Source organism: Rhinolophus sinicus, chromosome 9 (genome assembly GCF_057876585.1).
Source record: "Rhinolophus sinicus isolate RSI-liver-muscle chromosome 9, RSI-T2T, whole genome shotgun sequence".
Lineage (NCBI taxonomy): Eukaryota > Metazoa > Chordata > Mammalia > Chiroptera > Rhinolophidae > Rhinolophus > Rhinolophus sinicus.
The window spans coordinates 10,753,356-11,041,713 of record NC_142509.1 but is presented as its reverse complement, the minus strand read 5'-3'; the positions used below and the strand labels follow the sequence as shown (position 1 = coordinate 11,041,713).

The following is a 288,358-nucleotide window of genomic DNA, read 5'->3' as shown; positions in this document are numbered from 1 at the left end:
TAAATGAATTTAGGAAAGTAGCAGAACACAAAGTTAATATTCAGAAATTGATTGCATTTTTATACACCAATAATGAACCATTAGGAAAAGAAATTAAGAAAATACATTTACAACTGCATTTAAAAAAAATAAAATAAAATACCTCAAAATAAATTTAACCAAGGAAGTAAAAGATTTGAACTCAGAAAATTATAAGACGTTGAAGAGAGAAATTAAAAAAGATATAAATAAATAGAAACATATACCAGGCTCATGGATAAAAAGAGTTAAAATGTTCATACTTCCCAAAGTAATCTGTAGATTCAAAGAAATCCCTATCAAAATACCAAGGGCATTTTTCACAGAACTAGAACACATAACCCTAAAATTTATATAGAACCATAAAGAAACCCAAATAGCCACATCAATCCTGAGGGGGAAAAAAGAACAAAGCTGGAAGTATCACATTGCCTGATATCAAATTATACTACAAAGCCATACAAATCAAAACACTATGGTATTGTCATAAAAACAGACATGTAGGTCAATGGAACACGATAGAAAGCCCAGAAATAAATCAATGCTTATATTATCATTTAATCTATGACAAAGGAAGCAATAATATACATTGGCAAGACAGTCTATTCAATAAATGGTGCTGGGAAAACTGGACAAATACATGCAAAAAAAAATGAAACTGGACCACCCTCTTACACCAAATACAAAAATAAACTCAAAATGGATTAAAGACTTAAATGTAAGACCCAAAACCATAAATCTCCTAGAAGAAAATACTGAAAGTAAACTCTCAGACACAACCTTAGTAATATTTTTACTGACATATCCCCTCAGACAAGGAAAATGAAACAAAAAATAAACAAATAGGACTATATCAAACTAAAAAGGTTTTGTACAGCAAAGGAAACCATCAACAAAATGAAAAGACAGCCTACTGAATGGGAGAAGATATTTGCCAATGATACATTTGAAATGGGGTTAATTATCTAAATTTTGTCAAAAACTTATACAACTAGAGAGGTCCAATATGGAGGAGTAGATAAACACTGTGCCTGCTTCCTTCCATGAACACATTAAAATTACAACCAAATTAAAGCACTATCAACCTGGAGAACCATCTGAAGTCTGGCTGAACAGAAGTTTTATAACTAAGGATATAAAAAAGAAGCCACATTGAGACTGGTAGGAGAGGTGGAGATGTGAAATGGGCTGGTCTTAAACCTCCATATGGAGGTTGAGAAACAGGAGGAATATCTCAGCTACAGAGGTTCCCCCCTGAAGAGCGAGAGACCCCAGCCCCACACTGGCCTCCCCAGCCCAGAGTACTGGTGCCAGGAAGAGGAGCTCCCACATCGCCTGTGAAAAACTGTGGGGTTTCCAACCATCCACGTGAGACAGACGGCTGTGGGAAACCCAGACATCCTCTTAAACAGCCCACACACAGACTCTGTCACTTACAAGCACTCACCTTGGGCTCCGGTGGAGGGAGAGTAACTTGAAGGGTGTCAGAGGCATATGGAGGGCAGACTGAGGTGTGTGGCTTACAGCGAGGGCTGGAGGACAGTCACCATTTTCCCTGTGTGGGGTCCTTCTCCCATGGAGCCGGCATGCAGGTGCCATCTTTCCTGTGTTGAGCCCTCACCCACAGGCCTAATCTGAATCTGATTAGCCAGGTGAGCTCCACTGCTTCAACCTGCTGACTCCCCGGGAACATGCCTTACCCAACTCTCCTAACATCAGAGGCACTTTCTCCAAGAGCAGGCAGTCACCCGCATTGCACTCTTTCTTGAAAAACTATCAGAGTCCACAGGACCCAGGCAGGCAGCAGCTGGCCTTGGTGTGCCCTGAGACTTTTGCTGGTAGTTTCAGGCTCAACACTGGCACTAAAACAGAGTCTACATTGACCTGTTGACCACAGTTCTTCCTACTCTAGTGACTCCCTGAGACTTTGCCTCACCCAACTCATGTACCACAGGAAGCTTTATCAGTGACTGAACCTTAAGGGAGCCAGCAGGTGGCAGCAGGCCCCAGGGTGTCCTGGCCTTTTACAGAGCTACCCCAGGCCCAGTATGGGTGGCAGCCATCCTCAGTGCACAATGTGGCCTCTCTCATGCACCTCCAGAGTTAGCACAGGCAGTGAATAACCATGGATCACTTTCTATCACCTACCAGGTAGTCCCAGGATGGTCACGGGCAGTGGGTGTGCTGGGCCTGCACCAAAGCCCCTTGCAAGGTGACCCAGAACCTGCACACTTGGAGATTGGCTTCAGACCACAACAGAGCACCACCCAATTAGCCCCATAAGTGGCATACCCAAAGGGTGGTCTCAACAGGCACCAGAGCCCTCTGGGGCAAATCCCACTCAGTGGGATAAGCCCTCCTGCACAGCAGCCTATAAGCTGTGGATGTGGCCAAACCCCAGAGTCAATCAGGCTGAGGGTCAATCTCACTACCCATTGACGTGCTAATAGTACTCAAGACTCAACTATAACAGGAGGGCACACACAACCCACACAAGGGACATTCCTGGATCACCTGGAGCAGGTGACTAGGGAGACTGTGCCAGGGCCCCACAGGGTGCCTACTACATAAGGCCACCTGGAAGACTGGGAGACACAGCAGCACTACCTAATACATAAACCACAGAGAGGCAGCCAAAATGAAGAAACAAAGAAATAGAGCCCAAATAAAAGAACAGGAGAAAACTCCAGGAAAAGGACTAAACAAAATGGAGGCAAGCAACTTACCAGAGTTCAAAATTATGGTTATAAAAATGCTCAAGGAACTTAGTGAGAACTTCAACAAAGAGATAGCAAGTATAAAAAAGGACATAGAAACCACAAAAAGGAACCAGTCAGAAATGAAGAATACAATAACTGAAATGAAGAATGCACTAGAAGCAATCACCAACAGACTAGATGAAACAGAGAATCAAATCAGCGATTTGGAAGACAAGGTAGCAGAAAACACCCAATCAGAAGAGCAAAATAAATAAATAAATAAACAAATAAATAAATAAATAAGAATGAGGATAGTTTGAGACCTCTGGGAAAACATCAAGTGTAACAATATTCGCATCATAGTGGCACCAGAAGAAGCAGAGAGAAAGCAAGAGATTAAGAACCTATTTGAAGAAATAATGACTGAAAACTTTCCTAACCTGGTGAAGGAAATAGACATACAAGCCCAGGAAGCACAGAAAGTCCCAAATAAGATGAACCCAAACAAGCTCACACCAAGACACATTATGCTTAGAATGGCAAAGGTTAAAGACAGAGAGAGAATCCTAAAAGCAGCTATAGAAAGGCAACTAATAACTTATAAGGGAGCTCCCATGAGACTGTCAGGTGATTTCTCAATAGAAACTTTGCAGGCCAGAAGGGATTGGCACAAAATATTCAACATGATGAAAAGTAAGGCCCTACAACCAAGATTACTCTGCCCAGCAAAGCTATCATTTAGGAATTGAAGGGCAGATAAAGATTTTCCCAGACAAGAAAAAGCTAAAGGAGTTCATCACCACCAAACCAGTATCGCAAGGAATGTTAGAGGGACTTCTTTAAGATGGGGGGAAGGGGAGATCAAAATTATGAATAATAAAGTGGCAATAGCTACATATCTATCAACAATTGCTTTCAATGTAAATGGATTAAATGTTCCACTCAAAAGACATAGGAGAGTTGAATGGATAAGAAAACAAAATCCTTACATAAGCTGCCTACAGGAGAATCACTTCAAATTGAAAGACACACACAGATGGAAAGTAAAGGAATGGAAAAAAAACATTTCATGAAAATGGAAATGAAAAAACAAACAAACAAAAAAGCTGGGGTAGCAATAATTATACCAGATAAAATAGACTTTAAAACAAATGCTATAAGAAGAGACCATGAAGGACCCAAAAATCCCACTTCAGAAGAATTATCTGGAGAAACCCAACTGCTACTTTGAGGGGACATGTGCATCCATATGTTCATTGCAGCATTGTTTACAATTTTGCAATGGCCAAGATGTGCAGGCAGCCTGGGTGTCTGTCAGTGGAAGACTGGATAAAGAGAAGGTGGTCCACATATATGTAAGTGGAATATTGCTCGGCCATGGAAGGGAATGTGTTCTTGCCATCTGCTGCAGCATGGATGGATCTGGAGGGTATTGTGCTAAGTGGAGTGTAAGACAGAGAAGAAGACAGATGCAATGTGATTTCACTTGTATACGGAATCTAAAGAACAAAATAAACAAACAAAACAGAAACAATCTCATGGATAAAGAGAATATAGTGATGATTACCAGATTGGAGCTGGGATGGCATGAATGAAAGGGGAACAGGTTAAGTATGAATTGGTTGTTACCCAGTAATCATGGGGTGTAGGGTATAACATTAGGAATATAGTCAACAATATTGCAATAACTATGTATGGTGTCAGGTGGGTACTAGATTTATTGGTGTGATAGATGGGAGAGAGAGAAAAAGGTGAAGGGATTAAGAAGTACAAACTGGTAGTTATACAATAGTCATGGGGATATAAAGTAAAGCACAGGGAATACAGTTAATAATATGGTAATAACTATGTATAGTGCCAGGTGAGTACTAGACTAGTCAGGGGGATCATTTCTTAAATTACATAAATGTCTAAGCAGTATGTTATACATCTGAAATTAATATAAAATAATATTAATGTAAAAAAATTCATGCCACTCAACACCAAAAAACAAACAACCCAATTAAAAAATGGGCAGAGGACTTGAATAGACATTTCTCTAAAGAGGACATACACATGGCCAATAGACATATGAAAAGATGTTCAACGTCATTAATCATCAGAGAAATGCAAATAAAAACCACAATGAAATATCACCTCACACCTGTCAGAATGGCAATCATCAATAAATCAACAAACAACAAGTGTTGGCGAGGATGTGGAGAAAAGGGAACTCTTGTGCACTGTTGGTGGAATTGCAAATTAGTACAGGCAATATGGAAAACAGTATGGAAGTTCCTCAAAAATTTTAAAATGGAACTACATTCTGACCTAGCAATTTGGGTATTTATCCAGTGGAATCCAAAACACTAATTCAAAAAGATGTATGCACCTCTATGTTTACTGCAGCACTATTCACAATAGCCAAGATATGGAAACAACCGAAATGCCCATCAATAGATGCCCATTGAATAAAGAAATCGTGGTACATATATACAATGGAGTATCACTCTGCCATAAAATGAATGAAATCTTACCATTTGCAACAACATGGATGAAATGGATGAACCTAGAGGGTATTACGCTGAGTGAAGTAAGTCAGACTGAGAAAGACAAATACCATATAATCTCACTTACATGTAGAATCTAAAGGATAAAATAAATGAAGAAACAAAACAGAAACAAACTCATGGATACAAACAACATTTTGATGGTTGCCAGATGGTAAGGGGATGGGTTAAAAAGGGGAAGGGATTACGAAATACATATTAGTAGTTACAAAATAGTCATAGGGATATAAAGTTTAGCATAAGGAATATAGTCAATAATATTGTAATAACTGTGTATGGTGACAGATGGATACTAGATTTATGGGGTGATCAATTCATAACTTATATAAATGTCTAATCACGACATTGTACAGCTAAAACTAATATAATGTATGTCAATTGTAACTGAAAAACAAAACAATTATTTAAAAAAAGAATAATGCATTCATCAAATTTTTAAAGCACCTCCACATGCTAATCACTGAAAGAGGCCCTAGAGATTCAGAAATCAGTAGGCATCACTGATGCTGCAGAATGTTCTCCACTTCTTCCTGTAATACACTAAGCAAAAACAAGCGCAATAAAGCCAATACTCCCGCCACTCGAATAGGGGATCAACCAGGTGAGAAGTGGGAAGCAAGATAAAAACTGTGTATTCCAGCTATAAATTATACAAATGCCTGGCATTAAAAAATTATTTTAACACATCAAATATTAAGTCATTCGTATGCTCTGCAATTACTTTATCTGTCATCAGCATATTCAAGCTATTTGAAGTGGTGACAGATGGAAAAGAGTCTATGCCAATTTTTCCTGCAGGTGTGCATCTGGGCTAGAGGGGAGGATTCTGTACGTGCAGGATGGGAGGGGAAGGGGTAGGGTGACCGAGGTTATGAAACGGGAGCTGATGTGAGAGGCTTGGCAAGAAATAAAAATTACAAATTTGCATCCTGGAGAGCTGCAGGGCATTGCACTCCCTGGGAACTCAGAGTGATAATTAACTGGGCAGCTCAAGGGAGATGAAACGGCATGTTGCCCACATTACAGAAGGAAAAAATCAAGGCCCAGCAGAACTAGGGCAGTTATTAAGGCAGAGCTAGTGGCCATATCCGGGAGTTCTATCTCCTCTCACCTTGTTTTGAGCTTAATCAAATTAGTTAGGCTAATCAATTATCTAAATGCAGCAACCTGGAGAAAATCAAGTAAATGGGAACAGTGGGGAGAAGGGGGTACAAGATTGATTGGAAACTAGGGCTCCTCAGAAGCCATCAGGTGAGGAATGGAGGGAGGATCCGGTGAGGAATGGAGAGATGGAAGGAGGACAAGATACAAAATGTCTGAGCCAGGCCAAAAGATTTTTTAGAAAATTTTCTAGTACAGGATATGAGATCCACTTTGGAAGAGATTGAATCAAACTTTTCAACCCAGAGTAATGGAAGAACTACTGGGTCTAAGAAGGTACTCTTACCAAGTGACATTACATATTTGCCCATATCCACTTACCCCTACCTCCTCCCCCAAATTCCCAGGACCTGGGGTTTTTCTCCAGACACAGCCTCCTTAGCTGCTGTCTGAGAAGGCCTCCTATTCTAGAGGGCATAGCTTACTCCCACCTCCTCCTGTTACCTCATTGTGAGTCCACACTCTGCTACACCATCTTCTTCCATGGTCTGTATTTTGTCCAGTCTCTTTGATTTCAGCTCACACTATCTTAACTCTCTTAATTAACTTTGATACCATCCCTCTTCCTTCCAATCCCTGCCTCATACATCTGCACCAGTTAAAATGACCCCTTAGACAGATGTACCCCTGCCTGTCCCCCACCCCAACCTCAGTTGTGATGTAGCCAACTGCAAATGCACATTCACTCTGCAGAGTTCATTACCTGAAGTGATAACCTACTGGGCAGAAGACCATGCTGATTTTCTTCCATCTGCTCTGGCAGAAGAGGAGGGAAATGACTTAAAGAATAGCACGCATGACAGAATTAAGGTTGATGTGAGGAATAACTTCCAGCTCGTGGAGTTGTATAGTCCAGGCTGAAAGAAGTTCTGAAAGTGCCTTTTCTGCATGACATTGGAAGAGATTTTTCAGGTCTGGAAAAGCTTGGGCAGGGTCCTGTTGGGAGACAAATTAGGTACCTTCCCGACACCAGGTAGTTCTCACTCTGTGAAGGACAGTGGGTCACCTTGCTGAAAGCCAATTGCCAAATGGCTGAAAGCCAATTGCCAAATGGCCAAATGGCCCATTCCCTTTCAGCAAACTGACTTTCAGGGAATTGACCTAGAGCCACACAGCGGAGGCCTAAGCAGGACAACAATGACTGTCAAGGCAGAGGGAGAACTGAAGTCTCTGCAGAGCACAGCATGTGAAGACTGCATAAGCATACCCAAATTCCATTGCTTCGATTCAGTGAACTAAAAATATTAGATTTGTTTTGAAATTTCAATAAGATTAGAGAAAGGGGAAAGATTTTTATATTTCTCAAAAGAGGGCATGGGTTTTTAAAAACTGGGAAACTTTGTTCTACATATTTATTGGAGCAAGAGATGGATTGAAATTCCTGCTTTATTCATTCCTTCATTTATTCATTCCTACAAGAAGTAGGGACTCATTTCCTGCTGCAGGCAAAGCACTCCCCTAGGCCTGGGATTATAAAGATAAGGGTCAGTCCCCAGCCTCAAGGGGGACATAATCTGACAGGAAGAGCCAGCATGAGAGCCAATAATTACCACTTGGCTGGGTTTTGGGATGTGGGGGGCTCTAGGAAGGAGATGAAGGGACCTATCAGGCCTGGCATGAGGCAGGAAGCCTCAGCAGAGGCGGAAACATTTGAGCACGTTCACACGGAGCTTCAGCAGAGGATGAGTCTGGGAGCTGATAGTCCTGGGAGCAAACAAAATGTGCAAATGTGTGGAGACTGAAGCAGCATCATTATTCTAAAAATGTCCCAAATGCCTCTATGACTGAATTACAGTGGATGAGTGGCAGAAGCTGACGCAGGGTTGGGGAAGAGCAGGGACAAGATCATGGAGGGTCATGGGTACCAATCTAAAGACTTACAGGTTTGTTATTTAGGTGATAGAAATCCACCAGAGGGGAGCAGCCTCAGTTGGTTAGAGTGCGAGCTCTTAACAACAGGGTTGCCGGTTCGATTCCCACATGGGCCAGTGAGCTGCGCTCTCCACAACTAGATCGAAGGAAAATGACTTAACTTGAAGCTGATAGGCCCTGGAAAACACACTGTTCCCCAATTTAAAAAAAATAAATAAAATAAAAGGAATGAATTAAAAAACTAAAAAACATAAAAGAAGGAAAAAGAAAGAAAGAAAGAGAGGGAGGGAGGGAGGGAGGGAGGGAGGGAGGGAGGGAGGGAGGGAGGGAGGGAGGGAGGGAGAAACAAACAAACACACTGGAGAACTTTACAGAGGGTACTGACGCAACTGGATTGAGAGCTGGAAAACTTCCCCTGTGAAGGGTAGACTGGAGAAGAGGCAAGCTGTGTGTGTAAGGAGTGGGCAGAGAAGTTACGAGATTGTTGCAATAATCTTGATGGGAGAGAGGCCTGTATGTTGGAATCTATTCCATATTGGAAATCAACAATGCATTACACATCTTCATCATTCATCACAATTGTGAATCCAACAATCTTAAGCTTCACAAGATTTCAAGTAGAAGTTGAGAATAATATTGGAATAAAAATGCAGAAGCTGCAAGAAAAAAATGCAACCACTGCAAGACAGACAGTGTCAGAGGGATAAAGGACAGCTTTAGAAAAGAATTGTAGGGAACTAAGAAGAAGGCAGGTAAAACTATCTCTCTCCTTTCATGAGGAACTTGGAGCTGTGTTCTGGAAGGTTGTGTTAGGAGCCTCAAGTATCTGCATTTCAAGGAGTCTCTGGTAGAGGGTCATCTACCATGTTGCCTTGAAGCCACTTCTCTGTGGGACCCCAGCCCAGGGGGTTTATTCACCAGCTGGCTCTGCTCACTCTCCACGCAGGTCATGAAGAGATGAACCTTTCCAACTCCGTGGCTCCCATAAGATCTCTACCCCAGGAGGCCAGGCTCCCTGGCAGGCACTGGGCCCCTTGCCACACCCAATGTCAAGAGAGGATGATGCATGCTCCTGAATGGATTGGGCTGAAGTGGGAGACCAAGCCCTTGTCAGTCAAATGTCAACACAGCAGTTCTGAACCTGCCAGGCTGAGTTAGTCACCACCCTTATACAATAAAATACCCCAATAGTTAATACAGAACAAATTAATTAAAGGAAGTAGGAGCATGGCAGGGCCCATTACGAACTGAATGACAATTATTAACAAACAAATTATTAGCAAGAGGTTTAGGAAGTGCCCCCAGCTCCCACTTCGTTGACAATAAACTCAACCCTGAAATCCCATGCCTCTAAAGATCAGGAGGAAACAGAGTGGAGACACAGGAGGTGACAGCCCATGCTTAGCCCTTTGCCTGGTCATTTTACCTGTCTGAGAATTTTTCAGCACCTCGGTCCCTCAGTCACTTACAATTCCAATCCCCCAGTAGAAAAACCACAGGCTTCTCCCCATGTTTTTGGTGGGGAATGCAAAAGTAAGGAGATATTACCCCTATCAAAACCAAGCCATTGCTTCAGCTGATGCCTTCCCCACCTTTCCAATTAGTACCTCCTGGCTCTGGGGCGATTACCCCAGCTCTCTGACATGGACCCATACTCACCTCGACCAAATCTGAAGGGCCTCTGGATAAAACTTTATAGATGAGTGGAAACAGGGACTATATCTAACTTGTACTTACTGTGCTCTATTTTTTCTCTTTTACAATCTCATTCACCTCCTCACGTATTACATAAATTACTTATCTACCCATTGGCTCTGCCCCCTCTCTCTCCTGGCCATGAACAGAACCAACTTTTCTAACTCAGAGGCCACACAGCACATCTACCAGGAGTCAGGTTTAGGCAAGACAAGCACTAAGAACTGGACAGGCACTGCCCCCACTTCACTCCAAATATCAGGAGAGAATGACACAACCTGCTGAAACGATTGAACCTGATTTGGAGTCTAAGCCCTCCCAGAGCGTCAAAATACTGTATCTCCCACTATAATGAAAACACCAGGGGAAGCTTTGTTTTATTGACAGATGTATTCCATGAACCTAGAACAGTGCCTGGCACATAGTAGCATCAATAAATAGTTTGTTGAATAACTCAATGAAGTTATGACAATAACTTTCCAGGAGTATGTTGTATAAGTTCTATAGAATCAAAATAGCACCCAAGCCAAGCAGCACATCTGTTTCTCACCTGCATCACTGTACACCTATTACAGCAGGAACTGTGACGAAGAAGGAAAGGAGAGGAGTCACAGAGCAGCCTGTGTGAACTCCAAGCGCATGAGGTTGCTGTGAATTTGCCATGGCCTGTGAGGAGATGGGACTAGATGTCGGTCAGATCTGAGTGTATAACTGCACTATCTGAGCAGTTCTCAAGTTCCAGGACATGCATTCACACCTCCTCTGAGGGTCCTAGAACCACATCTCCAGCAAACCAAAATTTGCTGTAGCGCACACCTGGGCATTGGGAGCACAGATCATCTAATCTTGCTCTACGGGAATGCAGTGAGTGGCATGTTCAGCACCTGATATAAAACGTTCCTTAGGCGTCCAAACACTGACCCCCTTCGCCCCTGAGTGCCTTTGGTTCACTTCCGAGGCGTCTCATGTTTCCTGGCTGGAAGAAGCCAAGCCAGTGTCTCCCACTGGGAGAGAAACACACTCTTTTCCTCCCAAGTCCAGCCTCTGAGTGGCATACTTGCTCTGCCATGATCTCTGGTGAAAAGAGCTGGGTTGCAAAAAACTGACAGATCACAGGAGAAAGTGTTTCTTACATGGAATTGAGAGAATTTTGCCACCATTCCCTGGTATAGACACACCATCACATTCAACCTGTTCTCTGCTTACTTGCCAACTGGAGTTTCAGCTCTTTCTTTAATGAGGTTAAAAGTGCCACAACACAGGGATGTGAAGTACAGTACAGGGAATATAGTCGATAATATTGTAATAACTATATGTGGTGTCAGGTGGGTGCAAGTCTTATCGGGGGAATCACTTCATAAATTATATAAATGTCTAACCACGATGCTGTACACCTGAAACTAATATATAATAATACAGAATGTCAACTGTAATTGAAAAAAAATAAAATGTAATGAACAACCCCAAGCCTTAGTAACTTTCCCACATCACATAGCTAGTCAAATAAATAAATAAACAAACAAACAAATGAACAAAATGCCAGAATATCTTAGTTGTGAAGCAAATAGGACCCCATAGGAAGAGTGGCAGGTCTCTACAGTTACACAGAGGCAGCAATTTGATTCCGAGGGGAGGCAGTTCCACTGAAAGCAACTATCTCTACATTATCTGTATTGCTTGGGGGGAACAGAACATTAATTTTGCTTATTTGCCAATTAAACCATAAGTTTTGAGGGGGGAAAAAATCCCCCTAAGTTCTTCAACTAAAACCCAGTGTGACTACCTTCTAAATATGTCTCAATTCCCTCCACTTCTCTCCACACCACTCCAGCCCACATCCACTCTCATCTGGGTAATTACAACCACTCCACGGTGCTCTGCCTGCAATTTTGCTCCCTTCGTATCCATGTACCACTCCAGCTAGAAAGATCTCCCCTGAATCTTTTTCCTAAAACCTTCCAATGGTTTCCATTGTCTGTAGGATTGCGTTCAGTATTCTTAACATGACCTGACTCCTCCCAACCACGCCAGCCTCATTTCTTTCCCACTCCTCCATCTCTTACTCAACAAAAGAGTCATACTCAATTCCTTTCCATTTCTCCCAACACACTATGCTTCCTTCCCTTCCAGGTCTCCCAGTATGCTGTTTCCTCTACAGTAACATTCCCCTATCACTCATCTTCCTCCCTCCGTCTTTTCTTCCCTCCCTCCCTCCCTCCCTCCCTCCCTCTCTCTCCACGGCTTTCAACCCACCTCTTCCCTTACTAACTCCTGTTTATCCTTCTAGTCTGCTGCCTTCAGGAGATCTTCTCTGATCCCCAGACCAGGTGACATCCCTCTGCTATCTATTATCATCTGTCTGAACTTAGCTGGTCTTAACCCTCATTAACACTTTCCAATGGCAGGCTTCCCACATGACTGAGAGCCAGCCTTGGTCTGTCTTATTTGCTCACCACTGTTTACCAACACCCAGCACATTCCTGAATCAATAAAAGTGTGCTAGATGAAAACAGAAACTCATTTCAGAACAGCTATGAATCTCCACCTCTCTGCTGCCTCCCCCGAACCCTTGTCTAGGATCAGCCTTTAGCTGTAGGTTCATTTCTTATCTGGGATCCTTCTTTTATTCAATTGCATTAGACCAATTTACCTCTTCTACTTCTCTATGAAATATCTGCTGTCATCACTTTGTCTTATCTCCTCACTAACTCAGTCTCATACTCTTCCCCTAGACAGTAAGTTCCATCCCACCAGGAAACTCAGAATTCCCTGGGAACTTGGAGAAATGCTGAAGAATTGGCTACTTACAGGGCTGGCTCGCCCCCTAGAGGTCATTTTTACTTTTGTAAAAAGCCTCTAGGCCTCCTGGATCCCTGTCAGCAATCTCCAGAATCCCCTCAGAATTGCTGGTGTGAATTTGGAAGGACCGTTAGGAGTCCTCTAACCCAGCTGCCTATATTTACAGATGAAACTTGACCTATAGATCCTGAAGAAGAATGATGGTGAAAATACTGGTCTGATGTCTCTCCTTGTCCCTTCTGGCAGCCCCTGGCATTCTAAACCTACCCACTAAAAATTCAGTCAGCCAAAACAAACCCTGGCGGTGAACACGGGTCTGCTGTCCTTTCCTCTCTAACAGGAAAGGAAGAATTGTAATTGCCATTAACAAGAGTTTATTTTATAGCTGAGGAAACAGATGCCTAAAGTACCAAATGAGTAAGGGGGGAGGGGGGTGGGAGATGAGGGTAAGAGGGATCAAACATATGGTGATGGAAGGAGAACTGACTCTGGGTGGTGAACACACAATGGGATTTATAGATGATGTAATACAGAATTGTACACCTGAAATCTGTGTAATTTTACTAACAATTGTTACCCCAATAAATAAATAAATAAATAAATAAATAAATAAATACATACATAAATAAATACATAAATAAATACATAAATAAGGTACCAAATGAGAGACAAGGTCCTTTTTCTGGAGGAACATCCAGGAACTCTGTTCCTGAATCTCCCAGAATTGTGCAAGATGGAATAACATTGCAAAACCTCATTTCTAACAGACCTCTATCACCTATGCAATAAAACACCTGAAACACCCTGGTCAAGTTTAGTAATTATATGAAATGGGAAACATTTGTTTCTGGACATTTTACAGTACCTACACAATAAAATGAGTGATATTTTAAGCTTTTTTTTTTTTAAGTCAAATGCAGTTCTGCCCCACTGCTGCTGAGTCTGAAATTAGATGAACTGATTTCACTGGCAATAAATACTCTGTGGTGATATTAGGGTCTGAGGAAGCTAAGGAGGGAACTGTGAAGTTAACATGTTACTGTGTAGCAAAATAAAACTGAACAATGGGAAGAAGAGACATGGTATTCATGGGCAAGAGACTTTCGCATAAAGAGACTTTCTCTTTACCATGTGGCATGTGCCAAATTCATCAGATTGCTTTTCTAACCCAGTGCAACTCTAGGTCAATATATTAAATGTTCATATATTTTGAACACTCAGTAACCAATATCAGTGCTTCTCCGAGTGTGATTTACATACCGGTAAGTGGTCTCCAGAACACTTCTGCGGGATCTGAGGTCAAAACTATTTTCAAAATAATGTTAAGATGGTATTTGTCTTTTTCACTATGTTCATAGCTATATTGGCAGCTAAAAGTTAGCACAAATTAAGATGGTAACACCCAGCTTTACTAGTAGGCGTTGCATTCTTCCATGCCATGCACTCACAGAAAAAGAAAAATGCCAGTTTCACTCACAAATGTCCTTGATGAAATAGTAAAAAAATACTACTTTTGTTAAATATCAGTGCTTGAGTGCACACATTTTAACAATGTTATACACTACATATTGAGCACTTTTGCTGCACACTGTTCAACCCTGTTGAGAGGTAAGCAATTGTGAATTACTGGCATTGCAAGCTGAACTAGCTGCTTTTTTCATAGAACGCTATTTTTACTTGAAAGAGTGACTGACAAACTATGCTTATTCAGACATGGATATTTAGAGACATTTTTGCAAAAATAAATAAACTGAGCCTATCACTTTAATGAAAACAGTTGACAATATCTGCTGCCAGTGATAAAATTTGAGCTTTCAAGCAAAAATTACAATTTTGGAAAGCTTGTATCTGCCACTGTAAACTTGACAACTTCCCAACCCTTAAAAGATTTTTCCTGTGAAGTCAGTTGTGTTACTAATAAATGTGACATTTTTAAATCTTATATAATGAAATTGTCAACATTGGTAGGATCTGCATAATTCAGTGAGTCATTATTTTCCAAATGACCAATGCATGACGTTATGAAATCATGCAGGGGTAAAGATTAATTCAAGTGCATGACTGACCTGCGGATTTTGTAGTAACAAACTATGAAATTCCATGACACGGTTTTAGAGTCTGCATTGCAATTATCCTTTAAGAAACTACTACTCATCAATTTTTCATGTAAGAAAAAAATCCATCATTATCTATTAAATACTTATTCTCTTTACAGCTACATATCTATGTAAAGCCAGACTTTCTCCCTATACATCAATTGAAACAACACATCCCAACACATTTTTCTCAGAAGCAAACATGAGAAACCAATTGTCTTCTTTTAAGTCAAACGTACAAAGAGTTGCAAACACCTAAAACAATGCCACTCTCATTAAAATTTCTTTACTTTGGAAAATATAGTTATTTTTTAATAAAAATTATGTTATTTATGTTCACACATAATGGGTTTATTGATGTTATTTTTTTTCTGTCATCTTTGCCTATTCCTTTTTTTAAAAATTAAAGTTGATTGGGGTGACAATTGTTAGTAACGTTACATAGATTTCAGGTGTACAATTCTGTATTACATCGTCTATAAATCACATTGTGTGCTCACCACCCAGAGTCTGTTCTCCTTCCATCGCCATGTATTTGATCCCCTTTACCCTCATCTACCACCCCTCACCCCACTTACCCTCTGGTAACCACTAAACCATTCTCAGTGTCTATGAGTTTTTGTTTCTCATTTGTTTGTCTTGTTCTTTTGTTGTTTTTGGTTTATATACCACACATCAGTGAAATCATATGATTCTCTGCTTTTTCTGTCTGATTTATTTCGATTAGCATTATAATCTCAAGATTCATCTATGTTGTCACATATGGTCCTATTTCATGTTTTCTTACCACCGAATAGCATTCCATTGTGTATATATACCACAACTTCTTTATCCATTCATCTATCGAAGGACATTTTGGTTGTTTCCATGTCTTGGCCACCAATAAAGCTGCAATGAACATTGGAGCATATTTATCTTTATGTACAAATGTTCTGAGACTTTTTGGGTAGATACCCAGGAGAGGGGTTGCTGGGTCATACGGTAATTCTATTCATAATTTTTTTAGGAACCTCCACACTGCCTTCCATAGCGGCTGCACCAGTCTGCATTCCCACCAACAGTGTATGAGGGTTCCTTTTTCTCCACAGCCTCTCCAACACTTGTTACTATTTGTCTTGTTGATGATAGCCATTCTGACTGGGGTGAGGTGATATCTCATTGTGGTTTTTATTTGCATTTCTCTGATGATTAGTGATGTTGAGCATTTTTTCTTATGTCTATTTGCCATTTGTATGTCCTCTTTGGAGAAATGTCTCTTCAGGTCCTCTGCCCATTTTTCAATTGGGTTGTTTTTCTGTTGTTGAGTTGCATGAGTTCCTTGTATATTTGGGATATTAGCCCCTTATCGGAGGCACTGTTTGCAAAAATATTCTCCCATTCAGTTGGTTGCCTCTTTATTTTGTCGATGGTTCCTTTTGCTGTGCAGAAGCTTTTAAGTTTGATATAGTTCCATTCATTTATTTTAGCTTTTACTTCCCTGCTTTTGGAGTCAAATTCATAAAATGCTCTTTGAACCCAAAGTCTGTAAGTTTAGTACCTATGTTTTCTTCTATGCAGTTTATTGTTTCAGGTCTTATGCTTAAGTCTTTGATCCATTTTGAATTAATTTTGGTACATGGTGACAGCTAGCAGTCCAGTTTCATTCTTTTACACGTGGCTTTCCAATTCTCCCAGCACCATTTATTGAAGAGGCTGTCTTTTCTCCATTGTATGTTTTCTGCTTCTTTTTCAAAAATTATCTGTCCATATTTATGTGGGTTCATTTCTGGGTTCTCAATTCTATTCCATTGGTCTATGTGTCTGTTTTTCTGCCAATACCATGCTGTTTTGACTTTTGTTGCCCTGTAGTACACGCTAAAGACAGGGAGTGTGATACCTCCTGTATTGTTCTTTTTTCTTAAGATTGCTTTGGCTATTCGGGGTCTTTTGTGGTTCCAAACAAATCTGATGATGTTTTGTTCTATTTCTTTAAAAAATGCCATTGGGATTTTGATGGGGATTGCATTAAATCTATATATTGCTTTCGGTAATATGGTCATTTTAACTATGTTGATTCGTCCAATCCATGAGCACGGAATGTCTTTCCATTTCTTTGTGTCTTCTTCAATTTCTTTCAAAAATGTCTTATAGTTTTCAGCATATAGGTCTTTCACATCCTTGGTTAAGTTTATTCCTAGGTATTTTATTCTTTTTGCTGCAATTGCAAAAGGAATTGCTTTTTTTATTTCTTTTTCTGAGATTTCATTGTTAGTATATAGGAATGCAGTGGACTTTAGTACGCTGATTTTGTAGCCGGCAACTTTACTGTATTCGTTGATTGTTTCTAATAGCTTTTTGATGGAGTCTTTAGGGTTTTCTATATATAGCATCATGTCATCTGCAAAGAGTGACAATTTAACTTCTTCATTCCCAATTTGGTTGCCTTTGATTTCTTTCCCTTGCCTGATTGCTTTGGCAAGGACTCCCAACACTGTGTTGAAAAGCAGAGGTGATAGGGGACAACCCTGTCTTGTTCCTGAACATAGAGCAAAGGGCTTCAGTTTTTCACCATGAATTATGAGATTAGCTGAGGGTTTGTCATATAAGGCCTTTATTATGTTAAGGTATTTTCCTTCCATATTTAGTTTATTAAGTGTTTTAATCATAAATGGATGTTGTATCTTGTCAAATTTTTTTCTGCATCAATTGATATAATCATATGATTTTTGTCCTTTATTTTGTTTATGTGATATATCACATTGATGGAATTGCATATGTAGAACCATCCTTGTGCCCCTGGGATGAACCCCACTTGGTCATGATGAATAATATTTTTAATGCATTGTTGCATTCGATTTGCTAGAATTTTGTTTAGGATTTTTGCATCGGTATTCATTAGAGATATTGGTCTGTAGTTTTCTTTTTTTGTGTTGTCCTTATCAGGTTTTGGTATCAGGGTAATGTTGGCCTCATAGAATGAGTTAGGGTCTCCGTCTCCGCACTTCTCCCTTCCCTCCTCCCTTGCTGGTGCAATTTGCCCACTGTTTGGTGAATTCAATAGTGAGCCTCTTGGTCTTACCTGTCTGCTGTGCAGGATTTATAGTTGTTCAATTTGTTGTAAATTCCAGGGGAGATTTCCAGAGGCTCACCTCATGCCGCCATTTTGATGATGTCACTTTGCCTATTCCTATCGATGTTATTTTTAATTAACACTTTTAAATTTTCTGTTTTAATTTCTAATATTTATGAATAAAAATACACTCTCCTTCTCTCACTCTTTAGTGCCTATCTCCACAGTGGCTGCAATATAAATCAAGCTAAATCACTTTCCTATTTAAAATCTTTCAGTGGATTTCCACTGCAATTAGAATAAAATCCAACCCTCTTCTGCAGACAACAAAGCCCACATTCACCCTCTGCCATCACCTAGTGGCCTCTGCCAGCCCCAACGCAAGCTCCAGGATAGCCCCTTGGCTTTCACTTCCAGAACACATCAAATTTAGTCTCACTTGGGTCCTTTGCACTTATTTCCTCCCCACCCCCCAATCCTTGCATGGCAGCCTAATCATCATCACACAGACCAGCACCACTGCCTCAGGACCCTCCACTAACCACTTCCAAAGCAGCATGTATGTGTGACGCTCCTACTACCTGAAATCATTGTTTTCTCTCCATATTTAGTGTCTATCTTCCTGCCCCAACATAAAAGCTTCATGAGAGCAGTGACCTCATCTGCCTTTTTCATCTTTACGCCCAGCATACAGAACAATTTCAGGCAAGTCATAGGATCTCACTTAATAAGTGCTTTTGAATTAATACATGTTTCCTGTGCCAATGGAGACCATGGAAAGGGAGAAAAAATGAAGAACTGTGTGAAAGGACTGTGGACAGGCACATCAGTCAAGAATCAAGAGTTAGTTGATAACAGTAGTGGAAGTGCCTCATAAATTACTCTGCCTTCTGTAAACCTCTTAAAAGGGGAACTCAAGAGAACCTTTCCTACAACACATGAGCATACAATCTCCTTTTCTCATGTTAAAACTTACACACCCTCAATTTCTCATCTATGCACATTCACACTAACACATTGACTAAAGTGCATGAACTATGCATTCAACCACACAAGCGTGCACCCACATTCATAAAATTTTCTTTTTAAAATTCCTCCCTCTTCCTTTCCTGAAATGCTGTCATTCCCGTTCTTTCTGCTCCTTCTAGATTTATGAGTTACAAAATATGTTTTAATTAAGGATTTTTTTTAATTCCTTGGGTTTTCCAGGTGTCAAGTTCATGACCGTGTGAACTATCAGAGTCTTGAAAAATGTTTTCTCTTCTCTATCAGCATTCCAGAGAAGGAACCCTTTGTCCACAATAACATGTTTTCTCTCCATGAACAATCATAATCGGCTTGGTTTTATAAAGCATTTACATACCAACACAGCTTGTCACTGGATGTCTTGAAAAATTAACGAAAGATACAAAATTAAAGTAGAAATAATTAAAATACCAAGTAGTGTTTCCTTAGGTTCCACCATCCTTGCATAGGAGAGGCCTCCACAGTAAGTCGCTGAGGTAAGTGATCATTGATTGGTGGCTGGATTAAGGAAGTCACCGAAAAGTGAAAGCATTTGTCCAAAATAGATTGCAATTCTTTACCCAAAACTATTGAAGTAATTTGATTCTGTTCTGCATATAACTGTAGACAAGGAGTCAGGGAGGTAACATAAATGAGGGACTCTGGGTCAGGAGAGGTTGCAGGTGACATGGTATTGGTCATGGGTCTCTGTGAACTGGTGATCCTGTCGCCACTCTGGGTTAACTGATTGTGCCACATGGAATACAGGACCTGCACGGCCAGATCTCCCAATTTTCCAATAGAAGCTAGATAACCAGATTTTTATTCAAAATTCCCAAATTTTTCAATGGTAGCTCATATCCTTTAAAAAACAGGTTTAGAAACATATGTAATAGGTCAGATTCAACCATAAAGTAACCAGTCTGTGACTTTACTCTTGAAGTTTAGAGAAAATAAAAGGACAAAACAATGGGGTGGCACAAAGGAAAAAAGGAGAAATAAACTTTTAGCAAAGATTTAAAAATTTCAGGAGGGCAGAGAGCCCCTGGTTTCTGGAACAACACAATTGTCTCGAACTTAATTGCAATCCCATCAAACCTTTACCAGGTTTTTTCTGGGCCACCTCGTGAAAAAGAGGAGACAAGTGGAACTTGGGTTTAGAAAATGAGACCTTTGTGGCCCATCAAAGGACCTTGAAATGGTCAGCCCCAAAGAGTGGGGGGAGAGGTGCAGGGAAGCTGAAAGATAATGTCAACAAAGCTAGAAATGCAGAAAGAATAGCCATGGAACTTTGAAGAATGTGGAAGGAGATTGTCATGCAGGGTCTCTGATCCCGCTCCCCACACAAGAATGCAGGATATGGTGAGGCCAAAAAGGAACACCCACGGAGCCATAGATAGGAGAGTCATACCACTATATTCTTGCTGGCGGCTTGGTTGGAGATACAGGAAGCAGGATCCACACAATCCGCAATCCGCCGGCTGCTTCTCTGCGAACCAACCATCTCCCTAGTGTAGCCATGACTGTTATATTAGTGGCTAATGGCTAACCGTTAACAGCTGATGGCCACCCAGCTACAGCGGATGGCCACCTGACCACAGCTGATGGCCATCTAGTAACCGAGCCAGCACCCCTCCATGTGAGGCCAAAAGCCTGGAAACTGTTCTCTGGGACTCTGTCCCCACAGAGATGTCCTAACTCCCAAGGCTTTGCAGGCAGTGGGGAGGCAAGAGGGGGCCTGTCCACACATTTGGAAGCTACCTTTTCACTGTCAGTCTTCTAACACAGCACTGCCTCTGAATCTCCAGGACAAGAGGGAGACCAGGCATCTGTTTGCAACAATATGCACATCAGAGCTGCTGAGAGAGACCCCAGGAGGCAGTGGAATTCAGCCTTAGCAAGCTCGTCATTTCATCACGCTGGGGCTGGATAGGAAGGCCTCCCCCTGCCCTCGGCTCCCTCTGACAATAGGAGGTTGAATGGCGGCTGAAAAATAACTTGGCTTTTGGGAATGAGTGTGGTCTCTACCACCAATTTTTCCTTCCTATTTTTCTCTCCTAGAGCAGGCTTTTCCCCACTCAGTGATCTGACAACTTTCTACTCCTTGTCTTGTTTGTTTTGTTTTGTTTTTTCTGGAGAGAGGATAAGGAGAATGGGGGAGGTCACAGCCTCAAGAGCAAAGACTCGGGATGGTAAGAACATCTGCTCCTTACTTCCATTAAAAAGGAAATGTCGTATCTCAAAGAACTGAAAACAGATAAAAAGAAAAGATTTGTAATAAATGTTCACCACGGCATTACTCAGTCTCGCCAAAAGGTGGAAACAACCAAAAATGTCCATTGCTGATGAGCAACAAATGGCAAATCCATATAATGGAATATTGGTCAGCCATAAAAAGAAATGAAATACTGATACATGCTACAAACAAACATGGATGAACCTTGAAAACTTTTTGCTAAGTGAAAGAAATCAGACACAGAGGTCACATATTGTATAATTCCATTTATATAAAGTATCTAGAATAGGCAGATCCTTAGAGTCATAAAGTAGATTAGAGGTTGCCAGGGGCAGGGGAGAGGGGAAAATGGGAGTGACTGCTAATGGGCACGGGCTTCCCTTTGGGGTGATGAAATGTTTGGGAACTGGATAGAGGTAATGGTTGTACAACATTGTGAAAGTACTAATGCCACTGAACTGCACGTGTTTGAATGGTTAATTTGTTATGTGACTTTTACCTCAATTTTAAAAATAAAAGTCAGCGTGGTGTGTTAGTTAAGTACTGACTGCCCAGTGTGGAATCCTGACTCTGCCATACACCAGTTGTGTGACATTGCACAAGCTGCTTCAAATCTCTGTGCCTCAGTTTCCTCATCTTAAATTGGGTGTACTGAAAATACTTTCCTCACAGAGTTGTTATGGGGAGTAAATGAGTTAATATTTGTAAAACACCTAGACCAAGGCTTTCATACTCTAAGTGCCATATACATGCTTTTTAAAGACATAGGTGCATGAACCCCATAGCCCACTCCAAGCAGACTGCTCAGGTCTGGGTTGTTCTCTTCAGGTCTGCAGTTCTGGGTCTCCCAGGATGGCCTCCTTGGTGAGCAGAGTGAATTTTCAAATGCCTTAGGGTGTGGGACTCTTTGTCTGCAGTCTTGTTTTTAAGGACTTGTGAGATTCCTGCGAAGAAAAGGAAAATTTAAGCGTTCTGAAGTAGCCACACAAGAATACTTAGAGGCATGAATTACACAGGCTGACATCCACAAGGCTCAAGTTCACTGGCCCCAGCCTCCTTCTCAGGCCGATTAAGATGAAAGGCTGAGGAAAGACCGATAGCTGGGAAGCTACACTGTTCTCCAGCACTGGGCCCTCAGACCCATGCAAAGCCAATCCAATGTCGGACATTAGAACAATGACCTCATCATTGGGTTTGGGGTCATGTTTTCATTATCTTTTGTTTTTGTCTTTTACATGAAGTGGTTTTATTTTGTTTTGGAATAGGTATTACATTGGTCCAAAACGAATTCATACAAAAGGAAACAGTGAAATCTCACTCCTACCCCAGTTACTATCTCCTCCCCCCTCCACAGCTAATTCATTTTACTAGTATCTTGTGTGTCCTTTCCCAGTCTCTTTAAGGTAATACAAAAACAGTTGTTTTCTTATTTTCTCTTTTTTCTGTAAGGAGGGTAGCACATTGTATATACTCTACTGCACTTTGACTTGTTTCACTTAATATACCGTAGAAATCAGTTCCTAGATAGCATCCTCATTCTTTTTTACAGCTGTGTAATATTCCATTGTGGGGAAGCGCCATAACTTATTTAACCATTCCCCTCTTGATGGATACAGGGATTGATTCCAATCTTTTGCTATTAAAAACCAATGGCAATTAATAGATTTTGCACATCATTATGTAAGTGTGCAATATTCTATAAGGTAAATCCTTAAGAGTGTTATTGCTGGGTTAAAGGTTATATGAATTTGTAATTTTGATAGTACAAAATTATTCTCTATTTTACCTGCCACCATTAATATAAGAGAGTTCTATTTACTCACAGATATACCACCACAGTGTATTGTCAAAGTTTTGGACTTTTTCCAATCTGATAGGTGAAAAATGGTATCTCAGAGTAATTTTAATTTGTATTGTGCCTTTCATGAGTGAGGCTGAACATCATTTTTATATATTTAGGGGCCATTTCTGTTTTTGATCCTGTAAGTAGTCTGTTCACATCCTTCACCTGTTTTTCTCTTTGGTTTTTGGTCTTCTGATGATTGGTGTCTATGAGTTTTTTATCTGTTTGGGAGATAAGCCATTTTCTATGACATGAGTTGCAAATATTTTTCCCAGTTTATCACATTTGCCAAGCAGAATTTTTTATATTGTTTAACTTACCAATCCTCCATGCTTTTTGTGATTTTTGGATTTTGAATCATAGTTAGAAACACAATACCATAAGGTTATAATGGTATTGTCAAAGAAATTCTCCCAAGTTTTCATCTAGTATTTATAGGAATTTAAAAAAAAATTAAGTCTTTGGTCCATTTGGAGTTTTCTTTTCTTCAACTTTTTCTCACATGGGGAAGGGGATTCCTTGTGTCCTCTCTCTACGTGCAGCCACCCTCAAAACTCCCCATTCGTCCTAACCTGAACTTGGCCCTGGCACTTTAGACATGACAACAGCTGCCAGCAATGTAGACTTTAGGAAAAGGCAGCGTCCCTAAGGCACCTTCCAGAGTGATCAGAATTTCCACATGAATTTGAGCTGTCTGCAGTGAAACAGGTTTGGGGAACTGAAGGAGGCAACTGAAAGGAACTCAACAGCAGGGACCCCAAAGTCGGTTGCCTCAGCCACTTAAAATTCTTGGAAGCACTGAACAGAATCACTTGGAAAGGGAGAAAAACGGACTTAAAAAGCAACTCCAGTGTTTCAACATGTGTTCTTCGTTGGTAGAATTCAGGCCGAGGATTTGAAGGACCCTGTGGGAGTATCCTTTCACTGCTCTCCCCTAATCCTCTTCAAATCGCCTAGGCTCTACAGCTGTTGGTTAGCCAGATAAACTATTTGTTCAATTATTCTTGGCCTCGATGGGGCGGCTTGCCTCAAAGGCTTTGGGCTTCATAATTCGGGCTACTTCAATCAGCCAAGGCCCTCCCAGAGCTGCCTACAGGAGACAGGGCCTGTTTGAAGATCTCAGTGCTCCTGGTAAGTCTTTCCCTTCCACTCCCTTTTCATCTCCACCCAGACAGGGCTGAGGCGGCTGACACCTCCCCACGGACCCTGGTGTCGGGGAACAGAGTTAGCTTTGGGAACGATGCCAAAGCAGAGAACCAAGGCGATAAAGTAATTACAAATGAAAGGGAGATTAGCAGGCCCTGTCGGGACAAATGCTTCCAAAATGGTTCCTGAAATCTTGGGCGGCACATTCTCAAAGGAGACGTGGCTGCAGCTGCTGTCGCCATGGCAATGAGGGCAACAGATGCCCGGCTGCTAGCGCTCGCTGCGAACGTCAGACCCAAGAAAACGCCAGCCACTAGGAAGGAGATGACAGACTGGGTCACCTTTGCATCATGGAAATGGACTGGTAATTAACACAATTTTATTTTCTCCCTTTGTCTGCTCTCCCTCCAACTTCTCTTGGCTTCAGTAGAGTCCCACTAATAAATGGTTGACAGCTGTTGAGAGATGGGTCCGGTCTGGCAGTTGTTATGAGAAATGCTTTCTTTTGGGGTTTGATCCTCCACGCTGCTGCGAAGTCAGCGCTGCTCTCTCTTTTGCTAAGTGTTTGTCTGGATTCCTCTGCCCCAGCCTCTTCAGTGTGTGACCTTTGCCTCAAAGCTTAATTTCTGTTTCTTGTGAGCATCTGAGGCAGCACTAAGAAGTGGCTTGGGGTAGCTGTACACTCATCTCCACCCCATAATCTCCATCATTTCCCTAAGAGCAAGACAAACAAAATCTAAGTAGCAGCAATGGAATCGCCATATAAGTCCCTAGGCTTTGTACTTCCAAAGACATTGCCACTCCTGAGTACTTTGTCTACAAAAATTCTAGAACTACTATTCATAGTGCCTCTCTACCTAATACTGTTGTAAAATCAGACACTCGCTTTCACATTTCATATCAGCTTAGGCATTCCTATGGGGCACTTTCCTTCTAGGCAGTGGCCAGGAATCTCAGCGATATAAGCAAGGGGTATGAAGAGGTGCATTCTAAGAACTCGAGAGACCCTTCTTGAAATAATGAACTCATCATTTGGTTACTCACTTGGAGACAAGTCATCCAGACACAGTCTCAGGTCCTCCATTCCCAACTAAACATCTACTATGTACAAGATTAAACTCTAAGCTCCCTGAGACTAGGAACTACACAAATATTTTGTGTCTCTTCAATGCCTAGCAGAAGGCTCAGAGCAAGCACACACAAAAAAAGAAAGGAAGGAAGGGAGGGAGGGAGGGAGGGAGGGAGGAAGGAAGGAAGGAAGGAAGGAAGGAAGGAAGGAAGGAAGGAAAGAAAAAAGTTCTGTAAGGCAGCATATGCCAAACTTTTAAAATTATGGATCCTTATTAGTAAGTTTTTAACAGGTGTGTTTATTTAAATAATATGACCTATTCTTGAAGGGATTAAGAAATACAAATTGGTAGTTACAAAATAGTCACAGGGATGTAAAGCATAGAGAATATAGTACAATAAATACTATGGTAATAATCATGTATAGTGTCAGGTGGTACTAGATTAATCAGGGGGAATCACTGTATAAATTATATAAATGTCTAACCACTATCCTGTACTACTATAAAATAATATTGAATGTCTACTGTAACTGAAAAAATTAATTTTAAAAAAATAATCAATAATATGACCTATTCTAATAATAAGCATTGTAGAACATACAGAAAAATAGAAGTTGAAAGGGGTATGGTTAAAAATAAGTAGAAGTTCTAATATTTTCTTCCTATATGGCAATGGATTATATTGCCTTTCCACTTTAGAGACCACCATTGCAGAGGATACACAGTTTCTAAACTCAAGAGATGTATGATCTAGTTGAGAAGACTTGAAAAAATAACACTGGAATTCATGTAAAAAATATACAAAATAAAATACAAGTGTAGAAAGCAGCATGATCACCAAGTTCATGGATGAGCTTCATGGAGCCCAGGAACCACCCCAGCCCCCCACACACACCCCGCCCTGAAATTGAATGCTAAAGTTTATACGTATGTGGATATGTGCACATTTTTCTAAGGAAAGATCCAAAGCTTTCATATGATTTTCAAATGGATCTGGAGTACACAAAAATTACAGAACAAGTGGTTTTAAGGGAGAAAGGAGACACAGGAATAAGAAGCACCCTATCCACAGTTGTCCTGTTTTGTAGAGAGCACAATCTAGACCTGATGGAATACTGTCCCAAAAGTTACCCAAGGAGATTAAGGTATTTCCAAGGATTGAAACTTTGAACCTTGTCTCTAGGTTAGTGATTTTTCAACTTCTTTTATCACAGCCTACTTTTCAAATGAAATCTTACGTGGAACCCACATATATAAAAGTAGATCAAAGTGAAGATGCTCTGGGTGAAGTAGGGTTGATCCCAAAGCACCATTCCCTCATCGTCCCCAACTTCAGCCTCCCCACATTGGTGAATCCAGAGGACAGGAAATACATCTGGAAATCCCTACACCAGGCTTTCTGGAGCCTGTGATCTGACAGTTTTCCTTAATTATTATCCACTTCACTCAGTTCATGAACCATTCAAAACTATTCCCTCTGTTCAGGCTCCACCTTTGACTACTTTACTTCCTTTGCCTCCTTCGACAAAGTCCATATTAGCCGTGGTTTCCGTGTTTTTTCACCAAGTGTGCCCTTGATCTACCCTCTTCAGAATGATGTGGTTTGCTTGTTACAAATACAGATCCCTGGGCATCATTCCCGACTTACTGACTCAGAACCACTGGGTTTGAGGTCCCATCATGTGCAACTTCATCAAGCTCCTCACGTGATTCTCATGTACCCTAGAGTTGGGGGTCTACCACAAGGTTCTGCTATGGCACTGACTCAGCCACCTCCCACCAGCTGGGCCTTAACTATTCAAGTCACCAAAATTGATCCAGCTTCGTTTGAGCCTACCCAGAAGCTGAAGATAGAGCCAGGAGGAGATGAAAATTCCAAGACTGTGTGTCTCCATAGCTCCAAGGTGAACAGTAACTGGGTGTCCTCTAAGGTGACAATCTTCTTTCTCCTGTCTGGATGCACAGTGGAAGGCTTTTTTCTTTAAATACCATGCCTAATGCTTTGCAAACTCCTGGAGGGGAAGAGGGGTAGCTCGGAAGCATGGAATTTCCCAACCTGGAAGTCAATCATCTGTAGCCGTGGTGCAGGGAGACCCAGGGGAAAGGCTGACCCCCAGAGTTGGACCATTTGCTGCTCGTGGGCACTCAGTGCAGCAGGAAAACAGGAACTTTTGCATTTTCCCACAGTTAAAAAGAGAGCGGTGGCCTAAACCTATGTTTAATCTACCTGATAAACTGGCATCATGGGAATTTCCCTGAGCTAACTAGTTGTTTTTGCCATTTTGAAATAGAAGCAAGAGCAATTCTGAAAGCTGTAAATGGCAGGGCATAAAGTCATCAAATTAACTTTCCATATTCTGCCCCCTTTTAGACCCAAATCAAGTTCTGCTTCTTCCATGAAGCCTTCTTAAACTCATACAACTCTCTCCCTCTTTTGAATTCCTAACACACACACATATGTGTGTGTGTGTATATATATATATATATATATATATATATATATATATATATATATATCAGTGGCACATGTTGCAAACGTGTTCTTTATTTTAACATTTTGCTTTTTGTCTCTACATCTCCACATAATAAGCCCCTTGAGCACAGAGACCACATATAATCACTTCAGTATCTCCCTCAGTGTCTGTCACAGTGATTTGTACATGAGCATCAATGAGTACCTGTTGAACACAGAGGCCACATCAAAGAGAGTGTTGGGAAAAGGAGAAGGTAATATTAATAATAGCTAATGTTTACTGAGTACCGATTATATGTCAGTCCTGTTGTATTTAACATGTATTAATCTATTTAATTTTCACAACCGCCCTTTGAGATGAACCCCACATTACAAAAGAGATGATTTAGTTACAGAGAAGGTAAGTGAACTGCCCAGGGTCACAGAGCTGCTAAGAAACAATGACAGGATTTTAAACCAGGGAGTCCAGTTCCAGAGCACATGCTGTTATACACACCCTAACATTACAGAATAAAAGCCATCCCCTATGGACGTATGAGAGGTAGATGAGGTCAGAGAAATGGAGCAAATATATGCTTTCCAAGAAAAAGAAACTAGACCCCAGAATCTTTACCCCAACTCAGTTTGCAACAAACAGCAGCCAAAGCGCAGTGAGCCTTTTCCCAGCATCTCAGCTCTGTTTCCAGCTCCTGACAACTCTACCCAGAGGGCAACTTTTCCCTCTGCCACACCGCCTGCAGCTTCCCCCTTTCTCCCACCACCCAGATATCCTTTCTGCCTCTGCATGGACTGGGAGGGAGACAGGGCAGAGGGTGGCTTGTGTCTGTCAATGGAGAGTAGACCCAGCTGGTACCTCGGATTCACATGCTAGGAATAACCCCCCACCAGGCTGCACCAAACCACAACTGGTAAGAGAACTCTCAGTGTCCTAGAAAAGCACCCCCAAAATTAAAACAATCCCTCACCCACCTTCTGTTCCTTGCCACAGACTTTCTTTCAAACCCTATAATGCTAAAAAAGGAAATTCCTATGTCATTCACCTCATTTTATCTCATCACATAGGTATTGTATCGTCTCACATCATTACAAGAAGGGTGAATATAGTACAGCACGACATTTTGAGAGAGAGACCACATTCACATAATTTTCATTACAGTATATTGTTATAATTTTTCTATTTTATCATTAGCTACTATTGCTTAATCTCTTATTGGGCCTAATTTATAAATTAAACTTTATCATAGGTATGTATGTATGTATGTATAGGAAAAAAAATAGTAAGGCATATCTCAGTTTATTTTGCTTCAAGATATTACATTTTTTATAAATTAAAGGTTTGTGGCAACCCTGCATCAGTAAATCTACCAGCACCATTTTCTCAACACACTCAGAAGATGGCTAGTATTTTTTAACAATAAAATATTTTTAGTTAAGGTATGGACATTTTTAAACATAATGCTGTTGGCGCACATAATTTTAGACATAATACTGTTGGCACACAGATTACAGTATAGTGTAAACACAACTTTTATATGCACTGGGAAACAAAAAATATGTGTGACTCACTTTATTTCAATATTCACTTTATTTTAGTGAGCTGGAACTGAACGTGAAATTTCTCTAAGGTATGCTTGTATATATAGGGGTGGTATTATTCACAGTCTCAGCCATGCCCTGAGAGTCTTGAACATATCCCCCATGAATAAGGGGGGACTACTATATATTTGTCTCATTTAATACAACAAACTATAAGGGAGAATAATTGCCTATATTCCACAAATGAGAAAACTAACCTGAGTCTGTAGTCACACTGCTGGTCAGTGGGAGATCAGGGATTCAAACTCAGGTCTGCTTGACCTGGCTCTTTCCACTCCATTACCTATGTCCTGGGCTGGCTCTGGGACTCACGCAGGGTACAGAGGGTTTCAGTCAAATGTTTAAAAAGTGAGTTCAGTGAATATTGCATACTTTCCCTTCTTGCCCTTCTTGCCCTTCTTGCATCCCCCTGGAAATGGGGCAAAGGTTTAGGTAAGACACCATTTTCTTAGATTCCTCTCCATCCAAAATTTCATTCACTCCTGCTCTGACATTCTGATTGGCCTAATCCCGACCAGATTCATATCCCTTCATTTTCAATATTGAATTTGCCCTCTTCCCTCCCACCCCTTCCTGAGAGAGATGAACTTCCTAGCAGTCGAAAACCTGTGGATGTAGAATAAAGACATTTTGGACTCCATGAAGCTGCTGACTTCACAGCTAGAATAAGTTGAGGGGAAAAGGTGTTACAAAGCTTGCAGCATTCTTTTCTCTGCCCTGGACCAGCTGGAGAAGGTGGCTTTGGAAAGGAAAACCTAAGCTTGCAGCATTCACCTCTGACTGAGGTCTCACAGCCTCTCTGGCCTCATGTTCCTACCTCTCTCCGATGAAACTTCCAGGGTGCTAACTTGTCAAGAACGAGGAAAAAGGAGGTGTGCTTCTGCCCTTGATAAGAAAGATTTGCCGAAGAAATTCATATTTGCATTGAGTAATAGCATGTTAATAGAATCCAGTTTGTGTCTCACTGACAGGCATCTGCTGACAGACATACCAGGGTGGAGCTAGGACACCTCTATTCATCATTATGTCTGGCTTGTTCAGAATACCCTTTCATGCCTCGGTGTTTTCAAAACTTGGCATCCTCTCACCTTTCAGAGTGATAAGAGCCTACAAAGCCAGGAGAGAATACTGTTGTGAAACTGTCTTGGACCTGGGATGTGTAGGATCAAAGATATATCTTGGAAGATAAAAGGGAAAGAAGTGAAGAGATGGACTTTCGCCCAGTGGCTGGTGTGGGGGAGCTGTGCACAGTTTTGTACTTTTCCAGGAGAGCTAAATGTAAACCTGTCTCATGGATTAAACTTGACCCAGAAGCCTATTAACATAAAAGCGCTGGCCGGATGGGGACACAGGGAGATGGCACTACAGGATCCCACGCTGGAGGAAAATAAATTGATTCACCGGCTCCGATGCCAACTCAAGAGAGTAAGAGTCAGAGGGAGTTTTCTGAGCAGTAATACTTCTCCAGGAAAAACACAGCACCCCCTGGCGACTGAATAGGTTGTGGATGTCATTGCAATTTCATGGAAACAGCGCCATCTACTGAACACTCTATAGCTTTGCCAACCAAACTTTTGTTGGTACTTTGAATTTGTTTACCTTCGTTAGGCGGTATTGGGCCTTTGGAAGTGTACTCGTGAAACGAAAAAAGAACGTGAAAGTACAAGACAGTTCGCTTACTGGAATAATGGGAATCAAAGTAAAATAGGCAGTAATTATTTCAACAATATGTACTGTCTCTCTACGAGTACGGTATACTGAAATGTGAACATGATAAGGCAGCATGCTGCAGTAAAACAAAATTTTGGATTCAGACAACTGATATCAAATTCCCACTAGCTTTGTGAGCTTGTGAAAGTTACTTCATATCTCTGAGCTTCAATTTTCCTTATCTTTATAGGGGGAGGTGTTTACCTTGCAGGATTATAGAAAAAGTTAAATGAGATAATCTACATTAATCAAAAATGAATTCTTTATAAAGTAAATCAGATAATATGTATAATAAATAGGCTTTGAAGGTATAACAAAAATTTTTAACTAGAATTTTTGTTGTGATTTTTAGAATTGTGAAACATTCCTGAAATAGATGTATCAAATGCAAAGATGGAATTTCTGAGGTATTTTTAAAATAGTCTAGATTTTTCCTTTCTCTAGAATGGTGAATTCTGACCCTTCTCCAAAAGATAATCTAGTTACTCACAGGGCCTAGAAACAGAATTCTTCCAAACCAAGAGTCCACTAACACTTACTGAATGCCATTTTCAGAGATGCTCTTTTATTATCACCAGTAAAATCTAAAGCTTCAAGATCCATCCCATTTCCACCAGAAAAGTCTTTGTCAAGAATATTAGAACCTCCTGCTTCCATTGCCTCTCCAGTACTTTTAAGATTACTCAGAAAAGCCCAACACTTGAAACATAAGGAAACCCAAATGTCCATTAACAGGAGAAGAGACTGTAGTCTATCCGTACAACCAACAAAATACTACTCCGTAATAGAAAGAACAAACAACCAGATAAATACGGCAATATGGGTGAATCGCAAATCTCAGCAAAAAAAAAAATCCTGACCAGATATACACACACACACATATATTTATATATACACTCTATTTTTATGAAGTTCTGGAATATGAAAATCTAATCTGTGGTGGTAGAAATCAGAATAGTAGTTTGTACAGCTTGGAGTGGGGTGGAGATTGACTACCAAGCAGCACTGGGGACCTTGTGGGATGATGGAATGTTCTAAGTCTTGATTTGGGTGATGGTTACACAGGTATATAGAGGCAGTGGTGTGCTGGAGCCTGCTGGAACCATCAAGAGTGCTGATTATTACATTATCAGAAAGTTTGCGAGCCAGGTGATAATCACACTGGTAGCTCGGAACCCACCGTGATAAAAGTGTTTATACCATAGAAATTTAAACACCTACAAATTAGGCCTTTTTAATTCCACCAGAGGTCTAGTTAGTAAACATTTACAAACACACCACAGTACACATTGTCAAAACTCATCAAACTATGCATGTAAGACCTATGTTTATACTGTCTGAAGACTATACCTCAATATATGGCAGGGAAAAGCTCTCCACTATCAAAGTGTGCAGGAAAACTCCACTGTTGGCCATGCTGAGAACTCAAATGAGAGAGGGATTTTATAAGCAGTTTTCCTGGGGTTGACAAGAAAAGTTTAAGACATCCTTTTGTTTAGTCATAATGGATCTATAGCAAGAATCCAAATCAAAATACATGGATCAATACTTTGATAGCAGCTGCACAACTCATGGGTTATCAACCTCACCTTTGTGAGGAGTAATTAGAGGCCTTTAGTAGAACTCACTGTCCATCCTCTGTAATTTTACTAATTTTATTTTTAAAATCACACTAGAGGATTCTCTGGTATACAGTTATATAATTTCAACACATGTGTAGTGCTGCGTAATCACCAGCACAATCAGGATACAAAATAGCACCATCACCCCGAAAAATATACCCTTCCTTTATAGTCACAGTCTCCTCAACCCCTACCACTGATTTGCTCTCTGTCACTATTTGTCTTTTCAAAAACGTCATGTAAATGACATCTGAATGAGAAACACAGTATGTAAACTTTTGAGACTACTTCTGTTCAGCATAGAATGGCATTGGTTGTTGCATGTATAAATAGTTTATTCCTTTGTATTGCTGAGTAGTGTTCCATTGTAAGGATGTACCACAATGTGTGTATCTATTCACCCACTGAAGGACATTTTGATATTTCCAACTTGGGGAAATTATCAACAGAGCTTCAATACACATTCATATACAGGATTTTATGTGAACATAAGTTTTCACTTTCGTAGGGAATGGAGTACATGGCAAATGTATGTTAACTTTATAAGAAAGTGCCAAACTGTTTTCCAGAAAGACTGTATCATTTTATCATTTTTCATTTCCATAAGGAATGTGTGAGAATTGCAGTTGCTCCATAATTTCTCCACCATCTGATATCACCAGCTATTTTTATTTTGGCTATTCTGCTCGGAGTGTTGTGGTATTTTATTTGTGATTTTAATTAACAATTCCTCAATGTCTAATGATACTGAATATCTTTTTGTGTGCTTATCTTCATGCAAGTCTTGAGACAGATGTGTAATTATGGAAGCAATCTAAGTGTCCATTGAAATACAAATGGATAAAGAGAAGATGTGATATATATATATATATAATGGAATATTACTCAGCCATAAGAAAGAATGAAATCTTACCATTTGCAACATGGATGGACCTAAAGAGTATTATGCTAAGTGAAATAAGTCAAACCGAGAAAGACAAATGCTATATGATTTCACTTATATGTGGAATCCAAAAACCATAATAAATGAACAAACAAAACAGAAACAAACTCATAGATACAGAGAAGATATTGATAGTTGCCAGACGGGAGCAGGGTTGGGGAGATGGGTGAAAAAGGGAAAGGGATTAGGAGGTACAAATTGCCAGTTATAAAAATAGTCACGAGGCTGTAAAGTACAGCATAGGGAATATAATTAATAATATTATAATAACTATTTATGGTGTCAGATGGGTACTAGACTTATTGGGGTGATCACTTTGTAAGGTATATAAATGTCTAATCACTGTGTTGTACACCGAAAACTAATATAATATTGTATGTTAACTATAATTGAAAAATAAAATTTTTAGAAAGGAAAGATGATCCTTTCTCGACTAAACTATTTCTGCACCTTTGTCAAAAATTAATTGGCCATGTTTGTGTGAATCTATTTCTGGACTCTCCATTCTGTTTCACTGATCAATGTGTATCCTCGTGTGAAATACACTGTCTTGTTCTCAGTAGCTTCAGAGCGTGTCTTAAAATTGAGTGGTGTGGTTTCTGCAACATTATTTTTATTTTTCAAAATTGTTTTAGCTATTCTAATCCTTTGCTTCTCTATATAAAGTTTAGAATCACCTTACCTATATCAACAAAATGTCATGGTGAGATTTTGACTGGTATTGTGTTAAATCTATAGATCAATTTTGGCAGAATTGACAACTTCATTAAGTTTTCCAATTCATGAACATAGTATGTCTATTTATTTAGGTCTTCTTTGAGTTCTTTCATTACCATTTTTAGTTTTCAGTGAGATTTTTACTTAAGTATTTCATGTTTTAGTTTTTTAAGTGATATTATTTTTTAATTTTGCTTTCCAATCATACAGTATTTCTGGTTGTGATAGTTAATTTTATGTCAACTTGGGTAGGCCATGGAACCCATTTTTGGGTCCAACATTAGTCTATATGTTGCTATGAAGGTATATTTTAGATGTGATTAATATTTAAATCAGTAGACTTTAAGTAAAGCAGGTACCCTCATCCTATCAGTTGAAAGCCTTAAGAGAAAAAAACCAAGGTCTCCTGAAGAAGAAGGAAGTCCATCTCTAGATGGTTTTCAGACTTGAACTGCAACACCGGCTCTTCCCTGGTCTCCAGCATGCCGGCCTGTCCTGCAGATTTTAGACTTGCCAGTTCCACAATTGCATGAGCCAATTTCTTAAAACAAATAAAACTCAATCTCTGGCTCTGTCTGGCTCTCTCTGTCTCTCTCTGTCTCTCTCTGTCTCTCTGTCTCTCTGTCTCTCTCTCTCTCTCTCTCTCTCTCTCTCTCTCTCTATATATATATATATATATATATATATATATATATATATATACACACACACACACACACACACACACACACACGCACGCATGCACACATACAGTGCCAAAAAAAGTATACAGATTTTAAGAAGGGAAAAAACCTATTAAAATTGTAATAATATATACAGATAACAAAAGATGGAGACAAATCACATTTGACTTCTGCAATTACAAGAGGTGCTCAAAGTGGTTACCATCAGTGGCCAGATACTTCTAATTATGATGAACTACTGCTTGAGCAATGTTGACAAAAGGGTCCACTTGTATACACTTTTTTGGCACCCCTGGCATATATAGAGGGTTCCAAAACTAATGCATACACATTTTAAGAAAGAAAAAAACTGTGTCAAAATTGTGATACTCAATATATACTGATTACAAAAGATGAATACAAGTCATGTGTATACATTTTTTAACACCCCATATATACACCAGGGGTGCCAAAAAATGCATGTAGTGGACACTTTGGTCAACATTGCTCAAGCAGTAGTTCGCTGTAATCAGAAGTATCTGGATGCTGATGGTAACCACTTTGAGCACCTCTTGAAATTGCAGAAGTCAAATGTGACTTGTATGCATCTTTTGTTATCAGTATATATTGAGTATTACAATTTTAATAGATTTTCTTTTCTTAAAATCTGTATACATTTTTTGGCACCCTCTGTATACACACATACAGACAGACATATATACAGTTGACCCTTGAACAACGTGGGCGTTGGGGTTCTAACCGCCATGCAGTCAAAAATCCACATATAACTTTTGACTCCACAAAAACTTTACAGATGGACCTCCATATCCTCAGATTCCCAACCATGGAACAAAAATATTGGACCTTAAACAACATGGGTCTGAACTTCATAGGTCCACTTATATGTAGATTTTTTTAAAAAAAACTACACACACACACACATACTATTGATTCTGTTTCTCTGGAGAACCCTGACTAAAACACTGTTATCTAGAAATATCACTGCTTTTGTGTGCGTGTGTTGACTTTATGTCCTGGAATCTTGTTAAACTCAATTAGTTCTAGGAAATTTTTTTCAGACTCTTTGGGATTTTTAACATGCACAATTATATCAACTATGAATATAAATCATTTTATCTGGGTTGGGATGAAGGGTCCAGAGGAGCCCAGTGTAAAAGGGTAGCATCTCCTTTTAATTTTCTTACTAAGTTAGTTTATGAGAGCAGTTAATGTTTCTGGTCCTTTTGAAAAGCATGAAAATTCTGGGAGAAAGCAACAGAAAACAAGGTTTTTCTAGATTGTGAGGTGGTAAGGAGTAGGATTCAAACACTAGGTTACAAAGGACAGGCCCAGACAATGGGGCAGGAGGCATGTGGAAGAACAGATGAAGTCTATGGAAAACCAGTTTGTTTCTCAATAAGGCCAGGCTTTTAGATGAAGTAAGAATCTGAGCTTAAATGGAGGGTGGATCATTTGGACCCATCACTGGGATTCAAGTAAGGGTGGCATATGGCAGGATGCCCAGTGGAAGTCTTTGTAAGTTGTGTGTGTAGGTGAGGGGGGTGTTGCTAACAAGTTTTCTGGGCTAGTACTCATTATAAGGAAAGAAGGAGAAAAAAAAAATGTGCTGCAAGCTTACCCAGGAATAAAGCCTCAGAGTATTATGAGCACAACAGGAAAAAAAGAAAATTCACTTAGAGTGTGTAAAATTCTGAGACAGAAGCATCTCTTCTTGAGAACTTCTTTTGTAAGCCATAACTCCAGGTATAAAGAGGTGGTGGGTAGACCAACAGAACACATTGGCAACAGCGACCCACAGGGCATTGGTGAAGCAACTCTGCAAAATTTGTGCTCAGGGGTGCACCCAGCCAGAGAGATGCAGTGTGGTCTTGTGGGAGAGAACTTGTACATGAACACGGAAATGCTCTATAGGGAACTAAGATTCTGGTCACCAGTTCCAATTCAGATTCTATACCTAATTCCGATGGGGACCAGGGACTGGAGAGTGGAGGTCCCATATCACCAAGCAATTCTCAGACACAAGCTGGTGTCCTACAATTCAACTCAATTCTGACAATATCTACCCTGAGATACTGTCAGAACCCACAGGTTAAGGGCTCAGTCCTATGAGATTCTCCCGCACCCCCCATTTCAGACACCAGCTACAAGTCCAGGTTGTCACTTATGCTCTAATCAACTGGTTATAAGAGGATCCCATGACTCCCTCTCAGGTTTGATTAATTTTCGAGAGCGTCTCACAGAACTCAAAGAAACATGTTACTTACTAGATTACCAATTTATTATAAAAGGATATAACTCAGGAACATCCAGATGGGAGAGATGCAAGGGCAAGATATGTGGGAAAGCGGTTGGAGCTTCCACACTCTCTTCAGTACCTCCACATGTTCACCAAGCTAGAAGCTCTCTGAACCCCATCCTTTTTGGGGTTTTATGCAGGCTTCTTTACATAGGCAAGGTTGATTAACTCATTGGCCATTGGTGATAAACTCAATCTCCAGCCCCACTACCCTCCCTGAGGTGGGGGGTGGGGGTGAGGGCAGGACTAAAAATGCCAACCTTCTGATCATAAGGTTCGTTCTTCTGACGACCAGCTCCCACCCTTAGGTGAGGTCAAAAAGTCACCTCATGTACATAATAAAAGAAGCCTTTATTGCTCTCACCACAGGAAATTCCAAAGGTTTTAGGAGCTCTGTACCACAAATGGGGACGAAGATCAAATATATATTTCTTATTGCAAATTCCAATATTGCAGGACCCTGAACATTTGGTGCAGACTTTGAAGGGGCTAGAAATCCTGTGAGATCACAGGGATACAAGAACCAGTGCAACGGGGGTATTTAACTCATGATACGCTGTTTCTACAAGCCTGTGAAGTCAAGAGAAAATGTTAAATAATAGAAAACGGAATTCCAGCTTTGTCCCATTAGAACTCATATGCCCCTCCCCTCTGTCACAACACCTCTGAGATCTGTTTTTGCCATTTCAACAGAACTGGAAGCTGGGAAGTGGTCTGACCACCTATTAAGTTGCTAAAGTTGGTAGGATGTCATCCAACTCAACATGAGGCTGCCTGTTAATCATCGTGTGCCTTCACTCCCACTTACTTTTCTGTCATCTCATAGAAGGTTCCTAACAGCTGTCCCCAAGTTCCAGGCTGCAGAAATTATTCTTTAAACAATATGTCAAAACACCATTAGTGCCTCTCAACACCCACCTTCACTTCCCTACCCCTTCCTCTTTTAACCACTTTGCTCTTCTCCTTCTCTTCCTCCAGCTCCAATAATCTTCCATAGCTTCCCTCACCTACATGCAATCCTCCCCATCCTTTCTCCTCCTTCATTCCCAATTCTCCACACCAAGGCTGAACACTTGTCAGAAACCGTGTTACCTCTGAGCTCCTGGAAACCTCCTGCAGCCCAATCCCCCTGACTTCCTGTCCACCCCCAACTCCCTGGCATCCAGGGCCTCCCAGCAGCTGGGCCCTTCCTGTATCCCCTCTTGTCACCAAGCTAAGTCAATGTTCCAAAATAGTCTCCCAAACAATGATGACAACTGCAGTTATTTTGAAAGATCTGTGTGGCTAAGACTCAGAACAATGCAGGAAAGACAGTCGAGTGGTGAGCAGTGGGAGGGCAGCATGGCCCCTTGTTTGTGCAGAAGATTTCAAAAGTCTGCATTTCTCCTAAAAGATGACCAGAGAATGGATAAGCACTCAAGATAAAACCTGAACAAGGTACCTATATCTCTCCATCCCTTAAATAAACACAGACTGTAAAGACATAGAAATAGCTTCCTTTAAAATTGGCTTACTGTTCTCATATGGTGATCAGAATCCAGGGTCTGGGTTATAAAAGGTCAGGGCTTATTCAAAGCATAAGCACCCTTTTAACTGCAGTTTCCAAAATAACCCAGAGTAGAATCCAGTTATACATGGCAATATATTTTTTCTAAATTTTTGTAAGTTTTATAAAACATACATTCAGAAATATACATAAGTCTTTAAGTTTACCCCTCAATGAATTCTCACCAAGCGAACACATCTGTGAAACTGAGAGAATAGGGATGGGGCTCCGCTCCACACCCTTAACAGCCCAGATCCGGCACCACAAGTTCAGCTACTTTCAGAGGTGGACATAAGCAAATTTCCAACACCAAAACTTCCCCAAGGCAGTTGCCCCCCACATCCACATGTGCACACAACTCTGAGTTGACCACTATATGACCTTCCTGGGGTGGTGGTAGTGAACAGCAAATAACTATTTTCAGAGGATATATATAAGGTCATAGTTATTCTTCATTCCTATGTGCAGAGCTTTCTAACAGTGGGAGCTGAGAATCATTGGAAAAGGGGACAGACAGGAAGCAGGGAAGGTATGATATGCACATGGGGGCTCTAAAAAGAAAGTCTATGCTGGGAGTCTTTTTATAATCCTGGGCTGGAGGTAAAGAGGCAGGTGAGATTCAGTATTCTTTAAAAAATAAGGTTCCAGAAGACATCACCAAAATGGCAATGTGAGTCACCTCACACCTCTGGAAGTCTCCCCTGGAATTTACAACAAATTGAACAACTATAACTCCATAAAGGACTCCCTGCAGAGCAGACAGGCAAGACGAAGAGTCTCACTACTGAATACACCTAAAGGTGGGCAAATTGCGCGAGCAGGGGTGGAGGGAAGGGAAAGTGCAGAGACAGAGCCGCCTGGGCGTAGGATGCAGACCTCGCTCAGTGCTCCAAGCTCGCTACATCCCGGAACTACTATACTGCAGGAGAGGGAAGAACTCGGACTTCTAGGGCTCCACTTATGGCCCACAGGGCCACACAGCTGAACCAAACGCTCACGGCAGACCCGTCGGAACAAAGACTGAGGGAAGAGGGCTGAAAACCGTGGTTTAAGCCCTCACTGCTGAGCAGAGAATGGAAAACTTAGGCACTGAGACTAGCCGTCCCCTCTCTACCCTCCCAGAGTTTGCCCTGCCCCCAACTGCCCAGTGCTAGAAGCGGAAGAGTAGCAGTGTCAGATCAAAAGAACAGAATATTTGCAGTTCTGAGAACTGTGGTCTGCAGACACAGATTCTCAGCCCAACTAGTTCTGGCGAAGGGGCGTGAGCTGTGGAAGCAGGACCGGCTGTGGTGGTGGTTGCCGCCATTGCTCTGGGCCAATTCTCACAACCCACCCCGCCTCTGTCCCCACCTGTCTGGGTGGATCCCTGCAGGAGTAAACAGAACTGCTGAAACACATGGGTTCTGAATCTAGAGCAGGAAGAGCTTTGGAACTTCAAAAGTTCTCTGCATCGCCACAGGGACACAGTGCCCTATGACCCAGGCGAACTGTTAACAGAGGAGAAGCCCACATTCCAGGGAATCCCCCCATTGTGACAAGCTGGAATAGTGCAGAGAAAACATAACACTACAGTGTGAGAGAGAAAAAAAGGGCTGCAGTCAGAGATAAAATAAAATATTCCACAAACACATACTGGTAAACAAAAGACAGACCACTTCCTATCAACCTGTTGCAGAACCCACTCCTGTAGATGTCTAGGAATAGAAATAATAAATCATTAATTGCCATGAATAACTATGGAAAAAGACAGCTCAGAAAGAAAGTGAAAACTCTCCAGAAAAGGAACTTAAAGATACGGAAATATGTGACTTAAATGACAGAGAATTCAAGATTGCAGTTCTGAAAATAACTCAACAAGATGCAAGAAAACACAGAAAGGCAGTTTAGTGAACTCAGAAATACAATCAAAGAACAATATGAACATTTCACCAAAAAGATTGAAATTTTAAAAAAGAACCAAATAGAATTTCTAGAGATTAAGATCTCAATAGAAGAAATGAAGAATGAAATAGCCAGCTTAGGTAGTAGAGTTGACCAGATGGAGGAAAGAATCAGTGACATGGAAGATAGAAACCTGGAAATGACACGGATGGAAGAAGAAAGAGACTTGAGACTTAAAAGAAATGAAAGAACTCTGCAAGAACTTTCTGACTCCATCAGAAAGAACAATATAAGAATAATGGGCATACCAGAAGGAGAAGAAAGAGAGAAGGGAACAGAGAATATATTCAAACAAATTGTCGATGAGAACTTCCCAAATTTGTGGACAGAACTGGATCCTCAAATCCAAGAAGCAAATAGAACACCTAATTACCTCAACTCCAACAGGCCTTCTCCAAGGCACATTGTATTGAAGCTGTCAAAAAACCAATGACAAAGGAAGAATCCTCAAGGCAGCCTGGGAAAAGAAGACAGTAACCTACAAAGGAAAACCCATTAGATTATCATCAGATTTCTCTGCAGAAACTCTACAAGCCAGGAGGGAATGGAACCAAATATTCAAACTATTGAAAGAGAAAAATTGTGAGCCAAGAATAATATACCCATCAAAGATATCCTTTACATATGAAGGAGGAATAAAGACCTTTCCAGACATACAGAAGCTGAGGGAATTTTCTAATACATGACCTGCACTACAAGAAATACTAAAGGAGGCTATTCAACCACCATCAACAGGGACAATTTGTGGCAACCAAAACATAAAAGGGGGGACAGTAAAGCCCTGAACCAGAATATGGGAATGGAGAAAGTAGGCATGCTGAAAAAAATGGAATACTCTAATATCAAACTTTCTTTTACATAAACTTAAGGGTAACCACTCAAAAAAAAATTACAAATAGAATTACTTATGTCCCAGCAATCCCTCTCCTGGGTATGTACCCAAAAAAATCTGAAAACATTTATCCATAAAGACAAGTGTACTCCAATGTTCATTGCAGCTTTGTTTACCGTGACCAAGACATGGAAACAACTAAAATGTCCTTCGATAGATGAATGGATAAAGAAGTTGTGGTATATATACACAATGGAATACTATTCGGTGGTAAGAAAAGATGAAATAGGACCATTTGTGACAACATGGATGGATCTTGAGATTATAATGCTAAGCGAAATAAGTCAGACAGAAAAAGCAGAGAACCATATGATTTCACTTACATGTGGTATATAAACCAAAAATAACAAAAGAACAAGACAAACAAATGAGAAACAAAACCTCATAGACAGAGACAATAGGTTAGTGGTTACCAGAGGGTAAGGGGGGAGGTGGGTGGTAGATGAGGGTAAAGGGGATCAAATATATGGTGATGGAAGGAGAACTGACTCTGGGTGGTGAACACACAATGGGATTTATAGATGGTGTAATACAGAATTGTACTATGTAATTTCACTAACGATTGTCACCCCAATAAACTTTAACCTAAAAAAATAAATAAATAAGGTTCCAGGAGGCTGGTCAAGATGGTGGAGTAGGCAAATGCTGTGTTTATCTTCTCTGACAACCACACCAAAATTACCACTACAAAACAACCATCATTGGGAATCACCTGAAATCTTGCTGAACCAAAGCCCTACAACTAAGGACATACAGAAGAAGACACCTCAAGACTGGTAGGAGGGGCAGAGACACAGAATGGCCTGGTCCCATACCTCTGTGTGACCATTAAGATCCAGAGTGATCTCTCGGCTATGGATGTCTCTGCCAAAGGAGTAATAGTTCCTAGAACCACACCAGGCTCCCCACAGTTCCACTGCCAGGGAGAGAAGTCCCCATAATTTATGATTGTGAAATCCAGTGGAGATTACAGCTGGATTCCAGCTGTCCCTCACAAGCAGGCACTCCTCTTAAAGGGACCATGCACAGACTTACTTACCAACAGAATACCTGCCTCTGAATTCCAGCACTGGTGCAACAGCTGGAGAGGTGACAGGGACATGCAGGGGGAATCTGAGTTGTCTGGCTTCAGAATGAAGGCTGGAGAGGCAGCTTTCTCTGGGACAGAGTTGCTGACAGATGCCATTGTTTCTTTGTTGAGCCCTCCCCCTTCCCAGCATGCAGATGCAGGCAGCTGCCTTATCTGAGTCTCCATCAAGCTGTCCGACACCATTGGTTCACCACACCCTGGTGATTCTGAGACCCCGCCCCACCCAACTTTTGGGCTCACCCTAGCCACTTCCAGTGGCTTTTTTGTACATGCCATCTGCCTTGGCTCATGCTGCAGACTTTCCTAAAATCTCTCAAAGGTTCACAAAACCCAAACAAGCAGCATCTGGCTTCAGCGTGTCCCATACCTCTGGCTGAGCAGCCCTAAGCCTGTCACTATCTTGGCCTATCAGGCACTTCCAAGCACAGTGCAGGTGATGGCCATCTGCAGATTGCTTTGTGGCTCCTGCCAGGTGGCCTCAGGTGGGGCATGGGCTGCGGCTGAATTTGACCTACAACATGTCCCCTCCCAGGTAGCCCTTGGGCTGGTGCTCCCAGTGGCCAGCTTTGAAATGAGCTGGAGCTACTCCCAGCCACCTCCAAGGATCAGATGCCCAATGGGACAGATTGGGCAGGCACCAGAGCTCTGCTGAGTCAGATCCTGCTCTATAGAGTCAACTCCTGTGTTACAACTCTTCCACTGTAGTCATGGCCAGTTTTCACCCATTGATATGCAAACAGCAACCAAGGCTCAACTGCAAAAGGGAGATGCACACACAACCCACACAGGGACACACCTAAAGTACGCAGCTGAGGTGAAAAGGAACACTGTGCCATAGCACACCTACTACATAAGTCCACCCTACTAAGACCAAGAGACATAGAAGCCCTATCTAATACATAGAAACAAACATCGGGAGGCAGCCAAAATGGGGAGACAAACAAATATGTCCCAAACGAAAGAACAGAATCAAGCTCCAGAAAAAGAACTAAACAAAACGGAAACAAGCAATCTAAGAGTTCCAAACACTGGTTGTAAGGATGTTCAATGATCTCAGGGAGAACTTCAACAAAGAGATAAGAAACATAAAAATGGAGATAGATAACAAAGAATCAGTCAGAAATAAAGAATACAATAATGGAAATGAAGAATACATTACAGGGAATCAATAGTAGATTAGCTGAATTAGAGGATTGAATCAGTGATTTAGAAGATAAGGTAGCATAAAACACCCAATCAGAACAGCAAAAAGAATAAAGAATCCAAAAAAATTAGACAGTTTAAGGGGCCTCTGGAACAACATCAAGCAACAACATTTGCATTATAGAGGTACCAGGAGCAGAAGAGAGAGAGCAAGGAATTGAAAGTCTATTTGAAGAAATAATGACTGAAAACTTCCCTAACCTGGTGAAGGAAATATACAAGCCCAGAGAGCACAGAGTCCCAAACAAAATGAACCCAAAGAGATCCACAGATCATAATTAAAATGCCAAAGGTTAAAGACAAAGAGAGAATCTTAAAAGCAGCAAGAGAAAAGCACTTAGTTACCTACAAGGGAGCTCCCATAAGAATATCAGCTGATTTCTCAACAGAAACTTTGCAGGACCGAAGAGATTGGCAGGAAATATTCAAAGTGATGGAAAACAAGGACCAACAACCAAGATTACTCTACCCAGCAAAGCTATCACTTAGAATGGAAAGACAGATAAAGAGCTTTCCAGACAAGAAAAAGCTGACGGAGTTCCTCACCACCAAACCAGTATTGCAAGCAACGTTAGGGGGACTTCTTGAAGATGAAAAATATATATATATATATCAAAAATATGAATAATGAAATGGCAATAACTATATATCTATCAACAATTACTTTCAATGTAAATGGATTAGATGCTCCAATCAAAAGATAGGGGGCTGGGGCGGCCGGATGGCTCAGTTGGTTAGAGCACGAGCTCTGAACAACGGCTTGCCCGTTCGATTTCCACATGGGCCAGTGAGCTGCACCCTCCATAACTAGATTGAAGACAACGAGTTGCCACTGAGCTTCCAGAGGGGTGGCCAGATTGCACAGTTGGTTAGAGCGCAAGCTCTTAACAACAGGTTGCCAATTCAATTCCCGCGTGGGATGGTGGGCTGCACTCCCTGGAACTAAAGATTGAAAATGGCGACTGGACTTGGAGCTGAGCTGTGCCCTCCACAACTAGATTTAAGAACAATAACTTGGAGCTGATGGGCCCTGGAGAAACACACTGTTCCCCAATATTCCCCAATAAAATTTTTTTAAAATATAGGGGGATAAATGGATAAGAAAATAAGACCCTTACGTATGCTGCATACCAGAGACTCACTTCAGAACAAAAAATACACACAGACTGAAAGTAAAGGGATGGAAAAAGATATCTCATGAAAATGGAAACAAACAAACAAAAATCTGGGGTAGCAATATTTATACCAGACAAAATAGACTTTAAAACAAACTTTATAAAAAGAGAAAAAGAAGTACCCAGTAATCCCACTTCTGGGTATTTATCTGAAGAAACCCAAAATGCTATTTTGAGGGGCTGTGCTCATCCATATGTTCACTGAAGCACTATTTACAATAGCCAAGATATGAAGGCAACCTGGGTGTCCTTGAATGGATGAATGGACAAAGAAGAGATGGTAGATATATACAACAGAATATTATTCAACCATAAAAAAGAATGAAATTTTGCCATCTGTGACAACATGAATGGACCTAGAGGGTATTGTGCTGAATGTAGTAAGTCAGAAATCTAATGAACAACATAAATACATAAACGAAACAGAAACAAACTCATATATACAAAGAACATTGGTTGCCAGATGGGAGGGGGGTTGATGATGGGTGAAAAAGGGGAAGGGATTAAGAAGTACAAATTGGGCCGGCCCGGTGGCTCAGGTGGTTAGAGCTCCATGCTCCTAACTCCGAAGGCTGCCAGTTTGATTCCCACATGGGCCAGTGAGCTCTGAACCACAAGGTTGCCAGTTCAATTCCTCGAGTCCCTCAAGGGATGGTGGGCAGTGCCCCCTGCAACTAAGATTGAACACGGCAACTTGAGCTGAGCTGCCACTGAGCTCCTGGATGGCTCAATTGGTTGGAGTGCATCCTCTCAACCACAAGGTTGCCATTTCGACTCCCACAAGGGATGGTGGGCTGCACCCCCTGCAACTAGCAATGGCAACTGGACCTGGAGCTGAGCTGCACCCTCCACAACTAAGACTGAAAGGACAACTTGAAGCTGAACGGCACCCTTCACAACTAAGATTGAAAGGACAACAACTTGACTTGGAAAAAAGTCCTGGAAGTACACACTGTTCCCCAATAAAGTCCTGTTTCCTTTCCCCAAAAAAACTTAAAAAAAAAAAAGCTCTGTGCAATGTCAGAGGGATAGTGGATGGGGGGAGGGGGGTTCACACAGTGTGAGGGATATAAATGATAAACGTCTAAGTTTTGCTTTGTCTTGTGCACGTGAAACTAATAAAATTATATTTTAAAAAATTACAACTCATTAAAATTAATAAAAAGTGAAAAAAAGAAGTACAAATTTGTTGTTACATAATAGTTATGAGGATCTAGAATCTAGCATAAGGAATACAGTAAAAAATATTTTAATAACTATGTATGTCTTTAGGTCCAGGGAGTGCAGCCCACCATCCCACGCGAGAATTGAATTGGCAACCTTGTTGTTAAGAGCTTGTGCTCTATCCAGATGATAGATGGGAGGAGGGTTGAAGGCAGGGTTAAAAAGGTGAAGGGATTAAGAAATATGAACTGGTAGTTAAAAATTGTCATGGGGATGTAAAGTAAAGCATAGGTAATATAATCAATAATATGGTAATAACTACTTATAACGCCAGATAGTTACTGTTAAATAAATATAATGTACAACTGAAACTAATATAATATTGTATAGTAGCTATATTTTAAAAGAATCTTTAAAAAAAAATTCCCTGTAACTATTTTCTGTCCTGGGCCCTCATACTGTGTGTGAGTGAAAGAATTTCGTTAATGCTAGCAGATCCCTTCACTGAAGTATGGAAAGTATTTATGAACAATTTTATGTCATTCCCACTATCTTTGAAGGTAAGTGACAGAATTCAACTTCCCATCTTAAAAGCAGAAAAACGAGGTCCCAAGAGAATCTACATTTTCTCATTTCAGTTTTAGTCAGTCATCCTGGAAGTTCTGTCTTAGCAACTGAAGTGACACAACCTGTGAATCAGATGGACGCTGGCTCATCTTTCCACCTTAACAAGACAGTGTGTCTGAGCCTACAGTGCCATCTTGTGTATATGGTGAGACAGCTCCTTTTTTTTTTTTTTTTTTTTTTTTTTACATTTTTTATTTTTTTTTATTAGCTCCAGATGTACAAAACAACACAGTGATTAGACATTTACATACATCACAAAGTAATAACCACAGTAAGTCTGTGGTTACCCATGAGATTATATATATATAGTTATTAAAATATTATTGACTATATTCCCTGTGCTGTACTATATATCCTTATGACTATTTTTTTAAATTATAGATGAATGGATAAAGAAGTTGTGGTATATATACACAATGGAATACTATTCGGCAGTAAGAAAAGATGATATAGGAACATTTGTGACAACATGGATGGATCTTGAGAGAGTAATGCTGAGCAAAATAAGTCAGACAGAAAAAGCAGAGAACCATGTGATTTCACTGATATGTGGTATATAAACCAAAAACAACAAAAGAACAAGACAAACAAATGAGAAACAGAAACTCATAGACACAGACAATAGTTTAGTGGTTGCCAGAGGGTAAGGGGGGCGGGGGGTGGGGGGTGGGAGATGAGGGTAAGGGGGATCGAATATATGGTGATGGAAGGAGAACTGACTCTGGGTGATGAACACACAATGGGATTTATAGATGATGTAATACAGAATTGTACACCTGAAATCTATGTAATTTTACTAACAATTGTCACCCCAATAAATTTAATAAAATAAAATTAAAAAAAAAATTATAGTTGACATTCAATATTATTTCATATTAATTTCAAGTGTACAGCATAGTGGTTAGACATTTATATAATGTATGGAGTGGTACCCCTGATAAGTCTAATACACATCTGACATTGGGTTTTCATTTTCATTTGCGTCAAGGTATATTTTTATTTCACCCTTGATCTCATTGTTGAACCATTCATTGTTTAGTAACATGCTATTTAGTCTCCATGTATTTGTGGAGTTTTTTGTTTTTTGTGGGGTTTTTTGGTAATAGATTTCTAGTTTCATACTATTGTGGCCAGAGAAGATGATGTGATTTCAATCTTCTTAAATTTATTGAGACTTGTGAGGTCTATCTTGGAAAATGTATGATGTGCATTTGCAAAGAATATATGAGTATATTCTGCTGCTTTGGGATAAAATGTTCTAAAAATATCAATTATATGCATCTATCTGATCTAGTGTGTCATTTAAGGCCACTGTTTGCTAGTTGATTTTCTGTCTGGTAGATCTGTCCATTGATGTCAGTGGGATGTTAAAATCCCCTACTGTGATTGTGGTACTGTCAAGCTCTGTTTATTGAAGTCAAAACTTATTTTGTATATTTAGGTGCTTCTATGTTAGGTGCATAGATGTTTACTAGGGTTATCTCCTCTTATTAGATTGATCCCTTTATCATTATGTAATATCCTTCCTTTTCTCTAATTTAACTCTTCATTTTAAAGTCTGTTTTCTATGATACAAGTATTGCTACTCCACCTTTTTTTGTGTTTATTTGTTTCCATTTGCGTGAAGTGTCTTTTTCCATCCCTTTACTTTCAGTCTATGTGTATATTTTGATCGGAATTGGGTCACTTGTAAACAACATATGCATGGGTCTTGTTTTCTTATTCACTCAGCTATGCTATGTCTTTTGATTGGAGCATTTGATTTATTTACATTTAAAGTGATTGTTGAGAGGTACATAGTTATTGCCATTTTATTCATATTTTTTATCTTCTTTTGGTTTGTTTTTCCCTTTCTTCTTCTTAAATAAGTCCTTTTAACATTTCTTGTAATACTGCCTTGGGGAAAATGAATTCCTTTAGTTTTTTCTTGTGTGGGAAGCTCTTTATCTGTCCTTCAATTTTAAATGATAGCCTTGCTGGGTAGAGTAGTCGTGATTGTATTCTTATGGGAGTGCCCTTGTAAGTAACTTGTTGTCTTTCTCCTTTTGCTTTTATAATTCTCTCTTTTTCTTTAACCTTCGGCATTTTAATTATAATGTGTCTTCAGGTTGCCTGTTTGGGTTCATCTTGTTTGGGACTATTTGTGCTCCTTTAAGCTTGTATGTCTATTTCCTTCGCCAGGTTAGGGATGTTTTCCATCATTATTTTTTCAAATAGGTTCTCAATCTCTTGCTCCCTCTCTTCTCCTTCTGGTTGAGTAACACATGAATGTTGTTACACTTGATGTTGTCCTAAATTTCCTTTAAACTATCTTTGTTTCTTCTTATTATTTTCTCTTTTTGTTGTTCTGATTAGGTATTTTCTGCTACCTTGTCTTCTAAATCACTTATTCGATCCTCTGCCTCATCTAATCTTCTAGTGTATTCTTCATTTTAGTTATTGTATTCTTTATTTCCAACTGGTTAATTTTTATGGTTTTTATGTCCTTCTTTATGCTTAATACCTCTTTGTTGAAGTTTTCACTAAGTTTCTTAAGCATTCTTATAATCAATGTTTTAAACTGTCTCTGTATGTTGGTTGCCTCCCTTTCATTTAGTACTTTATTTGGAGTTTCTCCTGTTCTCTTACTTGGGAAATGTTTCTTTGTTTACTCATTCTGGCTGCCTCTCTGTGTTTGCTTCTATGTATTGGGTACATATCCTATGTCTCTCAGTCTTTGCCAGGTGGCTTTATGTAGTATGTGTCTTGAGTGATCCAATGGTCCAATCTCCCTGATCACCTGTGCATGCATTCTAGGAGTGTTTTACTGTGTGTGTTGTATGTATTCTCCTGTTGTAGTTAAGCCTTGATTGCTTTTGGCAGGTTAATGGGTGGGAATTACTTCCAGGCTGACTGGCTATGAGGATTGACTATGCCCACAGCATATGAGCTGCTGTGTGGGGGCTGACCCATCAGAGGGGGATTCATACCTGTGTGCTCTTGTGTATGTATGTTGAGACCACCCCTTGGGTGTGTCACTTGTGGGGCTAATCAGGCAGTGCTCTGATGTGGTCTGAAGCCAGCCTCTGGGTGTGTTGTTTCTGGTGTTTCTTGGGAGGAGTTCCCATGAAGGCCAATTTCAGCCTTGTCTGTGTCCTGGTAGGAGCTACAGAGCTATGTGTATTTGGTTGCTGCCTGTGTTGGTCCCAGTGGGAGTGGCCTTGCTGTGAACCAAGGCCAGATGCCACCAGTATCAGGCCTGGGGCTGCTTAGCAAAAGGCTCAAGGTCCCCCTAGACCTGTTGCCATCTGCTGATTGCCCATAAGGCTCAGGTGCTTAAAGAGCCTCATTATGTGTGTGGGTCAGGCTGGTTGACTCATGTTTCAGTGCCCCCACTGATGCTGCCCAAGTTAGGTGGGATGGGGTCCCAGGTTGTCATGGAGTGTGGCTGGTGGTTTTCACAAAGTCAATGCACATTCAGTCTTGCACCAGTGCTGAGCCTGTGGCAACTCTGTAAAATGTCCTGAAATCACCATGGCCAGTTGTCATTTGCCTTGTGCCTGCAGAACCCTGAGAGTTGCCCATAAAGGCTGCAGTGTAAGCTGGGGCTAACCGTCCACCACCGAAAGTTTCCCAGGCCACCATGGGCCATCCAGTGCTGTACAAACCTCCAGCAGTTTGTGGGGGCAGGTCAGCCACCCATGAGCTGAGAGTGTCCCCAGCTCATTGCGGGGGAGGGAGGTGTCCCAGGGAGTCATGGGGTGTGGCCTGTGATTTTTACAAAGTCAATGCAAATTCACTTCTTGCACCAGTGCTGAGCCTGTGGCCACTCTGAAAAATGCTGTGAGAACATTGTGGCCAGCCACCCTTTGCCTAGGTCCCACAGATCCCTGAGAGCAGCCCAAGGAGGGCTGCAACGCAAGCTAGTGCTAACTACCCACCACCTAAGCTTTCTCAGGTCACCATGAGCCATCTGATGCTGTACATGCCTCTTTCAGCTTGCAGGGTGAGACTAGCTTCCCAGGAACTGAGTGTGTCCCAAGCAATGCCACACTAGCTGAACAGGATGGGGTCCAATGGAGTTATCAAGGTGGTGCATGCACATGCAGATTTTAGCAGGCCAATGGGGTCTCAGATTTGACCCTTTGGGTGTGGGTTCAACACAGGAAAGATGGCACCCTTTTATAGGTTATATGCAACACAGGCTCCACACAGGTGGCTGTCCCTCTAGCCCTCACTCTGAAGCCACATAACTCAGATTTTCCTTATGTCTATGGCACCTCTCGAGTTTCTGCCCCTCCACTGCAGCCCAGGTGAGTGTTTGCAAATGAGTGAATCTGTGCATGGGCCCTCTAAGAGGACATCTGGGTTTCCAGCTACCTTCCATGTCGCCAGGATGGACGGATGGAATTGTTACTGATTTTCACTGCCAGATATTGTGGGGACTCCTCTTCCTAGCAAAGGACACTGGGCAGGGGAGCCCAGGGTGGGGCTGGGACCCCTTCCTCATCAGAGGGGACCTCTCCTGTCAAGGTGTCCCTCCCAGTGTTTAACCACTACCTGTGGGTTTGGGGTCAGCCTGTCTCTTGTTTCTGCCTCTCCTACCCGTCTCGATGTAGCCTCTGTTCATCTAGTCTTCAGGTGTTTCTTGAGGTTGATTGTTCTATAATTTAGTTGTGATGTTAATGTGATCATGGAACATGGCAGACATAGCATTTACCTATTCTACCATCCTCATCACTTGAAGCTGCTACTTTTTAAATACATATTCTATCAAACATTATTCAGTTATTCAGTACTGAGTACTATGCCTCACTAATATAGTAGCTGTTGGGCATTCAGAGATGAATAAGACAGTTTTGGAGTTTAAGTTTTAAGTGCCATATGGCTTTGGACAATTTATTTTACCTACCCAATTTATTTACCTATGTATAATGATAACATATTATATATATCATATATATGTAAGCATTTAAGAATTTTATTTAATTTATAACAGGTATTCTCTAAGTTTATTAACCTTCGAGGGCTAATATCAAAGGATATTGTTGACAAGATAATAATGGCATTTTTAAAAAGTAGCATAGACTCTGTTTTGAGCTCACCCTAGCATAGACAGTTGAATTCCAGTTTCCTCCCAATCTTGTTGATTCTTACTAAGGTTCCTGGATAGTTGAAGAATGATCCTTATAGCCTCTAGACACTACCAACAACCTTCGTGCAAACAGCTCCCCTCCTCTGGTCAGTTGGTTCTTCCTCTCTTTGCTAAGCTGGGTTTCTCTCTCTCTTAAGGCTCACTTTACTTATATTAAAATCTCTCCCCTCATCACCACTTGAGCTCTACTGTGTCCTGAGGCTGGGACCACTAGTCACCATCTCTGCTTCTGGTGTGAGTCATAGACCTTCAGCTAAGCCACAAAATGAGAGTGGATGCCTCAGTCCAGGGTGGGGACTGGAGGCTTCTGCTCCAGAAAATGGCCACGTTTCTTTCTTTCCCTCCTGCATCCACAAGAGGGAGCCTCATGCCAGCATCTCCTACCAGACGAGTATCCACCAAGACACTTCCACTTCTACTCTTTTAGTACAGCACCCAATACGGTAAAATTTACAATATCAGGCATCCAATCAAAAATTACCAAGCATGAAAAAGAAAAATACCACCCATAAGAAGAAGAAAAGGAAAACATCAACCCAACCTAGAAATGACGCAGATTGTAGAATTAGTAGACAAGCACATAAAAAGTTATTATAACTGTATCCTATATGTTCAAGAAGTTAGAGAAAAAACTGAACATGATGGTAGAGATGTGAAAAATATAAAAAAATACCCAAATTGAACTTATGAGAATAAAACTACAATGTCTGAGATGAAAATATACTAGATGAGATTCAATTAAACATTGAAAAAGAAAAGATCTGCCAACCTCCAGTCAAGAGGACAGAGCAGGTAAACATTGTGCTCACTTCCTCCCATGAGCACAGCATATTACAACTAAATTACAGAACAACCTCCTTGAGAACCACCTGAAGTCTAACTGAACAGAACTCTTATAACTAAGGATATAAAGAAGAAGCCACATCAAGATAGGTAGGACAGGAGAGACAAGAAATGAGCTGGTTCCTCACCCACCTGTAGTGGTTAAGAATTGGGAAGGATATCTTGGCTGCAGAGGACCTCCTGAGGAGTGAAGGGTCCCAGTCCCACACCAGGCTCCCCAGCCTGGAACCACCAGTACCAGGAAAATGAAACCCCACAACATCTGGCTGTGAAAATCGGCAGGGATTCAATTCAGGTGACACAGAGGGCACTGACTCATTTGCTGAAGGACACACTCACTCTGAGCTCCAGCACTGAGACAGCAGCTTGAAAGGTGGAACTGAGCTGTCTGGCTTCAGGGTAAGGGCTGGAGAGGCAGCTCTCTCCACCTTTTAGTTCCGTTGTTGATCACACCCCCAACCAACCTTCAGGCTCAGTTGGGCAACAAATCTGAGTCTCCGTCTAACTCACTCCATCCTGGTAATTCTCTGAGAACCTGCACAACCCAACTCATACTCAGGCCCAAACCTCTTTCAGCAGCTGTTACTCAGAAGCAGCTTTCCTCAGCCCATGCTGTGGACTTCCTTAAAACCTCTGAAATGTCCCTAAATCCCAAACAAGAAGTGGCTGGCCTTAGCATGCCCTCTACCTCTCCCTAAGTGGCCGTGAGCCTGGCAGTAGTGGCAGCCGGCCTTGGTTCTCAGTATAGCCTCCCCCAGGCACTTACAGTCCAAGAACAGGCAGCTACAAAATGCAGATCATTTTGTAGTTCTTACCAGGTAACTTTGGGCCAGGCACAGGCAGCAGCTGACCTGGGCCTCTAATAGAGCCCCTCAAAAGAGGCCCCAGAATCAACACACCTGGTAACCAGCTTTAGATCACACCAGAGCACCAACCAATTAGCTCCACAAATGACACACCCAAAGGGTGGACTCAGCAGGCACCAGAGCCCCATTACAATCCCACTTGGTGGTGTCAGCCCCCACACAGCAGCTTATCTGCTCTAGACACAGCCAGTCCTCACAGTCAGTCAGCCCATCTCAGGTACCAGGGAGACTGAGCCACTGGGTCCCACAGACACCTACTATATAAGGCCACCCTGTCAGGACTGGGAGCTGTAGCAGATTGACTTAATACATAGAAACACACACAGGGAGGCAGCCAAAGTGAGGAGACAAGAAAACCTGTCCCAAATGAAAGAACAGAACAAAACTCCAGAAAAAGACCTAAACAAAATAGAAGCAAGCAATCTACTGGATGCAGAGTGCAAAACACTGGTTATAAGGATGCTAAATCAACTTAGGTTAAGAATAGATTAACTCAGTGAGAACTTCAACAAAGAGATAGTAAACATTAAAAATGACATAGAAGCTGTAAAAAAAGAACCAGTCAGAAATGAAGACTACAATAACAGAAATGAAGAATACATTAGATGGAATCAACCACAGATTAAATGAAGCAGAGGATCAAATCAACAATTTAGTATGAAATATCCAATCAGAACAGCAAAAAGAAAAAATTTAAAAAATGAGAATAGTTTAGGAGACCTCTGGGACAAGATCAAGCATAACAGCATGTGCATCATAGGGGTACCAGAAGAAGAGAGAAAGCAAGGGATTAAGAACCTATTTGAAGAAATAATGACTGAAAACTTTCTTAACCTAGTGAAGGAAATAGACATCCAAGCCCAGAAAGCACAGAGAGTCTCAAAAAGATGAACCCAAACAGACATACCAAGATGAACCCATACCAAGGCATATCATAACTAAAATGTCAAAGATTAAACACAAAGAGAAAATCTTTAAAGAGGCAAGAGAAAAGCAACTACAAGAGAGTTCCCATAAAACTGTCAACTGATTCCTCAACAGAAACTTTGCAGGCCAAAATAGATTGGCATAAAATATCCAAAATGATAAAATGCAAGGGACTATAACCAAGACTACTCTACCCAAAAAGGCTATTTAAATTTGAAGGAGATATGAAGAGCTCCCAGAAAAGAAAAAGCTAAAGGAGTACATCACCACCAAACCAGTATTACAAGAAATGTTAAAGGGACCTTTTTAAGAAGATGAAGGGGTAAAGCAAACAACAACAAAAAGATTTAAAACTATGAATAATGAAATGGCAATAGCTACATACCTGTTAATAATCACTTTAAATGTAAATGTATTAAATGCTCCAATTAAAAGACATACCGTGTTTCCCAGAAAATAAGACCTAACCAGACCATCAGCTCCAATGCGTCCTTTGGAGCAAAAATTAATATAAGACCCTGTATTATATATTATGTTATGTTATGTTATGTTATGTTATGTTATGTTATGTTATGTTATGTTATGTTATGTTATGTTATATTATACTATAAAGACCCAGTCTTATAGTATATTATATTATATTATATAAGATCCGGTCTTATATTAAAATAAGACCGGGTCTTATATTAATTTTTGCTCCAAAAGACACATTAGAGCTGATGGTCTGGCTAGGTCTTATTTTTGGGGAAACACGGTAGGGTAGCTGAATGGATAAATAAACAAGACCTGTACATATGCTATATACCAGAAACCTACCTCAGATCAAAAGACACATTACAGCTGATAGTCCGGCTGAAAGTAAAAGGATGGAAAAAGAAACTTCACATGAGTAGAAATGGGGAAAAAAAAAAAGCTGAGGTAGCAATACTTATATCAAAAAAGTTAACTTTAAAACAAAGGCTATACTAAAAGACCAGGAGGGCTATTATGTAACGATAAAGGGAATAATTCAACAAGAGGATATAATCCTTGTAAACATTTATGCACCCAACATAGGAGCACCTAAATATATAAAGCAAATATTGACTGACATAAAGTGAGAGATCAGACGTCAGCACTTTTTGAGTTCTCCTCCGGATCTTATCACAAACGGGACATATAACCAGTCAAAGGACTCTCTGCTCATCACACAGAAGAGCTAAGAGACTCGTGCAAGGATTACTTGCAAGTGGGCAAATTGGGTGAGCAGGGGAAGAGGGAAGGGAGCGGAGTGGAGAAGCAGCCCGCATCTGCGGTGGGGGAACCGCAGTCTGTACCTCTGGCTGTGAGGACGCGGCCCACACCTTCGGCTGTGGAGACGCGGCCAGCATCTGCGGCAGTGGAAACCTGGCCGGTATCCGCAGCTGCAGAGACAGAGGGGATCCCAGGATGGAACAGAGAACACAAAAGCCAGGAGGTGGGCTCTTTCCCTGTGTCCCACAGCTGATCTCTCCGGCCGAGGGGACAGCATATCCAGCATTTGAAGCAATAACCTCAGCTGATACCTCCAGTTGGGCCCTAGGCCGGACAAAGGACACAAACTCCATACCTGGGCCCCCTCCCACCCCCGCTCTTCCAATCCTACCCCTGCCCCCTTCCAGAGACTTAAATTGGTCCCTGAACTGAGGAATAGTGTCAGATTACAGAGGAGCCTTAGTGCTCAGGCTCTGGGAAGACAGGCGTGCAGCTCTGACCCAGGGAAGAGGCTGGGAAGAGTGTGATTTTTGCTGGCTAGGAGAGAAGAGACTCCTCCTCCCCCAGCCACCACTTTTTCTGGCCTGTGGGAAGAGTGTGACACGGCTGGGCTGGGAGAGAGAAGACCCCTCCATCCCCAGCCCCCACCCTTTCTGGCCTGCCTAGGGCAGGGCAATTACAACTGAGGAGGCACTCCCAGGAATCAGCAGTAAGTGGCAGATGCACCTCCCAGCTTTCATCAGCTCAGAAATCTCCCTCCCGCCACACACACACACACACACACACACGGAAGAAGTGCCCTAGACTCAGGAGAACTGGACACAGGGCTGGTGGTGCTATTCTCAGTGTGCATATGTGCAGGCAAGGGCAGAAACTGCACTGACTTTGTAAAAACTACCATCCAGACCCCTCAGTCCCACGCATCTAAATCTGCAATCCCAACGTCACTCTGGGCACCAGGTGACCGGCTCTGCCTGCACAATACGCAGGGGACTCTTTGGTACAGCAGAGGACAACCTGGAGATTACTTGGTGGGCTTAAGCCAAGACTAGCGCTGCTTTTTGTTTTGTTTTGCTTTGTCTTTATATCTTTGATATCTTTGCCTGTGTTGAGTGGGGGTTGTCGGTTGTTCTTACATGTGAATGTATTTGATTTTTTCCTTGTTGTTGTTGTTGTTGTGCTTGGTGATTTGCTTTGTTCTGAAATTGCCCTACACCAGGGCCCAGCTTAAGAGGCACAAGAGTCAACATATCCAGAGGCCAACTCCAGACCGAACAAGAGTACTACCGGGTTTGACCTACAAGTGATACACCCAGAGGGAATTCTCTACAGGCACAATAGCCCATAGAGGCCAAACCATATTTAAGTGGTCAAAGCTCATGCAGCAGAACTCCCTGCGGTGGGCAGAGCCAAGTCTCACAACTAGTCAGCCTAGGAGTTAACCCCACCTACTCACAAGCGAAAAGCAATTAAAGATCTTCTTTAACAGGACAATATACACAAGACAAGAGTCACCTTTGGAGCACACACAGAGGAGAAGAACGAAATGGTGCAAGACAAACATAAATGACACATACTACATAAGATAACCCAGCAAAAACTAAGAACCCTAGGGAATCTGCCTAATACATCGAAGCAAACGCAGAGAGTCAGCCAGAATGGGGAAACAAAGAAACGTGTCCCAAATAAAAGAACAGAAGAAACCTCCGGAAATTGAACCAAATAAAACAGAGGTAACCAACCTATCAGAGACAGAGTTCAGAACATTGATGATAAGAACGTTTAAGGAGCTTAGTGATGACATAAAGAAGGATAGAGAAATCATAACGAACAACCAGTTAGAACTAAAGAACACAATTACCAAAATAAAGAACTCACTTGAGGAATTAACAACGGGTTAGATGAAGCAGAGGATCGAATCAGCGACTTAGAAGACAAATTAGCAGAGATCACCCAAACAGAACAACAGAAAGAAAAAAGAATAAAAAACAATGAAATGGTTTAAGAGACCTGTGGGATAACATCAAGCACAACAACATGCGCATCATAGGAATACCAGAAGGTGAAGAGAGGAAGCAAGGGATTGAGGACATATTTGAAGTAATAATGTCTGAAAACTTCCCTAACCTGATGAAGGAGACCAACATACAAGCCCAGGAAGTGCAGAAAGTTCCAACCAAGATAAACCCAAACAGGTCCACACCAAGACACATTATAGTGAAAAGGGCAAAGGTTAAACACAAAGAGAGGATCCTAAGAGCAGCAAGAGAAAGACAAAGGGTTACATACAAGGGAACTCCCATAAGACTATCAAATGACTTTTCTACAGAAACATTGAAGGCCAGGAGGGAGTGGCAGGAGGTACTCAAAGTGATGAAAAACAAAGGCCTACAAGCTAGATTGCATTACCTGGCAAGGATATCATTTAAAGTTGATGGAGAGATAAAGAGCTTCCCAGAAAAAAATAAGCTAAAGGAATTTATTACCACCAAGCCAGCATTGCAAGAAATACTAAAAGGACTTCTGTAAATAAAAGAAAGATGAAAACACTCTAACTACAAATTTAAAAGTGGCAATAACTATGTACCTATCAATAATCACTTTAAATGTAAATGGATTAAATGCTCCAATCAAGAGACATATGGTGGCTGAGTGGATAAGAAAGCAAGACCCTTGTACATGCTGTATACAAGAGACTCACCTCAGATCAAAAGACACACACAGGCTGAAAGCGAAGGGTTGGAGTAAGATATTTCATGCAAATGGAAATGAGAAAAAAGTTGGAGTTGCAATACTTATATCTGACAAAATAGACTTTAAAATGAAGAACATATTAAAAGACAAAGATGGGCACTATATAATAATAAAGGGATCAATCCGACAAGAGGACATAACCCTAGTAAACATCTATGCACCCAACATAGGAGCACCTAAATATATAAAACAGATTTTGACTGACATAAAGACAGAGATCAACAGTAACACTATCATAGTAGGGGGCTTCAACACACCTCTGACAACAAGGGACAGGTCTTCCAGAGAGAAAATCAATATGGAAACAATGGCCTTAAATGACACATTGGACCACTTGGATTTAATCGATATTTTCAGAGCATTTCACCCCAATGCTGCAAAATACATGTTCTTCTCAAGCACATATGGAACTTTTTCCAAGATAGACCATATGTTAGGCCACAAAACAAGTCTTGATAAATTTAAGAAAACTGAAATCACACCAATTGTCTTCTCTAACCACAGTGCTATGAAATGAGAAATGAACTACAGGAAAAAAACTGGAAGACACACCAATTCATGGAGGCTGAATAACATGTTACTAAATAAAGAATGGGTCAAGCAGGAGATCAAGGAAGAAATCAAAAGATATCTCGAGACAAACGAAAATGAAAACACAACGACTCAAAATCTATGGGATGCTGGGAAAGCAGTCCTAAGAGGGAAATTCATAGCATTGCAGGCCTACCTGAAGAAACAAGAAACATCACTAATCAACAATTTATCTTCACACTTAAGGGATCTGGATAAAGAACAGCAAAATAAACCCAAAGAGAGTACAAGGAAGGAGATAATAAAGATCAGAGCAGAAATAAATGAAATATAAAACCAGAAAAACAATACAAAAGATCAATGAATCCAAGAGTTGGTTCTTAGAGAAGATAAACAAAATTGACAAACCTTTAGCCAGACTCATTAAAAAAAAGAGACAGAGGACCCAAATTAATAAAATCAGAAATGAAATAGAAGAAGTGACAACAGACACCGCAGAAATACAAAAAAATTAAAGAGATTACTATGAGCAACTATATGCCAACAAACTTGACAATCTGGACGAAATGGACAGTTTTCTAGAGGTGTACAATCTTCCAAGGCTAACTCAAGAAGAAACAGAAAACCTGAATAGACTGATTACCACCAGGAAAATTGAATCAGTAATCAACAATCTCCCAACAAACAAAAGCCCTGGCACCAGATGGCGTTACAGGTGAATTTTACAAAATGTTCAAAAAGTATTATCACCTATTCTCCTCAAGCTCTTCCAAAAAATCCAGAAGGAGAGAAGACTCCCAAACACTTTTTTCGAAGCCATTATCACCCTGATCCCCAAATCAGACAAAGACACCACAAAAAAAGTAACTACAAGCCGATATCGTTAATGAACATAGATGCAAAAATCCTCAAGAAAATATTAGCAAACAGAATTCAGCAATACATTAAAAAGATCATGCCCCATGATCAAGTGGGATTCATCCCTGGTATGCAAAGGTGGTTCAACATCCGCAAATCAATTAATGTGATACACCACATTAATAAAATGAAAAATAAAAATCACATGATCATATCAATAGATGCAGACAAAGCATTTGATAAAATCCAGCAGCCATTTATGATAAAAACCCTTAAGAAAGTGGGAATAGAGTGATCATAAAGACCATATATGATAAACCCACAGCTAACATCATACTCAATGGGGAAAAGCTAAAACCATTCCCCTTAAGTTCAGGAACAAGGCAAGGTTGCCCACTTTTTCCACTTCTATTCAACATAATGCTGGAAGTTCTAGCCACAGCAATCAGACAAGAAAAAGAAATAAAAGGCATCCAAATTGGTAAGGAGGAAGTAAAATTTTCCTTATATGCAGATGATATGATACTATATAGAGAGAATCTTAAAGACTCCACCAAGAAACTATTAGAGCTGGTAAATGAATTTAATAAAGTACCAGGATACAAAATTAATATTCGAAATCAGTTGCATTTGTATATACCAATAATAAAACATCAGAGGAGAAATTTAAAAAGCAATCCCATTAACAATTGCTCCCAAGACTATAAAATGCCTGGGAATAAATTTAACCAAAGAAGTAAAAGATCTGTACTCAGAAAATTATAAGACACTGAAGAAAGAAATGAAAGAAGATACAAATAGATGGAAACACATACCATGTTCATGGATAGGAAGAATTAATATAGTTAAAATGTCCATACTGCCTAAGGCAATATACATATTCAACGCAATTCCTATCAAACTACCAATGGCGTTTTTCACAGAAATAGAACATATAATCCTAAAATTTATATGGAACGATAAAAGACCCAGGATAGCCTCAGCAATCTTGAGAAATAAGAACAAAGTGGGAAGTATAACAATACGTGACATCAAATTATACTACAAGGCTACAGTAATCAAAACAGCATGGTACTGGCATAAAAATAGACCCATAGATCAATGGAACAGAATAGAGAGTCCAGAAATAAATCCATGCCTATATGGCCATTTAATCTACAACAATGGAAGCAAGAATGTGTGGTGGGGTAAAGACATCTATTCAATAAATGGTGCTGGGAAACCTGGACAGACACATGCAAAAAAATAAAGCGGGACCACCTCCTTACACCATATACAAAAATAAATTCAAAATGGCTTAAAGACTTACATGTAAGATCTGAAACCATAAAATTCCTAGAAGAAAATATAGAAAGAAACTTCACAGACATTACCTGGAGTAAGATTTTTACTGATATATCCCCTTGGGCAAGGGAAGTAAGAGAAAAAATAAACATGTGGGATTATATCAAACTAAAAAGTTTTTTCACAGCAAAGGAAACCATCAATAAAACAAAAAGGGATCCTACTGAATGGGAAAAGATTTTTGCCAATGATATATCTGATAAGGAATTAATATCACAAATTTATAAAAAAAAAAACTCACACAACTCAACTCCAAAAAAACAAACAACCCAATTAAAAAATGGGCAGAGCACATGAAGAGACAATTTTCTAAAAAGGACATACAGATGGCAAACAGACATATGAAGAAATGCTCAACCTCACTAACCATCAGAGAAATGCAAATAAAAACCACAATGAGATACCACCTCACCCCAGCCAAAATGGCTATCATCAATAAATCAACAAACAACAAGTGCTGACACGGATGTGGAGAAAAGGGAACGCTTGTGCACTGTTGGTGGGATTGCAGATTGGTGCAGCCACTATGGAAAACAGTATGGCGGTACCTCAAAAATCTGAAAATGGAACTACCTTATGATACAGCAATTCCACTCCTAGGTATCTATCTGGAGAAATCCAAAACTCCAATTCAAAAATCTTTATGCACTCCTATGTTTATTGCAGCACTATATACAATAGCCAAAACATGGACACAACTGAAATGCCCATCGGTAGATGACTGGATTAAGAAACTGTGGTACATTTATATAATGGAGTATTACGCAGCCATAAAGAAGAATGAAATCTTACCATTTGCAACAATGTGGATGGGCCTAGAGAACATTATGTTAAGTGAAATAAGTCAGACAAAGACAAATATCATATGATCTCACTTATATGTGGAATCTAAAGAAAAGGATAAATGAATAAACTAATCAGAAACAGTTTCGGAGACATGGAGGAAAACTGAGGGTTGCTAGATGGGAGAGAGGTGGGAATAAGGGGGAAGGTAGGGGGATTAGAAAGCACAATCGGTAACCACAAGATTGCCACCGGGATATGAAAGTCAATTTGGGGAACGTAATCAATAATGTAAAGATTTTGTAGAGTATCTGATGGACACTTGTCTCATTAGGGAGACCACCTCCGGGATGATGTAGATACTGATCACTGCACTGTACACCTGAAGCTGAACAATAATCAATGTCAACTACAATTATATATATATATAATTGTACATATATATATATGTACAAGATATCTATATAGATAGATAGATTTGAGAATAAAAACAATAATGAATGTCTACTCTACTACTCTAATTTTATATATATATATATATATATATATATATATATATATATATATATATATATATTTACAAGAAGTGGAGTACAGCATTAGGAATAGAGACGGGAAATGTAATGGCTGTATGCAATGTCAGAGGGGTAGTACATTGGGGGAGGAGAGTTATCACTTTGTGAGGGATATAAATGATAAATGTCTAACTATTACATTATTTTGTACACCTGAAACTAATAAAAAAAATAATAAAAAATAAGATGTGCAAATATCACCATAATTCAGTTTTAGAAAACTTCCAAAATAGTCCATCTTGCCCAATTGCTGTCAGTCCCAAACCACTGCTCCCACTCCAGCCCCAGGCAACTATTCATCTTATTTTCATCTCTATATATTTGTCTTCTCTAAATATTTGTTACAAATGGAATTATGCAATATGTCATCTTTTCCATCTAGCTTCTTTCACACACTGTAATAGTTTCCAGTCACACATGTTGAAGCATATAGTCATGTGCTACTTAATGACAGGGATACATTCTGAGAAATTCCTCACTAGGCAATTTCGCCATTGTGCAAACATCATGGAGTGCACTTACACAAGCCTAGATGCTATAGCCTGCTGTACCTCTAGGCTTATGGTGTAGCTTATCGATCCTGTGCTACAAGCATGTACCGCATATTACCGTACTGAATACTGGAGGCAATTGTAACAGTTTAGCATTTTTGTATCTAAATGTATCTAAACATAGAAAAAGTACAGTAAAAATAAGGTATAATAAAAATATTTTTTTAATTAAATTTATTGGGGTGACAATTGTTAGTAAAATTACATAGATTTCAGGTGTACAATTCTGTATTACATCATCTATAAATCCCATTGTGTGTTCACCACCCAGAGTCGGTTCTCCTTCCATCACCATATATTCGATCCCCCTTACCCTCATCTCCCACCCCCCACCCACCGCCCCCCTTACCCTCTGGTAACCACTAAACTATTGTCTGTGTCTATGAGTTTCGATAGATGAATGGTTAAAGAAGTTGTGGTATATATACACAATGGAATACTATTCGGCAGTAAGAAAAGATGATATAGGAACATTTGTGACAACATGGATGGATCTTGAGAGAGTAATGCTGAGCGAAACAAGTCAGACAGAAAAAGCAGAGAACCATGTGATTTCACTGATATGTGGTATATAAACCAAAAACAACAAAAGAATAAAAATATTTTAATGGTACACCTCTACGGGGAATTTACCATGAATAGAACTTGCAGGAATGGAAGTTGCTCTAGGTCAGTGAGTGAGTGGTGAGTGAAGGCCTAGGAAATTACTACACACTACTATAGGAACAAGTTGGCTACTGGGACTTTTTTTTTTTTTTACTGATATTTTTGGGAATCTTTTGAAATATATCTCAGAACTATCTCCCTATAGGACAAAAGGGTGAAGCATATATGTATTATCTACTATTCCCCATGGATGGAGAGTGACCTCATGGGCATTTATTCCCCCAAAATTCCCAGTTGCACATGTTTGACCATTAAGTGGGTTCCTGCCAAGTTTCTACCCTGCAAGCCTTAGAATAGCCCCAAGGCAGGAAGCAAGAGATCACATAACACACGCAGAGAGGGAAGCACTCTCTGATTGTACCAATTGCAAAAAGCCTGTCAAAGCATGCATAAACTGTTCACCACAGCCATGACTGAAATAAGTGGGGCTGCGAGGGTTGTGAAGTGTTGCACAAGAGGTGTCTAGTGCTGTTCACTTTCAGCCACTCATGCTGTCTTAAGTCCTATCCATCACAGAGCCTCCTTGCATGTAATGGCCAGTAACAAGTTCTGCAAGGACTCGATGTAAGAGGCTTAGTGGAACAAGCTACAGTCCCCACTGCACAGCTGGTCACAAGGTCATGATTGGGATATTCATCATATATGACCCAATCTAAATTCTCTCACCCATACCAACACTTCAGTTTGGAACACACTTCTGAAAAAAAGTTAACAATCTCTCCCATCTGTCCAGTGTTATTCCCATGATGTAACCAAGGTAGCTTTCCACACCTTCATTTATGCTCATACACGTAACACACACACACACACTCTACACTTGTATGTGTATGTAATATGATCTCATTATTGTTAAACAAAACGACAAACAAAAAGAAAAAGAATAAACTAGACATAACAGCCACATACAGAACACTTTACGCAACAACAACAGAATACAAATTCTTCTCAAGTGCACATAGGACATTCTCCAGGATAGAATATCTGTTAGGCCACAAATAAAATCTCAGTAAATCTTAAAAGACAGATTCATACAAAGTATCTTCTCTGACCACAACAAGGTGCAGTTAGAAATCAATAACAGAGGGAAAACTTGAAAACTCACAAATTTGTGAGAAATTAAACAACACACTCTTAAACGCTAAGTGGGTCAGAGAAGAAATCACAAGGGAAATTAGAAAATACTTGGAGATGGATGAAAATAAAAACACAACATACTAAAACTTATGGAATGAAACAAAAGCAGTACTAAGAGGGGAATTTATAGCTTTGAATGTTTTCATTAAAGCCAAGAAAAATCTCAAATTAACAATCTTACTTTATAACTCCAGTAACTAGAAAAAGAAGAAAAAAGTAAACTCAATGGTAACAGAAGAAAGGAAGTAATAAAAAAAAAATTACAGTAGAGATAAGTAAAATAGAGAACAGAAACAATAGAGAAAATCAATGAAACCAAAAGTTGGTTCTTCAAAAATATTAACAAAATTGACAAACTTTTAGCTGACTAAGAAAAAAAATGAGAGAAGAATCAATTACTAAAATCTGACATATAAATGGGGGTTTTACTACCAATTCTGTTAAAATAAAAAGGACTATGAGAGAACAATTGTACTATGAATAATTATATGCCAACAAATTAGATAACCTTGATGAAATGGACAAATACCTAGAAACACACACGCTACCAAGACTGAATCATGAAGAAATAGAAAATCTGAACAAGGAGACTGAAAATCCGAACAAGAATCAGTAATTGAAAACTTCCCAACAAAGAAAATCCCTGGACCTAATGGCTTCACTGGTTAATGCTATCAAATATTTTAAAAGAACCAACTCCAATCCTTCTCAAATTCTTCCGAAGAAGTGAAGAGTAAGTAACACTTCCTAACTCATTCTATGAGGCCAGTATTGGCCCGACACCAAAGCCAGATAAAAACACCACACACCAAAAAAAAGGAGAATAAGAAGAAAGAAAGAAAGAAAGAAAGAAAGAAAGAAAGAAAGAAAGAAAGAAAGAAAGAAAGAAAGAAAGAAAGAAAGAAAGAAAGAGGGGGAGAGAGAAAGCAGACCAATATCCCTTATGAACATTTATGAAAAAAAATCCTTAATAAAATACTAGCAAATAGAATTCAACAGCATATCAAAAAATGAAACCATTACCAAATAAAATTTATTCCTGGAATGCAAGGATAGTTTAACATATGAAAATCAATCAATGTAATACATCACAGAAAGAAAGGGGGGGACTCATATGAGCATCTTAATTAATGCAGAAAAAGCATTTGACCAAAGTCAATACCCTTTCAAGAAAATAACACTTAAAAAACTAGGAATAAAAAGAAACTATCTCAACATAATAAAGGCTATATATAAAACACCCACCACTAACATGATACTCAGCAGTGAAAGACAGAGAACTTTTCCTCTAAGATTAGCAACAAGACAAGGATGATCACTTTTTACACTTCTATTCAACACAGTATTATCTAACCAAAGCAATTAAGCAACAAAAAGAAATAAAGGCATCCAAGTTAGAAAGGAAGAAATAAAACGATCTCTATTCACAGATGACATGATCTTATATGTAAAAAAAAAAAAAAAAAAAACCTTATTTCACACAAAAAATTGTTAGTGGTAATACAAAAATTCAGCAAACTAGTAAAATACAAAACCAACACTCAAAAATCAGTTTAATTTCTATACACCAATAAAAAATCTGAAAAGGAAATGAAAACAATTCCATTTACAATAGCATCAAAAAGAATAAAATATGTAGGAATTAAGTTAATTAACCAAGAAGGTGAAACACTTGTGCACTGAAAACTATAAAACATTGCTAAAAAGAAATTGAAGAAAACATAAATAAATGGAAAAATGTGTTCATGGACTGAAAGACTTAATTTTAAGATGTTAATACTATTTAAAGCAATCTACAGAGTTAATGAATCCCTATCGAAATCTCAAAGATTTTTTTTTTGAAGAAATAGAAAATTTATCCTAAAATTCATATGGAATCTCAAAAGGCCCCAAATAGCCAAAACAATCTTGAAAATGAAAAATAAATTTGAAAGACCCATACTTCTTTATTTATAAATTTACTACAAATCTACACTAATCAAAACAGTGTGTTACTGACATAAAGACAGACATATAGACCAATGTAATAGAACAGAAATCCCAGAAATAAACCCTGCATATTTGGTCTAGTGATTTTTGACAAGCGTGCCAAAACCAGTCAATGGGGAAAAAACAGTCTTTTCAACAAATGGTGCTGTGGAAATTGGATATCCACATGCAAAAGAATGAAGTTGGATCCTTACCTAATATCATATTCAAAAATTGACTCAAAATGGATAAAAGATCTAAACATAAGACCTAAAACTATAAATCTCTTAGAGAAAAACATAGGGGGGAAATCTTCATGACATTGGATTTGGCGTTGATTTCTTTAATATGATATCAAGAACATAGACCACAAAAGTGAAAATAGCAAATTGGACTTTATCAAAATTAAAACTTTTTTGCATCAAAGGACACTATCAACAGAGTAAAAAGGCAGCCTACAGAATAGGAGAAAATATTTGCAAATCACATTTCTGATAGATCAATACCCAGGATATGTAGAGAATTCCTAAAACTCAATAACAAAAATAATATACCCAATTCAAAAATGGGCAAAGCACTTGAATACACATTTCTCAAAGAAGATATACAAATGGCCAATAAGGAGATGAAAAGATGCTCAACAGAACTAATCATGAGGGCAATGCAAATCAAAACCACACCCATTAGGATGGCTATCAGCAGAAAACAAGCATGGATGTGGAGAAACTGGAATACTTGTGCACTGCTGGTGGGAATGTAAAATGGTGCAGCTGCTGTGGAAACCAGTACAGCAGTTTTCTAAAAACATAGAATAACTATTTGATTCAGCAGTTCTACTCCTGGGTATATCCACCAACGAATTAAAGCAGGAACCAAGGTTTATAGCAGCATCATTCACAAGAGCCAAAGATGGAAACAACCTGAATGTTCAATAGATGAATGAATAAACAAAATGCAGTATAAACATACAATGGAATCTTATTCGGCCTTAAAAAGGAATGAAATTTTGATACATGCTATAACATAGGTGAACCTTGAAGACATTGTGCTAAGTGAATTAAGCCAGACACAAAAGGACAAATATTGTATGATTCCACTTACATGAGCTACACTGAGTAGCCAAATTATAGAAATATAATGTAGAACAGTGATTACCAGGAGCTGGGGTAGTGAGGAATGAGCAGTTATTGTTTAATGGGTATAGAGTTTCAGCATAGGATAACGAAAAAGTTTTAGAAGTAGATAGTGGTGATGGTTGCACAATTATATGAATGTACTTAATGCCACTGTAGTGTATAATTAAAAATGATTAAAATGGTAATTTTTATGTTATCTATATTTTACCACAAAAAGAAAGAAAAACAAAACTCTCTCACTACTCTGCAAACTTTTTAACTTTAACAATACATCATGACTATTTTCCTAGTCAATGAGTATAAATCTAATGCATCCTTTTTGATAACTGCACAATATAGCATAGAAAGGGTATGCTATACTATATTTATCTACTCTCATGTTGACAAACATTTGCTATTATAAATAATGCTGCAGTCAGAAATTTTAGGTTCTTATGATGTATTAGTTCTGTACAATGGAGTCTTTAAACTATGATTACCGGGCAAAGTAAATAGTATATTTAGATCTTCCTCTAATCCATTTTTAATTTTTGTTTGTTCATGATGTAAAGCAGAAGAAAAACAGATGCTGCAATAGTTAGGTTATGGATTTGGCTGCGTATAACAAAGTCTTCAACAGCTGTGACTTATACAGGATATTAATTTTATAATATTTGTCTTTTACATAACAGTCGAGATGCACATTCCAGGACTTGTATAGAGACTGTTGCAGGAACTCAAAGAATCCAGCCTCTTTTTATTCTCTTACTCCACATTTATTTTCATGGTCCAAGATGGACCATGCCGTGTTCACATTTTAGTCAGCAGGAGAGGAGGAAAGGAAAGGGGCACACCCACTTCTTTTCAGGACTTCACCTAGAAGTAATCTGTACCAATTCCACTCATAGCTTATTGTCCTGAACTTGGCCACGTAACCCATCCTAGCTAAAAAGGAGGCTGGAAAAAATTGTACTCATTCTGAGTGGCCATATTCCCATTTAGGACCATGATGGTCAATGGGAGATTGGATAATGAGCAATTCGATGATAAGATCTTCCAAAAGAATAGTCAATTATGTCAGTAATATTTAAACCATTGTCCATTGAATTAAAATGCCATCCTTGTATTTATTAAGGCCCACATATAATTAGATGTTTCTAGATGCTAATCTGTTCCACTATTATATTAAAATAACTTTATAATAGTTGTTAGATGTTCTTATTGCATTAATTTATAATTGTTGATATACTAGAAATTTATCGTTTGTTAACTGTTTGATTTAAGCTATTTGATTTACATTATTTTTACAGATCAAGTTAAAGGCAGTCAAACTTATTTGGGTAAAAACTGGTTAGTCCTGGTACTCGGATATTATAACTTGAGGCAGAGATCATTTTCTTAGTTCCAATTTTTCAATGTCAAGAAGCATTACTCTTTTTTTTTCTGATTAATTCATTCATTTATTCTTTTCTTTAGATTACACATATAAGTGAGATCATATGATATTTGTCTTTCTCTGTCTGATTTATTTCACTTAACATAATGTTCTCTAGGTCCATCCATGTTGTTGCAAATGGTAAAATATCTTTCTTCTTTATGGCTGCGTAATACTCCATTGTATAAATGTACCACAGTTTCTTAATCCAGTCATCTACCGATGGGCATTTCAGTTGTTTCCATGTCTTGGCTATTATAAATAGTGCTGCAATAAACATAGGGGTGCATAATTTTTTTCAAATTAGAGTTTTGGATTTCTCTGGATAGATACCTGATAGGCTAGGAGTGGAATTGCTGGATCATAAGGTAGTTCCATTTTCAGATTTTTGAGATACCTCCATACTGTTTTCTATAGTGGCTGCACCAATCTGCAATCCCACCAACAGTGCACAAGCGTTCCCTTTTCTCCATATCCGTGCCAGCATTTGTTGTTTGTTGATTTATTGATGATAGCCATTTTGACTGGGGTGAGGTGGTATCTCATTGTGGTTTTTATTTGCATTTCTCTGATGGTTAGTGAGGTTGAGCATTTCTTCATATGTCTGTTTGCCATCTGTATGTCCTTTTTAGAAAATTGTCTCTTCATGTCCTCTGCCCATTTTTTAATTGGGTTGTTTGTTTTTTTGGATTTGAGTTGAGTGAGTTTTTTATAAATTTGGGATATTAACCCCGCATCGGGTATATCATTGGCAAATATCTTCTCCCATTCAGTAGGATCCCTTTGTTTTATTGATGGTTTCCTTTGCTGCGAAAAAACTTTTTAGTTTGATATAATCCCACATGTTTATTTTTTCTTTTACTTCCCTTGCGCGAGGGGATATATCAGTAAAAATCTTACTCCAGGTAATGTCTGTAAAGTTTCCTCCTATATTGTCTTCTAGGAATTTTATGGTTTCAGATCTTACGTGTAAGTCTTTAATCCATTTTGAATTTATTTTTTTATATGGTGTAAGGAAGTGGTCCAGCTTCATTTTTTTGCAAGTGTCTGTCCAGGTTTCCCAGCACCATTTATTAAATAGACTGTCTTTACCCCACTGTAAATTCTCGCTTCCATTGTCGTAGATTAAATGACTATATAGGCATGGATTTATTTCTGGGCTCTCTATTCTGTTCCATTGATCTATGTGTCTGTTTTCATGCCAGTACCATGCTGTTTTGATTACTGTAGCCTTGTAGTATAATTTGATGTCAGGTATCTTTATACCTCCCACTTTGTTCTTATTTCTCAAGACTGCCAAGGCTATCCTGGGTCTCTTATGGTTCCATATAAATTTTAGGATTATATGTTCTATTTCTGTGAAAAACATCCTTGGTAGTTTGATAAGAATTGCATTGAATATGTATATTGCCTTAGGCAGTGTGGACATTTTAACGATATTAATTCTTCCTATCCATAAACATGGTATGTGTTTCCATCTATTTGTATGTTTAATTTCTCTCTTCAGTGTCTTCTAATTTTCCGAGTACAGATCTTTTACTTCTTTGGTTAAATTTATTCTCAGGTATTTTATAGTCTTTGGAGCAATTGTAAATGGGATTGTTTTCTTAATTTCTCCTTCTGATATTTTATTATTGGTCTATACAAATGCAACTGATTTCTGAATATTAATTTTGTATCTTGCTACTTTGCTAAATTCATTTATCAGCTCTAATAGTTTCTTGGTGGAGTCTTCAGGGTTCTCTCTATAAAGTATCATGTCATCTGCATATAATGACAATTTTACTTCCTCCTTACCAATTTGGATGCCTTTTATTTCTTTTTCTTGTCTGATTGCTGTGGCTAGAACTTCCAGCACTATGTTGAATAGAAATGGAGAAAGTGGGCAACCTTGCCTTGTTCCTGATCTTAAGGAGAATGGTTTAACTTTTCTCCATTGAGTATGATGTTAGCTGTGGGTTTATCATATATGGCCTTTATTATGTTGAGATATGATCCCTCTATTCCCACTTTCTTAAGGGTTTTTATCATAAATGGCTGCTGGATTTTGTCAAATGCTTTTTCTGCATCTATTGATATTATCATATGATTTTTATTTTTCATTTTGTTAATGTGGTGTATCACATTAATTGATTTGCTGATATTGAACCACCCTTGCATACCAGGAATGAATCTCACTTGATCATAGTGTATGATCTTTTTAATGTATTGCTGAATTCTGTTTGCTAATATTTTCTTGAGGATTTTTGCATCTATGTTCATTAGAAATGTCGGCCTATAGTTTTCTTTTATTGTAGTGTCTTTGTCTGATTTGGGGATCAGGGTGATAGTGGCCTCATAGTTTGGTAGCCTTCCTTCCTTCTGGATTTTTGGGAATAGTTTGAGAAGAATAGGTGATAATTCTTTTTTGAATGTTTTGTAAAATTCACCTGTAAAGCCATCTGGTCCAGGGCTTTTGTTTGTTGGGAGCTTGTTGATTACTGATTCAATTTCCCTGGTGGTAATCAGTCTATTCAGGTTTTCTGTTTCTTCTTGAGTTAGCCTTGGAAGGTTGTATGCTTCTAGCAAATTGTCCATTTCTTCCAGATTAGTTGGCATATAGTTGCTCAAGAAGCATCACTCTTGATGGGCACTGAGGTTGTTTCTATATCTTGGCTATTGTAAGTAGTGATGCATATATCTTAAGGGATGCATATATCATTCTGAATTAGTGTTTTGGGTTTCTGTGGAAGTGGAATTGAAAGATGTGGTATAGATACATAATGGAATATTACTCGGTCATAAAACTGAATGAAATCTTACCATTTGTGATAACATGGATGGACCTAGAGGGTATTATGCTAGGTGAAATAAGTCACACTGAGAAAGACAAATACCATATGATCTCACTTATATGTGGAATCTAAAGAACAAAATAAACAAACAAGCAAAACAGAAACAGACTCCTAGATACAAAGAACACACTGATGGTTGCTGGGTGGAATTGGGGTTTGGGAGACTAGGTAAAATGGTGAAGGCATTAAGAAGTACAAATTGGTAGTAACACAATAATCATGGGGATGCAAAGTACAGCATAGAAATATAATCAATAATATTGTAATAACTATATATAGTGCCAGGTGGGTACTAGACTATCAGGGGGATCACTTCATAAATTATATAAATATCGAATCACTATGCTGCTTACCTGAAACTAACATAAAATAATATTGAATGTCCACTCTAATCGAAAAATAATAATAATTTTTAAAAAAGCATTGCTCTTCCTGTAAGTTGCCTGAGGTGACCTCTGAAAATGGTTCACTATTCACTTGACCCAGAAAACCCCACAAAATCATGCAAATCAAGAGGTTCAAATCTTTGTGTTCCCTTTAAGAACACTCATGAAACTGCCCAGGCCATCAAGGGTATACATATCCAAAAAGTATGTGAAAGATGTCACTTTACAGAAGCAGTGTATGCCATTCCTTCGTTGTGGAGTTGGTAAGTGTGCCTGGATCAAACAATGGAGCTAGACACAGTTGGTGGCCCCAAAAAGAGTGCTGAATTTTACTGCACATGTTTAAAAATGCAGAGTAATGCTGCACTTAAGGGTTTAGATATAGAATCTCTGATCATTGAGCAGATCCAGGTGAACAAAGCTCCCAAGATGCAGCACAGAACTTACAGAGCTCATGGGAGGAGTAACCCATACATGACTCTCCCTGACACCCTGACATGATCCGTACTGAAAAAGAGCAGATTCTATCTAAACCAGAAGAGAGAAGAAAAAGATCTCCAAGAAGAAACTTAAGAAACAAAAATTTGCAGCCTGGGAATAAATTCAGCACATAATAAATGCAAATAAAAGTAAAAGCAGGAAAAAAAAAGAAGCATTTCTACACACCAGTAACTACTGGTGGTCACACATTTGTTTCATTATCATAGCCTTAGAGGAAAAGAGACCTTTACTAAAGAGAAAGCCTGACTATAACAGTGATCTGGTGAAGGAAAACAGAATTTCCCAGGGTAACAGGCATCTAGGACTCCACCTCATCATCCACTTAAAATACAATGGGTGTGAGCAAGTGCCAGGATGAGGCCTGGTGATTAAATAAATTTCCAAGTTATAAAATTAAAGAGATGCTCTCCCAGCTCTGGCTCTGGAACATTATCCATCTGAAGTGTGTGGCTCTATTTGCCTTTTAACTAACAGCAATGCCTCTCTGCCATTATCTCCTTCCACCAGGCCTCATTCACTCTTTTATAGAGGAAAGATTTGCTCAGGTTTATGCCTTATCCTCAAGAGTGACTTCCTTTGACTTTCTTTGGAAAAGGAGAACTATTTGAACAAAAGAAGCTGCACTTAGGATCCCGACCCCTTCCACCCTGCTAGTGTATATTCTTTGCCTTTCTTTAAAACCTAAATACAGCATATCTTCCGGGAAGTCTTTCTTGGTTTCCAGTGCCCTGAACAATGGATAAACTGGAAGGCATCTTAGAGATCTGGAGGGGAGGTTCTCAATCCAGACTTCCTCTGTCACTTGAGCAGCTTGTAAGAGGTACATCTGCCATCATTCCTGCTCAGATGCTTATCAGCAGATCTGAGATGGAGCCTTAGCCCTTGCATTGTTTCAACTTCCACAGGAGATTATGAGCAGCAGACAGAGTGGGCAACTATTCAACTAGTCCAGCCCTTAGCTTACAGATGAGAGCATTGAGATCACATGACGCTACGAAGAAAATGATGCATTCCTTAGTAGGAAGCAGCTCCTTCAAGGCAAGGACTTTGTCTCTTTTTTGCAGCTCTAACTCCCGCACCTAGAACTGTGCCTACCTAGCATGTGGCAGATTTGTTGAAGGAAGGAAGGAAGGAAGGAAGGAAGGAAGGAAGGAAGGAAGGAAGGAAGGAAGGAAGGAAGGAAGGAAGGAAGGAAGGAAGGAAGGAAGGAAGGAAGGAAGGAAGGAAGGAAGGAAGGAAGGAAGGAAGGAACTCGTGACACCAAGCTTAAATTACAAAACTGGATTCTGATCCAGGATATGACACAGTCTTCCTCACGACAGCCTCTGCTCTGAGTCCTCGCTCTGTAATTGCTTTGCCTCATAGGTCACAGTTGGTCGCAGTCCCTGGCTGCCCAGGAATGGGCCCCTGTTGGAGCACACACCTTAGGGAGTGTCTGGGAGTCAGGGGTGTGGAGGAAAGCGAGGGCTTTGAGAAGGGAGGCCCAGCACGCGATCAGCGGCGGGGAGGGGCGGGCAGGGGCGGGGAGTGCGGGCTGGTGGCTCGGCCCGGCCGGGCAGGCGGGGCGCTCGCACCTGCTCTGTGGCGGCCGCACTGCGAGGACAAGAAGCCAGCGGACTGCTCCGGGCAGCTCAGCGTAGGTGAGACGGCCGCTGTGGGCAGGGGGCTCGGACGCGGACTGGGTTCCGACGGGAAGGGGGCTCGGACCCGGCAGGGGGCTTAGACAGGGCAGAGGCGGGAGGAGCTGGAAGGCTCTAGGTTGGGGACGCCCCCGCCGCGCCCGCGCCCCTCTGTCTGATCGCCGGCGACCCTAGAATGAATTTGCTGCATCCTTGGCGTGCTGGGTCGCCCGTGTTGCCGGGTGAGAGGAGCTTCGAAGTGTGAAGCCCCTGCCTTCTATTCCACCCCGAGGATTCAGGGACACCGGGTGGTGATGGCTCGTGTGTGGCCGAGACCCAGAGCTGCTTTCAGTGGGCTGCATGTGGCTGTGGGCACTTACTTCTACTGTCCCTCCTCGTTAGCCCCTATCCACAGATACACCAACCAGATCCTGTCCTTAGGCCAGGGAGCCTGGAATCTAATAATAAGAGGCGATTGATTAAGTCCTCCAAGCCATTATTCCTCTTCTGCTAGCAGGCCAGTGGGTAGAAACGGGATGGCAGGAGCAGGGGTGAGATTAGCAGTGGTTAGAGAGGTTCACGTGGGACCTAAAAATAGGTTTAGGTGACCCTGTCTGGGTCCAGAGCATGTATGACCTAGCCCTAGATGTCAGAAAGATTTGTGTTTCAGCAAAGGAAACCTATGGTTTTACGAAATAGATCATTTTAAAATTTAGGCAGGCACCTTCTCTAAAAGTCACAGAAATGGCCATTTCCTTCACATTCTCTTCTGCCATGTCCCTCAGTGTCTGCCATTGTTCCCTTCATCCCTGGTCACTTGTCCCACCCACTGCTACTTCTGGCTCATGAAATGGCTTAAGAATTTTACCTGTATTTTTACATTCACTTTAGTAGGTGGTATGGCTTAGTGTCATAAGAAACATGTACTGTTTTTAACCAGATGTGCAACACTGTAGAGGAGAGTCATGATACACTGTGAGATATGGGGCCCGTCCTGTTGCAGACTGAGTTCTTCATGACTGAGCATTTGTTGGCTTAATAATAATGTTGTTGCCCTCTGTTCCTAGAGTTTCTAGAACAGATGTGGAACCGATATGAAGGCTTTACTGATATGAATGTGGTCCCTTGGTTTCAGAAGGGGAGAGTGCCAGACACAAGCAGAGTGAGACGTGATTTCTGATTGTGTGCTATTTGTTCCCGTGTTTTGGGAGCCAAACATGCGATTTCCTTTTTAAAGAGTTTAATTTCTTCTCACTTCTTTCATGGGAGGTAGAAACAGTACCACTGCTTCCTTGTCTCATACTTTGTGTTTTCCCTTATATTCTGTGAGTTCCTCCCTCACCATCTGGCGGAGGTTGGTTGTGATGGTGTCCATGAAGCTACTGAATCTCATGTTTGGCACCAGGTATTCTATTTGGTATCTTCCCCAATTTGTCCTTGGTTATGTCTCTTGCCTAATCTTAGCAAACAGCCCTTTGCGATAATCAGGATTTTGCAAGGGCTGGGGGAGAAAGGGGATAAAGAGAAAGAAAGACTTCTGTTTTCTTATCTCCCCACCACATTCAAATGAACATCGGCTGCCATGTTTAACTGGTCAAAGTACAGGTGTTACCTATGTTGGCTATAATCAAAGGATTATCTCTTCCTCATTCGCATCTGCTGGGTGAAATGGATAAGGGAGGTTTTACTATATATAGAGCAACTCCCATAGCCAAAGTTCCTCTTATTGCAAAACTTTTTATAGTTGTGGGTACAATAACTAAAGTCACCACTGTGTCATCAACTAATGACCGCATATGGAGACAGAGTTCATATCTATACTTATCTCTATAGAAAGGTCATAAAACAAAAACTAGATTATTCACAATACTATACAATACTGAATATGAACAATTAGAGGCCATAGGTAAGTGTTGTAATCCCCACACTTCACTTGAACTCAGCTTCCCTTTCAACCACCCACCCTCTCCCCCAAACCTTCACTGGGGCTAGAAAACAAACAGATGATTTGAATTTTAGCTGTTCTTGTTTCTCTTGTCTGTTCTCTTGTGTAAAAATAAAATGGGTCACAAATGAGAAGAAAACTCAAAAGATCTATCGTCCTTATGTGATGAAGAATTAAACTGAAGATATCAAACCCCACTCATGTATGTCTTTTGCAGGATTTTGATATTATAAGACATTGTCAGTATCTTGCTGATATCAAATCGTAAGGGGCCTTTACAATGGTGGTTTCCATAAGCAGCACTGTGAGGGAAGAGAAACGGCCTATTTCATAAATTAGGAGATTAAAACAGAGATACTGAGTATCTGGCCTGTGTTTACCCATACGTTCCGTGGAAGCCAGGACTCAAACCAGAACTTCTTCCGTAATACCACAGCTCTCTCAAGGGTGGTTTTGTTGGTTTGTTTGTTTAATTGGGGAGTGACAGGTGGTGATTTATTTATTTATTTAATATATTCTCTTAACATTTTTTTATTTAATATATTCTCTGAGTTGAACTCTTAGAATCAAAATTTAGAGACATTCTTGTTTGGTATATTTCATGACCATCTTTGTTCAATGTAATCACAAAAATATTTTAGAGCTGAGGATAGCCTTAAAGATTATCAAGCCCAATGTTCTTGTTTTCCAAAGAAGAAAAGTAGATTCCAAATATATGGCGATGGAAGGAGAACTGACTCTGGGTGATGAACACACAATGGGATTTATAGATGATGTAATACAGAATTGTACACCTGAAATCTATGTAATTTCACTAACAATTGTCACCCCAATAAATTTAATAAAATTAAATCCATAGCAGAAAAAAAAAAGAAAAGTAGATTCAGGAAAAATTAAGCAAGTACCCCACGTTGCTTCGCCAAATCTACTTTGCTGAAGAATTACAGCCAAAACCTAAGTCTTCCAATGTTGAGACTACTGCTCCTTCTGGCATGTGGTCCCCCTGAGGATTTCCTAGCTACATAAGTCAAGTAGTTTAGTTTGATTGACTCTATTGCTTTGGGGTCTGTGACAGCAAACCATAGTCTCCCTGAAATCTGGACTCAAATATCCGTAGATTCTTCTACACTAACTGTATTCCACGTTCCATGAAGAAAAGAGCCTTATTTGTCTGACCCATTGTTTTTGTTATTCCTAGCACAGTGCCCATAGCACAGAACACAATGAAATATGTTCCTATCTATCAAATAAACATTTGAACAAGTATGAGATGTCGCTAGGACTTTATTCAGCGACAGTAATAGAAAACTCTACTCCAGTGACTTAATAAGTAAGGAGTTTGTTTTTCTCAAATAACTAGATGTCTGGAGGTGAGAAGCCCAGGCCTGGAAAGGCTCTGTCTTCCTACACCACCATCCTTAGCATGCAGCTTTTGTCCTCACTGAAAGAAAGACAGGTGCCTCTTCCGTGCTTATCAAAGGGCAGAAGGCGTGTACCAGCTGTGTCTGTCTTTTTTTTTAATAATAATATCTTTCCTGAAAGCCCTACCCAGTCGACTTCTTATATCTCATTCAAGAACTATGTTACTGAGCCACTCCTAACTGAGGGAGCCTGAGAAAATTTAATGTTTTAGTTGGACATGTTGCCAATACAACAAAATAGGGATTCTGATAATAAGGAAGAAGGGGAGAATGGATATCCATTAGGTAGACAACCAGCAGAGTCTGCCCTAGTATGTTTCATGAGTCGTTGACTCTTTGTCTTTGCATAGGTTATTTGTTTGTTTACTTAGTTAGTTAGTTCTTTGATTTACTAAAAAGCAATAGATAATGCAGTAGGTCTAGGAGAACTTTTTAAAAATGATAGATTCCGAAGCTCTCCCCAAGAAATGCTGATTATTTAGGTCTGGGATGGGTCTATAAATCTGAATAATAAACTGGCACTCCAGGTAATTGAAATGCAGGTGGTTGCAGGACTACAAGTTGTAAAACACTGTATAGTTTAGCAGAGGCACCTTCATTTTATTTCCAACAGCTTTTTGTATCACTACTCTTGAGCATATTACTTTCTTTTTTAATTTTCCATTTTGGTCAACATCATAAATGCATAGTCTTAAAAGTCATAAGTTCTAAAGTCTTTTTGGAGTCTGTACTGAGCTGCCCCTTGGAGGCAACTACTTTCAATGCTTTGGGCTATGCTTTTTTATTTTTTTTTCAGTCTTTATCTCCATATTTCCAAATAACATGCTACTGGCTACTTCTTTTTCTTTTTCCAGTTCTAGAAAATATCTATGCACTTCCTACCTTGGAGAACGAGGATTTATCTCCCTTATAACCCCATTATTATATCTCACATTCACTTCCCTTTCTGCAAAGTTCTAATATAGTTCTACCCTGATTTTTTTTGATATAGCAATGTGTAGTGTTTACATTTTTATGACTATACAAATATGACTCACAACTGAGCCTTGTAATAAGCCATCATTTTTATACTTCCTTTCTTGTACCTTTTTCCATCCCCTGGAGTCAGTAATTGCTTCATCCTCTTCAACTGCTTAGTTTTTTGAGTAGTCATTATTAATTCTTGCTCAAACTTTGACAGGATGGTAAAATTCCTCTCAAGAGAGTTAAACATCAAGTAAAAAGCCAGTTTGATTTTTTTCTTCCTTGGAAATACCCCTGCTTACCTTTTCTACCCCCCTTTCTCTGGGACTGGTTATTCTTTCAGCCCCTTGTGATCCTGGGAGCTCCCTCACTACCACCCTGGGAATTGTACTGAATTTCTACTTCTTGGATTCCATGCCTTCCCATTCCTTCTCAGCATACTCGTAAGCTTCCTTAGAAAGAACGCAAGAAAGCAGAGGCAGTTTATCCTGGAGCTGATGAAGCTCATGGGCCTGTGAGGGCTGCAAACTGCTGCAAGTTGTCAGGTGGAGAGGAAAAGCCAGCTTGCCACCAAGAAGCATTTTGGGTAAATTTTCTAAAGAGATTTTAAAAGAAAAAGCCCTGAACCACCATGGTCCAAATTTGTTGTGATTTCTTTTCTCAATATAAATAAATATTCACAGTCACACCCAATTTTGTATTTGTAATTTCATTTTTTTTTCTTAAAGAGGGCTCCCAAAATTATATAAAATCCAGGCGCCACAAGACCTGATTGCTTTTTGCGACCTTGTGCATTTAAGATGTCTCTTTTCTTCCTTCATACTTGATTGATGGTTTGGCTAGGTAGAGGATAATAACTGGAAATAATTTCCTCTCAGAATTTTGAAAGTATTGCACCATTTTCTTCCACCTTCTTAGAGTTCTGTTGAGGAGCTGATGCCATTCTGATTTGTGATCCCTGGGATTTTGTTTTAATCTCTGGAAGATTGTAGGGTTTTCTTTTCTTCATTTCTCATGATCTGATGTATCATAATGTTGTTAGTTGATGATGGCTTGGGTTTTTTTGTTTGTTTTTTCAGTCATTGTTCTTGGTACTTTAAAGGTCTTTTCAATCTAAAAATCATATTCTTCAGTTCTAAGTGGTTTTCTTCTGTTATTTAATATCCTCTGTTCTTTTTGAAATTTTTGTTAATTATTTAGATGTTGGATCTCTTAGATCCATCCTCTAATTTTCTTATCTTTCCTATTTTTAAAAATATGTCTTGTCTTTTAGTTCTAATAAATCTTCCAACACTTCTATTAAATTTTTACATTTCTACCATCATATGTTTAATTCCCAAGGGCTTTTATTTGGGCAGAGGGTGCTTCCAAATGTTTTTTTTAATAGCATCCTATTCTTATTTCATGGATGCAATATCTTCTTATATCTCTTTGAGAATATTAACTCTGTATTTTTCCTACATTTTAAAAGCTGAATGTCTGTTTATTTTCAAAATCTCTTTTTCTGTTGTTTTTGGTTCTACCCTTTCATGTTTGGAGCTTTATTCAAATGTCCATGTTTAAGAATGATGTACTAAAATGCAGTCTGGGTGTGTGGCTTGCAGAGTGGCAAACGTCACTGCAGAATGATTAGCAGAGCAGGCTTTTTGGTGGCTTATCTTTATGTCTCTGCAGCTTTCTAGTATAATCGGTTTCTCATTAGAAAGACAGTATCTCTAGCCATTTATTCCTGTTTGAGAAAACTAATAACTTATAACTTAGTTATCAGTTTAACTTAATAACTTAGCCACTAATAATTTAGATTGATTTATTATATAATTTGTTTAATAGTAGAGGTTCTTGTTTTGAGGTAGGTAAGTGGTAGTCTAGGATTCAAAATCAGAATTTTGATCTTGACTCTGCCCACTTAGAAGTACCTGGTGCTTCTGTGTGGTTCTGTGCCCCTCTGTGCCCCTTCTTCTATCAGCAGCACAGAGACCATCAGAAGGGTTCCATGGAGACTGAGTTCTTTTCTATTAAAAAATAAAAAGAGAGACCCTAGGGTAATGAAAGTCCTATGAACACATGTACAATGAATTGTTTTGGAGTAACCATTTTCAAAACATTCATTACCCACCTATAAAAAAATATTTATTAATCCAGAATAAATTAGGGCCTTTGTAGAATCTCCATATCATGCCAGTATTTGTCTTAACAGGTCATTTAGGAGAAGACTTAATTAAGATGGAAAAGAATAATTCGCCTTGTGTTTTTCTTTAAGTGGCTATATTGGGAAAATATTTTCCTAATACCTCTAGAGAATGTCTTGTTTATAGAATTTGGGAGAAAATTTCTGCCCTTGAAGGTCACTCTCCAAATCCGTACCGTTTTTCCGTTGTGCAGCCTGACATGTGATAATCAAAACTTGGGGCAGATTCATCACTCTTTTTTCTGGGAAAGTTTTAGATCACCAGGTAATATTGTTACAGGAATGATTCCTATTTTAGCTTTCAAAGACCTCTTAATCAGAAAGCTTAGGCATTAGATACTGGATTTTCTACTGTTGGCTTTTTCTTAACTCAGAACCTTCAAGGAAGTCTCCTTGCAAGCTCCTTGAAGGCTGGGGTCCAGTCTTGTTATCTCTGTTCCTCCATCACCTGTAACAATGCCTGATATAATAGACACCCGGATAGATATTGCTTGAATTAAATTGATTTCATTGTTTATTTTTTGTTTTGTTTTTTTACAGTGAAAAAATTTTATATTTAGAATTTAGCCAGTTGGACTCAGTTTAGATGATCCCAATTTTGTTGCCAACATCCAAAGCATCATAGTTAGGGCGCAGTCAAACATATGCCTTCTTCTCTCCATCAGGCCTGATCAGGGTGTTGATCTTGGCCACGTCAATGTCATAGAGCTTCTTCACAACATGTTTGACCTGGTGCTTGTGCACCTTTGACATCCACAATGTACACAAGTATATTTGTTGTCTTCTGTCTTCTTCATGGCTGACTTGGTAGTTAGGGGAACTTGATGATGGCATAGTTGTCAAGTTTGTTTCTCCTGGGGACTCTCTTCCAAGGGTATTTGGGCTGCCGTTGGGGCCACAGTGTCTTGGACCTTCGGAAGGTGGGTGACATGCAGATCTTTTTGTGGCTGTGGACACCTTTCAGCACTGCTTTCTTTGCCTTCAAAGCCTTTGCTTTGGCTTCAGCTTTGCGAGGGGCAGGGGCTTCCTTCTTTGCTTTCAGTGCCATCTTTGTGAAAAACTCATTGTCCATTTTTAAACAGCCCTTCCTCCTTGTTCCCTTGCTGTTTCCTCTATTTCTTCTGCATCTTTTTCTGTCACTTCCTCTTAGATGATGCTACCTCATTCTCAAAGTTGATTTGTGGAACAGCTGGAAGAAAACAGACTGGGAAGTCTCAAACTACGAGGACTCTGGGGTGAACACTCCCCATATCATTTTACTAAAGATGTAATACACCTAGTTCCATCTTTAACCACAGCTCTATTTGGAGTCTTTTCTTTCCTTGTATTCCATGCCGCATCTGTACCATCCTTCACTTCCTTTCACTCTCTTTCATCAGGCCCCCACTTTGATCCAAGCCTTCTCTTTGTTCTGTTCTAACAGTGTTTCTCCGCCTCCTCTCCCCTACCTTTATCTACCACCTGGAATATTTTGGAAAAGCACAGTGATGTACTAATTTCAAAAGACCTGCCTGCCTATCCGGCAGACACCTTTGCCCACGTAACCCAGGCCCAAGCTGAAAAATCCCTCTCTTCTGGCTGTTTCTGAGATCATTTCTATGCTTTGGTCTCACTGGGTCTCACTTGTTTATTTTTACAAGGAAGGCTCTAGACAAGCATTAAACTGCATTGTAAAACAACGATCTGTCTTTTAATGTTTCTCAAACGCTACCACTCACCATAGAATGTGTGCTCCCACAACATGGAGGCTTGGCTGAGAATAACCTGGCATAAGCTGAAGTCTCTCTTAATGCTTAAAAATTTATGCTACTGCAAAATACATCTCTGTTTCAACACGGAAATCATTTTTCCCGAAATCTTTAGGTGAAATTGGTATTTCAGGATGATGTACCATGTTGGTCCTGTGATTTCAGATACTCCTTACTTACCCATACACCAGTCTAAGAGGCACAGTATTAGATGACCTTTTAAGGACTCTGAAAAGTATATGAAAAAGTAATGGTACCAGTAACTTTACTAATGACTGGATTTAGGAGACAGTTTCCTCATGATTCAGGCTAAGTTACATCAGGTCAGTTCAGATCAAGAACTATTATTTTATGTCAAACTTTGTACTAAGCATAGAGGTCTCTGCAGATAAGGTCTCTTGAGGAGCCGATAGTCTAGTGAGTAAGACATGTAAATGTGTAATTTAAATATAACAAGGTAAGTGATAAGAATCAAGATGTGGTATGATAGAAGATACTATGGTAGCACAGGGGTGGGGCATGTAGCCCAACCTGGAGGTTCACAAATGACTTTCGAGAGGAAATAGGGCCCACCTATTGAAAACTGAGTAAAAGTAAGTCAGGTAAAGAAAAATGAAAAGGACACACAAGGTGGAGAGAATAGCATGAGCAAAGTGTACATTACAAGGTTTGTGGTGGGGAAAACGGAAGATGAGCCTGGAGAGAGAGGCAAAGAACCAAGACCTGAGTACAGTAGACAACTTTAGCGATGGTTTTGCTTTCCCTGGTTTCAGTTACCCGCAGTCAACTGCACTCTGAAAATATGAAATAGAAAATTCCAGAAATAAACAACTTATACATTTTTAATTGTGTGCCATTCTAAGTAGTGTGATGAAATCTTGTGCTATCCCTCTCCTTCCCACTCAGGACATAAACCATCCCTTTGTCCGGCTGTCTCCATGCTGTATAGGCTCCCTCCCTGCCTTTTAGTCACTTAGGGGCCATCTCAGTAACCAGATCGACTGTCATGATACTGTCGTGTTTGTATCCAAGTCACCCTTATTTTACTTAATCATGGTCCCAAAGCACAAGAGTGGTGATGCTGGCAATTTAGATACACCAAAGAGAAGCCACAAAGTGCTTCCTTTAAGTGAAAAAGTAAGTACAGAACAATACTCTATTTTGAGAGAGAAACCACATTCACATTATTTTTATGACAGTATATTATTATAATTATTCCATTTTATTATTATTATTGTTTATCTCTTACTGTGCCGAATTTATAAATTAAACTTTATCAAAGGGTAGGAAAAAACATAGTATATATAGGATTTGTACAATCCATGGTTACAGGCATCCACTGGGAGTCTTGGAATGTATTCTCCACAGATAAGAGGGACTACTGTATATGCAATGCAAAGGGGTGTGGACTACATCTGTGTGGTGATTAGTCAATGAAATATTTTAGATTCTATAGTGGGGTTGTCAGATTTACATTGTTGGTAGACTCTGGCTGCAGAGTGGAAGGATTTATGGGCAGCAGGATGAGAAGCATTGGAGTAGTCCAGGCAAAAGACCATAAGAGCCAAATGGAAATAATTGTTTTGGGAAATAATTGTTTTAGGAATAATTGTTTTAGGAATAGAGAGGAAAGAAAGAACACCAGCAAATTTGGGGAAGTAAAATACGCAGTTTTTAGTCTCTTGGGGAACTGGGACACTGAAGGGCAGAGTGAGGAATGAAGAGGAGTGAATCTAGGATGAACGCCAGGATTCTGGCTTTAAGAGGGACTGGATGTTAAGCTGTTACCCAGTTCAGGATACAGAAGAGAAGCTGATGTGATGGGGAAAGAAGATGGTGAATTCAGTTTGGAACATGTCGACGTTAAGATGTCTAAGAAACATCTAAGTGTTTACATATGTGCGTGTCAGTCGATTCAGCAGGTTGTTAGATATATGAATCTGAAACTTAGGGAAGAGGTCAGGGCTAGCAATAAAGTCATGGTAGTCATTAACATGCAACTGGTAATGGAATAATGGATGTGTATGTATTCTTGCAAGAAGAAGATATATAAAAGAAGAGTGGGCCAAAGTCTGCTAGTGTCTAAGAGACAGACAAAAGAAGAGGACCCCTTAAAGGAGAGGAAGAAGATATGAAGATGAAGAGTGCCAAGAGAGAATAGTATTATGAAAGCCAAAAGGAGTTAGTAATTTCAAAGACAAGTGACTAGTTGACACTGTCAACTACAGAGTAGCATCGAGAACAGAAGAGAGGTCTATTAAGATAATATTTTAAAGGTTTCCGTTGGATAAAACAATATGGAGAGAATTTGGTGACATCTACGAATATCATTTCAGTGGGGTGGTGAAGAGGGAAGACTAAATGAAGAGAGAAATTATCTTTCCAGGTCTTCAAAATACTTAACTGATTTTGACAATGTTTGCTTGCATTACACAAAACCACCCAAATTCCTTTCTATCCAAAGAAAACTTCATTTAAATGGTAATTGAGTTCAATAATTCATGACTTTTCAAATAACTTTTAATATTAAAAATTGGTTTTAATTATCTATAAATAAAGCTATTATCAAAGGTGTTTGTTTATAGGCTATTGACTAAAGAAGAAGGCAAGGAAAAGATCCACATAATTTGACTAAAGATACAAAGTTTAAAAATTTGCAAAACTATCTTTTTTGGGGATAACTTATGTACTAAATGTATGTAGTACATAGTAAAACAAAAGAAACTGAATGCTAAACACACAATTCAGAATGATGGCTAGCTCTCATAGGTAAGTATGGCAGAAACCATCATAGAAGGGTCAACAGACAGCTCCAAGGATGTTCTATTTCTTAAGCTGCGTCCCATTTGGGACACAGTTGTTAAATTATTCTTTATATATTTTATGCACGTTAGATATATTATTTTATGTTTCAAATAGTAAATAGGAAGAGAGATAAATGGTGGTTCTTAGGAGATCCAGGATCAAAGCAGATTTTTTGTTTCTTTCCTTTTTCTTTTGTTACTTTGTGTGAGAAAGTCTTGGGCCTGGGTATAGTTGAAGGGAAAAGGCAATAAAGGGTGAGACAAATTCTTGGTTAATAGACCTAGGGGCCAGAAGGCACAGAGGAGGATGTAATCAAAAACATAGGTGAAGGACTGGCCTTTAAGAGGAGGGGTGAATCTGAAGAGACATATGGGTGTGAAAATGTATGAATTTGTAGGTGAAGAAGAGGAAATTGAGGTGATTGTCTTATAGATTCAATTATGTTAATGGATGAGAGGAAAGGTTTACCCTGGGTTGAGTCAACTCAGGTTTGAGGGAAACAATGAATTGTCAAAAACTAGTCTATGGGAAGTGGAAGGAAGAGCTTGCACATGACCAGGACTGTTGAGTGAACTGGAAGGCCCAACATCCATCTTATTCACTGGTGTAAGTGCTGAACAAGTTCACTTGATAGTAGAGAAAGAAAGGAAAATATAATTAAACGTTTTCCCTTGTTGCTTCAAAAAGAAGCCAACTTTTCAAGTTCAGAGATGCCCCTTTTACGCTAATGTACAAGTATGCTGAAGTGGCAAATAGTAACCGCTTCTTTGTTGGTGATAGTCTTCCCTCAGCATGACTAAACTTGCTCTACTTCCTTTTCTTTTCATTTCATTTCATTTTTGTAATGGGTTAGGAGCAAAGAAAGAAAGGGATTTTAGAACTAGGATGTGCCATGGAGATGATTACCTCTTCCAAACTACCCATTTAACAAACAAAGAAATTATGATCCTAAGAAGTTGCACATCTTGCTCCAGATCACACAGTGAGTTCATAGCAAAACTTGGACTAGAACCCAGGTCTTCTGACTCAGAGGCCAGTGTTCTTTATTGGATCTTGAGAAATAACTGAATTTAGACAAGATTTATTCTTCAGTCTTTTATTCAGGATTCCAGCAAGACTGCCTAATTTTCATGACAGTTTGAAAGAGGCAATTAAGAAAGGCCCAGCTCAAATGCCAGGCCCTTCTATGAAGCCTTGTCAGTTCTCTGGTGAGAGTAACTCTATTTTATGTCCCCAGGAATTGCTATCAGTGTATCGCATGACATGCAATGTTTCACAAGTATACAGCGCCCTACTAGATTATAAACTCCTGAGTACAGGGATCATTTCTTATTTGTTTTATTATTTTTTCAACAATGAGCAGAGTCTTGCATTTAATAGGCTTATGTAGAAAGAAAAAAGAGAGAGAGAGCAGGAATGAAACCATCTTTTGCTTAGGAACCAAACTGAGCGAGGAGGTAAATGAGCTCTTGTTCATAAAATGGTAATTTTATTCGACAGCATCATAAATTCATGCCAGAACAAGGTTCAGACTGTTATTCTGGTCTTACTCTTTCTGATCATGTTGTTCCAAGGACCCGCCTACAGAGAAAAAAAGCAATAATAGTAGCTGTCAAATTTTGAAGAGAATGATGCACTCTAAGCTTACTTACACCCTCTCAGGCCACTGTAGGTCAAGGATACACCTTGCTGGAAATTCAGGACTAAGCCACAGTCACACCAGCCTGTGGGCAACTTCCCGCACTGTACCTTGTGCTGCCTCTGCATTCCATTACTAAGCAGCTCATAGGAGGGGTATTAATTGTGTTATTTGCAGAGTAGCACAAAGTTGAGTCAGACAGGGTTGGTTGTATTCCAAGGTAAACTCAGATCATCTGAGTGTGTCTGTTGGCAAGAACAGATTCAGAAAGTATAAAAGTCATGTTCTTCAGTAAAATAATATGCTATATTCTCCCCTTAACCTATGTCCCAACTGACCAAACATAGTAGGGAAGTAGGTTACGGGGAGAATATAGCCTTCTCCAGAATTAGGTAAAGGTTCAACAGTGATTCCCCTCCCTTGGGGTCAGCTACTAAAAGCAAAGGACAGAGCCTTAGAGTAATAAGTATACTTTTAAGAGAGAAGCCCAGGTTTCTCCTCTATTAATTGTAGGCCTAGATATATGAGCACCAGAGAAGAGAGGAAACTGACATTTATTAAACACTTATTCTACTTAGCTGTAGACATTTTCAGTTAACCCTCACAAGATTCATCTGAGGTAGGTGTTAATGTCCCTGTTTTAGAAGGAGGGGTACTGAAATTCAGAGAAGTTAGGAAACTTGTGCAGTCTTACCAGTAACAGTGACAACACCAGGACTGAATTAGGTTTCACACTCCATAGGCCATGTTCTTTCTGTTGTGTGACTATATTTCCTTTTAAAAGAAAGTTTAGGAACCCAGTTTCCTTCAGGGAAGTCTGGGATATATAATGCATCTGAACAAATATAAAACTTGACTTACGTCTTTTCTAACTCGACCTTCCTTGGGCCTTTTTGTGAGTTGGTTTATATCCCTTCCCAGAGACTCCTGAGCACATAGGACGACAATGTCTGGTTGATTTGATTTTTAAGTATCGTGCTTCCCCGAAAATAAGACCTAGCCGACAGTCAGCTCTAATGCGTCTTTTGGAACAAAAATTAATACAAAACCTGGTCTTATTTTACTATAAGACCGGGTATAATATAATATAATATAATATAATACCCAGTATAATATAATATAATATAATATAATATAATATAATATAATATAATATAATATAATACCCAGTATAATATAATATAATATAATACCCAGTATAATATAATATAATACCGGGTCTTATATTAATTTTTGCTCCAGAAGATGCATTAGAGCTGATTGTCCGGCTAGGTCTTATTTTCAGGGAAACACTGTATACTGTTTTATTCATTCCCAATCTAAGATGATTTCAAGGTTTAATGAATTCCAGCCACGGAAGAGAATGACATATGGTCTTGGTGAAAAGCTGGGAATGTCAGGACAAAGAGACTAGACAACATTACCTAGCTCAGCTCTGACCGTATGAATGACTGGCTACGACTCCGCTTAGCTCTTGCGTGTACTGTTTTCTGTCTGGAACTCCACCCATACTACCCATGCTTACTTGTTTTTCAAGGAAGCTTTGGTGACACTTCCCTCTAAAATGTTTCTCCTATTTCTCTGAAGATGAATCAGAGTCCTCCCTTTAGTGTCCTAACACTCTGTACACGCTATTAAAATATTTAATATATGTGTCATAATATTTGAATTCCTCTTTCTTCACCACAGTTTGACCTTATTATAGGCAAGACCCTTCTTTGAAGATTGATAAAATTCATTTTCAAGAATAGAAAGGAAGATAAGGGCACCAAGACAATTTAATGGGGGGAAGAAGAATCTTTTCAACAAATAACTGGAATAATTGGATTTGTGAAAGAATGAAGTTGGATCCCTACCTCACACCATATACAAAACTTAATTAAAATGGATTATAGACATGAATGTAACTGCTAAAATTGTAAAAATCTTAGAAGAAAACATAGGAGTGAATTTTAATGACCTTGAGTTAAGCAGTGGTTTCTTAGATACTACACCAAAAGCACAAACAACAAAAGAAAAAATAGGTAAGATAAGCTGGATTTCATAAAAATTAAAAGTTTCTGTGCTCCAAAGGACATGATCAAGCAGGTAAAAAGACAACCCACAGAAAGGGAGAAAATATTTTTTAAATCATATATCCGGTATGGGATTTGTACCAGTAATATATTTTTTTAAAATTATAACTCAACAATTAAAAGACAAATAACCCAATTAAAAATGGGTAATAGATTTGAATATGCATTTCTCCAAAGAAAATATACAAATGCCCAATAAGTACATAAAAATATATTCCACATCACTAATCACTAGGGAAGCAAAACAATACAATGAGATGCTCTTCACACCCACTAAAATGGCTAAAGTAAAGAAGATGGATATATGTTGGCAAGGATGTGGACAAATTGGAACCCTCATATATTACTGTAGGATTGCAAAATGGTGCAGTCAATTTGGAAAACAGTCTGGTAGTTCCTCAGAATGTTAAAATAGAGTTATCACATGACCAAGCAATTCCATTCTCAGGTAAATGCCCAAAAGAAATGAAAACATAGGTACACATAAAAATACGTACACAGATGTTCATAGCATCATTATTCACACCAACTCAAATGCCTACCTACAGATGAATGGACACACAAAATGTGACATATCCATACAATGGAACACTATGCAGCAATAAAAATGAATGAAGTACTGACACATGCTACAACGTGGGTGAACCTTGAAAACATTACACTAAGTGAAAAAGGCAGAGATAATAGGATTCTATCTAGGAATAGGAAATATCTAGAATAGGTAAACCCATGGAGACAGAAAAAAGATTAGCAATTGCCTGAGGCTGAGAGGTTGAAGGAGATGGGGAATGACTGCTAAAGGGTATGGGATTCTTTTTGAGTTGAGGAAAATGTTCTAAAAATAGATAGTGGCAATGGCTGCACAACTATGACTATACCAGAACCCAATGAATTGTACACTTTAAAGGAGTGAATTTAATGGTCTGTGAATTATATGTCAATAAGACTATTTTTTTAAAGAGTAATAGCAAAAATGCACTGACACTTCTAGAACCATTTGAGAATGATTTTCAGATTCATTAGGAAAAACTGTCCCGGGATAAAAAGTAGAAATACTTAGTAAAGTTGTTGAAACCTTCAAAGTATCTTTTTTGATACACCTGACTGTAGTCTTTTCTAGAAATTTAGTAATTAAATCTATAAAAGTGAATGGAAATACCAATTAATTGAGGAATAGGTAAATAAAACGTGGTGTTATGGCCTGAATTATATCATCTTTCCCCCAAAAATCATATGTTGAAGATGTAACCTCCAATACTTCAGAATGTGACTGTATTATTTGAAAATATGGTCTTTAAAGAGGCAATTAAGTTAAAATGAGGTCATTAGGGAGGGTTCTAATCCAATATGACTGGTGTCCTTATAAGGAGAGGTCACACAGAGAAGATGTTGTGAAGATACAAGGAGAAGATGGCCATCTTCAAGCCAAGGAGAGGGCCCTCAGAAGAAATCAACCCTGCTGACACCTTGATCTCGGACTTCTAGCCTCCAGAATTGTGAGAAAATAAATTTCTGTTTTTTAAGCCACCCAGTCTCGGGTGCTTTGTTACAGGAGCTCTAACAAACCAATAAACGTGGTGTATCCACACAATGAAATATTCAGCCATAATGAAAACATACTAAGAGAAAGAAGCCAGTCACAAATGACTACATATTGTATGATTCAATTTATATGAAATATCCAGAATAGGCAAACCTATAGAGATATAAAGTATATTAGTGTTTGCCTAGGGCTGTGAAGGGGTGGGAGGAGGTGTGGGGAAATGCAGAGTGGCTAACGGGTAAAAGGATTTCTTTTGTGGGTGATGAAAATGTCCTGAAGTTAACCATGGTGATGGTTGCACAACTCAGTGAATATACTCAAAACCACTGAATACTACACTTTAGGTAAATTGTATGGTACATGAATTGTATCATAATAAAGCTGTTATTTAAAAAAAAAAAAAAAAGACATGGGAAGCAAGGAAGAAAACTGTAAAGAAGTGGGCTTATACTCCACAAAGTTTTGAAGGGAGAACACTCTGAGAATGAATGGTGACATAAATAACAAAGAAAGGAAGGATCTCTGCTTCCTTCAAGAAAAAAAGAAGTATAGGAACCTGGCCTAGAATAGAGCAGGGTCTCACAGCCTCAGCGTTATCAAGAGTTGAGGCTGCAGAATTCTTTGCTGTAGGGGAATATCCTGTACATTGTAAGATGTTTAGCAGTACTCCTGGTCTCTACCCAATAAATGCCAGTAACACCACTGCCACCACCCCGACTTGTGATAACCAAAAATATCTCCAGACAAATAACTTCCTTTGCGAACTGCTGGACTAGAGAAATGAACCTAAAGGTTAACCTTGCATTGTAACAGACTAGTTGCCTGAATTTTAATTAGGCTATCTTTCAAGGCAGTGCAGTAGTGTGGAGGTAGAAGGAGTCGGGCACCATTTCCAAAGAGAAAATGTGTCTATCTGATATCAAGTAGAAAAAGAGGGAGTCAGTGCGGTTGCAGATAGAATTTGCCAAAATATTCTTTAGCACGTTTCTGGTACAATTTCTGCCATTCTTATGGTACCTAACTTTTCCTCTGTATTTAATAAAGCTTTTCAATACTTTTTCTTTTTTCAATAAAGCTTTTTCAATACTATTTCTTTTTAAAATAATTTTTTATTTTTCAATTGCAGTTGATATACAATATCATATTAATTTTAGGTGTATAGCATAGTGACTAGACATTTATATAACTTACAAAGTGATCACCCCAATAAGTCTAGTATCCATCTGACACCATATATAGGACTATATTCCCTATGTATACTTTACATCCCCATGAAAAGCTTTACAATACAAAAACAAAGACTACTACAAAAGCCTGAGTGTTCCACCTATAACATGTTGACCTAGTATATATCTGTTCAATTCAGAACATACTAGGTTATGCTGAATAAATGAGCCAACAAAGCTTATTGGCTCATTACAACTGTTAATTTCTTTCATGACTCGTATTCATCATAGCTTGTTTGGGGCTCTGTTCCATGTCTTGTCATTCTAGGATCTAGGATGATGGAAGAGCTACTGTCATGAACACTGATTGTAATGTGGTAGAGGGACGTGTGTTCTGTGGGGTCTTGAACTGGCAATTATGTGTTTCAGCTCAGAAGTAACACATCACTTCTGCTCACAAGATCACAAGGGGGACAGAAAGTGCAATCATAACATGTGCCTAGAAGACAGAGAGCCAGAAATGTTTAATGAGTAGCATTAAATATTCTCAAAGTACTCTTCCATATTGCTGTCCTTGTTCATATAACCACATACCCGTATTCTTATGTATACATATATGCAGGACATTATCACTGTTGCACAAAATGGGGTCATGTTATAAGTAGTCTTTTCCATCTTGCTTATCTCAGCCACCATTATCCCATGGAAAACCTTCCAGAATGTCTGGTTTAGCTCTAATTCATTCTTTTGAATAATTATGTAATATTCCATGGTGAAGATACACCATAATTTATTAAATCAAAGGTATGATTGGAACTAAGTAGAGTTCCAGGTTCTCTTTGATATTTGATAGTCCACATATTTTGTATTCTATCATGATAAATTGGGAGAAATTGGCTTTAACTCTTCCCTCTCCGTTGAAAGCCAAATCCTTATATCTCCTACTGTTGGAGAGAGCTGGTTACCAAGCCTAGGCACTTAAGGAAGAAAACAAAATTCACGTTTCTTCTTTTTTTTATTATCTCACTTATTTAGATCTATCCCTTCCTTCATTATTCCTACTTTCCCCATCTGACGTAAGGAAAAATATGCACTTTATTAAAAAACAAAATATGTATTCAGCCTTCCATAAATAAATAAAAGGCGATGTATCAAGTTTTATTTTTAACTACAGGTAAATGGCATCAACTATAATTTCTCCCCTCCTCTGGACAATTTCCTCTACTTCAGTGAATTTTTTTCCTCTCCTTTCCTTGCTCCCCACTATTCCTTATTCTTACCTCCTTTTTCTTTTTCTGACACCCTCAACTTGTCTTCCATTTCACTTACCTCAAATAGATGGGGGAAAATGGTTAAAAACAAGGAGCTAAGGAAAAGCATATCAAACCTCTTACTCAAATTATGTTTCTTTCCAAGAGATCTCTTCAACATGAAATGAAAAGTTGCCCAAACCACTAGCCTTCTTGGTTGCCAGCCTTAACTTAAAGTTACTACCTCTCCAAAATATTTAATTCTTACTTCACGTTCCCATTCTATCTCATGTGATATCAAAAAAGAATAAATATATTATTATAAAATAAGAAAGTTAGGGGATTTGTGGAAGTACTTTCTGATGTTTTCCCACTGGTGGATTTTCCTTAGATTAATATATTTTATAGTGTAATGGCCACACCATTCTGTGTCTACTAGGAAGCTCATTCCTTCAGTGTTTGCCTTTTTATTTAATATTTATTTTAAAATTATTTTTTAAAGCTCGACGTCTCAGAGATTTAGCCTATTTGAATGTTGTTATCCAAATTATTAGAAGTCTACATTTTTATTGTTCAATTTGAAGTTAGTTATTACCTTATTCCTCTTTATTTAAACTGACCCATCCGATATCTCTACCACATGTTCCTTAATGTAGCTTACCTATAAACTAATGTAATAATCTGTTAATGGAAGAAATATACATTCCCTGCTCCTCTCCCCTATCAAATCAATATATTCAGCCTTCCATAAATAAATTTAAAAGTAGTTTCTACAGACATGCTGCAGGTCCTACTATACAATGACGTGATTTTTAAATCAGGTAATAGGGAAGGGCGGAGCCCAACAACTTTGTATGAACTACATGGAAGCAGATAAGGACTCTGCCTGTATTTAGGGTACTGCTTCTCAGAAAAATGGGGAAGGGCAGGGAGGATTTGCAAAGCTGGTTTTCCTACACTTCTGGCTAGAAAAAAAAAAAAGGAGTATAACAGGCCTGATCTTGAAAGGGACCTGTGTTAAATATTAAATGAAAATGGAGAATCTTTTTATGTTGATCACAAAAATTAACTCAAAATGGATAATAGACCTAAAATTAAATGCAAAACTATAAAACTTATAGAAGATAGCACAGGAGAAAACTTAATAAACTTGGATATGGTGATGCCTTTTTAGGTTTAACACCAAAGACATGATCCATGAAAAAAATAATTGATAAGTTGGACTTAATTAAAATTTAAAACTCCTGCAAAAGATAAAATCAAGAAAATTAGAAAACAAGGCACAGACTGATAGAAAATATTTACAAAAAAACACATCTGATAAAAGGCTATTATCCATAATAAACAAAGAACTCTTAAAACTTAAAAACAAACATCCTAAACTTCTTAACAAAATGGTGGAGTACATAAACACTGTGCCTGAGTCCTTCACACATTAAAATTACAACAAAATTATAGAACAATCAATCTGGAGAACCATCTGAAGTCTAGCCAAACAGAAGTCCTATAACTGAAAATATAAAGAAGCCACTTTGAGACTGGACTGGTAGGGGGAAAGAAGATGCAAGTGGGCCCCAAACCTTTGTGTGGCAGTTGAAAATCAGGAGGAATATCTTGGCTGTGGAGGTTCCCCCAGGAGGAGCAATGGACCCTACCCCCCACACCAGGCTTCCCAGCCCATAGTACTGGTGCTGAGAAGAGGATGCCCCACAACATCTGGTTGTGAAAAACAGTGAGGCTTCCAACCATTTGGGTGGGATGGAAGGCTGCAGGAAACCCAAGAGTCCTCTTAAATGGCCAGCACACAGACTCACTCGCTTACAGTCACTGTCGGCGCTGGCGGAGGGACGGTGACGTGGGGGGCCTTGGAGACATATGGGGAGGCTGACTGAGGTGCGTGGCTTTGGAGGGAGAACTGGAGGACAGTCGGCATTTTCCTGTTGAGGGGTCCTCCTTCCATGCAGCTGGCAGATGGGCACCATCTTATCTGTGTTGAGCCGCCCCCCCCCCCCCCCATATGCCAAATCTGAATCTGATTGGCCTGGTGAGCTCCACAGCTTTGCCCACCCAACTGTGTTGACTCAGCTGGAACTCTGCCCCACCCAACTCGCATAGCTCTGGAGGCACTTTCTCATGAGCAGCCAGCACCGCCAACATTGCACTCTTTCTTGGAAAACAATCAGAGTCTGACTGGCCTTAGTGTGTTCTGAGACTTTTGCTGAGTCGCTCCCAGCTCAGCACTGTAGCAAACCAGAATTTACATTAACACGATGACAGTAATTCTTCCCACTCTAGTCACTCCCTGAGATCCTGCCTCACCCAACTTGCGTACCGCACAAGGCTTTATCTGTGACTGAAGCTTAAGGGAGCTGGCAGGTGGCAGCAGGACTCCAAGTGTGCTGGCTTACTGTGGAGTAATCCCAGGCCTGATACTGATGGCAAGAGACCTCAGTTCACAGCGAGGCCTCTCCCACATGCCTCCAAGTTTAGCACAGGCAGCAAATAACTGCAAATCGCTTTATATATTTGCAGCAAATAACTGCAAATCCTACCAGGTAGTCCCCAGCCAGTCATAGGCAGTGGATGACCTGGGCTTGCACCAGAGCTCCTCCCAAAAGGCCCCAGAACCAACATACTTGGAGGTTGGCTTCAGACCACAGCAGAGCACTGCCCAATTACCCCCACAAGCAGAACACACAAAGGGTGGTTTCAACAGGTACCAGCGCTCGCTGAGATTAATCTTGCTCCATGTGGTAAGCCCCTTCCACAGCACCCCATAAGCTGTGGATGTGGCCAAACCCCATAGCCAATCAGCCTGATGGTTAATCCTACTGACATGCCAATAGCAATCAAAACTCAACTATAACAGGATGGTACATAACTCACACAAGGGACACTCCTGGAGCACCTGGGTCCCACAGGACACCTAATACATAAGGCCACCCAGCCAAGACTGGGAGAAATGGTAGATCTACCTAACATATAGAAACAAACACAGAGAGGCAGCCAAAATGAGGAAACAAAGAAATGTATCCCAAATGAAAGAGCAGCAGAAAAATCTAGAAAAAGAACTAAATGAAATGGAGGTAAGCAACATACCAGAGACAGAGTTCAAAACAATGGTTATGAGGATGCTCAAGGAACTTAGTGAGAACTTCAACAAAGAGATAGCAGGCATAAAAAAGGACATGGAAACCATAAAAAAGAACCAGTCAGAAGTGAAGAATACAATAACTGAAATGAAAAATGCACTAGAAGGAATCACCAGCAGACTAGATGAAGCAGAGGATTGAATCAGTGGTTGGGAAGACAAAGTAGCAGAAAACATCCAATTGAAGCAGCAAAAAGGAAAAAAAAAAAAAGAATTAAAAAAAATGAGGATAGTTTAAGAGACCTCTGGGACAACATCAAACATAACAACATTCATATCATAGGGGTACCAAAAGGAGAAGAGAGCAAGCAAGAGATTGAGAACCTATTTGAAGAAATAATGACTGAAAACCTTCCTAACCTGGTGAAGGAAATAGACATACAAGTCCAGGAATCACAGAGAGTTCCAAACAGGGTGAACCCAAACAGGCCCACACCTAGACACACTTATAATTAAAATGGCAAAAGTTAAAGACAAAGAGAGAATCCTAAAAGCAGCATGAGAAAGGCAACTAATAACTTATAAGGCAGCTCCCATAAGACTGCCAGCTGATTTCTCAACAGAAACTTTGCAGGTGAGAAGAGATGTGACACAAAATATTCAATGTGATGAAAAGCAAGGATCTACAACTAAGATTATTTTACTCAACAAGACTATCATTTAAAATCAAAGGACAGATAAAGAGCTTCCCAGGCAAGAAAAAGCTAAAGGAGTTCATCACCACCAAACCAGTATTACAAGGAATGTTAGAGGGATTCTTTAAGACGGGGGGGGGGGGGGGGGGGGGGAATCAAAATTAGGAATAATACGATGACAATAGCTACATACCTATCAACAATTACTTTCAATGTAAGTGGATTAAATGCTCCAATCAAAAGACATAGACAGGATGAATGGACAAGAAAACAAAATCCTTACATATACTACCTATAAGAGATTCACTTTGGGTTGCAAGACACACACACAAAGTAAAGGGATGAAAAAAGATATTTCATGAAAATGGGGAGGGGGGAAAGCTGTGGTAACAATACTTATACCAGACAAAATAGACTTTAAAACAAAGGCTTTAAGAAGAGACAACGAAGGACCCCGTAATCCCACTTCAGGGTATTTATCCAAAGAAACCCAAAACACTATTCTGAAGGGACATATGCATCCATATGTTCACTGCAGCATTTTTTATAATGGCCAAGATGTGAAGGCATCCTAGGTGTCCATCAATAGATGAATGGTTAAAGAAGAGGTGGTACGTATATACAATGGGATATTGCTCGGCCATGGAAGGGAATGGGTTCGCACCATCTGCGGCGGCATAGATAGACCTGGACGGTGTTGTGCTGAGTGGAGTATATCAGACAGAGAAAGACAGATAAAATTTGATTTCCCTTATATGTGGAATCTAAGAACAAAATTAACAAACAAAACAGAAACAAACTCATAGATACAGAAAGCATTTTGATGGTTGTCAGATGGGAGGGTGTGTAAAGGTGTGGGTGAAAAAGGGGACGGGATTAAGAAGTACAAGTTGGTTGTTACAAAGTAGTTATTGAGTGTAGGGTATAGTATAAGGAATATAGTCAATAATATTGTAAGAACTATGTATGGTGTCAGATGGGTATTAGATTTGTTGGGGTGATAGATGCAAAGGGGCTTGTGCCAGGATGAAAAAGGTGAAGGGGTTAAAAAGTACAAATTGATAGTTACAAAATAGTCATGAGGATGAAAAGTAAAGCACAGGGAATATAGTCAATATATGGTAATAACTATGTATAGTGCTAGGTGGGTACTAGCCTCGTCAGAGGATCACTTCTCAAATTATGTAACTGTCTAACCACTATGTTGTATACCTGAAATTAATATAAAATCATATTGAATGTCAACTGTAATTGATAAATTTTAAAAGTGGGGGAAAGAGGAAGGGGACTAAGACATCCAAATTTCCAGATCTAAAACAAAAAAGTCATGGGGATGTAACATACAGCATGGGGAATATAGTCAGTAATATTGTGATAGCACAGTACAGTGTCAGATGGTTGCTTGACTTATCATGGTGATCACTTCTTTAGGTATACAAATGTTGAATAACTATGGTATACCCCTGAAACTAATAATAGCATTTATGTTAGCTCTATTTTTAATAAAAATATTTTCTAAAATCCTGATTTAAATATGGGCCAAAGATCTTAACAGACCCCTTACCGAAAAAGATATATACACCTTTCTGTTGCTGGATGCCACCAAGTAAGCATTGTTACATCTCCCCTCACGTGGTCGCCACGTCTAAGTCAGAGTCTCCCTAAGAGTGGAAACAGCTGTGGAAACTCTGCATCAGAGGTTTGAGCTTTGAAACAACTGAGAGTCTGAGGAACCATCCTGAGCAATGGGGAATGCTCACAGACTGTGTGGTGATGAGAGACCCAAACGCCAAGTGCTCCAGAGGCTTTGGGTTTGTCACCTAGGCCACTGTGGAAGTTGTGGATGCAGCCATGAATGCAAGGCCACACAAGGTGGATGGAAGAGTTGTGGGACCAAAGAGGGCTGTCTCAAGAGAAGATTCTTAAAGACCTGTGAAAAAGATTTTTGCTGGTGATATTAGACCCTGAAGAACATCACCTAAGAGATGATTTTGAACAGTGTGGGAAAATTGAAGTGATTGAAATCATGACTGACTGAGGCAGTGGCAAGAAGAGAAGCTTTGCTTTTGTAACCTTTGATTGCCATGACTGTGTAGACAAGATTGTCATTCAGAAATACCATGCTGTGAATGGCCACAACTGTGAAGTAAGGAAAGCCCTGTCTAAGCAGAAGATGGCTAGTGCTTCATCCAGCCAAAGAGGTCAAAGTGGTTCTGAAAACGTCAGTGGGGGTTGAGAGGTGGTTTTGGTGGGGATGACAATTTTGGTCATAGAGGAAACTTCAGTGGTCGAGGTGGCTTTGGTGGCAGTTGTGGTGGAGAATGTGGTGCAGTGGGGATGGCTGTAATGGATTTGGTAATGATGGTGGTTATGGAGGAGGTGGCCCTGGTTATACGAGGAAGCAGAGGCTCTGGGAGTTGTGGACAGGGTTATGGATACCACGGCAGTAGCTATTGCAGGAGTGGCAGCTATGACAGCTACAACAATGGAGGCAGCGGAAGCAACTTTGGCGGTGGTAGTGGGAACAATTTGGGAGTTGGCAGAAGCTACAATGATTTTGGCAATTGCAACAATCAATCTTCAAACCATGAAAGGAGGAAACTTTGGAGGAAGATCTGGCCCCTATGGTGGTGGCCAATACTTTGCCAAACCACAAAACAGGTGGCTATTGTGGTTCCAACAGTAGCAGTAGCTATTGCAGGGGCAGAGGGTTTTAATCACTGCCAGGAAACAAAGCTTAGCAGGAAAGGAGAGACAGAGAAGGAGAGAGAAAGGAGAGACAGGGAAGCCACAGGTTACAACAGATTTATGAACTCAGCCAAACACAGTGGTGGCAGGGCTTAGCTCCTACAAAGAAGACATGTTTTAGACAGTACTCATGTGTATGGGCAAAAAAAATAGAGGACTGTATTTGTGACTAGGTGTATAACAGGTTATTTTAGTTTCTGTTCTGTGGAAAGTGGAAAGCATTCCAACAAAGGGTTTTAATGTAGATTTTTTTTTGCACCCATGCTGCTGTTGATTGCTAAATGCAATAGTCTGATCATGATGCTGAATAAATGTGTCTTTTAAAAAATAAAAGATATACAAATAAGCATATGAAAAGATGCTCCACATCATGTGATTAGGGAAATGCAAATTAAATAAGATACCACTACGCACCTATTAGAATGGACAAGATCCAGAACACTGACAATAGCAAATGCTGGAGAGAATGCAAAACAACAAGAACTCTCATACATTGCTGGTGAGAATGCAAATCGCTACAGCCACTTTGGAAGACAGTTTGGCAGTTTCTACAAAATATACTCTGACCATACAACCCAGCAATCCTGCTCCTTGGTATTTACCCAAAACAGATAAAAACTTACGTCCACACAAAAACATGCACACAGATGTTTACAGCAGCTTTATTCATAACTGCCAAATCTTGGAAGCAGCCAAGATGTCCTTCAATAGGTGAATGGGTAAATAAACTGTGGTACATTCAGACAATAGGATATTATTCAGTGCTAAAAATACATGAGCTATGAAGCCATCATAGCAGAAACTTAAATGCATATTATTACTGAGAGAAGCCAATCTGAAGAGGCTACATACTATATGATTCCAATTATATGACATTTTGGGAAAGGCAAAACTATGGAGACAAAAACATCAGTGGTTGCCAGGGGAGGGGTAAAGGAGAGATGAATGGCAGAGCACATTTTAGGGCAGTAAAAATACTCTGTATGATATTATAGTGATGGATACATGTAATTATACATTTGTGCGAACACACAGAATGTGCAGCATCAAGTGAACCCCAAAGTAAACTATGGACTTTGGGTGATTATAACGTGTCAAAGCAGGTTCATCCTTGGTAAAAAATGTACCATTCTGGTTAGTGTTGTCAATATCAGGGGAGACTATGAATGTGTGGGGGCAGGGCATATACAAAAAGTCTCTGTACCTTCCTCTCAATTTTGTTGTAAATCTAGAACTGCTCTAAACAATAAACCTAAAAAAAACAAAACAAAAAAAAACAGAGACACAGAAAACAAATAGCAAAATGGTTGTAAATGTAACCATATCCATAATTACATTAAATATGAATAGATTAAATAAACCATTTTGATTTAAAAAAAAGACAGAGATTGTCAGCCATGCAAATTCTCAAAGAATCTACCTTTCGTGCATATTTGGGGAAATAACTAGAGGCATGTTAAAGGAAGTAAACCCAGAAAGAAAAATAAATAGCATCCAAGAAACAGGGGATCCAAAACAGGAAAAAGGCAAGGAGAATTTCGTAGATGGTACTGAGTGCTTCAGGATGAAAGAACCAGTCCAGTTTTGGAGTAAGAAGCTAGAAAGCCCTGGAAGAGAGGTCTCTAGTAATAAAACGGAACTGATAAGTTATCTGATGTTAGAATATCTAGACATCAGTTTGGTAGAAATTTGACAGATCTGTTAGCTATTTTGTAGAAAAACACAGTGATTAGATATATGGAAAACTAAACAAATGAAAAGCAAGGCAACTATTAACTCCAGAATAAAACAAAAACATTGAAAACATTACCCATAATACACTATTTGGATCAGCATTCATTCCACAAATATTTGAGTACTTACTATGTGTCAGGCCCTGTTGCAAGTACTAGGCTAACTGCAGTAACAAAATAGATCAAACTCCTACTTTCAAGGAGCTTACATTCTAGAGGATGAAGATAGATGCTTTTTAAAAAATTCAGTATATAGTATCACATAGTGATTCACGCTTTAAAGAAAATTTAGAAGTATACATGGATTGAAAAGGGGAACATGTCTGCTATTTTACATAAAGTAGTCAGGGAATAAAGAAACATTTGAACAGAGATCCAAGTAAAGTGAAGGAGACAACTGTTGACTGTCTGCGGGAAAATTGTTCTAGAAAGAACAGAGAGTGTGCGGCCCTGAAACAGGCGTGGAGTATACTTGTTTAAGCAATGGAAGGGCCCCTGTGTTGCAGGGGTAGACAGACAGGAGAGATCAAAGAGGGAGCACAGGATCACGTGGAGTTTACAGGCCCTGGGAAGGATTTTGGATTTACAGAGCCATAATAATGAAACGAATGATTTAAACAAATGAGTCTAATGTAACTACTGTGGAAATGAAGGGGTGAAGAGAAGGGAGAGGTTGTAAGAGAGCTCCAGGAAGTTGGTTGATAATGTCTGACAACAATAAATTAACAGATGGCAGCGTGCACACATTAACTAGAATCATGGTGGTAAATACCAAAAGAAACAGTGGAAAGGGTTTAAAGTGGTTTCACTAGGGGGTGAGGAGGGAGGGACTATGGGGCTGCTGTTTTGCATTGTAAACCTTTAAATACTGTTTGACTTTTTAAAAACTATTAGCATTTTTTTTAAAGCTTGTGAAATTTCTTTATGAAGGGTGGAAACCTCAGCTGTAAATGTATCAGACAAGAAACAGCCCTGACGATGTAGCCAGTGACAGAGATAGGACCCCCAATGGTCAGGGTTTGAAGTAGGCTGTGCAGACCGCTGATACTCTATCTCCCTAAATGGTATTTTCTAGATCCCCATCAACTGTTATTTTTCTCCCACCCTATATTTTTTTTAGGTCACCACCTAGGCCACAGGGAAGAACAATGATTTTCCTTTTGAATAAATTCTATGTAACACTCATAATGTTGACCTGATAGTCTATACTAGTGTAAGTAGGATAAAAGAAACCATGCCTGAGATCTTTTTTTGGAATAAGGTGGTGTTTATGTAACTATTTTACTTTTACCAAATTTGAATCATATTGACCATTTTTATTTATACTAGAGGGCTGCATCAAATCTAATTTTTAAATTATTTTCCAATTTGGTGAAAATGATACTGTGCATTTATTTGCACGTCTTCAATTACAGTGCGGTTTATTATCAATTTGTATTATTTGTGAATTTTGTTCATGTCTTTGCCCATTCTTCTATGGTCTTTTTTTTTTAATACTAATTTCTAAAGGCTCTCCAAGGGAACATTGTGATAAAAGAACAGCTATTTGGAGTCACTGCCTCGACATTGTACAGTGTGACAACCCTACTCACACCCAGAGTCTGGACATTTAGAAAAGACCTGAGCTTAGGATTCCGACCCCAAGTTCTGGCTTTGCTTTTCCCCTTTTAAAATAACCACTTAAGAGCTTAGCCCTCAAAAAGTTAGTGACCCTTTACCCCAGCCATCTTAAAAGTAATAGGTGCTTGCTACCCTGCTGTCTGTCTCCTGCTGGCTTGTGACCTGGGACAGAGGGCTGAACATAGCAGCTCACTGCCTCCCTCTGCTACCCCATTTCTGGGATCTGTAAATAATAAATCTTGTGATGCTGCTGCCTTTGTGTGAGTGTATTGAAACTATGCCTTCAGCCAAAACAAGCTCATGGTTTTCATTTCCCCAAGGTGGGAGGGAGCTTGGATGCTGAGGGAGCTCCCTGCCAATTTGAGTGGCTTGTGCCTCTTCATTCAGCAGGTCATAACCTGCATATTCATAATTCAATGCGCCAGCGCAGCTTCTCAACACAAATACTCATTTACCATAACTGTTAACAAACATTTTCCTGATTGGCTGTTTGCCTTCTGGTGTTTTTGATCTATAAAATGCTTATGTCGGTGAGTATTTTTCTTTCCTAGTCCCCTCCTTTACGTTTGGAAGGCTTTTATACCCTGAGATCAGTTACTATTTACCTATCTTTCTCCCCGCCTCCCCTTTTTATTTACCCACATTTTTAAAGCCTCAGGGCCAGTGTTATCCACCTGGGCAGATAACTCACTCAACAGACAAGGCTTCAGTGACACAACATAAAGACTTATTTTGTGAGAATGAGTGGATCCTTCTTAATACAGCTATGATTTGGAATCCTCAGTCTCATAGGGGGTTTCCTTCCAAAATATCCACTTGTTTTCTTCATTGAGCCACCTAACAGCTGTCCCTATTTTTCAGGTGTCCTAGAACCCCGATGGCAAACTTCAAGGGCCATGCTCTCCCAGGGAGTTTCTTCTTGATTGTTGGACTGTGGTGGTCAGTGAAGTACCCATTGAAGTACTTTCATCAAAAGGGAAAAAGGAGCCAACTGATTCATTATTATCAGCATCTGGAGATCATTGAAGCTGCAATCAGAACTTTATTTTCAGTCATTGGTAAGAATGGGGTAATCTGGTCCAGGGTGTCTCTCCATCATACCCAGAATCTTTAACCCATTTTCTGGACCCTGTGAAATGGATGTTTCCACTGGTAGGGATAATAGAACAAGGATTTTCAGTTGGTCACTAAATACTTCATCATAACATCTGTTGTGTACCAAACTTCATAATATTAACAGTTAAAATAGCACCTTACATCTTAGTGCGCTATGAAAAATTACCAAACAAACTACATTTCTTGCCCTGGAAGGACATAGGTATAAGTTATAGGAGCTGAAGGCATACTGTATGAAAAAGATAAAACACAAAAATAGAAAAAAACAAGTTAAGATAAAGTTCATGTATGTGAGCTATGAAAAAGTACTAAATGGAGTTTTGTTTTAGAAAAATTATCTCCCCCCTCCCAACTGTCTCTCCACTAAAATCTCAAGAGTAGTTAACACCAAACTCACTGGCATATCCTCCACCCCCAAATCTCAAGCAATTATAAAGAGGGGAGTTTATGCCAGAAGGCTAGTGAGAGAGGCAGTGGAAGACATTGAAAAAAGCCAACAGAAGCTGGTTTGGGAGGGATCTTTCTTTACTGTGCCCCATTCCTACAAAATCCACCCACTTCCGCTTTACTCGTCATCCATCCACTCCACTGGTGGCCTTCAAGGAACAAGTGCCAACAGTAGAAAGCGTTTTTCCTCAGGATTAGCCCATCACGTGCGTAATGAGGGGTCTTATTCTGAAATTGCATTAGCCACGTACCATCTTTGGCCTACAGTCCTTGGGAGGAGCTGAAGCAATGACAGTAGCTTCTCTTGGAGTCAGCAAAGGTGCATAGCTTTGTTTGCTCCGTCCAGCTGAATTTTCCCCTCCAGCAGCCATTCGGGTATCAGAAAGGCTTTCTCATCTTTCTGGAGCTGAGAACAGGGACCATATAGCTTAAATGGTAAGGACAGCATCAACTTTGCCTAAATAACGCTAGAGAAATTCTACTTGGGTGAAAATAGTACTCATGAACCAGTAATCTCTTGAACTCCTACCCTGTGCCAGGAACTTGTTCTGGATATTGGTGATACGAGTACACTGGAGAACCATAGTCCCTGCTCTCACAGGGCTTCTGCTCTAGTGTCACAGAGACTTCCTCTTCCTGGGTTGTTTTCACCACCTCCTTGATCCTTTATGCATAAATTCAGAAATGGGTTGGGTTTCAGAAAAAAAAAAGTTTGGTGAACAGGGTCCAGCATGTTGTCATGGAGGATTTACTCTAGGCCCTAAGAACATTTGGAGCACCAGGCATGAAGGCAAATCTTTTGCCTTCCGAAACAGGTGACAGCAGAAGGGATCAGAACTGAGAACTAGCTACGCTGTGGCACAGCTCATCAGTCTTCTGGCCCCAGTCTCTAAAGCTTGCCTCTCCTAAGATACAGTATGGCTAGAAACACCAAGGTGAAGTGTTTAGGGCACCGAGACCTAAAGCTATGGGAAGGACCCAAGGTCAAAGAGCTTGCTCCGTGCCTAGGAAGAGCCCTCACTTGAAGTATGCCCTGACAGAAACACAACTGGGAGCTGCTTCTCTCCCTCAGGTGTGCACAAGTGTCCTCATCACTAGAATCTGCCTGCACGGATTCTATATTCTCAACCTAACTGCTTCCTCCCGCGATTTCTTTCACTGCTCACTTGGCAGAGGGAGCCTAAAGATTAAGGTATCTGTCAGACTCACTTAGGTGACGACGCCTTGTTTCAGCTACTAGACAAATTTCTTGTAGACCTGTGTGGCTGCATTTGTTTCTATTGTTTCTGCTCTTCCCCTTCTCCCATCAGCCCAAGAAACAACAATACAGGCAAGATGTCTACATAGGTTCCTCAGCAAGTACCTTTTTACTAAGTTAGCTGCACCTGAGGCAGCAAAGTAGATCCACCTTCACCCACATCTCGACCTTGTTCATGACTCGGGTTATTTTTTTGCTGTCTCGTGTTTGTCTTGTAACTACTCTTCCCTCAATTTCCACTCTCATTTCCCTGCAGGGATCCTGGCGGAGCAGTTTGTTCCGGATGGGCCCCACGCCCACCTGTACACTGAAAATCACTGGATAAAGTTAATGAACTGGCAGCACAGCACCATGTATCTATTCTTTGCAATCTCAGGAATCACTGATATGCTCACCTATCTCGTCAACCATGTTCCCTTAGGGGTTGACAGATTGGTTATGGCTGTGGCAGCATTCACCGAAGGTAATTTAGTGGTAAGGACAGAAAAAAGGACGCTGAAAAGAAACTGACGAGTTGTGCTTACAAAGGATCAGGGTCTTTTGTAAGAACAGAACTATTGCAAATATAACCTTCCCCAGACAAATCCGAATCTCTGAACTTCAAAGACCTGAGCAGGACTTGGTCCTTTGCTCTGGATGGTACAGATGATGTATTTCCACAAAGCAGCACGTGAAAGCACAAGGCTTTTAGTTAAAGCCACTGGCTAACAGTGCACAAACTTTCCCTGCCCTCCCCACGCCATCACTCCCGTGCTCGTGTGTTGAGTGCATGTGTGCACACCCACACGGAAACACACAGGAACACTCTGAACATACCAGACTGGTTGAATGCCACCATGCAAGACTAACTCCATGTGGTTTGGAGGAAAAAACTGCACTCCACCCCCACCCTGAAGTGTTATTGTCTGGACTGCCTCACAAATAGGAGACCCCCCGCCCCAACAACTAGGACAGCTCTCCCAATATATCCCCTATTAACTGGGGTCATGAAAAAGCATTTTGTAATCCAACAACCTCACTTTTGTACCTCATTCAGGAAGAGTTCAAAAAGGTGGAATGAGGGCAAAATTGAAATTCAAGTAATCACACAGTTTGTTACAAATCAGCAACGTTTCACTTACCCATCCTGTATTGAACCCTACCTGAGATTTGAAAAGATATATTCTTTGCTGCTTATACCCACTTCACACACATACATGAAATACACTTAATCTGCATATTTGTTGCCCTGTAATGTTATATAAATAAACTGACTTCCCAAGTGCTGAAAAATCTAGCTTTGAGACAGGTCTAGGAGGAAATTCTAACAACGGAGAAAGTCTAGAATGAATGCTCTGAAGTAGAAACAAGCAAATCTCTCACAGCTGTTAAATGGCTTTGTGGCAGGTTTTCTCTTCTACCACCATGTTCATAACCGACCACCACTGGACCAGTACATCCACTCGCTCCTGCTGTGTGCTGTGTTTGGAGGGGCTCTCAGTATCTTCTTAGAGGTGATCCTTCGGGACAATATTGTGCTGGAACTTTTCCGAACCAGTCTCGTTATTCTTCAAGGCACCTGGTTCTGGCAGGTAATTATTCAAACAATGGTCCTCACATTGTATGGATCAAGAGGCCCCACTGAGCATGTGCAAGTGAAGTCCTGACGGTGCAGCACTAACATACCACGTGCATGGGTTTAGATGGCTGCTTTTCTTACCATCCATGTATCTTTAATATCCTGCTGAGCCATTAACAAGCAGAATCTATGGAACATACACAGGGCACAGATGACATATTTCCTTATCTGCCCTCCTTAATGGAGGTACTGATACCATCTACAGGCTCCACTTGCTAGACTGTTCACCTGAAATTTTGGTTTAAAGAAGCCTCTACTAAAACCAGAATTAACTTAGAGCAGTTTTCCTGTACAAAAGGCTTTTCTATGCTAATGTGGGTGTGGGAAATGAGGTAGAGGGGAAGGTGTGGACAGCTCTCGTGGCCACAGGAAGGAGGAAGGAGGCTAGGTTGCTTTCTCAGGACCGACGAACGACAAGGCTGACTTCCCTGTATAACCCTCCAGATTGGGTTTGTGCTCTTCCCGCCGTCGGGAGGACCCGCATGGGACCAGCAAGATGACGCAAACATCATGTTCATCACCATGTGCTTCTGCTGGCACTACGTGGCTGCCCTCTGCATTGTGGCCACCAACTACTCTCTTGTTTGCTGGTATGTCTGAGAGACGATGACTCGTTTTCCTTCTTGCTAGCCAACCCCTGCCCCAGAAATTTACTGCACTGCATCGTTTTTATTTCCAGTGACCCACCTTTCTTAACTAAGCAATGCTAACCTCTACCGCTTAACAAGTACCAACTGCATGGGAAGTTCTGGGCAAGGTACCCTACACCTGCAAATGAGGTGACGAGGCTTTAAGAAGGTAAAGGACCTGTCAGGTCACAGTCACCTGAGAGACCCAGGTTTCAAATGAATTTCTGACCGACTTTTAAGCCTGTGGTGTGATAGGAAAAAACTGTGAATTAGGCATCAGCACGGGATGGCAGTCCCTGCTCTGTCCCTGGCTCATTTTGAGCCCATGACCTTATTCCTGGATTTGCCCTCTCTACTTCCCAGCGCTGTTGTGACAGTAAGATACCACAGCAGCGAGTGCACTCTAAAGTGCTCTTCAGACGTTATTATGATAGCTAAGAATCCCTATGTGTGTTCTCCCAGGCTCTGTGGGAAGCACTTAAAAGTGTACTACCCCATTTAATCCTACCACTTTATGAAGTACGTACTGTACATTTTAGAGAGCTTCAAGAGACAGTAATTTCAAGTTCACCCAATGAGTAAATGGCAGAGGCTCTCTTTAGTTACAGTGCAAGAGTGACTTTTAGCATGTATTATTAGTTCTGTTGTTGCAGCTGCCCCTTTTCCTGGTTCCTGATTTCCCTAGCCAAAGCAGGTATACTTCACCCAGAAGGAGTTCCACACAGACCAAACAGAAGGCAACTCAAGGTTATAGATTTAGTTCTATGGTCAATGAAACAATAAAGTGGGAGGCAGGAGACCCAAGTTTACTCTCAATCACAACATTCACTATTAAATATTATTAACTATGGTCTCTTTATCTACCAATGAATACTGTCCAAGAAGTCAGATGTGTAGACAGGTAATCACAGTATCTGATACAGCTATAAAGAAAGTGCTTTAAGAACCAGTAGATGCCTTCACTTTCTTGGGTGAGGGAATAGGGAAGTCTGAGGGGCTAATTTGTCTGTTTCTCTATTACAGCCTTTTGCATCGGTTAAAGAGGCGAGGAGGAGAAATCATTGGGATTCAGAAGCTGAAGTCAGATCACACTTGCCAGAAGGCCCTTTTGAGTGGTTCAGATGAGGAGTGAGAGGAGACCATCAGTCATCAGTGGGGGTGGCCACGTCCCTTTGAGCACAAAAAGCTAGTGTTCAAAGGTGTAGCTCATCTCTCCATTTTAATGCTTGCTTTGGTCTGCTCTCACTAGTTCTATTTGCACCTTCTTATTTAATTGACTAAAGTGTGTGTCAGTGTGGTATCATTCAAAAAGCAAAATGAAGCAAGCCTTTGTCTCTCAGAAATCAGAGACTCTGAAAGTTTCAGAGTAGGAAGTGGCTTCATGAATGAATCCAGAATATGAATCCAGCAGAACTTACTGCTTTTAATGATGTATCTCTTTTCTTTCTTAAGAAAGTAGGTACTTCCTTATCAGAAGGTGAATGACAGTGCCTTTAGAGATGCAATTCCAACATGTGTTTTTTAAAAATAGTAACTCATGAGCTTTGGTATTTTCAGTGTTACTTGTTAAAACATCTCCTAACTAATCATAGTATTCCAGAGTACTGAATACCACAGTTGTTAAGTGATAAAGTTGGGCCAAAGGTGTTTTTTTTTTTTTTTTAAATAATCAGGAAGCTAGTTAGTGGCCCAGCTGAGAGCTGGAACTCAGATGTTCTGACTCCTCAAAAGTACCCTCATAAGAGGATGCTGACACGAAATCTGTATAACGGGGTAGAGAGAAAAATGTCAGGCCTTGAATTTAAATACAGCTGAAAGCAAAGGATAAGAATCTTGAACGAGTAATATAAGTTTCGATACTCTAGTACTGGTTCTGGATCTGTTCTTTTTTTAAAAAACTTCCTTCAACAAATATTTAACATTTACTTGGCACTGAAATGGTTGTAAGGATTAACAAAATATGTGTCCAGCACGGAATTCACAATCTAATGGGAGAGAGATGCAAGCAGTTACATACAGGGTGACTGGTGCCAACGGGGTAAGTACATACAAACACCAGGAGAGATAAAGGAGGGAAGACAAGTAGGAAGTTTGCCCCATAGAAAAATGCACATTCAAGGCCAAGAGAACAGTCTGCACAAAGGCAATGAAGCAAGAAAGGACATGGAGAGTTAAATATATTAAGTTCTATAAACTGGTAAAAGGAGGTTAGGACAAATTTGAAAGGTCTTATAGACCAAACAGTACCATTCATTTGTTTGGCATTTTTCAGATTTTGAAATATGTATCTCACTTGTTTCTCACAACCACCTGTAACGTAAGTACATCAGGTTCTTCAGAGAAGTTGATTAGCCCAAGGCCACACAGCTACTAAGCTGCAGAACCAGTCTTCAGAAGAATTCAAAGGCCAGCTTACTTAGCCTCTACCCCGTATTAACACAAATATGGCAGAGATCACTTATCTGAAGCACTGTATGTGCTTGAAGAAACATTGTGCTCAGTGAGAGGTAAGCTCCCAGACTTAGCCAGCATTTCAGAGTTGAAGTCACAGCTTAGGGGGTAAGAATGAGCTACTTGAAAACACCGATTTAATTTTTAGAGAACCTGTTGGTCCCCTTTCAGGATCCACTTTGGTTTGCCTGCTGAGTAGAAACCCAAATATTCATTCAAGGACTAGAGGACCTAACGTTGGCAATTAATGTAAAACATGTTCTTTCCTTAGGGACTGGAGGTGGGAAGAAAGAACCTATTCTTGGTTTTACTTCCAAAGTGAAGATCTCTGTTTTGATTAAAAAGGGGTAGGGCAGAATACTTGAAGGAAATGCAGTATTTTCTCCAGAGTGAGATGAGGTGTGAAGATTAAATATAAAACATTAAAATTTATTTGGATGCCCCTTTCACAGCATGGTTGGGGATACCTTCACGGAAGTGATCGACTCTTGCATAAACATTCTTACATGTGGTATTAAAGTACAAACTCATCACAATGCTATTCTCCAAATCCATCTAAAAAAAGTCTTAAGACACACGGTCTGAATTTTACCAGTCTCTGTCAACCTGACACTGAGGCCGCCACAAGTTCTTCTGGAATTGTTCCCCCCAGACACCCACCAAAGCCACATCTCTGTAAGACTCCTGAGGTCTGCATCCAAGGAACCATGTTTGGTAAAAATGATGGTGACATCACTTGAACTCCAATAGGGGATTTCCATTCTATGTGCTCCACTGACAGGCTGGCCAGGGCCCAATTATGCTTCCCAGGGAGTCAGTCCTCCACAGGCATCCTGAAACATACCTGTCCTCGGATGTATTATAAATGTCTGCGGGCAATAAGGAGACAGGCAGTCAGGTGACTTCAGTAAATAAGTGTGGGGTAGAGTTGGGGTTGATTACCAGAGCTACTTTTATGAAATCATTTGTTAAGTAAATTCAGAGGAAGTTTGTTTTAACCAGCCGTAAATACCTGAGACAGGATTCTTCAAATTTCTATCTTTTTCTCATTTAGAAACTGTCACATGGACTTTTCGTGTGAAATGGGACTCTAGGAAATAATGACATGCAAATATGAAAGCATTATAAAACAGATGCAGTCTCCTTTACTCAGATAAAATTCGCGCTCCTTTACTGCAGTCCCTACCTCTCACCATTACCAATCTTACTTCTGTGCCAGCCCTCTACTATCCATCAAAAGCTCAATCTTACCTCAGCCAATTCACCTCTGCTCTTTGTCATCCAAGCCTACCACTGTTAATTCCAGCTCGTCCCCAAGTCTCACCATGACACATCACAGCATCCTCTCCTTAGGAAGGCAGCAGAAAGGGCACTTGACTTAGAAGACTGGATTTACATCTTGGTTCTCTTTAACTTCAACTGAGACTTGCATTTTCTCACAAACAAGAACGATACTATCTATTTGATAGAACTGCTTTAAGACTCAAATGAGATGTCTGTAAAACCACTGCGTCACCGACAAGCCACTCTGTCTCTGCTCCTCTGCAACTCGCCTAATCACTCAACTTCCACCCAGCGACACCCTCTAAACTAGGCCATTCCAATTTTCCGCCCTCCAATTCCACTTCCTCATGCCAACCCCATGAAGTATCATCACTAAATTTCCACAGATTAAAGACATTTTTAATAATCTGGATACTTTCAAGAGATAGGGAAGCCCTGTCATTGCAGAAAAGCTTTACCACCCAACCCCTACTCCAATACAAAAGAGGCATATATTATTAACAACCAGTGCTTTAATTAAATATGACATTTTAGAATTTCATTCTGAGATGTGCCTATAGCTTGATGGGAGGCTGACAAGTGTGAAATAGCCAGGATTAAATGACTTGCAAATCCAGATTGACCTCTTCTGTGGTTGGTGCTGCCTGGGAGGGGCACCTACTCTCTTCCTGCCATCTCTACTCTGGAGTAGAAGTCAGCAAAGTTTTACTTAAAGGACCACATTAAAAAGTATTTTAAGTTTGAGGCCATATAGTCTCTATGGCAACTATTCAGTTCTGCCTTCAAATTGGAAGCAGCTAGAGATAACACATAAACGAATGGGCATGGATTGTATTCCAACAAAACTTTATTGACAAAAACAGGTGGCCAGCCCAAGGGCCATGGTTTGCTGACTCTTGTTCTGGAGCAAAGGAGAGTATATAATCTCTGAACTGAACTAGAGTTTGTGCTACAAAAGCAACACCTCTGCTGGCGTTCGCCTACTGTGTCCACTGGCTGCGGACTTGCACGTGAACAGGCGTGGTGAGGACAAAGCCAGCCGGTGAAGACACAGACCACAATCAGGATCCTGATACCCCACCTTTAAGAGGTAGGTAGTGTCAAACTAGGCCCGTTTGAGGGAACCCACACAATCTCACTCCCGATGTGTCTTTCCCATCTTAAAGCCTCTTCATTTCTATGTAGTTACCAAGTAAGCCACCAGCTTATAAGAATCTTGCTATTTTCTCAGTCTGGTCAAAAGAGTAAGTAATCAGTTTAGGGGGGCTAAAGCCCAGGTTTCTATTTGACAAACATGTACAATAGATTCTTTAAAAAAATAAGTTACGTAAAAATTTATGGACACAAAACCCCTATCAGATCACTAGTCACAGAGAGGACCAGAAGCTAAAAAAATACGATCCACATATAGAACGAGGCTTATTCACTGTCTGCACTCTGTAACTGTAAGCCCTCTCTCGGTATCCTACTCTCAGGACAGAACTTTGGCTTGTGTGACACAACTGTGACCTCACACAATTCTGAGAGAGACGCTGCTCCTGGATCGGTACAGAACAGACCTGGAGTGAACTTTTCTCAGTGTCCTCCACTGTGGAATGTGGCAGCAGAATCCTGGCCATTGCTGCCATCATCCCACTACTGGCCTTCCTTAGACAGATAAGCTTAGATGCGACCTCCCTTCCTTTTAGCCAGAAGGGCAGACCAGGTATGGGCTTTTATGAAAGCCATCTTTCTCTCAGAATCACTGTTGTTCAGGTGCCTGCTTAGGAGATGGAGCTGTGGTCACAACAACAGTGGAGACTGCTTTGGACGAACCAGAAGCTGTTCCCTGTTGAAGATGGGATGCAGGGACAGTCTGGATGCGCACCTGTTTGCAAAGAGAGAATGTCTGGTCAGCAGACTGCAAATAGGCTCATGAGTTGAGAGCAAAAAGCAAGGAAAAAGAGAAGCCTGGCTTGGCCAATAGTTCGCTTTGGACCTTACCTGTGTGGCCTGACCTTGTTGCTGAAGCTGCTGCAACTGCTGGGCAGTGAGGAAACTCACAGGCTTATTACCAGCAATGAGCTTAGTACCTGCTGGCATGGTGGTGAGGATGATATTACGGCCCAACCCACTGAGGCTGCGGAGGGAAAGCAGGAGTGAGATACAGGACAGGACGGGATATTACCTCCCACCCAGAATGAGGCCATGTGTTGAAGGAAAACAGGGAGGTCTGGTGCCCAGGGAAAATTCCAGCATTCTGGAGTGAAATGGAAACCAGCTGGTGAGACTACCTTTCTTCCAGCTTCTAAGCTTCCCATGACAGGAGACGAGAACAAGCCCAAAGACTCCTACTGCTTTGGATAAAATGACCCTGCTATCTATACCTTCATCAGCGGGCGTAATGGACAGGGAGGTGTGTGCTCCTGACAAGAAACTCTCCCCCAAAACAGCTGCCTTGAGACCGTCAGAATGATTTCATCACGCCCTTTATCCCTGTTTAAAGTCAGGGCCACAGGAAGCCCCGGCTCCCATATGAGCCCTCACCCGCTGACCTATCACACCATTGGGCTGAAATGTCTAAATGAGGCCTTCTTTCCCGAGCACCTACACTAGAAATTGCCATCTGAGCCATGTCACTGCCAACCCCACCCCAGCACTTCCCATCTTTCCTCCTTGCTTTTTCTCCATAGTATGTCTCACCGTCCCATATAGTATTTTACTTTATTATTTCTCTCCCCACTCCACAATATCAGTTTGAAGAGAGCATGGATTTTTTTCTATTTCAATCACTGCTGTAGCCAACGCACCTATGACAATACTAGGGGCTCAATAAATGCTGTTGATGAGCCCATCAAAGGACAAGTCTTGAAGCAGAATCCCAGGACAACCAGCCGCCTTCCCAGTGTGAGAGAAGTAGCCACCCAGAAGCCCTGCCCACCCCTCACTACAGCACTTACTTGGCTCCAAGGTTGCCTTTGATGATGGGGGCTGTGACCACGCTTTTGCCCTTCATAGGCTGGCTAATCACAGAGAGTGGAACGGTGATCCGTGTAGGCAGCTTCCCCTAGAGAGAAAAAGCAATCCAGTTTATGGGATAGGAGATCACAAAATCACCAAGTGTCCCCTCCAGAGCTGTAAGAGCTGAGCAGCCAGCACTCAGACATTGTATTCCCTGTGCTCTGCAGGGCCCCATATTCCCGAGGTAAGGCACAGGGAGCCACCATAACACTGCAGTTCACAGGCTGTAGGTAAGGGCTCCTTTACGACATTTAGGGGTCCTGTTATTATCCTCTTTCCTGCTGCCTAAAGCAGCAGCAACCATATATGACTGCTCTCATCGGGATTAAATGTGTACCTAAGTCTCAAAGGAAAGTGTGTGTCTGCTTAAGCACAGTAAGAGTCTGAGATCCTTAGAGGGTAGATCTTACTCCTCTGTGTACCCCCGATACTTGGTACTCAACAACTGTTTGAAACAAATGTGAGAAAGGACAGAGGCACTCAAGAGTTAACACAGTAAGTGCATAAGTACTGCTTCACTGGAACGCAGGCTCACTGGTGGGGGGCATACAGCAGGGCCTGCTAGATTAGGAACAGATCACATTCTCCAGACCATCAGAAACATTATCTCGGTTTCTCCCAGAGATAAGAGAGGTTAGTTAGGGGACACTAATAATAAACTCAACCAAGAGAGAAGTCCAACCCCAAAGCTAATAATACCTAAGAAGTATAAAAAGTTAAATAAACCTAGTATTTGTGATTTCAATGCATCACCAGTTTTTAGGTTGCCTGGTTTTTAATGCTTGGTTGGTAATAAAATTACATATAGTAAAATCCTGTGTAAATCTGATTTTTAAAAATGATTCAAGAGGGGTGGCTGACAGGATGCTAAGAAAATGCACTGATATTTCCTCTGGGCAAGATAGTTCTAACAAAGTCAGGTATTCAGGTGCAAAACTGCCTCACAGTTGACTCACAATTTGCAGCCATTAGAAAGCACTTAAAAGATGTCAACAGGCAACAGAATACCTAGGGATGGTGCCTCCAGGTAGACTGACTTAAGGTTTTCTTTTCTTTTTCTCCTTTCTTTTTTTTTTTAACTTTTTAAATTTACTTTAAGTGTGTGTTTCTAGGACCCATCAGCTCCAAGTCAAGTAGTTGTTTCAGCCAATTGTGGAGGGTGCAGCTCACAGTGGCCCATGTGGGGATCGAACTGGCAACCTTGTTGTTAAGAGCACAGCACTCTAACCAACTGAGCTAACCGGCCGCCCCCGAGGTTTTATTTTCTTAATGCCTTGGCTGCTTAAAAACATTTTGGGCTACCAGTATATCAACTGTAATTGTCCCTTCATGAACTAGTCTAACTAGCTAGCTAGACAGAAAATTAGGCACTTCCTGCCCCACTAAAAGTTCTCCAGTTATATTTATCCAGCTCGATTATAACAGGGTAGATGCCACTGGATACTAGCTTCTGTGCTAAGGACTCAAGAGAAACAAAAGTGGATCAAGTAAGTGCTGGTTCCTTTCTTCCTTATTTTAACTTCTGTGATGTGGTCCTTGTAAGCCACACTATGTATGAGGGTTTGTTGGCTGGTCAGTGTTACTAATGTGCATGTCCTCCCTCCTCTGTCACTCTGGCTTTTATCGAAATCACTGAGGTTTTACTACATAGCTTGCTCAGAAAAGTAAAACTGTTTTATACTGTCCCCACTATATGCACCCCACTATACAAAACAGTGCTCCTTTTCTAAAGGCTAAAGAATAAACACGCACACATCCAGAAACACACCTATGTTGGGAATTTGGTTTATGATAAATGTAGTATTTCAAATTAGTGGGGAAGGGATAAACTAGTCAATGACGTTGGGATAATTTGAAGAACATAAAATGAGATCTCTACCAAATGTCACACACTCACAAAAATATATTTCAAATGCATGATTTTTAAAACTCTGAAAATATGTTATGAAAAGAAAGGCTAATACATTTATAACCCTGGGGTAAGAAAGGCACGAGACACAAAACCTAGGAAGCATAAAAGAAATGCTGATAGATCTACTCAGATAAAATACCTGTAGAGCAAAAGGCTCCATGTACAAGGTTGAAAAATGACAGAGTGGAAGAAAATATTTACACACACAAAGAAGTAACATCCAGAAGGCGTCAAGCAATATGAAAAAGGCAAATACCCTAGAAGAAAACTGGCAAAGATTTATTCACCACCAGAGAGAACATGCCAATTTCCATATTGGATGCTCAACTTCACTGAAGATCAGGGAAACAAAACAGAAAAAGAACTGTCTTTAACCAGTAGGATGGCTACATTAAGTTATAAAAGACGTGATATCCAGCACAGGTTAGGGTGGGGGAAACAGGAGCCTTCATGATGGGAGTGTAAGCTGCTATGGCTTTTTTGGTAGCACAACTGGAGTATCAAAACTTTCCATCTGTAACCTCCGTGGCCTAGTCTAGGCACCTTGGCTCCAGAAATACTTAACACATGTCCGTATATACACACACGAACATTCACTGTAGCACTGGTTTTTAACAGTGAAAACGTACCCTTTAATGGAAGAATGGTTCAAGCACATCCCTTCCATGGACTGCCATGGTAAAATGAACACATTATCTGTGGATTGAAAATGATCCCCAACACATATTTTTAAATAAATAAAGCAAATCACAGAAAAATAAACAAACTAAGGTCTCTCATAGGATTTTTTTTTAAACTACATGTATACATATACATATGAATATGCTCAGGAAAAGGACTAGAAGGATAAATGCCAAAAACCAACAATAATTAGCCCTCATGAAGGGAGAATTAGAGGGTGGTGAAAGAAGTTTTATGTTTTACTCTATGTACTTATGTACTGTTTTACTATTCTTTATGAATGTATGCAAGCACTTTCATAAATTTGTTTCAAAGTAAAAAAAGACAAGTCTATGGGCCGGCCCTGTGGCTCAGGCGGTTGGAGCTCCGTGCTCCTAACTCCGAAGGCTGCTGGTTCGATTCCCACATGGGCCAGCGGGCTCTCAACCACAAGCTTGCCGGTTCAATTCTTTGATTCCCACAAGGGATGGTGGGCAGCGCCCCCTGCAAGTAAGATTGAACATGGCACCTTGAGCTGAGCTGCCGCTGAGCTCCCGGATGGCTCAGTTGGTTGGAGAGCATCCTCTCAACCACAAGGTTGCCAGTTCAATTCCTCGACTCCTGCAAGGGATGGTGGGCTGCGCCCCCTGCAACTAGCAACGGCAACGGGACCTGGAGCTGAGCTGCGCCCTCCACAACTAAGACTGAAAGGACAACTTGAAGCTGAATGGCACCCTCCACAACTAAGATTGAAAGGACAACTTGACTTGGGGGGGAAAAAAAAAAGTCTATTAGTAAATAAGCCTGTTTGGGTCAAATGAGGTGATACAGACAGGGCTTCCAATTTCCATTCCTGAAAAGAGGTTCCCTAAGTGAAGGGCTATTGTTTACCACCAATGGTACTCACAGCCTGGGACGTGGAAACCACCGTGGTACTGACAGGCACCTGCCGCACAGTGGGGGCTCCGGTGCCGATGCTGATGGGGGTGCTGGCAGCCCCAGAAGCCACGGCCACAGTCTTGGACACAGCAGCATTCATACTGGGCAAGGACACTGCAGAAGTATGAACAGTCCCAGACCCACTGGCCACAGAGGACCCTTGCTTGGCATGGGTTGCAACTGTGATGGTCTGGCCGGCTTTGGGAGGCATCACTCCCAGGCCCTGCACGATGCGGATTGTGGCAGCTGGCTTGGCTTCTGAAGAGGCCACTGTGCTTTTCCCCTTCTGGTCTGCCACACTCACACCAAGTGCTGGCATCAAGCGAAAAGCTGAACTCGAGGCTTCTGCTGGCTTGAGGTCGGGAGTCACCTTAACCACGGTGGTACCTGTTGGAGTGGATGAAGGGGCACTGGCTGAACTGGCCTTGGCAGGGCTATCAGTGGCATGGACTGGATTGGAAGTGACGTGCAAGGTAGCAGAGATGCCTTTGCCTACAGTGCCGCTTCCTGTCCCGAAGAGGTCCTGGGTCAATTTGACTGTAGTAACCTGGGACTTGGCCAATGTGGCCATCATATCCGGAGTGATTCGCAGAACAGTCTGGCCTTTGGCATCTGTGGTGATGGAAGAGGGTGGCAGACGCAATACATCCTTACCCTGGATACGGAAGTTAGTGGCTGTGAGTGGAATGCTGTTGCCTGCCTGGGGCTTCACACCAAGCTGCCCAGTGATTGCCACCTGGGTGGGGAAGAAACAGCACTGACAAAAGGATTCACAAAGCTACGCTGGTTACATAGTATAATTAAACAAACCTGCATTTCATGTGTATGTGTGCTTCGTATATTTTTCTAACATTTTAGTTTTTTAAATGATAAACATTCACAAAAGAACAGTGTAACAAATCTATATACTTATCACCCAGCTTCAAAGATTCGCTTTGTTAATCTTATTTTGTCTATCCTTCCCTACATTGGGGGGGGGGGGGGGGCAGGGATATTTTAAAATAAACCAATACTATCATTTTGCTGATCGATACTTCTGGATACATCTCTAATCTAGAAAAGGACTTTTTAAATTAAAAAATAATCACCTATTATTACCTAATAATATATATTCACATTTCCCCAACTGTCTCAAAAATGTCTATTTATAGTTGCGCCAACCTTCATTTTGATAGGAGTACGGATAAATTCCCGTATGTAATAGATGCAGCCCTTCTAGCCTCAGGGACTTTCTCTGTCACATGAGCCATTTTCCCCTTTCTACTGGACCGCTGCCATCAGAATGCAAACATGCTGTAACATTTGCCATCCTAAAACACAACAAACACCTGCTTTACTCCACACCTCCCTCCCCCTGCTCTACTCCACTCAGCATCTCCACTCTAGCCCGAGTTCGCTGCTCTCTTCAAAAGCAAAACTGCTCTAAAAATTACCTATACTCATTATCTCCATTTCCCTTGCCTTGCATTCTCTTTTGAACCCATTCCCAAAAAGCCACTAACCCAGTGGACCCAGTCAAGTTCACTTATTACCTCCATCCAGTGAGGAGGCCACTGGCACTTCTCAAGCACTTCCACACTTGCTCATTAAGCCTCAGCCACAATGGCTTTCCGTTACTCCTCAGATGTATTCCTGACTCAAGGTATTTTCACTTGCTCCTCCTATTCCTGGAATGCTTTATCTCCAGCTAATCGGATTATGGCACACTCTCCAACCTCATTCATCTTTCAGCTGCCAGCTCCTCAGACAGGCCTTCTCTGATCACCCCAGCTAAACAGCACACTGCACTCTCCCCCTCCCCTGCTCACTGATGTTCACAGCCCCTACCACACCTGCCCTGAAGCACCTGTTCGTCCCCTAGCTCTATGGGAATATGAGCTCCACAAAGGAGGGACTTAGTCTGTGTGACACAACACTGAATTCCCAATAGTTTGGACAGGGCCTGACACACAAAAAGCACTCAATAAATATTTGCTTAATGCAAAAATAAATAAATAAATAACGTTACTTCATTGTGGTTCCATTTCTTCATCTGTAAAATGGGAATAACAAAAGTGCATACCCCGTAGCATTGCAGGATTAAATTATTTAGTACCTATAAAATGTTTAGCATAGTACAGGCACAGGCACATATTAAGCATGCCTGTCAGTACTAGTTGCTGTTTTGCCTAACAGTTCTTTGAGGTTCAATGGTTAGCCTTGCATATTTACCACCAAGAAAGTACAAATATAAACATATGCTTTTACTAATGGTAAAATGAAATGCCAATAAACTGTATAAATTTATACCATGGGATTTTAACTAAATTGATTCATGGAGAGTCTCCTCCAAATCCAGAAACTCAGCTACTAAATCGTAAACTGGGTGGAAAAGAACAGAAACAATCTCTTCGTCATCTTGCATTACCCTTGGTGGGAACTCAGACCTGAAATGCCTGTGAACTAAGGATCAAAGATCACCATCACTGACATCTCCAACTGTCCTCTGCTTTGGGACAAAGGAGTCGGATCCCACCTACCTGCTTGATAATGTTCTGTCCAGTAACATTCTGAATGACCGTGGCTGCGGAAGCACTTGGACCAGAGCTCCCGGGAGAACTTGTGGCTGGCTTGTTCGCAGGGCTGGCTGTGGCAGGAAGGCTTGTCACTGTGAGCCCCGTCTGTCCGGGTCCTGGCCGCTGCACAGTGGACGCTGTGGTCTGAGCTTTGACTGGAACGGTGGCCATTACTGCCTAGTTCAGAGCATGAGGCCAAGAGCTTAATTAGACACTAAGATGCAGATCAGCACGCCAAGCTGTGTCCAGCAGGCCACCACCCAGGAAGCGTGCGTCTACAAGTACTTCTAACGCAACAGTGCTTAAGGCTCACGACCTCCAAAAGCACGCTGTCAAGTTCTTCTATTTATGTAGCACATCTTCATTTTCAGAATGCTTTCACATTTAACGTCTCATTTTATTCCTACATACTGAGGACAGATATTATACCCCTTTTACAGTAAAGGAAAATGGGGCAGAAGATAAGCCTTTTCTCTAAAATTACACAACTAATGAGTGGCATGGCTAAGATGAGAGGCACAGTGGAAGGAACTTGAGATTCAGTATCACAGGTCTGGCTTTAACCCCACCTGTACAAGGGACCTGATGTTACAATCCCGGGTAAATCACTCAACTTCTCTGAAGTTCTGATCCCCAACATTTAAAATACAACTTACAGAAACCCAGCTGTGAACATTGAATGAGTGGTTGCGATAAACATCATCAGGAACAACAATGTAAGGCTCCTCTGTCCTTACCCAGACTGCCCGCTGGACAAATTAGCCCACCTCTGGGTCCGCTGTCCCTGGTTACCTGGGGCACGACTTTAGTCTGTGCAGCAGTGGCTGGAACCCGAATCTGTGGTCCTGCTGACATCGGTGGCAGTGTCTGTGCTGGCGCTGCTGACTGCTGAGTAACAGCAGGAAGGCTAGGCTGGGCTACCACCCGCACCTGGGGGAGTCCAGATGAGCCAGAGTGGCTCACAACACGGGCAGCAGCCTGAGAATTTGGTGGAGTCTGACTGGAAGCTGGGGAAAGCATTGTTCCTAGCTGTGGCATTGTTGGTGAAGATACCAGAAGAACGCTATGAGGAAAATCGGGGGAAACAAAAAACAATTTAGTGCATGCGTACAAAAAAGACGCTGGAAGGAAAAAGCTACAGAAGAAATAGAAGAGCTTACCCTGAGCTAGATTTAGCTGGCTCCGAGACAGTAGTAGGGCCACTTTTGTTGACTGCAGACACAGGTGGAGGGGAGATGGGAGTGGCAGGCAAAGCTGGAGTGGTGGGGGTCACAGGTGTGACTGGGGTTGGTGGCATGCTGGAGTCACTGAGGCTCATCTGGCTTTGCTCAGAAGGACCACTGCTGAGGCCCTTCACTGAACTCTCCTTGCTGTTGGACTTCTATAAGCAGACGATGAAGAGAAATCCACATGCAGATTTAATGAAGGCCCACCAAGGAAGGTACGGCCCCTAGGGCTCCTGATGCACTGAGTGAAGGGAAGGCCTAGTTGCCGCCATCCCCCAACCACTCAGCCACATGCTCTCAGGAGGTCACTTACCACCTTGGATGGGGGCTTGGGTTTTTGCTGAAGGGCTTTTCTGGCTTTAGCTGCAGCTGCTTGTGCTTGGTGAATCCGCTCTGTAAACAAGAGTGGTAACATTCAGCAACCCTTTAACCTCAGCATAGTAAGGGTGGTTTTATTAAGGCCTCGCTGGTAGGCTAAGTCCTGCCTTTACAATCCTGTCCTGCCAGAACGCCAACAAAAAGCACAATGCAACTGAGGCAGAAAGTCAGAAGGATCCTTAATCTAGGGGGACACACTGCCCAGAGGCCTCACACACCAAACTCTTCCTCGCTCCGGTCACGATGCAGGTAGATCCACAGCTTTCGTCCAATGTCATATTTCACACATGGGTCTTTTTCATAATGTAGGCGATCCAGTGCACCACTCACTACCGTATTCACCTAAGAACCAGAACAAAGGGGGTCAGGGACAAGGCAGACTTGGACACTGGGGAAAAATCACTGGGTGTAAGTCACAGTTGATAAACAGATCATATCTCAGCTTGGTGGTGCCAGTAACTCACTATGTATCACTTGGCAAGACAGGAAACACTAAGATTCCTGAGAGACTGAGTTGCTGTCACCTGAAGGAGATGGTGAACTAAGACCTTTAGGAGAAGCTGAAGGAAAGGTTAGAGTCAAATCTGTGCTTCACTGACAAGAGTCGTAGGTTATCACTATTTGCATTTCTCGAGATATCCTTCTTTCTTCTTCAGTTTTTAAAAAACTTATGCTATTATATTTCATATTTCCTTGTAACTTTTCTTAAATACCTTCTGGAACGAAACAAAACTAATCTCTTCTCCATCCTACCTGAGTGCTGGTGACATCTGGTGCAAGAAACTGGGAGTCCTTGAGCAATTCACAGATCTCTGCCCGAGTGCCTTCTCCGTTAGGCAGCCGGGCTGCGGCATCGCGAACTGATGACATTAAAAAATGAAAAGTCCAAGGGTCAAGCGGGGCTTCTGCTGAGGAACATTATCCTCCCCTTGCTCTGGTGGGTGAGGTTCCGAGAGTGTTTCTCATCCTTACTCAGACTCAGAACTGGGTGGACACTGCCCTCTAGGGGCAGTTTCCTACACACTCCTCACACTCAGCCAAAACTGAAAGGCCATGGTATCTTAGAATTATTATAAACCAAGGTAACAAACCATGCATTGGCAGTGCTGTGATGTTGTAAGAGAAATCAGATATTTTCATATCATATTACAACTGTTGCATACAAAATAAATCATTTCCACTTATCACTATTTGGAAATTACAGAACTTATAAGACCTACTGCTAGAGCTTGTCATTTAATATAATAAAAACACATATATTTCTGCACAAATTTGTCTTAATACTCTGATAATTATTTCAATATGATTGGTTTCTTTTGTAACTCTATACATTTTATTTTATGCATTTAATTTAAGACATAATTCTGAGAAGGCGCCCACAGGTTTCACCAGACTGCCAAAGAGATTCATGACACAAAACTTCAGGGAAGAAACACTCGTTCCTGATAAATCTCTGGGGGGGTAGAATTCCCCCTTCCCCAACTCCTAAGCTTCCTAAAGCTACACCTGACCCTCAAAGCCTTCCTGTGGGATGGGGGGTGGGAGAGAACACAGCTAATTAGAGAAAAAAAAAGTGAGCATACCAAGAGACAGGATGGTGACATAGGCAGGCCGGTCAGAGCGCAGCAGGGAGTGCTCCCGAGCCTTGTTGAGTGAGGTCTCCTTATCAAACACGCCCTTCACGGGCCCCACTACGGACTCAAAGCCATGCATGCGAAAGGTGAATGCCTTATGGGGTTGGCTGTATCTATAACGCTCCTATCAAGAGAAAAGGCACATGGCTTGTAAGTCAGAACTAGTGGGGTTCTCGCTAGAGGTTCCCATACAATAAGGGATCAACTTGGAGAGATTAAAACCAGAAGAAAACAGTCTATTCCACTAGGAATATTGAGCCAACTACAATGGGAAAAGGATAGTCTCCAAAGCCCTCGTCACTAGCAAAGGGACAAAGAGGTAAATATAAATGTATTTTGCTATCTAGAAGAAAACATCATCAAAACATTTCTCATCCCCTTTCTTCACACCATTTCTGCCCCTGACAAATAATCCCAACCGACAGAATATCTAAGGTTAAAGGTGTGAATTTCCTCTAAGAATCTGGACTCAAGGAGAGCCTCTCTCTGTGTGACCTCACAGATGCAGAGATTTACACTGGGTTCTAGCTATTTCTTACCTGCTCCTGAAAAACTCGTTTCTCCTCCCCCGTGCTGGGCCGTACCACATAGTCAGTTCTTCTGGAACATAAAGAATTTTGTGGAATCTAAAAATAAGCTGAACTCATAAACACAGGGAGTAGAATGGTAGTTACCAGGGGCTGATAGATGAGGGAAATGGGGAGATGTTGATTAAAAGGTACAAACTTCCACTTGTAAGATGAGTAAGTTCTGGGGATCTAATATATACAGCACAGTGACTACAGTTAACAATATTGTTTTATATACTTGAAAATTACTAACAGAGATCTTAAATGCTCTCACTACACAAAAACACTGGTAATCACTGTGAGGTGATAGATGTTAACTAACCTTATTGTGGTAAACATTTCACAATAAATGCATGTTATCAAATCAACACAATGTTATACATCAATTCTATCTCAACAAAGGTAGGGGGAGAAAAGAACCATACCAGACTAGAAACAGTCACGTTAGATGATGTGATATAAAGAGCTCAGGACTAGAGGTCGAGAGACCTAAATTCTAGCCTGTGTCCTGTCACTAACCTTCAGCAACCCACTTAACATCATGCCTCAATTTCTTTATAGGTAAAACACAGAAGATGGATTAGATGAATCATTCTCAAATGGGAAATGAAGGAGGGGAATTCAGGGGAAAAAGTATGCCCACCTACAAGGTAGATCACATGCCCCTCAGAGACTACTATATAATCCCCTCCCCCATCAGAATCCTTTCCTCAGGGAGCTACTCTTACTGACGGGGGGGTGTTGCCTTCCTCAGGTATGTTAAGGCAAGTAAAAATCAGTGGACCGCTAGGATCTCTCAAGTCTATTACAATTCTAACACACTAAGAAATGTTAGAAAAACTAGAAAGCTCCCTTCTTTTCGCTATGGTACCATTTCAATAAACAAACCCTTTCCTTATTCAAAAAAAAAAAGGTTAGAAAAGTCATGGCAGTACTTTAAACTATGGTTTCACAGGATACCACCCACCATTATAGTATTATACTCACACCCGAGGAACAGGTGTTGTGGCATCTGAACTGTCTTCATTTTCTTGCTGGGGAAAAGGAAAATATTAACAGGTAAATGGACTAAACAATTTTGGCTAATTTAAGGACTCTCAGAACCCAATAAGATCTGATATGTCTTAAAAACCATACCTTACAGAAGGCCTGGTCTTTGGTTTCTAGCCACAGCTGGAAGAGTGCAGCTAATTCCTTTTCATTATCTTGGGACTGGCCTATTAGAAGAATTAAAAGGCAAACAATAATAATAATAAAAATAAACCAATTTCAGGTATTGCTCAGAATCCTACTTTCTCCTTACTTGCTGTACCTGTGCCAGAGAGAACATGATGGTCCTTGCACACACTATCCCCTCAGCCTGCACTGCCCTCCCACCACTGTCTGCCTGACTACCACTCTTGGACGGTCTCTAATTGAAGCACTCATTCAATAGGTATTTGTTAAGCAGCCAGTGTGGGTCAGGCGCTGCATGCTAGGCAAGGGTTATTTGTGACTTCAGTCTCTTCCCTCATGGAGTTTATAGTCAAGTGAGGAAAGAGCACATATTAAATAAAATCTAAAAGTGGTCAGTGTCACAAAGGATGTTCTGAAAGCTTAACCTAGGGAAGTCCTATTCTTGAGGGTCAAAACGGCTCCTTCCGGCCAGTAGGGGTACCAAGGCGTTCTATCACAACACAACAATAAGAAGGCGCCGAGACCGGGGAAAAGCGTGACTCCACCTGACCCACCTTAAAAGACATGAGCACTTTGCCTCTGTGCCCAACTCCCCGATCACTGTGTTCAGACTCCTACTGTCGCACTTACCACATGATGGCACGTAACTCTCCTGCCCGGACTAGAAACCACAGACACCAACGTCACCCAGGTCTGCCTCACGACCTACCCTTCTCAAAGGCTGCTGAGGTGACCTCACCAGGTCTCTTAAACTGTTTTCACTAGTCAATGCACAATACCACCATCCCAGGAAGCTCTGAACTTTCCTACCCTGCGTCAACTCCTCTTACTCCCATCCTGCCTTTTAGAAACGCTACTTCATAATCAGTAAATTCTCCTACAGCCCAATCCTCTTCTCATAATAGCCCTTCCACTTCTTTATGGTATGCTGGCTATTTATTCTCTCACAGCCATGTCCCTCAGAGTTGGGTTCCTCCCTCAACCCCGTAACTGATGCCAGACTATTTCTCTCCAGCTCTTCTAGAAAATCGAAATGAAACAAAAGCCTGGTCCCTCAGGCTCTCACCATTCACCTTACTCACCCTGTCCCCTACTCCTCGCAGGCTGACCTAGTCACTCCTCCTCACAGAACGCATGCCCACCTTGTTGCTCACCGGTCCACTTCCCGCCATCATGCTGGGTAACCGCCACATCCACACAGATCATCCATCCAATATCCTAACGCCAGTTCTGTGACCTCAGTAACCTCCTACCTCTAACTCCACCCCGGCCACTCCCTCCCACAATCACAACTGGGCTCTGTCATTACCTAAAACTGCTCCATCTTCAAAATGCCTAATCCATGCCTAACCCTGGCTCCAAATAAGAATCACCTGGGAACTTTTAAAATACCGAGGCTCAGATTCCACCCAAACAATTAATCAGACCTCTGTGGGTAAGGCCTAGGCGTCAGTATTTTTAAAAAGTTCCCCAACTAATTGCAACACACAGCCAGGGCTGAGAACCTTTCTATTAATCCATACATTCTGCCCCCCCACCCCCAACTGCAATCATCTAGTCTCCCTTGCTTGTTTACTCCCACCAAAACACTACTGGGACTCAACAGAACGGCTAGTCCACTTCTCAGTCCCATTAGCCCCCTTCCTTCACACTTCTCTCCCTACTCAGTTCAGAGCCTATGGCCATCATTTCAATGACAGCCTTACCAATACAGTAATACTTAATACCTCTGCTCTCTTACCGGCATCGTTACAATCTAGCAAAACTCAAATTCTGAACTATCTATTAATATATCCTCCATGCTTCAGCTCAGACGGCTGAGGGCCGTCAGAGATACACAAAATGGTAAAGAATGCCACTATAAATGAATGACAAGCAGCCTCCACTGGCCCCAACACCACCCAGCAATCTAATATTGTCTCTGGTCAAGCTAGTTTTCCCAGGCTCCATAGTAACTGTTTCCTCACTCTTTTCAACCTCGCTTCTCATTCACAACAGAACCTCACCTCTCACCTTCTACTTTAACAGAAAAGTCATCAGACCAAACTCCCTCAAACTTTCCACAACAAAACCTACAAGCCTACTGCTGTATATCCATTATTTCCTATTTTCAGAAATATACTGCCGCCTGCCATCCAAGGCCAAGCCCTTCCCTTTGTCTCAGAAATTTATATGGTAAATTTCCCCTTCTCTCTGATACTTTCAACTTCCTTCTTTTTCTCTGTACCCTTTCCATCAACACTTAGACTTAAAGTTTCTCTCATTTCAAAAAATACCCGTCTTGACCGTAAGTTCCCCTTACTATCCTTTCCTCCCCTGCTACACCTCTAGAAAAAATTATTTCGATTGTTAAAAAAGTAATAATGAAGCCACTTTAAAACGGAGCCAGAGGAACTGCCTTGTAGGTCTTTATGCCTCAAACCTTTGGAATGTTCAAACAGGGCAAAATAACCTTTGGACTGGGCCTAAATATTGTGCCTAAAGAACTGTTTGCAAAGATAACAAGAAAGCAGTTACTATGGCTACTGGACTGATGACTACCAGAATGAAAATTAAAGACATTGTTCAAAATTAGTGTCGCTACAGGGTCAAATATATGGTGATGGAAGGAGAACTGATTCTGGGTGGTGAACATACAATGTGACATATAGATGTATTACCAAATTGTACACTTGAAACCTATGTAACTTTACTAACCATTGTCACCCCAATAAATTTCAATTAAAAAAGAAATTAGCATCACTATGTTAGCTTATCTGCACCAATAGAAACGCCCACTATTGATGTAATTGTTCCCCTTCCTTGTACCATAAATACCCACTGTCTTTGGCTCCTAACTGGAACATCATTTGGGCTTCTGCCTAAATCAGTGCTTCCAGAATAACTATTCTTTTTTTGATCTCAAATAAATGTTTGTTGCCTCTAACTTTGAAAGGTCTTTTATTTTTAGGTTAACGAGATTCACTGTCTCTTTAACCAGTGGTGTGCCAGTAAATGTCTAACTAGCTGCAAGAAAGGGGGCCCTGACTGGTAGCATTTGCGGATTTCCGTGGTACACATTGAGGGTCAGCAAACTGGCCACCCTGTTTTTGTAAACAAAGTTTTATGGGCACACAGCCATGTCCATTCACTTACATCCTGTCTACAGCTGCTTTGCACTATGATGGCAGGGCTGAGTAGTTGCAACAGAAAGCATCCGGCCCACAAGCTTAAAATACTTAACAGCCAGGCCTAGAAGGTTTGCCACCCCTGGCCTAAGAGTCCCACTATGGCTGATTTCAAGCCATTAGCTTTCAGCTCATCACTGTCCTTACCGCTCGCCATTCTGAGAAGGAATCACTCTTACAAGAAATTCATCATTCCTTCTACATCCACAAATCCATACTTTTCATATTACTAAACCTTTTGGTAGTAATCAAGACTAACGACCACTTCCCAATTTTTGACTCTCATTCCTTGGCTTCCAAGATTCAACTATCTCATGGTTTCCTCCAAACTCTGTAGTCACTTCCTCTCCATATGCTCTCCCACTCAGCCCCTTCTGCTTCAGAGTTTCTCCAGGCTTAGTCCTATGCCCTCTTTTCTGCTCACTTAACACTTTCGCGCCCTATGCCTTTGGCTTTAAATACTGTATATATGCCAACAACTCTATCTTGACTCTCTGGTCTGGATTCTAAACCCTAATGTCCTACTGCCTATTCAGTATCTCCACTCAACTGCCTCAAAGGCAGCTCAGACTCAGCATATCCAAAATTAAATTCGTGATCTTCACCCTCACCCAAGTCTGGACTGTCCTCCACAGCTGCCTACTTCAACAAACGGCACCCTGATCCACTGGATACAAATCTAGCAAAGTGATGTGTGACAACACCCTTCCTTCATTGCCATATCCAATTCATAACCAAGTCCTGTGGCTTTTACCACCTAAAACTGTCTGAAATTTATCCATTCTCTCTACCTGGGTCCAGATTATCATCATCTCTACGCAGGCTTGTATGATCTTTTCTTACCGAATCTTCCCTGACACCACTGACCAACACTGCTTCCTCCACCTGGAATGCCCTCCCCCTTCATCTGCCTTGCTCCTTCCTAACCATCATTAATATTTCTGCTCACATGTTCCTTCCTCAGAAAGGCCGTCCCCGACTCTGTAGTAGGTGTAGACCAATGCATCATAATTTCCATCCTTTCTGGTACTTTTCCCTTACAGAATGTGTAAGTCTGTTATTTCACTTGAATGACTATTTGTTCCCCAAACAAATCTTAAATACCACGAGGGGAGCACGCTGTCTATAACCAGCAAACCATTGTATCTCCCAGCACCTAACACAGTGCCTGACACCTAAAAGCTGAATAAATGTTATAAGAATGGATGAATCTACTGCTTTCACAATCTTTCTTCCATGTATCCCCTCCCAGACCACTCGAGAGAGAGAGTAAAGGAAAAGGTTTGGGAATTTCAATAGGAAATCAACTCAATTTTCCTCATCACCATCACCAGGTAACAGTCACCACATTATTTCAGGTGCATGTTACTATAACTTACACAGTAAGTGGAACTTTATAAACATAAAACAAAAATAAGGATCCTGTTCTTTAGAAATAACTGTTCCTTCTTCAGAGCTGTTCAACATCTTGTTGCATATTATCCTCAGGAGCAAAGCTCATTTTTACAAAAGAAAAATAACTATATTACTACAAATTAATCTAAAACCATAGGTACAGTTAATATAAATGTTGATTCTATTGTAAAATACCCCTGCAGATTTAAATTCAGCCTGTACCAGAATGCACCGTAATAGAAGGGCTATTCCACCTCAGCTTCAGAGAGCCAAAATCCAATGGGGGGAGCGGAAGAAGGTGAAATTCAGACCATATCAAAGGGGCCTTGAAGGAGTCTTTTACTGAGTAACATAAGATTTAATATTGCCGTTTTCAAACTTCTACTGGGCTATATATATACTACTGAATGGAAGGCAAAAGAAGCTTAGGGGAGGAAATGAGAGAACAAAAACCTAGTGTTATAGGAAGGTAATATGAATTACTTACCAAGCAATTTCCACTGCTGGGTTTTCTCTTTGAATTCAACAAATGGAGAGAAACTGGAAGGTATAGCTGTAAGAAATGGATTACATAAACAAGCCACACAGGTCAGAGTGCTAAACTCAGAATAACTAACATCCCTGAACTCTGAGATAACTTCTGAATGTTTCATAGTGTATCAGGATAGCAGAGACCGCCAAGAAATGCATGGCATTACACAAAGCCAGATTGGCTTTAACCAGTAAAGCTGCAGCTCACTATAAGAATTAATTAGACAAAGGGGGGAAAAACATACTGACCCTACAGAAAAAAGGAGCTTACCACGGCTTTCTCCAGCAAGATACTGCAGGGCTGGTAACACCAACTCTGCCCAGTTGGGAGCCGCAGAGAACCAGCTGTTCAGGGAGCTGGCTGGAGATGATTGCCAATCCAAAACCCGCTCCTCTAGCTGTGGGAAAGTAAAGGGAGAACTGAGTTAGATTTTTGTGCCACACCAGCAATTCCACGAATGCGCAGAGAAGCAGGGGTGTTTTTGTCCAAGTCTGCCCAAGCCACAAAACAAGGTGGTTGCAGGGCGTTGGGAGGGACCCAGAGTTCTGCTTCTCAAGCTATAGACCACTAAAGATTTCTACAATTTGAAAATTGACTTTTCCAAAACTCTTACCACAGGAAGGCTAGACAGCCCCTCCAGCAACAAGATCTCTAATAGAAGAGAGAAGAAGCTGGAAGATATTTCATTGATTCCAAGGCAAGGCTTGAGGTCTTCAAGAGGCCTAGTAAGTGAAGAAAAAAATGTAAGAACAAAAAAGACCAAGAACATATCTCTAGATGGGCTTAGGTCCTCCAAGCCTCCAGGCAGTCATAAAGAAAGGTCAATAAAGGACCACACTACACACCTTCCCTAACAGGGCCCCCCAGGGCTCAGGCCTTACAGGCTCCACACAAACCAGATCATACCAAGCACCGGTACTGGGCACAGCCCTCAGCTGCATCTTTCACCCTTGAGCAGCAATCCCTGTTGCTCACTTACTCCTCCTTGATAGCAGGTACTGCCAGTGGAGATGCAGCCTGTGACAGAGGTGGGATGCCTTCAGTACTGCTTAAGGGCTCAGCCAAATCCTCTGTCTCTGATTTGATCATTTTTATTTTCTTCTTCTTCTTTTCCTCTTTTTCCTTAACCTTTTTTTTAAGGACAGCCAAGTCATACAGAGCTAGGAAGAAAAAGCAAAGTTAAGTCAAAAACTGCAAGTGAGGGATCTTTGCATATTTTCCCAAAGGCCCATCTGTAAAAGAAAGTCTCAAAAATAAGACATTTAGTTTGTTTTTGGTTTTTACCAAAACCAGTGATTTACAAATTAATTTTAACACTTACTAAGGAGCCAATGATCTATTGTTCTGACTTTATATTCATTTTCCACCTATAAATCCATTAGAAGCAATAACAATAAAAGGTTATCAGCCAGAAGAAAGCTGTGATTTCATTTATTTTTACAACATGTAGACAGGCTCGCGTAATTTAACACCATATTAAGATGATGGCTACCTACAGAGGACATCATTTACCTGCTAGAGAACCTTTCCTGCCAGCATTTACTCGAGTCATGATGTCATTCAGAGTCAGGTCCCCTGTCAAAAGGTCCGGGTGATCCTAGACGCAATATTCAGAAATTTATTATGGAAGCCCGAAAATGGAGCTGAAACTGGGGGCTTTGCCAATTCATCTAACAGATAATTACATGTTACATGCACTTGAGGAAATCATGTTGAATTAAAAATATACAGAGATAAAAACTGCTCTTCATAATGGGGCGTAGGAGAACCCAGTTCCAATCTTTCTATTGTATGGCATTTAGTTTATAAAGCTCTTTTGCATTCCTTATTTTAGGCGCTCTTCAAACAGTCTTGCTAAGTATCATTCTATTCTACAGTCTGAAAATGGGATTCAGAGAAGTTAAGGGATTTGCCCAATTACCATGGTAAGTGGAAAAGATAGAAGTCAGTTCTGACTTCGAGTATGGGACCTTCCCACCTCACCACTCTGCCTTAGACGGCCGGCCTCTTCTTGCTTCACTCTGCTCACTGACTCGGCTGCACTGGCATTACCTTGATTCAGTGGAGTAACAGAAAGAGTGAAAAGTGGAACGAGCACAGGATCTGACTCCTGGCTCTGCCACTTACTAGCTACATGGCTGAGGACAAGCTCCTTAACCTCCCTGAACACTGGTAAAATGGATATGATGCCTCATGCACCAGTCTTACTATAAAGATTAAATCGGACACTGCGTCACGCATGCCTCATCAAGTCAAAGCATGTGTCTTCTTCTCACATCTTTGGTGTTAACTAGTCTCTCTGGCTGCTCTTGTCCCCTAACGATAAGGAAAGGAAGCAGAAATGAGGTAGTGACTACCCGTTATCTTCCTTACAATAACCAATCCAGATCTATGAGACTGTAACTGCTAATGACCGCTCACACCCCGCCCCCAATCTTACTGGTTGATGTTTCCGCTTCTCATGGTGCTTCTTTAACATTATCTTCAGGTCATTGTCCCCCAGTTCTATTTTATCTGAGAGGAAATAACCAAACCACATGGACTAGGTCATTCACTAACACAATGCTGAAATTTAAATCTTTCTGGTCAATTGTGATATTTGAAAATAAGCTATTTCTCTGAGTTTCCCTTCTGACTCACATATACTACAAGTACCAACAATCTTGAAACAGTCACAGAACCAACTCTTCAGTTTGCCTATACGATGGTCAATAATAATGACTTCAGTTACTCAGCTGCTCCTAAAACACATGAAAGGTTCTTAACCTTCTTCTTTGATTCCTATTCCAATTAAAAATTCTTCTCTAATTTCATACATGTTTTAAGAAATTGCTATGGCTCTGGTACCCCTTTTGTTCTATTATTGAACAGTCCCTTAGTATTACTATTTTAAGATTCTGCTTTAGCCCAAAACACCAGCTGAAAAACTTTCAAAGCACAGGATGGAAGGAAGGCCTATTTGTAAAAAAAGTGGAAGTGTGCAAAGTCTTCTCCAAATCCCGTAATTCTAAGGAACATTGCTTTGTTTTCCTGGCAGGTAAGAATCTAGTACCCACCTCCCTCTAAAGGAGTTCTCAGACCTACATCCAGATTTCCCAGAATGTCCACAGAATCAGCTCAGTTCTCACCTGCAGTTTTCATATCCGTGGTGGAAAGCGTGGGCACCACCCTCAGGGGCACCGCAGGGCTAGGAGAACGCGCTGGAGAGCTCGGAAGCCATGAGCTGAGATCTTCAAAAGAAAATTTTTCTTGTAAATCCAACGTGGCTGTGGACTCCAATAGGGGAGATTGGGTAAGTGGCCATTTGGGTTCAACAAGGGTAAGCCAACAACATGAGGCCAGGGTTCCACCATTCCTTTCTGACCCTTCCCCAGACGAACTGGAGCACACTTAGGTCATATAAACGGCTCTTCCAGGAAGAGAGACGTGATGGGGTCGCATTGCAGCAGGCCAACAGTCACTACTACTCGCCTGTAAGGGGAAAAGTAGTTCTCTCAAGTGGCACAATAGGACCAGACAAGGCCTACTGTGGAGAGCCCTGCCATGCAGGGATACATCTCATCTAACTAAACTCAAGTGCCACTTAAGCATCAAGGATAAAAAAGGCACGTAGTCATGTCCCACCTAACAGGCATGTCTGTGCCCAAAGACCAATGGGTTCTGAGTCCCACTACCCACCACCCGCCCTGCCCCAGACAGACAACTGGGATGGCTCCCTGGCTGGGGAGGTAAATGGCTACCACTGGCTCCAACCAAACAACAGGCTGCTGGTGTAATTCCAACACCTCAGCTACCCAAGTAACCAAGGACACTCACCCTCTTCATCAGATGACAACGCTGTGTCACCACACTCCTCCTTCACTTCCCTCAAGACCTTTAAGTAGCGCTGCTGGGTTCGCCATTCCCGCTCTTCAGGTGTGCGGGATGGTGAAGGGCGCTTCTGCCGGAAGTGAAGGGCGGGGCCACTCCGCCGGGCCATCTCCAGTAGGTCCTAGGAAGAGATCAGATGGGGGTACACTTCATTATCCAAAGCTTGTTCTGGTACATTCTCTCAGTCCCCATTTTCTTCTCTTCATTGTTTAACAAGTGCCAATCCCTCTCTCCAGATCATAAAGAAATGCAAGTATATGAATATATCCAAATAAAAAGGGCCTATATTAACTATTACATGGCAAAAATTCTAAATCTGAGTGCTGAACTGCTCCATCGAGAATGAATACTTATTATATGAGACACCCAAATATTTCCATATTGAAGTTTAAATTACTTACGGCAGAACAACTTTGCCTCAAAGAATTACCAGACTGGCCTGGCCACAGGGACCACTAAGCTTAGTGCACTACGTATCCGTGAGGGCATTTGAGGCCCACACACTCTCACACATCAATTCCTGGGCAACCTGGTTCTCTTAATAAGCTATGATGGCTCTGAAAACCACTTAGGTAAATACTGAAGCTACAAAATTTCATCAGTTTTAAGAGGTACCTTTTTTTTCATGTGTTAACATCTCTGAAATCAGAGTACATCTTAAAACTGATCATAAGAAAAAATGATATAGCTTAATTGTGTCATGGGTTAATTAACTGGTATTATTTTTTTCTTAGTGGTGTCTTTTGTACTTGGCACCTGAAACACTTCTTAAGGTCATGAAATCTGTGAGTTCACTGTCCACATTGTATATCCAGTTACCAGCATGACTTACACTCCGGGAAGCCAGAATCTGCTTTAGCAGCCGGTGGAAATACTGCTGCTGAGAGTTGAGGTATCGCTTGTACTGTGACTTGAAGCATAGCTGCCGATACTTGACCACCTCAGGGTTAAAGTACCCATCTGAAAGGAACAGAGGTACAACTATATACAGATCAGGCAACAGATATTTAATGAGTGCTTAAAATGTGGTCAACTGAAATTGGAATACAGGGGGGAGGGGGGAGGAGATAACCTATGTCTATGAGGAGCCTACAGTCCAGTGAGAGAGAAAATAATATTCAACTCTCTTAAGTACTATAAGGAAATTAACTTGAAAAAACCTGTAAAGAGAGCTATACCAGGAAAAGGATCGCTAATGAATGATACATAAAATGAGGCCTGATTAAAGCAGTTGTGGCAAAATATTCACAACTCATAAATATAGGTGAAAGTTATATGAATGTTTGTTGTATTGTTTTTCAACTTTTCCGTATGCTTACAAATTTTCAAAATGAAAAACCTGGAGGAAAATAAATGGGAATTTTTAAAAATAAGTGAAAATGGAGAAAAGGCAGAAGGAACAGTACGTACTAAAGCAAGCCCTGAAGCAAGAAAGAACTGGCATGTTCCAAAACTTGAAATGTCTGATGACTAAAGCAGTAGGTTGCAGACAGTAGGTTGTAGCTACGGAGTGACACAAAATGACCTGGGAAGGTGGGCAGAGATCAAACCACACGGAAACGTTTAGATCGTGGCATGGAGTTTCGATTTTCTCCTAAGTGCAATGGAAATAATTTGAAGGGTTTAAAGCTGGAGAATGACATGGCTGGGAGCAAAAGAGAAAGAAGAAAAACTGGAGCAGCAACCTAGGTAAGAGATGATGGTGGCTTGGTCCGATGGTTTCCCTCCACATTCAACAAAAGCCAAGGCCCGAAAGATAACCTACGAGGCCCTTCATGACCTGTCCCCATCTCCCACCAGTTTCCCTTTTGTTCACTCTACCCCATCCCCACTGGCCTCCATGCTGTTTCCTGAACAGGCCATACACCCTACTTTCTCAAGGCCTCTGTACTTAAAGTTCCCTCTGCCTGCAATGCTTCCTACTAACACCCAATATTTTCATGGCTTGCTCTTCCTACCTTTGTTAAGTTTCCATTCGAATGTCAATGGAGAAGACTTCCCCAAATATCTTATGTATAATAAAACAGCTTCTCCCCAGCAGCCTGGTCCCTTTCCCTTTCTGATTCTTTGTAGCGCTTAATACCAACAAATATTTGCTTAGTTATCATCTGTTTTTCCTTATTAGAATGTAAGATCATTTCTGTATCTCCAAAACCTCAAAAACTATCTGGCACACGTTAGCTAATAAATAGTGGTTAAGTACATGGAAGTAGAGACTTGAGATACATTTTTGAGGGAGAAAGATTAGACTTGCTGATAGTTCAGATGCTGGGGCAGGAAGGGGAGGAATAGAGAAGTCAAATGAGCATGGTGCTTAAATCACTGGACATGAGCAACTGGTACCATCACCTGAAATGAGGAGGCCTAAAAGAGGTCCATTTTGGATGTATTAGATTTGAGAAGGAGGCTATGATGAGAAAGACTGAGAGGAAAAAAAGAAGCAGCTAATCAGAAAACTGAAATACGGGGTCAAAGCACAAGGTGTTTCTTTTTTCCCCAACTACTCTAATGGTATCCAAAGTAACTAATAACAGCAAACACTTAGAATAGTACTTCACATAACTGCCACTACATAAGGGCCTTGCATATAGTAACTCATTTAACCTTCATAACAACCCTATTAAGAAGGTACTACTAAATCCTCATTCTACAGATGAAGAAATTAAGAAGGTAAATTACTTGCCAAGGTCACACATCTAATAAAAGGGGAAATCAGGTTTGAACTCAGGTAGTCCAGCTCCAGAGGCCAAGCTCTTAACCACCATGTTATGCGGCCGATTATAGGGAAACAGGAAATTTGACCTTTAAGAAATGAGCCAACACTTTCATGCAACTGATACTGTTTAACGTATAGAAATTGAGCTAATATTCTGCTTCTTTGCCTCTGTCCTTCTTTGAAGTTATGTTCCTTCATTCTTTAGTTTCCTCAGACTTTTTGACAGCCATTAAACACTACACCTCTGTTAAAATAATATTTGGAATATATGGAGTTAAAATAATATTATTTAAATTATTATTAAATTAAAATACATTATTAAAATTAATTTATCTGCTTTCACTATTCTTAATGTAGCTACTGGAAAATTTAAAATTGAACGTGTGGTTCATGTGATATTTCTACTGGCCAACACTGGGCTACAGAGCAGTGAAAAGGGAGAGAGTAATATCAGATAAAGCTGGGTAAGTGGGCAGGGACCAAGTCACACAGAGCCTCACAAGCTATGAATTTTATTCTAAGTGAAGGCAATTGGCAAACATCCTGAAAAGTGAAGTTTTAAGAAGCTCACTCTGGTGACTGCAGAAGCAGCCCTGGCAAGAGTCATCAGTGGAGAACAGTGAGTGAGAGCAGAAAGTATAGAGAACCTGAAAGACAGGAACAATGAGAGGAAGAGGGATTAGCAAAGAAAGGAGGAGAGATGTCAAAGACACAGGAAGAAATCCAGGACAGGAAAGAATCACTGATGCAAAGTGGGGAAGTGTCAAGACGGAGGAAGTGGTCAAGGCATCAAATGATGCAGAGGGATCAAGAAGAGAACGAAAAAGCATTTACTAGTTTGGAAATTACATGTTCACTCAAGAGACATGTAGAAGGAGGAAAATGCTTATTTGAACAACTGGTGAAATACAATGATATGGATTATATACTGGATAACAGTATGTCAATGTTAAATTTCATATTTACACACAATTAAATACAGAAAATTTCTGTATTTTTTATGTTTTTAAATTTGATCATTTGTGATTATGTAACAGAATGTTCTTGTTCTTCAGAAGTTAATAATGAAAAATTCAGGGGTGCTATGTCTGCAACACTCTCAAATTGTTCGGCAAAAATAATGATGATAATAAGCACAGTAATGATAAGAGAATAAATGTAGCAAAACGTTAATAGTTGGTGAACCTGGTGAAGACTGTATAAGTGTCTGTTATAAATTTTTGTAACTTTTATGTGGGTGTGAAATTTAAAATTTAAAAAGTTGAAGTGGAAAGAAAATGATGTCACTGCTGGCATTAGCAAGAGCAGTCCTACGGGATAGCAAGGGAATAGCCACAAGGAGATGGGCAGAATAACTGAAAGAGACAGCTACAGATGCCCTTCCAGATGTTGGGAGATAAAGGAAAATGACAGAGGACAACAAAGGGGACAGATGGCTAAGGACTTCTTTTCGTATGAGACTCTTGAACACACCTATAGGCTGAAAAAGAGCAAGTGGAGTGAATATACTAGAATGAATACATGGGACAGAAAGAATTGTTAACTGAGGAAACAAGGTCCCAGAGGAGGTAAAAGACAAAGGGATCAAGAGCAGAGGTTAACCTTAGGCAGAAGAAAAAGTCCTTCTTCCTCTGAGACAAGTAAAGTAGGTCAGAATGGAAATTAATTCAGTAAGTGGGGTGAAGGCCAGATGTGGGAAGCTGGAGTTTATGACAAATGATCCTTTCCTTTATGAAATAGGAGGCAAGGGAGTTTGATAAGCATTTGGAACGTAAGGAAATAGTGAATGTTTAAAACAGGATCAGGAAAGAACCAAAGGTAAAAGAATACCAAAAAGCAATGATAGTTCACATCTGAAACTAACATATGTTGACTGTAGATGGAAAAAAACTTTTTTAATTAAAAAAAAAGAGGCAATGATAGCTAAGACTGAAAACCCTAATAACTATAGTAATGCAATTGTCTTCAGCAACACTGGAACTGAAATACAACACTGGACAGAGTGAAATATGCAGAAATTCCTGCCTTGACACTCTTTGTGTGCCTCTTTACCAGACTATTATATTGTTTTGGGGGGAAACACGCCAGCAAAATAGACAGTGGTAACATTACATAAGGTCCCTGACGTGACCCCTCCAAAACCAAGCAGGTTCTACCAGAAACAGTTTATTCCCACCTAAGGCCCCTAGCTTCAGTGAAATAAACCTTGTGGGATCCAACCACAGAGAGGAACTCCTCTTTAAACTAATATCCCACCAGAGGAGAGAATGCTAATCTTAAACCCTTAAAATAATGAGAGGTTTGAAATGATGAGCCTGTTCTCGCCACACTTTTACAGCTGTCAAGTTGTCCTGTTTAACAAAACTCAACAAGATGCACTGTCCTTTCAGGGCCTCCTGCCAAAACAAAGTCACCCCAGAAAGGGGGAGAAGAGGCTTGCTCTGCGCCTCTCTATAGGACAGAGAGAAAACTGTGACTTAAGAATGGCCCCAAACTATTCTGCAATCCCCAATGTAATAACTGACTCAGGCAAGGGTCATCAATGGGTGCTAAAACCACTGAGTGAAACAAAGGCTTTTGGGAAATAAGATTATCACACAGTCCCAAAGTCTCACCCCACAAATTGCTTCTTAGTTAAGAAAAAAAGGTACCCTTACAATCAGTAGGTCTGGCAGACACCACTCAACCAAGGGATCAAAAACATAGCATTACCAACAATGAAAAAACTGACATCATTTGCTTTCTGAGGTGATGGTGGGAAAGAACAATAACATTTCCTATATAGTATTCTTGGCAAAAAGATGTTTAACTCAAATCTAATCATGAGAAAACAAAGACGACAATTCCCCAGAAAACAAAAAGTTTTACAATTCAAGCGTCCCTAGGCTCTTCAAAAATGTCACTGTTTTTAAGACAAGGGTGGAATAAAAGCAGAGAGCCCTACATTCAGGAAGTTAAGAGATTTGGAAGTTAAGTGTTTGGAAGTTGAGATCCAAACACAATGCATGAATCTTGAATTGGTCCTGGATTTAAAACGCAACTATACAGGACATTTGGGAACTGAGAAAATTTGCATATGGGATATTCTATGATATTATTTACTCAATGTAAAATTTCCTGGATGTGATAATAAGACTGTGATTATGTGGGAGAATGTCCTTGTTAAGAGATACGTACATGCTGCACATGGATAGGAAGAATTAACACCATTAAAATGTTCACACTACCCAAAAGCAATCTGTAGATTCAATGCAATCCCTATCAAAATACCAATGGCCTTTATCACAGAACTAGAACAAATAATCTTAAAATATATATGGAACCACAACAGACTCCAAATAGCCACAGCAATCTTGAGAAAAAAGAACAAAATTGGAGGTATCACAGTACCTGATATCAAACTATATACGGTAAGGCTATATAGTAATCAAAACAGCATGGAACTGGCATAAAAACAGACACATCGAACAATGGAACAGAATAGAGGGCCCAGAAATACACCCACACTTATGTGGTCATTTAGTCTATAACAAGGAGGCAAGAACATACAGTGGGGTAAAGATAACAGTTTATTCAATAAATGGTGTTGAGAAAACTGGACAAATACATGCAAAAAAATGAAACTGGACAGCCTTCTTACACCATATACTAAAATAAACTCAAAATGGATTAAAGACTTAAATATAAGACCCCAAACCATAAATCTCCTAGAAGAAAATATAAGCAGTAAACTCTCTGACACTGACTTTAGTGATATTTTTTCTGATCTATCTCCTTGGGCAACAAAAACAGAAGAAAAAATAAATGGGAGTACATCAAACTAAAAAGATTTTTGCACAGCAAAGGAAACCATCAACAAAACGAAAAGACGACATACTGAATGGGAGAAGATATTCGCCAATGATACATCTGATAAGGGGTTAATATCCAAAATTTATGAAGAACTCATACAACTCAACACCAAAAAAAGAAACAATCCAATTAAAAATGGGCAGAGGACCTGAATAGACAGTTCTCCAAAGAGGACATACAGATGGCCAATAGACACATGAAAAGATGTTCAACGTCACTAATCATCAGAGAAATGCAAATTAAAACCACAATGAGATATCACCTCACACCTATCAGAATGGCCATCATCAATAAATCAACAAACAAGTGTTGGTGAGCATGTGGAGAAAAGGGAAACCTTGTGCACTATTGGTGGAATTGCAAACTGGTGCAGGCACTATAGAAAACAGTTTGGAGGTCCCTTAAAAAATTAAAAAAAAAAAAAAAAACTACCGTATGATGCTGCAATTCCACTTCTGGATATTTATCCAAAGAGATCCAAAACACTAATTCAAAAAGATACATACACCCCTATGTTCACTGCAGCACTATTTACAATAGCTAACATGGAAGCAACCTAAGTGCCCCTCAACAGACAATTGGATAAAAAAGTGGTGCACGCGCCGCGCACGCACACACACACACACACACACACACACACACACACACACACAGGAATTACTCGGCCATAAAAAGAAGAATGAAATCTTAGTATTTGCGACAACATGGATGGACCTCAAGGGTATTATGCTCAGTGAAATAAGTCTGACAGACAAAGACAAGTACCATGTGATCTCATTTATATGTGGAATCCAAAGAACAAAATAAGGCAACAAACAAAACAGAAACAAACTCATAGGTACAGAGAACTGATGGTTGCCAGAAGGGAGGGGGGTTGGGGAGCTGGGTGAAAAAGGTAAAAAGGGATTAAAAAATACAAACTGGTGGTTACAAAATAGTCGAGCATGTAAAGTACAGCATAGAGAATACGGTCAATAATGTTGCGACAACTATGTACAGTGTCAGGTGGGCACTAGACTAATTGGGGGGATCACTGCATAAATTATATAAATGTCTAACCACTATGCTGTCCACCTGAAACGAATATAAAATAATATTGAAAGTCAACTGTAACTGAAAAAATTATATATTAATTTTAAAAAAAAAGATTTTGACCCCAAATATACCTGAAAATTCGGAGCTAATGTGAAACTTCTCTCAACCAAAAAAATAGAGAGGTACATTCTGAAGTGGTTGGCGGTAAAGTGTCATATTTTCTGCAGAAAAGTATGTGTGTATCACACACACACAGACACGTGATAAAGCAAATGATAAACTGTTTTTAAAAATTTTGAAAGACTAGTCATAAAAGGTTCCTCTGGATGCTAATAATGTTTTATTTCTTGATCTGGGTGGTGGTTACACAGTTGAGTTCATATTACAATAATCAATGAGCAATACACTTAAAATTTATTATGTTTCTTACATAAACTAAAAAATTTCATTGAAAAAAAGAACGACCAAGACAGCAAAGTGTTGCACAAAACCACTCTCTACTGAGTCAGTATCTGTACGTAAAAATAAGTAGAATAAAACAAAGAAAGTAGTAGTCACCTTCCACCCCTCTCAAATCAAGAATGCTGGGCTACGCACCTCGGAAAAGCTTCTGGGCAATGTGCAGAGGGTTTCCAAAGCGGAAGTTCTCCCCACTGAACAGGGCCAGGATGAGCTGAGTTTGCTGCTCAATACTGTCTTCAGGAAAGTGAGGCAGAAACTGCTGGAGGTGTTCCCGTTGAGAGTCACTCAGTACTTCTTCCCATGTTGAGAGGCTGACCACATCAAAGAATATCTCCGGCTAGAAGAATTAGGAAGAGAAGGCAAGTAAACAAGACAAAAACAGATTTTTCAGTTTTTTGTGAGTGGTAAATACGCATGACATAATATTTACCATGTTATCCATTTTTAAGTGTATGGTCCAGTGGCATTAAGTACACTCACACTGTTGTGCGACCATCCCTACCATCCAAGTTTTTAAGTATTTTTAAACAAACTAAAATTCCACTAATCTTCACTCAATTCTCAAAACATAGAAATTAGTAAAGACTACATATAAACCAGTCTTATACACAACAGTAAATATAATCCAGAGGAAAATAATCTCAGTAGCAAGAATCCGATTTGGAAATCATTTCTGCCAAGACGGGATGATAGACAGCCGATTTCAGCTTAAAATGAGCGGCAGGAAAAAGTTAACATGGGAAGAGAGAACTTGAGGAGTTGAGGTCACCTGCTAAGTGAGAGAAGTAGCAAGATGGAGTTCATTTTCAACTCAACAATTACATACTGGATATCTTCTATGTGCTAAGCACTAAAACAGACTAGTACTGTACATACACACATACACACACACACACACACACACTGTCTGAAGGGGGTAACAATTAAATAAGCAATTACACTTATAAGAAGTTTACTTTAAGAAGTTTACCTATAAGTACATAGGAGAAGCACACACCCCAGACTTAAGATTTCAGAGAATGTTGACCAGAGGAAGTGGCATTTAAGATAGCAAGGGATAAGCAAAGGATAAAAGACGTTGAGGCAAGAAAGTTAAAAATCCACAAAGAGTTCAAGCAATGTGTGGCTAGCGCAAGGACAGGGAGGGAGGGAAAGCAGCAGAGAGTAGAGAGGGACAAGGGACCTATAAACATGTTAAGTACTTGTGACTTTAACCTAAGGACAATGGAGAGTCACCAAAGGGTCGAAGCAGGAGATAACCCAGAAATCCAACCATCTACGAGGTGTCTCTGCATGTCTGTACCAAAGCACCTCAGGCTCACGGTCCAACATCTTCTCCTGCAAACCTATTTTTGCCCACCACTTTATTCCTAGAATCTCAGTGTCTGGCATAAAGCAGGTACTTAATAAAACAAGTGTTTGCTGACTAAATGAATGACATAAGATTTATCTGAAAGAGTGTGCTAAGAAAACATGGACAGGAAGGATATATACCAACAAGAGGGAATAAGATAAGGGCAAATGGTGGCTTTAATTTTATCTACGTTTGAAAAATCTGAACCAAATATGACTAAATGAAGTTATCTCCTAAACCTGGGTGATGCACAGATAAATGTTTTATGATACTCTACACCTGTCTATATGTTTGAAATATGGCCAAATAAGCAAGACAAAGAAACAGATGTTTTAGCACACCTAGTGCCTTAGACATAACAAATGGTAGCCACTATAATAATAATGATGATTACACAGCCTGACAGTGAAAGTGATCAAAAGCATGCTGACGTGCTATCCCAGGGCATGTACTATTAATTGACCAGAGAGTTACCTCATGGACACAGATATTGTGTTTGGGTTTTGTTTATGATTCACAACATGGATAACCATTTTAATGTCAACACATACATAATTCTGCTCTTAAAATGTAAAACTTGTTAATTGCTGAAAATTATCTTGTTAAAAAATAGGGCTTATATTATCAAGTTATGTCGACATGTTATTAAATATGCAGAACGTAGCTTATAATTTCTTCCTTAATCAGAATATTAAATAGACTCTACATTTTAAAAAAAAGGAGAGATCATACTGGCTGCAATGTAGAAAATGAAACAGAGGGAACACAAAAGACTGAAAACTTGTAGAGTAGGAATAAGGTTTAGAACAGCAGCTATGAGGAAGCTGATACAGAGGAAAAGATGGTGGCGATGTTGTGACTTACATCCTCTAGAAGGTCCTCCGGCAGACTAACCCTGGTACCTCCCAGGAGGCAGTCCTCCATAATACGCGTGCCATGGCCATCTCCACATGGACCCAGTTCCAGGGGATCTGTCAGCATATGGTCCAAGGAATCCATTGTGTAGGTTCCACAGGTAATCTAGACAAATATATACCTTGAGATAGAAAGGCAGAAATCCCAGGGATCTGGTTCACATGCTGTTTCAGGAAATATTTGATCTCAAATCTCTTCTTTTCTTTTAATTTTTATTGGGGAATATTGGGGAACAGTGTGTTTCTCCAGGGCCCATCAACTCCAAGTTATTGCCCTTCAATCTAGTTGTGGAGGGCACAGCTCAGCTCCAAGTCCAGTCGCCATTTTCAATCTTTAGTTGCAGGGGGCACAGCCCACCATCCCATGTGGGAATTGAACCAGCAACCTTGTTATTGAGAGCTCGCTCTCTAACCAGCTGAGCCATCCGGCAGCCCCTCCAGAAGCTCAGCGGCAGCTCATTGTCTTCAGTCTAGTTGTGGAGGGCGCAGCTCACTGGCCCATGTGGGAATCGAACCGGCAACCCTGTTGTTCAGAGCTCACGCTCTAACCGAGCCATCCAGCGGACCCTCAAATGTATTCTTATACCTTATTCTTACACCCTAACTACAGCTAACAGCTCTTCTCCCTCCCTTCCTAACTTGAACTTTCAAATCTTATCTCGTAGATCTCTCATTACTCAGAATGCTTCTAAAATAATTCCAATTTACAGAATTTCTTACAACTTCATTTTACACATGAGCAAAATGAGACTCAGAGATTAATAAACACATCAGTAGAGTCCATAATTTAGACTTCCCAGGTCAATAATCTCTCTACAATAACATACCGTGTTTCCCCGAAAATAAGACCTGGCTGGACCATCAGCTCTAATATGTCTTTTGGAGCAAAAATTAATACAAGACCCGGTCTTATTTTAATATAATATAATATAATATAATATAATATAATATAATATAATATAATATAATATAATATAATATAATATAATATAATACCAGGTCTTATATAAATACCAGGTCTTATATTAATTTTTGCTCCAAAGACACATTAGAGCTGATGGTCCGGCCAGGTCTTATTTTCAGGGAAACACAGTAATTTAACAATTAATTGTTTTTTAGCAATTTATTAATTCTTTGTTGTTCTTTCACAAAAGAAAATTCACTGAAAATCCACATTGAGTAGTAAAGCTCAGACACTAAGTTATTTAACGTCTGAGTAAAGCTCAGACACTGTTATTTCATGTATCTCATTTAATTCTTACAATTGTGCAAAATAGGGTTATTATATCTATTCTCAGATATTAAAACAAGGATCAAATTAGGTAAGTAACTGGCAGATCCCCGGAGACAGGATGAAAACTCAGGTCTGCCTGACTGCAAACCCATGTTCGTAACACTATACACAATACCTCCTATATAAATTCTCAATTTAAATCATGAAAAGAAGGCATTTTAATACCATTTATTAGTCCAAATAAACTCAGGAGGTTCCAAGCACCTGACCATGACAGCCAGTAAAGTAGTGGTCAACCCACTTTTAGTTGATCCATATGATATTTATAACCATAGAAATGTAATTTTTCTCTTTCATGTAATAACTGAACACTGCTGGCCACCTTTATAAAAGTACATATTAAAACATTTTCAGATAGTCTCTCATAAGGCTGATGGCTAGAATCAGGTGTACAGCTGCCGCCACAGGATGGAAGCAACCTGATGCTTAGAATAAAGGCCTCTAAATAGAAACCACAGAACAGGATAATACCTGCAAAGCTAGTGTTCTAACAGACTCTTAGGAGGACCACCTCTATTTCACAACCTGCTCACTAGTTTCTTCAATTCGGTGGATGCGTAGCTACGTTTATTCGAGTGACAACCTTTGCCCTGCTACTATTCTGACTAGGATCTCCAAATACTACAAAAAGCAGGCAGCTGCCAGAGGCTGGAAGCCCGGAAGCCAAGGATTTCGGTCTTGTGGCATCTGGACCTCTTTACTAGACCAGGGAGGCCTCTCCCAATGGCCTTTCCTCTGCACCTGGGCTAACCTTCCCTCTAAGAACCTCCCCCCAAAAGAAGCTGAAACCCTAAAGTCCTTCCGGAACAATCGCCAGCTCCAAATCCGCAGCCCCTGCCGCAAATCCTACCCTAGTCAACCCCGCCCTAACCCAAGTCCCGGGTCCCGCCCCTCCAAACTGCACCTCCGAGCCCAGAGCCCCACCCCCACACCGTACCTAACCCTAACCCCCACCCACTTGAGTCTCCCAGCAAGCCCGCTCCTCTGCCCCATGCCCACAGGAGCAGCGACCCTCGGAGATCCAGCCGCTCCCCGCATCCGCTCCCCGGAAACAACTTAACCCTTCAGCCACCCAGGGCCCACCCTGACCTCAGCAGAAGGCGCGGGACTCCCAGGCTGCTGCGCTTCTCAACACACGGTACACCGGACGCGCTCGCTCCCGCAAGGCGTCTGGGTGCGTGCACGCTCCGGGCTTGGGAGGCGGAAGGGGCGGGGTTGAGATGGGCGGGGCCTGGAGGTGCCGGGGCGGGGCTTCCCGAGGCGGGGCCTGGAGCAGCCGGCGCTGGGCGGGGCCAGGAGGGTATCCGGTCCGAGTGCCACTGGGTGACATAGGGTGGGGCCTAGGGTGGCGCGAGCTTGCGCGGGGGTCTTGGGACGCAGTTAGTAGTCGGATTGATGGTTTTACCTGGTTTAGAAGCTTCCGGGGGGCAGAGACGTTGTGGGGGCAGAGCCCCAGAAAGTAGTTTACAGGCTCTCGGCCTCACGTGGAGGGGTGCTGGCTCCGGTAGTAGATGGCCATCAGCTGGGGCTGGTTGGCCGTCAGCTGTAGCCATTGAGCCATTAGCCACTAATATAACTGCTGCGGCTACGAAGGAGAGCAAAGAAGAAGAAGGAGAGAAAAATGGGGGCTAGCAAGAAGATGGTGGCTGGGCTGGCAAGCGCAGATTGCAGTTAGGATGGCTGGTTGCGGACAGTGTGGATACAGCCTCCAGTGAGAGTATAGTGCCGCCAGCGAGAATATACTAGTATGACTCCCCTACCTATGGCTCCGTGGGTGTTCCTTTTGGGCCTCACCATATCCTGCGTTCTTGTGTGGGGAGCGGGAGCAGAGACCCCGCAGGCATCCCCGCACGACAAATGGCGCAGCGAGCAGGGTCTCCCGCATGACAGACGTTGTCGGTAGATTTTACCTGCCCGCGAATTGAGGCGCTAGAACCCATGTGACTGAATGCAGTTTTATTTGTTAACGTTTGCAGAGAGCATACCTTGCTCCAGGCACTGTTCTAAAGCACTTTCTATTCACTGTCTTTGTACTACCGTGCATATACTGTTTTTGTACTATGCACGATTAGTTCCCATTTTACAGTTGAGGAAACACTGGTTTCTCGAGTTTCATTTAGGAGAAAGCGGACCCAAGCTTATGCCCTCCGTTATGTCCCCATTTATCCCTTCTGTCGCTGGACGCTAGATGTCCGAAGAAAGTACACACATCAAAGAAATACATTTTAAACTGAATAACGTTCCTCTTGTTAAGAATCTAGGTCCCTTTCTTCTTATTCACTGGTTCTTACTTAGTATGGCCTCAGACTCCACAGCTACTCCCAGCAGTAGTGCAGAGATCATCCTCAGTTCTCTTAATTGGATGGAACTACGTCAAAGAAACTGGAGGGCCCCAAAAATGTTCCTTCCTATTTGGAAAACAGTGCTTTCCAAATAAAGGCCCATATCTGCTCCCCTGCTGGCTGCATACTTGCCCTTAGTTCCTCTTAGAGCACTGGGAGGTTCTCGAATTATTATAAAAACCACTGAGTGAAAGAGCAGGGGAACGAACATCATTCTACAGTTGTCATCCATAAATTCCCTTACCTGGAGTGAATCAGAGTCAAAACACTGTAAATTGTAATAGCGAAAAGAAAAAAAAGTTAATCTCAGTGGATCTTGTAGCTTCACACATACTAACAAGGAAGACGTTTATTAAAAAAAATATTTATTAATTTTTACACCTGCTGAGTAGCACAAGACTATTAACACTATAACTCACTGAATGTACAATAAATGTTCACATTTAAATAACAGGACAGGGTCAACATTTTCAACCCATGGGTCAGCTTTAGCGTCTCATGAAGTGCTTTTTAGCCCTAGATATCATAAGAGTTTTTTGAAAGGATAATTTGAAATCGGAAAACAATTCAAGAAAATCAAAATAACAGGTTTTTCCAGAATAACAGGAATTTTACATGATGAAATGTCTATTATGTGGGCACAAATCAAACAATAAAAATGTAAAATCTATATGTAACTCCAAAATTTTCACACTGCACTGATTGAAGTCTACAGTGTCAGTGTATCTTAAGAAAGGAAACAATATAAACATTGGCTACATACATTTTTTTTCCAAATTGGGTCTTCAGAGGGCTTGTAATCTGCCATCTCTTCAAATCCAAGTCCTTTTGAAAATCTATTACCTTGGATGAATGTACAAAATACCTGATCTCAAAGCAGTGTTGTTTGGCTTGACTGCCACCTGCATTTTTGGTTGATAATATACAAATTAGTTTCAGAGTCTTTACTTATTCCACATAAGGACCAAAAAAAAGAAGAAAGAAAGAAAGGAAAAACAAACTTAGATGGGAAAGAGACAAAGAGGCCCTTCCACAACATTTTCTTCAGTGTATTTTAAAACTTGAAATAACTGGCATAAAATGAACATTCCATTCAGTGATAGATTTTTATTTTAAGCAACAAGTTATTCCTGAGGGGAAGGGAGATACTTTGCTGGTTCAAATTAAAAAGGATACAACAGAGTCAAATTCAAGGTATAGAAACAAACTGGACCTTTGGGAAAGTCTAGTATTCTTCACCTAGCAAGTCTTTCTACACTGGACCCTAGGATATTTACAATCATTACATTGTGGGACTTTGGGACCCAGAGTCTCTATTTTGTAATATAGGGTCAATATTTTCTATTAAAAATATTGACATTACCTCTTTGTTACCAAAGATAAAGAGTCCTTTTCCAGCTTTACACCTTTACCAAGTAAATTTCTCAAGTTCTCTTAGTGCCCAAATTTTCAGGGATAACTAAATTAATGAGGTCTCAAAAAATAAAGTGCAAAATCTACATATTAATAAAGTTATTTCAATAGAATTGTTTATTTTTTAGAAAAGTATTTTTATCATAAAGAAGCTACTATACTTCTAATTTATATAACCAGTTTCAACCCAGAAATGTAAATAAAATAAATTAGTTAACTTCATTTGAAATTGAAGTTAGGTCTTTTTGTTCTGGAGTGATAAATTCTGCCATGCAGTAATTATTCTAAAAATGTGTTAGTATGCCACAAAAAGTTGTTAAAATACATACTGATCTCTGCAATGTTTTGTGTACAATTGGAATGTACAGTAAAAAGGAGGGAAATGTTTTCCCCCATTGAATGCACCGCTAACAAAGAGGAACACATTTTAGCGAAACTATCATTGAGGTTGATTTTTCCCCTCTCCCTACTAACAGTGTAATCGTCATAAAAATTGTATTTCTTCCAGATTCCTTATAATTACCTTAACATATTATAAATGGTCTCTACGTTCTTATTTCTCCCCTATGTGTGAAGTTGGTCATACCAAAAGGTCCAGATGAGCTGTAATCTGTTTAAGTTAAAAGTGGTAAGAAATAAAGAGAGCCACCTTTCCATCCAACCTTAAAGAATGTTCATTTTAAGACAGCATTAGAAATTCTATAATACACTGAATGCTATGAGCAAGGGTTGAATGTACACCTGGTAAGAGCAAGGAATTCATCCTTTACCAGTGAATAGTAAATGGATCCTGTGAGGCAAGACAAGTTTTCAGTGCTTTTTACTTTATATATACATATAATTGTCTTAGTAATTTTACTTAGTACCGATATCTCCAATATCTACCTCTTATTACACAACCACACCAGAGAATGGGAGGCAAAGCTTTAATGTAGGAGTTTAAATTGTGCTGACATCAAGAAACCTGTTATCTTACAGGGAATCCACTGTTGTGGAATAATAAAGTAAGATCTATCAAAACATGGCATCTGGCCAAGTCCACTGAGGGCCTGCATCTGTGGAAAATACTACCAGTAGCCTAACAATGATCTTCCAAAAAAAGGGCAAGGTTTTTTGTTTTGTTTTTTTAATCAGCAATAAGAAAAATTTAGATGACAAATTTTCCTTCAGACCATCACTATCAATCCTTTGTTTCATCATGGTTATTTTCATAATCGATAGGCTCCCCTTGTTAAATTACAGCAAACTCACAAGATGAAGCAGTTCTAACCTAACACACGGCCATAAAATGCCCCTTCTCTCTTGGTGCCACACCTTGGAATGAAGTCCAGTGGCCGTGAACTTGGCACATCTTTTCTCCACCTTTGGTACAAACACAATACATCACAATATTTCCACAAAGGAAAAGTAAGGCTTATCAATGTGTTAAAAAACCAACTCAAGAGCAAGGAAAAGTTTCTCCATCTTGAAACCTACTTTCTCCTTAAAGATCTCCATTCTGTGGCAGAAACTCCTATGTTCCAGAGTAAATTTGGTAAAGATGACCTTGATAAAACAAGCCCCAGTGTATGTATGAGTGTCAAAGCTGTGGCCTCCAAACTCTTGAGTGAAAGATAAATCTTAAAAAAGAGTTCTCAGTGTCAGAAGCTTTCCGATTTATGAATGAGAAAAGACATTATGTGACTGCTTGATTCTAGCTCAAGGATGGCAGTTAAGATTTAGTGATATGCACTTCACTGCTTCCATTCCCATTGGTGGTGGTTGTAATGATGTACTGTGTGGGCTGCTGTTGGCTGGTGGTCTGGGGGTCCAAGTCACTGTGCGCAGTTGGCTGAACCTGGACTCCCGCAGAGAGGGTAGAAGCTTGCTTTTCCTCCAATTCTGGTTGACTTTCTGATAACACATAATGACCCTAGAGCAGGAAGAAAAGGATATTTAGAAATCTGAGGCCTAATGGGGGGCAGGGAAATGGGACAGAAGGAGGGATTTGCAAAGAGATGTTACAAAGGGAAATCAAAATAGGCACCTATGGGAGATGTTTTAGTTAAGTGTTTTAGAGAGGCTGGATCAGCCACAGTGATTGACTACAAAGGTAATTTAAGGGAGCACCTTAGTTGTTCTACTAAAAGATATAGTGAAGAACTTCAGGTACAGAAATGTGCATCATGATGGTAACGTGCAAGGCAAATGAAACATGTGCTACTGTTCTGCTCCTAAGAATTTAGAAATTCGTAAAATAAGATTGCTATCTTTCAATTCAATTTTAATATTAATATAAAATGGATCAATGAAGATATATTTTTAAGTCTCATTAAAGAGACAGAATGGCCCCCAAGACAGGTAGTCAAAATCAATCATTCCCAAACTTCATAATTTCTAAGACCAGCAAAATTAAAAGTAATAATGAACGGTCCCAAGTTTTATTTTGCCAAGCAAAATCATTTTTTAAATGCTACTGTCAAATGAGATACATTTTAACACTCAAAAGCACAGGAAGAACACAATCTTAGAATAAAGTCTCTTACATTGAATAAATTTAGTTTTATGAAAACATACATACATTGTCTTTATTTTCCCTCATTTTTCCTCTGATCATGAAAATTTCTTCATCGACCTGCAGCAAACTACATCTTTACGCTAACATTTTAAAGAAAGAATGTGTTGGGCAGAAGGGGGATTGGTCAGTTATATAGGCTGAGAAAACTCAGGCATTGGCCTTTTCAAGCACTGTCTAGAAAAAAGCTATAGCCAAATACCCATTTGATTTATCTAGGGCCATATATTCTAAGTCCACATGCATCAAGCAACTCTCTGATTATGATTTGGTTTCCCATATGGGCCTTTCTTTAGCAGGAGGGAGATGGTTCTCAACCTAGGGTCCATGGAGCCCCTAGGAGGCCCATAGGTGAGCTTCCAAGAATCTATGAACCCCTGACAATGTACATTAAATTTGTGTGTATGTCTATTATGGCAGGGGGAGGGGAACATCCTTGATTATAAACAGGTTACCAAATAAGTTCCTGGCCAAAAAAAGGATAGTCAGTGGGTCCCACAGGGAGCAAAAATTTCACTGATCATGTCAATAGGACTATCCCATTTTACATTAGTTACTGTTCTCATTGACAACAGTGTTACTCTGGATTTATACATATCTCCTAAGTCTAGTTGATGTGAGTTTGTGTGCTGAAAAATGGGTGAGCTCTCAGTATGCTTTGAAGAAAAAAAAAAAATCAGGTTTTTAAGGGCACTAGACTACCCTGCTACTCTTTGAGTCCTCTTGGGAAATAGTCTTCCCCTGGGGACATCCCAATATTCCTTTCACTTAAGAGTAGTTTTCTTAATTTAAACTTACATACTCTATCTTCTAAGAATTTAGAGGCGGGCTAGAATAAACGAGTGAAGATAAAAACAGAGGTAGCAGAAACAATCAACATTGAACTGCCTAACCTAAACATAACAAGATAATTTATGGTCATGTTTTTCACCTTGGGATGGGTGAATTGTTTAAAATAGTTTAAAAGAGCTCCATAATAGATTCATCATATTATTCTCCCCTAACCCAATTGATAACCAATAGTAATAAAGATTCATATACATCCCATATAAAAGGTGATCAATTATTAATCTACATGTATATGGATCTAGGAGGTTCATTATAGTTATTAATGGGATAGCCCAACCTCCTGTGCAAGGCATTGGGAATAAAGAGATAAAGACCAAAACTCAGCTTTCAAGGAATTCATCATCTACTGGGAAAAGAAAGACAGTAAACCAATAATTAAAATAAACTGTGATAAGGGTCATAATATAACACCACAAGGTGTTATGGGAACACAGAGGAGGAGGTACTTCTAACTCAGATATTGAAAGTTGGGGCATACAAGACAGGGGCAGGGGATATGAGTGCAGTGGGATGGATAAGAAAACCCTCACGCGCAACACAGCTTACCGGAGTAACTGCCTTCACTTGGCCAGTGGTGACAGGAGTTGCCACACCACTATCTGTAATCACAAACTGACCAGGGGGAAGTGTCATCATTTGAATCTCAGATGCTGAAAAACAGGAAATATCCACAGTTCATTGGTCTCAGATTTTAATAGAAGTGGTAGAAACAAACACCTAACCAGTGACCATGTTTCCCACTGAGACACAGTCATGGATTTGCTTGCTGTGAGAGTCTTACGATGCATGTGATTTCTTGATATATAGTAAAAGCATCTCTGTGAAGAATTGATCACATGAGGTTAGTAGAGTTACCAAATACCGAAAATAATCAATGTATCTCTCTCAAATATGGCTTCTGAACATCCACAAAAGACAAATATTCAACAATTTTTAAAACCTTGAAATAAGTTACAAAAACTTACCTGTTAGCTTCATATTTTTATCTTTTATATTCACATTTGAATTAGTGGCACAGTGTATCCACTATTGCCTAGTAATCACAAATTAATCTAGCTTGAATTTTATTTTGCCACCAGTGTTATTAATGCAAATCAAAAACAAAGTTCACCCTAGAACCCAGCTGACAGTCTCTAAACAATATTTTCTATCAAAGGAGACCAGAGCTTCTTGGGAAAATGGCTGATTCCAGATTTGGGACAGAAAACGTGTAAGATGAGCCTAGAACATGATGTCACATCAGCATGCAAGATGCTATTATAAAAGACCACAAGGTCGTGTAGAAAAGATATAGGAGCCAATCTGAAGACACTCCCATTAGCCAAAGATGGGATAACCTGAGCATCAATAAGGATAAACAACTACAATGGTCTGAAACACTCAAATGTGTTGAAATTCATGAGTATATAACATAACTAAGATACACACACATAAGCCTCATTGGTCACCTTGGGTAATATCAGAAAACAACTCATGATTTTGAAAAACTGGTAAAAAAAAAAAAAAGGAGATGGGCTGGCTACTTAAAGCATTTATCCTGTCCGTTCCTGTACAAACTGGACCTCAGAGTAAGCTGGTTATTGAGGTAAAATGTTTTCCTTTATAGAAGTTTTCTAGCTAATTACTGAATAAAGACTGATAGTGTCAGAATCTGACAACTTTGCAATCCCTAATGAAATAGTGGAACAAAGGAAAAAGAGACAACCAAATATTATATGCCTCCTGACAGAAGTACACACACCACCAGCTATGAAGTTTCTGGGGAAAAAGTGAACCTGATTCTGATCAAGCCTCTAGATCTAACTGCCAACCTACAGGAAATAAAAGGGACAGAAGAAAGCATCTTAAATGATAATATAGGGATGCCAACTGTAAAATCCAGAATGTGGGAAACTCTATTGCACAAATGACCCAGTTTCTTCAACACATAAATTGTAACTTAAAAGAGAGAGAACAAATATATTAAAAGGAACTCAAAGACAAAACCCGTTGCATTGTTTGGCTTTACTTGGAACCCAATTTGAACAAACCAACTATTAAAAAAATTTATGAGACAATCACAGGAATATGAGCACTTACTAGGTATTTGTTGATATTAAAGTATTACTGTTACTTATTTTTAGGTGTGATAATGGTACTGGAGTTATGTTTTTAAAAAATACGCATATTCCTTTGGTTTTAAAGATACATATTAAAATGCTTATGGATGAAATGATAAGGATTATTACATAGTTGGAGAACCAGGAGAGAATGACAGGGGGCAGGTACAGAACAGACAAGATTGACCATGGGTTAATAACTGTTGAAGCTGGATAATGGGTATAGGGCATTCATTATTTATTCTACTTTTTGACTAAATTTTTTCCATAATAAAAAATTTCAGTTATAGAATAGTTTCTTCAGGTTGGAATGCTAATTATACTATTATCACCATGACTATCTGCATTATTCCATATTTCTTTCACAGGAATTAAACTATAAATGTCAGTCTGTTTACTAGGATTCTACCGGTATTTACTACGAGTACAAATTAGACTCAGCTCTCACTGTGCCCACTAATATTTAAGAGAATAGATTGTAAAAATAATTAAATGGTAGAGTTGGACCCTGACTCCATACCAAATCTACATAACATGGCCAGAAATCAATCACAACAGAGACGGACTCTAAAAGGGAAATCAATACTAGAGAAAGAGCAACACTGGCCTTCTACCTACCGTCTCGGCCCCTATTCCTCCTAGTTCCTACTGTTGAGGCCTTTACCAGCTCTATTCCTGTTCCTTCCACATCTTCAGTCATAAAGGTCTCATACTTTCCAGTTCATACCCAAGGCTGTTGTCCCCATCAAGATTGTTACCTATTCTGACCTTTGGCAGCCAGCCTTTTACTGCTTCTTTAACACTAATCTCAGGGTTTTGAAAGCTACTACTCATATATCTCTCTTTTCTCGGTAGTGATCTCTTTGAGCAGCCCAGTGGGGTGTTAAGAATACAAGCTCTGGAGCCAGATTGCTTGGGTTACAAGCTATGTTCCTAGACAAGCTACTCCGTGTCTAAATTACTTTATCTGCAAAATACAAATAAGAATTGTACTTATCTCATAGGTTGTTATGAATACTGAATGTGATACATACATGGTTTAGAATCATTCCTGGTACATAGTAAGAGTTTAATGAAAGCTGGCTAACATTATTATTGCACGGTTATTGATGTAAAAGTTTACGTTAACCTTTTGTATACTCGGGGTCTAGCACAGTGATTGATATACAGGCATGCAGTGAATATTGGTGGAAGAGATAAAGCAATGTCATCAACATATCCTGCACCCATCTGTTACACTATTTAAACCACCTGCCTACACTTCCTCCAGCAATATTCCTAATGTTTCTGAAATGGGTGGCTCTCGTATCAGAACGTTGTCTTGAATTCTGTCCTGAAACTTATTCAAGTACATGCACTACAGAGTAAAGAAAATGGCCAATGATAATTTAATCCAGAAAATCTATTACAAAGCTGATGACATTATGACCCATAGCTGCAGGTCCCCCCCACCCATGACTTACTGCATTATTCCCTTGTTTTGTACTTACAATAGCCACGGAAGGAATTCCAAGCATTGGGTAGGTATGTGTGCTGTACAGAGGAACTCTGCTGTTGCTGGAGAGCCTGGCCTTGTGTGGAAGAACTGCCCGGTATATGGGTGGGGCTGAGCCCCTGCTGAGACTGCTGGGATGAGGGGCTCAATGGCTGTCCTGCGACCTAGAGAGAAAGAAAAAGCAAGAGTAAAAAAATATGAATTTCCAATACAGTTAAGACTCACAAATAACTAAAGAAAATAAATCAGGCTAATATGAATTATAATACTGAAAGTATCACTGCTAAAGTAATATTTTAAATATGAATAGCATTAATGAAAAATAATCAAAACTATGAAATCCTAATTAGTTTTCAAAAGATTATCTCCAAGAATATCCAAAAACTTAATTTCAGTAGGCTTGTTAGAAAGATAAATGAAGTTAAAAGAATTGAGATGCTAAATAACTTGCCTATGTCATAAAGCTAATTTGCAACACAAAATGAAGTCGTAATTTCCATTGAAATGCACTGGGTAGTCCCACAGAGTTAAAGGAGATAAACATGGGGATACATGCAGACATCTGGTGGAGAGGCTACTCCTGTCTACAGGATGAAGCCCAAGCTCCACAGTAGGCTGTTAAACCCTTCCATACTCCAGCTCCAAACTACCTTTCCAACTTTTTCTGCCAAACATCATTTCCTGTTACTAGCTGAAACAGTTTTCTATAAACACGCCACAATTTCCTGTCTGTGACTTGACTCACAGTGAGAGCATATTCAGATCATAATGCCTTCCCCAATGACCTTGACAAAATCATACCTCACCCGCAAGACCTAATTCAAATACAACTTCTACAAAAATGTCTTGATTCTCTGCTAAACATAATCTTTCGCACTTCTGAATTCCCATAACATATCTATAGATCCATATCACTCTTAGACCCTAGCGAGAGGGACCCTTGCAGGGATCTTGGTTGACCCTTCTCCAGCTGTGCCCCTCTTCATATGAGGCCAAATGGAATGTGTGTCACCTTCTAGGCCACAGTTTGGGGACTAGAGCCTCCCATTCCCTGTGGAAATGGCCCTGTGCCCACTTCAATGGCCAATATAACTCTCTTCCCTGGGTCTGTCTTCCTGCAGGGGTCCTGTCTTCCAGATGTGGGCTTCTCTAATGGTATTCGGGCACCTGGGAACAAGGTGGTGGCCATGGGATCGCCATTTGCAGGAGTGTGGACAAAGCTGAGACATGTGGGTCAGGGTGTCCATGTGGGTACACACAGGGCCCTGTGAGGTACAGGATAGAGCCTTGGTGGGAAGAAAGGGGGCGCAGTCTTGGGGAAAGTGGTCCCTGTGCCACCTTCAACAAGGAACTCTGAGGAGAGCTTCCTGGCCCTCCAGCCTCAGGTCCCTTTGAGAAACTTAAAAGTGTGATGTGGTACATTTGTATAATGGAGATTACTCGGCCATAAAAAAGAATGAAATCTTACCATTTGCAACAACATGAATGGACCTTGAGAATATTATGCTAAGTGAAATGTCAGACTGAGAAAGACAAATACCATATGATCTCACTTAAATGTGGACTCTAAAGAACAGAATAAACAAACAAACAAAACAGAAATAGACTCAGAGATATAAAAAAAAAAACTGTTGGTTGCTAGATGGTGGGGAGGTGATGGGGAGAAGGTGAAGGGATTACAAAGTGCAAATTAGTAGACACAATACAGTCATGAGGATATGAAATACAGTATGGGGAATATAATCAACAATGCTGTAAAGATTATGTAGGTGCCAGATGGGCACTGGACTTATCAAGGGGATCACTCCATAGACTGTGTAGATGCCTGACCACTGCGCTGTACACCTGAAGCTGATGTAGAATAATACTGTATGTCAATTATAAGTGTATATACATATATATGTATATGTATATATGTATATATATACACGTATATGCATATATATATATATATATATATATATATATATATACACACACAGATATATATATAGTCACAGGAGGTGGAGTATAGGAAGGAAGATAGTCAATGGTATTGTAACAGCTATATAAGATGTCAGAGGGGTAGTAGCTTGGGGAGGGGGTTATCACTTTGTGAGGGGTGTAAATGTCTAATTATTACACTGCTTTGTACATCTGAAACATAAAAATAAAAATAAAAGTGTGATGCTGGTAGGGGTGGGAAACTTGGGGCCCCTTGTGGATAGAGGCTGCCTGTCTTGGACTGGGAGAAATAATAAAAAACCTCACAGCCACTGAACCTCACAGTAGAAGGAGGGGAGGGCAGTCAGGTGGCAAGCAACATGGCCTCCCCACCTACACCCCACAATAAACAGGAAAGTAGAGAATGTGCGTGTGTATCCTATGGATTTTCACAGCCATTGGAAGGGCACAGAGCCTTTAAAAGAGAAAGAAAGACTTCTTCCCAGCTTCTACCTGCTACAGCCTGGCAGCTGCTAGTGCCATCCATGGTGTTTGGCAGAAAATACAATTAATTCTGAATTAGCACTATCCATGTTATTTAGTATCAATTGTTACTTTACATATATTTTTCAGTTTTGTCATTATAAATATTATACGTTTATGTGTCAAATAGAAAGAACGAATTTTATTTAATGGCTTGTTAGCTTGATTCAAAATTTTTAAGTACTCAAACATATGGCATGCAGGCCTTCATTTATACTCTTATCCTGGGACCTGGGATTATCAGGAGTGAATCTACATGCCTCCTTTATGGTACAGATACCTTCACTACCCATCCGATTCACCTGTATACATGTATTATCTCCCTAGTAGACTCTAAGCTCCTTGAGGACAAGATCTAGAAAAGTTTCATGCAAAGGATAAAGATTTAATAAATATGTTTGGAATGGATGTAGTTATGCTATCTCAATAACAGACTTGGTCTACAAACACAATGATACACTCCTCAAAGTCACGGTTCCAAAATTATAGAAACAACTTAGCAATTGCATGCTATCACCCAGCCATTTACAATAGGAAGCAAAGACCATCGTCTCTAGGATATCATGTCACAGGGCTCCATTTGGGCAGGAGAAGCTAATCACTTAACGTGTGTCCACAACACCGAAATAAAAATGAAGGTCCAAAATAACAACAGCATTTCAATCGTCAAGGAGACTAGATTCTGACGATAATGTCTCTTCACTCTTATTAACTCTTCAAGGTCCCTGAGGCCATATGAAGCTCTGCGAACAGTCTCTGGAGGAGCCGTGTACCTGGGAGGACGAAGGCGCTGAGGCAGTGGGCTCAGTGACTTGGATATGCTGCACCTGGATGGCATGCTGGGTGTAGGTCTGGGGATCGTGGAGCTGGCCCACGTCCACAGTGGACTGCTGAGACTGGTGAGGGGAGGTAGCCTGGAGGGAAGGAGAAAAACAAATGACACTGATTGAGGTTAAGGAAATCCTCCCAGAGAAAAAGTTCAGCTAAAATAGAATCCCAACAGAAATATAAGAATAGATAGAAGAGACCTTCAGATCCAGTGTTTTACTCCCAGAGATGCCACACCTAAGCCAAGATGGCAAACATTAAAGAAAGTCATAGTTTTAAAAATTATGCTTATAAAAAAACATAAGCCACTAGTACTATTAAATTCTGGAAAAGACGAAGATAGAAGAAATATAGCTCCTAATAGTAAGCTGAATGAGAAGGTCTCAGGAATCTAAATTTTTTTTCTTTTAAATTTCCATTAAATTTAATGACTTATCCTTTATCAATTAAAAGAGATCAAAGAAGAAATGTCACTTTTATCTTGTCACAATTAAACCACTGGACCAGTGGTTCCTAACCTTTTATGTATCATAGACATCTTTGAAAATCTGGCTAAAGTACAGACCCTGTTTCCAGAACAATGTACATATACATCGTATTTTACAGGCAACTACAGAGATTGACAAACTCTTCCAAAACCTACAATTAAAACCATCCCATAAGGAAAACAAGACCAAATTATTCAAAGCAACAAGTTTGTTCATTTGTGCCTGGAGGACACCCTCAGCATAATTAAGTGAAACAATAGTTCTGGGAGGGGTCCTTCTTTCAGCTCACTAATCAGTAAGAATGAGCTACTAATTAAGTGGGAGACGGTACCGATTGATATTCAAAGATTGGATCAAAATTATTCTTTATAACCTCCCACTGATTTAGGCATTCAATGCCCAGGTAGGGACTTATCAAACTGGCTCCTCACCAAAGTAGTCCACCTGGGTGCTCAGGGAAGAGGCTTAGAAAGAGTTCACGTTATAACACTGTGTTGCAGTAGCACAGGGTGATAGTAGGTACTGGAACCTAAAATCTCTGGACTTCTCTAGATAGAAATCTCTTCTGCTGCTACATCCAGAGCCCTTGACAGCCTGCGGAGTGGAAGTTTTACAAATGCCTTTGACTCATAGTTTACATGCAGAAACATATGTAGGGTCCCACTCCAGCTCTGGGAATCGGATGCTTTTGCTGACCTCAGCTGCCATATTGGCCAGCTGACAATATGGCGTTCAACGAAAGGAAAGAGAAATAAATGCAATACAGTACCGGGGCCACTTGCACCACTTGAAGCTGTATGTGCTGAGGTTGCTGCAGACCTGATGTAGACTGTGACACAGGGATATATTGAATTCTCTGGTAGTCGCCCTGTGGTGTTCGGTAATCTGTTGTTAAGGTCTGGGACAGTTCTGTCATGGCTTGGGTTAGCAGATCTGTTGTCTAGAAAAAGTCACACAAAACACATTAGTTGGTAACACCACTGCTTGCAACTATTTCAGTGCTCTTAAGTCCTACAAAAATTTAGTTTGTCTCACTGGTGGATCATGGAACTTACAAATTAGCCCTGACCTCAGATAGAAAAAAATCCCAAAGTTGAGAAGATATTGGAAGATTATCTATGTATCTATATCTATCTGTCTGTGTCAGGCCCAGTGGAACGACCCTAGAGGTTCTGACAATCTTGCACAAATGAGCAGCCCTGAAAATGTGCTACCCATTTCACAAAGAACTTTGGAAAGCATCGACTGAGAGACCCACTCATCACTCATCAGCATAATGCCTTGTATGCAATACTGAAGGACAATGGGCTACATTTGCAGCTAATTAAATGACAAGGTAGACATGGCTTTGGCACTGAGAGCTCTGAAGACCACTGAAGGAGCTGAGATGTTCTTACCAGTGACACACACTTACCACCACAGTCTCTCCAGTAGCACTATCTGTAGTTAAAACAGCTGGAGCAGCACTGATCACAGCTGTTGTCAGTGGTGTGTGTAAGGTGTTAGGGAGCTGGGCATACTCTGGATGCTTCTTTCGAATGTGTTGTACCATCTTGGTCTGCAAAATCACAGCAAAAACCAATAATAATTACTGGAATTAGTTATTTTCAGTCTTTCTCAAATGCAAACCCTCCAAAGGCTCCTAAAGTCTTTTATGTTATCCATTAAAAAAAAAAAAAATCAGAGTGATGCTGACTGTGCCTGCCCTTCCTAAAGCAACACAATGCTATGAAAGGGGAAAAAAGAAGAGACTGAAAAGAAATTAAAGAATCGTGTGACCTCACACCATCAGGCAGGGTCAGAATACCTCACAGCATCCCCTTGTCCCACCAATGCCTGCAGCAGTCAATCACAAGCCCCCCACCAAAAACGACCCCCTTTTCAAGAACTATCACTAAAGTTCCTATGTAGTACTTCTGGAAGCCTGAGCTCATAAACTATGAGCATGGAATATCCACATTGGAGACCCTCAGGAGGCCAAGGAAAAAGGAACCTTTCTGATAGCCTGAGCTAATTTGCGCTAATTCTGGGCAGAGTCCACCATGTTCTCTTCGCATTCTGTGCTTAGAGTCCCTGTTCTCAGGAAACAGCTCTTAAGCCATCTGAACTAGGAAAACACCTCTGTTAGTCCCCTATCAAGTCAGAAGAAGCCACCAGAGCATGTGGAAGAGAAGCCATCTTCTCTCAAGAGATTCCTTAAGTTGTGGCTTTCATTCAGATTTAGTCAGAAGCCTTCCCATACCTTGCTGCTGTACTGTTTGGAGCAGTGGGGACAGCAGACAGGAGGGGTAGCTATTGTGCCTGTGAGCTGGGTGTGGGTACTCAGCATGGGGTCTGGTTCTCCAGGGCCGGCAGGACGAAGTTTCCGAATGCTGGGCGGGAGCTCAGCCCCAGGATGGTTCTTCAGAATGTGGGCTTTCCGCTTGCTCGCACTTTTATAAACCTACAAATTCAAACGTTTTGCCATGAAAGCAGTATACAGTTCCACTTTCCTGCCTAAAGTAAACCATCTAACAATTTCCTTACAAGGAAATGAGAAAAAGTACTTGTGTAGCCCAAAATAAAATATGTTAACAGATATACAGAGGGTGCCAAAAAAAATGTATACACATTTTAAGAAAGGAAAACTATATTAAAATTGCAATACTCAATATATACCGATTACAAAAGATGAATACAAGTCACGTTTGACTTCTGAAATTACCAGAGGTGCTCAAAGTAGTTACTATCTGCATCCAGACACTTCTGATTATGGTGAACTACTGCTTGAGCAACGTTGACCAAAGTGTCCACTTATATAGATTTTTTGGCACCCCCAGTATTGAAGGATAATAAGGACATAACATAAATTAGAATAAAATAAGAACATCATCTAGATATGCCAAGCATCTTCCTTGAATTTATATATCTAAGATAGTAGTAGTAAAAATAAACTTTACCCTAAAGTTTAAGAGGTGGCTACACAGCCATAGAAAGAGAACACCATTTCTAAATGCGGTCATCCTTAGCCTTTCTGTGAAAGCTTTAATATGATATATATAGTTGACTGCTAGATGCCAAAGAATCTTCCAATATGGCAAGTCTATAAGCAACTAGTAAGTATAGCAGTGAATCTATGCTTTAAAAATGTTTCTTACGTTTAAGCTGACACAGCTACATTATATAAGAAAACAATATTACAATGAAACAATAAATGTGGACTTTTTCTGTCTTGTTTGTAACTGTACAAAAATAAAGAATAGAATAGTACAAATAGAGGACTCGACCGCAAAACTTTTCCACATCCTACTCAATCTTCTAGAAATTCAAAATCTACTATATGTTTTAAAAGCAGGATAATGTACACTCATTTTTGAGCTTAGAAATTTTAAATGAATTCATATACTAAGCTCCTGGTAATGAGACTCTTCTTTTGTTAACAAAAATCACAGAAAGAAGGAACAAGTAAAACAAAGTCGACTAATTCTGAAGAAAAAGAATTTGGCTTAAAATGAGGCTGTACTTCGAGCCCTTTCTTGTCTGAATGGAAAACTACTGAGAAAGAGGGAACCATCTGCTAAGAGTAACTGCGAGATCCTGATATATATTCATACATGCAGACAAACTGGCTCTGAGCAGGACTCCCACTGAGGCATCTTACTGTGGATGGTTTCCTTTTACCTTATCACAATACTGACAAAAGTAATCACGGTTGGGTTTTATGATGGGTAGAGTTAACTCTGGCACCTCTTCTATCTTCATGTCTGGGTGCCTCTTTGATAAGTGATTTACCTAAGGGAAAAAAAGAAAATGAGAAAAAGGGACTCCATTACAAACAGAAGCTAAACAAATGTCTTTGATATTGACTGCTAGAAGTGGAAATGCTCTGAAGCAGTGGCCCAAAACAATAAGGCATTTGGCCAGAACCAGCATCACCAGGCCCATCTGACACCAAAGCATCGACAGTCACTGTTAACAGGAATAAACAGTAGTTCAGCAAATTACTGAAGATGAATTGGGTCACTGTGGATCCCATTAACAGTCTTTGACAAAAGAACTGCTGTTGGAGAAGCACAATTACAGTAGCATGAATTTCTTTGGTGAATTCTCCTGATGAAAACCTGTCTTTCATTATTTAGTGTCCTAGCCTTAGAGAAGACACTGAATGAGATAAAAATTAAGATTCTGAACGTTAAATAATGCTCTGTGCCGTTAGCTCCTGGCAGAAATATACAGTAAGTCCACACTTAACGTCCTCGATAGGTTCTGCAACTTGAAATGAAAGTGCATAGGATGAAACCAATTTTACCACAGGGTAATCGATGTAAACAAAAGTTAAGCCCCTGTGCACCTCATTGACACTATAATGAAACCACACTGAATGAAAGGATTCCAGGACCTGCTGTATTCTGCAAAAACTATAATAGGTCGAAAGAAATTGAGAGCAGTGAACTGGCGACCCTGATGTTTCAGCTAACCTGGTTCACGTACCCGCTCTGATGGAAACTTTCCTTCTATTGCTGTTTTGTACTTGGAAATGAGAGGCATTCAAGGGAGCAACAGGGGAGAAGGTAAAGCCTATAGAAGATAAAGTATACCCAGGAACAAAAATGGAAGAGGGAAATAAAATACAGTAGGAGCAGAGAATGAGAAGGGTAAAGCAAGACAAAACTAGTAATGAAAAGTGATAGAAAAAGACCTCTTCCAAGAGGTCACCAGAAATGAACTTCGGCAAAGGAGGGTGAAGGGAGGCTGGAAAGGTGAGAACTCGAAATTGGGATTGTTTGCCTCCGTTGTTTTGCCCCTAGCCACTGACAAAATCTGTTGACAAATCTGTACGGAATACAGTACAAAAGTCACCGCCATAGACAGAAAAGGACAGGTTTGGAAGACAGCGGGGAGAATCTGGGGGCTTTTGGCACTCACCAGCATGCCTCGCCTCCGGAAGCCCATCATACACAGGCGGCACTTGAACGTGAAGCTGTCGTAGTCGGTGGACGTGATCCGAGGCTTGAACGTCTTGGAGCGGCTGATGCGGTCAGCTTTCTTGGCTTCCCTCTCAGGATTATGCATCCTTTGCATATGTTCCCGTAGTTTGTCTTTTCGCTATTCAGTTTTTGAAAAGGCAGGGGGGTGAGGAGGGGGGGTAGAGATTTTTTAATTGAAGGGATATAAAAAAGAATCGATACAAGTTAGCAGTAACCACAACCTCCTGAGATGCATCCGAGTTGCTAGAGCGCTAGAACATATCAGGTCACAGCAAGTGACCAGGAATGACCATTCACTAGTAAATAAATGCATTCCACTGAGCCTTCATTGAAAATGACCATTCAATTTGAAAGATTCTGATTTTGGGGAAGAAAGACTTCGCATTTATGTAGAGGAGATCAAAGGGCACATAGAATAAGTTTGGCATCAAGCACTACAAATCGATAATGAATGGCAGGTAATACTGGATTTACAAAACCATATGTAGACTCAATCCCCACACATTTTAATACACATAATGATATTCTTCTAAATACCAAACGAATTTAAGTAGGAACATCTCATTTTATAGATTTAGGAGTTCAAGTACACAATTGCACTATCTGCTGTGGATGGAGCATACAGTCTAGGTCCAGTTTGATGATCTAATCTAGTGACATATGTTGATGTGAGTCCACAGAGAGAAAATTAGGTAGAGCCCATCTTGAATAAAAACAAATAAAAATTTTTAAAAAGCCAGCTTCCTTATCTAGTGAGGCTCTGCTCTTGGACATATGATTAAACTGCTACTCATCTTGCAAAGATTTTGAACCTTTCTACCAGACCAGTTCTTCCCATCTTTTGGTACAGACTAGAAGGTGGAAATGAAGCAGCAGCCATGATGCCCTGCGGGTCAGGGGTACCCCCGCTCATCCCTCTTCTCTCCCACTCAGCCGCCAGCTCTCCTCCCAACTGTCAGCCCTGCTGGCCAAGTCCATGTCCACCACCACATGCAGCAACACATTTGTCCACAGATGCACCAGCTCTTCTTCTTGGGCCTGCCTACGGGTGGAGGTGCTGCGTTCCCAGGCTCCCAGGTAAGTTTGTTCCCATTTTGTCCACCCAGATCACGGCTTCGAAGGGTGGATTAGTGACCTTTCTCTGATCCTCCAACTTTTCCTTTCAGACCCTTATTTCTCCACCTTCTCCTATAATTAAGTTCTTCTTTCTATAAGAAACTCCTCTATTCCATAATACTCATATTGGGTTGGCTTCTCAAATTGAACTCTAATATATTGGGTGAAAGTAAACTGAAAACAGAAAGGTTTTTTTTTATATATGTCTAAGTGCTAAAGTGATATTTGGCACAAAATAGAGAATCAAAAAATGTTGAATGGGCTGGAAAGAGGGCCAACCAGTTAGCACCACAAGATAGGGATCCTTTTAGATGAGTTTTTTTTTTAATTAAGAAACAGAAAAACCTAGACCCATTTATACTGTTCACATTAGAATTGTCTAAGGAGTTCTAAGTCATGCTACTGTATATTGAAAGCCACCGGTATTACATTCTATAACATACGTGCCACAAAACTTGAGCTTTGAAAATTATTTCTATTTCTCTTTAATGTCTCCACATTCTATATACATTTTTGTCTGTATAAAAGTATTGTCCCCTTTCTGAATCCATTTCTGATTCTTTTCCAGTTTCTATGACAGCATGACATACAATCATATTCAGTAGAGTGTCTCTCAGTGATATCTCCACATTGTCATCTGATTTCCCAATGAAGCATTTTTTCATTGTTTTTACATTTATTTGCTTAATTTTATCTCTGAGTCTCCCATGGGTTTTTCCTTTGCTTCTTCTAAATTCAAGGCAGGTTACTGATACTTATTATTTTTCATTTTAATTCTTTAAGTCATTAACACACCCCAAAGTAATCTAAGCCCTTTCAACATCCTACAGATTTCCCACATCCACTAGATGACAGGCCTGCTGTCTTCAGGGCTCAATTATCAGGCTCTTATACTTAATAAGTGCTCAGTAAAAATCTCTTGATTTGATAAGCAAAGGTATCGTTCTCTTAGGAATTCCTCAATAGCAACTTAGTTTTACTCATCATACATTTGGATTCTTTTAGGAGATGCAGTGTTACTCTATTAGTTTGGGGTGTGAATTAATTTTTGGGGGAAAATAAGGTGACTTTTTTCCTTAATTTTATCATATAACTAACTCAAACATGAGGCACAAAAGTATCTCCAGTCCAATTCTTTGTAAGTAGGAGATAAGCTGATGAAACAAGCAAACAAGTATTGATCCTTAGTTCGACATGATTTCAGTGGCCATTTAAGCAACCTCAGGCTGTTCACTGCTTACACACCTTAAATTGCTTCCCACACGTGGAACAGAGGAAATCTTTGCGGTCTGAATGTCGGAGCATGTGGAGTCGCAGTTTGTCGGGACGGCAAAAGGCCTTGTCACACTCTGTACACTGGTAGATCTTTTCTGAGTGGAAGCTTCGCACGTGTTTTTTCACCTGGCAGTGAAGACACAGAAAAAGTCAGGGAACTCAGGCAGCAAAAGAAATGACAAGAAGCAGCTTATCAACATTAGAGGGCGCCAATGGCATTGCCATGGACTGTCACCAACAGGGTGTGTAATCCAATCAGATGTGATTGATAATTAGGCTCAGTAACACACACTATCCCAGTCCCAAAGAAACAAAACAAATAGCCAGAAAGCTTGAAAATCTTAACCTCCAACATGATTTGAAGAGGAGGAAGAAAGAGTGTTTGCTTAGTCAATTTTTTTTTTTAAGATTAAAAGCAGAGTTCCTTTGGACTTAAATGAATCTCACTAAAGAAAACATCTACAGGAAGACAAAAACAATTCTTTCTCACTTTTTCTGCTTCCAGCATGTACAGAAACAATTTATCCCATTTCAGTAATTGGTTCTTTTACACCTTTCTTTTTTTAAATTTTTTATTAAATTTATCCAGGTAACATTGGTTAGTAAAATTATATTGGTTTCAGTACATCTTTCTATATAATCAGGTTCCGAAGAATTAAGGACACAAATTGGATGATATAAAACACATTACCCATTTATGAGAACAATACAACACAGCATTATTTCTCCTTAACTGGAACTTATTCCCCATACTTTTAGATAATTTAAATAAAGGAATATGGCCTCTGAACTCTCTTAGCCATAAATACCCAATAAAGAAGGGCTACGGATAGGGGCTAAGCAGTGAGTCATATCAAACAAATCCTATAAGAAATTTTGCTTCATTATTTTTGGAGTCTCTTTTACTATTAGATTCTGCCTTAAGGCAACTTTTCTAATTGTTTGTGTGAAGGGAGAAAATTACCAAGACTCCCAACACTGGTAGAACCATGATTAAATCCTAGACTCCTTTTGTTTTGGGGATTAAAAATATATATATATTTTTACTAGATATTTAATTTTAATTATGCATTGACTAGCATATAACAATGTAATCACTTGAAGTCCAAGTGAAATCGCAAATATTCTGGAATTTATCCTCAGTCATTTTGCTCCAGAATATAATACTAGGGAGATCAGTGATTGATAAAAAAAGTATATTATATACCAACTTTCTCTTTGTTTCCTTCCAAAATGCATGACCTTAGTATAAAGCAAGACAGGCTACCACAATGGTAGGAAGACAATAGCCCAGGCCAGGAAGTGGGAGCATGTTTTCTTAATCCTTCACAGTACCCACTTTTTTTTTTTTTTTTTGAGGAGGGCACAGTTCACAGTGGCCCAAGTGGGGATTGAACTGGCAACCTTGGTGTTACCATCACCATGCTCTAACCAACTGAGCTAATTGGCCACTCCGGCACTTTTTAAAAATTATAATCAGATCTGGGTGTTTATTACTTGTAATACAACTTAAATGTTTAAATGCCAATGCCTGATTTAGATAATTAAAGATTATGATAATCTTTTGTTCATCAAAAGTAATTTGACTGAAGAAATAATTGTTCTCAGCTGTCAAGTTGTTACAAAGAAGGGATGAAAATGCAGGTGATAGGCAGTCTCAATTTTCCAAAAATCAAAGTTTTTTCTACTAAAAGAAGGAAGTACACAGGAATCTGAGTGGTAGACACTCACCTGGATAAAATCTGGGAACCTTTTCTTACATGTTGGGCAGGTGAAGTAGCCATCGTTGATATGAATGGCCACATGATCTTTCAACAAATCAAGGCGGTCAAAGGATTCTGGGCAAAAAATGCAAGAGTAAGTCTTCTGGTCCGAATGGAGCTTCATGTGGCTCTCCAAAGATGCACTGCTGATGAAGCCTTTGTTACAGAGATCACAGGTCAATGGGCAGTTCCCCTCCCGCCCATGGAAGCGCAAGTGTTGGTCCAGTTTGTCCTTTTCACGGAACGCCTTCCCACACTGCAAACATTTAAAAGGCCGGAAGGACTTCCGAATAAATAGATGCTGAAGAGCTGCATTCTGAAAGACACACACAAATATGATTATTTAGTGAGGAAATTAAATGTGCAAGTGGCTGGCGTGTATGTAGAGAAAGAGGATGATCTCTGCAATCATACATTTTCCATTGAAATTAAACTCTCGGACACACAGTTAAAAAGAAGAAATTTCTGGTGAAGACAATAAAAATGAAGCCATCCCAAAGAAGTTCATCTTGAAAAGACAAATGTTTTCTGTGTTTTGCTTTATGTTTATGTATGTGTTTTCTTATGAAAGGATTTCAGTGACATTCAAAAAAGTATTCCCAATAGAGGACTGGTTTCATAAAACAAATCCCAGAGTGAAGAAGAATGAGAATTGAAGATTTGGAAGAAATGACTTGGGATAAGTTACATGTGCATGGATGAGGTTGGAGCAAGTCAGCCAAATGTTACTTGTTGAAGTCCTTGAGAAAAAGAATTTGAAACATGATTCAAATATTTAGCAAAACATAAATAAGGTATTAAAAAGAACTGAAGGGTAGTACTTGCCAAGGGTTGGAGGAAGGAAGCAATGGATATGAGGTTTCTTTTGAGGGTGATGAAATGTTCTGGAATTAGACAGTGCTGATGGTTGCACAACTTTGGAAATATTCTAAAAACCACGATAAAAGGGTGAATTTTATGGTATGTGAATTACATCTCAATTTAAGAAAAAGAACTGAAAGGGAAACGAAGGATACAGATTTATGTAAGCATGTTTTTTCATGAGATAAGATACATAAGCACACATCATAAATGGAATGTGTGCATTTAATCACTTCCTACCTAGAAAATGCAGAGGACAAGTTCTCAATGCAGCTAGTTAGTTCCACTGGTTAGAATGCCATGCTAACAAAGTTAAGCTTATCACTTTATTCCCTGTCTAAACCAGTCAGTTTTGCCTTTTTTTATTTTGGCCACAGATTGCACGTCTAATGCTAATTAGCCATTTTATAAATTCATGCAATTGTTATAGGGAACCCAAGTGAGAGAACATGGAAACTCAGTGCAAATTCATCAGTCCTGGGAAAGCAACTCATGTTCTACTGAGAGTAGGTCAACAGAATCACCTTTCACACAGAGAATACAGAATCAGTATTTCAGTTACACTATAATGAAGATCCATTCATAAGTGCCCCAAAATCCCAGGAGGAAAGCTCTACATAGCTATGGGGTGGCGGGGGAGGAATCCCTCAAAAAAAATATTTCTGTGAATGGGTATGCTTGTGTAGCTAGAAGGGAATAGTAATTGAAGGATTAGTGGAGCTCTGATTGCATGATTTGTGCAATGAAAAAAGGATAATGAACAATGCTTAAACCTTTCATTTCAAATTACTTACAAGCAACAACTTCTAAGTTTGATGTCAAATAATCATTTTGGGGAAAAGCAAAACAATGTTTTGATTTAGTGAAAATTCTGAACATAGTAACCACATAACAGAAAACTGTCTTCTCAGGGCTTTTCTACAGGGTTAGGAGAAAGATACTTTATCTACTCATGCATCTTGAGTAGATATTTAGCAGTTCTCTTTTCATCCCAAGTTGACTGGGACTGCGTCAGGATCGCACCAGATTTTATTCTTTACATCTAGATCCCTTGAAAAATAGCTTAGTTTGTAGGAAGTGTACAACAAACGTTTGAAAATTAAATGTTTTTCATGTGAAAATAAAAAAGAACTATTTCAAGATCTTTTCTATAGCATCTGCAGAGATCCTTAAGAATAGGCTTTTTATGATCAGCCACAGAGCTTTCTTTCACTTCATTATACTGCGTAGCAGTTACCTAATCTTTTCACTCTATCTGGACAGATGCTTGTTTCACATAAAAGCTCTCAGTATTTTGGCTACTTTCAAAACTTTATGGAAATATTGCAGATTAAAAAAAAATGCTATCCTGAGGTTCAAAGAGTCAACATTTAGTGTTTGGGGTATGTAAGAATCATTTCCTTCATCTAAGTTCAGTAATGTTTCGAAGGGCAGACACAACATACAACGGGTATACTGGGTCTTGGCCCCACTGGGGACTCCATTTTTGCTTGAGTGCCAAATCTAGAACTCAGTTTTGTTTTGGTCCACTGTGCTAGTAAGTCTTCTGTCATTTCTAATTAGTATGAGTGTCCTCAGACACTTGATTTAAACTTAGCAGCCGTCTGGCTCCACTTTCATAGTTCTATCGACAAACCTTGTTCTCATCATCTTTTGAATTTCCATGGAGCCTGGCATCTTGTCTGAGTGCTCAGGAACTAGATTGCATTTCTCTGGTCTAATGATCCTAATGTAATCCTCATATTACAGGTAGTGAGTGCTGAAACCGTTCCCATCCTGTGACCCACCTCCAGTTCATTTCTACTCCGTGGCGTCTCCTATAATTCAGAGCTACAACTGGCACACATTTCCAGAAAAATCATGAGAAATGATGGAGGCAGCATAGACGAATCCATTATTGATCTTCTGATCCCAAAGTCACAGTCAGTTAACCACACCATACTGTAAGGGACATAAGCTACTCTAAGGGTGGCAAAGTGGTATAGCTGCTAAAATCTGTGATGAGGGATTTAATTTACAATGAAACGAATTCTGAGACAACAGATTCTTTACAGACAAAGACCATTAAATGTTTCTAAAGTTTGATATTAATAGCTAAAGGAAGGGCGGCCTGATGGCTCAGTTGGTTAGTGAACTCTGAACAACAGGGTTGCCGTTCAACTCCGCATGGGATGGTGGGCTGCGCCTCCTGCAACTAAAGATTGAAAACGGCAACTGGACTTGGAGCTGAGCTGTGCCCTCCACAACTAGACTGAAGGACAACGACTTGGAGCTGACGAGCCCTGGAGAAACACACTGTTCCCCAATATTCTCCAATAAAAAAATAAATAGGTAAAGGAACCTAAGTTGTTGATCAATTTTCATATTATTTTGTTCCTGACACTAAAAGGAAATCAGTCATATTTGTCTGATGGCTTTTTCTTAAAACAGCTTTTCTCTGGCCTGTTTTCTGCCCAGCTTTCCAGGCCTTTCGTGAGATAGCCCTGCCTAACATAGCTCACTCACCACCGTCCTTCACCTGGTACCCCAGCCTAGGGTCAAGCTAGTATGGGCACTGTCCCATAACCATACCAAGCCCACTCCTGTGTCTCAGCCTTGATCCTATGGCTGCCCTCCTCTGAAATGGTTGGCTTTCTTCCTGCCTTTTTTTCAAAGGCCAGTTTAAGTCTCACTTCGCCTATGAATTTAACTCCTTCATCTTTTTCTGGCTTTTCACTCTTCCAAGTTCCGACAGCAATTATAGGCTACACTTTCAAATTTAGCACTTTACTGTAAACCACCTTACATTAGACTGTAAGCTCCTAGAGGAAAGGACTCAAGTGACAGTTCTATTGTGTATCTAGCACAGTGCTGAATATATAGTCAGAATTCAATACCATTCTATAAGTCATTCAAACAGTTTCAGAGCTGGAAGGGACCTTGGATGTCACTTAGTCCTGCCCTTCATTTTGTGTTTGAGGAATCTGCAGCCCACGATTTACTCACTGATCTATTTGAAAATATTAATAAATTACCATTATTCATTAACTAATTTGCATTTACTGTAGCAACCAAAATGTAGTTTCCACCAGGATTTAGTAAGGTTGCAAAGAACAGCAGGTAAGGCAAACACTTAAATAACATTCTGATACATGAAACATAGGAAACAAACCTACCTGCAGCTCCAACTGAGCAGGCAGCGTTAGAGGAGAGAAAAATAGTTACATTACCAATTGGATTGGAAGACTTCCTTTCAGTTGGTCATTACCAACCTGGATAGAAAAGATGAAAAAATACATAGCCCTACTTTTTAGAATGTGTGAGAGGAAATTAAAAAATAGCTCAACTAACACTGACCTCCTTTTCAAAAGACACACGTACATGCCTTTGCTTTGACACAAGAAACGTTGTACCGAAACTGGTAACCCAACTCATTACAGAATACAAGTACAATTATGGCCAGACTATGCTTGGACATCCACAACCTCACTACACATGTGGGCTTTAGTTATTTCCCTCAAAAAAATTAAATCTAGTAAGCATTTCTCCGGAATTAGTGAAAAATCAGAATAGCCAAAGCAGTAAAAGACAATAATTGGGCAAATGAGTGAAATGCAGATTGGGAAATAATGTAGAATGATGGATGGGAAGTTATCAGCTCGGGGCTTTTTGCCTTCCTGGGCTATATTTATGTATGTTTATATAACCTTTTTAAATAATATATATGGAGCCAAAAGTGTTATAAGTTTCCATTATAGGACCCTCATAAGGGTTAGCCTCAGAGGGCTTGGAGCCCTTCAATACTATCATATAACTATAAAGATTCAAATGTATTTATACATGAAGGCATGGACTAGATTATTTTTCAAGGTCCCTTCTAGCCCACAGGCAAATAAGAAGGCGAAAAGAAATATAAGCTGCACATATGCAAATAAGACCAAAAGAAGCTAAAACGATCATCCATCTATAAATTATAAAGCCTAGAAACTCAAACAAAAAAATCTCTTTTATCTACACATAAAGTACTAATAAAAGTCTATACACCCTGCTCCCACAAACAGGGGCTTAAGTAAATGTCTTCTGGATGTAAATGGCCAGCACAGGCACTTATCCCACAAAACCATACTGTTCTCCACATGCATCCCCTGCAGCTACCTGAGACTCAGAGGCTACCTGTGAAGTAGAATAAAACACAGCTCCCCTGGAAGCCCTGGAGGCCCTGCAGCCATGGGGCCTGAAGTCAAGATGCAGGTCACACAAGTGAGACACTGACCTACTCCCAGACCTAGAGCTTAACTTCAAGCTGTCCCCAGGTGTGTGGGTTGTACCTGCCATGTCAAATTGGATACAGGTTCCTTTGCATTGATAAATAATGACACTTGCCAGTCTCCCCACAGATAACCAAATTCAGTTACTCAAAATTAACTTGAGAGCTACAATTAGGTACAGATTAACCTGGCTTAAATGTAAATAGTTATTATAATTAAATGTACTTATTTCTCCATTTCTAACCTGTGAGGTTAGGGATCCAGAGAGCTATCTTACTTTAACTATGACAAAAGCCAAGCATCTGTGTCCTTACTAAATGGATCGACTCTAGGACCAGCCATTCCAGCCTGCCACAGGACACAAAGACATTGAGAAACAGTTAATACTTTCTTCCAAAATAAGGAGGCTGAGGGTGTGATAAGCTAGAAGCAAGATTTCGAAGTGTATGGTGAATAGGCTAGAAAACATAGCACCTGAAAAGCTGGCTGGCTGGAGAAAGGTGAGCACCTAGCGAAGGGGGAGCTCTGCTTTCCACTTACTCGGATGCGTTTGGCCCTGCGCATGTCATCGGCCGTCAGAGTGCTCTGGGGGGGCAGCACGCTCTCCTCAGGCTGGGGCTGCAGGTGTAGGCTGTGAGTTTCCGGCTCGTGCTCCAGAGAAGGAGTTTCCTGTGGCAGCTGAGGGATTGGGAGAGTGGTCTGTTCTGGTTGATCCAGCCCATTCAGAGTAGCTGGTTCAGCCTCATCAAACTGCTCCTTGGGGGAAAAATGTAGCAAGTCCTGAAATTACAATAACCAGGAATTATTTCCCTACCTAGACAGATTAGCGCTAGGATTGTCAGTTAAGGTTTAGTATTGCTGCTTATTTTTTATATGACTAGAGACAATACTCAGAAAAAATATTCTCCTTCTGGGAAAGTTAATTAGATAACTATCCACAGAATGTAAAAACTATAAGCTATTTCAGTTCACTTCGTGAGGAAAACACCGTGACAGGACTCTTCTGGAACACTATAATTTTAATTATTTAAACTAATTAAACAGAGTCCCACAATAATATCTCCAGACAATTTCAAATCTTTAGGGCAGCAAAGTTAGGTTTTGTTGTAAGTAATATTTGAAAATACTTTTTTTTTTAATTTCTCTAGTCATACTTTAATTAACAGGCAACAAAGCATTGACATGACAGGACTGCCACCCTCTGAAGGATATTTGTATTTAAATCCAATAATAGTTCTGTTAAGTCCTCTAAGAGAGTGTCTAAGAAGTAGATCTTTCCCACCCACCCCAGTACCTGTGTCCCATCATCACACTTTTCCCCATTTTCACTGGTTATTTCCAAGCGGATAAATTTTGGAGGACGCCCTGGCCGTCGACCTGGGCCAAATCGCCTCTTGCCTCGTCCCCTTCCTCTGCCTCTTGTTCTGGGGACAAGAGATGGGGTTATAAATTGTCATCATCACAGAATACTCTATAACAAATATTTCCCTCAATTATTTTGATTAGCTCCAAATCTTGATTTCCTCTCACTTTATTACATTTCCTGATTGTTTTTTCTAATGGAAACAACTGTTTTACTAATATACACTTTCTAAATTTCTCATCTTTGCTATCTATATAGCTCAAAGCAATGTCTTAAATTATTCAGAATAACAAGGAGCTATAAAAATTCGAGGTACTGACACCAGTTTGCTAGTGAAAAATCAGAAAGCAGGAGCGCATCCCTGAAGTGATGTGAGAAACGCAGACAGAACAGGACACACTATGCCTTAGAGTATGTTCCTAGAGACAAAATTCCATTCCTTTCTCCCTCCCCTTGCCTTACCTCAGACTCCTTCCAAGAAATGTGGCTTTCTAAGATTCAAAATAACTTTCCACTTTTACTATAAGCTCCTGGAAGGTCAGAACAAATTTCTAATTCAACTGTTCCATAACATACCTAGTAAATACTAAATAAATTGTATCCTTTTTAATGGATTTCTAACACATAAACATTCCTTAATAAAAGGGATTCAGAAAGTGTGTCATTAAAACTTTTTTAGAAGATGTGTGTGAGATACATATAAAATTAATCAGATCATCCTATATTCTTCCACTCACCTATTTAACAATTTAACAAAAATTATACATTTTCCAGTTAGTTTTGGAAGACTCTTTATTATGGAAAATTCTGAAACTAGGCAAATGCAGAGACTACCATAATGAGGCCAACATAACCATTATCTAATTTCAATACTGTCAACTCACAGCCAATTTTATTCCGTCTATATCCCCACTACTTCCTCCCACACATACCCAATTAGATTATTTTGAAATAAATCCCAGAAATCATTTCATCTATAAATATTTTATTATGTTATCTGTAAAACATAAGGAATATATACATATACAATATATATATCTCCACAATACCATTATTTCACCTTAAAAAATAAACAAAAACAAAAACCTGATAGTTGCTCAGTGTTATTAAATCTCGCCAAAGTTCAAATTTTCCTAATTGTCTCAAAGTTCTTTTAATAGTTACTAACAACCATTTTTTCCCGAAAATAAGACCTAGCCGGACCATCAGCTCTAATGAGTCTTTTGGAGCAAAAATTAATATAAGACCCAGTCTTATTTTACTGTAAGACCGGTATAATAAATATAATATAATATAATATAATATAATATAATATAATATAATATAATATAACGTAACGTAATGTAATACCGAGTCTTATATTAATTTTTGCTCCAAAAGATGCATTAGAGCTGATGGTCCAGGTAGGTCTTATTTTCAGGGAAACACAGCAGAATATAAAAAGTGCTACAATAGAGCTATGAACAGAGATTTAGGGATACTCAGGAGGGAGTGACTTAACTCTCACAGTGTCCTCCACTCACCTCAGATATTTACTCCAATAGTTATATCCTAGAACTTGTCATCTTCAGTAAGTGCAGAACTCCCATTATCTCAACCCCATGTATCGCCCACTCTGACACTATCTCCTGATTTTCCAGCTCACTCCCTCTACGTAACACCTGGACTCAACAATCCTTTCACTTCACTACCAACTCCAATCTAATCCTCTGTCACCTATTTGCAGTCCTATGTCCTCATGATGTTTTCTCTCCCTTCTTCCACACATAAACTCCAAAGTCATTCACTGTAGTCACTCCCTTATATATACTTTTGATTTCCATTCCCACTTCTGCTTCATTTCTCTTGCTATGTTATATACGCCTGGCAAAACCACAACACTGTGCAACCCAACTCCCTGTCTGCTTTGCACGGGCTCTCTTGCAGTGAAATGAAGCTGGAAAATGAGACACAGCCTTGCTAGTAGCCTCACTTTAATTCATGACCATGAACCTCAAGTGAGCTCTTAATATTGCAGGCAATCATACTGTAGTTCCCCAGAACATTTATTTTCCCACTTTCCTAAATGCCACTTCACACCATCTCCTCTCTTTTCAAATCCTATAATAGTCGGCAACCTTACATCTGTCCCATTGGTACAACCCTACTCCAAACCACCCTCATTCTTCATCTGAACTGTCGAAATAGCTTCTAACTGGACTCTCTATCTTCACTCTTAATCCGATAGAAGCTAAAGTAATGTTTTTATTTTTATACAGGGTGATGTTTTAAAATATAATTGACATCACAATACTCCCTGATCAGAACCCTCTAAAGATTTCTTATCACAGAATAAAATCCAAATTTCTTACCATTACCCATAAAGCCTACCCGATCTGGCTCCTACCTACCCTATCCTATATGATTCTCCCTCATCTATCTGTTTTTTTTATATAGTAGAATTAAATATATGATTTTGTTTGATGAAGGAATTCTACTACTGAAAAAAGTTGGAAAATCAGAGATGCAGATTATGTCATAGGTGTATGCTATCTCAAGAATTCATATTTCAGAATCTCTGATTAAGGGAGATTTAACTAAGGTGAAAGGATCTCCTATTGCTGGGTATTGGTTATGCTGGAAAAGAGATAAATAGTAAATAAGGATGAGGATGGGGATGAGGGGGCAGGAATTAACAAATAAAAAATTTCCCTCAGCAGTTTACTGGTTACCTGTCTACACACACATACACACAAAGACTCATTACTTTATAGACCATACAGAAATGACTCTGGACCTTTAAAAACTAAGTTTGTGAAACCTTCCCCATCATTATACCTGCTAAACACATCCAGTTTCTCATCATGAGAATTGAGATGCTGCTGCAACTGCTCTGAGCTTATAAATCGGCGGTTACATTCATAGCAGGGCCAATTCTTCTCTTGCTCTCGAAGAACTGCAGTCACAGGAGAGAAATCATAAAGGCTAATGATCAATGAATAAATAAAACTCAAATGCCCAGTATCCTCACCATTCCAATCTCAGTGTAACTCAGACTTCATAAACATATAGTGTCTGCTATTTGCATTACTGTTCTGTTGTGAAACAAAAGGCTAAAGTTTGACAGAGAGTAGTTTTTAGGATCTTATTTTCTGATATATTCATATAAAACATCAAAGAAACAAACACCCTCATACTACCCTCTCCCAACCCCCAACCCCCAGCACGCACACACACACAACACACACACACACAACACACACACACACACACACACACACACACAACCTCACCACACTGGAAAAACAGAAAGGACTACAACGGAAATCTGTATTCAGATAACCTAGTGATTCAGAGGTAAGCTTCTAATCTGAGGGTATATTTTATCACAAATAACTTTAAAAATTAATGCCCAATATAATCACTCTGGCAAAATATTCAGAAGTATCTACTAAAGCTGATTACATGCATAGCCTACGACCCAACAATTCCACTTCTAGATGTACACCCAACAGGAATACACACATCTGTTCACTAAAAGACACATAAAAATGTTCACAATGGCAACCTTCAAAACAGCCCCAAACTGGAAACAACCCTGCTATATAATAGGAATATGGCTGACTTTTGTTCCTGGTTCCTGAGAAATAACCTCTAAATCTTTGAAATTTCCCAAGTGATAAGAGTGTCCTTGTTATTTATCCATGATGGTCTCTGACTATACCTGAGTTTATACTAATAAGATGGCTCCCGATGGGGTCAGCTGAGCCAGCAAGCCCAACCATCAGGTTACAGGGCTGGGGCTGTAAGCAAAGCGGTATCAGCCAGGGAGGGGAGCAGGAACTGGAGAGTAAGTTCAATCACAGGGCCAAAGATTCAATCAGTCAAGCCTATGTAGTGATACCTCAATAAAAACTCTGGAAACCAAAGTTCAGGTGAGCTTCCCTGGCTGGTAACCATACATCAATCACACACGCCAGGGAGGTGACATGGCCTAAGGACATAGAAGCTTCACATTTGGGACCCTCCCAAACCTTGTCCTATATGTCTCTTCACTTTGCTGGTTCTGATGCATAATCATAAGTAGAGAACTTTTCTGAATTTCGTGAATCATTCTAGTGAATTATCAAACCTAAGGGCATAGTGGGAACTCCCTAACTTGTGGCTAGTTGGTCAGAAGTGCAGACGGCATAGGAACCCCAGAGGTGGTGGCTACTGTCTGAGGTGAGGAGAGTCTTGTAGAAGACTCTGCCCTTCACCTATAAAATGTGACCTAACTCTAGGTAGTTGGCATCAGAATTACACTGTACAGCACAAATTTCCATCTACAATAAAACAGATAACTTAATTGTGGTACATTCGTACAGTAGAATACCAAATAGCAATGAGAATGAACAAATACAATAATATACAACCATATGGATGAATCTCACAAACATAATGTTGAGCAAAAGGTTCCCACCCACCGTAAGTGTACATATCCCAATTCTATTCATATAAAGTTCAGTCACAAGCATATCGTATCTGTGGTATGGAAGTCAGGAGAGTCGTTACACTTGGGAGTGAGGACGAATTGGAAGAAAGCACAAGGACACTTCTGGGGTAGTATTCATGTTCTGTGTCTTGACCTGAGTTCAGGTTACACAGGTATGTTCCCTTTGTGAAAATTCATCGAGCTGTATACTTATGATTTGTGCTCTATTCCGTATGGAGATTATACTTCAGTAACATTTACATTAAAAACAAAGTCAACGCCTGCCTTGCTATGTCCTCAGACATGATTAAGTCTCGATAGGGATCACCCTCTGATGTAGGTTCTAATTTAGTATTTGGAGGTTTTCATTATGTTAAATACTATTTTCCAGCACCCGTGAAAGAAATGTAAATATGTCATTGTCATTTGATCCTAGAATTAGCGATGTGTAGCTCTAAAAAATCTACTGGAATATCTTCTTAAATATATGGAGATGGAAAAATTAGGGATTGCATAAAGATGTAATATGTACAACTTAGAATTCATACAGAAAAAATAAAATATAAAAAAGTACAACCACCTTTCCTTTCTTCCTCAGAAATGTCATGAATTTTCTGGTTCACAAACTCAGCATAGGATGCAGCATACCACACCTGCAATAACCAAATATATCATCAAAAACTAAAGGACATCACCAGGTGCTCTTTGAATGCTCAAATGTGTAAATCTTTTTCCTGCTTATATAAAACAATTCAGGTTTTTCCACAGCCCATGAAAAACAAGCCAACAACAAAAAAATTCACACTGTGAGCCAACCCCTTTAACACCAGTCTGCAGATAGTCGGGAAGTTCATTTATCATAACACACTACATATGTTTTCTTTTTCCTTTAAAAAAAATTGTTTTGTTATTAGAACTTCACAAGAGATAATATTAATAGTCTATTCATTAAATAAAACGTAGTCTCTCCTGATTTTTTTTATCTGTACTAAACACAGGTTTTACACAGCTGTAATCATAGTGGCTTCCACCCCTCCAGGTCACCAAAGGGCTCTTACTAGAATCACCAGTGACTGTTTCAAGTGCCACCACACCCTCCTCATTCACTTCCTCCCTCCTTCCCCACTGTCTACTTCTGCTCAGTCTCCTTGTCTGGCTCTTCTTCCTCTCCCTAACTTCAAAATAGTGGTGTTCCTCAAAGCTTAGTCCAAATCCAGGGCCTCTTTATTTTTCCCTAAGGTGATCATATCCATTTCCAACCAACTCAATGCTAAGACTACCAAATCGGTATCTCCATCCCAGATCCTCTCTCTCTGTTCCCTCCACGTAGATTCTACTGCCTACCTGACACTGTGGATGTTTCACAAACAGCTTGAACTTAACACACCCAGAACTGAGTTCTAGATGCTCCCCTACTCACACCCCTATCCCTGCTTACCTTCCCCATCTCAGTAAATACTCTACCTTGCACACAATTGTTCAGGCTTGAAACCTGAAAGGTATGTTGGATTTCTCAGTTTTCCTCTGTAATCCTTTAGCAAGAACTGTTGATTGCTCAGATGTTCCCCATTTCTGTCTCTCCCACTTAGATGCATGCCAAGATGAGCTCTTGCCTGGTCTTCTAACAAGCCTCCTCTTTTATACTCTTGCTCTCTCCAATCCATTTTCTACACAGGAGCCAAAGTGGTCTTCTTAAAACACCATCATCAGATTCCCATGCTTGAAAGCCAGCAATAGCTTCTTGTTTCATAATAAACCTGCAATGCTTGATTATGGTCTCCTAAGGGCTCCATGATCTGGCCCTATTTTGCTAAGCAATCTCAGCTCTCATCACTCTCCCTTACGTAGCACTCAACCAAGAGGGTCTGCTGTCAGTTCCTCAAACATGCCAAGTTCTTTCTCACCCCAACTTTTGCCCTTGCTGTGTCACCACCAGAAGAAATGCTGGGTTCTTCCCCTTCACCCCTCTCCTAACCCCTTCTACACTGGAGGCCCCTTCTCATTCCAATTCTCAGCCTAATTATCATCTCTTCAGCAAGGCCTTCCCTATCTGTCATATCTATTCTGGTCCCTTTCCTGTTATTTGCTCTCTTTTCACCATTTGTTTCTTTCATAGCACTTGCCACTACTTAACATATTTGCTTATTTACATCTTTCTGCCCACCTCTCCTGTAGAATGTTAGTTCCCCAAACATGGGGGAACTAGCCCAGCTTTTCCTAGTGTCTGAAACCTAGTGGGAGTTCAATATATTAATCACTATATGAATTAATCATATATAATTGTTATGGAACATTATTTTAACAATATGAAAATATTTATTTTGAGAGACTTCATTTTTAACTGTGGGATAATATTCTACAAAGTCAATATTCTATAATTTACTTAACCATGACCCTATGGTTGGATTTGTAGGTGGTTTATCATTTTTCTGTTATAAATTCTTATTCCATCAATTCCAATATGTATATTTTTCATATTTTAACATCTCAGAATCAGAATGGGTCTCATAATCCATGGCATCCTACACTCACTGCCATGATGTAGCTCTCACTGCCTGCTCATTGCTCCTGCACAAGCCTGGCCAAGCTCTTTGTATTGTACCTCTGTGGCACTCCATGAGTTGTTAACACTTGCTGAGCAATGCAAATGAGTGGGGTAAAAATTGCTGTCTCCCTCAGAATAAATAAAAGAAACTTCAAAGCAATGCAAGGCTGGTGTGATCACCCTGCAGGACCTCTCATTAAGGTATCAAACATCAAACTGTCAGAAACTTTCTTCTGACTTGATCAAAAACCACTGAAGTTTCAAGGACATGTGTCACAATTGAGGAAGATGATATACATGGGCTCAGTCAATAGGAAAGCACAATGTCAAAACCTGCAGAAAGGGTAATGGCTTGGAAAAATATCCCATAGGTGATAGCAGAGCACTTATATTAAAAATACTGCACTGTTTTCAACACCTTGATGGCACAGAAGATGACAGATATAGGAAAGCACAAACATCCATGATGAAGTAAAATAGTGATTCAGTAAAAAAAGTCAGATTTTTTTTAAAAGCAGTTAATACCTTAACCAAATTATTTTACCTATGTGAACTTTTTTTGTATGTGTGATGTGATTTTTAAAATTATGTCTAAGTCTAAAATAGCTCCTACATGGGTATAAAATACCATTTTATTGATTTAAAAAACAAAAAATCACTGTAGGGGTGGCCAGATGGCTCAGTTGGTTAGAGCGCGAGCTCTGAATAACAGGGTTGCCGGTTCAATTCCCACATGAGATGGTGGGCTGTGCCCCCTGCAACTAAGATTGAAAACGGCGACTGGACTTGGAGCGGAGCTGCGCCCTCCACAACTAGATTGATGACAACAAGCTGCCGCTGAGCTTCCAGAGGGGCGGCCAGATAGCTCAGTTGGTTAGAGGGCGAGCTCTCAACAACAAGGTTACCAGTTCAATTCCCCCATGGGATGGTGGGCTGTGCCCCCTGCAACCAAAGATTGAATATAGCAACTGGACTTGGAGTTGAGCTGCGCCCTCCACAACTAGATTGAAGGACAATGACTTGGAGCTGATGGGTCCTGGAGAAACACACTGTTCTCCAATATTCCCCAATAAAATTTAAGACAAAACAACAAGAACAAAAATCACTGTAATACAGTTTAACTGGTGGCAATTTTTTCCTTAATGGTGCATAAAATAATGGTGCATCTTAAAGCCATTATTATCTGAGAGACAGTAAGATATGGCATTACAAAATTCTAATGTATCTAGCTTTATCTTTGTTTATAACTATTTCCTCAGACTAACTGTTGAGGGTTGGGTTTACTCAGCCAAGAATATTTTTGCAATATGCTGCCAGAAATATTCTACAAAATAATCCCATTCTGTAATGAATGTCCCTATTTTTTAAAACTCTCACATTCATTGTACTGTACCCATTTATTTTGGCTAATTTAAATTAACAAAAATAATAATCCATAGTTGTGTTAAGGGTTTTTAAATTATCAATATTGAAAACACTTTTAAATATTTCTTTACTATTTGATTCCTCATCCAAATAAAGTCCATTCCAGACATTTGTTAATTTGTCCATCTGTATGTAGTGAAATTAGAGATGTACAACTCTCTGTTTTTATACTTAAAACTTTTGACATGTATTACAAATATTTCCCCCGTTCTGTTGCTTCCCTTTTTATCTGTCATTTTGGTTGTTTATTATACTGCACTATTGCATCCTTATTTAAATGTTTCTGTCTTTCCCTCTATATAGTTCTATCTACTGTTTTAAAAGAGAAAGTAATCTCCCTTCCACAGTTAAAAAGTATTCACTCCAGTATCATCTTGTGAATAATTTATTTGGCTAGATGATGCAAGATATAAATCTCCCTTTACATATTTTCTTGGGGGTTTATGTATTATCTAGTCGATGATTTCAAAGATGCAGGTTTTGTAAAACTTTTGAACAAAGTCTAGATCTTTGTTTTCCCCTAGAGAGGTATTTATTCTCACTTTGACCACAGTGAGGCGCTGTGCAACTCTGGACTGGCACAATCACTTCTCTCCTAGTTTTCATTTATATCAGGAAGTTTTACTGTATGTTGACCCCATCTTTTGGCCATGTTCCTAACATAGCATTAAAAAAAAAAAAGGTATCTTCACTTGGAATCACAGCAGAACTTTCATTATATCATCAAGAGTTAATATTTACCCAAATTCCAACAGAGACTTATTCACAAAAAATAAATTCCTGAAATCAGAAGTCTTTCCATAAAACATTTTGGGCTAAATAAATTATTCAGATAAAGAAAAGAAATCTTGGGGCGGCCGGTTAGCTCAGTTGGTTAGAGCACAGTGCTCTTAACAACAAGGTTGCTGGTTTGATCCCCACATGGACAACTGTGCCCTCCACAACTAGATTGAAACAACTACTTGACTTGGAGCTGATGGGTCCTGGAAAAACACGTTTAAAATAAATGAAAGTTTAAAAAAAAAAAGAAAAAGAAAAGAAATCTTGCCCATACATGTGAATATCATTTTACAAGCTCTCCTGTTTCCCAACTAATTCTTCTTTAGAGTGTATAAATCATATTACCGTGTTTCCCCAAAAATAAGACCTAGTCAGACAATCAGCTCTAATTCGTCTTTTGGAGCAAAAATTAATATAAGACCCGGTCTTATAGTAAAATAAGACCGGGTCTTATATAATATAACATAATATAAGACCCGGTCTTATATTATATAATATATGTTATATTATGTGTTATATTATATGTATTATATTATAACATAACATACATGTTATGTTATATTAATAATATATAGTAATCTATATTATATTATATAAGACCGGGTCTCATATTATAGTAAAATATAAGACTGGGTCTTATATTAATTTTTACTCCAAAAGACACATTAGAGCTGATTGTAAAGCTAGGTCTTATTTTTAGGGAAACATGGTAAATAACCCCATCTTTCATCACTCCATCATACCAGTCTGTTCCCCATAACAACTATACCTTACCCCTGGGCCTAATGCCTTCATGTAGGCCTTTGATATGCCCAAAAGTCATACATTTTTTATTTTGCTTTATTATGGGACTATTATAGGTATACAGTATATAGTAGACATTCAATAGGTAAGAGAATTACAAGGAAAGGACCATTTTTGTAAGAATCCCACTTCAGGAAAAAAAAAAGTAGGAAAAGCATTAAACAAGCATGATTCCTAGCAGAGGCCCCACTGACCCAGCTCTGTACCTTAAGCTCCTGCTTGGGTTCTACGTTCTTTATTGTTGTGTAATACACGTGGTGGCCATATTGGTAAGCCACCAGGTTCTGCTCCAGGTGATTCTGGGCTGGACGTACAAACATCATCCAATTACAAAGGGTCTCATCAGACAACTCAAACCATAGGTCTTCATGTAAATCCCTGTCTTTTCTGTCCCCTTTATCAAGAGAAACCTGTAATCAAAGAGAAAGTTAAAAGCCATGCCAAAAAACAAAATAAATAAAACCTTCAATATGATATGCATTAATGTCATAATACACAATATATTGCTCTTTAAATTAACCATATATCCTGATTCTTCCCTTTGTACAGAACTGGAATTGTGTCTTGCCAGATGTAAAAGGGAAAGGATCTCCAAATACCCACCTATAGAATTACCAGGCAAAACCTGAAAGTTAACCTGATTGTATAGCTTCAGTTGATGTGTCATCATTAACTAACACATCAAAAAATGCTACAAATAAGCCAGAAAATACAAGCAAAATACTCTCCAGTTTATTATAACTTGCTTCCTTTTGGGATTCAATTGTATTCATTTATAATGTATAGCCTGGTGACAGGTATTTCTCTTTACAAAGTATTCTCTTTTTTTTCCAAATTACAGTCAACATTCAATGTTATATTAATTTCAGGTATACAGCATAGTGGTTAGACATTTATATAACTTGCTACAAAGTACTACTCTTTCCTGGAGATCTTGAGCATTCACCAGAGAATACCTCCCCATGACAGCAGCTAATTTCTCAAAACACACATCCCAAATATTCTCCCTTCCCACTGCCCTTTCTTGGTTCTCCAGAGTGGCTCTCCAAGAGGCAGACATCAAGGGGTTGAAGAGAAGTAAAAGCATCGAATGTAAAAAATAGAGATCAGTATAAACATACTTTAACATACAGTGAACTATTCTTTAAGAAAAGATTCACTAGAACAGAGCTGTTTCAAAAATTGAAGTGGTTTTCGTGAAAACATTATTGGCACTTGGCAGATTACATGAGCCTACATAATTCTCTGTGTTCCAGTCAGTTTGAAAAAAAAAGAAAAAGCTGTTAAAGCCCCTGTTACGGGCTCAATTGTGTCCCCATCCCCCCAAAAAAAAATTCATATGTTGATACCCTAATCTCCCAATAACTCAGAATGTGACTAGATTTGGAGCTAGGACTTTTAAAGAGGTGATTATGTTTAAATGAGGTCATTAGAGTGGGCCCTAATACAATCTGATTGTTGTCCTTATAAAAAGTGGAAATTAGGACACACAGAGACACCCGGCTATGCTTGCAGAGAGGGATGACCAAGTACAGAGGCGGCAAGAGGGCGGCCATCTACAAGACAAGGAGAGGGGCCTCAGAGGAAACCAACCCTGCCAAAACCTTGATCTTGGCCTTCTAACTGCCAGAACTGTGAGAAAATAAATTTCTGTCATTTGATCAAATATATGGTGATGGAAGGAGAACTGACTCTGGGTGGTGAATACACAATGGGATTTATAGATGATGTAATACAGAGTTGTACACCTGAAATCTATGTAATTTTACTAACAATTGTCACCACAATAAATTTAAAAAAATAAATTTAAAAAAAAATTTACTGTCATTTAATCCGCCCATCTGTGGTATTTTGTTATGGCAGCTCTAGCAGATTAAAATAGCCCCTAAGAATACACTTTTCAGAGTTATTCATATAATGCCTTAGCAAACAACTGCTATGAAGTTCAATTAAGAGACTAAATGCATGCCCCTTCAAAAATAATAACAAGAGTGAACTACGATAAAGCGTGAATTACCTTTAGATGAATATAACAGTCTTTCAGCTCGGACTCCCTGACAAGGGGTCCCTCCACGGGGCCGAACTGGGTGCGCTTGGGGATGCGCCTTTTGGAGAACACACCTCCGAGGAACCGGTCGATGTACAGGACCAGGGGGAGGCTGGCTCTTGCTCTGGTGAGCACAGGACGGTTGGGGATGGGGTGCAACGGGCCATGCTTTGGGCACACTGAAGAGTGCGCATTGTTACACTCCTCACACCCTGCAAAAAAAAAAAAAAAAAAAAAAAAAAAATCTGGAAGTTGAATCCCTCCATGTGATTTGATCTCAAGAAAAAAGCTCTAACCTAAAAAATCCCCAAATCTAAATTTTTAGGCCAAAATTCAATTAACTCCTACAATACAGTACCCATTCAATTGTAATATATTAGCTTTCACAGACCAATAAAATTCTGTACTTTTTTTCCCTCTAAAATCAGGCAGAATTAGCTTATGCCTGCTAAAAATAACATGCAGGCTGTGACCTATTTCTCCACTGGATATCAATTCAAATAGTGGCCACTAAATTTACAAATCAATTATATCTGAAAAGAAAAAAAGAAGAGCTTTAGGCTAAATGTTACCAAATCTGGTAAGACAAGAGAGATGAGGTTTATAATGTGTAAATTATATCTTTTAAAAAGCTGTTAAAAGGGGTGGCCGGATGGTTCAGTTGGTTAGAACGCAAGCTCTTAACAACAAGGTTGCCGGTTCAATTCCTGCATCGGATGGTGGACTGCGCCCCCTGCAACTAATGATTGAAAATGGTGACTGGACTTGGAGCTGAGCTGCGCCCTCCACAACTAGACTGAAGGACAACATGGAGCTGATGGGCCCTGGAGAAACACACTGTTCCCCAATTTAAAAAAAAAAAAAAAGGCTGTTAAAAAAAACCCTGACAATACTGTTTAACTAGTTTTTTCAAAGGAAATTATAGAAGCCTCAGTGTCTGGGCATGTCTAACAAAAACAAAGAGTACTATGCAGTGTGACTGCAACGTATGCTGTATGAAGATAATGCTAAAATGAATGAATTTAACATCTCAGCCCTCATTCACCTGGATGACACAATTAACCCAGCCCTGATAGGACATGTATTTTCAGCTCATTTTCTAAGTGATCATTTTGCACTAAGCATCCACACTCACTCCCTCTTTCCCCATAGCACCCATCTGTCAGCTAACTGCCGGTATTAATGTGGACCACACAGAGATCATGCTCATAACACTTAGCAAGCTTAATTAACCAATCATATTTTACCCAACTCTGGCTTTGCGATGATCTGGCTTGAGGAATAGGTATTTTCAATTCCTACAATTCTCCAATAGTGGAAAACTACTCTGTATTAATGTTTATAAGAGAAAGTAACTATGTGTATTTGAATAAGGAGTGGCCTTGAAAAATGTATGAATTCAAGAAAAAACAAAATGAGGAAGTTCTCTACTGGATATGAAGGTGAACACTGGCCCCAGTGCAAATGAGCTTTACCACCAAAAAAAAAAAATCTTTACCAAATAAAGCTTTACCACCACCACATAGAAGGTCTCACAAATATGGTGAGACCACAACACTCTGACTAGCCTGGTTCATTCAAATAAATGAGGTAAGAACTTTGCCATAGAAGCATGAAAATTGATAGCAAGAAACAGTGATTTGATAGGTGGAAGCAGGACCACCCACCCCTCAGGCAAGCAATATAGAGAGGCAGTGTTATGGTGACCCATGGGCCCCCTGGAGCCAGACCACTGTTTGAATCCTGACCCTTGTAACAATTGAGCATGACCTTGGGAAAGCTACCTATCTCATAAGACTGTGGAGAGCATGAAACAAGTCAAAAAATATAAAGCACTAGTGCCTGAACTACAGCAGGCATTTTTAAAAGATATGAACGGACGTAAAGGCAGCAAAGCCAACGTATTAAAGCTGAAATGGCAGACTATTCCAGAACTGGAGAAACTTATCATAGTGGTTTGGGAGCCCACGCTCTGGTATTAAGAAGACAGGCTTGATGCCTGAGCCACCACTCATCCCTAGCTTCTGCAGGCTGCCTAGCTTCCCCTGAGCTTCTGTCCCTTCATCAGTAAAATCAGAACTCTCCAGACACCATCTGCCTCCCTCACACACTGTTGTGAGGATGAAGTTAAGTGATGCCCACAGAAGGGGCAGCAGTGTTTGCACACAGGAAGCCCTTCCTCACGAGAACCAGCTGGTACTTACATAAGTCATGCGGGTCGAAGGGCCGAGGTGGGTCTGGTTCCCAGTCATCCAGGTCTGTGTCTTCACCATCTTCCTCCTCATCTTCCTCAGTGTCCTCATCCTCATCCTCATCGTCTTCCTCTTTGGCCTCCAGTCTATCCATAGGGTTCTGCAGAGTGGCCAAAGGGTCTGAGCCATCCACGCTCTCAATTGAAGGTAACACCTGATTATGCACGGGTAATGAGGCCTGGACAAAGTTTCACCATCAAGTTAACACACATTCACTTTTAGTTAGCTAGTACACACGTACACACAGGAAATACAAGGCTGCGGTAGCAGATATTCTTCACACTAGCACCCTTCAAGGCCCTGAAGAAATGATTTCCATCTATCGGCTGTTAATGAGGAGTCTGCCTTCATTTTTGCTGTTTCTGCCTGACATCTGGGCAGGCTGATGATCCCTCCTTTGACGCCGGGCAGGAGTTTCAGACCCTGAGAGCACCCGATTGTTTGCTCTGGAACCCTCATGCTGACCCCACCACTTCACCTCAACAAAACCCCGAGCCAGTCTCCTTTCCTTGCTCTCTTGAGCCATTTCAAACCTGCTTGAGAGGCCTGCCCAGTCTCCCCAGAGACTTCAAGTATGTAAGTAACAAACCTTTTCATATCCTCTTGGTGCATGTGTAGTATCATTAATCTCAACATCTGAACTCAATTTGGGGTGGAGGGGGGCCCCTCCCGCCTTTCCAGGGAGGCCACAACATAGTGTGGACAGCGATCTGACCTATCTTCAACCACTTCACTTTTAAAACTAAAACAGTTGGTAAAATTCAATGGCTAACAGCTTTCCTTTGACACACTTCAGAGAGGCTAAGGTGTTTAAGTAAGAATGAAAAAGATGCCTATTTGTTTCATCACGCTGAAGTTAGTCTTTTGCAAATAAGGTAAGGTTTGGATAATGTATTGGGTTAATGCTACCTTAACCAAATACACTGGTAGAAAATAAATGGTACCTTAAAGAGCTCTCTCACCTCCTAAACAAACATCATGGCTTACATAGCACCCCAAATTCCTTTTCTCCAACCTTACTTCTCCTGCCCAGTTAGCACTCTAGTCATACTCAAGCCATATCCCAATCCCATTCAACACAGCAAGGTTTTTTTAATGCCTGCTCCCTGTATCTTTACCTTCCCGTATGTGGTTTTCCTCACCGAGAATGCTCTTCCCACACCTACCTTCTAAACCTAATATCCTGCTCCAGTTTCTCCATGAACCATTTCTGACTGCGTTAGCCCTCCCTGACTGTGCTCTGCTCCGAGCTCACTTGGAGTCATAGAATCCCACTCTACAACATCATTGAGCCTCAGCTTCCGCATTTCATCACTTTACAAGGCGGCTCGATCATTTCGGAATAGTTCAATGATGGTTTCTGCAGAGCCGAGATCTCCTTGCACGTATGTTCCATACATGGGGGACCTACGACTTCCCTCTCAAGCTAGATAGACTATATCTAACCCTTCTGCCACATGAAGACAGCTCTGCAAGTATTTCAAGACCAAAGACCCCTAATTCATTCAATCATTTCTTACATGGCCAAACTTCCAGACCTCTCATCATTCTGTCATCTTCATTTATTCCTCAGCAGATTCCATATCTTTATGAATACAGCATCAGCTTGCATTCACACTTACGCACTTACGATGGCCACTGTTCTACTGCTGGCCCCTTTTGAATCTGCAGATAACTAAAATCCTTTTTTCCTTCTCGTAGAGTGGTATTAAAACATTTTTCTCCTCCTCAGGACTTAAATAGCTGATTTTTACTTAAATGGAGAGGATTTTGCGTTTATCTCCAGCAAATTTCATTTTATTACTTGTTCTGTTCTTCCAGTCTGCCAACATCTTTTAGAATCTTGATGCTGACATCTCACACATTAGCAATCCCCCAGAGCTTTGTATCCATTGCCAAACACCATCTACTTTTCAATTACTGTGCATGTTCATGTGAGTCCATCTTGCCCCTGCAACTGCACCTCAGGGAAGCAGAGTGTGGGCTTTGGAGTCAGATTTGGATTAAAATCCTGGCCCCACTATCTAGCAAGTTAATAAGTTAATCAACTTCTCTGAACCTCAGTTTCCTTATCTATAAAAGACATAGTAACAAACCTGCACCTCATAGATTATTATGAGGACTAAATGAAACAATACGTATATGAGGCCAGTAGTAGAGTGTGTGGCATTTAGTAAGTGCTTAATTTTAGTAATAGATCATTATAATCATAAATTCTGCAGGATGGGGATGGCATCATATGCTTCCTCTACACCTTAACAGACTGCTGAACATTAGGTATGCAACGAGGATTAGTTTGTGAAAATATATTTGGCCCTTTGGGAAATGACATCAATCCCTTTAGGCATCTATAGGAACTCTGCTGCTATTCACAGAAACATCTTTTTTTCAGTTGCATAATACAGCTAAGTCTGAGAACTGCTTAAACTCTATAATGAAACAACATTGTGGGTTTACAGAGTCTAACTGCCACGGCAGTTTAAGATCATTGCCCAACATTTGAAATACTCAGGCTCCAGAAAGCAGATAAAGTCAGTTACCTCAAATAGCATATGCATGTTTTAACATGCATTCATTTAACCCCGGAGCCCAGACTTTTATATGACATTCCATCTCTGTAGTTCAGGGCGTTTTAGAAGCTTTATATGGGAGGACAAAATTCTGGGAGCTGCTTCTGCTTCAGTTTCAATAAAAACAGAATAAAATGCCCACTGAGGTGAGGACTCAATAAGGAAAAGAGCAGGGGACTTCTGGCAATACGACTGTGTTACCCCTCTGCGTCCTCCCCTGATCCTGCAAAGAAGCTACTTCGTTCCCACTTGTTATCTCAGAGCATAGTTTCAGTATCATCCTTTATTCTAAGCACTTAAATTTTATGCTGGTGATGAATGTTATCACCCACTGAACAAACCAAAGCATATATCCACCTCTGCTCCTCATAAATTCTTTATCTCTTTACAGAACCAACCTCAAAGAATGAATTCAGCAATTCAGTTATTCCAGTGAAGCTGAGATGTATTTTTTTCCCCAACTGAAGCTGCTAGAAAGTCTGGTTAGGCAAGGTTACTGCTGGCTTTTCACCACTGCTGAGAAAGCTGACATTAGAAGAGTACCAACAGCCTCTTCCTCCCCCATGCTGGAACTCCCTTAAAAGACTGTGGCAAAGAAAGGCTTGAACACTTCAGCCATTATCTGGAAAGACTGATGTTACAGCAGAGGTTGAACACATACCAGAATCGTGCAAACTACTGTTGAAAAGGGATGAAAAGGGTTGATCACAATCATTTCTAGTAAGAACTATATATTTTTAGATAGCTTATACCTTAACGCACAGTAGGTATGCATTACAAATGTGTTTAATTAATAATTCAAATCAACTGACATTTACTGAGAGCTAGGCATATTTTTAAATTCCTTTGAGGCTAGGTAACATTACCACACAGCTCCTAAGTGGCAGAGATAAAATTCCAAATCTGACTCTGCTCTGCTTTTTCCACTACATCACAAGGGCCCCTAAGGGATTAAATCTATTCAAGGAGGGCAGCAGAGAAGGTAAACATCACACACACCTTGAATACCAGAGCCACAAGGTAATCACACTGGCTCCGGAAACAATGGCCAGGCAGTAAGGTGGTGAGCAACGTGTGTCAATTACACTTAGAGGAAAAGAATATGAAACAAAAATATTTTAATCCTGTGCATTTTGTCATGCACAATAAAACACGGCAGGAGGAAAGAGTTTGTTAAACTTAGGGTACACTTTCTCTTTCCCACTTAATATCACTGTCTATAATTATTTCTGCAAATACATAAAGCATTTCAGGATATAATTCATCTGAGAAGTGAAATATGAAGCTACACTGGACAGCAGCAAACACAACAGAATGTTTCTGGATTCCTACTGAGACCAATTATCAGTGCAGCATATTTCCTTCTCAGTGTGTGGGGAATCACACATGTTCATTTTTCAGAAACAAAGAGGAGACTGTGCTTCTAGGTCTGGAGAGCACTGGTGCCTTTCTTAAGGATGAGGCAATGCACATATGAAAAAGGCTTCAAGTGCATTTTGCCACCACTAAAAACAATTGAAAATAGGAACCTTTTTGCTAAGGGGGATGGGGGAGGAGGCATTTATCATCTGTGTTAAACCCTCACTCCAATTTTCCATCCAGAATTTATCCAGTCACAGAATAAGCTGACCATCACTGAGGTGTTATAGCCAGAAATAAAAATCATGCTGGATGAAAGGGAACTATAATAAAGAAGCCAATAGTTACACGGCCTTGTAATGTAAGGGTTCATAGAGCTATCTGACTACAACTTTCCTTTCGCACAGAACATGAAACAAACAGATTGTTTCTGGAGATTGGAAAAGATGAAGGGCCCTTTGAGGTGCAACCTCAAGTGGCAACAAAACTTCTAATTAAAACTATGCCATAATATTAAAACAACAAAATACCATTTTTGCATATCAGATTGGCAAAATTTTAAAAGACTGCAAATACCTAGTGTGGAAAGTGAATGTGGAAATGGGCATTCTCATATATTGCTGGTGGGAACAGAAATATTTTTGGCTTCCGAAAAGCAATTTAGAAACTCCTATCAATATAACTTCCCCACTTATAATGGCAAATTTAAAACATGTATCAAACAGAGTATCATAATAAACCGCACATACCCATCATTCAACTTCAACAATCATCAACTCATGGCCAGCTTCATTTCCACTTTTCATTCTCCTACCTACTTTCCCCCTCACTAGATTATTTTGAAGCAAACCTCAGACATTATACATTTTCATCTATAAATAGTTCAGTAGATATCTCTAAAAGGACTTTTATATTTATACATTATCATCCTTAAAAATTATTCATTCCTTAATATCATCAAATATCCAGTTAACTGTGTTAGGATTTCCCCAGTTGTCTCATGATTTTTTTATAATTGGTTTGTTCAAATCAGGACCTAAACAATGCAGGTCCACTTACTGCATTTGACTGATATGTTTCTGACGTCTCCTCTAACTGTAAATTCCCATTCCTTTTCTTTTCCTTTGCAATTTGTATGTGGAAGAAACGAGGCCATTTGTCCTTCGGTTTTCCACAGTCTAGATTTTGCTGATTACATCCTTGTGTGTCTTTTAACTTGTTCCATTTTGTCTACCATGCTTCCTATAAGCCGGTAGTGGAATCCAGAGACTCAGATTCAGGTTCAGTCTTTTGGGAGGAATGCTTCATGTGTGGTGAAATGCAGTAAGAGGTACACAACACCAGGAGGTCTATAATGAATGGTTCTCCCTTTTTCGTGATATTAACAATATTCAGAGGGTTAAGTTGATCCATCCATTATAACGTGGCTCATCAGCTTTTTCCTGATAGTTTAGGGCTGTTGTTGATGATCACTGCCTAGATCCATATTTCATTAGAAGATGAAAAATGCTGATATTCTAAGCCAGTCATCCCCTTTATTTATTAGTTGGAATGTTTCTATAAAAAAAGACTTCCCTCATCAAGTAATTGTTTACCTAAGTACTTTTAGGGAGAAAGGCTGCATTCTGTCATTTATCAGTTGCACGAATAATGTGGTGATCCCCTACCATCCTCAAAAAATTACCAATGAGTTATTTCTTTTAATATCAGTATGAGCTTGTGGATTTTAAATATAGTTAATGTATTTCAATCTATTGTAGATATTTTCCTTTTTTTTACAGCTCAAATTGTCCCATTTTGGCCCCCTCAAGTTAGATCAGTAGTTCTTTCCACAGGACCACTGAACAGAGTTGTTACTAGCTTCCTTGCATTCTGATAAAATATTACAGGCACATCTTGTACATTTCCTGTTCCAGAGCTAGAATCTGCCGTTTCTCTAGGTAGCCCTGATTCCTTTTACTGGAAAATTGTATTTAGAGACCACGTCAGCTCATTGCTACTGCATAGATGACTGTATCTACACCTTTCCAGTGGCCAGAACTAGAAAATGTGTTTTTTTAAGAGAAAATTACATCACAAGTTCATACTGATATTCTAATTCAAATCTGGGATCCTGGGTTTTATTTAATTTATTTGATTTTTATATTTGTATCTTTTTGCACTTTCACAAAAAAAATCTTGGTTCTTAAATAATTTTAAATGTGAATACCGTGAGTCTCTTTCATTTCTCTTTGGAGACTTTATTCTAAGGAAATAATCTGGTATGATATCTATGGCAGTGTTCTTTGTAGTAGCAAAAAAAATAGGAAATAGCCTACATATAAAACAATGGATAATATAGATAGTAGTACATTCCTATAATAGAATACTATACAGTCAATAAAAATGATGATGTAGATTTTCAGGATGCTATTAAAAGGAAAAAGAAAAATATCAAGCTGAAAGCTTTTCTCTGTTCTTTTCTTTTTAATTGAGACATAATTGACATAATATTATATTAGATTCAGGTATATAACATAATAATTTGATATTTGTAGAAAGCTACTTTAAAAGCAAGAAAATCAAACACTGTGGCTGAAAAATACAATGGATTATTAAATAAATATGTAAACCCCAAACAAAATAGTAGCAAACCATATCCAAATCCAGACATATATGAAAAGGAGCAAGTAGAGGAGTTTATTCTAGAATGCAAGGCTGGCTTAATTTTTAAATATCAATTAATGTAATTCACCATATTAACAGAAAGGAGGAGAAAAATCTCAACAGATTCAGAAAAAGCACTTGATAAAAAATCAACATCCCAGAATAATAATAAACATCAATTAATAATAAATAAATATATATTAAAAACTAAAAATAAAGACAACTTTCTTAATCTGATAAAGGGTACTTTTGTTATAAAAATCCTGCACTAAACAACATTTTTAATAGTGAAAGTTTTTCCCCTAAGAACTAGGATGGAAAAAAGGAAACCTACTAGCACCACATCTATTCAATAATGTATTTAGTGATCCTAGCCAGCAGGCCAAAAGGGAAAAAAAAAAAGAAAAAGAAAAGATATAAGGATTTGGAAGGATTAGAAAGAAATAAAACTGTCAGTATTCATAGACAACATGACTATCAAGAAAATAAAACATAAAATTTGAGGGCCAGCCCAGGGGCTCAGGTGGCTGGAGCGCCGTGCTCCTAACGCTGAGGTCGCCAGTTCGATTCCCACATGGGCCAGTGAGCTGCGCCCTCTACAGCTAAGATGGTGAACAACAGTTCTCCTTGGAGCTGGGCTGTCATGAGCAGCCGGGGGTTGGAGTGAGCTGCTGAGTGCTGCCGCCGGCTGCTGTGAACTAGCGACCAACTGCCTCAGCGTGCAAGTGCAAGTCTCATAATACCAGCATGGGCCAGGGAGCTGTGTCCTACACAACTAGACTGAGAAACAACGGCTTGAACCCGGAGTGTGTGTGTGTGTGGGGGGGGGGGGAGGTGGAAGAAGGGGGAAAAACAAATAAATAAAATAAAATTTGGAAAAATGAAAAATTTTTAAATTATACTATTTATAATATCAAAACACACCAAAAATCTAGGAATAAATCTACTGAAAGATGTGTAAGACCTCTACCTAGAAGACAATTTTTTAACTTTTATTTTAAAGTCAGGGATATATCATGTTCACAGATTGGAAGACACAATATTATAAAGATATCAATTCTTTACATACTGATACATAATACAATGAAATTCCATTGAAAATCCTGCAGGATTTTTGTGAAAACTTCCAGGATGATTCTGAAATGTACGTAGAAAAGCAAAGGGCCAAGACACTCTCAAAGAAGATCAAAGTGGAGGAAGGATCACAGTCCTGAATATACTGTAATTTATTCATAAAACTGAATACTATATAGCAATAAAAATAGACGAAAAACACCCACAGCTACACCCAACAACATGAACTAATCTCCCAAGCATTAACAATGAACAAAGGAAGCCAGACAAAAGGAAACCATACTAAGTAATTCCATTTATATAAAGTTCAAAACCATGGAAAACTTATCTATGGTGTTAGCAGGCAGGACAGTAGTTACGTTTGACGAGAAGGGAAGGAAAAGTATTTAGGAGGGAGCCTGAGGATGGCTTTTAGGAGTAATGTTCTATTGTTTAATCTGAGTTTTGGTTATAGGGAGTTTTGATATATCATTGCACTTTTATATATTTAATTAAAAAGTAAATAATAACACACCATAAGGAAATGTAGTGAACACAAAGGAAATTACATAACTAACATGGAAAATAATAGCTATAAAAATGATTATAGAGAACATGTTAGATATCAAATACAAAGAAGAGTCAATATTCTCATGACTCATGTTCCTAAAATAGGGAACATAGAAAATGAAATTAAAAAGATTTTCAAAGGACCAATAAATAAAAATTTCCTAAAATAAAGTTTTAACTTATACATCAAAAGGACACACCCTATCCTAGGAAATTCTGATTCATACGCTGGTGAAGTCATTAGACTTCAAATAAAACTTCAAGGATAAAAGAAGAATCAAACAGGCATTAAGTCAGAAAAGGATTGAGGAAAATAATCAAAATTAGACTCCAGATTCCTACAAATTAAATACCAGTAGAGAATGGAGCACAATTCTAAATTAACTCTGGTTACTGAACAGAACACAAATATATTAGTTACAATAATAATGCAACTAACACAAAACAATGAAGAGGAAAGTGAGAGGAAGTGTCAGTGTGCTGATGTCCATGTCACCACAGCAGGAGCCAAGGACAGAATGGGACTGAAGCTAAAGTGCAGTTTAGGAAAACATAGTAAATTGCCTCTTTCAATTTCACCTCAATTTCTTTTTCTTCTGCTAAATTCAAGTAAATTTAAGTTTAAAGTATTCGGATGAATAATAGCATTTGGGAGTCAGTGCCATTTTCCCTTTATTTATCTTTGTCTGTATGTCTAGAAGGATGTCTGGAATAATAGTTACCAACTGCTCAGTTAATGAGGATGTTTCTGGGAAGAATTTGTTTATTTGTTTTTTTGTTGTCGTTGTTTTTAATGTACCTCTCTTTTCCAGTATTGCTTCAACTTTTTAAAAAAAAATAAAATCATCACTTCAAAAAAATGAGTGAATGAGTTAATCTACGAAAGACAGTCAAAGGAATTTCATTTTATCTTTTCCTGCCAGGTTGTAAAAACTAATTACAACTTTCATTACTTCCTTGATGGAATCAATAAATATTCACAGAACTGTACATGACTTGTTTTGTCAAGGATATATACCTAATTATTACAAAATTATTAAAATAAAATGATAACTCTGCTATAGATTGAATGTTCGTGTCTCCCCAAAATTTGTATGTTGAAACAGAATCCCCAATGAGATGGTGTTGGGGAGGAGCCTCTGAGAGGTGATTAAGTCATGAGGGTGGAGCCCTTATGAATGGGATTATCGCCCTTACAGAAGAGACCCCAGAGAGCTCCCTCACCCTTTCTGCCACGTGAGGACACAGTGAGAAGATGGCCGTCTATGAACCAGGAAGTGGGCCCTCAACTGACACCGAATCTGCTGGCGCCTTGATCTTGGATTTCCCAGCCTCCAGAACTGTGAGAAATAAATCTCTGTTGTTATAAGCCACCTAGTATATGGCATTCTGTTATAGCAGCCTAAATGGATTAAGACACTTTTTCATTCAAGTCCACAGACCCCACAAAATTGTAGATCACTACCAATCAGGCATAAATTTAACCATAACTTATATGACAAAGACTCTTAAGAATTCTCTAGATTTCATAAGTAATATTAATACAACTACTACATAGTTTTCAAGTTTTAAAATGGAAGTATCCAAATCATCTATAAAAAATTAAAAAGTAGAAAGTGCTTACTAATTGAGAATTTATTTGATAATCACTCATGACACTTGGTGGTACAGCTAAAAAGTCGTACTAGCCAACATGAAAATGAAACTATTTGGATTCGTATTCCCTTCAGAGTAATACTGACAATATCTAGCTTCTGCATCTTCTTTATCACTTTCACAACCTGAAGGAAAATAAGGAGGAAGTCCCTCAAAGTCAAAAAGGACATACTAGAAATATGGATAAAAGGAAAGAAATGTTTAAAGGATAACCAAAAAGAATATCAGTTTTCAGAAGCTAGAATGAGGAAGGCTGCCATCAAATTTAATCTAACATATAAGAAACAGACATCGAGAGAATGCACAGAGCAGAGGGTTGGGGACATTCCAGGGAATGGTAAAATCCATAGTATTATCCCCAAACAACAAAGAAGCAAAAATGTAACTCATTACCTGCTGAGCTGTAGCATCCTGTTGGACATAAGTTACCTGGCCTGGGTCTGTAAACAGAGTCTAGACAAAACAAAAACAAAAAAAAGAACACAGTAACAACAACAAACTTATCTTTAGACAGCTCGCCTACACAGGAAAAATTATCCTACTGCTAAGCACCAATTCGTGGGAGAGTTAATTCCCATATAGCTAGTAATAATCCTCATTAATAAAGAAGATAAAGATAGTAATCTTACATTTAGCTAAAGCCTTTCATTCAGATGGCTCCAAAGAGATTGTATAAGCTAACCATCTCAACTGGCTAACATTCTACACGATTTTCCTCTTAAGTAAAGCCTCTCTTGAGGTGGAATGTCACAGCTAATTAAAAAGGCATGTCATGGAAATATAAAAGACATGCCATGAGTGAGGGTGCATACATTCACACATAATGCTGTGTATCATAGGAGCACACTTGTGACTGGATGAAAATGGCTAGAAATATATAGACATACAGAAGAGTATTATATACACAAGCATTACAATTCTCTGAAATATAAAATGCACACTCATTATCAGAAGAGAAGTAGAAGGAAACAGATTGCATTTAATGTTGCATAGGTTCTTTTTTGGAAAAAGCCAGTAAAATCATAATTTTTTTTAAAATCTCATTATAAACACAAAATAATTTTAGTCATGATGCAGCAAAGCTAACTAGAGTAGAAAAATCTTCAAAATTATTTTAGCCAGGGCACCATAGAAAATTTCCAATCCAAAAAAATATTCTTTCCCCTAAAGCTTTTAAAAGACTTTAATTTGCCCACACCCTCAGCAAACCTGTGAGAATAAGAACTATGGTCAAATTTTGATTGCAGAGGAATGTAAAAGAATTTCAGCCAGTATCAAATTCTTATAATTAAGACATCTAGTAATATAGTAATACATTAAAAGCTGGGCCCAGAACATTCTCTATAAAAACTATGTGATCTTATTTGAATATAGTTGGGGGACCAAAACTAAGCAGAGGCATTCCAAAACTATCATCTGACTATTTGTCAATTTCATCTTCATATCAATTTGAGAGGTATTAATTAGTTTGGACCCATTTCTTCTTGGAAGTGATTTGAGCCTCTTGATTAAATATTGAAAAATTTTATTACCAGGATCCTACTATAAAAGTATGAAACTTATTCTTTTACGATGTTTAAAAGTACTTTGTACAGTGTAAAGTGCTAACAAGAGAAACTAAACTAACATTTATATATTGGGGAATACTTGTGTCATGCATTTGGAAACTAATATCCCAAATCACTGGCAAAAAAATAAAGGTAGCTATAATTGTACACCAGTTTTACCTTTGCTCTATTACAGTCCTACAAATCAGTAAAGTATTAATAAATAGCAGTCGATAAGCTAGTAGAACCTTTTGCTTACACATTGAACTGTAATAACCTATATGTTTTCACTGATGCATCTTTGATTAAGGTATACAGATCTAAATGTTATTTTTGGCCTGGCTTTTGATACTTAGGAAAAGTACCAAGTTGATCATATAGTCCATGATCACTGAAGAGAAGAACTGTTATGAATGTATCATACCTTCCCCTGCCAAGTTGACTGTAAACTCCATGAGAGCACAAATCTTATCTGAATATTTCCTGTCTCACCAGCCCTTCACAGTGAATGGCAGAGAGTAAAGAATTAACTGATTAATAAACAAACTATACACAATAAGGCTTCACATGCCTGAGCGGCTTCCACAGGATGGATGTATACCAGCGTATGCTCCGGACCATCCACTGACGTGTAGGAGGCACCATCTGCCGTGTACACCACCTGCTGGGGTGGACGAACCTGGTCATCGGTATAGACGATCTGAGCCACAGTTCCAGCGTCTGGAACAAAGTGCACCTGGGGCAAAAAGCAGCAAGTATGTAGCAACCACTCGCATAGAACAGAAAACAATCTCACAAAGACGCATGGAAGACCAAGCACAGTACACACTTAAAATATCCCCAGTGAAAGAAGAATAGGGATTGATACATCCTCATCTATGCTGAGTGAATTAGTTAGCTAGAGACAGGATCCAAGAACCTTGTCACTCACTGACTTGCTGCTTACATTAGGCAGCTGATTTAAATTCCTTTGCCTCATATGTCCAGTGCAGATACCTCTTTGTGGGAGTAATGGGGGTGGTTAACTGATCCTGGAAGTGTTACTGAAAAGCCAATTGCTTTAAACATCATAAAAATTCTACTTTGTAACCAATAGTGCCTTTCAGCAGACATATTGAAGTCATTTTATTTCCTACAAATTTTTTCATACTCCAAGGCTGTACTGGAGGCAGATTAAGCAGTTTGCTAAATCAAAGACTGTAACAGAATTCTTTGCCAGCCAGGTAAAGATACAGAAAATTCTAATGAAGTGCTTTTCGGGGGTTCTGGACAACTATTTCAGTTGTCACCAGAGTAAGTAATGTTCTATCTACCAAGAACTAAAACAGAAACTGAATTTCCTAAAATGCTTTCTGAGCAGTCAGCTTTGCAGGTTTGAATTCTTGAAGGCTTGAGTTTGGCACAAAGCCCGATGCCTGATATTGAAGGTATAAGAAGCAGATGGCCAAAGCACACATTTGGGAGAGAAATAATTTATGTGCTGATATTGAAGTTAGGTACTCGTAGGTTGGAATCCTTACTCTTCTACCGTCTCGGCTTTGGACCTAACTTTATTATTTCTGTTTTCTCCAATGGAGAATAGTAGATTCCAAAGATGATATAAACTAATTTAATCCCCAAAAAGAAACCTAGAGACTAAATGTAATCAAGCACTACAGAAATAAAACAAACTTCAATACTAAGTCCAGCTTCCACATAAATTTGATTTGTCCATGAAGATATAGTATATATATTGGCGGAATTAGGCTTATAACATATTTGTGCATTTTTAAAGTACTACAAGATAATTTTGTGATTTTAGATTTATTCACCATCATCAAAACCTTGGACTAGTTTCAGTGCTTAAAAAAAGCAAAAAAAACAACAAAAAAAAACATTTCCTCAAAACAAGAGTTACCCAAGCTCTTCAACTTGATCTTCACTACTCACTCTTCTGCTAACTCAGAATTCCTAGCTGGGAGAAGGTTAAGAAGAGGAGGTGCAATGAGGGATACTGTACTCTGCTGTCTGGTTACCCATAAATGGGGACCCTGGTCACGCAGAGTGCCGTAATCTATTTTCTTTATTCTGTTCTTTAATGGACTACATTTTTGCTTGTAAACAAAATACATCAAAATATATAGCTGCATGGAAGTGGCCTTCAGAATGGTTTCCATGAGAACAAAACAGCATTCTCAATTATCCTGCTAGATGGATTTCTGGAACTTTTTTTCTTAAGTGTTCAGACCAGATGATCAATTTTATTTATTATAATAGTATATTGCTTAAATTAAATAAAATGTGTATATTTAAATGTTTCAGTATTAACTTCCTGGTTTTGATAATAGCATTATGATTATGTAATTTAATAAAAAATCAAATAATGCTTAAAAATCAAATTTTACGTTTTGGTTGCATACAAAACATGCCTCTGTATGACTGCCGACTCTTCTCAAAACTCAAATCCACACCAAAAATGCAGACGTTTGCCTTTGCTGAGAATAGTCAAAAGAGCATGTAGCTAGTTATGATAGCAATTGGAAAGGCAGAGATCATCCGTTACAGTGGCATTTGAATAAGCGACTAATCTCCAGAGGTATTGACTCAACAGGACAACTTTCAATTAGAGGTTTACATTCCAAATTTGAAAAGAAAAAAAAAAGCCACTCACTTTAATAGATACACCTATATTTCATTACTCACAGAGAATCAAAACCCTATACTGAACAATATCAAAGAAACACACTTTCAGCACCAATAACAAAATAAAAAGGGGGAGTGAAACATTATGACAATGAGTTGGGGAAAGGCAGAGAAGCCTCTGGGTGGTATAGCTCAGCGCTTCTGAATCACACTGGACCATACTGACAGGGCACTCAAAGTGCTGAAACCCTGCCTGTTCCTTAGCTACCAGTTCTGCGTGTCAGCTCCCTGCCAGCTACTCATTACTATGTATGTAGAAGCTGCTATTTAGCTGTCAGCAAACTGTACCCAACTCAAAAACCATTATCAATACCAAGCGGGAAAGACCACTCTTCACCTGTGCAGCATTCTCTTCCTGCTCTGCAGATGTAGGCCACACGTGTGGGCTTTCATTTTTGGAATCCATCCTTTCTGGGGACCGTTCCACGTTCGGGGCACCTACAGCAGCATGGGGTGGAGGACAGTCATCTGTCTACCATGCGAGTGTTCATGAAGGACAAATAGAGGTCCCTATAAGGTGCCTGAGAAAAGAGACAAAAGGAACCAAGACTTGAAATAAATCAGTTTTATTTAATAATAATTGTAATAAATAATCATTTTAATAAATCAGTTTCAACCACAAAGAGAGGGGGGAAAAAAAACTTTGTAAAAGATAACATACCTGGGCAGAAAGGTAAAAATGGAGAAATTATTTGTATGAATAATACAATGTATGGCGCGCTTGCTATGTTCTAAGCATACATGAGATATGAGTAACGCTCATTACAAACACAGAAGGTGATGCTCTTAGTTCTAATGAGAATGAGATTCCCAGATGCGAAATGCAGGTAGGTGACGGCTTCACACCCAAGTCTGACTGCTGCACAGCCCCAGCCACCCCCTCCCTTGCATACTTGCTTAAGCACTGACCTCCTATACCACCTCGAATAAACAGTAGAATAACAAAAGTCACAAAACGAGGAAAACATGGCAATGGGGGAGGCTGAATTTTCTGGGCCACAATTTGGTGAATATAAATATAAACGTTGTTTCCCATTTGGTCAGTACAGGAGGGATTAGCAAACAAATCAAAAGCCTTATCAAACATCAACATGCACTATATCTACATCTTGAAATCTTATTCTTTTCCAAAATAGGCATTTTTAAGGAAATCAATCTTCCCTTTCGATGATGGTAAAATGCTGGCATTTTAAAAGTCCTGTGAGATTTGCTGTATAATAGGGCAGCTGGGCAGCCATGCCTGGTACACCTCCTCCCGACATCCCATATAAGTAGCATACGTAGATAGGAAAAGTGCCACTGCTCAGAACACCGTTAAACTAAGGGTAATAAAGACCACTGGCCAAGATGAAGCCAGAATTTTCCCCATTATTAATGGTGAAGGGGACCAAAGTTGTGCCTTTTGGGATATTAATTTTAATTAAGCTGGTTATTAAGAAACAAAAGACTCAAAAAGAATCTTTGACCCTGGCTTTCCTGCCTAAGAGATTCAGACGGAAAGGCCTATTCCAGGAAGGGAATCTTGGGATGCTCACCCTAGCAGCCTAGTTTGAATTGAGTATGGTAAATAGGAAGGCTTCAGGCAGGGACCTGTTAGCTAGATACCCTGTTTCCCATTGTTTCTGAGTTGCCTAGCCAGAATTTACCTGCCTTGTGTGTCCCCTCTTCCTCAACTACCTGTAAATCTCCCATTCTCACTTCTGAAATCTAAGACCCCCTCCCCCTCCATTCCCCATTTGTCCAAAATATTATATATATCCATATATACTATCGTTGGAATTTTCATTCTTATGTGAATTCCCCATGTGCATGTATTAAAATTTTGATTTTCTCCTCCTGTTAATTTGTCTCTATTAATTTGTTTACTAGCTCAGCTAGAAGAATTTAGAAGGTGGAAGGAAAAGTATTAATTTTAGCCCCCACAATGGAAATAAGCTGAGAAACACATTCTAAGACTACACATGCTCCAACCTCTGAACCAGACTAAAGTCCAAAGAAAGAATAGGTACTGGAACACCCAGTGTCTGGGCCTAACTCTGGATATAGGAACTGCCATGTCCTAACTGCATGGGAACTATGGAGGAGATTGCATGCTTCACCTCTACACTACCATCCTCACCCGCACCCCAAAGCCCTCCCACCACACACATACACTCATCCTGTACACACCCGACTCTTCTCTTCATCGGAGAGTACTGGAAACAACCATGTCCACCAACAGGTGAACATATAAACAAAAGGGCATCAGATAACTTTCTGGAGAAATGGAAATGTTCTATATCCTGTCTCTGGAGTGAGGTGGTGGCTACATGGGGAATAATGTGTCAAAAGTCATCAATCCATTATTCAATTAAAATATGTGAATTTTAGCATATGCAAATTTTAGCCTAATAAAGTTGATTTTTTAAAAAATAATACCTTCCTTACATAACAGCACTATTTAAGCAGATATAAAAAGATATTCGGGGTGAGTTGTACAGTACGTGAAATTATACCTCAACAAAGCTGTTATATATTTTTTAAAAGGTTCAAAACTATTAAGACACCTAGGAGTAAATGTCGACAATAATATAAAGATCTATGTGAAGAAAAACACAAATTTGTTCAAAAGGACATAAAAGGCTCAGTATTACAAAATTATAAAATGTTCCATATGGGAAGCATTTTTTAAATTTTATTTTGAAATGGTTTCAGACTGGAAAGCTGCAAAAATAGTACAAAGAATTCCTGTTTTTCTTCACTCAGATTTCCCAAATGTTAACATTTTACCATGTCTACTTTATTATTCTCTTTTCTCTCTCTCTCTCTCTCTCTTTCTTCCCCTCTCTCTTTTCACCTGAACTATTTGAGAGTAAGTTACAAATATAATACCTTCTACTATTAAATTCTTAAATGCCTATTTACTAAAAATGGAACATTTTATCACATAACCACAGTATTACTATTAAAATTAGGAACTTACTAGTGAAACTATTACCTCATTTACAGACCTTATTCAAAATTTGTCAATTGTCTAATTAATGTACTTTATAGAGAAAGAAACAACTTTTAGGGGGCCCTAGATCCAATCTGGTATCACATAAAGTGCACTGAGTTATCATGTCCCTTTAATCCCCTCTGTTCTGGAAAGTCCCTAGTCTTTCTTAGTCTTCCACAACCTTGACATTTTTGAAATGCACAAACCATTTATTTTTTAGAATGTCCCTCAGTTTGAGTTAGTCTGCTGTTGCTTCGTGGTTAGATTCAGGAGATGTATTTTTAGCAGGAATACCACAAAAAAGATGTTGTATCCTTCCCATACAGGAATTTGAGATTTTTTTTCAACTTGGTTCATGAACTGCACAAACACTCAAGTGCAGACTCTGCTAGACATTGGGATGCAAAGAGGATCAAGGCAGGCTTATCTTATGTATTAATGAAACACACACAGCTCAGAGTGCCTTTCTGCATTTGTTTTAATTCCTAGAAAGTGGCTTATTATTGCTTTCATTTTCATTTTATTTATATCTTTTTAAGAGGTAGTAAATGCAATTGGCTCAAAATCCAAAAGATACAAAAAGGTATAGAGCAGACAATCTCTCTATGTGGAACCCCTTAGCAACTCTTCCGAAGCAACCTATATGATCAGTTTCTTGTCTATTCTTCCAAACATATTTTATGTACATCCAAGCAAAAACATACATACTCTCTGGCAGCCAGATGGCTCAGTTGGTTAGAGCGCGAACTCTGAACAACAGGGTTGCCAGTTCGATTCCCACATGGGCCAGTGAGCTGCACCCTCCACAACTAGATTGAAGACAATGAGCTGCCGCTGAGCTTCTGCAGGGGTGGCTGGATGGCTCGGCTGGTTAGAGGAGGGGTGGCTGGATGGCTCAGCTGGTTAGAGAGCGAGCTCTCAATAACAAGGTTGCTGGTTCAATTCCCACATGGGATGGTGGGCTGTGCCCCCTGCAACTAAAGATTGAAAATGGCAACTGGACTTGGAGCTGAGCTGCACCCTCCACAACTAGATTGAAGGACAACGACTTGGAGCTGATGGGCCCTGGAGAAACACACTGTTCCCCAATAAAAAAACAAAACGAACAGCTATACTCTGCCTCTCCAACCACAAATAACAACATACTATTGATTCTATACAAAGTAGCATCTCTTTTAAACCTTGTGTATTCCACATAATACCATACCTTTTACCTTGTTCCATATCCATACACCGTTTCCTCATTCTTTATTACAGCTGCATCATTTCATTGTATGAATATATCATAATTTACTTAATCTCATGTTGATAAATATTTAGGTTATTTCTAATCTTTTGCTACTATAAGTAATGCAGTGATAAATAACTTTGGACATACACTGTTTTATACATGTTTGTATCTTGAATTCTTTTGAAGTCTCAGGGAAAATACTCAGTTAAAGTTGTTGTACAACTGTTAAATCGTTATTAGTTTCTGAACTCCAACACTGGCACTCATCTCCCTGTGCCTGGTACAGGAGGGCTCTGGGGATGTATGGGGGAACAGTGCTCTGTGGGGAGGCAGCAGTTAGTACAAGAGGTGGTTAAGAGCTTGGGCTCTGACCTGGATTTGGGTAGTGATTCTGAGACTTAACTGACCTTGGGCAAAACACAGAAGTTCCCTAAATTCCTCTTCCTCTTCTGTAAAATGAGGATCATAAGGTTATTGAGAGAATGACATGAAATAATGCATATGAAATGCTTAGCACAATGCCTGCTATTTAATAAACACATATTAGCTTTAAAAAAAAGGTTTTCACAAGTTTGCCAGTTCAATTCCTCGAGTCCTTTGGTGGGCCCTGCCCCCTGCAACTAAGATTGAACACGGCACCTTGAGCTGAGCTGCCGCTGAGCTCCCAGATGGCTCAGTTGGTTGGAGCGTGTCCTCTCAACCACAAGGTTGCCGGTTTGATTCCAATAAGGGATGGTGGGCTGTGCCCCCTGCAACTAGAAAACGGCAACTGGACCTGGAGCTGAGCTGCACCCTCCACAACTAATACAGAAAAGACATCAACTTGACTTGGAATAAAAGTCCTGGAAGTACACACTATTCCCCAATAAAGTCCTGTTCCCCTTCCCCAATACAAGCTTTAAAAAAAAAAAAAAAAAAAAGGTTTTCAATCATATTGCATTTTTCTGTCTAATTACCTTCCTCCTCTTCTCTAAGTTCTTTCATGTCAAGGAATGTGTTTATCCACGAGAGTAACTCTAGATCTGGTATGTGGTAGGTACTCGATAATCTGTATGGAGTGGTTTAAAGAAATCACGTTGTGCAGTGGGAAAAGAGAAGAGGACACCTAATCCCAGACAGGGTGTTCAAGGATGATTTCTCAGAGAAGATGAAACGTGAAGGATAAATGGGAGCGAGTAAGCAGAAATGGGAAGGGACAGACTGACTCATCTTTGTTCTAATGTGACCAAAGGAAGGAAGTGGACATTGCATGACATAAAATACCAGTAAACTACGTAAGGCAAGGATACAGGAGGATAAAAGGGAAATAACTACTTAGCAGACGTGGAGCAAAATAACAGAACAGTCATCTGCACATAGGAAAGTTTGTCAGTAAAATTTAGCAACAAGGATGTGAAATACTGCCCACAATGGCAGTCCCTAATAACTTTAGAATACTGTTAGCACATAAAGAAGCCCAAGATAGAAAAAAAAAACGCGTTAATTCAAAAAATGCCTGGAATCCACAACAGAGATACAGAATACCCAGTTAGTAGCTCTTGTTCTTCAAGATAGTTATAAGATATATTAAGCGTCTGTATCTACTAAGCTATTTTAAACACTAATGACATTCTGTAATAATTTATTGTTTAATAAGTTGCTCAGGAAAACTGAATTGTAAGCATGACTCCACTACTAAATAAGTCACTTTAAATCTTCTGGCATCATCTGCAAAAGGTGAGTATAAAATGGTTTCTCAAATCTATCCTAGTCTTGAGCTTACATGAGAAACAGTAAAGTAGACAATCCATAGAATCTGAATTGAACATCCTGACTTCCAGACTGGCTCAACTGCTCACTAATTACATAACCTTGGCCAAATTATTTAAATTTTCAATATCACTATATGTAAAACAGAGATAATAATTACCTCCTGTAGTTATTGTGAGGGTTAACATGATACATGCAAAAATTCTAGGTACAAGATCTAGCACATAGTAATGTTCAAATATATCAACTTTCATATTTTACAGAGGAGCTTCAGAATTTTCAAAACATTTCATAATTTTTTAAAACCTAACAATTAATCAAATAATAAATGCCCTATACATGAACTTCCTTTATAGTAAGGTATGTCATATTTGTTTTCCTGTTTTAACTGCACAATTTATAGAGCCCTGTTGATCTTGATTTGTAGGAGACCGGGAGGAGCCATTGCAGCGCTGTCCACTAGGCAGGTGCTGACAGGCTCTGTTAGCTGGCGATAGACTTCCTTCCACGCCTCACACTTTTGCCTCTTCTATAGCCCTGAAAGAACCGGAGAACCAAACTACACCTTGTTTAGAAAATGGTCACCCATCTTCCCTCCTTTTACCCGTTGTCCAAAATGTTAAGACTTCACTTCTAGGAAGAGAAGGACATGCTTGCATTTCTATCCTCTCTTACGACTTTATTCAATGAATACTTATTAAGTATTTGCTATGTGTCAGGTACTTTTCTAGGTCCTTAAGAAACATCAGTGTGTCAAAAAAAAAAAAATACTTGCCTTCTTAAAGTTTCTATTCTAGTTATTTTTTTTCTTGCATAGTATTGTATAGTTGAAAGTATGAGCTTTAGAATCAGACAAATCTGAGTTCTATGCTCCTAAATCTACTGTGTACTTCATGGGTGTGATATTAGTAAGCCACAAACTGAATCTCAGTCTCATTTGAAAATCTAAATTATCTGCCCAGCATTGTAGTTGTAAGAATTAATGATCTGTCTAGAATGCACGTTTTCACATTTTAACATTTCTGAACTAGGGATCTATTTTACAACAGTGGTGTCCTGCAGGCGCCATCAGTCAGGAAGTGGCTGCCACTGCCTCCTCCTGTGTGACCTTGCTCACAGCCCTTCATTAGTTCTGTCCTCGCTTCACTGAGTCATGTATGCTGTCAGCACTAGACACCCTGAGTCTAACTGCCATTTTAAATGTCTTAAAAAAGATGACACTATAATTTGGCATTAAAACTGAAAGGCGTGGGAGCAGCAGCTGGGCATAGATTTGATTAGGGAAGCAAATATTCATCATTGGAAAAATGACCTTAACAACCAAACCTATGGGACCTGGGTATAAAGACAGTGACGTAGATGAGCTGCATTATGTGCTGTTATTACCGAACTATGTGGGAAGACTGGCCTGCCACAGGCCAAGCAAGAAAACACCAGGATCAAAACTCCCGGACTGGGTACTAGCTGCTTGGAAGAAATTCCTGATGACAGCAGTGTGCCCCTTTTAAGAAACATTGAGTCACCAATACTCTTGAGGGGACAGAGACAAATCCATGACTCTGAGTCAAAAGTGATTCTGAAGAGTCAGACTCTGAAAGTGACAAATTTTAGGAATACCTTAATCAATTTATTTCACTTACATTTTCCCTTCCAGGTATGTACAAGAGTCATATGATAAAAAAAAAATCTATGTCTAAATAATAAATCCAAAAGAGCTCTTTCAATAGGTATACTATCATAAAAATTCTAAGTGGCAAAAAGCACTTGTATCAGAGTTTAATTAGCAAGGCTTTTTTCTTTTGTAATGATATATAAAACAATTGTGTATCTTACCATCAACACCTTTGATTAAATAAAACATGGTAACATTTGGGATCAAATTCAAGAAATGGTAGTAATTTTTTCACGCTTTGTGAACATAAAACATAAAAAGGTGAGCAAAAACCCTATTCCCGTGGAACTCCCAATCTAGTAGGCGAGTTGGATGGCGTACTTCCCAGCTCACCCCAGGGTGTCACCTGCATGGTGAGATTGACAGTGCTAAAGAGTGAGGGGAAGGAAGAAGGAAAGACAAATGCCAACTTTTTCAGCCAGGTCACTAATAAGGCTGGGCTCTGAACCAGAAAATGGAGTGTCCTAGGGACCTAGCCTCCACAGTTGCCTGCCCTCCTCTAGTAGGAACCCTTCCCATCCTGCTGCTTACCCCAGAGCTACACACCCTCATCATCTACCAGCCTGGTTCCCACCCTCACTAGGCCTTCTGTGCCGCGTGAAGCCCCTACTCCAAAGCCACTCAGAACCTACTGTCAAGAAGCTCCCGGGGATCGTTGCATAAATTATATAAATGCCTAACCACTGTGTTGTATACCTGAAATTAATATAAAATAATACTGAATGTCAACTAATTAAAAAAAATATATAGTCACTGGATGCAAAGTACAGCACAGGTAATATAGTAAGTGGTATTAGAATAGCTATGTATGGTGTCAGAGGGGTAGTAGACTTGCTGGGGTTGTCACTTTGTGAGATGTGTAAATGTCTAATCACTATGCTGTTTTGTACACCTGAAACTAATAATAATAATAATAAAGCTCCTGTTTTATCACCTGTACATAGAGGTGTTAGAAGAGACCCAAATCCACCTTCAAAGGTAGATATGTACCTGGGATCACAGGTCAAACTATAAATAAAAGTTCACTTTAAAATGTTGTTATATATAGTGATTAAATTCCATAGGATTATTAGTACATTACAAACCTCAGAAAGGTGATGAATTCGACAGAAATTTCTGTACTGGTATGATACCTTATATACCAGATACATTATTTATTTTTTTATTTATTGTTAAACATTTTTTTTTCCGCCTTCCCCCAGACTCCAGTTCAAGCCGTTGTTTCAATCTAGATGTGTAGGACACAGCTCCCTGACCCATGCTGGTATTATGAGCCTTGCGCTCCACCCGGCTGGTAGCCCACGGATACATTATTTAAATAGAAAGAACTACACCACATTCCAGACTTTTCTGGCTCCTACAAACTAACTAGCATAAATTGCTGGCTCCTTCCCTGAAATCCAACACTAGACATGCCATAGAACGAAGTTAGAGGGAGACTGATGGACCTGCAAAATGAACATAAAAATTGTGAGCAACTGGAGAAGGTTGAGTGGCAATCTGGAGAGGGTGCTGCAGATGGGCTCAGGAGGGAGATCAGAGGGGGATCAGTCACCACAAAAGGGGGGAGCTGGGAGGGAGGGATTTTTTCCGTTGTTCTTGCCCTAATATTTCCCTGAGCTCCCACTGCCCAGGCCTGTATCCATCACCACTGCACTGCGGAAAGACAGCAGCCAACCCAGTGCTGCCAGCAGAGGGGAATCCTAGAGGCAGCACAAGAAGGCTGAGGGGAGAGCAGACACCAAGCACTAGGAGACTGGCTAGCTTCCTCCCCTCGGGGCCAGGGCAGAAGTGCACCTACAGGAGGTTCCTCTGCGGCACATGGGGAGTGCCTGGGCCCAGATGCTCTCTGGCCTGATGTACAAGCAATTGCTTATTTTGTTTGTTTACTCTTTCACCTTTCTTTGAATGCGTATGTACAGCTATATGGTGACTTTTGCTGATCCAAGTATAAAATGAGCATCTTTCAGGAATACTTATATAGAAATTAGTCTCCATTTAGAGGAGTGCTGCTTGAGCTTGCTGTAAATGAGTTACCATAAATACTACTGCCACTGGAATAGGAACTTGAATTTGCCATACTTATGTTACAGCAGGCTCTGGAGTCAGACAGCCTGGCTTAAAATCTTGAATATGCCACTTACAGTTTTTGACAATTTGTTTCTTCTTTCTCTGAGCTTCAGTTTCTTCACGCATAAAGACAAAGAACTGAAGTATATCAGGTATTTAATAATAGATAACAATTGTAATTAATGTACATAATACAAAGCACCTACAATGTCACAAAACAGAAAGGAAACCCCTCAGAAATCATATTTAAGATTAGATTCCACTTGGTAAATGAAAAAAGTAATTTCTCTCTATGTATAGAGTAAAAAACATATTCATTAAAGCAATGAGCTATAAAAAGGGGGGAAGAAAGATCAGGGGGAACCCAATTCTATGACATAAAATAATGGAATTTAAGAACTGCAAGAGAAATCAGGCCTATGGTTCTCAAATATGTTCAGAACACAGGACCCATGAGGTCAGTGTTCTTTTCTGAGCACCATGAAATATTAATATGTTTTTAAAATTAAATTTATTGAGGTAATGTTGGTTAATAACATTATATAAGTTTCAGATGTATAATTTTATAATACAACATCTGTATACTCCATTGTGTGCTCACCACCCAAAGTAATCTCCTTCCATCACCATAAATTTGACCCCCTTTACCTTCTTCATCCTCCCTCCAACCTATTAAGACATTTTTTACATCACAAAATAATAACTGCTAGCATTTGTATAGCACTTATTATGTGCCAGACATGTTCTGAGTATTTTACATGTATTGATTCATTTAATCCTCACAATAACCTACGAAGTAGGTACATTATTACCTCCACTTACAGGTGAGGGATTGAGAAAGTGAGAGATTAAGTGACTTGCCCAAGGTAACAGAGCTAATATGAGGCAGAGCGGCAATACGAGCCTGGGCAATCTGGCCATGGAGTCCAGATGGTTAGCCACTATTTGACACTATTTCTCTTCCCATCAACTAAGAACACTTGACCTGGGTTATGATTCCAGCATAAGTGGATCCATTACATGAGCTATATAAAAAAATCACATCCAACATCACTTTATAATTTTTCTTAAAACTATCAAATTAAGCAAAACTAGATATTCCCAAGCTTTCCACTAACATTTTTTGCTACTTGTTCATTTGGCAAAGATGCCTGGCAGCAATAGCAACAAAGGGTTAATGAAATCTCATGGGATAAAACCTCAAAAATAAGAAAATTCTATCCTTTATTTTTATTTAAATGAAAGAAGACCTTGGTTCAGCTCTAGAACACTAGTGTTTTAGGAGAGGATAGTTTGAGAACCACTCAACCAGAGCAATGTCTATTTTATAGATGACAAACTCAAAACCACAAAGACGCAATGAATCAGTTCAAGTCACACAGCAAATGGAAAACAGCACAAAAATGAGGGCCTGAGACTTCAGAGCTCTCACCCCTACACCACACTGCTGTCACTGGATCAGTTGTGGATAAGATTTAGATGAGTCTTGAACCGGAGATTCCTTACCTTGCCTAAAGCTGTTTAGCTTAGTCTTATTTTTATTTCTTGAAGCTTTCTATCCTTAACTTCCTAGTTATAGAAACAGTCTTGAACTGTGTAGCCCAAATCAAGGAACACAGCATTGCTAGCCATCACAATAGTCTAACAAAATAAAAGCAAGCAGGCAGAATAAATTACAAAAAAAAAAAAAAAAAAAAAAAAAAAATGGTAACCCCTACTTAAGAGCGAATTAAGACTTTATAGGGCCCAGAGGTTCCGGTGGTTGGAGCACTGTGCTCCTAAGGCCAAGGTCACCGGTTCGATTCCCACATGGGCCAGGGAGCTGCACCCTTTACAGCTAAGATTGTGAACAACAGCTCTCCTGGAGCTGGGCTTCTGTGAGCAGCCGGAGGCGTGGGGTGCTGCCATGGGCTACTGTGTCCCGCCATGAGTGGCCGGCAGCCAGCGAGAGCTGCCGTGAGCGGCCACAAACTGCTGTAAGTGGCCGACTGACGACTGATTGCCTCAGCAGGGGGGAGCGCAATCATAATACCATATGGGCAAGGGAGCTGTGTCCTACACAACTAGCCTGAGAAACTGGCTTGAAGAGGAGGGGGAGAGGAGAGGTGGAAGAAGAGGGGAAAATAATTAAATAAATAAATAAATAAATAAGACTTTATTATATAGGGTGAGCTGAATACAAAACTTGTGTAAGACCTTTGAAGGGTGGTCACTCAGCAAGAGACAAAGATTTTCAATTTTTTTTAAAATAAAAATGCTCTCCCTGTTAAGAAAATAGATTTTTTCTTTCCTTTACTTTTTTAGGACATTTCTTTCTTTTTGTCTAAGACAAAAGTTCTAGATATGAATTAGCACATTACAAAATATCCACTTTAGGAATTTCAGAGTTAAATCTTATGAGATTATAAAACCTCAGAATAAAAACTATACATCAAAGAAAAGTCTGATGCAGAGTAATGAAGGAGAAAACCAATGTTATATGAAAACTCAAATTAGGCAACTTACAGAGGTAAGAAAGATAAAAATTAAGCAATGTAAGCATATTAACAATTCTATATGAATGTTCCAAGTCTCTGAATCAAAAAATGATGAATTAAGTTAAACTACTTGGTACAAATGAATGAAGACCTATATAACTGATCTGAGGAAATCAATGAAGTAAGAAGTACCTTCCCATGAAGGATGAGCAACTTAAACATGAATTAAGTTCCAATTGTTCATTGTAGATTGAGTGATGGCACTTTGACTGTATATGTCCTTTAAAGTTATGCTACACATTATATTTTGATTCTCAGAATACTATAAAAACTTTATTTACTAGTAATTTAATTGAAATACAATTAATTTAGATGAAATGAAAGTTTAAGAAACCATCTGTTACAATGTCAATGATTAAACATAGCTAGAAAACAAAACTAAATGTATTAAGGCAAATCAGTTACCTTTTTATAAAATAAGTTAATCAAAATACTTTTCAGCTCTATAATTAAGATTAAATGATTTTTTAATATTGTACTTGAAAAAATACAGGTTTAACTAGTATAAGAAAAAAGGTAGATAAAGACTCTTATGAAAATATAAAATGAGACTTCTGAATATAGTACTTCTAAACATTTTAGAACTTGGTAGGACAAGCATTTCTTATGTATAATTTGACCTTGAACTACAACACCCCTCTGCCCTTGAGCTGGGCACCTGCATTCCTGCATTCAGTAAAGAGTGAAGTAAGTCAGGACCTGTTTGTTGGAGCCACATTCCTGGATTCCAATCCTGGCTCCACCCCTGACCAAGAGAGGCCCTTGTACAAATTATCTAACCAATCTGTGACTCAATGTCATCATCTGTAATATAGAGACAAGAATAGGGACTACTTCATAGAACTGTAAAGAGGATTAAATGAGTTAATATTTGCAAAGTACTTAGAACAGAGTCTAGATTACGGTAAGCATGTTATATGTTAAATTAAAGAAATAATAATTTGGGTCAATTCTGAGTCACAAATTAAAAATGGTAGAGCAAGAAGAAACTATGGGAAAGAGAGGAAGGAATAAGAAAACGAAGAGAGGAAAACAGTGAAGAAACAGAGCAAGAGTATTCTAGAAGAGAACAATAAGATTCCGAGGAAATGAGGCAAGAGGACATAAAAGAATAGAGATGGGGGAGTCTAAGAAAGCAGGAACTAAACAAGCACAATAGGGAGAGAAGTAACAGGGAGAAGGGAGAGAATAAGAGAAAATGAATCAGATTGTACTAACTGGGTAAGTTAACTGGGAATTGATTCTAACTGGGTCAGAATCAGAAGTGAAAGTGGAACAATCTAGGGCTTCCGGTCAAGATGGTGGAGTAAATGCTGTGTTCGCCTTCTTCCGTGACCGCCTCAAAATTTTAACTGAACTACAGAACAACCATCACTAAGAATCTCCTGAAGTCTAGCTGAACAGAAAAGTATTATAACTAAGAACGTACAGAAGAAACCACTTAGAGACTGGAAGGAGAGGGGGAGATGGGGAGCGGGCTGGAACCACACCCATGTGTAGTAGTTAAAAATCAGGAGGGCTATCTCGGCTGTGGAGGTCCCCCTGAGGAGCAAGGGGTCCAAGCCCCATACTAGGTTCCCCAACCCAGAGTTCCAGTGTCAGGAAGAGAAGTCCCAATAATTTCTGGCTGTAAAAACCAGCAAAGACTATGGCTGAGTGAGACAGAGGGCTGCTGGAGTCCCAGGTGCTCCTCTTAAAGGGACCATAAACAGACTTACTCACTGACAGGTTCACTTGCTCTGAGCTCCAGTGCTGGGACAGTTCAAAGGTGCCAGGGACATAAGGGGAGGAACTGAATTGTTTGGTTTGAGGACAAGGGCTGGAGTTGCAGCCGTCTGCCAGACAGAAATACTGGCAGAAACCACTATTTCTTTGTCGAGTCCACACCCCACCCAGCCTACACACACAGTCTGGCCCCACATCTGAGTCTCCATCAACCTGGCTAACACTGTTTGCCCCACCCTGGTGATTCCCTGAGACCCTACCCCACTCAACTTGCAGGCCCACCCAAGCCATTTCCAGTGGCTTCTCCATATAAGCGGCCTGATTTGGCTCATGCTGTGGACATTCCTAAAACCTCTCAAAGGTTCACAAATCCCAAACAAGCAGCATCTTGTCTCAGTGTGCCCTGTAACTCTTGATAAGCAGCCACAAGCCCGACACTGGTGGCAGCCAGCCTCAGTTCACAGCTTAGCCTCTCCCAGACACCTCCAAGCCCAGAATAAATGTCAACCATCTGCAGATCACTTTGTCGCTCATATCAAGTGGCCCTGGGCAGGGCACAGGCAGCAGCTGACGTTGGCCTGCACCAGAGCCCCTCCCAAGAGGTCCCAGAACCAATGGCCAGCTTCAGACCACACCAAAGCACCACCCAACCACTTGCACAAATGACACACCCAAAGGCAGCCAAAATGGGGAAGCAAAGAAACATGCCCAAATAAAAGAACAGAACAAAGCTCCAGAAAAAGAACTAAACAAAATGGAGACAAGTAATCTACCAGACACAGAGTTCCAAACCTCAGTTATAAGGATGCTCAGTGATCTCAGGGAGAATTTCAACAAAGAGATAGGAAACATAAAAATGAAGATCGAAAACAAACAGAAATAAAGAATACAACAACTAAAATAAAGAATACATTAGAGGGAATCAACAGTAGATTAGATGAAGCAGAGAATCAAATCAGCAATTTAGAAGATAAGGTAGTAAGTAGAAAACACCCAATCAGAACAGAAAAAAAAAAAAATCCAAAAAAAATGAGGATAGTTTAAGGGGCCTCTGGGACAACATCAAGCACACCAACACTCACATCATAAGAAGAAGAAGAGAGAAAGGAAATGAAAACCTATTTGGAGAAATAATGATGGAAAACTTCCCTAACCTGGTGAAGGAAATAGTTATACAAGCCCAGAAAGCCCAAACAAGATGAACCCAAAGAGGCCCACACAAGACACATCATAACTGAAATGCCAAAGATTAAAGACAAAGAGAGAATCTTAAAAGCAGCAAGAGAAAAGCAGGAGCTCCCATAGACAGTCAGCTGATTTTTCAACAGAAACTTTGCAGGCAATAAGGGAGTGGCAGGAAATATTCCAAGTGATGAAAAGCTAGGACCTATAACCAAGATTACTCTACCCAACCAAGCAGTCATTTAGAATTGAATGACAGATAAAGAGCTGCCTAGACAAGAGAAAGCTAAAGGAGTTCATCACCACCAAACCAGTACTATGAGGAATGTTAGAGAGACTTCTTTAAGACAGGGGGAAAAAAGATAAAAAATATGAATAATAAAATGACAATAACTACGTATCTATCAACAATTACTTTAAATGTAAATGGATTAAATGCTCCAACCAAAAGTCATAGGATGGCTAAACAGATAAGAAAACAAGACCCTTACATAATGCTGCCACAAGACACTCACTTCAGATGGAAAGATACATACAAACTGAAGGTAAAGGGATGGAAAAAAATATTTCATGGAAATGGAAACAGCAAAAAAGTTCTACTAGCAATACTTATATCAGACAAAATAGACTTTAAAACAAAAACTATAACAAGAGACAAAGAAGGACCCAGTAATTCCATTTATAGGTATTTATCCAAAGAAACCCATAATATTAATTTGAAAAAAACATATGCACTTGTATGCTCATTGCAGCATTATTTACAATAGCCAAGATATGGAAGCAACCTAAATGTTCATCAATAGATGAATGAATGAAGAAAAAGTGGTACATACATATACAATGGAACATTATTCACCCATAAAAAAGAATGAAATCTTGCCATCTGCAACAACATGGATGGACCCAGAAGGTATTATGCAGAGTAAAATAAGTCAGAGAAAGACAAATACCTTATGATTTGACTTATATGTGGAATCTATAAAATGAAATAAACAAACAAAACAGAAACAAACACATAGATACAGAGAACATTTTGATGGTTGTCAGATGGTAACGGAGTTGGGGGGATAGGTGAAGGTGGGGGAAGGGATTAAAAGGTACAAATTGGTAGTTACAAAACAGTCATGGGGATATAAAGTATAGCCTAAGGAATATAGCCAATAATATTGTAATAACTATGGTATCAGATGGGTACTCGATTTATCAGGATGATTACTTTGTAAGTTATATAAATGTCTTATCACTATGTTGTACACCTGAAACTAATAAAATATTGTATGTCAACTGTAATTGAAAAATTTAAAAAACTATTAAATATGTTAGAAAAAATACAAATGGAACAATCTGAAATATTATTCCCATGAGAAAGATGTCCTGAATAAAATAAACTCCGCAGTTACAGTCATGTTTGAAGGAGGGGACACCTGTTAGGCTCCCACCATTCTCTGCCTAGGTAAGTACAGTGACCTTTTGAGAACCAATGGGACACTGGATAAAGTGCCCAGAACACAACTCTTAAAAATGCCCTAAGAGCCATCAACAGATGTATGGATAAACACAATGTGGTATATACATACAATGAAATATTGTCTTCAAAGGGAAGGCAATTCTGATACATGGTACAGTATGGATGAACTTTGAAAATATTATGCTAAGTGAAATAAGCCAGATACAAAAAGACAAATATTGTATAAATCCATTTATATGAGGTACCTAGAGTAGTCAAATTCATACTGACAGGAAGTAGAAAAGAGATTACCAGGGGCTGGGGAGAGTTACTGTTCAATGGGTACAGAGTATCTGTTTAGGATGATGAAAAAGTTCTGAAAATGAATAGTGGTGATGGTTGTATAGCATTGTGAATGTACTTAAGGCCAATGAATTATACATGTAAAAATGGCTAAGTGGTAAATTTTATTTTATGCATATTTTACCACAATAAAAAATATTAAAATTAAACATGCTATAGATGACCCCAGTAGTAATCGCCAGCCTATCCTTCCATGGTGAAGGTGGGACTTCACTGGTCCCTTTCCCATCATAATCATGAATAAATCCCATGGCCACACAGAAGCCCCTACTCGTCACATGCACGATGAATCGTGACCTCCACTGGTCCTTCTGCCCCGCCAAATTGAACCTGTGGTCTTCCTGACATCACTCTCAGCTCAGGTCAAATGAGCTAATCTCTAACATTCACCCACCTGGAATGCCTGAGAGCCAATCAGCTCTTTACTTGAAGCAGGGTAGCTACCATATAAACCACCCACTAACGTGTCTGGCACATAGGAAGTGAACAATAAATAGTAGTGATTGCTATTATTGCCAATGTCCTGTCACTCCTCAGTCTCATTCTTCCCACTTCTTAGGTACAAATACCTCACCCACATAATTTACTTCTAAGACTTTGGGGGGCAAGAGGTAGAGACAGGAAGGTACAAAGGAAGGTCCTTGTCCATTTCACTTTCCTGTTAAATGTCGGTCACCACAGACTACCCTGTTGACCTATTCAACTGCTACTTTTTTCCCTACCTCGCAGTTTCTAACTCACAAACTCTAGGCGCTGGTTCTGGGTTTATTTCCTCGATCTCTGTCTGACTCCTGACCTGATTCATCTTGGGTTTCACTCCACATTTTTAATGCAAGGTTTGGGAAACTCACAATCCCACTAGCTGCAAAACCTACCATCAACCATAGTTCTCTGGTTCTGGCATGGTGCCCCTTGGGCACTGGGCCAATCACAGAGGCAGGATATGTGGGTAGCTAACAGGTATTGGATGCCTACCACATGCTAGACAGTGGTCTAAGCAATTAACACTTACCAACCTGTTTAATTAATGTAATGTCCACAATGAACCAATGAAATTGTTTAATGCATATTTTATGCATATTTTTACCACATAGCCTCACAATTCAGGAAATTTAAAAGTACAGAATAATAAACAAGTGCTCTTCTTTGAACATCTGATAACCAACGCATGGCTGAAGTGTTATATTAAATTTGAGAGCTACAAAATTAGACCAAGTAGAATGAGAATAAAGGGCTTCTATTATGTTCACTCACTTGAAATGGCAAGTAGAGATTTTACATTCAACTGATTTCTGGAACAAATAGTTTTATAACTCAAAACAAAAGAAAAAAAAATACTGCACTTAGTGCTAAATGGTGAATAGGAACTGGCAGCGGAAGTAGCAATGGACAAATAACAAAATTGTACAAATTTTAGCACAAATTCCCCATTCTTGCTAAGAAAAGGAAGTCCAAATAATCCATCACATAAGTTTCTCAATTTTAAAAATTCACAACAAATTATTGAGTAAAAGTGGAAATGAGTAGTTCAAAGTAACAACAATACTTGAACCTGGCAAGGTTATCCCAGTGCTCTCACAGACACTGTTTTGTTTTTTTTTGGTCTTCACCTCAACCCTGGGAGAGGGCTGATGCAGTATCGTTGTACATTTTACAAAGGAGGAAATGACACTGGAGAAAGACGAGGTCACTTGCTCACAGTCGTGGGTCTGGTCAGCCTGAGGTCCCTCCGTGTGTCATCTTATGACCCCAGCTGAAGAGCTACTGGAAACCCACAAGTGAAGGTGGAGTAGTAATAGGACTAAAATATTTTTTAAATCCTTCAGGAAGTAAAATAAAAACAATTTTAGGGGAAATATGCCTAAGGACCTAAAGGTTTCTGGGAAAGTAAATAAGCAAGGAAACCAGGCTTCCAACAAATTTTTAAAATAATAACAATAAGCCTCTGACTAGGTTCCAAATTTTTAAAAAGTGTTTTTAACTAGGCCATTATGGATTCAGAATATTTCCACATAAACAGAGAGGTCTAAGGGCAAAGATTAAGAATGAAAGTGATAATAATGGGTTCTTCCAGGTATTTCTGCTGCCCTTCACTTTTAACATTTGTTATAAATATTGACATGAAACAAACAATGAAATGTTCAAGATTGCAGAAAAACTCCAGATAAAATTGTATGCCACTGGAAAAAAGAACCCCAGAAAAACCTTCAGAAACTGGACAATGGCAGATAAATTTCAGAGTAAGCAGCATTTTTAATATTATGAGAATGAGCTATCTGTACAATCTAAGGTAGAATGTAACCTAAAGAAATTTTCCTAATTTGTTTCTGGCCATCATCAAAGATGATACTGTGTAACCAGAAGAGAATTGAACTAAGATTAAAAAAACAAAAACAAAAACGATTAGAAAACGTAAGATGACATAAGCATTCAAGGGATGAAGTGTCAGGCAGGTCTGAGATGGTAACCTTGGGCTTCTTTTGTTTGTGTCCCTTTGTCCTTCCATTTCCTATGCTGAAATCTTCACACCAGGCAATGATTCCTCCTACTTTTCTTGTGCACAAAAAGGGCTTCAGAGACTATCAACTAAAGGTTTTCTTCTGTGAAAAAAGGTTCTTTTTTCTAGTCAGGATTTGGCACTCCTTTCTTGTGCCTCAAAAGAGGCATGCAAGCAAATCTTTCTTCATATCAACCCAAGAAATGTGGGCTTTTTTCCCCCTAGTTCAGATAAGAACTTTTCATGTACCAAAAAAACAAAGATTGATCCTCCCATCCCATTTGATAGTTTGTTAGCAATGCATTAGAACCCCATCAAGTCACTGAAAAGAAGTCTCCCCATTCACACAAAGAAAAACCTAAGCTAAGAGACTTGTTGGGGGTCTTAGAGTGACCGTTCTCCATTAAAATCCTTGAGAGTTCAAAAGGAACCAGCACTCGGTGTGAGCTCTAAAGAATGATAAACCTTGATGTCTGCCTTTTTCTTTTTACAAAGAATAGCTGGTTGGCTGGTAAAATGTGAAGGCAATTTCAAAGAGAAATCTATCAGGAGTCGGCGATTTTACTCTCACAAGATTTTAGGTGCAAACCTCAAAGCCACAGAATGCATTGCAGGCCTACAGAAAAGCATACAAATCATTAGTGTCCAACTTGAGCGATGTTCACAAAGTAAATGCATGCAGATCAAAGAATAGAACACAGCGGCCTGAAAGCCTCGTGGCACCTCCCCCAGAGGCACCCACCACCTTCCCCCACGGTCTACCTTTCCTCTGGAAGACGGCAGGAGGGCAGGCACGCAGTCCCACCACGCTGACTCCAGGCTGCTTCAGTCTCCCTAAGCCTAGAAGACTAGGTCTGCTCCTGGGTTTGATCTTTCAGGGGTTACAATAGAGATTTTGAGGTGTTTCCTAAGGAGCCTCTTCCTTGGTGGACCCTGAATTCCAGTTTAGGACTTCCCAGCAAAAACATTGTGTTGTTATTAAAATTAATTCTCCTAACTTTGAAATTAAATTGATTAAATATTCCTTCTATATACATTGTAACGGAGGAAATGTCCCGTCCTACCAAAGACCAACCTCTCCACTTAGCGGTTCTGGAGCCGGCCCTTCTGGTACCCTCAAGGGCTTCACCCGAGTCTTCTGCATCACCACTTTCTCCCTCCCTATTGGAGCATTCACATCAGTAAATCTGCAGAGTATCTCCTATACTTATTTAAATTTTATTATTAATTTATTAAAATAACAAAGTGTGTACTTTTCTAAACTTGTCATATTCAATAAAATGTTTACATTAAACAAAACTTTCCCTTGAATTCACTTTCATGCTCACCTACCACACCGGCTGCTCATTCTCACACACAATAAAAACTCTCAAGAGTTGTAACAGTCTGTCTCTACTTCCTCACCTCACAGACCTTCCTCAGCCCACTCCAACTGGGCTTTCATCCCCACCACTCCCCTGAAACTGCACTTTTTAAAATGTCTACTGTCAAATCCAAGGCTCACTCCTAGGTTCTCATGTTACTGACCTCTCCGCACCATCCATACCCTTCTTCACTCTTTATCTCCTAACTCTTGGTAGGAAACTGCCCTGGTTTCCTTCCATCTCTGGCAGCCTCTTCACAGCCTCCTTTGGTGGCTGCACTGCCAGGCTCCTCCCCACCCTCCTTCTCTTTCCTAGTTTCCATTTCTTTGGAGCACATTCCAGGCTTTAGGGCTTTTGCAGTAGCTCTGCCTGGATGCGCTGACAACCTTCTCCTTGCTCAAATCTCAGAATCAGTGCACCTCCTCAGTAGGCCTCTCCTGTTCACCCTCCCTCACATTCCTCTGCTTTAATACCCTGCAAAGAATTTATCATCAATTAAGTGATGTATATATTTCTGTATTGTCTGTCCCATCCCCGAAATGACTGCATGAGGGCACCGTCATCCTCAGCACCTAGAACCATGACCGACACCTCAGGCCGTCAACAACTCTTTCTTGAATGAATGTATGGTACAGTCTTCTCCTGCCTTAGGAGGGAATTTGTTATTTAACAAAAACCCTCTTAGGATGAATTCTCATAGATAAGAATGATGTACACAACTGCTTCCACAGTTAAGAAATTAGGTATATATAGACATCAATGTTTGTAACAGCTTTAATGAGCTGGAAAGAAAGAAAAAAAACACACACAGGGAGAGAAAAGTAAATTATACATGACATTATCTAGTACTATAAACTAGCAAATCAGAATATTCTGAGGGAACTTGAACTTACACCAACTATAGAACTGCAAAAGTACATGAAATGCAGCTGTTCCCAAGGTACACAAAATCAAAATCAAAACCAGTCCTTGTTCACCTGAAACTAATATAAAATAATATTGAATGTCAACTGTAACTAATAAAAATAAGTAATTAAAAAAAATAACAGTCCTTGTAAATGCAATGAATACACTGAAAACCAAATATGGTATTAGAAAAAATTCTCAAAAAAAAACAAAAATAAAATTATCTGAGAAATCCAGCTATTATAACTCAAGGTGTATATCTTGATGTATAACAGTATAGTTTCTGAAGTTTTCCCATCTATGATTGTGTCATGCCATGACAACACTGTAACATTAATTCAGTTATCACCATCCCCATTATATACAGAGTTGAGCTCACAGTGGTCAAAAAGCAGGCTTAAGTTAGCACAGCCAAGCTCAGTGGTAGGGTACTTCTGGGACTAGAATAGACATCTCACTCCTCCCTGGGGGCCTCCAACCTGCTTTGGTTAACAAGATGGGCAGAGGTTCAGGGATGACAATGAGAAATGTTGGAAATCTCACAAATCTCACATAAACAGTATTCTCTTATGTAACAGGCCCACGGTAAGCCCTTATGCAAAACCTGGTGCCGTAACATGACCTTCCAGTAGCCTACACTGGATCAGACTTCCTCTCCCCCCACATCTAGTCCTGCTGCATGAATTTGGATGACAGACAACTGAGCTCCAAAACCAGAGGCCTGTTTTAGGCTCTTCAGCCACTATCTGCTCACTACGTGACCAAGGGCAAGTTAATTTACTACTCAAGCCTTAATTCCCTCCTCTATAAAAATGGGAATAACAGTAATAATAGTTCTACTCCCTCAGGCAGAACTATGAACTAATAAGGAGAAACTACGAAATAAATGAAATAAAACCCCACAACAGGCACAAAGAAAACACTGGAAAATGTTCATTGTTGTGGTTGTTCTGGTTATTAATATAATTTTTTTAACGTTTATTTATTTAAGTGTGTTTTTCCAGGACCCATCAGCTCCAAGTTAAGTAGTTGTTTCAATCTAGTTGTGGAGAGAGCAGCTCACAGTGGCCCACGTGGGGATCGAACCGGCAACCTTATTATTAAGAGCACCGTGCTCTAACCAACTGAGCTAACCAGCCATGCCAATATAATTTTTAATATACCCTAACGATTCATGTTCATTTCTAGGGTTAAAAGGAATGCAGCACCTCAGGTTCTTTACCTGCTATTGTGTAAACAGAATATACTTGAAATTCAAGTCATACAGATTGTAAACTCTCCGCTAAGAGTAAAGGTTTGGCCAGCTAAGAAAATGTACAGGATATTGTAGATTCGGAATTATAGTTGAACATAGATTTTGTAGCCTCAATTTCAGCAAAATATTTTTTTTACTGTTTGGAGAGTTCCAAACACAACACTAGGCAACATTTTTTATGCTATGTCAACTAACCATACAAAATTGCCTTTGTTAATGTTATTCTAGTTTCTATTATGCTCATTTTTGTAGTATATTTTAATCTTCTCAATTTCATTCAAAATTCTAATACAATGACAGGTAATAGCAAGTATTGGTAAGGATGCAGGAAACTGGAAGCCTCACACACTGCTGGTGAGAATGTAAAATGATGCAGACACTATGGAAAACAGTCTGATGTTTCCGCTAAAAAGCCAAACATAGTTACACAATGACCCAATGATTTGTCACCAAAGTATAATAAACCCAAGGGAAATAAAACCATATGTTCACATAAAAACTTGTACATGAATTTTCACAGCAGCATTATACATAACAGCTATAAAGTGGAAACAACCCCAAAGTCCATCAGCTGATGAATGGATAAATAAAATGTGGTATATCCATATAATAGAATATTACTCAGGGAAAAAAAAGAAATACTGATAAACTCAACAACAAGAATGAACCTTGAAAACTTTGTTCTGCTAAGTGAAAGAAGCTAATAATCACAAAGGACCTAATCACATACTGAATAGTCCCATTTATATAAAATTTGCAGAATAGGCAAATCAATAGAAATACAAAGTAGATAAGTGGCTGCCTAAGGATTGGGATGAAATGAGGAATTAAAGAGATGTGGAGTTTCTTTTGGGTTATGAAAATATTCTAAAATTGATTGTGGTAACAGTTGCCTAACTGTGAATATGCTAAAGCCACTGAATTGTATAGTTTAAATGACTGAATTGCATGGTATGTGAATTATATCTTGATAAAGCTGTTTTTAAAAAGGTGGGCTTTTAAATCAATGCAAACCTTCTAGGAGCAATTTAGCAATAAACATCAAGAACCTTTATATATGTAGGTGTATGTGTGTGTGTGTGTGTGTGTGTGTGTGTGTGTGTGTGTGTAGAGAGAAAGAGAAACAGACAGAGAACAATATTTGCTACTACAATAAATGTAAAGGCATTTCTGATGAAAACAACTTGAGAAAGTTCCAGAGGCAAGAGAAATTTAGGACATGTTCAGGGACTAGTAACTATGAGAGAGAAAAGCCTCAAACAGTAATTAGAATGGGCCTATAAAAGACTTCAAGTTGAAGAATTACAATTCCCTCATGAACTGGTTACATCAGAATTACCTGGGGAACTAGGAAAAAAGACAAATTGCCGTCTCACCCCTGAAAATTTTGCTTCCAACAACTACAGAAGTTGAGAAAAGAGCAGGAACCTTTGTTTATAAACCTCCCCAGGAGATTCTGATGTCAGCCAGATCCAGCTAACTCTGCCACAAAAAGGAACGAAAAATATTTTATCATGGCCAATAACTCTTTTTGGAAAATCATTCCAGAAGTAATCTAAGGGATTGATTATAACAAAGCCAAGAACTGCAAAGATTAGAGCTCTGAATTCTTACTTCAACTTAGCAATATTAACAGATATTCATACACAAATGTTCAGTGCCCAAAGTTTTCACCTTAAAAAAGACATTTTTATTACTAAACAAAAACTTAGCAAGAAGCCTTACACCTTTCTTCAAAAAAAAAAAAAAAAAGAACTTACCAGTTTCCCTAATATGTTTATGGTAATTTATGTCTTAGAATTCTGAAAAGACTTGGGTGGTTGTTCATTGTGGTGGTCTTCCTTGCGAACCAGATTCTTCTCATGGGCATTTGATTTTCCAGCTTCCCTTTGCTGCATAACATGCAAATCTATTCCACACATTTATCAAGAATATTTGAAATAAGCTTTGGATGTAAATATGGATTTATGAGGAACATTTAAAGACTCAAAGATTGATATAAATGACTCATCAAATCATATTGCGCATCCCTGTTTTTTGACTATGGATAATGGATTTACATAGCTCTCAGCACAATCCCTCCAGCACCTTTTTGAACAGTGGCATTTATTCACAAGATAAACAGCAGGTGTACAAGTACAATCTGTGGCCCTGGCACACCTGTACGCAGATAGCTATCTGGCCCATATATCTCAAGCTCTTTTGTTGAATTAGCAATTGCAGTAACTAAATAGCAGACTTGCAGGTGGGTCTTCTGGGGCCCTGAAAGCCTTTCTTACAGATGGTTCTGGGTGGTAACTATGACTTGACAATCACAAATCCAACTTGTTAGCATAAAATACTGGATAATGTAAAGAGGCGTAATCTTAAGTATAAACTACTTCCTCAATAAATTCAAGTGCTTTAAAATGTTTTAACTGGAAAAAAAGAATCTTAAAATTGCTTAGAGAAAATTATTCTAGAGCACAGTTTTCATAATTTAACACTGTATAAAATACAAGAGAAAACCGTGTAATAATGTGTTCACTCCACCTCAAACTCCTGGAACATACAGCCTTTTGTTCAAATAGACGGAACCATGGCACTGACCCAAGACTAAGCAGCAAATTGATATTGGTTTGAAGTAATTCCCTTTATATTCAGTTCACTCCCCCTGTGAAAAGGTTAGTGTGGGCCTAACCTTCTGTTCATTTTCAAATTTTCATTCCTCAACCTTAGTTCTTTGTTTGCAAAGTTATATATGAAACACAGAATGGTCAAAAACAAGCATTTGATTAACAAGTGAGGCAGTTATTACTGCCTTCATTAAAAAATCTATCTTACTGGCATATAATTAAGACTTGTAATCTAAATTCTACCTCCTACATCTTAATAAAACTACTATAGTCGCCCAGCATCTACTGGTCTAGTATACAGAGTTGTCTTCTTCTACAAGCCAGGAATTTCTTAACGTATTTTCTCAGTACAGAGCAGTAGGAAAATATTGGATGTGAAGGCAAGTAAAAGTTCTTTATCTTAACCTGGAATAATAGCAACTATCTTACCTAATTCCCAGGCTCAGTGTTAAGACAGAGCGGGTTGTTTGTTACAGTACAGTACAATGGCAGAAAATGTTTTACCACAAATGTTAATAACTAAAGTATGATCACCACAGGCTAAGTATTTGATCATGAGGGTATCTTATCCAGAAAAGTCTACTTTCCAATTAAAAGACTTTTTAATACATTTTTATTATTAAACAATTGATTTGGGAATAAGTATCTCTTAACTGTAGACAAAGGTTCTCTCAACTGATATATTTCACTAGAAAATATGTATATTTCAACTTAATATTGATAGAATTTTAAAATTATGTGATTAGCATTTACTTCCATAAGCAGAGACAAAATAGTAGTATCATGTTCCTGTTTAGAAATCTCAGCCATCCCTCTGCAAACACTTGGACCATTTCATTCAGATGTAGACCACAACATGTTGGGCACATTTGCAAATCCAGTAAAGGAATTAAATGAGACCACAAAACTAGACTCCCCTAACAGATGCTCTTTATTTTAAAAATCAGCATAAATCATAGTTTATCTGATTGAAAATGCATACTGTGGAAATTCAATGTTACTTAAGAAACTAGTAGAATAGTGATAATTATAGCTGTTACCATTTACTGAGCACCTATCACATGCCAGGCATTGTGAATTGTTCTGAGTATTTCAATTCTCAGTATGTCTTCAAATATCTAAGATTTAAATACTTAAATACTAAGATGCCTTGAGTATTTAAATACTCAATCTCACTTAATTCTCACAACCAAAAATTGTTATTTGTCCAAGGTCATAACACTGATAACTGTTATTTGAACCCAATCCCTTCTATTACAGGGATCTTTTTCCTTCTCTGATGCACAGCTTTCCTCCTAGGCAAAGCTACCAGAATCCAAGCATGGCTTGGACCCGCTGCTATCCCCTTGATTTCCCACCAGATGATGCAATCACAAGGCTAGGCTTGATCTTAAAGGAACCAGAGAAGGTTATAATTTACCAAACCCACAAACAGATTTAACTGAGCAAATTAGTCAATAGCCAGAGAGCTGAGGTAACTCCAAAGCTATAGTGAGGGGTGCCATTATAAATATTCTAATAATTTTTAAAAACACATTAAGATTTATTAAATACCCAGTTCTTTAGGAACTTAAGAACAGATTGGAAGATTTTATTAAAATACTCAGCAGAAAGAGAAAATATAAATAACATTTATTCATCGTGTGAAAAAAAAAGAAAGCTATCTGTGTGTTTCACAGCCGCCCTGAAATATTAACTGAATCAATTCATCTCAGGAAAACTGATTACTCCGAATATTTTTTCTGGTTCTCTCATGTCTATGCATTTCTCTAACAGTGGAATTGCTGGGCTTTAGAGCCTGCATGTTTTTCACTTTCCAGGTAACGCCAAACTGCTTTCCAAAGCAGTCAGACCAATTTATATTCCTACCAGCCAGGTATGAATGTTCCTATTGCTCAACAGCTTCAGGATTTGGTATAACCAACTTTACTTAGGTGTAGAGTAACACGGCACTGTAGTTATAATTTGCATTTCCTTGATTATTAACAAGATTGAACACCTTTTTATGTGTTTATTAGACATTTAGATTTCTCCTTTTCTGAAGTGCTTGTTGAAGACTTTTGCCCATTATTCTATTAGTGCAGGTAACATCTTATTTAAGAAACCCTTCTCTATACTGAAGTCATGAATATCTTCTCCTATATTAACCTCTAAAAGCTTTATTATTTTGCCTTTCATCTACCATGCTTCCTGGGTCATAAATCATGAATATGTGTGAAACTGTTTCTGGACTCCTTATGGTGCTCTATTGATCTGTTAGTCTATCTCGGTGCCAATATTACACAATCTTAATTATTATAGCTCTTCTTGATCTCTATTAGAGAAGTTTTCCCGATTTCTTTCTCTTTTCCAAGAGTGTCTTGCCTTTTATTGGGTCTTGACAAAAATTTTCGTATCAGTTTGTCTAGTTTATTTAAACGTGCTGGAATTACATTAAATCTATAAGTCAGTATAAGACACCTTACAATACTGAATCTTCCAATCCTTGAACCAGTGTCTCTCTATTTTGTTTGGGTTTTGTTTAAAGTCACTCAATGAAGCTTTAGAATTTTTTCTGTAAAGGTCTTATACATATTTTGTTAGACTAAAATACATCTCCTACAGCTTATGACTGTTGAAAACCATGAATCTGAAAAAAAGATAATTTTTTAAACAATGCATAAAAGATATTTTTGATGAGACACCTAGAGTTTGGGATAAGTATATCTAAATAAGAATATAAACTTTCTTAAAGTTTGTAAATGAAACAAAGCTCATCAAGCACAATTACTGCTACATAATTTAGTTTTCATTCCAGAGTTACTGTTTTGTAGTTATGTCATATGTCACTCCAACAGGTTTAATGTACTTAAGAAAAGTTGCAGTCACATAAACAAGTATCCTAAACATCTACTGGTCATAGGTCCTCATAGTTATCAAATTATAAAGTAAGTAAAACCCTGAGTAATTTCAATTCGTCAACTTCAAGAGAAAAAGAAGAAAAGATGAATAAATGATGAGTAGGAGATTGAAATCTCACTAACATACACACCATTGCCTGAGATTGAGAAATCCAGACACCTTGCTCCTTAGTCTTGGTTTCCACCACTGTCACATGACTCACTAAACTTCTATCTCCGTTTTCTCCTTTGTAAAGTAGTTACCACACTGTTCTGTCAATGTCACACATTACAGATTAAACATAAAGAGGTGTCTTAGAAAGGACACTAAAAAGTTAGTCAAACACAAAGCAATAATCAAAGGAATTACAGTTATCCCACTAGCAGAAGGACATTATAAGGTTCCCTTTAATCATGATTTGCAGCAAGACTGAAAATAACCCCCTTAGACTGGCCTCCAAATCTTCAAGCGGTGCTAGGAAAATGGTAGGATTTGCCTACAAAATTAAGAATTTTAAAGAAAAAGATGGAAAACTTCAGAAATCACTTTGAATATCTTAAGTTAATGGTATTCAATCCATTAGTCCTCCAAACATTTTAGAATCCAATAAGTAAAAGGCATTCTTGTACTGCATTCTGTATGAGGAGGCTAAAAGATATTCATAGCTTCAAGGAATTTATAGTATGTTCAGCAAGCAAGAAATAAACACAAATAATTGCCACACAATACAAATTAAGCACTCAATAAATGTTACTGTTCTTGTAGGATATTCACAGACAAAAGGGATCATTTTCAAGTGAGATGGTCAACAGGGCCTCAGCAAGGAGTATGTACTTTCAACTAGCTCTAGTTCAGGGGTTGGCAAACTACAGCCCATGTGCAACCCAACACCTGCTTTTATATGGCCTGGGACCTAACCATTTTACATTTTAAAATGGTTAAAAAGAAAAAAACAATAAAGGAAATAAAATAGTTGAAAAGACTCAAAATATTTTGTGACACATGAAAGTTATAGTACTTCAAGTTTCAGGGTCCATAAATAAAATTTAATTAGAACAAAGCCATGCTTTCATACTATTAGGTTGGTGCAAAAGTAATTGCAATTTAAAAGGTTAAAAATAACTGCAAAAACTACAATTACTTTTGCACCAACCTAATATGTGGGTGGAAGAGAGTAGGTGACAAGAGCCATATGGCCAGCAAAGCCACAAATATTTACTCCCTAGTTCTTTTGTTGTTGTTAAGTTACAGTTGACATTCAATATTGTTTTATATTAGTTTCAGGTGTACACCATTGTGGTTAGACATTTATATAATTTATGCAGTAATTTCCCCCCCATTAGTCTAGCACCCACCTGGCATTATACATAGTTATTGCAACACTATTCACTCCATGCTGTATTTTACATCCCCATGACAATTTTGTAACCACCAATTTGTATTTCTCAATCCATTCACCTTTCTTACCCAGCTCCCCAACGCCCCTCCCCTCTGGCAACCATCAGTTTGTTCTCTATATCTATGAGTCTGTTTCTGTTTTATTTGCTTATTTTGTTCTTAGGTTCCACATATAAGTGAGATCATATGGTATTTGTCTTTCTCAGTCTGACTTATTTCACTTAGCATAACACCCTCAAGGTCCAACCATGTTATCACAAACGGTAAGATATCATTCTTTTTTATGGCCGAGTAATATTTCATTGTGTATATGTACCACATCTTCTTTCTCCCATCGTCTATTGTCAGCCACTTGGGTTGCTTCCATATCTTGGCAATTGTAAATAATGCTGCAATGAACATAAAGGTGCATAAATCTTTTCAAATTAGTGTTTTGGATTTCTTCGGATAAATACTCCCTGGTTCTTTACCAAAAAAGTTTACCAATCGCTGCTGTAGAAGGGTAGGTAGGATTTTGGTGGGCAGACAGGAACATTCCATTTGAGAAATGAAGGAGTGAAAACATGAAGGAACACCTCAGAATATTGTAGGGACCATGGGAAGAGCAGTTCGGCTAAAGCAGAGGGTTCCAAATCAGTAAACAGTTACTGAGCCACAATTGCTATATGCTTTGTTATTGAGCCATTTATACTATTATGGTAAGTGATAAGCATTCTCCTACATAGTCTATGAGATTTGTACTATTATTATTCTCATTCATAATTAAGAAACTAGTTAAACGATTTGATAAAGAAACTAAGGCTTTGGGGGGCGGGGGGTAGTAAAAGAGAGTAAAGGGGGTCAAATATATAGTAATGGAAGGAGAACTGACTCTGGGTGGTGAACACAAAAAAGAAACTAAGCTTTATGGAAGTTAAGTAATGGATCCAAGATCATAGATGATCAACTGAGTAAATCTAGGTTCCTTTACCCCCAGACCCCACTTTGTTAAATGCTATACAATATCAAACCTCCATACAGGGTATTAAAAGGAAATACATCTACAAAGGTCAGTTATAGCAAAATTGACAATGTTTTCAAATATTGGTGTAAAAGAATCTGATCTTTATCTGTAGGCTATGATTCTTTAATTGTGTTTAAAAGGACAGTTGTCCCACAAGCTGGTCCAAGCGTTCCACACTTAAAATCAAACAATTGTGGCCTTTTCCTAAATCACAGAAGAAAAGGAAAAAAATGTGAGCTTGATTTTCTCAATTTCAAGTTTCTCCCAGAAATCTTTAAATCTTTGAAAAATGGTACACTATAAAAATCAGTAAGTTGCAGACAAGTTTGGGAAAATTCAGCTGCTTATGCTTAGCTCAACTTTTTTTCAAATGGATTATGTGCTCAACAGATGTCATTTTACTATTTTAAGTTCAAATGATTAATTGAATATATTAATTCAGTAACAGTTAAACTCAATTCTCTGGAAGTCGTTTTAAGATTAAGGTGTTCTTCAAAAGAATAATGTTTCTGTGGGAGTTAATATAAGCACTAAAAAAAGTCAGACACATCTATCAGTTGAACTAAAGAAACAAAGATAAACACACTGTATGAGGACTTAGTGCTACATACTTGGGAATACCCATCCCTACGGGACTAAGTCGAAGCCTGCACTGTTCAACAGAAGTCACGCAAACCACATACATAATTATAAATCTTCTTGTAGCCACACTTTCAATAAGTAAAAACAGAAAAAATTAATTGCAATATATTTTATTTAACCTAGTATATGCAACATATTATTTCAATATCTAATCAATATTTTAGAAATTGAAATACTCTGGCTTTTTTTTTCATACTACATCTCGAAATCTGGTGTGTACTTCACATTTACCACACTAGCATATTTCAAGTGCTCCATAGACCACACTGGACAGCACAGAACTAAGGGACAGCCCTTCTAAAGATCACAGCAGGAAAGAAGCTGTGGGTTACAATCAGAGTAGGACCTGGAAAGTGACAGACATGGGTAAAGAAAGGAAGTATGTAGTTCCAATATTCTAATGTTGAAATGAGAGTTCAACTAAGAAATGAGTAACAAACCATGACAGATTACCTTCGAAGATAGTAATCTTTTAGCAATCTGTATGTTTGGTGTTCTTAAAATATTGCATGGTATTGATTTCATAATGATTGTTTTCACATTTTAATCAGTGATCATTGTGATTTGGGAATATCCATAACCTCCTTCCTCTCTCTCCATTATCTTTCCCCAATTCTCTAAAGTATTTCAAATGTATCCAAAAAGACCTACTTCTAGGTGCTTTCCACAACTTAAACAAATTTAAAATCTACACAAGTATGGGCAATGGGAAGCCACTGAAGGATTTTGAAAAGGGAATGGAAATAATGTTTCAGTACAGTATCAACGTCACAAAAGGAGCTGTAGGAGATAAACTGGAAAGGCACCAGTTCAGAATGTTCCACGTAAGTCTTAAACTAGGCTTATAACTTTGATAGTAAAAGGACAGAGGCCAGATACACTTTAGCAGTGATTCAACTAAATCATGTCAACAGTATAATGGCAGAAGAGGGAAAGGAAGGCTTCAGCAGAGAATGACCAAAATAATCAAGTCAGGAAAACCTCCCCTCTCAACCTTCCTGCGGCTTGCAATACCATACTTAGCTGGCAGGTCATACAAAAGCAGAAACTTTCTGCAGACTTTGTTTAGCAAACATTTGCTTTTTCTTCACTCACTGGCTCTTTCTAGACACCAGACCAAATTCTCACTTGCTAATCTATTAAAATACCTATGATAAATTTAAACAGTAGTCAATAAATTCTGCTTGTGAAAAAACAAATTGCTAGACAGGGTGTGTCTATGCTCTTTGGAAAGGAGGTGGGGTGGGGGAAGACTGTATTTTAGTGGTAATAGGTCATAGGACATCAGCCTTCAACTTTAAAACAAACTCTGACTAAACAATTCAAACATTGCAGTGACAGGATGTTTAATAGTTTACTATTTTTGCCAAATGAAACTATGTAGTTACCATGTGATTACCAGTGCTTAAAATGTGAAATTAAGGAAATCAACATTATAGGTCAGTATTTCTCAACACTTTGATTAAATCTGCTTGTACTCAGAAAACCTATCCCATTAGATTATGTATTTAAAAGGTAAAATATTGTAATGCTTTTCATTCAGAGGCTCTCACGATGCCCCCCTTCAAGTAATGGGGAAAACCACTGAAAATGGCCAATTACCAATGAAGGCATTAGGCACCTATGGACATAAAAAAAAAAAAAAAGTATCATGATGACAAGTTTGTAAAAATGTTTTATACACACACATAAAAAAGATTTGAAGCACACCAAAATATCAGCAGAGGTTATCTCTGGGAGTCGTACTTTAGGTAATTTTTTTCTTTTTACACGGTTTCTATATTTTCTGTTTTCTACAACGACCTTGCATTATTCTTTAAAGTGAAAGAAAAAAATAAATTTAGACAAGTGGAAATTGAAGTAGTGTCAATCAATTCAGGATTATATTGGATTATGGTATCCCTTATACCAGCATAATCTCTAAATAAAAAGCACTCAGGGCCCTTGAAGACATGAATTTTGCCTTATTTATAATACACACTCAATTACATTCACATGTACAATATGTATGCGATGCATACATTGATGTCTGGTGGAGGATGCACATTAAACTAAACATGGCTTAGAGAGAGCGCTTTAGCACCCTTACAAAAATAACAGAGCAGAGCCAAGAGTGGGTGCTCAAGGAATAAATAAGACTCAGAAGGTGGAGGAAACGTCTTGGTCCAAAATTTTCAAATCTGCTACTAAATTGTTCCCTTGAAAATGGTTCGGTTATATGTCAGTTTCACTTCAATTTATTAAAAAGAGTAAACCTAGAAGTTACTTTCTAAATATATCAGATTGAATCAACACTGCTCTAAACCCGGCTTTGCCTAAGCAATCCTTTTCGTTTTCTCAATTCTAGAGCAACGTCTAAGTATGGTTATACGTGGAAACTACTGCGATGCCGTAGATGGAGTGGGTAGAATACCAAATACATAATATACCTTCCTCCTGTCAAAGAGCTTACAGCAAAAAGTTAAAGTGATAACCAAGGAACCGGTCAGAAAAAGAGGCCACGAAACAGTCCCGAGTGATTTTATTTTTAATAAAAGTAAGTACTGTCGAATTTAAAGAACTTTTGGGAGTGATGAGCCCGGCAAGATGTGAACAGACGAAGGCGAATTAGACACGGGTGGACTGGGTGGGGCTCATCACACATTTCACCCTCGATGACAGCACCCCAACCATATTTGTGCTTAAGCATACACAAATTATCGATTGCAAGTTGACTGAAATCCAACAAATCCGCCAAGCCAGGGTAAACACGCGCGCCCGCAAAAATTCAACAGCGCCACATTCACTTTACTGGAGACGGAGAACCTAGTAGCAGGCCACAGACTAACGACCGCTTAATGAAAGGTGACGATCGGCTGGAAACTCCAACGCCGTCCCCCCGCTCCCCAAAGGCCTTGGATTCCTGCCTTTGCACTCGACACCGAGCGAAGGTTGACCTCGGCCTCCGCCCAGCTCACCCCCGGCCACTGTTGACCAAAACTGATCCCAACGTGCCAGCCCCAAGTCCCTCCGAGCGGGGCCTCCCCGGGTCCCGGTGACGCCCACTTGTAAATAGGGGACGGGGAACCCGCAATCAATAGCAGATGGCGGCGAGGCCGCACTAGACAAAGCAGGGAGCCCCTTCCGAAGGACCCCGCCGTGGCACGGACCAGCCGCCCGCACAGCCCCGTGGCCTGAGCCGCGCCGCCCCCCGGCCCGGGCGAGGGAAGACGGCCCGCCGCACCCCCAGCGCCCGTCCAACCGCCGCCGCAGGAGCGCGCCGGGCGCCCAACTGCCGTCCCGGCCCAACCAACGCAGGCAGGGGAGGAGAGGTGCGCGCGGCCGGCGGAGCGTGCGAGCCACTCGGGGGTCGCAGGGGGTAGGCTGCGCGCGGCGAAGGCAGGGGCGAAGCGGCGCCGAAGCCATTGCGAAACGCAATGCCAGGAGCGACTCCTCTAGGGGTTTTTGCCCCTTTCCCCTTAGAAGGTGCAGATGGTTTGACCCCCCACCCCGAGTGAGGTGCCGCGTCCCAGCCCCGGCTGGACTGTACCATCGGGCGGTGCCGCCGGGATTTCTCCCCCCCACCACCACCATCAATTCCCCCCCCACCCGGGTCCGCGGTCGGTTGGCCCCGGCCGGGCTCTGAGACGCGGAAAGAGCTTGGCGCCATTTTGGGTGGGACTAAGCAAAGACGAAACACCCTCCCAGCCGATGGGGTACTCTGGACGCTGGCTTATCCGGTTCCCTTAATCCTTTAGGTACTTACACGACGTTGGGTGAGGGGAGCTGGAAGATCAGCGGGTCCCCGATCCTCTCTCCCTAGGGGTGATGGAAATCAAACCCCCCCCGCCACCTCCAGGTGGTTCTTCCCGCCGCAGAGTGGGAGCAGTATAAAAGGCGGGGCTTCCTTAGCATAATCTGCCTGGCAACCTGATCTCGGCGTTATATGATTGGTTGAACTCTGTAAACTCCATGCCCTGCCTAGAGACAAGTAATGCTGGGGCAAACTGACAGGCCCAGATTTAAGACTCATGACGAAGATCCTGAGACGCTAATTCAGGCGGCAGAAAAGCCAAAAGGAGATTTGCACAATGGCCCAATGACTGAAGGCCTCTTTATTTCGTGCTCTGCTGTTCCTTTAAAACCCAATCAAAGAGCGAGTCTCAGGCAGCGCTCGCCTGCGTTTGTACTCTAAGCCAATCAGAAAAGCCGACTCTTATGATTCAGGGTCGACTGAGCTCTGAGGGACCTGCGGGCGCCGGGGCGGGGAAATGTCCGGCCCCTGAGCCCCAGGTGGAGAGTTTGGACTGCTGGTTGGAGTTCCGAGGCAGCCCGCCACACACCCAAGAGACCCAGTGTCCTGAAGCGGCCTTCCTGCCAAGCGCGCAACTGAACCGGTGGTCTGCGCGGAAACCCACTTCCCGGCCTTGGGCTCAAGTATCGTCGGAATGTGCCCTGGGGGCCGATCGTTCCTAGGAATGACGGCGCTACCTTCCACCTCTGACCCGCTGACTCTGTGTGTTCAGTCCCTGGCAAATCCTGGAACACCTCACTGCGTCTCCTTTGCCCTTAACCATTCTGAAAACGGAAATGATTCAGGAACATGGAGTATTATTCAACACTGGTTAATCAGTGATTTAACTCCTTTCTTAACCTGAGACTTCCACATCCTACCATCCCTTAAAATTATTCTCAAAGGGCAGCCCAGTGCATGGAAATAAGTCAAACTTTGGAGCAAGACACCCTTGAGCTCTAATCACCCTTAATAAGAATGGTAGCTATATTTCAAAGAGACCTTGAACCTTTGGGCCTTCAGTGAGCAGTTTTCCCATCTATGAAATCTACCTGGCTACATCATTTTGAAGATTAAATGAGAAAGTATTGATAAAACGTAAAATTACTAAACTATTGGCTAACCAAGGAAAAGACAGAGAGTACAACTAAGCAAAAGGGGAGAATGGGAAACCCACCAAGAAGAGGGGAGCATAAAGTTCATTCAACTACATACCCTTTACTGTTTTATTTAAAAAACTGGAAACAAAGTTGAAAAAAAAAAAGGGAGAACATTACGTTTTTAAAACTTCAAGACAGGGTACTAGCTTCTAAGCAACTTGATGACTAGACCATGTCTTTTTAAAAATATGTTTCAAATACAGTTGACATATATTAGTTTCAAATTAACATTTATAATGATTTTATACTTTTATAACTTACAAAGTGATCACCCAGATATATCTGGTACCCATCTGACACCGTACATAGATAATTCGATATTATTGACTATATTTCTTATTTTCTACCCTACATCCCCATGACTACTGTGTAACAAGCAATTTGTACTTCTTAATCCCTTCCTCTTTTTCACCCACTACCAACCCCCTCCAGTCTGGTAACCATCAAAATGTTCTCTATCTCTATAACTATGAGTTTGCTTCTACTTTGTTTGTTTGTTTTTTTCTTTAGATTCCACGTATAATCAAAATCACATTGTATATCTATCTTTTTCTCTGTCTGACACACTTCACTTAGCACGATACCCTCCAGGTCCATCCACACTGCTGCAAATGACAAGAACCCATTCCCTTCCATGGCCAAGCAATATTCCATTATATACATGTACCACCTCTTCTTTATCCATTCATCTATCAACAGACACCCAGGCACCTCCACATATTGGCCATTGTAAAGAATGCTGCAACTAAGATTGAGCAGGCACCTTGAGCTGAGCTGCCGCTGAGCTCCCGAATGGCTCAGTTTGTTGGAGCACGTCCTCTCAACCACAAGGTTGCCGGTTTGACTCCCGCAACTAACAACTGCAACTGGACCTGGAACTGAGCTGCGCCCTCCACAGTTAAGATTCAAAGAACAACTTGACTTGGAAAAAAAATATTGGAAGTACACACTGTTCCCCGATAAAGTCCTGTTCCCCTTCCCCAATAAATAAATAAATAGTGCTGCAACGAACATATATGGATGCACATGCCCCCTTGAAGTATACTTTTGGGTTTTTTTGGATAAATACCCAGAAGTGGGATTACTGGGTCCTTCTTTATCTCTTGTTATATCCTTTGTTTTAAAGTCTGTTTTGTCTGATATAAGTTTTGCTGCCCCAGCTTTTTTGGTTTGTTTCCATTTTTATGAAATATTTTTCCCACCCCTTTATTTTCAGTCTGTATGTATGTTTCGGTCGGAAGTGAGTCTCTTACAGACAGCATATATAAGTGTCTTGTTTTCTTATCTATTCGACCACCCTACCTTTTGATTGGAGCATTTAATGAATTTACATTTAAAGTAATTGTTGATAGATATGTAGTTATTGCCATTTTATTATTCATATCTTTGATCTTTTTCATCTTACGGAAGTCCTTCTAAAATTCCTTGTAATTCTGGTTTGGTATTGATGAACCCCTTTAGTTTTTTCTTGTTTGGGAAGCTCTTTATCTATTCTTCACTTCCAAATTATAGCTTTGTTAGGTAATCTTGGTTGTAGGCCCTTGCTTTTCATCACTTTGAATGTTTCTTGCCAGTCCCTTCTGGCCTACAAAGTTCCTGTTGAGAAATCAAAGGATAGTCTTATGGGAGCTCCCTTGTAGGTAAATAGATTATGTCTTGTTCCTACACAGACTCCTGTGCAGGCTGCACTAGACTTAGAATAAAGGCTATTCAGTAAACACTTGTTGAATTTAATTAAAAAGAAAGCATTAATTGGGGCCGGAAGAGGCAGACCTTAACATTTAATAGTGAGAGTGAGAGACTTTAACTTTTCACTGGGTATACGAATACACGGAAGTCAGATGACTTAGGAAAGATTATATTGGTTAAGAAAGTATCACTCGATTATTCCCTTTTAGTGCTGTGAGTAGACAAACAATGCCAGAGGTTGGACAGGTTCATTCTTCTATCCCTTGTCCTCTTGAGGTAACTTCTCCCATTTTAAGATCTAACAATATTGCATCCTTTCTGACAGATTGGCATGGTCCCAACTGAGGTCTGCTGACCAGAAATGATACCAAGGAACCCAGAAGGGGAACTTGCCCTGAGAAATGGGGCAATTTGAACTGGAGAGCCCAAGTTACCCTTATGGATTTGGAAAAAATGGTCTAAGACTTCAGAGTGCACAAAATTACAGGTAGACATAATCCCAGAGACGTTTTTATTCAAAAATTCTGGTGAGATTCATGAATCTGCATTTCATATAAATATATACCCAGTAAAATTCACTTTTTTCAGTGTACAAGTATTTATTGAATATGTACTGTGTCCAGGCACTGTCCTAAACAATGAACATAGAATGGGGAACAACAACAAAAAAAAGTCCCTGCTTCCATGGAGTTTACATTCTAGTGGAGGCAACAGAAGAAAATTAGTAAATAAGATAATTCCAGTGATGATAAGTGCTATAAAGAAAATAAAGGTGGAAAATGCAATGGAGTGGGGAATGCTGGCAATTTAAATAGGGTGTCAAAGAAGTCCTTTCTAAGATACCAACATTTGAGCTGAGACTTGAATGAAAAAAAAGCCAGCCATGCTAAGATCTTGAAGACCATTCCAGTCTGAGAGAAAGGCAAATGTAAGGCATGGGGACAGGGGGAGCATAGAATGAACATATTCATTCATTCTTCCATTGAATGGTTATGATATGCCAGGCACTGACCTAGGTGTTTTGGGATTCATCGATTAACGACATAGACTAAAGGAAAAACACAACACATAAAAATCCCTCTTTTATGGATCTTTCACTGTAACACACTGAAAAATAGAAGGAAGACTAACGTTGCTAGACCACAAGACAGGTGATACAAGAAAACTTGGTAAAATAGGCAAGGGCCAGACCATATAAAGCTTTGAAGTCTATGGTAATAGAATTGTTATTGTATTTTAAGTGCAATTTAAAGTACTTGGAGGTTTTAAGAAGGGGTATGATATAACTTTTTTTAAGATAACTCTGGCTACTCTATGTTGCGGAGGGGCAAGAAACAAGTGACAAGAAGAATAGTTAGGAGTCTGTTCAATATGCTCTAAGCAAGAAATGATGGTTATCTTGACTAAAATAGGAGTAGTGCAAATGGGGAGAAGTGTATGGACACCAGATATATTTTGGAGGTAAAGCCACAGAACTTGTAAATAGATAAGATAATGGGACATGGGGTTTTCTAGTAATGACGAGAGAATGATCAAGAATGATGTCTTCATAAAGTCGAGACTTGAATGACTAAATAAATGATGCCTTAATTGAGTTGGGGATGACTGGGAGAGAAATGGTTAGATAATTAAGAGTTCTATTATAGTCAAGTTTGAAATATCTTTTAGAAGAAAACAAACAAAACTAAGAAGAAATATGTGGGGACAGAATCAGGAGTGCATTTTCCAGGCTCTTGCCCTCACGTGGAAAGGTGCTGGCTTTCAAATGGCCATCAACTGTGATTGGATGGCCATCAGCTGTGGATAGTTGGCCGTCAGCTGTAAACAGTGAGCCATTGGCCACTAATATAACTGCCGTGGCTACACTAGCAGGAAATGGGGGCTAGCAAGAAGATGGTGGCTGAGCTAGCAAGAGCGGCTTGCAGTTAGCATGGTGGGTTGCAGCTAGCAAGTGAGGTTGGTTGGCAGAGAGAAATGGACAGCAGGTTGCAGATAGTGTGGCTCCTGCTTCCTGTGTCTCCAACCCAGCCACCAGCGAGAATATAGTGATATGACTCCCCTGTCTATGCCTCCATGGATGTTCCTTTTTGGCCTCACCATATCCTGCGTTCTTATGTGGGGAGCGGGACCAGAGACCCCGCATGCCACATGCATGACAAAATACCTTTTAGAAATCCAACTGGACATACTGTACAGGGCAGTTGGAATTCAAGGTGAAATCAGGGCTACAGTACAATTTTAGGATTCATCAGACAATAAATTGTATTTAAATACATAGGATTACATGGAGTCTAATTAGATAAAGTCATCTCAGAAGGATTAGGTAAGGGAGAGAGTGTATGGAGAAGACAAGGTGGTCCAGGACAGCCCTTGGGAGCTTAGAGGTCTTGGGAATTTAGAGGTGAGAGACAGGAGGAGAGCCAACAAAAGACACTTTGAAGGTGAGTAATACAGGAGAAGGAAGAAGATGGTGCCTGATAAGCCAAGGGAAGAAAGTGTTTCCAAAAGGATATAGTAGTCAGCTGCAGCTAATGTTGCTGAGGGTAAAGAGAGAAAGACAGATAACCTGTGGATCTGGAAAAATGGAGGTGAAAGTAGCTGGTAACTTGTCAATAGGAGCTTCAGGGGAAGATTAGGAAACTCAGTAGGAGTTGCCTAAAGAACAAATGGGAAGTGGAGAGTGACATGTGTTCCCAATATTATAGCAGATAAGGTAGGCCAATAAAAACAACTAGAATGCTGTGTATGCTATTTATAAAAGACTTTAAAAAAAAATGCCTTACAGAGCTGGCAACGGAGTGAGGCATCTACAAAGGTTAAAAACAAAGTCAATGAGTAAAAAGGGAAAACATCATTACAGAGGAAAGCAAACTAACAAAGGAAAAAGGAATGCTGGGGAAAAAACGTTTGGCAGCAACCATAACGATTACTAATTTTTTTCAAGCAAAAATTATCACTGAACATTATGTTAGGTGAAATAAGTCAGACAGAGAAAGACAAATACCATATGATCTCACTGATATGCGGAATCTAAAGAAAAGAATAAGTGAATGAACTAATCAGAAACAGTTTTGGAGACATAGAGGAAAAACTGAGGGTTGCTAGATGGGAGGGGGGTGGGGATAAGTGGGAAGGTGAGGGGTTTAGAAAACAGTCAGTAACCACAAGATGGCCACGGGATTTTGAAAATTAATTTGGGGAACGTAATCAATAATGTAAAGATTTTGTAGGGTATCCGATGAACACGTGTCCCATTTGGGAGACCACCTCAGGGATGATGTAGATGCCTGATCTCTGTACACCTGAAGCTGAACAATAATGCATGCCAACTATAATTTTATGTATATATATGTATATATATATGTATGTATATGGTTACAGGAAGCAGATTACAGCATTAGGAATAGAGACAGTGGAAATGTCATGGCTCCGTGCGATGTCAGAGGGATAGTGGATGAGGGAGGAGGGTTCACACAATGTGAGGGATATAAATGATAAACGTCTAAGTATTGCTTTGTCTTGTGTACCTGAAACTCATAAAATAAAAATAAAAAAAATTATCACTGGATACTAGAACTAATAAGTGAAAATTTGATGGTTTGGCAGCAACATCGTCTCAAAATAACTCCACAAAAAACACATATTAATTTCAAAGGAAAAAATGATAGCTTTAGAGTGGAGAAATTTTGCAGATACCATGTAGTGATCAAAGTTACTATCCACATGAAGAGGACCATAGACACCAACTGGTATATATGTTGCAACTTCACTTCTGTAATATGACTGCCCAAAATTAATAACCTGAATCTAATTATAAGGAAACAATCGGAAACCCAAACTGTGGGACATTTTACAAAATAACTGGCCTATACTCACCTTTAAAATATTAATGTCATAAAAGATAAAGAAAGTGTGAGTGTAGGGACAGAGCCCCAGAGAGCAGTTTCCAGGCTCTCATAGAAAGGTGCTGGCTCAGGTAGTAAATGGCCATCAACTGTGATTGGATGGCCATCAGCTGTGACTAGTTGGCCGTCAGCTGTAACCAGTGAGCTATTGGCCACTAATATAACTGCTGTGGCTACGCTAGCAGAAAAAATGGGGGCTAGCAAGCAGATGGTGGCTGGGCTGGCAAGCGTGGATTGCACAGTGTAGTCGAGGAGAGTCGGTCAGTTGGCAGAAAAGCGGACAGCAGGTCGCACGTCATGTGAATCCAGCCTCCTGTGAGACTATAGTAGTATGACTCCCCTACCTATGGCTCCGTGGGTGTTCCTTTTTGGCCTAGCCACATCCTGCATTCTTATGTGGGGAGCGGGAGGAGAGACCTCACAGGCCGCCCTGCATGACACTGAGGAACTGTTCCAGACTAACAAAGACTAAAGTGATACAATTAAGTGTAGTATGTGCCTTGGATTGGATCCTGGACTGGTAAAGAACATATATATATATATATATATATATATATATATATATATATATAAATATATATATATATATATAAATTTATATATATATAAAGCACATTTATATATATATATATAAATTTATATATATATATAAAGCACATTAGTGGAACAACTGGCCATGTTGGAGTAATATCTATAGATTAGATCATACTGTATAAATGTTAATTTCCTGATTTTGACCATTGTGCTGTGGAGATATACATACAGAGGGGGACAAAAAAAATGTATACACATTTTAAGTAAGGAAAACTGTGTTAAAATTATAATACTCAATATATACCAATGACAAAAGATGAATACAGTCATGTTTGACCTCTGCAATAACAAGAGGTGCTCAACGTGGTTATCATAAGCATCCAGACACTTCTGATTATGGCAAACTATTGCTTGAGCAACATTGACTGAAGTGTCCACTTGTATACCTTTTTTTTTTTGATATATATATATATATATATATATATATATATATACCCAAAACCATATGAAAAGGTACTCAAACTTTAAGCATCAGGGACATGGAAATTAAAGTGATAGATATAGATATAGATATAGATATAGATATAGATATAGATATAGATATAGATATAGATATATTTCCAGGCTTTTGGGAAATATACACTGAGTAAAGGGGAAATGCAACTGCAATTTCTTCTTAAACAGTTCAGAAAAAGAAAAAAAACACCAGCCATTTGGCTTCAGGTCTGCAGTATGAGGGAAGAGGATGACTGATTGACTGATATGAGAACTGGGTGGACTGCAGAGCAAGAGTCAAGGAGTTTGTGACCAGGCTAGAGTTGTTCAGAGCTTCACACTTACGTAAGGGTGGTTCAGGAGGAAGCCAAAGAGGGTCCAGGTGTGGGTGACTACGTGGGTGTTTGACATTTGTACTATGTTAAATAGTGCCCTCCAAAGTCCTTATCTAGGATCTGTGACTGACCTTATTTGGAAATAGGGCCTTTGCAGATATAACGAGTTAAGATGAGGTAACTGGCTAGGTTGAACCCTAACCTAGTGGTGTTCTTATGAAAAGAGAAAACAGAGACACAGACACACAGGGAAGGATATATGAAGACAGAGGCAGAGATGGAGTATGATACATCTATGAGCCAAGGAAAATGAAAGATTGCTAACCACCACCAAAAGCTTACAGGAGAAGAAGGATTCTTCACTGGAGCCTTCAGAGGGAGCATTGCCCTGACACGTTCATTTCAGACATCTAGCTTTCAGAACTGTGAGACAATAAATTTCTATTGTTTGAAGCCATCTAATTTGTGGTACTTTGTTATGACAGCCACAGGAAACTAAAACAACATTATAAAGCAAGTAAGACACTATGTGGGTACCAGATTGTGTGTTTGGGGAGGGAGTATCTGAATGTGTATGGCTGGGATTATGGACATTTATGAGGCAATAGTTTTGGGTTTGGGTTTCTTTTTTAACATTTGAAAGGAGAAGGCTAAGGTATTGAGCAAATGAAAAAATTTAAATATGATTTTTATATAAAATCAGACACATTTATTATGGAGTAAAAAATAAAATCAGCTTTTTTCTTTAATAGATAAAATAACTACAAAAGAACTTGCTATTTTTGAGTATCTGCCTTTGTTTATAACCCAGACTCTGAAAGATCTTAAGTCACAAAACTGGATATCACTTTCAATTCAAACTGATAAGAGTCACAGATGTTGAAGAAAGAATTGTAAAGGAGGTGATATCCAGAGAAAGCCTGGAAAGTGAATTAGCAGAGAGAGAAGCAACATGAAGACTTTAAATTAAGTTGTATCTTTGTTAATGAAACATAGTCAAGGAAAAAGACAAAATATATGAAATGGAAAAGTGTTTTCCATCAAACATTGTTACTTTAAGAAAACTCCTTCATGAATGTGACTGAGTTTGAAAATTTTGGACCATAATTTAGATTTCAATATGAGGGAAGTTGTGTAAGCAAGAATTATTATGAATATAATGAGTATGCTATGGTTCATCCTATTTGTAGGAGTCTTTTTTAAAGGTAATCATTGTGAGAGAAGTCTTCTCTAAGAAATATGATGTCAACAGATACCTTTGAATTAATATAAAAGAGAAACTGTAGCATGTTAGAAATGTTGGAAAGCCTCCAGTCAAATCAAATCTCTTTAAGCATTAAAAAAAAAAATCATACTGGAAAAAAACTCATGAATATAATGAATGTGGAAAAACCTGTAGCCTGAAGCAATACTTCAGAGATCATGAGAAAATGCATATTGGAGAGTGTGCATTCATGCGTGTGCTGAATATAGTCAATTCAAGTGTTCTCTCTCTTTTCTTTCCCATGTTCTCTTGAATCTCATCCCTCACTCTACATTTAAGAATGCATATAGAGAGGAAATCATAGAAAAGTGATAAATGTGGCAAAGTCTTCAGCTGTAATAGAAAAACTTCATACTCATCATTCTAAGAACTCTTGTGAATGTGGGAAAGCTTCTATTCAAATGTCAAGACAGTAGACACCAAGGAAAACATCCTGGAGAGAAACCATGTGCATATAAAGAAAGTGGGAAAGCCTTCGGTAATGCATCAGATCTCACAGAGCATGAGAAAATTCATACTGGATAGAAATCCCTGAACGTAATCAACGTGGAAGTGTCTTTAGGTAAAAGTAATACCTCATTAAAGATCAAAACGTTCATACTGGAAAGGAACTCTAGGAATGTAATGAATTTGGGAAATCTTCCTCCAAAAAGAAAAGCCTCATTATTTGTCAAATAATCCATACAAGAGAAAAAGTTTATGAATGTAGTAAGTATGAGAAAGCTTTTATTCAGAAGTCAAGTTCATTAGACACTAGAGAATTCACACTGGAGATAAACCCTGTGCATATAAGGAGAATGAGAAGGCATTTAATGGTAAATGAATATTCATGTTTGAGAGATGCCCTACAAATACAATGAATATGCAAAAATCTTCAGGCAGAAGCTATACCTCATTAAATATTACAACATTCACATAGGAGAAACACTCTGTGAATGTACTAAGGGTGGAAAAGCCTTCTCTTGAATCATACTGCTTATAGTACATGCAAGAACACAAACAGATAATAAACATGAATATAAAATATGTGGAAAACCCTACTCTCAAAGTTCAAACAATGCTCTGAATCTGAGAACCCACACTGAACAGAATGTTCATTAACCGGTGAGTGGGTAAATACATTGTGGTATATCCATACAATGGAGTGCAATGGAGAGCAACAATAAAGAGAAATAAACTATCAATACATGCAACAATGTAAATTAATCTCAAAATAATTATGCTGAGTAAAATAAGCCAAACCAAAAGAAAAAAGAAAAAAAAGAAAAGTACACACCTCATGATTCCATTTATATAAAAGTCCAGGAAATGCAAAATAATCTGTGGTGAAAGGAAGCAGATTAGTGACTGCCTGGAAGGGTGGGGCATGGGGAAGAATTACAAAGGTTCAAAAGGAAACTTGAAGATGATGAAAATGTTCCCGTTCTCTTGATTGCAGTGATGGGTTCATGGATATGTACATATTTCAAAGATTATCAAGTTGCCCGCTTTGAACATGTGCAGCTTAAAGTACGAGGTGTGATCACAAAATACAGTGAATGCTTGAAGAAAAGAATTTATTCACAATATGATAGATGATGTAATACAGAATTGTACACCTGAAACCTATGTAACTTTACTAACCATTGTCACCCCAATAAACTTTTTAAAAAATGTATTACAGTAAATACACATTGCCATTAATCCCCCTCAAAATACTCCCCCTTGCTTTGAACACACTTATCCCATTGCTCTGAAGCAGTTCTGGAGGTCCTCTTTCATGAGTGCTTTTATTTGCGCTGTTCTGGCTGTCTCAATGTCCTGAATCAATTTAAAATGTTTACAATGTATGGTCATTTTTACTTTGGGGAAGAACCAGAAGTTGCATGGTGTCAGATCATGGTCACTACAGTATCTCCATAAACTAATTTTAACATTTCCTGTGTTTCTTCAGCACTTTTTTGCAATTTGAAACAAAATTCCATGCATTGTTCATGATCCATGATTTACGCCACACTTTTAAACACACCTTCTCTCAAATGTAGCTCACAGCCGACTGACTGCACTGAACAAGTTGAAACTTGTCACACACTGTTACTAAGGTTCCACACGCTGCTTCCCATATTGAAGATCCTTGCCTTTCCATTGAATGGCAATCAACAGCAGCATTCACCGTATTTTTTTCTTTTTATCACACCTGGTATATCAGTTATACCCCAAGAAAGCTGTTAATACTGGTTTTGGAATTTCTGACAATTTTAAGTCAATAAATTTTAAAAATTGGCTAAGAATTTGAAAAACAAAATTTAATCTCATTTTGATTACAATGTGGTTAGGATTATCAAAGTCCCTTAGGTTCTTTAGGTAAACATAATATAAACAAAAATACTAAAGGAGTTAAATATAACAATAGAACAATAAAAATCTTCTAAGACAATCTAGCATACTCTGTGTACCATCTCTTGTAGAGATATTTGTGACCTTGTTCACCAGGATTTGAAATCAAGAAGCTGTAATAGAAAAAAAAAAAGCTATATGGAGACAATAGGCATGTTTTAATCACATGTAAATAAAAACTTTGGCTATGTACCATAAGCAAAGTCAATAAATCATAAATTAAAATTTTTGCTATACAGACAACAAAGAGTAATTTCTTATATATTTATAAGAAGAGGCAAATAACCCAAAGATAAAATAGACAAAAGGTATTAAGAAAATCTCAGGGAAGAGCAAATCCAAAAGCCCAAAACCATAAGAAAAGATATTCAAACTTTAAGCATCAGGGAAATGGAAATTAAAGTAATTATTCGACATTATATTTATCAGAAAAAATTTAAAATAACAGTAACATGTATTGTTAGAATACTTTCACATAATGTTAGTGGCATTATGAATTGTTCCAGTCTTTTTGGAAAGCAAGGTAGTAACATCAATTAAAATTAAATATGTATATATGTATATACATATTATAGAAGATACTTATATAATCGTTTAACTCAGCAATCTCCATTCTGGGATTCTATCCAGAAGAAAGAAAAGCACCAATATAAGGTGTTTAATGCAGTATTTTTCATAATGGCATAAAACTGGAATCAGTCAAAACATAATGGTACATCCACATCCTAGAATAGTATGCAGCGATTAAAGAGAATGAACTATAGCTGTATCAGTGGGCTTAGAGTGATTTCCAAGAAATAATGTTGATTTAAAAACGCAAAATGAAAAAAATGTGTTGTATCAGTCAGAACTGAACTAGAGAAACAAAACCAGTATGGACATATATGGAGACTTATTGCAGGAATTGGTTTACACAATTCTGAGGGTTGGCTAGGCAAGGGCAAAATCCATAGTGCAGATAGTCAGGAAGGGCAGGCTGGAAATCTATGACAACTTGAAGCTGCAGTTTGTAGGTGGAATTTCTTCTTTTTTTTAAAGTCCCAGTTCTGCTCTTAAAACCTTTCAACTGATTGGATAAGGCCTACCCAGATTATCTAGGATATTACTTACAAGTCACTGATTACGAATTTTAATCACATCTACAAAATACCTTCACCTAGATTAGTGTTTGATGGGGTAACTAACTAAGTTGACACATATAACTGACCATCACATGTATAATATTTCATTTCTGAAAAACAGATGAGAAAAATCCCTGCATATTTATGTGTGTATATAAATATATATGTACATGCAAATATCTGCATATTTGTGAATACATGTATAACACATATGTGTTGTCCGTATGGTTGAGCATGGAGAAAATATATTGAACAGTTACCAGAATATGTGGGTTTGGGTGACGTGGATGGAGGAGCAGAAGGGGATGAAAGTGCCAAGAAAAAAAAGGAAAAAAGAAAAAAGCCTGCATGATAAAAAACACAGAATCCAGCATACATATCTATCATCATATTTATGGATTTATATTAGAATCACGTATGTGCATATATAGACATTTAAAAACTAAAATACATAAATTTTTAGCAAGTATTCAATAGATAAAAGAGTATTCATTACTTGTTAATTTTCTGAAATACGTCAAAGAGAAAACCACAGGCCCAAAATGGCGTCACTTGTGCTAAAAACCCATGATACCCAGATTTAAAACCTACTCTAATTATAGTTTCAACCTCTCCCAGAAACATAATCTTAATCAACTAGCCTGGAATTTTCTGGTCAATCACCAGTAAAGTAATCTGTCACTTAGGCCCTCTCCATCCCCATAGAAATGAGAGGCAATCTGCATGATAAAAACCCTTCTGCTCTCTTCTCCCAAAGAAAAGGTGTCTGGGCTCAAAAACAATCCTTTCTTTTCTTTTGTTAATAGCTGCTTTGCCTCACCTTTCTTCCTATAAAAACCTTCCATTTTGTATAACCCCTCATAGCACACTTCTAGTTGCAAGACAGGATGCTGCCCAATTCATGAATCGCTTAATAAAGCCAATTAGATCCTCAGATTCACTTGGTTGAATTTTGTTTTTTAACAATCATAATTGAAAAGAAGTGGAAGTGTTCTTGTTAAATACTTTAAAACATAAATAATATCTGTATTAGTTTCCTAGGAACAAATCAGCATAAACTAGATAGCTTAAAAGATAGGCATCTATCTCTCACAGTTCTAGAGGCTAGAAATCTAAAATCAATGTATTGGAAGAACCATGTTCCCTTTGAAGGCTCTGGGGAAGAATCCTTTGTCTCTTCCTAGCTTCTGGTGGTGTTACCACGAAGTCTTTGTGTTCGTCCACCTGAAGCTAGCAGAGCCAAACACTAGACACTGAGAATTACAGTGAAGAAAGTTTGGCTATAGTTGTCATGAAGGGTGGCATGTGGGGTCGCTGGTCCCGCTCCTTACATAAGAACACAGGATATGGTGAGGCCAAAAAGGAACACCCACGGAGCCATAGATAGGGGACTTATACCACTATATTCTCCCTGGCGGCTGGGTTGGAGACACAGGAAGCAGGAGCCACACGATCCACAACCTGCCATCGAGTCTCTCTCTGCCAACCAACCTCACTTGCTAACTGCAATCCGCTGTGCTAACTGCAATCCGTTCTTGCTAGCTCAGCCACCATCTTCTTGCTAGCCCCCATTTGCTGCTAGTGTAGCCACGGCAGTTATATTAGTGGCCAATGGCTCACTGGTTACAGCTGGTGGCCAACTAGCCACAGCTGATGACCATTAAATCACAGTTGATGGCCATTTACTACCTGAGCCAGCACCTTTTTACATGAGGTCGAGAGCCTGGAAACTGCACTCCTGGCTCTGACCCCACAATAGTATTATGAATGGTGCCACCCTGGAGAAGGAGAAGCTAATGTTCAAAAGCCTGAACTCCCCAATCCAGGGTTTGGAGTGGGTTTTTAATGGAAATAGGTCTGCAGAAGCATTGGCGGAGCTAGTTTTAACTGGAGGACCTTGGAGCTTGGCCATTTATGGTAAGGGGTGTCAGCACCGGATCTTCCAGGACAACAGAAACTCTGTTTTCGGTGTTAAGTTCTAGTCGTGTTCCCGTCCCTTGGTTCCGTGGGTGGGTGGGTGTGGGGACAGAGCCCCAGAAAGTAGTTTACAGGCTCTCGGCCACACGTGGAAAGGTGCTGGCTCCGCTGTGGCTGATTGGCTGCCGGCTGTGGCCGGTTAGCCAATTGGCCGCTGGTATAACTGCTGCGTCTACGGAGGAGAGCCGAGGACTGCCGAGAATTGCCGAGGATTGCTGAGGAGCCGAGCAGAGCCGAGGAGAGCAGAAGAGAGTAGAGGAACAGAGTCGAGAGAGTGGAAGAGAGTCGTCGGTTGGTCGGTTGGCGGAAAGGCGGATGGTAGGTCACACGTCCGGTGAACCCAGCCTCCAGTGAGACCGTGGTGGTGTGACTCCCCTACCTATGGCTCCGTGGGTGATCCTTTTTGGCCTCACCATATCCTGCGTTCTTGTGTGGGGAGCGGGAGCAGAGACCCCGCAGGCCGCCCTGCCTGAAAAATGGCACGGGCGAGCAGGCCTCCGCGCACGACAAATGGCACAGCGAGCAGGGTCTCCCGCACAACAGTGGGAGAATGAGACTTTGGTTCCAGGTGCAGCTGGAAGTCAAAGTTCTCTTCTCTGTGAATGCTTTCACTGCATGACTTGTGGTTTTGGTCTGTTGGCTCTAAAAAACATCTCGTATCTTCTGAAACAGTATAGTGATGACGCAAAAAAGGGGTTAATAAAAGTGACCCTAAAGGGGGACTGCCCATGAGCCTGGGCAGTTCCTGGGAGGTGTTTAAACCCCTGTAGAAAGGGGAAATACTAAGACTCCACTGGTTTTAACTGGTTTTTCCCACAAGCGCAAACTGCCAAAAACTGTCCTTTAGTTGAACTCTAGCCTAATTATAATGCAATTAGAATGGAATGAACATTAAGGCTTGTCCCCACGCCCCCTCCCCACCCCTTGTGGGTTTTTCTGTATGCATTCTGGGTAAGAGCATTCGCAGAAATAAACTAGTTATATAACCATCACATGTCAATCAAATGACCTCAGTCTACATGTCACATCTCCTGCTGTAAGGAAATCTACCTACCCTTTCCTATATAAGAAAAAACTAACCTAAATTTAGGGCAGTCATCTGCCACTGCAAATATTATGCTGGCATCTTGAATAAACTTACTTCCTTGCCCTCCTCATTTCAGGCTGAGTCTGTGAATTCTTTTCACCTTTTGTGAACGACCAGGAGTTCATTTCAATGACACAACGTATAGGAAGACCGTTTTGAGCTGGTTCTGCATTTACAATGGTGGCTGGCAATCCTTGGCATTCCTTGGCTTGTGTGTCCTCACCCCAGTTTTGCCTTCATCTTCACTCACATAACTGTTTTTGCTCTGTGTGGATGTGTGTGTATCCAAATCTCCCTCTTCTTATAAGGACAACACTCATTGTACTGAGGGCCCAACCTAATGCAGTAGGACCTCACCTTAACTTGGTTACATCTCCTCAGACCGTATTCCCAAATAAGGTTATATTCACAGGTGCCAAAAATTAGGACTTTAACGTATCTTTTGGGGGGAAAATTCAACCCACTACAGGACCCAACTTAAAATTGGCTAAAGTATTTCTATTAAAAGAGATAACAACGATGCCACATTTATTTCAATTATTTGAAACTGCCATGGAAGTACAAACCAATGTAACAAAATATAAAAAAAGTAAGAGATTATTGAAAAGGTGAGAGCAAAATCAGTGTTACATACAAAAATCCAAAGATGTATTGATATACGTTTGAGTCTATGAGAGGGTTTGAAATGGTGACCAGACACAAAATTATTAAATGCAAATTAATAGTATTCCTAAACAATAATCATAGGAAACACCAGAGAAAAATGTGGATATATGGAGAGACTACTAAGCACTCAGCTATGTCCTTCAAGAAATGAGATGTGGGGCGGCTGGATGGCTCAGTTGGTTAGAGCGGGAGCTCTGAACAACAACAGGGTTACGGCTCAATTCCCACATGGGCCAGTGAGCTGCACCCTCCACAATTAGATTGAAGACAACAAGCTGCCAGTGAGCTTCTGGAGGGGCAGCAGGATGGCTCAGCTGGTTAGAGTGCGAGCTCTCAACTACAAGGTTGCTGGTTCAATTCCCGCTTAGGATCTGGGCTGTGCCCCCTGCAACTAAAAATTGAAAACGGCGACTGGACTTGGAGCTGAGCTGCGCCCTCCACAACTAAATAAAAACAATGACTTGACTTGGAGTTTAAATAGCCATCAACTGTGATTGGATGGCCATCAGCTGTGGTTAGTTGGCCATCAGCTGTAACCAGTGAGCCATTGGCCACTAATATAACTGCCGTGGCTGCACTAGCAGAAAATGGGGGCTAGCAAGAAGATGGTGGCTGAGCCTGCAAGAGCGGATTGCAGTTAACAAATGAGGCTGGTTGGATTGCAGAGAGAAGTGGACGGCAGGTTGCAGATCGTGTGGATCCTGTTTCCTGTGTCTCCAACCCAGCCGCCAGCGAGACTATCGTGCTATGACTCCCCTATCTATGGCTCCGTGGGTGTTCCCTTTTGGCCTCACCATATCCTGAATTCTTATGTGGGGAGCAGGAGCTGAGACCCCGCATGACACCTGCCAAAGTTACTTTTGACTCTCACTGACAGCAGGAAACACAACTGAGTGATCTATGATTCCCTTTTCTCTGATCACACCTGTTGGTTCCAAAGTGGTTTATAAGTCGCAGCTCAGCAGCTCCTGTATACTTTCACTTGTGAGTAAACTACAAGGTTGCTGGATTGCCACTTGTTTATTTGAGGTCACTTTTTAAGCAGAAGTCACAAGTTGCATTAAATGTAGTCTGTTTTAAACAAACTGTGGTCTTTTGACAATTTTTTCCTGCTATTTATGATTTGGCTTCACTTCTAGCTGAACAATGATGGAGGGAAATGACAGAAGGACATGGCAGCGGGTAGAAGAGAAAGATAACTGCAGATTTTAGCCAGCGGTGGGAAAAAGTAGTATTGGGGAGCAAAATGAGAAAAAAAAAAACCCGGTAGATTAGGCTAAGAAGATCTGAATGACCAGTTTTCAAAAAGATCACTTCCAGAAAACATTAAAGAAAATATTTTCTAACAATATTCACCAATGAAACATTCAGAGCATCTTTTTTAATTTTTATTTTTTGGTTTATTTAAAGCATAATTTTTAAAAATCAATGAAAGGCAATTGCTATTTTGTGTTAAACCCCTCTTTTTGTATAGTGTTCTACAGCTTGCCAACAGCGCCTTTCATATGGATAGCCCCATTTGATCTAAATGAGATTGCAAATACTATATTGGTTGACCAAGCAGTATACTGGGATAAGTCTACTGCTAAATAAGAGAAAGGAAATGGAAAATTTTTTAAAAAACAAAAGCATAGGCAAATATAGCAAAGATTAAGATCCACAGAAACATCGTTCTAAATATTTAGGGTAATCCATGAATAATCCTCAGAAACAGATATTGCTCACATAAATCAGATGAAAAAATTTGGATGAATTTTTCCAGCACATATGGTAATAAAGAAGAGTAAATTATAGTGATATTGTTACCAGGGACATGGAGGCATAATTTTAAAGACTGAGAGGAAACAGAATGCCATTGGTTAGAGAAATAACGCTGACTATTGTCTGACTATTAAAAGGAAGGAATGAGGGGAAAACTCCATTGTACTCTAAATTGTGATAATGATACTTCATGTTTGGATTTTAAGTTGCCTGAGCTTATTGCTCCTTCTCAGCAAACATTAACAAGGGACAGGCCCTGCATAAATTTAAATTTAAGTAGGACCTTACTGCGTCCTTAACAGTGTTTTTTATTTACTCTACTCCTGTGGTCACAGAATGTAAACATTCTCTTAACTTCTTTTTTTTTTTTTTTCCAAGTCAAGTTGTTGTCCTTTCGATCTTAGTTGTGGAGGGTGCAGCTCAGCTCCAGGTCCGGTTGCCTTTGGTAGTTGCAGGGGCACAGCCCACCATCCCTTGCAGGACTCGAGGAATTGAACTGGCAACCTTGTGGTTGAGAGCCCACTGGCCCATGTGGGAATCGAACCGGCAGCCCTCAGAGTTAGGAGCACAGAGCTCTAACCGCCTGAGCCACCAGGCCGGCCCCTTAACTTATTCTTTTAAAATAACCAACAGAGTTTGAGAATTAAGCAGGATTCTTTCCCCTCAAAGTCTCTTTTCAAATTCTAGTGTGACATCTGTCATGCAGGGTGGCATGTGGGATCTCTGGTGCTGTTCTTCACATAAGCATGCAGGATATGGTGAGGCCAAAAAGGAACACCCACGGAGCCACAGATAGTGGAGTCATACCACTATAGTCTCGCTGGTGGCTGGGTTGGAGACACAGGAAGCAAGAGCCACACTATCTGCAACCTGCTGTCCACTTCTCTCTGCTAACCAACCTCACTTGCTAACTGCAATCCCCTGTGCTAACTGCAATCCGCTCTTGCTAGCTCAGCCACAATCTTCTTGCTAGCCCCCATTTTCTGCTAACGTAGCCACGGCAGTTATATTAGTGGCCAATGGCTCACTGGTTACAGCTGATGGCCAACTAGTCACAGCTGATGGCCATCCAATCACAGTTGATGGCCATTTACTACCTGAGCCAGCACCTTTCCATGTGAGGCTGAGAGCCTGGAAACTGCTCTCCTGGCTTGTCCCCACAACATCCAATTTCTTTTCATTTTAGTCAAGACAAAAATCAAAATTTTTAAGTTAAATTTTTTATTTCCTCAAGAAGAAAACATATTAATCACTAATACCTACAAATGTAAACATTGCTGGTGACTAGGTTTCTAGAAAAAAATACTTTTTAGCTTTGTTTGTTTCTTCACAAAAGTAACCTACACACGCAAATACTTCAACTGTTCCAGTTGTCTTCATACCCTAGTTATTCAGTCTATTCATGTGAATTGTTAAAAAGTGTTACCCCAAGTTAGAGGGGGGAAAAAAAAAACCCTAACTTTTAACCTTGAGATTATGAATCTCTCTAAAATTTTGTGCAAATTACCATGTTTAACTGTGGGGATAGAGTCCCAGAGAGCAGTTTCCAGGCTCTCAGCCTCACATGGAGGGGTGCTGACTCAGGTAGTGGATGGCCGTCAGCTGTGGCTGATTGACCATCTGCTGTAACCAGTGAGCCAATTAGCCACTGATATATAGCCACAGATGCGTTGGTTGGTTGGTTGGTTGGTTGGTTGGTTGGTTGGTTGGTTGGCAAGTAGAGAAGTGGACGGCAGGTTGCAGGTCGTGTGGATCCAGCCTCCAGTGAGACTATAGTGCCTTCAGTGAGACTATAGTGGTATGACTCCCCTACCTGTGTGTGGGGGCAGAGCCCCAGAAAGTAGTTTCCAGGCTCTCGGCCTCACATAGACAGGTGCTGGCTCAGGTAGTAAATGGCCATCAACTGTGATGGGATGGTCATCAGCTATGGCTAGTTGGCCGTCAGCTGTAACCAGTGAGCCATTGGCCACTAATATAACTGCTGTGGCTACGCTAGCAGAAAAAATGGGGGCTAGCAAGAAGATGGTGGCTGTGCTGGCAAGTGCGGATGGCGGTTTGCGGACAGTGTGGATCCAGCCTCCAGTGAGAGTATAGTGCCGCCAGAGAGAATATAGTGGTATGACTCCCCTACCTATGGCTCCGTGGGTGTTCCTTTTTGGCCTAACCATATCCTGCGTTCTTATGTGGGGAATGGGAGCAGAGACCCCGTAGTCCATCTCACACAACAAATTGCGCAGCGAGCAGGGTCTCCCACACAACAAACTTCATATGTGCATTTCCTCTGAGGGGAAATTTCAAAGTTTCTAGCACATTCCAAGGAACCAAAATCCCATAAAGATTTAGAATCACCGCCATGTAATAATGACTGAAAAACAAGCGACTTGTATGTTGAATTCCATAGACTTTCTTAATTGGCTACATCAGTGCTTTCCACATTTTAATTTTCAGTCATGTGGCTGCTGTTTAAAATGCAGATTATAATACAGAAATTCTGGGATGCGAGATTATGCATTTCTAACAAATTCCATAATACTGTTGCTGCTTGTCCATGGAGCACATTTTGTGTAATAGCAAAAAATATGACTCACATGAAGAGGACCTATGCTGAGTTCAGAAAATTTCACCCATTCAGAAGATTCTAATACTTCACTGTATTTGTCAATAAACCCTAATGTCCAACAAAGATAGGAGAGTAAACACCAGGCATTACTTTGGCCATACTTGGAATTGTCAACAAGATAAATCAACCAAGTAAATCTGAAGACCTAATTGGCTTTATTAAGCTATTCATGAATTGGGCAGGATGATCCCATCTCCCAACTAGATGTGTGCTATGAGGGGTTGTACAAAATGGAAAATTTTTATAGGAAAAAGGTGGGGCAAGGAACTATTAACAAAAGAAAAGAGGATTATTTTGGGACCCAGACAATTTTTATTTGGGGGGAAGAGAGCAGAAGGGTTTTTATCATGCAGATTGCCTCTCCTTTCTATGGGGATGGAGAGGGCCTAAGTGACAGATTACCTTACTGGTGCTTGACCAGAAAATTCCAGGCTAGTTGATTAAGATCATGTTTCTGGGAGAGGCTGAAACTGCAATTAGATCGCGTATTAAATCTGGGTCAGGTATCAAGAACTTTTAACACAAGTGATGCCATTTTGGGCCTGTGATTTTCTCTTTAACACAATAAAGAGTATATTCATGAGATGAAAAGTTACACCATGCCCCACTATTTAGAAGGTCTGAAGCTGGTTTTTGCTGATGTATATATGATGCATCCATGATGTATGATGGAAACTTTCTGAATTCCCGATTTTTGTATTTCTTCTGTTTAATTTAGAAATCTTTAACTTCCATGACTGAAGTCATTTTTTAAGCAAGGTTTTATTCAGCCAAAAGTACCAGCCAAAAGTCTTGGTTCATGGAGTCTACACTACCAGCATAATAGCTAGGCAGAAAAAACAGCATGTCTGTGTCATCTCAGAGCTTTGCAAGTGTTTTTACACATCAGGTAGGGGGAAGGGGTTAAAAAGACGTAGTCAGAAAGAATTTACAGGAGCTGTAAGCAGAGGTGTGAGAGAACGTGAAACAGGCTAGCTCTGGGAGAGCAGAGTCCGCATAAAGAAATGTCCAGTCCTGTGGATTGGCTGTGGGCAGCAGTCTGGAAAGTCCAAGCGTAAACAAGCGGAGACTCCTGGAGTTAGATGGTGCCTGGCTAAAATAACCTGCAGAAATAGACACCTGGAAATTAATCTGAAATTCCAACAGGCAAAACAGGAATGTGAGGTCTTTTATTAGCTGACCCACAGCCATTAACAGGCGAACAGTTCTGTGTTTTTCTCTCTCTCCAGCTGCTGTAATTTAATTTAGAACGTCTCAGAATTTTTTTCTTATCATTTCCATCCGCCCCCTAATCCCTACCCATAGAATTGGTTCTACAGAGAGTTGAATAAGATGCGGTCTGTTCCCCAAGTACAGGCCATTGCTGTAAATTGATGATGCTCCTCATCATTTAAAAAATGAAGTCATGGTTTCATCATCTTCAAGACTGAAATACTGCCCTCTCTTTTTCGTCCTCAAGCACATAAAGTTTTGTTATAAATGGGTTTAGAAATAGGCAAAACAAATACATTTTATTATTCCAATAGGGTCAGGATCATCTCTTTCTTATACATTCACCTTACTTTTTTTCTCAGTTGCTTGTTATGATTGATTTACCCACGATCATCAATACCCATCTGGAAGTTTTACTGACATCTGAAACTTAACACAAAAAATCAAACTAACAATTCCCCTTACTTGTTAATGTGTATCTTCCAGTATCCAAACAGCTTTGTGATCAAAACTTTAAGGTTTTGCTTGAGTCTATGTCAAGCTTCATATTTACTCATTTACCAAGTCCTGGTAAAGTATCCTCTCTATTGTTTCCTAAAGTTATCTAGGATTTCAAATGGGAAAGAAAATAAAGAACGACATTAGTTTTCTTCCCTCCAGCCCTAATTAAAACCTGCAGCCTCCCCTCTGACATCTACCAAAGATGGGAAAGGAGGTACAAAGTGTGTTCCAATATTGTTCAGATCCCACCTGAAGTGGAGAATAGGACCAAAGCCATTTAGAAATAATGCCATATAATGTAAATGGTTAATAACATGGGCTCTGCTGTCAGACCTACTTCCTAACATTCTTATGCCTCATTCCCCTCATCTAAAAAATGAGGATAATAGTAAGAGTTATCTACCAAAATAACCATTCCTCCTTCTTTATTAACAAAATTTTACGTGGTGATCTCAGCCTCTCTTGCAAATAGAGGTGACCATGAGACAGAGTGCTGACCAAAAAGATGTTAGTGGAAACTATTGAGAAGAGCTATCCATGTCCTTTCTCTCAGGGAGGCAGCTGCACTTGTCTAGAGAAGTATCAGTGATACTATGACCATGGAAAATGAAAGATACGCTAAGAATAATGATAAAAGAAGACAGAAGAACCTCGATTCTTGGCGATCTCATTGAGTCACACAGAAAACTGGACTGGGCTCCTTATTAAGTGGAAGAAGAAAAAAAACAACAACCTGACTTCTTTAAATTCTTATAATAGAATTTTCAATTACATGTAACACAATCCTGACTAATTTCAGTTATTAAGAATATTATGAAGTTGATAATGAATATAAAAATAGTTAACACAGGGTCTAGCACATAGTAAGCATGCAATAAATTTTGGTTATCACTGTCATTATTATTATTATTACCATTATTATCATCATTATCGTCATTCACGGCTCCATTTTTCTCCATCTCAAGCACAAGCTTTTCGCATTCTACTTTATTTCCACACTGTCAGCCAAATCAAGGCACTCATTGCATTACATTTGGATTTTAATCAACCCACCAAGTACTTTAGTTGTTCCTTGAAAGATGAAGTTTTTTAATATGGACAGAGAGAACAGATGAGGGCCTTACTGATGAGGGAGAAAAGCGTCAATACAGGTTGGGAGGTAGTAAGGCAGAGTATAGCAGAAACTCTGTGCTTTTCTGCAGGATTAGTGAGCGGTAAAGTAAATAGGTTGGAGCCAGATTGTCAGGAGTTTTCTATGACTGGCAAAGCACAGGCCAAGGAATTTCTACTGTATTTTCCTGTGAAAATTTTAGGGCACTGTTTGTTCTTATTTTGACACAGGAACTAATGCAACTAAAGAAATCAAAATTTTTGATTCTTTGGCTTACCTAGCTGGAATTTAGTTTGCTCAACATGAAGAAGTTAAAGCAGATCCTCTCAAAGAACCATGGTCATTCTAAGACTCATTGGAAATTATGAAAATATTCTAATATCCAAGCTTGAGTTAAGAGCTTCAATTTCAATATTTGACCCAGCTTATTCTTCCATTCATGTATTATTTCATTTAACAAAGTTAATTTATGTTGCACACTTTTCATATGAGGAAACTTGCTCCTAACTTAAGTCTCACTGGAATCTAACCTCAAATATTTATAACTATCAGAATAGTCTTCCTCATAAACTTAATGAACCTATAGCAGCAACCCTTGGTCTACCCAGCTTTTACGCTCCTTTGTCAACCAACTTGAGTACCTGTCAACCTCACTTCTCTCCAATATACTTCCTGCAGACTACACTTCACACATAATGCTAGATTCCAAGCCAAGTAGAACATGAGCACTCATTACATTACATCTGGATTATGATCAACCCACCAAGTATTTTAGTTGTAAATCAAATGCAATAGAATAGTACCAAAAGTTTACTACCTAAAAAATATACCATCCTTGGTTTTAAAAATAGGTTTATTATCTTTCAATTATAGTACAATGCCAAATATAAAAGAAAACTGACAAAATATGTTAAAAGAATAAGGAAGTAATAACACCACCATCTGAAGGGAAAGATGTTAACTTTGGGGCTATTCCTTTGCTAGTTTTTGAGCGGCTTTTATAACACATGGTTGTCATCATTTTGAATATGTTTAACTTAAAATTATAGCACAAATGTTTTCCATGTTATTATATTGGATTTATATGTAACTTTTTAATAGTTATGTGTTTTAAATTTATGATGAAATATTTAAGAAGTACAAAAAGATATAAGGAATAGTAGAATGAAAATTCATGAATCCTCACAGAGCTTAAGAAATAAAGCATTACCAATGCAATGATACCTTCTGTGTAATCTTCCTCATTTGTATCTCCTTCTCTCTCTAGCATAGGTAACTACGTTCTTAAATTTGGTAACTGCTCAGTCCATGCATTTATGTATACTTTTACTACATAAAAATGTATCCCTAAGTAATATGTTGTATTATTTGCATGTTTCAAACTTCACATAATTAGTATCATACAATATGTATTCTACAACTTGCTTTTATTTTCTTCTCAATATTATGTTCCAGAGAGTCATCCATGTCAATTCATATTTGCTATATGTTATTTCACCAATAAGTATACAATAATTTCTCTTGTGTTCTACTGTTGAATCTTTAGGTGGTTTGCAACTGTATATATGTTTTTTTTTTTTTTTTTTTTTTTTTTTTAACAGGACTTTATTGGGGAACAATGGTCAAATTGTTGTCCTTTCAGTCTTAGTTGTGGGGGGTTCTGTTCAGCTTCAAGTTGTTGTTCTTTCAGTCTTAGTTGTGGAGGGCGCAGCTCAGCTCCAGGTCCAGTTGCCGTTGCTAGTTGCAGGGGGTGCAGCCCACCATCCCTTGCGGGAGTCGAACCGGCAACCTTGTGGTTGAGAGGACAGGCTCCAACCAACTGAGCCATCCGGGAGCTCAGCGGCAGCTCAGCTCAAGGTGCCGTGTTCAATTTTAGTTGCAGGGGGCGCTGCCCACCATCCCTTGCGGGAGTCGAGGAATTGAACTGGCAACCTTGTGGTTAAGAGCCCGCGCTCCAACCAACAACTGAGCCATCCGGGAGGCAGCTCAGCTCAAGGTGCTGTGTTCAATCTTAGTTGCAGGGGGCAGAGCCCACCATCCCTTGCGGGACTCGAGGAATTGAACTGGCAACCTTGTGGTTGAGAGCCCACTGGCCCATGTGGGAATCGAACCAGCAGCCTTCGGAGTTAGGAGCACGGAGCTCTAACCGCCTGAGCCACCGGGCCGGCCCTGTATATATGTTTTGACAAATATCTTTCTGCATATTATATATACATTTTTTTCTCATGTAGGATTATTCCCTTAGTATAGATCCCAAAACTGAAATTACCAAAAAGAATGAGCATTTTTAAGATCCTTGACACATATTACCAAATAGCTTTCCAAAAGGATTGTACCAATTTTAAATTGCCACCAGTAATATATTAGTTCCTTGTTTCATCACATACTCACCAGCCATGGATGATATTACTAATTTTTTCTTTAACTTTGGATAGTTTGGTCAACAAAAGGTGGTATTTTGATTTTTGGTGAAGTTCAAATTGAGTAATTTTCCATATTATCTATTAATCATATCACCTCCTTTGTGATCTGTCTTTTATGCCTTTTGCCCATGCAGTGGAGTAAAACTTTTCCTTCCACGTTTCCAGATTCTTTGGCTGGTCTAATAATCAAATCAACATAAGACAGAAGAAAACACACACACGCACACACACACACACACACACACACACACACACACACACAAGATTTAATTACATATATATGTATGGTGACCCATAAGATTATGAGACTTCAAGGCAAGTTGAGTAGTTGAGGTCTATATGCCCTCCTGAGCTAAAGAATGGAATAGGGGCCTGAGGCTTCCAAGGAATGGAGGGTAATTCACAGGACCATATTGCTATGTTTGGCAGATGTTTGGTAATTAGATGTTTGCCCTGCCATACAGATAGGTAATTCAGATAAAAAGTTATCTTTGGTAATAGTACTCTCTCTGAACCAGGCTCCCTATATGAATTCTTTCAGGCAGAAAATGGAGAGGTAAAAGTTTTCTTGAATCTGTTGGGTCTTGATTGTCTTCAGCTCAAAATAGTCCACATGTCCAAGTGGCACATTTTGGGAAGGTGTGTTCTGAACCCCTTCACCAATGATGACTGTTGGAGATGGTGTTTCATCTCATCTTAATAGTTTTTTATACAACAATACACTATTAATTTGTTTTCAAATTTGCTACAATTTTTTTTGTTTTGTTTTTTTTTTCTTTGGTACATGGTTCAGTTTTAAAATAACTCCTGTAAGTATATAATTAAGGGATTTGATGATGAATTCTATTATAATGTCGGCTTGCTCAGGTGTGTGGTCAAATGCAGAATAGAATAGAATAGAATAGACCTTTTGATGGCAAAATCATTAATATAGCAATAATTTTGCAAATGTATATCCTGATCTGAAATTGGCTAAATTTTAAGTTCTCTTAGTGGTTTTTCCACTAATCCATTTTCATTTCCCAGAATAGCAGTGGCAAAACTGTTAAATGTTGACCTCATGTAGTTTGTAAAGTGTGAGTAATATTTAATAGCCTATAGAGATTTTCATTTATGCTTTTCTTCTTTTTTTCTTTTCTTTTCTTTTCTTTTCTTTTCTTTTCTTTTCTTTTCTTTTCTTTTCTTTTCTTTTCTTTTCTTTCTTTCTTTCCCTCCCTCCCTCCCTCCCTCCCTCCCTCCCTCCCTCCCTCCCTCCCTCCCTCCCTCCCTCCTCTCTTTCTTTCTTTCTTTCTTTCTTTCTTTCTTTCTTTCTTTCTTTCTTTCTTTCTTTCTTTCTTTCTTTTCCTAAGAAAATAATTAGCAGTTCAAGGTTAAATGACCATTAAAGCCTGTTTAATTACATTTCACTAAACTGTCTATAAAGTTTCACTAAACTTTAGGAAAATTAGCACTCACTGTTTCTTTATGAATTTCTTCTACTTTCAGAGGTGGACACTTTGGCAATTTTAAAATAGAGAATTGACCTTTTGAAAAATTTAAGACATAGATTGAATAAATCAGTGGTTCTACTCTGAGGAGAAGAAAAATGCGTCACTTATTTACCTTTCTTACATATCCTCTGTTATGAAGAAAGTCCTAGGAATTAGTTGAAGTCTCCTTTGAAGCCTTATAGAATTAGTACAGCTCTTAACAGGTCAAAACAACTATCAATCTACCAAGAAGTGTTTACTTCAGGTCTGCCACAGGTGCTAGAAAATGTAAGTAGTGTAAATAAGGGGTCCTTTTAGATAGAGCAGAGAGGGGAAGAGAACAGTGAGAAATCAAATTGCAGGTTGCTGAGCCAGGTTACAAATGGTCTTTTATAACCTGCTAAAGAGCATGGAATTTTTTCCACAGCAATAGACAACCTTAAAATATTTCTTTTCTTTTTGTTTTGGCCATACCATACCATACCATACCAAATCAGTGGGCATTTTTAAATACACAGACATATATGGGCCTACCTTTGCCATATTTGCAACACCATGAATCTAATTAAATAATAAAAAGTCATCATTTCTCTTTGAATAAAAAAATGTGTTTTAGAAAGATAATTCAGGAGACAGTGTGGAATATGGACTGCATAGAGGAGATATGGTTGGAGGAGAACTACTGGGACATCGATTGCAATGGTCCAGGTGAGATATGATGGTCTGATGTTGCCAGAAAACAAGCTAAGCACTGCAGAAAACACAAAGCTGAACAAGACATGGCCCCTGCGTAAAGGATGAATGAATGAAAATGTCAAACTCCATGCTTGTTGCTCTAGGAGACGGTGGTGTAGAAAGACATGAATGAGAGAAGACAGACTTTTATTAATATCCTGCTGAATTTAAAATTATAGGAAGAAGCTAATGACGTCATAGAAATGCTGGTGTGAGGTGAGCCTCTTGAAATCTCCCCTGGAATTTACAACAAATTGAACAACTATAATTCCACAAAGGACTCCCTGCATAGCAGACCGGCAAGACTAAGAGACATGCAACTGAAATCATCTAAAGGTGAGACCTGAAACAAAAAAGCAAAAGAATACAAAACCATGAGTAGTATTACAAACAGACAGACAGAAGCAGGAAATGGCAGCCCCTACACCAAATAAGACACTACACACTTAAACATAATGTACAGAGTAAAGAAGAAAAAAAAACCAAAGAAAAAGAGGGAAAACACAGCTTGCTACTGCAGCACAAAAATCAACTCATAGCATAAATAGGAATACTTTGTGACAACAAAAACATAAAAGGGAGGAGAGTAAAGGTCTGAACCAGCATAAGGGAATGGAGAAATTAAGCATGCTGAAGAAAATGGAATACTCTAAATATGAAACTTTCTTTTACATAAACTTAATGGTAACCACTAAAAAAAAATCCAGAACTGAAATATATAACATAATAAAAGAAGAAACAGAGGGGGAAATCACAGAATACCACCACACAGAAATAATAGACAACAACGAAAAGGCAAAGAAACAATGAAGATACAGTCCTACCAGAAAACCAAAGATAGAACGGAAGTAAAAGATAAAATAAATGAATGGGACTATATCAAACTAAAAAACTTCTGCACGGCAAAAGAAACCATCAACAAAATAAAGAGGCAACCAACTGAATGGGAGAAGATTTTTGCAATCACTGCCTCCGATAAGGGGCTAATATCCAAAATATACAAGGAACTCATACAACTCAACAACAAAAAAACAAACAATCCAATTAAAAAATGGGCAGATGTAGGAGCCTGACTCAGAGAAACTATGCTATCCGGCAGCACATGACCTAATTCCTGGAACAGTCAGTTTGCCCTTAGAAGGTCACGTCTCTGATAAGTAAAGCCCCTTCCTCATTCCGCTCTCTCCTTCCTCATTCACTCCCCGCCCAGTTTACCCTAACCCATATAATCTTGTAGCTGCAATAAAAAATTTGAGGCTTGATCAGAACTTTGTCTTGCCTCCATTTCTTCGCGCCTCCTATTTTCTCTTTTCAGGGTGTCTCCCTTCGGTCCCTGTTGAATGCCCCGCTGGTCGGGGCATTTCTGGCGCCCAACGTGGGGCCCGAAGATCCCAGACCACTTGAAAAACTGTCTGCCTTAAGTCCGGCCGGACGCGTTGCTGAGTCTCCGCGCGATTTTACCGCGCGAGCCTGACTCGTTTCCTGATCTCCGCGGATACAAGCCGATCCGCGAGCCTGATCTGATAGAGGTAAGCAGACAGACGAAAATAGATGTTTTGGGATGAATTTAGATGTAATATTACCCCTCGGTCGAATGAATGTGTGAATGAGTGATAGTTCCACGACTTCTCGTCACGGAGCTTGCTTGGGCCCTAATCTGAGGTTCCGGTTCTGTCATACGGCATAACGGCGACAAGCGCCTTAGCTAAGACAGATTTAGTCCCGCGAGGGTCACGGCCAGATGGGCATCTGATTGTTTCGCTTGTTGATTGAAGGGCCGAGAAGGGGACCATGGGTCAGACATTAAGTTCTCATGAACTGTTCATTTCTGGGTTAAAGAGTTCCCTCAAGGTGCGTGGAATTAAGGCTAGAAAAAAGGATCTCCGTGAATTTTTCGAGTTTCTGACAGATATTTGTCCCTGGTTCCCCCAAGAAGGAACGATTGATATTAGGATTTGAAAGCGCGTCGGCGATGCGTTCCAAGATTTTTATAAAGCCTTTGGGCCTGAAAAGGTCCCCGTTTCTACTTTTACTTACTGGAATCTCATAAATGACGTCCTCAGGGTTCACTCCCATGACCCGGATGTTAGAGAAGTTATAAAAAAGGGGGAGAGCCTCTTAAAGGAATCGTCCCGTCCCCCGTCAGAAAATGACTCCGTGTCTATAGATATCCCTATTACTGACCCTAAGCCCAAGCCCTGTCTCGAGGAAGGCCCTACCCAAAATTCGGCTAAACCCCCTGGTCATCCCTCATTAAGACTTTATCCCTGCCTTAAAAACCTTCCCCAAGATTCAGACACAACCCTCCCTCCCGAGGACCAGGCTACCCTTGAGGATGCGGCCGCTCATTACCATCAGGAGGACCCCTCTGTATCGTCTCCTCCACCCTTCCGGCCACCTCCTTATATCATCCCTCAACACCCTCCATTCCTCGCTCCCATCGTCCACGGTCCTCCTTCTACTATTCCTCACTCCAATCCCCCTACTCAAACAGCCGCTTCCCTAACACAACAGATTGCCTCTCTTCGAAAGGCCCTCCAGGAAAACGCCAACACATTAGTCTTCTCAAAGAACTCCGTGCCCTTGAGGCTGAACTCGCTGCACTCTCTGGGCTGCCCTTTTCCCCCCATCTACCCCTAAAACGAGCTCCCAAACAAAGACCTGTCCTCGCTTTTCCGGTCACTCGCAGACAGGCTGCAGAGGTAGGCCCCGATACTCAGACCCCTGAGGACCCCCAAGAGGAGGATACCGCAGAGGGGTCCGATAATGAGGCTGAGAAACAAGATAACCCCCCCTCAGAGGAAGAAACGGAACCCCCAAGAGACAGACAGCGCTACCGCCCTTTAAACATTAAATATTTAAAAGACTTAAAGGCTGCAGTCCACGCTTATGGCCCTGTGGCTCCCTTCACGGTAGCCTTGCTGGAAAGCCTCACCAACCGTTGGCTAACGCCAAATGATTGGTTCACTTTAGCTTACGCCGCCCTGTCTGGCGGTGATTTTGTTTTATGGCGCACAGAGTATGCGGAAAACGCACGAAAAATGGCTGAACGAAATACTCAGAGCCAGTCCTCCCGCTCCTGGACTAGAGATCGCCTTCTCGGCCGACCGCCCTATAACACCAATGAGACTCAGGCCGCCTTCCCCCCAGGCTTGTTAGCTCAGGTCCAAAATGCCGGCCTCAAGGCCTGGCGTAAACTCCCACCCAAAGGGCCCGCCAGCACCTCCTTGGCCAAAATCCATCAAGGGCCTGACGAATCCTATTGCGATTTCATCAGCCGCCTAACTGAGGCTGCCGAGCGCTTAATTGGAAAAAAAGAGTCAGATAGCGCCTTTATTAAACATCTTGCATTTGAAAATGCCAATGCCACATGCCAAAACGCCATCCGCCCCCATCGCAATGGCTCCCTCTCAGACTATATTAAACTTTGTTCTGGTGTCGGGGCGTCTCACGCCATCGGTCTAGCCATTGGAGCCACACTAAAAAGCTTCACACAGGACAATCAAAAATCCTGTTACAATTGTAAACAGCCTGGTCATTTTGTCCGGGAATGCCCTTGATGTAGGCTTCTTTCCCTTAAAACTGCACCGCTATTGTTAATTCCACTGCTCCTGCCTGCCCCGCTCCTAATCATGTTTTTATCTGCGGCAACGGCCTGGCCTTCACGGCTCTCCCCACCAATTGGACTGGCCTCTGTGCACTGGCTTTTCTCTTGCCAGATATAGATATTTTACCCGGAGATCAGTCACTTCCTATACCAGCCCTTGATCTTTTCCCTGGACGACAGAAACAGGCCCTCGCATTTATTCCCCTTATGGCAGGACTAGGTATAACCGCTGCTATGGCCACAGGTGCTGCCGGGGTAGGAGTGTCCGTAGACACTTATCAACGGCTCTCTCTCCAACTTATTGATGATGTTACCACACTATCAGATACTATTAATGACCTTCAAGACCAGGTCGATTCCTTAGCAGAAGTAGTACTCCAAAACAGACGAGGGCTTGATCTTCTAACAGCGGAACAAGGGGGGATCTGTTTAGCTTTACAGGAACGATGCTGCTTCTATGCCAACAAATCCGGCATAGTGCGAGACAAGGTCAAGAGACTCCAAGAAGATCTTCTTCAACGCAAAAAACAACTTCTTGACAACCCCTTTCTAACCAGTTTTCATGGTCTCTTGCCTGTCCTCCTCCCCATCCTTGGCCCCATTCTAGGATTACTCCTACTTGTCTCCCTCGGACCTTGGGCATTTAATAAACTGACAGGATTCATCAAACAACAAATAGATAACATTCTGGCCAAACCTATCCATATTCATTATCAACGCCTGGCCACGATGGACCATCCGGAAGGTAATTACAACCAGTTACAAACAGGCTCCAGCTATATAAACATATAGCAGACACGGTGGCTGAAAACGTGTCGGCCCGATCTAAAGGGCTTGAGCACCAGACGGCTGCAGCGACTGGGTACTGCAAGGGAGGGTCCCGATTGACCCAATTTCAGCTCTCCCTGATCTCATGTCCAGACTACATAGGGGTTGGTGCCTAAGTCAAAATAATTGCCTCACCCCTGGTCCAAAAAAGACACCAGAGGCTACGCCTTGCGCGTTATTCGGGCCGTCTGAGACCCCTGAGTTCCCGTCTTGGTTAAGGCTCACTCTCTTAAAAAGATAAAGAGAGAGGAGATGTAGGAGCCTGACTCAGAGAAACTATGCTATCCGGCAGCACATGACCTAATTCCTGGAACAGTCAGTTTGCCCTTAGAAGGTCACGTCTCTGATAAGTAAAGCCCCTTCCTCATTCCGCTCTCTCCTTCCTCATTCACTCCCCGCCCAGTTTACCCTAACCCATATAATCTTGTAGCTGCAATAAAAAATTTGAGGCTTGATCAGAACTTTGTCTTGCCTCCATTTCTTCGCGCCTCCTATTTTCTCTTTTCAGGGTGTCTCCCTTCGGTCCCTGTTGAATGCCCCGCTGGTCGGGGCAGGCAGAGGACCTGAAGAGACATTTCTCCAAAGAGGACATACAAATGGCTAATAGACATATGAAAAAATGCTCAACATCACTAATCATCAGAGAAATGCAAATAAAAACCACAATGAGATATCACCTCACCCCAGTTAGAATGGCTATCATCAACAAGACAAATAGTAACAAGTGTTGGAGAGGCTGTGGAGAAAAAGGAACCCTCATACACTGTTGGTGGGAATGCAGATTGGTGCATCTGCTATGGAAGGCAGTGTGGAGTTTCCTCAAAAACTTAAGAATAGAATTACCATATGACTCAGCAATCCCTCTCCTGGGTATCTACCCAAAAAATCTGAAAACATTTATCCATAAAGATATATGTGCTCCAATGTTCATTGCAGCTTTACTTATGGTGGCCAAGTCATGGAAACAACCAAAATGTCCTTCGATAGATGAATGGATAAAGAAGTTGTGGTATATATACACAATGGAATACTATTCGGCGGTAAGAAAAGATGATATAGGAACATTTGTGACAACATGGATGGATCTTGAGATTATAATGCTAAACGAAATAAGTCAGAAAAAGTCGAGAACCACATGATTTTACTGATATGTGGTATGTAAAACTGAAAACAACAAAAGAACAAGACAAACAAATGAAGAAACAAAGACTCATAGACACAGACAATAGTTTGGTGGTCACCAGAAGGTAACCAGGGAGGAGTGTGGTAGGTGAGGGTAAAGGGGATCAAATATATGGTGATGGAAAGAGAACTGACTCTGGGTGGTGAACACACAATGTGATATATAGATAATGTATTACAGAATTGTACACCTGAAATCTATGTAACTTTACCAACAATTGTCACTCCAATAAACTTTAATTAAATTTTTTAAAAATACAATTATAGGAAGAAACTATTCTTGCTTGATCTTTTCAATTTGACTATGATGTCTCTCATGTCTTTATGTAATCAGTTTATACACCCTGAAGTTTATGTTTTGACCAACCATAAAAAACAAGGCGGTGGGAACAACAGAGTCAGCAGTTGCCTGGACTTGTTAGCGGATGTGATTTCAGTAACTAACTACTTGCTGACTCATAGACAAGAGGAAAGCAAAAATCCCCTCTCCCTGTTCTGTGGCCAGCCAAGTGGTTACAAGACTGTCACAGTCCTTGGTGATGGGGACCTCTTTCTCTTGCCCAGCTTGTTCATTTGCTGTGTCATCATGAAGTAGAACTGAAATTTCATGTAAACTTAAAGAAATAAATGAGTCATATAAATCATTTCTGGGGCTTGGTATGCAGGGCGAGGCGGCCGAAAGACCAGCCCTCCTTCCCTAGCCTGAGGCTCCATTCCTCACCTACTGCTCTTATGCAGCTTCCATTCATGCTCCTGGGGCAAAAGAAAAGCTACTACACCACCCGTCCCCACCTCTGCTGAAGAAAACAAACTCGAAGCACAGAACCTAGTCCCATAGGAAAGAATGGGATTTGGAATCAGATATGGTTGAATACTGGCTTTGTCAAGAGGTGTGACCTCCTGCAAGTCAGTTAACCTCTTTCAGCCTCAGGTTTCCAACCTATGAAATAGCTGTTATGATCACACATATCTATGCAAATGACTATGTATGCAACTCCTGGTGCTCTCATACTTTGCTGGTAGGAATGTAAAATGATGCCACCTCTTTGGAAAATTGTTTGGAAGTTTTTTTAAAAGTTAAATGGAAGTTTACCATACAGCCCAGCAATTCTACTCCTAGGCATCTACCCAAGGGAAATGAAAACATATGTCCACACAAAGATGTGTGTAAATGTTCATCGCAGCATTATTCATGAGGACCACAAAAACATTATGCTAAGTGAAAAAGCCAGACAAAAAAGAGTACATATTATGTAAGTTCATTTACATGAGGAAAGGCAAATTCAGAGAAGATAAATCTTTGGAGACTTAAAGTCTGTTATAGTTGCCTAGGGCTGGGGGAAAAAAGGAGAGTGACTGAAAATGGTCACGAGAGATATTTTGGGGTAATGGAAATGCTCTAAATTCTATTGTGGTGATGGATGTGTAACTGTAAATTTACTAAAAGTTATTGAATCTACACTTAAACTGGTAGAAGTTTATAGTATATAAATTAAACCTCAACAAAGCTGTTTTTAAAAACCTACCATGCATGTAGTGCCGTGTTTCCCTGAAAATAAGACCTAGCCGGACCATCAGCTCTAATGTGTTTTTTGGAGCAAAAATTAATATAAGACCAGATATTATATTATATTATACCCGATATTATATTATATTACCTTATAGTATAAGACCTGGTCTCATATTATAGTAAAATAAGACCAGATCTTATATTAATTTTTGTTCCAAAAGACACATTAGAGCTGATGGTCCGGCTAGGTCTTATTTTGGGGGAACATGGTAGATACTCAATACTATAGTGAACTATTAACATTTAATAAGCCTTTATTGGTAAGCTCATTACATGCCTTAGCTCAATTGAACTCTTATTTCTTTTCTTTTTTAGTAATTAGTACAAGTTTATTGTGTGCACACCAAAAAAAGGCTGTTTGCAAACCAAAACATGGAATGAGGTTCAGGGGTATATTGTTGCAAAGATGCTTATGTAGTGAGAAAGCAATGACTGTTTATTCTTCACAGTGATCAGTTATAATATTAGAATTTTCTTAAATGATAGGGAATTGGTCAATAGTTGCTTCATATAAACCTTGGCAAGCAGTTCAAGTTTTGCTTATGATTTCCAGAAGCATAAACAAAAATGATTCAGGTCAAGTTAGTCTTGTTAAATATGTTAAATTTAAGCTGTGCTTGACTAAAGTGGTTTTGTCTCCTTAGGGAATTTTCATGGTTAATCTCCATTTGTTTTTTTGTTTTGTTTTGTTTGTTTTTTAAAGATTTTATTGGGGAAGGGGAACAGGACTTTATTGGGGAACAGTGTGTACCTCCAGGACTTTTTTCCAAGTCAAATTGTTGTCCTTTCAATCTTAGTTGTGGAGGGCGCAGCTCAACTCCAGGTCCAGTTCACGTTGCTAGTTGCAGAGGGCACAGCCCACTATCCCTTGCGGGAGTTGAACCGGCAATCCATTTAAAAAAATTTTTTTTTAACACAGGCTGCCTAGCTCTCAGAACCAGGAACAGGCATGTATCAAGGGACAAAGGCAAAAGAGTCTGAATCATTATTTGCTTTTAAGTCCCATGGTTCACCTACCTCTCTTTGCTATCATCATCTGGTCAACTGAATAGCAGGCTAAAAGCCTTTCCATGGTTTGGTACCACCATAATCAGAAACAAGTCTAAATATGACTTTGATATTTCCCATGGGTCTGTCTAGCCAAACTTACTTAGGAGTAATAACAAATTAACTAGGTGTTATTGAAGGGGAGTGGAATTACCTAAAAGAGCGTTCCATATTGATTGAAATTCATCTCAATATATTTTTTATTTTGCTTGAAATACATACATACATACATACATACACACATACAGACACACACACACCGGGGGTGGCAAAAAAAATGTATACAGTGGACACTTTGGTCAACGTTGTTCAAGCAGTAGTTCGCCATAATCAAAAGTGTCTGGATGCTGATGGTAACCACTTTGAGCACCTCTTGTAATTGCGGATGTCAAATGTGACTTGTATTCATCTTTTGTTATCGGTATACACTTAGTATTACAATTTTAATACAGTTTTCCTTTCTTAAAATGTTTATACCTTTTTCGGATATATATATGTGTGTGTGTGTGTGTGTGTGTGTGTGTGTGTGTGTGTGTGTGTGTGTATGCCATTGGATTATGATTCATCTCTCAATTCCTTGCTGAAAACATCAGTACTCATGAAGTGGGAGGTTTTGGTTTCTTTTTTTTTTTAAATTAGTTTCAGGTGCACAAAACAAAGCAATACTTAGATGTTTATCATTTAAATCCCTCACACTGTGTCAACCCCCCTCCCCCATCCACTATCCCTCTGACATCGCACAGAGCCATTACATTTCCACTGTCTCTATTCCTAATGCTGTACTCTGCTTCTTGTAAGTATATACATATCAACTTGTAGTTGACATTCATTATTATTCAGCTTCAGCTTCCTGTGTACAGTGCAGTGATCAGGCATCTACATCATCCCTGAGGTGGTCTTCCTAATAAGACAAGTATCCATTGGATACCCTACAAAATCTTTACAACATTATTGATTACATTCCCCAAATTAACTTTCGTAACCCCGTGGCCATCTTGTGGTTACTGACTGTCTTCTAATCCCCTCACCTTCCCCCTTATCCTCACCTCCCTCCCATCTAGCAACCCTCAGTTTTTCCTCTATGTCTCCGGAACTGTTTCTGATTAGTTCATGCACTTATCCTCTTCTTTAGATTCCACATAAAGTGAGATCATATGGTATTTGTCTTTCTCTGTCTGACTTATTTCACTTAACATAATGTTCTCTAGGTCCATCCACGTTGTTGCAAATGGTAAGATTTCTTTCTTCTTTATGGCTGCGTAATACTCCATTGTATAAATGTACCACAGTTTCTTAATCCAGTTGTCTACAGATGGGCATTTCGGTTGTTTCCATGTCTTGGCTATTGTGTATAGTGCTGCAATAAACATAGGAGAGCATAAATTTTTTTGCATTAGAGTTTTGGATTTCTCCAGATAGATACCTAGGAGTGGAATTGCTGGATCATAAGGTAGTTCCATTTTCAGATTTTTCAGATATCTCCTTACTGTTTTCCATAGTGGCTGCACCAATCTGCATTCCCACCAACAGTGCACAAGGGTTCCCTTTTCTCCACATCCTCACCAGCACTTGTTGTTTGTTGATTTATTGATGATAGCCATTTTGACTGGGGTGAGGTGGTATCTCATTGTGGATTTTATTTGCATTTCTCTGATAGTTAGTGAGGTTGAGCATTTTTTCATATGTCTGTTTTCCACCTGTATGTCCCTTTTAGAAAAATGTCTCTTCATGTGCTCTGCCCATTTTTTAATTGGGTTGTTTGTTTTTTTGGAGTTGAGTTGAGTGAGTTTTTTAATAAATTTGTGATATTAACCCCTTATTGGATATGTCATTGGTAAATATCTTTTCCCGTTCAGTAGGATCCCTTTTTGTTTTATTGATGGTTTCCTTTGCTGTGAAAAGACTTTTTAGTTTGATGTAATCCCACATGTTTATTTTTTTCTCTTACTTCCCTTGTGCGAGGGGATATATCAGTAAAAATCTTACTCTGGGTAATGTCTGTAAAGTTTCTTCCTATATTTTCTTCTAGGAATTTTATGGTTTCAGATCTTACATTTAATTCTTTAAGCCATTTTGAATTTATTTTTGTATATGGTGTAAGGAGGTGGTCCAGCTTCATTTTTTTTCATGTGTCTGTCCAGGTTTCCCAGTACCATTTATTGAATAGATTGTCTTTACCCCACCATAAATTCTTGCTTCCATTGTCGTAGATTAAATGGCCATGTAGGCATGGATTTATTTCTGGACTCTCTATTCTGTTCCATTGATCTATGTGTCTGTTTTTATGCCAGTACCATGCTGTTTTGATTACTGTAACCTTGTAGTATAATTTGATGTCAGGTATTGTTATACCTCCCACTTTGTTCTTATTTCTCAAGATTGCTGTTATGGTTCCATATAAATTTTAGGATTATATGTTCTATTTCTGTGAAAAATGTCCTTGGTAGTTTGATAGGAATTGTGTTGAATATGTATATTGCCTGAGGCAGTATGGACATTTTAACTATATTAATTCTTCCTATCCATGAACATGGGATGTGTTTCCATCTATTTTTATCTTCTTTCATTTCTTTCTTCAGTGTCTTACAATTTTCTGAGTACAGACCTTTTACTTCTTTGGTTAAATTTATTCCCAGGTATTTTATAGTCTTTGAAGCAATTGTAAATGGGATTTTTTTTAATTTCTCCTTCTAATGTTTTATTATAATTTACCTCTTATTTCTAAGGCACATTTCTAAGTTTCATAAACTTTAGTCTTTCAAATGCCAATTTCACTACTTTTCCATATCCACTTACCATCTGTACAATTATCAACCAAATATTTTTCTTTAAAACAAAATTACTTTAAACAACTTACATACGTTTATTTAAAAAAAAACCTTATATCACTATGGTAAATGGAAAACCAGTATCATTTGTCGCAAACAAAATATACTGTGAAAATAAACACAAGGAAAGCCAAATGATTTTAGTCTGTTGGCAGCCACTGCCTGAAGAAGGCTTGCTCTCTCTGCTTGAAACAGGAAACTAAAAATGGTAGAGAGGTGACTTAGGCATACTAGAATGGAGGAGAATTTCTCTTTGATGTAATCAGAACCAGCGACTGAGATCTCAGGCTGAGAACAAAAAAGGTTTTTTGTGCCCCCACCATCTATAGAGAGTTGAAAACAATCGAGGTCGGATACCTTCTTAGGGCTTATCAGGAGGCAGCTGAGCCTGCTCCTGCTGCTTTATGCTTCCTTCATTATGCCCCCTTAAGTCCCTAAAAGCAGAGGCCTGGAGAGAGGCTGGAGAAATCATCAGGCCTGACTCCTCAGACTTGGTCTGGTGTGAGGTAGTGTGATTTGGCCTGAGGCAGTGAGGAGCCTGAGAGAGCACTAACAGAGATCACACAATAGTGACAAAGATGGCATCTCTCCTCACTGGAAGTTGTATCAGTCTCCCAGTTTGGAGCTGCTAACCCAGCAGGGGATGCAGAGACAGAGGCCTTGGAGGAGTCTGATTGCATGCCTAGCCATGACCCCTGGGAAAGGGAGCTGAGGGACAACTGAAGTGGTCAAGCCAGAGTGACTGTCTGATGTCAGGGAACTATGCAAGGCGCACTGAAGAACTCACTGCCACACTAATGTGAGAATCAGAATTTGGATGCCTGGAACAAGGGAATATCAATAATCAGTAAGTTTTAGCCAGAGAAGCAATGCTGCCAAGAGAGGATCAGACATCACTTAGTAGGGAAGAGACATTTTTCCCCTTTCCCTTCTTTCCTGAAAATAAAGGGAAAAGGGGATCTCATTGAGCATGGCAAAAGGTGAAAAAGAAAACATTTCGTGCTTGTACTCCACTCGGTTCAGACTGCTCAACACACCAGGTAGAGAAGGATAAAAACAACTTAAAAGGATCTCTTCATCCAACGAATGCCTATACTGGGACATCTGAAAATATCCTTAGAACCTCCGATAGTTTGGAAAACACTGCTCTAGGGGGAAGTAAAGAGTTGCCTTCAGCCCTACCCTCCAACCCTAGGGTTTCTAACGGGCACTGAAAATGCGGTGGAATGATATCTAAGCTGCTTCTCCTCTCAATCCTCATAAACTTTGGTCTGTCTTTTGCAAGTGATGGACATCCAGGGCAAAAGTTAGTAACACTACCAGCTGACCACAATGACTATTTTTCTCACTTGCTCTATTTTTCTTTTCCCTTACTGATTTCTCATTTCTTGCCTTTCCCTCGTCAGCAAGGGAGAATTCTGCCCAGCACTCTGCACTGCTTGAGCTTCCCAAGGCACCACAGGAGGGAAAGTGTTGTGGTACAGAAACTCCTGCCTGCAATGACCAGAGTTTGATTTCAGGTTCTTCCTCGTTACCTATTTCGCCTTGGGCAAGTCCTCGAACATACAACATACAACAGCATTGTGTAAGTGTAAGGTGTACAAAGTGGTGATTTGTTACACTTATGTATTGTGAAATATGCTCGCATAACCCTACAGTAGGGTTGGTTAACGTCTCCATCACCTTATAATTACCATTTGTTTTTTGTGGTGAGAACATTTAAGATCTACTCTTTTAGCAACTTGCAAGTATGAACTACAGTATTGTTAACTACGGTCACCATGTTGTACCTTAGATCCTCAGAACTTATTCATCTTATAACTGGAAGTTTGTACCCTCTGACCAACATTCCACTCCCCCACCACTCAGTCCCTGGAAACCACCAATCTACTCTCTGCTTCTGAGTTCAGGAGTTTTTAGATTCCACATATAAGCGAGATCATATAGTGTTTGTCCTTATCTGTCTGACTTATTTCACTTAAGATAATGCCCTCAAACTCTATCCATGTTGTCACAAAAGGCAGGATTAATATTCCATTGTATCTATATATTACATTTTCTTGATCCAGTCATCTATGGATGGACATTTCAGTTGCTCCCATGTCTTGATTATTTGTGAGAAATGCTACAATAAACATGGGGGTGCTGATATCTCTTTGAGATACTGACTTCTTTTTCTTTAGATACACACCCAGAAGTAGAATTGCTGAATGATATGGTATTTCTATTTTTAATTTTTGAGGAAGTTCCGTACTGTTTTCCATAGTGACCGCAGCAATGTACATCCTCACCAATAGTGCACAGGATTCCCTTTTCTCCACAGTCTTACCAACACTTGTTATCTCTTGTCTTTTTGACAATAGCCAGTCTAACAGGTGTAGGATGATATCAAATTGTGGTTTGGATTTGCATTTTTCTAATGATTAATGATGTTGAACATCTTTTCATGTCCCCACAGGCTTTTTGTATGTCTTCTCTGGAAAACACTGTGAATTTTAGAACACTAAAATAGTGCTATATGTTGTTCATGAATATATACAAGTGTAGGAAAAGTACTTCAAATGTGTGGAAAAATACATGAAACTTATGCTAAAGGGACAACGGGACTGGGGAAGGGTACATAGGGGCTTCAGCTGTAGTTATAGTGTTTTATTTCTTTCTTGTTTTTTTTTTTAAAGAAATAGTCAAAGCAAACATAACAACTTATGAAAAACTGCTCAATCTGGGTGGTAGGCACATGAATGTTTACTATATTATTCTCTATGTTTTTCTGTTTTGAAAAAAAAAAAGGAATTTTTCAGCTCAATGCTGAAAATCTGGAGAAAACAGAAAGGATGAAGGCAATCACAACAACAAAACCTAACTAAAACAACTACTATCAACATTGATTGGTTTATGTACCACCCATCTTTTTATTCTCTTATACACACTAATACAGATAAACACAACTGGGTCATTTTATTTTGTGATACCTAAGGCACCTGCTGGCAGCTGGCCTTTGGCCTAGGTGTCAAACAGCAGGTCTTATACAGAATAAAACCATTCCCACCACCCTTTTGTTATTAAAGTTTCTGGTTTATAAAATTGCCCTTTACAAAAGCTCTGTTGTGTAGAGTGTAAATATTTAATTTAATCCACATCCACTTAGGCCTGCCTGGTGTTTGTTTTTCATTTATATTTCACCATGTTACATAATGCCAAATTTATCTGCTCATTCACTTCATTCAGTTTCAAAAAAATACAAAGCAAAATTGTTTTTCAGCATTGTATAGATACCAAATGTTCAGGTGATCAACTAAATTTTTCTTTTCTATCGTTTCTACTTGGTTTAGAATTAATTGTATATGTTTTCTCCTTCTATCTCAATAACAGATATTTTTTTTTCTCACTACCTTTTCACTTTTTAACTACTTTCTTCTTTTAGTTTGGGTTCAAACTCAGGAGTTGGTCAAGGTAAAGATTTCAACTCAACCTGTCAAGAAATCTGGATTTGCCCTCTAATATCTGAAAAAGCCACCCAAAAGTCTAAAATTGTACTGTCCAATACAGTAGTCACCAGTCACATGTGGCTACATTTACATTTATTAAAACTAAAAAAAATTAAAATTCAGTTCCTCACTCACACTAGGCATATTTCCAAGTGCTTAGTAACTTCTGTGTTGGACAGCATGTATGTAGAACATGGCTGTATCTCAGAAAGAGCTGTTGGATAACGCTGGTCTGGAATTACATGGCAGCAGCTATGGCTGTTTCCTGCACTTTCCAGATTGCCTACTTTCATCTTCCTAACGTTGAAAAATGTCTGTGTGTGCAACTCAGGATGAGGAAACTGGGGGTAAGACATGAATGAGGAAGACAAAGCTAACTAATGAGAGCCCAGTTCACTCTTCCTTCGAGACTGTTGTTTCTAGCAAGCCTCTCAGGCTTCTGTCCTGGCCAACATCTTTCAGCTGTTACAAGATTTTCAGATCAAGATCTCACCAAGAGACATAAGCAGATCCACCCTTCTAAGGCTCCTTGCTGTTTTATTTGTGAAGGAGAGTTTAAAAGGATTTGAAGCAAATGTAATAGGAATCCAGTTTTATCCGTAGACAAGCTTATGGTTGCTGTATCTATCTATTCCCTTCTTGGAAATCAGACTAATGGTCAACTAACAGAGGCTGAGTGTGGAGAAATTGGCCAATATTTATTCAGTGACTTCATAAGGTCAGTAAGTGGTTACAGCTCAGAATGACTCTTTTTTACGTAGAGGACGTACTCTACCAACAGGGCAACAAGATAAGCTAACACTTGATAATTTTTGAATCGAAGAAAAATAGTTAGCAAATGAAATTCCTGGTGAATATGTCTTTCCAAAACTCATGAGGAGATTTTTCCTACAATGCTCTCTATTGTTTCTGTGATCTCACCTAGTGCACCATTATTTAATTTTTCATTGGGTTTATTCTCCCTCTGCATTTTTCCATTTGGCTTTTACAGAAATGTGCTCTATGGCTGTTCTAGAATGAGTCAATATACTATTTAAATGTTAAATCACCGCACTTTATTACAGCACCTAAAAAGTATTTATTATTTCAATTAATAAAAGTATGTCCTTTGTAATAATTGCCTTGGGGCAGGAGTACAAAGTTAAAAACACTCAGAAAGTTATTTAAAACTATAAAAGTCAAGCCAATGACAAAGGTGTGCTTAAGGCATTAAGCTACTTTAAATAATTTTAAAGCAGCTTTCATGAAATTCTGTTATGGAGAAGCCACCTGAAGAAAGATAAATGTTGGTCCAAACTCTGAAGAAAGCCAGACTGGAGCTTCACCAGGATTGCAGCGGGGAGGCAGTTCTGTACACAGGGTCCTCTATGATGAGTCCTCGGTGGTTTCAGTTCCCTCTCCTCTAGACGGAATTGGGAACCTGTAAGTTGATGTGCTCTACCAGATCTCAAATTGCTGCAGCGCTGCAGAGAGAGAGAAGCAGTCACCAGGGTAACCAAATCTCAAACCACTTAGGTCTTTAATAGACATCGTCAACACTTAAAATTCTCCTCAGAAGCAAATAGGCAGCTTGCTCAGACCCTCCAAGATGAGTTCAATCTCATATTTTCAGATTTCCAGAAGTAAAGGAAATAAATCTGATGAGTTTTAATTTAATTTTGTAAGTCTTTTCCTAAACGCTAGGCAAATATTAGCACTTGTGCTGTCACCACAGCTTTCTTTTCAACTCACTAGAGGCTAATCATTACTTCTAGCTCCATGCCTTCGTCACTTTGCAGAAACAATAATGATCTTGGAAAGAAAATCTGACTGATTTTAATCAGTCACACTGAGTTACAAATAACTAGTCACTTGCTGTTGAACATATTATTTATGGCAATGCTCAGACCACCTGTATAAGGATAGTCACATGCTGACAAAAAAAAAAAAAGCAGATTCCTAGACTCCACCTAAGATTCAATGACTCAGAACCTTTGGAGAGAGGTACCAGGAATCTGTACTCTCACAAGCTCTCTTCCATAATTATTACATCACAATTTAACATGGAATGGATGGAAAATAAAAAGGTTTTCTATGCCTTTTACTACGAAGAAATGAGATAAGTCAGAAATTTGGCTAAATCGCTGCACCAGAACAAAGGAAAATAAATAATTGAGAAATTACTCTTGGCAAAAAGCAGTAGAAGAATTTTAAAGCTATAAGTATTTCTAAGGGGTCCAGTGACTTGGCAAGGCAAGTGATCATATAATTCCTCATTTTTCAAGCTAGTTCCAATTGCAAATATCCTGTCCTGTTGGCGGAGAAAATCTGCAAGTGTTCATCTTCTTTTTATTCCGATTTCTTATTTGTATTTATAAAATGAAAAATAGACATTTCTGTCCTACGTACCACATAATGTTTTTGTAAAGGTGGATCAAATGAGAAAATATATGTGAAAGCAGTTTGCAAACGGTAAAGTGCTTTATAAACATTATTGATCCAGGGAATAGTGAATTTTATTATTCTTTCATTGACTAATTCTTTATCATTTTGGAAAAATCAGTTACTAATTCAATCTTCTATTTTGTGAATTAGGGCCATGTCTTTGAATCATGAGTGAACTATATTATGGCACAATCAATTCATTCATTGTTTTTCTTTGCAATTGAGTTAACCATATGGTAATTTATACTGATTATGGAGATATTTAGATAAGATGTATTACTTGGGGCTCTTCATAAATGTGGATGCTTCATCCCTCTCGTGATTTTTTGTATTATTTCTTTTCATTTTTGCTGTTTGTTTAAAATTATCTATTTAGTATTTTAGTAAGTAACACATTTGCAAGAATCTAAAAGTATAAAAAGCTATAACATAAAGTCTCTTTGCTCCTCCATCTCCCATTCATTTCACTTCCCACCTGACCTTTATAAGTAATCACCCTAATTGATTTCTTGTGTATTCTTCCAGAGATTATTTTTATCACACACAGGCAGATATAAGTATATATCATCCTTTCTTTTACTTTTGAATATGATGCTAGCATACTCCATACACAGTTTTGAACTTGTTTCGCTTAACAATATGTCTTGGAGATCTTTCCCTAACACAATATAGAGTTTCCTCAATCTTTTTTATAGCTTCCATCAATTCCATTGCATAGCTGCACTGTAATTCACCTAACCAGTCTCATGTTGATCAACTTTTAGGTGGATTCCAGTCTTTTGTCATTATAAATAATGTTGTGATGAATAAACATGAACATTCATTATTTCCCATTTGTGTGAGTATAACTGGAAGATAAATTCCATATGGCTTATCTTCTAGCCTTTGACAGTTTGGTTGATTTTTGGGGACTATTCCCAAGTTGTGCACATCTCTCTACAATTAGGGAAACCAAAATTGTATACAATACTCTAAGAATAATCTTCCCAATGCTGAATATAGCAGGATTGCTTTTCTCTCTTTTGTTCTTGCAAATCAGATGTGCCAGAGTTGTAAGCTAGTTTTTAAAAATGGCCTAACAACTGTTCTAACAAACAAATTTTATTAAAAATAATGACCTAACATTACTGAAGAAAATTAATATCTAAGCACCATGATTTCCAGTTATTTTACACTATTTATTTCTGCACATTTTCCCCCCCTTTAATACATGTTCTTTGTGTTGGTTTCTACCCGAATGAAAGGGTGTGATTAAGGTCAAGGTTGGCCAATACACAACAATGAAAGCAATTATGAACAGAGTATAGAATGCGAAAATACTATTTTAACTGTTAAGTAGTATGGTGGCTAGTCTGATTTAAAATATTTCATCTCATTATCTGATGATATGTCTCAATTTTAGCTTTAGAAAATACTATCACCACACAAATATAGAATATCTTTGGCCCAGGAATTTGATAGCTATAGGCTGTAAGTGTTTAAGGTGTCAGCAATTGCTTGAGAATGTCTAGTTTCCCTTAATGTTGATTAATGCTCAATAATTCAAAGTGACTTAGTGGCAGGCAAAAATTGTTACTAACTAAGGAAATTTTGAGGTATTTACTAAGCATGCTCATATACAAGCCAAATGGTACTGCATTAGTTTTTGATACAAAGTGGAGCTTAAACAATCCCCAAAGTTCACTTTAACTAATTGTCTCACAATGATTTTCTCTGTCTTACCTGTCCCTTCTCTTTTCTCACTCCCAGGTCTCCTTTTGGCAGAATTTCTCAACCAAGGGTAAAACTGACTTTTAAAAAAATACATCCTTGCATTTCCTCAAGGGAATGGCTAAAAATGGGGGTAGCAGTTTGAGTAATAAGTGGTCATGGATTTAACACATAAAGTTAGATGGGTGGTTGAGAGCTCACTTGTTTGGTTTTCATCAGATACTTCTGAACTCAATTCAGAATTGACTTATAACATAACTGAGTGATAGATAAAACAGAGCTCAGTTATAGATAAAACATCCCAGTTTTTTTTTATAAAGAACTAAGCAAAATGGCACGATGAGAAATTATATAGAAAACCTATCATTGAAGGCACAAATCCTTAGA

At 39.6% G+C, this 288,358-nt stretch overlaps 3 protein-coding genes, 1 long non-coding RNA gene and 1 pseudogene across 14 annotated transcripts; 1 reads left to right on the top strand and 4 right to left on the bottom strand.

The window, feature by feature from the left end:
* The first annotated feature begins 74,881 nt into the window (after window positions 1-74,881).
* Window positions 74,882-110,535, top strand: TMEM45B (transmembrane protein 45B). 2 transcript variants are annotated; one of them, XM_074321877.2, is made up of 6 exons: window positions 74,882-74,994; window positions 104,465-104,661; window positions 106,681-106,887; window positions 107,811-107,995; window positions 108,487-108,632; window positions 109,695-110,535. In XM_074321877.2, the coding sequence occupies exons 2-6, from the start codon at window positions 104,481-104,483 to the stop codon at window positions 109,801-109,803; spliced, it is 828 nt and encodes a 275-aa protein (XP_074177978.2). In that variant the 5' UTR covers window positions 74,882-74,994; window positions 104,465-104,480; the 3' UTR covers window positions 109,804-110,535. The 2 variants fall into 2 exon arrangements, with proteins under 2 accessions (XP_074177978.2, XP_074177977.2); XM_074321876.2 differs by lacking the exon at window positions 74,882-74,994 and adding an exon at window positions 76,041-76,135.
* Window positions 82,025-82,713, bottom strand: LOC109435851 (large ribosomal subunit protein uL23 pseudogene; annotated as a pseudogene).
* A 989-nt stretch (window positions 110,536-111,524) lies between the features above and the next one.
* LOC148757277 (uncharacterized) lies at window positions 111,525-112,280 on the bottom strand. Its single transcript, XR_016022353.1, has 2 exons — window positions 112,135-112,280; window positions 111,525-111,991 (listed from the first exon to the last, which is right to left on the bottom strand). It is a non-coding gene; the product is annotated as an uncharacterized LOC148757277 (long non-coding RNA).
* A 620-nt stretch (window positions 112,281-112,900) lies between these two features.
* NFRKB (nuclear factor related to kappaB binding protein) lies at window positions 112,901-148,248 on the bottom strand. 5 transcript variants are annotated; one of them, XM_019713980.3, is made up of 27 exons: window positions 148,136-148,246; window positions 145,703-145,858; window positions 143,620-143,821; window positions 136,252-136,379; window positions 135,366-135,540; window positions 134,678-134,815; window positions 133,990-134,063; window positions 133,062-133,146; window positions 132,529-132,709; window positions 132,163-132,271; window positions 131,820-131,946; window positions 131,505-131,570; window positions 126,417-126,496; window positions 126,267-126,313; window positions 125,250-125,310; window positions 124,660-124,834; window positions 123,830-123,936; window positions 123,295-123,418; window positions 123,012-123,091; window positions 122,633-122,853; window positions 122,265-122,535; window positions 121,437-121,649; window positions 119,572-119,653; window positions 118,886-119,304; window positions 115,346-115,452; window positions 114,390-114,525; window positions 112,901-114,273 (listed from the first exon to the last, which is right to left on the bottom strand). In XM_019713980.3, exons 2-27 carry the CDS (start codon window positions 145,835-145,837, stop codon window positions 114,148-114,150), a joined length of 3,669 nt encoding a protein of 1,222 aa, XP_019569539.2. In that variant the 5' UTR covers window positions 145,838-145,858; window positions 148,136-148,246; the 3' UTR covers window positions 112,901-114,147. The 5 variants fall into 5 exon arrangements, with proteins under 5 accessions (XP_019569539.2, XP_019569538.2, XP_019569534.2 ...); XM_019713979.3 differs by having other exon boundaries at window positions 118,886-119,653; window positions 134,678-134,779; window positions 148,136-148,248; XM_019713975.3 differs by having other exon boundaries at window positions 118,886-119,653.
* Window positions 148,249-149,736: 1,488 nt separating this feature from the next.
* On the bottom strand, window positions 149,737-241,216 carry PRDM10 (PR/SET domain 10). 6 transcript variants are annotated; one of them, XM_088800819.1, is made up of 22 exons: window positions 240,820-241,216; window positions 205,899-206,082; window positions 203,451-203,615; window positions 201,726-201,785; window positions 191,431-191,656; window positions 189,197-189,438; window positions 187,386-187,589; window positions 182,203-182,278; window positions 179,990-180,107; window positions 177,104-177,233; window positions 176,350-176,589; window positions 170,670-171,017; window positions 168,909-169,064; window positions 166,486-166,665; window positions 165,241-165,351; window positions 163,823-164,023; window positions 162,995-163,138; window positions 162,350-162,520; window positions 161,038-161,178; window positions 157,794-157,962; window positions 154,751-154,854; window positions 149,737-152,713 (listed from the first exon to the last, which is right to left on the bottom strand). In XM_088800819.1, exons 2-22 carry the CDS (start codon window positions 205,965-205,967, stop codon window positions 152,513-152,515), a joined length of 3,456 nt encoding a protein of 1,151 aa, XP_088656945.1. In that variant the 5' UTR covers window positions 205,968-206,082; window positions 240,820-241,216; the 3' UTR covers window positions 149,737-152,512. The 6 variants fall into 6 exon arrangements, with proteins under 6 accessions (XP_088656945.1, XP_088656946.1, XP_088656948.1 ...); XM_088800820.1 differs by having other exon boundaries at window positions 191,431-191,632; XM_088800822.1 differs by having other exon boundaries at window positions 191,431-191,578.
* Between the last annotated feature and the right edge of the window lie 47,142 nt (window positions 241,217-288,358).

Bases quoted from the DNA above. Each gene is read 5' to 3' on its own strand.
- TMEM45B (XM_074321876.2), top strand. From the start codon at position 76,089: ATGTGGTCCCTTGGTTTCAGAAGGGGAGAGTGCCAGACACAAGCAGA. The intron at 107,996-108,486 runs GTAATTATTCAA...ATAACCCTCCAG, and splicing joins AAGGCACCTGGTTCTGGCAG to ATTGGGTTTGTGCTCTTCCC. The intron at 108,633-109,694 runs GTATGTCTGAGA...TCTCTATTACAG, and splicing joins AACTACTCTCTTGTTTGCTG to CCTTTTGCATCGGTTAAAGA.
- PRDM10 (XM_088800819.1), bottom strand. From the start codon at position 205,967: ATGGATTCCAAAAATGAAAGCCCACACGTGTGGCCTACATCTGCAGAG. The intron at 191,657-201,725 runs GTAATGAGTTAC...AACTTTGTCCAG, and splicing joins AGGATGCTACAGCTCAGCAG to GCCTCATTACCCGTGCATAA. The intron at 176,590-177,103 runs GTACTGGGGTGG...TTGTAATTTCAG, and splicing joins AGTGTGATGATGGGACACAG to GACTTGCTACATTTTTCCCC.
- NFRKB (XM_019713975.3), bottom strand. From the start codon at position 145,837: ATGGATTCCTTGGACCATATGCTGACAGATCCCCTGGAACTGGGTCCA. The intron at 133,147-133,989 runs GTAAGATTGGGG...TATTGCGTCTAG, and splicing joins AGAAGCGGAAACATCAACCA to GATCACCCGGACCTTTTGAC. The intron at 131,947-132,162 runs GTAAGAGTTTTG...ACTTTCCCACAG, and splicing joins GGCTGTCTAGCCTTCCTGTG to CTAGAGGAGCGGGTTTTGGA.